Source organism: Natrix helvetica (assembly GCF_964273705.1).
Source record: "Natrix helvetica genome assembly, chromosome: 7".
Lineage (NCBI taxonomy): Eukaryota > Metazoa > Chordata > Lepidosauria > Squamata > Natricidae > Natrix > Natrix helvetica.
The window spans coordinates 1-270020 of NC_138558.1; the positions used below are offsets into that span (position 1 = coordinate 1).

At 51.6% G+C, this 270020-nt stretch overlaps 12 protein-coding genes across 30 annotated transcripts; 7 read left to right on the forward strand and 5 right to left on the reverse strand.

Annotated features, from left to right (window-relative positions):
• Window positions 1-20488: 20488 nt before the first annotated feature.
• On the forward strand, window positions 20489-98695 carry LOC309395767 (maestro heat-like repeat family member 5; the record flags this gene model as incomplete). The annotated part of the gene is made up of 32 exons (XM_081960300.1): window positions 20489-20555; window positions 20863-21017; window positions 21856-21984; window positions 28747-28906; window positions 31897-31952; window positions 33727-33834; window positions 37575-37691; window positions 39653-39772; window positions 40066-40191; window positions 40918-41040; window positions 44279-44358; window positions 52480-52615; window positions 53218-53361; window positions 54671-54775; window positions 57014-57149; window positions 57345-57460; window positions 58390-58539; window positions 60264-60421; window positions 60513-60648; window positions 68302-68492; window positions 69613-69750; window positions 70306-70423; window positions 70728-70871; window positions 76985-77158; window positions 77543-77698; window positions 78440-78562; window positions 87487-87589; window positions 88744-88818; window positions 93958-94051; window positions 94343-94395; window positions 96186-96332; window positions 98529-98695. 32 exons carry the CDS (start codon window positions 20489-20491, stop codon window positions 98693-98695), a joined length of 4005 nt encoding a protein of 1334 aa, XP_081816426.1.
• LOC309395542 (GATOR2 complex protein WDR24-like) lies at window positions 97851-100891 on the reverse strand. Of its 2 annotated transcripts, none has more exons than XM_081959885.1 (7): window positions 100684-100891; window positions 100428-100608; window positions 100230-100336; window positions 100009-100155; window positions 99828-99908; window positions 99215-99427; window positions 97851-99130 (listed from the first exon to the last, which is right to left on the reverse strand). In XM_081959885.1, the coding sequence occupies exons 1-7, from the start codon at window positions 100798-100800 to the stop codon at window positions 98981-98983; spliced, it is 996 nt and encodes a 331-aa protein (XP_081816011.1). In that variant the 5' UTR covers window positions 100801-100891; the 3' UTR covers window positions 97851-98980. The 2 variants fall into 2 exon arrangements, with proteins under 2 accessions (XP_081816011.1, XP_081816012.1); XM_081959886.1 differs by having other exon boundaries at window positions 97855-99100.
• Window positions 100892-100963: 72 nt separating this feature from the next.
• On the forward strand, window positions 100964-121173 carry M1AP (meiosis 1 associated protein). 10 transcript variants are annotated; one of them, XM_081959876.1, is made up of 10 exons: window positions 105392-106184; window positions 106634-106917; window positions 109506-109691; window positions 111542-111716; window positions 114154-114330; window positions 117086-117233; window positions 119945-120086; window positions 120285-120494; window positions 120597-120740; window positions 121029-121173. In XM_081959876.1, exons 2-10 carry the CDS (start codon window positions 106666-106668, stop codon window positions 121161-121163), a joined length of 1569 nt encoding a protein of 522 aa, XP_081816002.1. In that variant the 5' UTR covers window positions 105392-106184; window positions 106634-106665; the 3' UTR covers window positions 121164-121173. The 10 variants fall into 10 exon arrangements, with proteins under 10 accessions (XP_081816003.1, XP_081816006.1, XP_081816002.1 ...); XM_081959881.1 differs by having other exon boundaries at window positions 119945-120740; XM_081959884.1 differs by lacking the exon at window positions 120597-120740 and having other exon boundaries at window positions 119945-120494.
• Window positions 121174-122070: 897 nt separating this feature from the next.
• DOK1 (docking protein 1) lies at window positions 122071-129209 on the reverse strand (the record flags this gene model as incomplete). The annotated part of the gene is made up of 5 exons (XM_081959874.1): window positions 128712-129209; window positions 124840-125136; window positions 123779-123875; window positions 123323-123495; window positions 122071-123102 (listed from the first exon to the last, which is right to left on the reverse strand). Exons 1-5 carry the CDS (start codon window positions 129036-129038, stop codon window positions 122071-122073), a joined length of 1926 nt encoding a protein of 641 aa, XP_081816000.1. The 5' UTR covers window positions 129039-129209.
• Window positions 129210-131791: 2582 nt separating this feature from the next.
• On the forward strand, window positions 131792-151158 carry LOXL3 (lysyl oxidase like 3). Of its 4 annotated transcripts, XM_081960174.1 has the most exons (15): window positions 131792-131907; window positions 137485-137804; window positions 138112-138275; window positions 140276-140487; window positions 144048-144267; window positions 144368-144548; window positions 144774-144928; window positions 148336-148509; window positions 148926-149085; window positions 149308-149551; window positions 149643-149758; window positions 149900-150036; window positions 150351-150462; window positions 150568-150673; window positions 150886-151158. In XM_081960174.1, exons 1-14 carry the CDS (start codon window positions 131840-131842, stop codon window positions 150639-150641), a joined length of 2337 nt encoding a protein of 778 aa, XP_081816300.1. In that variant the 5' UTR covers window positions 131792-131839; the 3' UTR covers window positions 150642-150673; window positions 150886-151158. The 4 variants fall into 4 exon arrangements, with proteins under 4 accessions (XP_081816300.1, XP_081816299.1, XP_081816301.1 ...); XM_081960173.1 differs by having other exon boundaries at window positions 131793-131907; window positions 150568-151158; XM_081960175.1 differs by lacking the exon at window positions 131792-131907 and adding an exon at window positions 131930-132146 and having other exon boundaries at window positions 150568-151158.
• Window positions 151159-151667: 509 nt separating this feature from the next.
• On the reverse strand, window positions 151668-154883 carry HTRA2 (HtrA serine peptidase 2). The gene is made up of 8 exons (XM_081959065.1): window positions 154313-154883; window positions 154015-154219; window positions 153734-153928; window positions 153550-153582; window positions 153272-153380; window positions 152965-153034; window positions 152618-152713; window positions 151668-152535 (listed from the first exon to the last, which is right to left on the reverse strand). The coding sequence occupies exons 1-8, from the start codon at window positions 154879-154881 to the stop codon at window positions 152370-152372; spliced, it is 1443 nt and encodes a 480-aa protein (XP_081815191.1). The 5' UTR covers window positions 154882-154883; the 3' UTR covers window positions 151668-152369.
• Window positions 154884-167330: 12447 nt separating this feature from the next.
• On the forward strand, window positions 167331-174083 carry DQX1 (DEAQ-box RNA dependent ATPase 1). Its single transcript, XM_081959725.1, has 11 exons — window positions 167331-167818; window positions 168438-168631; window positions 169628-170003; window positions 170281-170517; window positions 171091-171190; window positions 171266-171424; window positions 171737-171928; window positions 172025-172150; window positions 172232-172422; window positions 172734-172924; window positions 173087-174083. The coding sequence occupies exons 1-11, from the start codon at window positions 167570-167572 to the stop codon at window positions 173262-173264; spliced, it is 2193 nt and encodes a 730-aa protein (XP_081815851.1). The 5' UTR covers window positions 167331-167569; the 3' UTR covers window positions 173265-174083.
• Window positions 174084-179479: 5396 nt separating this feature from the next.
• On the forward strand, window positions 179480-183517 carry LOC309395464 (interleukin-12 subunit beta-like). Its single transcript, XM_081959726.1, has 7 exons — window positions 179480-179491; window positions 179905-180019; window positions 180895-181128; window positions 181629-181740; window positions 181884-182083; window positions 182572-182723; window positions 183232-183517. The coding sequence occupies exons 2-7, from the start codon at window positions 179950-179952 to the stop codon at window positions 183337-183339; spliced, it is 876 nt and encodes a 291-aa protein (XP_081815852.1). The 5' UTR covers window positions 179480-179491; window positions 179905-179949; the 3' UTR covers window positions 183340-183517.
• Window positions 183518-189738: 6221 nt separating this feature from the next.
• On the reverse strand, window positions 189739-192966 carry TLX2 (T cell leukemia homeobox 2). Its single transcript, XM_081959590.1, has 3 exons — window positions 192333-192966; window positions 191232-191469; window positions 189739-190936 (listed from the first exon to the last, which is right to left on the reverse strand). Exons 1-3 carry the CDS (start codon window positions 192703-192705, stop codon window positions 190720-190722), a joined length of 828 nt encoding a protein of 275 aa, XP_081815716.1. The 5' UTR covers window positions 192706-192966; the 3' UTR covers window positions 189739-190719.
• Window positions 192967-209376: 16410 nt separating this feature from the next.
• On the forward strand, window positions 209377-213496 carry PCGF1 (polycomb group ring finger 1). Of its 3 annotated transcripts, XM_081960161.1 has the most exons (10): window positions 209377-209404; window positions 209608-209745; window positions 209964-210069; window positions 211171-211323; window positions 212030-212101; window positions 212193-212298; window positions 212694-212730; window positions 212961-213047; window positions 213168-213248; window positions 213327-213496. In XM_081960161.1, the coding sequence occupies exons 2-10, from the start codon at window positions 209650-209652 to the stop codon at window positions 213372-213374; spliced, it is 786 nt and encodes a 261-aa protein (XP_081816287.1). In that variant the 5' UTR covers window positions 209377-209404; window positions 209608-209649; the 3' UTR covers window positions 213375-213496. The 3 variants fall into 3 exon arrangements, 2 of the variants coding, with proteins under 2 accessions (XP_081816287.1, XP_081816286.1); XR_014175972.1 differs by lacking the exon at window positions 209377-209404 and having other exon boundaries at window positions 212654-212730; XM_081960160.1 differs by lacking the exon at window positions 209377-209404 and having other exon boundaries at window positions 212697-212730.
• A 31824-nt stretch (window positions 213497-245320) lies between these two features.
• LBX2 (ladybird homeobox 2) lies at window positions 245321-248652 on the forward strand (the record flags this gene model as incomplete). Its single annotated transcript, XM_081959896.1, has 2 exons — window positions 245321-245642; window positions 248189-248652. 2 exons carry the CDS (start codon window positions 245321-245323, stop codon window positions 248650-248652), a joined length of 786 nt encoding a protein of 261 aa, XP_081816022.1.
• A 9235-nt stretch (window positions 248653-257887) lies between these two features.
• On the reverse strand, window positions 257888-268783 carry TTC31 (tetratricopeptide repeat domain 31). Of its 4 annotated transcripts, XM_081959890.1 has the most exons (15): window positions 268556-268780; window positions 267402-267652; window positions 266910-266993; window positions 266757-266819; window positions 266365-266493; window positions 265866-266000; window positions 264342-264393; window positions 263082-263172; window positions 260692-260833; window positions 260496-260600; window positions 259754-259823; window positions 259513-259606; window positions 259203-259277; window positions 258959-259061; window positions 257888-258362 (listed from the first exon to the last, which is right to left on the reverse strand). In XM_081959890.1, exons 1-15 carry the CDS (start codon window positions 268650-268652, stop codon window positions 258267-258269), a joined length of 1587 nt encoding a protein of 528 aa, XP_081816016.1. In that variant the 5' UTR covers window positions 268653-268780; the 3' UTR covers window positions 257888-258266. The 4 variants fall into 4 exon arrangements, with proteins under 4 accessions (XP_081816016.1, XP_081816018.1, XP_081816017.1 ...); XM_081959892.1 differs by lacking the exon at window positions 265866-266000 and having other exon boundaries at window positions 268556-268783; XM_081959891.1 differs by lacking the exon at window positions 259203-259277 and having other exon boundaries at window positions 268556-268781.
• Between the last annotated feature and the right edge of the window lie 1237 nt (window positions 268784-270020).

Here is a 270020-nt window from a genome sequence, read left to right on the forward strand (position 1 = left end):
AACATCACCATTGTTAGAAGGGAGTGGGATGGAGGAAGGAAGGAAGGAAGGAAGGAAGGAAGGAAGGAAGGAAGGAAGGAAGGAAGGAAGGAAGGAAGGAAGGAAGAGAATGAGTTCCTCGGTGCTCTCTGAGCTTAGTTTTTTTCTTGCATTTCATTAGGTAACATCATTAGTGCTAGGACCTATTGCAGTCAGAAAGCAGGATTAAAACTCATTAATTGCACAACACGTGGGCAGACCTAACCGTCCTGGCTAAGAGGTATAACGCTAGAGAATTCCTGGAAGCCTTGTGCTCAGACAAGTCTCACCTGATTCCAGGGAAATTAAGCAGAGTCTTTTTCAAGGCTCTTGCCCAGCCCGTTATAGAGTTGAGGGCTAAGCTACTCTTATCTGACTCTTCCCTTGGCAGCATCTCTGGATGCAGCCTCCAAGGACGTTCCCACATACCATTAACAGCCGTTTCGAGATGACACGCAGCTAGAAGCCAAAGAAGAAACAGCTTACGTGTTGAGGTAACGGCTTGTGATTCCATGGACCAGCTGCACAATGTTGCCGTGTCGCACAGGTTGTGGCGGGTTGCTAGTGACCAAATGTTGCCTATTTGGGAGCGGCAGAAAAAACAACGACTGGAATCATCAATATCAAAGCATAAGGTTCCCCTCGCACATATGTGCCGGTCGTTCCCGACTCTAGGGAGCGGTGCTAATCTCCGTTTCAAAGCCAAACAGCCAACGCTGTACGAAGACGTCTCCGTGGTCATGTGGCTGGCGTGACTCAATGCCGAAGGTGCACGGAGCGCTGTCCCCTTCCCACCAAAGGTGGTCCCTGTTTTTCTACTTGCGTTTCTTTATGTGCTTTCGAACTGCTAGGTTGGCAGGAGCTGGGACGAGGAACGGGAGCTCGCTCTGTTACGTGATGATAGGGATTCGAACCGCCGAACTGCCAATCTTTCTGATTGACAAGCTCGGGGCCACTGAGCCACTGTGCCCAAATATACAGTATATAAAAATTTGATATATCGAAGTACATCAACCCACTAAGTGAGGCTGTAATGTGATTATTTATTCCTTTTTATAATCCGAGTTACTTCTCCCTTTTATTGGTATTATTATTATTTTCTCTGTTGCCTTGCAAATATACTGAGTACGTCTTTCATCTTCGTTAAATGACCCAATAATCCCTTGTGGGGTGGAGTCTGGGCAATTGAGTGGAGTTAGTGGTGTGTTTTACTGGCCGGATGCCCTTCCTGTCGCCAATGAGGCGTTTTGTTCAGCAGATACATTTTTGGTATGCCCAGAGAGAGAAATATCTGCCTCTGACTAGGATCGAACTCACAGCCTCCTGACTGTCACGCTTGGGCAAATAAAGTAGAGGTAATGCTCGACTTGAGCTGAAAATTTATATTGCTAAGCGAGAAATTTGTGAAGTGAGTTTTGTCCCATTTTACGACCTTTCGTGCCACCGTGGTTTTAAGTGAATCGCTGCAGCTGTTCGTTTAGCAACAGGGATGGTAAATTAATCTCACTTCCACGCTGACTTTGCTTGGGTAATCACACGACCTCGGGAGACTGAGACCATCGTAAGTGCGAGTCACCTGCCAAGCATCTGAATTTTGATCGTATAACCACGGGGACGCTGCGGCGGTCGTAAGTTTGAAAAACTGTCTTGACTTTTTTCAGTATCGTGTAACTTCGAACAATCACTAAATGAACTGTCGTAAGTTGAGGACTAATTAAAGAGGCTCACCTTCCAGGATCCTTGATGATCCACCAGTTATTCACATCCTTAAAAGGATAGCAGGTCACCTGTTGCTGATGGGAACTGCCCCGCCCGTTTTCATACCTGGGGAAGATACAGAGGAAATGAGACTTAATCGCAGAAAAGAAGGAACGCGAGATAATCCGAAGGGCTCTTTTAGGTCACAGGGACAATAATATTTATTTTCTGCATTTAATAGGAAGAGAAGACAGAGATATCAGCCCTTTGATGTCAGCAAGATCACAAAAAAAAAAAGAGAGAGAAACGTCATGCTCTCTGAGCTTGGTGAAGTTTGGTCTTCTTCCTGGGAGCCTGGCCCTTTGCCAAACTGGCCATCGTCAGTCACATAGATATAAACAACATGTGTATATCATTCAAAAGAGACAATAAGCCAAAAAAGAGAGCAAACCAACAAAAAAGCCACCAAGAAATTAACACAAAGATTAATATTAGATTGACGATCAAGATGTGGTGGCTCAGTGGCCAAGACGCTGAGCCTGTCGATCAGAAATATTGGTGGTTTGAATCCCTAGGGCCGCGTAATGGAGTGAGCTCCTGTGACTTGTCCCAGCTTCTGCCAACCTGGAAGTTCGAAAGCACGTAAAGAATGCAAGTAGAAAAATAGGAACCACCTTTGGTGGGAGGGGTAACAACAGTTCCGTGCGCCTTTGGCGTTGAGTCATGCCGGCCACGTGAGGGAGCGATGCTTATCTCCGTTCCAAAGCCAAAGAGCCAGCGCTGTCCGAAGACGTCTCTGTGGTCATGTGGCCGGCATGACTCAACACCAAAGGCGCATGGAACCTTCCCACCAAAGGTGATTCCTATATTTCTACTTGCATTTCTTCACGTGCTTTCAAACTGCTAGGTTGGCAGAAGCTGGGAGCAGGGACAAGTCACGGGAGCTCACTCTGTTACGTGGCGCTAGGGATTTGAACCGCCAAACTGCCAACATTTATGATCAACGAGTTCAGCATCTTTGCCGCTGAGCCACCGGGTCCCTAGCATTATAGTTTCCTTTATTTCCCCCCCTCTAGTTTGAAAACAGTTTAGCTGGAGGGTGAATCATAAACCGCTTTACCTGCTCCTATCCTGTTCCGCAGAAAATTTCCATCAAATCCCCCTAAATAACCTGAAAAAGAAAGAGAAAAATAAATTTTCCATGGTCAAAAGTTAAATTAAAGATCTGACTGCATCCGTATTTTTTTTCAGCGATACATCGATTCCCGCCCCCTCCCCCTTCTCCATCTAGATACTACACACATCTTGTAAACTTTGACAAACGCAGTATTCGGTTCAAATATTTTATTATTTGAATTGACATATAGCCCCGATGTTCCACTGCCGTGGATTTTGGGTGGCGCTCAACAAAAATAAAAATACGTAGAAAATAGATAATACGTAAAACCGCACAAACTCTTCATAATAAAAATGTTTGAACCGAGGGTCCTAAAATATTAGAATACGTTAAACTCCTGCCCGGGAACAAAGCTTGATGCATAAATTATGAAATTCAGGTATTATGACTATCAAAAAAGGGGAAGAGGAAGATATCCCCAAAGGAAAGAACGGGAGCTCCATTATATAAAACCCTTAATCGGGGCAGGAATGTCATAGCCTCGGGGCTCAAGTTTTGACTGCCGTATTTTTCGGAGTATAAGACGCACCTTTCTCCCTCAAAAAAGAGGCTGAAAATCTGACAGGGGACAGTACGCAAGATATGAAGGAGGGACGGGCCGTGGCTCTGCCAGAAGACAGCGGGGAGGAAGCAATATTGAAAAGACTCAGGTCACAAAAATAAGTATATTTGAAAAATCATTGCAATTGTTGATATAATGTAATTGTTGGAAGTGACATATGAGATGATTGAATATATGGTTGATACAATGTAAAACAAAATGCTGCCAATGTTTATCTCTTACTTTTTGGTTTTTTCTTCTGTAAAAGTTGTGAGATTTGGGGGGATTTCTACCTTTCGCACGATGTAACTGTCAAAAAGTTTTGTATACCTATTTACCCCTTCCCGTAAATGTTTGTAAGAACTAATAAAATTCTTAAAAAAAAAAAAAGAGGCTGAAAATACGGGTGTGTCTTATACACACCGAATACAGCGTTTTTGGCCTCCTGAAACCCAGCCCCCTTCGCCAAAATGGCCGGGCGTAGGTTGTAGGTGGCCTAATATTACTCCAATTCCCGACAGTAGAGAGTAGGGAGAAGTGCCTTTATTTGTTATTGCGGGATGAATTATTTGAAAATTCCCATACCTCCGAGAGCGAAAAGCATGTGGCTGAATGGCGGTCCGCTATCATCTATGAAAAATATCCTCTTCGTGTACAAGGAGAGGAATTGGCCGTAGTAAACTTCATCAAAACTGGAATAATGCAATAAAATAAAAATTTTAAAAAGAGATATATATTTCTCATCAAACCCTTCAAACAATTGGATGTGTCACCCCAACAGATAAAACTCACCGGATTTCAATTCCAAAACAAGAAGCGTTGTAGTTACAGAGAGTTATTGACGTACGGCCACAATTGAGTATGTTGCCAAGTGAGAAATTTGCTAAGTGAGCTTTGCCCCCTTTTACGACTCTTCTTGCCACGGCCGTTAAGTGAATCGCTGCAGTTTTTAAATTGGAAACTCGGGTTGTTAACTGAATCTGGTTTTCCCAATGGACTTTGCTTGTCGTAATGTCATAAAAGGGGAATATGTGATCACGGGAGCCACTGCGACCGTCATAAATTTGAGTCAGCGACCAATCCTCTGGATTTTGATCACGACCGGGTGGGAGTGCTGCAACGGTCATTTACTGTGAAAAATGGTGGTAATTGAATTACTGCTGTTGTTAAATTAGTAACGTGGTTTATTAAGTGATTTTCAATTAACCTCTGAGATTCCTGCAAAGGAAGTCGCTGGTGTGCTGCGGAACGACAGGGATCGGAAGAATTTGAAAAGTGACAGCCGGCAGGTAATGGTAAAGGAAGAGGTTCTTCTCCATCAAGAAGAAAGGCGGGTAGTTCGTGGCCCATCCGCCCACGCGGATCCCTCCGCCCGGGAGCCGCTGCTGCCGAGTCTCTGCAGAGGAGCGGGATGGGGAAATAGGCAAGTCGGTTTCTCAGCCTGACAAAATGCCAGGACGGGCAGAAAGGAGAACAAGAAATGAACTTAGGGGCGTTTCGCCACCTTTCAGGCAGGATGGGTGCAGTGAATGCGAGAGAGTTCATCGAAGCCTGGCACTCCACAAGAGTCAGTGTGTCCATCGAAAGACGCACAGATCTACCACCAGGTGTGGAATTCTACCGGTTCAGACTGGTTCAGGTGAACCGGTAGCTTCAACTATCAGCTCAGCTGGGAGCAAACCGCTTTGTTCTGACTTTCAGCTGGGCGCACGCAAAGCAAACCGGTTGCTACGCCGATAGGATCACAGCCCTGCCTACAACCGGCCTGCGCACCACCCCGTCTCGGAACCCAAATCAACCACACAGCCAACTGGACACGGCGCCCACCCTCAACCAACTCATGCAATTGTCCATGCGCGCACACACACACACACACACACGCACATACACACACACAGCAGTTCACCTCCCAATGGGCCTGACCTGAGATAATCTGAAATAAATTAGTAGAGCTTCTCCTGCCTGAGCAGGGGGCTGGACTAGAAGACTTCCCGGGTGTCACGATGTTAAAAAGTTTGCTAGGCCTGAACTGAATGAATTGACACTCAAGAGTTAAACTAAGAAAGAGTTATTGCGCAGGTCATAAAAGTTCTTATCTGAAAGTGATTTATTGCGCATGCGTTACACATTCCAAAATTCCTTTCTTCTTTGTCCGGCTGCCAAGCAGAGCTGGCAGACGGAGCTTTCATTATCAAAATGTAACAATTAGTTTATTTTACTTTTATTTACTTTTATTAAAGTTTGTTTATTAATTAGAATACTTCTTAAAGACTTTTATTTTTCTTAATATCTCAAAAGATATGCGGAAGGGAATCAGCCCGGTCCATTGATCTCAGATTTCCACAGGGCGTTTTTTTTTTCCCCTGACACCGGGTCCGTTCCAGGATTAAAGCCAATTTTTTGTCAGCAAAAACAGACCTCAAAGGCTTCAATCCTCTGCAACAGGTCTAGGCCGACCCGATTAAGGGGTCTTGGATAGAAGATCGAGATGGGGTTGGAGGTCCCAGACCTTCAGGGATATCCCGGATATTTCACCGCCGCCGGAGCAGGTACCCCAAGAACAAAACCACATGGACGATGGTGGCTACGTTGGCTGATGTCCAGCTGACGAGGTTTTCCCAGAAGGTGAATTTGAGCCTGGCCGAGAAAGATTGAGAAGATGCTTTGAGTTGTGTTTTGCGACCTTCTGACGAGCCAAATCCATGGTTCGCTTTAATGACTGTGTTACTAACTCAACGACTGCAGTGATTTGCGTAGCGGTCTCAAAATGAGGTAAAGCTCGTTTCGCAAATGCCTTGCTTAGCAGCAGAAATTTTGGGCTCGGTTATGGTTGTTAATCGGGGACTTGCCTGTACGCCTAAAAAGGCGGCAGGATATGGACTGCTAAAATTCTCTCAGGGACAAAGGAGGAGATTGCCCGCATGTATTCCACAAAACGTGATTTCTAAAGTCCGCATAAAAATCCAGTAAAATGACCCCTGAGCTGGAATGGAACCGGTAAGCGATGTTGGTGTCCGGGGTGATCCGATCTAAGGGAGATGAGCTGTATTTATGTTCCGTGTCCTCATTTTTCAGAGTAGGGATCTTCCGCTAGAACAAAACACAAGAATTGGGAATTCCGGATATCGATGCAAGCTACGAGTGATGCCGCCCCTAATACAAAATGTCGCTGGAAGTCTACGACCCCCAAGTTGTGAAACCGGCTGGCAGCGTTTACTCGACACGCTTAACGTTCTGGTGTGTTTTAGGGGCTGTAGCTTGGGGGGGGCGCTTTGCCTGGTTCAGCTTGGTGCCTCGCTGGCATCCTGCCGTCAAGGGCTGGAAGGGAGGGAAAGGATGGAAGGGCGATAAAGCTGTGTGTGTACGTGATGGGAAATTGGAAGTATTTATTTATTTATTTATTTTATTTGATTTCTAGACCGCCCCCTCTCCCCAAAGGGACTCGGGGCGGTGTACAGGTACCAAATTAAAAACCATACAAGTAATCATAAATATAGTTAAAATCGAATTAAACTTTAAACCCCTGTACAAATTTATAAAAATTAAAAACTTAGCCTAAGACCAACCCGTGAAATTTTAAAATACAGACTGAGGTGGGAGAGCTGGAATTAGGCCAAGCCGGCTAGATTAAACAGGTGGGTTTTGAGCTTCTTACGGAAGGAGCGGAGGTCTGTGGTTGTTCTAATATCAGGGGGAAGGTCATTCCAGAGGGTCGGGCCCATCACAGAGAAGGCCCTTCCCCTGGGCGCCGCCCGCTGGCACAGCCTAGTGGACGGCACCCGGAGGAGTCCCTCTCTGTGTGAGCGAATCGGCCGAAGGGATGTGTGGGGCAGGATACGATCCCGCAAATAACTAGGCCCTGTGCCATGGAGCGCTTTGAAGATGATAATCAGCACCTTGAAACGCACGGTAGGTAGCCAGTGCAGCCCGCGCAGGAGAGGTGTTACGTGGGAGTATTTAACGACTCCCGGGACTGCCCGCGCGGCCACATTCTGAACCAACTGCAGTCTTCGGGTGCATCTCAAGGGGAGCCCCATGTAGAGAGCGTTACAGTAGTCTAGCCGGGATGTCACAAGCGCATGGGTGACTGTGTTCCGGTCCAATAGGGGACGCAATTGGTGCACCAGGTGAACCTGGTGAAACGCCCCCCTTGCCACGGCTGTCACATGGTCGTCCATTGACAGCCGGGCATCTAGGAGGACGCCCAAATTGCCTACCCGATCCACGGGGACCAGATGTTCGCCCCCAATGGCCAGTGATGGAATCAGCTGGTTGAACCGGGGTGCCGGTAGCCACAGCCACTCCGTCTTGGATGGGTTGAGCTTGAGTCTGTTACTTCCCATCCAGATCCGTACGGCTTCCAGACACCGGGACATCACTTTGACGGCATCGTTGGGGTGGTTTGGGGTAGAGATGTACAGCTGGGTGTCGTCCGCGTACAGATGGTAATCTACCCTGAACCCACGAATGATCTCGCCCAGCGGCTTCATATATGCATTGAACAGAAGAGGCGAGAGGACCGACCCCTGTGGCACCCCACAAGTGAGCGGCCTCGAGGTCGACCTCTGCCCCCCTGCCAATACAAATTGCGCTCGGCCAGAGAGGTAGGAGCAGAACCACTGCAGAACGGTGCCCCTCACCCCCAGCCCCTCCAGTCGATGCAATAGGATACCGTGGTCGATGGTATCGAAAGCCGCTGAGAGGTCTAGTAGGACCAGGATGGAGGAGCAACCCCCATCTCTGGCCCTCCAGAGATCATCCACCAACGCGACCAATGTCGTCTCCGTGCTGTGGCCGGGCCGGAAACCGGACTGGCGCGGGTCCAGATAATCAGTTTCCTCCAGGTGGCGTGGAAACTGTTGTGCCACCTCACTCTCTACAACCTTCGCCAGAAAGCAAAGGTTGGAGACGGGACGGTAGTTGGCTGGGTCCAGGGAAGGCTTCTTGAGGAGGGGCCTGACCACCGCCTCTTTCAGGACAGACGGCAAGAACCCCTCACTCAAAGAAGCGTTAACTAACTCCTGGAGCCAGCCTCGTGTGACCTCCCAGGATGCCACTACAAGCCAGGAGGGACACGGGTCCAGTAAACATGTGGTGCCTCGCAGTCGCCTACGCAACCTGTCCATATCGTTGGAAGTAACAGAGTCAAACTCCTCCCATAGTGGAGCCTCAAGACCCGCCTCCGACGTCCCCTCTAGACCACTAGTAGGGACCAACTCGCTTCGAATCTGAGCGATTTTGTCCTGCAGATACTCCCCAAATTCCTCTGCTCTACCCTGCAAAGGGGCTTCCCGCGGCCTCTGTTGAAGGAGGGAGCGGGTTACCCCAAACAGGGCGGCAGGGCGGTTATCTGCGGACGCAATAAGGGTGGCACAATACTGACGCTTGGCCACTCTTAACGCCACAAGGTAAGTCTGTAAATGGGCTCTCACCTGTGATCGGTCAGATTCAGAGCGTGACGATCTCCATCTGCTCTCTAGGCGTCTCTTGCGGCGCTTCATCACCCTCAGCTCCTCGGTAAACCAAGGGGCCTGGGTGGTTCGCTGCTGCGAGAGAGGCCGCAAAGGCGCAACCCGGTCCAAGGCCCCGGTGGCCGCACTGTTCCATGCGGCCACTAGGTCCTCCATCCAGGTGCGGGTCAGGGCTACAGGAAATGGCTCGAGCTCCATCTGGAACCTATCAGGTTCCATCAGGCATCTGGGGCGGAACCATCTTGGACATTCTGGTTCCGCCTCCCCGCGATGGGGAGTAGCGGCTGGGAAGTCGAGCCGGAGAAGTGAGTGGTCTGACCATGACAGGGGTGTAATAACTAAATCCCCTACTCCCAGATCACTCCTCCACCGGCCAGAGACAAAGATAAGATCCAGTGTGTGACCTCCCTCGTGTATGGGGACCTGAATTACCTGGGTCAGGTTCATGGCTGTCATGGAAGCCATGAACTCCTGGGCTACCTCGGATGTCTCCCCTACCGATGGCAAGTTAAAGTCCCCCATGACCAACAGCCTGGGGGTCTCAACTGCCATCTCGGCGATCACCCCGAGGAGCTCGGGCAGGGCTGCTGATGCATAGCGAGGAGCCAGGTATACAATCAGCAAGCCCAACTGTCTCCCTGGGCCCCATTTCACGCATAGGGACTCACAACCGGTTATCTGTGGCACAGTGGTCTCTCTCGGCTCAAGGCCTTCCCTCACAATGACCGCTACCCCACCACCCCTGCCTAGTGCACGTGACTGATGAAATGCGCGGTAACCTGGCGGGCACATTTCCACGAGGAGGAGACCTCCCTCGTGGCCCAGCCAGGTCTCCGTGATTCCTGCCAGGTCCGGCTCCCCCTCCGACACCAAGTCGTTAATGAGGGGGGCTTTGTTGACAACGGACCTGGCATTGGATAGCATCAGTCTCAGGCCCTGGCTCTGTAGGGCCTGACGACTTAGATTGCGGGGGTTGGGACATATGACCGGCCATACCCAATGACCACAGCCCCGGTCTCCCAACCGGCGATGAGATCTCTGGCTACCTTCGCACCTGCCCCTCCCCACGACCGTTGGAATGAAAAGACCCTCTTCTGGAATATCACTACTCCCCCCCCCTTAATGTCTCCGCTCACTTCCTTATTAACTCCACCCGCCGGCTTGGCATTGGTCCCTCCCTCATTCTGACTAGCCCCTCCCCCCACCCTGGAACCCCCTAAAAATGAATCAGACATTTAACTAAAAAACCCCTAAGATTGCACCTCGCCCACCTCTCTGGATTAATGTATCCCTCATCGAGGTGGGCCCTCTTAAGGGCGGAGGGCCAAACCTGCAAGAGGGGGGACTCCCGCAGTAAAATCAGGTCTGCCCTAGAATATAAACAGTTCTCAGTCCCTGCAGCAGCCGGTCGTTCTCCAGCTCCATCGCGCGCACCCGCTCGATGTAGAGGGCCAGGCGGTTGCTGAGCAGCCGCAGCTCTCTCCTCTCCTGTAGGCGCGAGAGCCGCGCGAGCGGGAGGGGCGTTGCTGGGGCAGCGGCGGCGGTGGACATGGTGCAAGCAGGGGGGGCCCAGGCGGGTGCCAGGCGGGCGCCGGTCATTCAATCCCACAAAATGGGGCCAGTCATTCAATCCCACAAAATGGGGTACCTCGGGAAACGGCGCATGTCCAGTCAGAGGGGGACTTTTACATGCTGGGGTTTTTTTATTTTTATGGTTGACTCTCCCAAGAACTTTTATTGGGCCTCCAACACCGCTGTCTTAGCTCATCCCTTCTTCCACTGCAAACAGCAGCCAGAGCAGGGTGGGGAGGAAAAAATAATATATCACAATCCTTCCGTTGGAGAGAGAAAAAGGAGAAAGGACTTCACGGGAGAAGCAAAGCAGGAAGGCCCCTTGATTAATTTCTTCTTTTCTAACCCAGCTAGAGGGACCTCAGCAGGATGTTGGCTTGTGGTGCGGATGGCTGGCTGTTTTTTTCTTTCCCTCTCTTCTTCTCTCCCTTATTCTTCCAGCATGCAATAATCCACCGGTCTGTTGTTCGCTGAGCCACCAAGCCGAAGAAGAATCTGGAAAACCGAGCAGCCGCGAGTGGTGGTGGTGCTGTTGCTGCCGCCTGCGAGGCCACTCCCATCCACCAGCTCGGGACTTTGCTTGCTGCGTGTGTGGCGAAGTGGCAGTTTCGGCCCCTCCCGCGAGGTGAGGAGCAGCGGCAGCTCCTTTGCTTCCTTGGCCTCTCTTAGTGGGGTAGTGGAGCAAGTCTTGTGAGAAAGCAGGCAAAAACAGCAGATTACAGGAAGCTTGCTAATCGATTATTATGCTTTGCTCCACGAGGGTCCGCGGGCTGCTCTCCATCCTCATCTTGGGGTGCTCCGCTCACAGCGGGGCTACGGCCGCCTCGGGTCGCATAGCTCGCTCGCCGCCCCCCCCTTTCCTCCCTTTTGTTAGTGGCGAGGGATTGACAAAAATCAATAAATGGAACTTCAATTCCCAGAATCCCTTGGACAAGTACACCTGCTGCTGAGAATTCTGGGAAATGAAGTCCACCTTGTGACTTTATCCTAGGCTGACTTTCTGGACCTTTCTCTCACCTGCAGTTCGGTGAACTTGGCAACAAAGGTGAGATTATGGCTGATGTTGATCTGAGTGGGCAGATGCAATTCCACCTCTCTTTCTTTCTGCTCGTGGCCTGCAAAGGATTAAAATGAGAGAGATCTGAAAAAACAGGTTAGTTGGGGCAAAACCTTTCTCCCACAATCCCTTGGGGGGGGGGGAATCTCTAAACCCACCTGGGGTAGGTAGGGTGGACCATTGCTCTCAGAGGACCATTTGGGTCAAACCCTTGACTTACAAGAGTTCATTTTATGACCATTTGAACTTACAACAGCACTGAAAAAAAGCGACTTATGACCGTTTTTCATACTTATGACCGTTGCTGCCTCCCTATGCAAATTCAGACACTTGGCAACTGGCATGTATCTATGACAGTTGTGGTTTCACGGGGGCCACGTGATCCCCTTTTGCAACCTTCTGATGAGCAAAAGCAACAGGGAAATCAGATTCACTCAAGGACCAGGTTACTAACTTATCCGCTGGAGTGATTCACTTAACAACCGTGACAGGAAATGTCGCAAAATGGGGGAAAAATCACTTAACAGTCTCATTTGGCAACGGGAATTTTTTTAGTTAAGTCGAGGTCAATTGGCTTTCTGGTTCTAAGAACCACGCCATAGCCAAGGTTACGCCAGGCAAGAAAACTCTAAAATCTACTCACAGCCAACAGCCTGCCTAGCCTTAAAATGGGTCGTTGAGCTGTTTTCTGGTTCTAAGAACCATGGACAACATTAAACCTAGGATGAAATGTAGAAAGATATATGTGATAAGACCAACTAGCAATCCAAATAACTCATGAAATCTCCCTACTTTCACAAGATATTGACAGACTTAAGCATAGTTTCAATCTGGAAACGCACAGCCTCATATACACCATGCCAAGTTGTTAGGAAAATTCTAAAAGTCCAGCAACTCTTTCAAAGTAGCCATCACGCAACACATAGACATAAACAATGTCCATAGTCTTTCCACAAGACACAATCAACAAGTCCAAAAGCAAAGAAATTGATCCAAAAGTAACATCAGATCAACACGCAATAAATTAATAGCTCAACCAAAGAACCTCCAAGGCTACTTCCACCGACACTGAAACAACAAGCCACTAAAACGTAAGTTGAGAGCAAACTCTTTCCCTCCTAAGACTTTGCTTGTTTTTAATGAAACATCTGCAAGAAAACCAAGCTGAGAGCACCACAGACAACTCATTTCAAACCTGAGCCACAAATCCTGTCCTCTATTGTATACGGTATCGCATTAAAATGCATCGCTAGGTTTACTTTCAGCGCTAAGAAGTCTGGCTGGTATTGGCGTTCTTTGTAAGGGAGTGAAGGTGATCCAAAAGGATTCTGAGCGGGTCCTCAGGGACTGGAGCAGGCTTTGCAGTTGAGTGCTCTTGACTCCGCCAGGCTGATTCGCCCTCACTGCTCGCTCAGTGACTTGGAAGGGTCACCCGGTGGAACCCCAGAAAGGCCATTCGGTGTGAGTCTCCCAGTGTCTGTGTTCAGGGGTTTGAATGAGATAGACAGCGGACGACTACCAGGCTCGTTCATCTGAGCGTCAGACACTGGAATCTCAGGGACTGAATGACCTCCACAAGTAGAGAGGTCAGTTAGAAATGTATGTTTTAGATACATATCCAATTTGTGCCTGTTTTTATACATATATGGTTTTTGTCATAATAAACCTCATGTTGCCAATAGTACCTGTCAGGCTTCTTGGCTAAATGTGGTGCTGGATAATTAATGAAACCAATGACTTACCTTTGATGTCTTCAGTTTTGACTGATTTTACTCGGTGAATGCCTCTGAAATAAATAAAAAATCAACATCACCAAATGTCCACCTGGTGCTCAAAGACTAGAAAACTAATTCGACAATTTGACAAAGGAGCTTTTATGTGCTTTATCCTATCGGTGAAAAAAGCAAGATACAATGAATTGGAATGTTGTGCCCTTGAGAATACCTCAGACCACATTTTTCTACTGTTCCCAAAGATATGGCCTCCAGCCCCTGGAGTTTCTCTTACTCTCCAAGAACAGGAAGACATCCTTAACGTTGCCTCAAACCTTGGGAGTTTACCTTCCAGCAAGAAACTTAGGTCAGTTCCTGGACCTGAAGCAATTTTAGTTAACTTTTGCCTTTAGTTCATTGAAGATGCTAGTCTCCTACATGTTTTGCTTTTTTTAAGGGCTTGAGCCTCCCAAGAATTGACTTTATTCGAGAGACCAAGATCAACTCCTGGACCTGAAGTAATTGTAGCTAATTGTAGTTCTTTAGAATACTTTATTTAGCCCGGGAGTTTAAGAACTTGAGCCTTGACTAAAATTACACCTCAGGCCCTATAATTCATTAATTCCAGAGAGCAAGGTCACCTCCTGGGGGAATTTTAACGTTAAAAGTTACTTTTAATTCTGACTTGCTTGTGGTAGTTTGGTCCTTTCAACAGGATGTGGCTTGAGATTACCCCAGGTTCCGTCAATATTTTACTCTAAAAACTTCAGCTTTGGGGTCTGAAGTGGGGTCACTTATTGTCAATCAAATATCTTTGTATACATTATTATTGTGCTTCATTTGTTTAATTATCACTATTGTTTCACCATTTTAAACAAGGTATTCTAAATATGTATCCGTTTTTATATTATGATGATTCATTATATCATCTTCAATACATCCAATAATAAAGATTTTTTTGTATCCAATTCTAAATCATTCTATTATTTTAGCATTGATAACATTTTCTAATAATTTTCAATTCCATGTTTTTTTCCATTATTAGTATCATCAATCTAATATACATGTATACAAATTATTATAATTGTTAAACTTCCATTAAGCATAGCTATTATTACATCCTTTTTATACGAAACATATTAAATTTGAAGTAAATTTATATTATGGCGTTTCGTTACATCATCCTGAAATCATCCAATGATATTACATCTTTATATTCTATTCTATATAAAATTATTTATCTTTTATAAAAAGGCTTTTCAACATAATTTCCATCATCCTCACTTACAGTTTGTATAATATTTCATATTATCAATCTAGTATATGTAAATGCTTTATTACCATTATTGATTATTTATTTGACTATAGCTATTATTACTTTATCTTATACATAATACTCAAAGTTTAACTACCTTTAACAAATTTTTATTGTGACGTTTCATTTCATCATTCTGTATCCTTCCAGAAATAGTGCAGTCCGATATCTCTTGCCATTTGTAGAATCTGTATTCTAAGTGTTTTCTTGATAAGTCTTATGTGGACTTCTCTTGACAACTTGTTGTTCATTGGATATCTTAAAAGAATTCAAAACCCTCCATCTCTTTCTTTCATCTGCTTGACTTTTGTTATTCCTGGTGCTTCTGCCGAAATCACTCTCATTGTCTCTGCCGAATTGTCTCCCCTATCTTCATCTATGTTTTGACATCTGAGATAGAGTTCCAGTTCATCGATCTCTCCTTTTCATATTCCGCACTTATCATTTCCCTCCGCACTCAATTTGCTGTCAGTGTCAACAATTTTCTTATCACTTTCATATATCTCTGTAATTTTTTGAGCTCTGTCAAATTTCATCGTTGTTTTATAAGTATTCTCAACTCTTCCCTCCGTACTTTCTGTATTTTGATATTTTGTATTTTGATCGATAAATTCAAGAGTCTTTTCAATTCTCTCTGCAGTTATTAAGAGTTTTTGAATTTCTAACATAATTTTTTGCAATGTTAGTTCCTTTTCTTCTTCATATAGTGCCATTTTTCCAAGTTATAGACACTGCCACTAAAACATCCAAGGCTTTTGCTAGGTTTCAAACAAATTCAGTGAAGATTTTTCCAATGACCCTTTCAGTAAACCAATTTTCTACCCATTAACGAAAACTTTCCTTATTTATGTAAGGAGTAAGGATCTAAATTTTCTTTGGATTCTACTTTTGCTACTTTCACTTCTTTGATTGGCAATAGTGGTAAAAATTTATCCTGGGGTGTGGAATGAATGAAAAGAATTAGGCCTGAGAGCGTCAAGGACTGATATTTCCTTGGTTTTCTGAAGGACAGGAAGGCATCTGAGCAGTTTTGTGGGCAGGATTGATCAGCTGCAGCCACTGTCTTCTGGGCCACTTCCAGGCTTCCATCGCTGGCCCGGCCTGGGGTGAATGCAGTCTGCAATTGTGATGTCACATACGACCTAGAGTACATTGGAGGGAGTTGGAGAACTGAGTTGCCCTCAGAGATCTGGGAGATGTCAGCTGGGTTAAGGCAGATGACAAAATTTGCCAGAGGACATGACTCTCTGTAGAAGGTAGGAGAGAAGGCAGAAGTGGGTTGGGAGGGCCAGGGCACAGAGCATTGGAGGTCTGCTCGTTTGAAAGGAGGGAAGATACTGTACGGGAAATGTTTTTTTTTTTTTACCTCAATCTGACCTCAATCAATAACTGAGAGTGCTTTGAAGCTGTTTTATTGTTCTGGGATCACGGGGTGTCTTTCTTGGGAAAGACAAAATTTACATGCACTTTTACTAGGTTAGTTCTACGTATCATCTTATTTACCTTACTAGCAAGTAACTATAGTTATTAAGCAGTAATTGGTTGATTTGGGAAAAGAAAATCCTTACCCTTGGTTATAGTCAGCTCCTGTGAAGTTGTTTCTTTCTCAGGCAATGAAAGAAAGACAGCATAGCTTCAGTTTCTCATCAGTTATTCCCTTCCCTGCTGCTACCTCACCTGATTCCCAGGGGTTTATAGCAAACTTTCTCCCTTCTTATCTTGCCTCTTGCTTATGCGATGGGGAACTTCAGTTTGTAGACTGGGGTCTTGCAATGCACAGCCAGCCAGGAGAAGAAAGAAGGAAAGTGGACCAGGAGAAAAGAGAACAGCTCCCTATCTGAGTTAGATCCCTATCTTGATCCCGGAGGCCGGCTAGCTACAAATCACTTGTCTTTCCCTGACAAGGGTTGCTGTCAATCAGCAGCTCAGGAAGCATTTGAACTCATGCAGATCAGCCTCATATTTAAGAGGTTGAGGTAATGCTTCTTATTCTGAGGGTTGAATAATCTGCCAATTTTTCAGGCAATCAGAATTTGGGATGTGAAAGAAAATTTATCAATTATTTCTACCAAGCTGGTCTGTACTCCAGCTAAAAACATTTTCTTTTGTTTGACAGAGCATTCCACGTATCTTACCGTCATTCTGATTTTTGTCTCAGGGCAGTTGCAACGTAATCCGAGGGACGGTACCATGATCTGTCATGGCTGGATCGCTCTGGGGTTGCTTTTGGGCTTGCTGGTGATTCCCACCCCACTCCCCATCCCAGGGAGCTTGGGCCTATTAGATCAGCCCATCCCAGATGATTTAGGGTATCTGATGGGTTTTGGGGCAGCACAGAGTTTTTCCTGAACATCTGATGGGCAGTCAATAAAATGCTTAGCTGCCACCGGAGATACAGTTTGGTGTAGTAACAGAATAACAGTATAACGGAACAAGAGCGTTGGAGGGGACCTTAGAGATCTTCTACTCCAACCCTCTTTAGGTTGTTATAGGAGACCCTATGCCAGTGATGGTAAGCCTTTTTGTAAAGGCATGCCAAAATTGTGTGCATATGCGCTATTGCATTTTTGTGTGTGTCTGCACTCACAATTCAATGCCCCTGCCCACCTGTGCATGTGTGCAAGCCCCCCTGGCCCGCACATGCGTGCACAACACACACACACACACACACACACCATTTGGTGGGGGAGTTTTTGCCCTCCCCAAGCTCCGGAGGCTTTCCTGAAGCCTGGGGAGAGTGAAAACGGCCTCCCCCGGAGACCCTCCAGAACCAGAAATGGATTATTTCTGAACTTCCGGTTGGCCTGTTGGGCCTGTTTTTCACCCTGCCTAGACTCTAGAGGCTTTCCTGAAGCCTGGGAAGGGCAAAAACAGCCTCCCCCAGCCCTCCGGAAGCCCAAAAATCAGCTGGTTGGTGCACACATGAATGCCGGAGCTTACGGCTTGTGTGCCAGCAAATATGGCTCCACGTGCCAACTGTGGCACGCATGCCATAGGTTTGCCATCAGGGCCCTATGCCATTTCTGACAAGTGGTTGTGCAATCTCTTCTTAAAAGCCTCCAATGTTGAAGCACCCACAACTTCTGGACACAAGTCATTCCACTGATTCATTGTTCTCACTGTCAAGAATTTCTCTATTTCCAAGTTGTTTCTCTCCTTGGTGAGTTTCCACCCGTTGCTTCTTGTCCTGCCCTCAGGTGCCTTGGAGAATAGCTTGACTCCCTCTTCTTTGTGGCAGCCCCTGAGATATTGGAAGACTGCTATCATGTCTCTCCCGGTCCTTCTCTTCACTAGAATAGCCAGGCCCAGTTACTGCCATTGTTCTTTATACGTTTTGGTATCCAGTCACCTAATCATCTTGGTTGCTCTTCTCTGCACTCTTTCTAGAGCTGGTTTGGGGTAGGGGTTAAAAAGCAGGAGCCTTGTGAGCTCTATTCCTGCCTTACGCCCAAAGCCAGTTGGTTGACTTGGACCAATCCCTCTCAGCCCTCGGAAGGGGAAGGCAAGGGCCAAAAACTTCCACAAAGCCTCACCAAGGAAACTGCAGGAGTCAACACTTAAAGGCATTTTATTCTGTGTGTGTGTGTTGAGCATTGCCTTTTAGTCCATCTTGACACCTGTTGACTGCCTAGATAAGTCCCTACCGTTTTCTCGAGGTTTTTTTTAAAGTGGTTGCTTTCTAGCTGTGAGTTCAAGTCACACCTTAGCCATGCAAGCCCTCTGTCTCTCAGCCCAACCCACTTCACAAGGTTGTTGTGGGGAAAATAGGAGGAGGAAAGTGGGCTGGATATGTTTCCCAGCTTATTTATAAAAATATAATAAAGGTGGGATAGAAATTAAATGAATAAAATAAATACAAATTATTGAGCGGGAGTAGACTAGAAGGCCTCTAATTCCTTCCAACTGTATGGTCCTATCATACATTTCTACTTCATAACTACTTTAATTATTGCCCATAACCTAATATATCCAGACAGACCACACAAATTAATAATTCACAGAAATAGACTAGACCGTTCAGTTTCCTCCAGGCACAAGCAATCAGACCCTACACCTGAGAGTTCAAGATGAATACTCAATTGTGTTCTTTATGGTATAACACAGACTGTTGGGTCTTCTCTTGGGAACAGACTAAGGTTCCAAGGAAATTGGGGAGGGGGGGGAAAGGTCTAAGGTTCTTGTGGCTGCACAAGGACTCGAGGCTAATTGCCCATTTCATCCCTCATCCTTGCTTTGCTGGTAATTTCCCAACCGTTTTTAGGGATGACCGTAATAACCATAAAATAATAATAATAATAATAATAATAATAATAATAATAATAATAATAACAATAACAATAACAACAACAATAATAATAATAATAATAATAATTCCAAAACAACTGGAGCACCACTTGAACACGGAATGGGGACAACTCGCCACAGCCAATTTGCCATGGGACAACTCACCATGGGACAATTTAATAATTCTATTTCATTTAATTTAAAATCTAAAATAATTTTTAAAATATTCTAATTTTTGTCATTCGCATTTCATTTTGTCCCTCCTTTGGCATCCTTTCTTTAATTCTATTCCACCATTTCTTCAATATTATTTATTTATTTATTTATTTTCAGGATTTATAGACCGCCCCCTCTCCCCGAAGGGACTCGGGGCGGTGTACAGGTGTCTCATTAAAACGAATACAAAAGATAAATATCCTATACCCTTAAAAATGAATTAAACCTAATATTAGTGAAACTCTTGTCCCACGGCAAGTTGCCCAGTGGTGAGTTGTCCCGTGGCGAGTTGTCCCGTGGCGGGTTTCCCTAGGCATTAACAAATTCACATAATTCAATTACAAAAGGCAGATTTAGTCAGACCGGCTTCCATCGTGCGACGAGACCTCTAACCCCACCAAGCATCAAGATCTGCCTATCGCAAGTCCTTGGGAATGACTCAGTAGGCAGGTGGTGTCATGGCCAAGTCCAGCCTGAACATCCGCATGACTGTGCAATCGACAACAACAACAACAACAACTATGATGATAATGATAACATCAACACAAACAAAAACAACAAAAACAATAAAAATAATAATAAGCAATAATAAACAAACAATAAACAATAAATTGCAGCTTCTTGTAATAACACCAGCGGAACTGCAAAAGACTGTGCTACTCGGAACATCATCTATTTTAAGAAGATTCTTGGCTGATACTTAGGGCGCTGGCAGCAACCCGTATCAACCATTAACACCAACCAATGGTATTTGTGGTTCATTTTTAAATGTTCAATTGACTGAGTTTCATGTTTAATGAATAAAAGAGGTAATAATAACAATAACAACAACAATAATAATAACAACAAAAACAACAACAATAACAAGTATATGTTGCAGGACCTGCCAGGCAATCTATAATGGAAATATAAGGAAAGTATGCTGAGTCACCTGATATAAAATGTCCTTCCTTGGAGGAGAAGACATTTTATTTCTCAACTTTGTTCTAGGATCTGCTCAGTTTTCAAGAGAGTGGGCCATCAGAAGAACAGAGTCCGCACTCACCCTTTGAGGGAGGAGACCTGCAATTCAAGCAAAGACTCACCCTGGCAGAAAGAAAAGGCAGACACCCCAGAGGAAGAGCTGAATGAAAATGGTGATGAACTTTGCCTTAGACCTCCTAAGACATGAAATCCACTCCAAGAGCAGCATGTAAACTCATTGACTGCTGCTGCAGATATGGTAGATAGATTCTTTCAGGAACCCCAACAATAACATCTTATTTCCTAGTATTTACAGTATTAGTCTCCAATTTCTGGCTCTAGTCCGGAGAACAGATACACAAGTGCTATTCATAAATCTCAGGCAGGTTTGGTGGGACTGGCAAGTGTCTACTTCTGGTACTGGAAAATTGTGTCATTCTGGGAACTGTCAGAAAGATTGGATAATGCTTAAGAAAACCCAGTCAAGACTGAGTGAAATGTCTCAGAGGCTGGAAAAACTTCCCAAGAGAGGTGAATAACAAGAGTCATCCTCAGCTTCTGGCATTCCCCAGTCAATATGGCAATAACTGAGAATGTTCAGGGTCGAAGCCCACACGCCTACAAGAGAGAGTCACTGGGCTGGAGGAAGAGTAGCTTTAGAAAGTGAATTAGAGAAGAGTACAAAATTATGCCCGTGTGGAGAAATATTTTCTTCATTTCTGTAGAATTCATTGAATGTAAAATGTAAGAACTGCTCTCCCTTTGAAAAGATATTAGTCGAGCCGTTCAGGATTAGACTATCAAACACTGTGGCTGACCCCTTTTTTCTGTTTACCAGAATCACAGGTCTGCTTTTGCAACTTGAGGAATCTCCGAGAAGAAAATGGCCCTTCCCAAGTGCAAGAGTCCATCAACAATTTGTGCACCTTGGCAGAGACTAAACTAGCTGGAGTCTTGAGGGCCATTTGCAAGTATCGCCATAGCATCCATAAGGTAGACACTCTTTGAAGTGCTCAGAACGCCTCAAATTAGGTTTAACGCTGCTGAACCTTTTGGAGCAGTGTCATCTCCTGGGCCATCTTCAAAGGCAGCCCTAGTAGGATGTGTAATAGTACTCTGAATATGAGCAAGGGGAACTGAAAGTGTTGTCAGGGCATCTCAGTTCAAAAACTGAGGCACCAGCCAGAGATTGCCACGAATTCCTCAGCCAGGATCTCTGCTGAAAGCTGGAGTCCGGCGTCAGTAGCAGAGACCCATACCCCTGGGGATGTCATGACCAGGACTCTTGAGAGAGGAGGTGGAGGAGGAGTTCCAGAAAATTGGGGGTGGCAGCCATATCCCTCCTTTTCCAATACCGTTCCCAAGCCCCATCATCTAGGGGAAAACAAAAGGTGTTTCTGAGAAACTTCTTAATGGTAAGAGAAGGTGAATAGTGGCATTTTTTATTCATATCAGAAGCATCACCATTAAAATAAGGCATAGTATATGATATAACATTTAAAATAGAAAATACAAGATTATTTGGCATATTCATCTGGAAATAAATTATGTTTCTCAACCCAAAAGTGCTTTTTCCCCAAAAGGCACCTAGACTGCTTTTGTTCCCTTTGAAATCATTCCTCTTCTCATCCAAAAAACTTCTTCAGAACTGTTTACAAACATTTTCAAAGGGAAAACCCCCTGAAGAAAGTCCAGTTGCCTTTTGCAAAAAGCACCTTTGGGACAACCAAGACCTGGATGATGGAGACACTCCTAAGAAGTTGTGTTTCTCATCTTCTCATAATTTCAGACTTCAAACTGCTATATTGGTTTTTCTTTTGTATTTCTACAGATCTCTCCGAAACACCGGCTGCGTATCAACCAAATCCTGCAGGCTGTGATCAGATCTGCCAGTCACATAGACCACAAATTAGCCAAAGTGATCATCAAACTGGCTGCTGAAGATATGCTAAGAACCACAGTAAGGACTAAGGCGACCAAAAAAAACCCTTTCTTCCCCACTTCCCTTTGGGTAGAACTTCCAGCCTTTGGGCTGCTCGCAGCCAGAGGAACATCTAACCCAACCACTATAGGAAGGCCTAAGTATGTGGGTCCCCAAGAATTCACGGAATGTGCATAGTTGCGTAGGTCACAGTTGGTTCTGTGAAAACAGAAGCTCCATCTTGATCAAGATGGAGAAGGTTAAGGGGAGATTGGTTCCCCTTGCCACCTGAGGATAAGAGAAGAACCAGTAGGGGAAGCTTTCTCATGGCAGATCCAACATTGGCCTCGATGAATGTTCTCCCTGTGGAGCTATTAAGCAATGAAATGGCCTCCCTTCTGAAGTTGTGGCTGCTCCATCACTGGAGGCTTCCAAGAAGAGACTGGACAGCCATTTGTCCGGAATGGCATGAGTGTTCCTGTACTGGGCAAGGGCTTGGATTAGGACCTTCAAGTCAAACCATTGGTTCTATCACTTATCAAAATGTTTGTCACACAGAAGAGGGCAGAACCAAAAGGAATGAGTTAAAAGTATGAAGAAGATATTTCAGACTAGATGCAAGAGGAACTTCCTGACTATACAAACTGCCAGCCAATGAAAGAGGCAGCTACATCTCATAGTGGCTCCTTTATTACTGGGGATTTTTGAACAAGGTCTGGGTGGTTATCTGTCAAAGATCTAGTACAGGGGTGTCAAACTTGATTTCATTGAGGGCCGCATCAAGGTTGTGTTTGACCTCAGGGAGCCAGGGTGGGAGTGGCCAGGGTGGACATGGCCAGTTCAACATCACTCGTGTCGGGGGCACTTGTGGTGGCCCAAGCACTTTACCAGAAAAAAACAGGCTCCTGGGCTCCGTTTTCAGTTGCAACGGTCCTCTGCAACCCTCTGCCAGTGAAAACAGAGCTCAGGAGAGCCACATGTGGTCCTTGCAAGCTTCGTTTTTGGCTGCAATGGCTTCCTGAAACCCTCTAACAGCAAAAATGGAGCTTGGGAAGGCCATGTGCAGCCCTCCCGAGCCCTCTTTTCACTGCCAGAGACACTGTGAGCCAGTCCTTTGCTATTTCAAGAGCAGCGCCTCCATGTAGGTCTAAGCACCCTGTGGGCCAGAACTGGCCCCCGGCCTTGGTTTGACACCCCTGATCTAGTATGCCGCTGTCAAGGGCCTTGCCGAGGCTTTTTCGCTGAGGCTTCTCGTCATCCTCTGGCGGCTCCCGGTGACTCCTGTAGGCCTGCGTTGTTAGAAGACGCCGGAAGACCAACGCCAGGAACATCGGAACGCTGGGTGAGCGCTGGGTGATAGCCTGGATTATTGGACCCTTCAGGTGGGAGCCAGGACAGAGTGGGATAGGATGGTGGTTATGGTGGCTGGGGGGGGGGGCCTGGATCATCTGAGGCCTCTGGAAGATCTGGCCTAGGGCCATGGACTTGGCCTATGACCATGGAGAGGCTGGAAGGTTGCCTGGGATCACGGATACCTGGATACCTGGGCCAAGACTGCCTCCCCCCCACCCACCGAGGACCCTGAATCTTTGTTCCTGAGCTTATGCCCACCTAAGACCATCGAGGGTTATCATCTATTTTGCTATTTACCATCTAGGGCTATCACCCATTTTCTCTACCATTTTCTCTACCATCTTCGCCGCATCCGTCTAACCCCATCATCTGGACACCTGCTCTCCCCCCCCCCCACTCTTTATCGAAGAATGATCCAGAACAATGCCTCTTACCCCCCCCCCCAGACTGACTTATGGGGACAATGCCTCTTACCCCCCCCCCCCCATACTGACTTATTTTTACCATCTACAGCGCCTTAACCCCCACTGGAATGTTGATAATAACCTATTCGAGGTTAGACTTGCTCCGCCTGCGGGAGGCCCCTCTCTCGCAGGTTTGGCCCTTGGCTCTTTCAAGGGCCCGCCTCGAGGACGGGTTCGTGGACCCCGAGAGGTGTAGGAGCCGGAAGTTAAGGGGATTTTTAGTAAAATGTTTTTTATCTTTTTTAGGGGGTTCCAGGGTGGGGGGGAGGGCCAATCAGACTGGGAGGAGAGCCAGTGCCAGGCAAACAGGTGAGTCCAGGAAGGACGGGGGTGAGGTGGAGGGGGGGAAAACAAAGGTCACTCGAACAGAGGGTTGTCCTATTACAACGGTCGTGGGGAGGGGGGGATGCGAGGACAGGATAAGATCCCAAGGTCGGTTGGGAGACCGTGGCTGTTGGTTACGCCCGGTCGCTTGTACCAACCCCTGCAGTCTAGGTGAACAGGAACTACAGAGCCAGGGCCTGCGGCTGATGCTTTGCAATGCAAGGTCTGTTACCAACAAGGCCCCCCTCATTAATGAGTTGATCTCAGAGGGGGAGCTAGACCTTGCAGGGATAACGGAGACCTGGTTGGGCCACGAGGGTGGTTTACCCCTCGTGGAAATGTGCCCACCAGGTTTCCGGGCATTCCATCAGCCCCGGGCCCTGGGTAAGGGTGGTGGGGTGGCGGTGGTTATTCGGGAATGTTTAGAGCCGAGGGAGTTCACTGTCCCTCAGATACCCGGGTGTGAGTCCCTTGGTGTGAACTGGGGCCCAGGGAGGCAGTGGGGCTTGCTGATTGTATACTTGGCTCCTCGCTATGCATCAGCAGCCCTGCCCGAGCTCCTCGAGCTAATCTCAGCGACGGCAGTTGAGACCCCCAGACTCTTGGTCATGGGGGACTTCAACTTGCCGTCGACGGGAGCGGCTTCCGAGGTGGCTCGGGAGTTCATGGCTTCCATGACGGCCATGGACCTGACCCAATTAGTTCAGGGCCCCACTCACGAAGGGGGCCACACACTGGACCTCATTTTTGTATCTGAACAGTGGACGAGTGATCTGGGAATAGGGGACTTAGTCATCACGCCCCTGTCATGGTCAGATCACTCATCCCTCCGGCTGGACTTCCCTGGCGCTATCCCCCACCGCGAGGAGGCGGAACCAGACTCTACAAGCTGGTACCGCCCCAGGCACCTGATGGAATCGGATAGATTCCAGACGGAGCTTGGGCCAATACCTGTAGCCCTGTCCCGCTCCCGCTCCGAGGACCTAGTGACTGCCTGGAATAGGGCGACGACTGGGGCCTTGGACCGGGTTGCGCCTTTGCGACCTCTACTGCGGCATCGACCCACCCGGGCTCCTTGGTTTACTGAGGAGCTAAGGGTGATGAAGCGCCACAGGAGACGTCTAGAGAGCAGGTGGAGGTCCTCACGCTCCGAATCTGACCGAACACAGGTAAGAGCCTATTTGCAGACTTACCTTGTGGCAATAAGAGCGGCCAAGCGTAGGCATTGTGCCGCCCTTATTGCGTCCGCGGATAACTGCCCTGCCGCCCTGTTTCGGGTGACCCGCTCCCTTTTATCGCAGGGGACGTGGGGGGAACCCTTACAGGGAAGAGCAGAGGAGTTTGGGGAATATCTGCAGGACAAAATTGCTCAGATCCGGAGCGGATGGACCTCCGTCAGTGGACCAGACGAGCCGTCAACAGCGAGTCTTGAGAGACCATTCTGGGAGGAGTTTGACTCTGTTGCCCCCGAGGATTTGGACAGGTTGCGTGGACGGCTGCGGCCCACTACATGTTCAATGGACCCGTGTCCCTCCTGGCTGGTACTGGCAGCCTGGGAGGTGACACGAGGCTGGCTTCTGGGCCTGGTGAACGCCTCATTGGGTGAGGGATACTTACCAACCGCCTTGAAAGAGGCGGTGGTGAGACCCTTGCTCAAGAGGCCTTCGCTCGACCCAATGGAGCTAGCTAATTACCGTCCAGTCTCCAACCTCCCCTTTTTGGCGAAGGTTGTTGAGAATGTGGTGGCGCAGCAGTTTCCACGACACCTGGACGAATCCGATTATCTAGACCCACGCCAGTCCGGCTTCCGACCCGGGCACAGCACAGAGACAGCCTTGGTCGCGTTGGTTGATGATCTCTGGAGGGCCAGAGATAGGGGTTGTTCCTCTATCCTGGTCCTATTAGACCTCTCGGCGGCTTTTGATACCATCGACCATGGTATCCTATTGCGCCGGTTGGAGGGGATGGGAGTCGGAGGCACCGTTTTGCGGTGGTTCGGCTCCTACCTCTCCGACCGGAAGCAATGTGTGTTGACAGGGGGGCAGAGGTCGACCCTGAGGCCACTCACTTGTGGGGTGCCACAGGGGTCGGTCCTCTCGCCTCTCCTGTTCAACGCATATGTGAAGCCGCTGGGTGAGATCATCCGTGGTTTTGGGGTTGAGTACCACCTGTACGCCGATGACACTCAGCTGTACATTTCAACCCCAAACCACCCCAACGAGGCTGTCGAAGTGATGTCCCGGTGTTTGGAGGCCGTCGGGGTCTGGATGGGGGACAACAGACTCAAACTCAACCCCTCCAAGACCGAGTGGCTGTGGCTACCGGCACCTCGGTTCAGTCAGCTCACACCATCGCTGGCCATAGGGGGCGAACAACTGTCCCCTGTGGAACGGGCGCGCAATTTGGGCGTCCTCCTCGATGCCCGGCTGTCAATGGAGGACCATGTGGCAGCCGTGGCAAGGGGGGCGTTCCACCAGGTCCGCCTGGTGCGCCAATTGCGCCCCCTACTGGACCGGAGTGCCCTGCGCACGGTCACTCATGCGCTGGTGACGTCTCGCCTGGACTACTGCAATGCCCTCTACATGGGGCTTCCCTTGGGACGCGTCCGGAGACTGCAGCTAGTTCAGAACGCAGCCGCGCGGGTCATCATGGGGAGTACACGATACTCCCACGTAACACCCCTCCTGCGCGAGCTGCAGTGGCTGCCTGTGGCCTTTCGGGTGCGTTTCAAGGTATTGATTACCATCTTTAAAGCGCTCCATGGCATAGGACCTAGTTATCTGCAGGATCGCATCCTACCACACACGTCCCTACGACCAATCCGCTCACACAGGGAGGGACTCCTCCTGGTGCCGTCCGCTAGGCAATGCCAGGGGGGGGCCCTAGGAGTAGGTCCTTCCCTGTGATGGGCCCAACCCTCTGGAATGACCTCCCCCCCGACATCAGAACCACCACAGACCTCCGCTCCTTCCGTCAAAAATTAAAGACTCACCTGTTTCAATCAGCTGGCCTGGCACTCTCTTAGTTTTGCCTCCCGGGGATATATTTTAATTGGGTTTGGGTATTTTAATTGGGGATGTTTTTTAGGGTTTCCATAGCATATTTATTTCTTGTACAGTCTCATCTCCTCCATCTAAATGTTTAGTATTTAATTGTTTTTATATTATTTATATTGTTATTCATGTATTTTATCTGCATTTTATCTGGCTGTACACCGCCCCGAGTCCCTTTTTGGGAGAGGGGCGGTTTAGAAATCCAAAGAAATAAATAATAAAATAATAGTAGATCCTGCACCAGTTAGGGAGTTGGACTAACGGCGTTTAATGATTTTTCCAATTCTCTAATTTTAGTCTGGCTGATCATGTGACTGCATCGGTTGTGCTTGTGGATGACCGGAGGAGAGACTGGGATGGGGGCGGTGTGTGTGTGTGTGTGCACAATTCCATGTCCTCCTGGATCTCTTAGCAGCTTTCACTACCAGCAACCATGGTGACCTTCTGAACCAACTTTGGGGATTGGGAGTGGGAGGCCCCTTCTTTCTCCATGGTTAATTTCAGTTGGTGCTTGGGACGGATAGAGGCCACATGGGATTCCTCAGCGTTACCTCCATGTAGGATTGCTCATGGCTCAGGTGTCGTGCTTCTCCTTTTTAACATTGACATGAAACCAACAGGTAATTTGCCAGTTTGAGGGGCAATACCACCAGTGTGCTGTTACCCAGTTATACATCTGCATCCCTGGCTGGACAGAAGTGCTGCCGGGTTGCTGACTGGACTTCTGGGGCCTGCAAAGGTTTGGATGGCGAGGAACCCCCCCTCAATTCAATCCTGGCAAGGCGGAATGGTTTGGGTTGTTTGGTTCCTGGACTCATGCTCAAAGGGCAGGTGCAGCCATGGCTGGGAGGTGGATTTGCCTTATGGGTCAATTGCTCCCTTTCCTGGACCAGGAGACCTTGTTCACAGTCACTCTCACTTTGGTTGCTTTTCATTTGGATTACAGCAACACACTGTACCTGAAGCTGCCCTTGAAGACCACACAGAAGTTACAACTGATCTAAAATGCTGCAGTTCATGCATCCTTCCATTTGCCTTTGTCCAGCATTGTTGTGTGAGCTACACTGGCTCTCAGTTGTTTTTAAATGCAATTCTGCTTTTATACTGTGTAGCATCTTAATTTGAATTGTCTTATTTTCACCTTTGATGGTGTCAAGTTATATTGTAAGCTTGAGAACTTTTCATTATTGGACAGTCTCCTGTCCTTCCTTTGGAGGAAAGTCAGAAAACGTCCGATACAAAGTTTCTACCAAAGGGTCTTTCTTTTTAAAAAAGGATGGTGGTGTTGTGGTTAGAATGCAGCATTGCAGGCTAATTCTGCCGATTGCCAGCAGTTCGAATCTCACCAGACTCAAGTTGACTCAGCCTTCCATCCTTCCAAGGTTGGTCAAATGAGGACCCATATTGTTGGGGGCAATATGCTGACTCTGTAAACCACTTAGAGAGGGCTGTAAAAGCACTATGAAGCAGTATATAAGTCTAAGTGAAGTTGCTATTTGAAGAATAATGCAATAAGAAATCTGTGTATATTTGTGTATGAGAGAGGGGGGGAGGGAGAGAGAGAGAGAGGAGAAGACCCTCATTTCTGGCCCCCTTTCCTGCTGCAGGATCTTCAGGACTTGTATCAGGATGCAGCGGGTGACATCCTGGTGGCCCTCTGGTGCCATTTCCCAGCCGAGGTCCTCACCAAGCTCCTGGAGGGTTTCCAAGGGAGGCTGATTCCGTATCGCAGCATCCTCTGTGTGTTGGGGAAACTGGCAAACAAAGGTATCGTCTCTCTTTTCTCCCACAGGGTTTTCAAATTTATTTCTGAGTCATTGAAAGGAAGTTGGCCTTGATCCAAAAAGAGTTCCTATCTTTTGAAGTAAAGGGGTGACCCGAGAAAAATTGAGACAACCTGAATTCAGAACCTCTCCAGGAACAACTCTGGGCCCCAAAAGCAGAGGGAGGGAAGGTTTCATAAAATATAGTGAGACCCTAATGCAGTCCAACAGAGCTGTTTATCTGTTTTGTTTATTTAGAAAATATATGTGGCCACCTATCTTACCAAATAACTCTGGATAGCTAACAACCAATATTTTACATCTCCCCCAAACAAACCCCACTATTACAAATCCCCCATAAACAACAAAAAGCAAAAGTACAATGAAAAAACAATAATGATGATAAAATAATTTGAAGTACCACACAACCAACTCAGTGCACCAAATCACACATATCTGGGTCTACTAATATTCTGACCCTAATGCTGGTGGAAAAGGCACCCTTCCAGAAGTTAAGAAGGGTTGTGGCCATGCAGATTTCTGGGGTGAGGGAGAAAGACTGTTTAGTAGGGCTGGCACCACAAGAGAGAAGGCACACCCCCTGGCCTCCCAAAATATGCGATGGAAGAGACAGATACAAGGGTCTTGTAGGGTAACCTGGCCCTGTGTTGTACAAGGGCTTACTAGCAATAGCACTTATATACCACTTCACAGGGCTTTACAGCCCTCTCTAAGTGGTCTACAGAGTCAGCCTATTGCCCCCAGCCACCTGGATCCTCATTTTACCAACCTCGGAAGGATGGAAGGCTGAGTTAACCTTGAGAATCGAACTGCCAAACTGCTGGCAGCTGGCAGTCAGCAGAATTAGCTGCAGTATTGCACTCTCAGCACTGTGCCACCATGGCTTTTAAAGGTGATGGGTGGCACCTTAAAATGCACCTGGAACCATACGGGACCAGCATGCTGAGCCAGTGCTGTTCATGCAACAACAGTGCAATCTAGGCAAACTTTGGTGCTGCAATATTACACATGCTGCTGCATTCTGCACTAGCTGAAGCTTCCAAACGGTTTTTGTGTGACAGTACAACACATTGCAATGATCCAACAGGGAAGTGACTGAGGCATGAATGACCACCAGCACATTAATAGAAAAAGCGAAAAGAGGCCCCCCACCCCCGGAGGCTTCCCTGAAGGCTCTGGAGCGCAAAAAAACGGCCCTATGGGCAAACCAGAAGTTTGGGAAGTGACTTCCGGTTTGCTCGTAGGGTCGGTTTAAGCCCTCTGGAGGCTTCAGGGACCTTTCGGAGGCTTCCCTGAAGCCTCTGGAGAACTGAAAATGACCCTACGAGCAAATCGGAAGTCACTTCCGGTTTGCTCGTAGGGTCGTTTTTAGTCCTCCGGAGGCTTCAGGGAAGCCTCCTGAAGGTCCCTGAAGCCTCCACAGGGCCTCTGGGGGGGCTGGGGGAGGCCGTTTTCGCCCTCCCCAGGCTCATATAAAGCCTCTGGAGCCTGGGGAGGGGGAAAAAAGCATGCAAAAAATGGGGGTAAGCACTTCTCATGTGCACATGCGCACTGGGGGGTAGTGCATTGCATTATGGGTGTGGCATGCTCACGCATGACCTCCCTGTGCTCCCCCCCTTATGGCACTCGAGCCAAAAACATTCGCCATCACTGATCTAGTCCAACCCTCCACTCAAGCAGGAAACCCAACACCATTTCTGGCAAATGGCAGTCCAATCTCTTCTTGAAAGTCTCAAGTGATGAAGCCCACACAACTTTCGAAGGCAGCTTCTCTTCCATGGATTGATTGGGCTCACTGTCAGAAAGTTCCTCCTTATTTCCAGGTTGAATCTCTCTTTGGTCAGTTTCCATCCATTATTCCTTGTCTGGCCTTCTGGTGCTTTGGAAAATAGCTTGACCCCATCTTCTCTCGGGCAGTCCCTCAAATATTGGAACACTGCTATCATGTCTCCACTAGTCCTTCTTTTCCTTAAACTAGACATACCCGGTTCCTGCAACCGTTCCTCATATGTTTTAGCCTCCAGTCCCCTAATCCTCTTTGTTGCTCTTCTCTGCACTCTTTCTAGAGTCTCAGCATCGTTTTTATAGTGTGGTGACCAAAACTGGATGCAGTACTCTTGGTGTGGTCTTACTAGGGCTTTATAGAGTGGTATTAGTACCTCACTTGATCTTGATTGTATCCCTCTGTTAATGCAACTAAGGATTTCATTGGGTTTTTTGGCTGCCATTGCACATTGCTGACTCTTATTTAACTGATTGTCCACTAAGACTCCAAGATTTCTCTCACAGTCACTGCTATTAAGCCTGGTTTCACCCAGTTTATATGTGTACTTTGGGTTTTTCTTATCTAAGTGTAGGATTTTACTTTTCTCTACATTGATTGTCATTTTGTTAGATAGGGCCCAAAGTTCAAGACTGTCAAGATCCATTCCCATATCAAAGGACCCTTCTGCCTAACATTCAGCATCTATAACATGGGGGACAGAGCCTCCTCCCACTCCATGTTTAAGCCCCCCATTATCCCCAGCCACCCCATTTTCAACCAGGTATCCAAGGGAAAAGAAAAAGAGACCTTTTGCCCTCACCAGACCAGGTGGCAAGATCTGCCCCCCCCTTTTGTCACCTGAAAGGGGCAATTAACTCCAGCTGCACCTGCTCTCCCCCCTCCCCCGTGCACTGCCTTGGCCTATGGCTGTCAGCCCAGTCCTTATTCCTCGCTTTCCCAAGCTGGAACCACAGTGGGATTGGCCCAATTGATAACAGGCAAGGCCCAGCCCCGTGTCCAGAGTCCAGAAAAGGAGCCTGCCAAAATGACTGCTGCCCCACAGGACCAGAGCTTTAATACTCAAAGCTTCCGCCCAGAGTCTTGTCTTTATGATGCCTGCCTGCCGCCTCCTCAGGGCCCATCCAATGCTCTGGGGGCCTCCGGTCTCAGGTACTCCTCCTCAGTGATTCCTTCTCTCTTGCGCGCAGCTTTCACAGAGAGTGACACCTTGAAGATTGAAGTATGGGAACGAAAGCTGGTGGAGGTAAGGTGAGAACTCTTCTACCTTGACACCTGGTCTGTTTCGAAGGTCTAGGCATTTCAGCTACAGGGCTGAACCTTTAAAAGCCAGTCTTCAGGTACAGCTAGACGGACAAGGGGGGAGCAGGAAAAAGAATACCTAGAAACAGGATGCAGTAAACATTCCCAGCAAAGTAACGGAAGTGACATTGGAAACTTATATTTGGTGATTAGCAGATATAACAGCTATAACAGAATAACAGAGTTGGAAGGGATCTCAGAGGTCTTCTAGTCCAAACCCCTGCTCAAGCAGATGATCAGTATTGTGCTTTCCCCTAAATTCTCAGGCTGACCACAAAGATAGTAAGCAAAAGAGGAAAAACCCAGCAAATGGATCCTTAGATTGACCTGGTTCTCACAAGGTCAGCTGCCTCTCAGCGCTTCCCTCCCTTCCTCTGGAGTAAAAAGTCCTGGTCCGTCTTTGTTCCAGTGGCTGTTGCTGCTGGTCTTAGTTTGCCCACTCAGACCACATCTATAGCCTTTTCCTTTTTCTCTGCTCACCTAGCTCCCTGGGACAGCCATGCCCTGAGCTCATCACTTAGCCCAAAGCCCAGGAAGGGTTTCCCATCTTTGGCAGATTCTGAACTTCAGGATAGTATCAAAATGGCCCCAGAGAATATCTCTAACCAGGAATGACTCCACCAGGGTAGATCCCAAGGCCCTCCATCTGTCTTATCCCTCAGCAGGAGAACCTCTGTCACATTAGGGTCCAAAGTATTTTAAGGGTATCTCTTAATCAATCCACTCCACCTGCATGTCCCTCCAGTAATACCTTTTCTGCTCTTGAAGGAAGTTGCGCCCATAAGAATTAAAAAGTATACCATGTTTCTTTAGCTAAAGCTTGCTATTATTAATTAACCAAATTTAAACAGCTGCCCATCTCCCCAAACGTAACCTTGGGAGGCTTACAACAAGAAGATATAATAACAGTCAATATTATAATACAAATTTAAAATAAATATTATAAATATTCTATTATAATATAGGCACACAAACCCAAGGCAAAGAGAGGATAAAAATGGCCAGCTCTAAGCCAGTCTCCTTTTGCCTGGGGCTGCAGGGGTGGTGGTGGAGTTGGGGGGTGGGCTGAGAACAGAGCCAGGTTTCCAGGGGCTTCTGGAGAGTCAAATTTCAGGGGGAAGGATGTTCCCTAAAGGGTGTGTGTGTGTGTGTGTGTGTGTGCCATGGCTGAGAAAGCATGTGCCACATCTTGGTTCTCTCTTTTCGTTGGGTCTTTGCCCACTTCTTCCTAAAGCGAGCTCCCTCCTCTCTCCTTTCTTTAAAGCTCCTCTTCTCCACTTGCATAAGTAGTCGCCCCAGTGACCGGTTGTGGTCAGATGCTTGCTTCCTGCTTTAGCTTCTTGTGGTCAACTAATATCCTGTTAGGTACTTACAAAAACTTATGAAAGGCACAAAGAGGGAAGGCAGGAAAATAGCTCCGGGGGGGGGGGGGGGAATGGGGCAGAGGAGGTTAGATTCTAACAAAATGCGCTTTGGAGATTGTGTATCAAAGCAAAGCAAAACCCATTATTTTATTGTATCGTTCTGTCCCACTCTGTAACCTTAGCAGGTCAAGCAACTGCAGTGCCTCAGGGGAGGCGAGGGGCAACGGCAAAGGGTGCCCCTCTGTCCTCCGCCTTCCCTGGCACCTCTCTGTCTCTCTGGAAATGTTGGTCTCTTTCTCTCCAGCTGCTGAGCTGAACGTCCCTCTCTCTGCTTCTTCCATGTGCCGCTGACAGTTTGCAGAGCGACTTTTAATTGACGTCACTGACAAAGCTTGCTTTGATGAGCTCAATCAAGAGCTGAGGAAAGTGGACCAGAAATGCAGCACCCAGAGCCCTGAAAGGGTGAGTGAGGAGGCTTCTTTGTTTTCTTTTTTGTAATAAAATTTTATTGGTTTTTCAAAATTTATAGGGAAAAGGGTAAATGGACAGGTATACAAATTTTGGCAGTTGCAAAGTGTGTGAGGCCCCCCTCCCTCCATACCCATAGCGTACATTTATATATAATGCATTAGTATATAATTGATTATAATCAGCATATTAGTTCTATTATTAAATTCAATCAAATTAAACATTACAATATAAAATCCAAATATAATTCCATTTTCACTTTCGGTCAATTTATAATAATATGATTTTCATATTTATTTCTGTGATCTGAGTCTTCTTGCTATTGCCCCATCTCCCTCCACTGGCAGAGCTCTGGCCCCTCCCGTGTCCTGCGTGTCCGTTGTAGTGTCTGGTGGTTTCTCTAGGAGTGTTTTATTTTTTTCCATAAAGGCCTGCGCCTCTATGGGTGAATTAATTCTGATTCTTGTCTCCTCCCAGAATATCAGCATACCTTCAGGCATCAACCATCTAAACCACACCCCTTTCTGGTATAATTTATTCGCTAATTGCGAATAATTTTTTCTTTTTTCTCTAATCTTCTTAGGGATCTGCTTCAGAATGGTTATCTCCATATCATGATATGTCAATGCTTGCCCCCTTTGTACACCCAGAATTTCATCTCTTGTGGTTTTTCTAAGGAATTTAATGTGAACCTCCCTGGGTAAATTGTGTGTTCTAGCATAAGCTGAGTTCACTCTATAAACCAGATCTATATCCCACCCCATCTGTTGTTTTTCTTTGTGTGTATAGTCAGCCAGAATGTTTGTCATGATGTCCCTTATATTTTCCCCATCTTCCTCTATAACATTTTGAAATCTAAGATAATAGGACATTCTCTCAAATTCTAATTTCATCTGTTGGATGTCAAGATCTTTGTTCCCTTTCTGCACAGCTTCCACCACCCCCCTCACCTCCTCCACCCCCCCTTCCACAAGATTCAGTCTTTGTGAGTTCTTATATATTTGGGCTTGATTTTCTTTAATTTCATCTTTCATTTCCCTTAACTGTTTCTTGATTTCCTCCTGGCCCTGTAGGATTTGTTGAAGCATTTGTTGAAAGTCCATCTCTGTAGTCTTATGTTGCATCAGTTCTGTTATCTTTGACTGTGTGGCTGGACTGGATGTTGCGGATGTTGGAGCAGAAGTGGCAAAGCCAGGTTTTCCAGGAGGGGGTCTTTTAGATGCCATCCTTTATAACGTTAAAAGTTCAGTCCAAATATGAAGTAAGCAATTAGAAAAGAAGGGTAGCCAGGTGAATCCGGGAGCAGAATAACCAGGCAGAAGAGAATCTCTCCAATAAGTCTGGCAATAGATAGAAAATTTCCCCTAGAAGGTTAAAAAAATACCAATCCACAAGAGGTTCCTCTGGGAGACACGGAGACAAAGACCGGAAGCCTGAATTTTAAAGGTGGAGTCAGGTTTCAGAGTTCATAAAGACAACGGAAGTGTGCCATCTTGCCCTGCCAGTTTTGGGCACAGAGGCGTAACAAAGTTTTAAAAAGTTCCAAAAGTCCTCAAATCATTGTAATATGTAAAATTAAATTGAAAAGAAAATCATCTCAGCCTAAGTGAGGCTTCATTCGTTGGCTCTCCCCCCTCCTCCTTCCCCGGGGGCTGAGAGCAAAATTGTTTCTTGCCGCTTGTCCAAGGGGGGGGGGAAAACCCCCCTCCCTCCAGCCGCACCTCCAAAATGCTCCGAAAGTTGTTTTAAAGTTTTAAAAGCTGAATCAAATCTTCATGCAAAGTAAGGGATGAAGAGAGAGGCAACCTCACCGCACCGCAGCTGCTTCCTTCAATTGTAGCATTCTCCAGTCGGCTTGTAGCGAGGCGCGAGGCGTGGAAACGCGATGCGCCCTCCGAGCTTGCTCCCCGGTGCCTTGGGCGCGCGAGAGAGCCCCCGCCGGCTGCCGCCGCTGCAGGAGACCTCCGCGATGCCGCCCCTCCGGCAGGACCCCTCTGCGGGGTGTCCTGTGCCCCCCAAGGAGTGGGGAAGCCCACCGGGGAGCCGGAGCGGGCAAAGAGCTGCCCGTCGCCGCCGCCGCCGGAACCGGAACTCCCTTCTTTGTTTTCCACCCCAAAACCACAGAACGGAGGGCCAGGGGTGCCCCCTGTGCGAGAGGAAGGCCACACGGGCTTTCAGTCACCCAGCCGGCCTCTCACAGCCCCCAGGATGGACCACGCAACTTCTTTGTCCAGGGAAGAAGGCCGCCTCTGAGGCTGGTGATTTTGTTGCAGAATGCTTCTGTTCAGAAGTTCTTTCTCGTGACCCACTAAAATCAGCTCCTTTGCCATTTCAACCCGTTGTTTCTTGCCCGGATTGCTCCATTCGGTACTTGAATTCAAGCTGCCCAGGAGGGCATTTGTTTTTCTTGCAACTGCGGGACCCTGGTGGCTCAGGTTCCTCTGATGACCCATCAAGACATCCAAATCCTTTTCTGTGCTCTTTCTGGTCCTCTTGTCATCCTGTGGGTCTGATGACCATGACCTGAGCGCAGAGGACCCGAGCACAGTTAAACACTGGACTGGGCTCTGTCTCCCATTGAAACAGGATCCCATGACATCCTATGACCGTCATCACCCAAATGTACTGACCCACCCTAAGCTCCCCAGAGCATGGGTCCACCCCAGCCCCTTGGCTGTCCTTAGTAGGATCCCCTTCTTCCTTTTGTATCACTCAGCCACCCTCCTGCCCACCCAGGGTTAGAGGCCAACCTCTTTAGTGGTTTGGCTCTCTCGCCCTGTGGGAGCCCTCAGCCAATAACCCCTCTCCCATCTGGCCTCACCACCACCTTATTTAAATCTCTGCTGTTATGCAGATTCATTATTATGCTGGAAGTCTGTGAGCAGGTAGAAAAGAATGCTTCTTTGCCAGGAGCCAGAAAGAGCTCAGCAGGAAGAAATCATACTAAACCAGTCTGATATTGCTGGACAACGAGCATCTTATTTGACCAGGGAAAGTTGGCAGAGATTGTGTAGGTTGACTCGATAAGGACTTCCATGTGGTTCTAGTAGAGGAGAGGTCAAAATGTGGGCTGAACTATGCCACCATTGCCTGAATGTAGGTATGGCTGAACTAACATCTCGACTTAGTGTACGTCAGTGGTAAGTCCCAAACTGAAGGACTGGCTCAAGTGCTATATGATAAAAGGTTCCCAGGGGAGGCTAGAAAATACGATTACCTAATCATGTACAACACAGCACAAACGAGCAGGGGTGTAGCAAATACTTTAGAGAGTGGTATGAAGATTCAGAAGGGTTTTGACAAAAATGCTACAATTCAGAGAAAGCGGCAAGAGTTTTTTCAACATGGTCCTACATTTCAGTAGGAAAAATCAAAAGCATAAATTGTGGGGGAATCACCTGTGTGACAGGAGTACATGCAAAAAGGATTGAGGAAAGATCAATGTGATGGGGCTATGAAAGAACGCGGGAAAGTGGGATGCCTGCAACAACAATGGTGTGGGGGTCAAAGGAAATCATAATTCTTCTTTCCTCTGCATTGGTCTGAATGCCACTCCAACATTTTGGATACAGAAGAAAAAGCTTGTAGAAGCTTGTAGAAGCCCTTATTATTTCACAAATAAAGGAAGATGACAGCACAAACAGAATTAAGAATAATATTCACACACACACAAACACAGAGTCAAATTTGTTCCAGTTGTTTTGGAGAGCTACAGCTATTTCTTCTTTATGCAGATCTTCTTGTATCAGTACTGCGGAGCCATCCTGCGTGCCTCAGATGACCCTCAGCTAATCCAGGTCCAACTCTTTACCCTCTTGACCATGTGCCAGCGAGGAGCCCTGGAGGCAAAGGTGAGAGGGCAGCTACTTAGGGTGTAGTCCAATGACCGCCCTCCGCCTTCTTCTGCCTCTAAGTTGGAGAGAAGGAAAACAGTTCAGGAGGTTTTCGCAGAGGACCCTCTGGTGGATCTATCTATTTATCTATCTAACCTCAATCTATCTATTTAGGCAGACATCCTTAAAATTAACTTCTGTTCAAAAATATCCTACAGTACATCAAACGTTAAAATATTTTGCTTCATTTTGTATTAGTATGTCAAGTTTGACCGTTCTTCTCCTTTAGTTGTAATCCTTAGTTCTTTCTAGTTTTCTCTAGTGTTCAATTTATAAAATCTTTTCATTTTTTAAAGAATTTAAAGAAACATTTTCCCATAGAAAGGCTTCTTTGTAATTAATTCCAAAGTATTATTTAAAATTTATCTGGACCCTTAATCCATTTGTAACTTTCTAAAATCAGTCACCATATTGTTGTTTACTCCAGAAAAAAAAGTTCTTAGTCTTGTGTTTACATTTATTTCACTGAGGATTGAATGAAACTTACCTGGTGCTGTAAAATCTGTTAACCCAAAAGTTCCTAAGAGCTGAAAAGCAGTTAATAAATTTTCAAAAATAATTAGAAAAAGTAGTTTATGAACCCAGGGCCGATCACTGTTTGAGTAAGATGTCTCCCAGAGCTGTAAACCTGCAGGAGATCACCGTCTTGGGCTCCTTTCATGGAGAGTGGCTACCTGGAACACCCATGGGTAATCTCAAGCCCACTCTTTCTCTGGAGAGGAATTATGAGCTGCCAGTCTGCGCATCACTCATGATTCCACCCGGATGGCTGGCTGACTCCACTTTCGGTTTGCCATTAGTTGCCCAAATGCCACCACATTAGACAAATTGACAAACTGCTACATTTAAAGCCAGAAAATGAAAGTCTCCAGTTCCATATGATATCTGTAGATTGGAAAGATTGTCGGATTGTTTAAAATATGAATAGAAGCTACATAACCATTATTCTCAGCCTCTCTCCCTCTTTCCCTCTCTGTCTTGTGTCTCTTGAAACAATATTCATTTCCAAACTGATAGGTATTATCATACCATCCTTCCTTGTTTAGCTGGTCATTTTTAGCTTGAATTATTATGATTGATTTGATTTATTTTATTTTATTTTATTTATGCTACCTATACCTAATCATAAACTATTCAAGACTATGTGATTTAAAAGAATGAAACCAATAAAACATATCCCTCCAGGAAATATAAAAAGTATGTTTAAAACATATCACTTATGCAAGTTCACAAATTACCCAAGCCCAGGGTCTACTGGAAAAAACAGCTTGTAATTTTATTTTAAAAAGTAAATAAATATTTGGTTGGATGATGCCCAGCTGCTATGTTTTATTTTTTATATTGTGTATTTTATGTACTTATTTTATTGTAAGCTTCCTGGAGTCATGAAAGTGAATTAAACAGCTGAGTAAGTAAATAAGTAAATAAAATCTTTCCTAAAATATATATATAGCAGGGTTAGGGCTATGCAGATCTTGGGGGAGGAGACTTTCCAGTCCTATCAAGCAAGATATTTTCTTCAGAATAATTATTTCCTGGAACACGATGCATAAAAAACAAGAGAGATTTTTACATGTTTCCTTGGGTAGTTCATTAGCAGTTAGCAGCTTTGCAGGGGTTCCGGTGGACGGTATAACCAGGCAACCCAGGACACTGTGGCGCCATCTGCTAATGACTGTGAGGGGGTCACGGGTTCGTTGCCCTGTCCTGGTTGGAACAAGCCCTGGGATCCCACCTTCGGTTCCAGGGGAGTTGATAAACTAGAAGCAGAGCGGCGCATCCCTGCCTGCCCTGTCACTGAGCAGACGGGCCTTGCCTTCCCTGCTTGGGAGAGCAAAGCAGAGCTCCTGCTTAGCACTTCCTAACCGCTGCTCCTCCCTCACCCCCCCCCCGCCTCTCATCCTGCTTTTCCTTTGTAGGGCATCGCTGCTGCTTGTGGCTTGGCTGCCTCTCGCCACATGGATGAAGTTTTTAAGGCGCTGGACAGTTTCGGCAGGACTCTTTCCACCGCAGAGATACCCGTGTCCAAAACCAACCAGGTAATGTTAGACAGCATCAAGTTAATGCTCAGAACATCATTAATCCTCTTGTTTTGACAGCGCTGGTTGGGGGATTTAAATGTGGGTAGGGAACCCTTGTTTTCGTAAGGTGAGCTCGTTCCTAGGGCTTTGTGGCTTCTGCACTCCCCATATCTGCTGCGCTCCATCCACAGTTCCCTTGGGCCGAACCGCTTCTCGTGCCCTCACAGCTGCCGGGCTGCTGCCCTTGACAAGAAGGGTGGGAACCCGTTGCCTGGGGGAGCTGATGGAGGGCTGGGCCTTCTTCTCTACAGCTCTGCCAACGAAACACGCTTCTGCTCTGCTACGGTCGGGTGGCTCTGGGGATCAAGGAGGAAGTCCTGCCACGAGTGGAGCCCATCATCGCCAGGCTGATCGAGTACTTCCTTATCGACCCCTCGGTACATTTTCAGGCTTTGAACCAGGGAACTGCTCTGGTCACCCAACCTTTCTCCTTGGCTGAATGGCAGTGGGGGAAGGGAGCTGGCCAGGGGAAAAAGCAGCCCAGCTCAGCTGGGGCAAGCAAAAGGTTCTGGAGGAGCTGAGTGGGGCTGTGATGGTGCACCTTACAGTCATTTGGCGGGCAGGACAGTGGTTTCTGGACTTTGGTTTTGTCTGTTTTCTTGTTCTGGGAAAACTTTTCTGTTTATAATGTCTGGCATTTTAATCTGCTTCATCAGAAGCCTCCAGTTCTGGCATGCCCATGGGAGGAAAAATCCACTTGGTATCCCCATTTCCTGGGGGCCAGGACAGTGAAATAAAATGGGGGAAAACAAACCTAAGAGAGCTGTGCAGACACCTAGCACCACCTCCTAATATTAATCCTTCCTCTTCCTCATGCATAGCTGGGGACAGGGGGGGGGGCGTGACTCCTCCAACACAGTCTCATCAGACCCACAAGGCTCCTGTGCAGTAAGAGGAAAAGACCAACACTTTTTGTGCAACATGGTTTAGCCTTCCAGGGTTCCCCAGCCAGCAGGACCCTTTCTGGGAAGTCACTTGCATTTTTGAAGGGTGCCAAGTTGGAAGATCCTGGACCTGGCTGAGTTTCTGTTTGCATCTGCTGTAGTTTCCTGATCAGGCTTTTTCACAATGACGCCTGAGCCATTTTCCGCTCTCCACTGTAGGACCTGAATCTGAAGAAGAGCTTTCTGATTGCTGTGCTCATGCTCCTTGAAGCCATCACAGCCACGGGCAAAGCCGGAGCAATAAGGCTGCACCTGAAAGCACGCCTAGTGGAGTGCCTAATAGTAAGTAGGCTGCCTTGACTTCCTGCCAAAAAATCCCAGGACTTGCCCTGGCCAGCTTTATGGTGGCGCAGTGGTTAGGATGCAGTATCGCAGGCTGACTCTGCCCACAGCCTGGAGTTTGATCCTGATGGGACTTAAGGTTGACTCAGTTTGGAATGGTTGGTGACACTTCTGGAGGCACACAGCAGAGACTAGACAACCCATGACCTGCTGGGTCATTGTTTCACAGCTATTTCTGTTCCAAATTCTCAATGCTTTCACTAATGACAGAGCTTCTAATGTACTGCTCTTAAAGCTCTTAAAAATTCAAGGAGGTATTAAGAGACACATCTATCTGGAAAGTCAATCAGAATAGAGCTGGAAGGGACGTTAGGGGTCTTCTAGTCCACCCCCCTGCTCAAGCAGGAGACACTACACACCATTTCAAACAAGTGGCTGTCCAATCTCTTCTTAAAAACCTCCAGGGATGAAGCACTCACAACCTTTGAAGGCAAGCTGTTAATTATCCTCACTGTTGGGAAGTTTCTCCTTAATTCCAGGTTGCTTCTCTCCTTGATTCATTTCCATCCATTGTTTCCTGTCCTGCCCTCTGATGCTTTGTAAAATAATTACCCCCTCCTCTTTGTGGCGACCTCTCAAATACTGGAATGCTACTGTCGTTTCCCCTCCTAGTCCTTCTTTTCTCTAAACTAGCCAAACACAAATCCTGCAACTGTTCTTCTTATGCTTTAGTCTCCAGCCCCTTAATCATCTTAGTTGCTCTTTTCTGCACTTTTTCCAAAGTCACAACATCTTTTTTGTAACATTGTGACCAAAACTGGATACAGTATTCCAGGTGTGGTCTTACTAAGGCGTTATAAAGTGGTGCTAATACTTTTGATTTTGATTCTGTTTATGCAACCAGAGATTGTATTAGCTTTTTTGGCTGCCGCCAGACACTATTGGCTCATATTTAAGTGATCGTCCACTCGTACCCAAGGTCTCTCTCACAGATTGTTTTTGAGCCAGTTTTTTTTTCTTCCCAGTTGTAAAACCTTGCTTTTCTCCACATCCAATTTCATTTCATTGGATAGAGCCCATTGTTCAAGTCTGTCAAGATCCTTTTGGATCCTGAGCTTCTCTTCTGGGGTGTTGGCTACTTCTGTCGCCTTAGTGTCATCTGCAAATTTGATGAGTTCCCCTTCTATTCCCTCATCTAAGTCATTTATGAAGACACTGAAGAGTACTGAGCCCAAGACGGAACCTTGTGGTACCCCACTGCTTACTTCCCAACATGTAGATATATTACCATTAAGGACTACTCGTTGAGTATGGCTTGTCAGCCAGTTGCAAATCCATCTGGTGGTTAAGCTGTCTATCCCACATTTTTCTAGCTTCCCAAGAAGTAGGTTGTGGTCTACTTTATCAAATGCCTTGCATTTAAATATACTATGTCTACAGCATTTTCCTGGTCTACTAAGTTAGTCACTTTGTCAAAGAATGAAATAAGATAGGTTTGGCATAATTTATTTTTAACAAACCTGTGTTGGCTACTAGTTATAACTTTACTTGTTTTTGCATGTTTACAGATCTGTTTTTAAATTATTTTTTCCAATATCTTCCCAGGTATGTTAGACTGATTGGTCTATGGTGTCCTGGGTCTGTTTTGTTTTTTGTTTTTTCCTTTTTTGAAGATGGGAACCACATCAGCTCTTTTCCAAATCTCTGGTAATTCCCCGATGCTCCAAAAATTTTTAAAGATGTGATACAATGGTTCTGAGATAACATCTGCCAGTTCCTTCAGAACTCTGAGATGTAATCCATCAGATCCCAGTGATTTATATTCATCAAGGTCAGATAGATATTCTCTTACCATTCTCTTGCTTATTTTAATTTTTATTTGTAGTCTGTCTTTTACAGTTATGTTTTGGTAGGTTGGGCTATAATTTCTTTTTGTGTGAAGACTGATGTAAAGAATGAGTTAAGCAGCTGTGCTTTCTTTCTACTACCTATAACGTGCTTGCCATCTTCTCTCTTTAGTGGACCAACTGTTTCCTTGACTTTTTTCTTGTTATTTATATGTTGAAAGAAAGTTTTTTTTGTTATTGCGAGTCTTTTGTTGTTGTTGCAAGTAATCCATATTGAACTGTATAGCACACTCAAACATCAGGAGTTGGCAACATGAAATGAAATTTGCATTATGTCATAAAGTGTTTTATGATAATTTTAATAAAATGTTTTAGGAAGTTTGCAAATTAGCCCATTTGAGGTACTTTGGTTCAAAAATGGTTGCTCTGTAATGCATTGTTTTGCCCACTTAAAGGCTACACACAGACAAAGAAGAGAGTCTTAGTAGTATAGAGATACAATTTCAGCTTAACACAGCTTACAGAGGTGGTGGGTTATCCCTGTTAGCCTGTCTGGGCAGACAGGTGTACTTTGGAGCCTAGCGACAGCCTGCAGGTGTACCTTGACTGTAATTTCTGAGGAATCTGCCAGTCTAGTTTAAAATCATATTGCTCACCTATTTATGTGCAGAAGACGGGAGAGAAGGAAGGCCTTTCTATTTTTTTGGTCATTACAGTGCATTATAACAACATTCTTTCTCGTTTGGGCTTGATCCAATTCTTAATTTTTATATTTTATGGATACCCCATTTAGATAGTAACTTTTAAAATTTAATAATATTATTCTATGGGGTCCCTCCTGCAAACTGTTGCTGCAAGATAAAGCTCTGGAGGATACCTTTCTTTCTGGAATGAACCTCTGCCAGTGAGGTCTTTCTGCTTAAAAGCTGTGTGTGCTTCTGGCCATTGGGAGACTGAGGAAGAGGGCGGGCTCAGGCAGCTGCGGTTCAGGGATCAGAAGAATCTCAGCATAACAAATGGGGGAGGCCTTAACTTTTCAGCCCAGGATTTTTAGCCTGGGGGAGAGGGGGAAATGGGGTTGCGCAATTGGAGGCAACCGGGAACCAAAGCAGAGACCAGGAGCCACCTGTATGTCTTCCCCTGGGCAAGGAATGCATACTGATGACAGGTGTGTTGCCGGATGGGAGACAGCAGAGAAGGGCACCTCCCACCTGGTGAAGGCTTTGGCCCTAAGTGCCCACCCTCCGGAATACGAAGAGGTTGTTCTTCAGAGCAGTTCAGTTTCCAGTAAGGCCCTGATTGTCTCCAGGTCCGTGGAGGCCACCCAAGTGAGTGGGCCTCTCCGACTGACCCTCACTCTCTCGTTCTGTCTCTCCCACACTGGCTGGCAGGTGCTGATAGAAAGGGAGCCCATCCACGTTCTGGGCAGCACGGTGCGTCAAGATGCGATGTATATCGCCAAAGAACTCAGGTAGTGGAGCAGATTACTCACTTCCTGTGGGGTGGGGTGGGATGGTGGGGAGCGATTTTGCCCATTCTGTACATTCAAAAGTGCCCTCCATAATAACATGATGGCTTCTTTTGAGTAGACTAAATATAGTTTAGCACCTCACCTAGGATGTCAAAACTGGTTGGGAGGGGGAGAGGAACAACATTTTTATGTCCTTTATCCTGAATTGCTCCAGCAAAATTGTAGAAAAAAAAGAAAAATCAATTTACAGTTCATTGCAACAATGGACAAGCTGTCTCAAAGGTGCTTTTTCAAGAGCACTGTAACTGGGATGGCTGGGCATCTCCACGGGCAACGGACCAACTGGCAATAAGCCAAAGAAAAACAGTGAAATTATAAATTGATCCATTTTTTTCATAATCATTGAAGTATAAGACATGAATTAATAAGAGCAAATGCAATGCAAGATTGATGACCTCCCATAACTGGTAAATCGTCCATGAATGGGGCTTCCCTTGAGATGCACTTGAAGACTACAGTTGGTCCAGAATGCGGCCGCGCGGGTGATTATGGGGAGTACTAGATACTCCCATGTAACACCTCTCCTGTGCGAGCTGCATTGGCTTCCTGTGGTCTATCGGGTGCGTTTCAAGGTTTTGACTACCATCTTTAAAGCGCTCCATGGCACAGGACCTAGCTACCTGCGGGATCGCATCCTGCCCCATACAACCCTATGACCAATCCGCTCGCACAGAGAGGGACTTCTCCGGGTGCCGTCCACTAAACAGTGTCAGAGGGCGACACCCAGGAGTAGGGCCTTCTCTGTGATGGGCCCAGCCCTTTGGAATGACCTCCCCCTCGACATTAGGATTACCTCCGATCTCCACTCCTTCCGTTCAAAACTCAAGACCCACCTTTTTCAATTATCCGGCCTGGCTCAACCATAGTTCCATCTTATTCCTCCTGACAGTCTTTTTAAATCTGTAATTTTAAACTGGGGTATTTTAATTGCTAATTTTATTATTATTATTTTATGTATTTAATGATTGTTACCTCCTTCGTGTATGTGTATGTGTATATGTATATATATATATATGTGTGCTTTTTTATTGTACGCCGCCCCGAGTCCCTTGTGGAGAGGGAGCGGCTAACAAATCAAATAAATTGAAATTGAAATTGAGCAGGAGGTTCTTCTGTCCACTGTAGCTGCTAAGTGAACCCCTGTGCAGCTTGAAGTGTGTGGACCCCATTTTAATAATAATTTTAATAATTTTATAAAACACATCAAGAAATTGCAGCTTCCTGCAATAACACTAGCGGAACTGCAAAAAACTGTGCTACTTGGAGCATCATACATCTTTTTTTTTTATTAAAGGTTTTAACAAATTTTACAAATATTACCCCTTCCCCTTCCCACCCTCCGACCCTCCCTCCCCCCGACCTCCCAGAGCAAAATACAGGGTATAAACATTTAACAATCATACGCTAACATAAGCTAACTGATTTTGACATCCTACCTCCTCTTGTGCTTTAATTCCCCTTTTGTTAAGCTAACTTTAGGTAAATTGTAACATTCCTTGTGCCTTCACTCATAAGCTAATTGAAAATTTTTAGTCCGATATTTATTTTGAATATAGTCAATCCATTTTCTCCATTCCAACTTATATTTCTCATCCGAATGGTCCTTCAAATATGCTGTAATTTTGGCCATCTCTGCTAGATTTACTACTTTTAGCGTCCATTCTTGAATAGTAGGCAATTCTTCCCTCTTCCAGTACTGCGCCACCAACAATCTTGCTGCCGTCGTTAAGTTCAAATTAGTCTCTATAACTGTACAGTCTGTAATTATACCTAACAAAAACAACTGGGGGGGTGAACTTTATCATTTTTTAAAGTATATTTTGAATAACCCACCATATTTTTATCCAAAATGCTTTGACTTTTTTGCAAGTCCACCATATATGGTAATAGGTAGCATCAGCACAATCACATCTCCAACATTTAGGTTGTAAATTCGGATACATACAAGATAATTTTTTGGGATCTAAATGCCATCTATACAACATCTTATAAAAATTCTCTCTCAAATTCTGAGCTTGCGTAAATTTTACATTTCTTACCCAAATCTTTTCCCATGTTTCCATCATTATTGGCTCTTCGAAATTTTGTGCCCATTTCATCATACAGTCTTTAACTAACTCTGTTTCAGAATCTATTTCTATCAGTATATTATACAACCTTTTTATATGCATTTGACTCTGATCCCTAATTTGTTTTACCAAACTATCCTCATTTTGTGTGATACCAATTGTCTGATCTTTTTTCCATCTAGCTTGTAACTGTCCTTACTGGAACCAGGTTTGAATTACCCTTTCCTCTCTTAATACGTTCAAAGGCTTTAACTGTAGTACACCTCTCTCTATATTAAGAAGTTTTCTATATGTAATTTCATCATTTTTGTTCTATACTTATATTCTCTATCGCGTGTCTGGATACTACCCACATAGGTATCTTATCATTTAACCTATATTGGTATTTTTTCCAAACACGCAATAGGGCATTCCTTAATATATGGCTTTTAAAAATCTTATCCACCTTCTTATCATATATTAAATAAGCATGCCAACCATATACCAAATCATATCCCTCAATTCAGTATTCTATCCTCTGTTAGATTAATCCAATCACTAATTGTTGATAAAACTACTGCTTCATATTATAATTTTAAATTGGGCATTTTCAAACCTCCTCTTTCCTGTATATCTTGCATTATTTTAAGTTTTACTCTTGGTTTCTTCCCCGCCCAGACAAAGTTATTAATACCTTTCTGCCATTCTTCCAAATTTGTATCTTTTTTAAGTATTGGTATCATTTGAAAGAAGAATAGAAACTTAGGCAAAACATTCATTTTTACTGCTGCTATCCTTCCCAACAATGACAATTGTAGTTTTTTTTCATTTATTCATCTCTAACTGTATTTTATGCCATAATGATTCATAATTATACTTATATAATTTCCCATTTGAGGTTGTAATGTAAACTCCTAAATATTTAACCTTTTCTACTATCTCACATCCTGTTACTCTTTCTAGTTCTTCTTTCTGATTTGTAGTCATATTTTTAACTATCATCTTTGTTTTTCCTAGATTTATTTTGAACCCAGATACTTGACCATATTGATTAATTATGTTCATTAAACCTATCCCCGGTTGGGTTAAAGTTACAACCAAGTCATCCGCAAATGCTCGTACTCTATATTCATAATGCCTGATTTTAATTCCCTGTAGGTCATCTGACCCACGTATTCTATTCAACAATAACTCCAAGGTTAAGATAAACAATAATGGAGACAGAGGACACCCCTGTCTTGTTCCTTTTTCAATTTTGAAGGATTCTGTTAAACTACCATTAACTATAATTTGTGCTGTCTGTTTCTGGTATATTGCCTTGATAGATTGTGTGAAATACTCTCCAAAATGCATCTTTTGTATTATTTTTTATTAGAAATTGCCAATTCACTCGGTCAAATGCTTTCTCCGCGTCTAAGAATAAAAGCGCTGCAGGGACTTGGTTGTTCTTCCCCAAATATTCCAATATATTAACAATTTGTCTTACATTACTTTTCATTTGTCTCCCCTGTATAAAACCGGATTGATCACTATGAATCGTTTGTTGTATAATTGACATCAACCTATTTGCTAATATTTTAGCAAAGATTTTATAATCTGTATTAAGTAATGAAATAGGTCTATAGTTTTTTGGCTGAGTGTGGTCCTGATCTTCTTTTGGAATCAGGGAAATAAAGGCTGTTCTCCAAGATGGCAGTACCCTTCCTTCCATTTGAATTTTATTAAATGATTCCTTAAGAGGACGTACCATTTCTAATTGTAACAATCCATCTGTACCTGGGGCCTTCCCAATTTTTAATTGCTTAATTGCCAGGAGAATTTCCTTCGTGGTTACAAGTTGATTCAGTCTTTCCCTTTGTTCATCTGTAATTATAGGTATTTTCTCTTTCTCCAGATATCTATCTATCTCTAAACCTTGTAACAAAATGCTTAGTTTTGTTTGTTTTGAAGCCATTTCCAAATATTCAAACAAACTTTTCAACAACCAGTTTATTGAGTCCAAAAAGTCCACCTATTCCCCCAGATTTGTTAACTAATACTGTTTTCTTTGATCTTAAGCTCTTGAGTCTTTTAACATCGTTAGCAGGCAGTTAACAAGTGCTGTTCCTTTTAGGTTTCACTTTCGACACAACTTTTGTTATTCAATCGCCATCTTAAGTCCCTTTGTCTTCACAGAGGGAAGTATATTACATCGGAATTAAGAGTTGTGCTTACAATTATATTCACTCCTGTTTTGCTCTGCCTGCGTATCAATCAAATATAGATTTAAACATTGACAGCAGCTGTGGTCGTGACGTTTCGTTTCTGCAAAAGCAGAAGCGTCCCGGAAGAGGAGCTATGTCGAGCTTCTGGGGAGCTCTCACCTTTCACGCCCCAGAATATCTCCTGGGGATCCCGGGGAGCTCTACCCAAATTGCCCGTCTGCTCACCTCCCCCTCTTTTCCCGAGGGGGGAGTTTTCAAGCCGCTAGACAGCTGATTTACGCTGTTCTAGCAGCTTATACTCAGTCATGGGGCTGGCGTTCCCTAGGGAGCATCTTCCAACGCCGACGGTGCCACCGGATGGAGCATCGTACATATTAAGAAGGTACTTGGTTGATACCTAGGACACTGGCAGCAACCCCTATCAACAGTTAGCACCAGTCAATGGTATTTGTGACACATTTTTTAATGTTCAGTTGACTGAGTTTCATGCTTAATGAATAAGAGATAATCATCATCATCATCATCATCATCATCAATAACAAAGTCAAAAGTGTTTCACATTGAATATGTGAATGCAGAAAAATCGCACAAACTGATTACAAAGCTAGACATGACCTAGTTGCTAAATTAATGCACTGGTCATTATATTAAAAATATGATTTACCTGTATCCAGAAAGTCATGGGAACATAAAATGGAAAAAGCTATCGAAAATGAGAAGATGAAGATCTTGTGGGACTTTCGAATACAAATGGATTGTCATTGGGAGCACAACACGCCAGATATCATGGTTGTAGAGGGCCGAAGTGTGCAGTTTATTGATATTGCTGTTCCTGGAGATGCCAGAGTCGAAGAAAAAGAACTAGAAAAATTCATGAAATATCGCGACCTGGCCATCAAAACTACACGGCCATGGATGAAGCATGTAGCAGTGATACCCATTGTCATTGGGGCACTTGGCATCATGTCCAAGAATTTTACAAGATACATCCACAAATTGCAGTTTCCTGCAATAACACCAGCAGGACTGCAAAAATCTGTGCTACTTGGAACATCTTATATTTTAAGAAGGTACTTGGTTGATACCTAGGACGCTGGCAGCAAACAGTATCAACCAAGGACGTGCGGTCATTGGAGGCAGGGGAGGCAGAGCCTCCCCTCTCATCATAAAATAATAATATATAAAATAATAATATCCACGAGGGAATTTCATATATATAAGAGGAAGAGGAGCTCAGGCAGGTGACAGGCGGGCGAAAGGAAGCGCTTTAGTCAGCTGGATGTGGGGGAGAGGAGGGGAGAATGCCTGAGCATTCTCTCCTCTCCCCCACACCCCGCTGACTAAAGCGCTTCCTTTCGCCCGCCTGAGCTCTTCCGCGGGCGAAAGAAAGTGCTTTAGTCAGTGGGGTGTCAGGGGAGAGGAGGAGAGATTCTATCCTCTCCCCTGACACCTCACTGACTAAAGCACTTTCTTTCGCCCGCGGAAGAGCTCAGGCGGGCGAAATAAAGCGCTTTAGTCAGTGGGGTGTCGGGGGAGAGGAGGAGAGATTCTATCCTCTCCCTTGACACCTCACTGACTAAAGCATTTTCTTTCGCCCGCGGAAGAGCTCAGGCGGGCGAAAGAAAGCGCTTTAGTCAGTGTGGTGTCGGGGGAGAGGAGGAGAGATTCTATCCTCTCCCCTGACACCCCACTGACTAAAGTGCTTTCTTTCGCCCGCGGCACAGCTCAGGCAGGTGGACGCTCAGAGCCCCTGGAGCCCGTGCTCCCTCACAGCTCCTGTCGTCCCGTCTGGCAGGCGTCACCCGCCCGGGAAGCAGCTGAGCTGGGAAGTCCCGACCGGCAGTTTGGCTTCCAGAGCGGGCAGCGCGGGCGCCGGTGGGCTCCTCTGGGCTCCCGCCTTCCCAAAGCGCGTCCCTATTTTTGCGGAAAGCAAAAGAATGGAGAAGAAACGGGGAAGCTTTGGGTGGGAAATGAGGCCATGGAAGAGAGTTTTGCCCTTTGCTGGTGAACATGGATCGGTCTTGCGCCCATCCTGGAGAGATCCCACCCGGGGCTGGCTTTTAGAGAAGTGAAAGGCTCTTTCCTCAGGCGGGCATCTTTTCCAATTAAATAGATCGAGACAGAAAGATCATTTTATTACATTTGAACGTTTTGACTAAAACAGATTCTCTCATTCAAGGAGGGAACCCAAAGACCATCTTTCCGTCCCTTTTATCAAAGAAAATGCCATTGGACAGGGCAAAAATAACTCCTCCTTTGCCCTGGAAATCAGCTACATGGAATTAAACACTATAATCCAACTTCTCTTTGTGTGTGTGTGTGTGTGTGTGTGTGTGTGTGTTTGTGTGTTTGAGAGGGGGGAGGGGGGAGAGAGGGAGGAAGGAGGGGAAGGTAAAAGAAAAAGAAAAAGAAGGAAGAAAACTTATTTAAATAAGTTTAAAGCTGTTGCTTTAAATCGGAACTGAGCATGCCTGGCTGTGGAATTCTGGGAGTTGAAGTCCGCAAGTCTAAAAAAATTGCTGCCTCACTAGCCATAAACTTCACCGCACGTCACTGGTATCAACCATTAGCACCAGTCAGTGGTATTTGTAATGCATTTTTCAGTTGGCTGAGTTTCATGTTTAATGAATAAAGTATATAATAAAAATAAAAATAATATATCCTTATATCCTCCGACGATACCTTAACAGTTCCTAGTTCCTTGGTTAGGACTCCAGCTGTTGAGCTACCAAAGAGACCCAAAGGCTGTGAATCTCACCAAAGATGATGATGATGATGATGATGATGATGATAATAATAATAATAATAATTTGTCAGTGTACAACATATGCACAATGAGATTAGTTGAGCTCCCTCAGTGCACCCTCCCTCCCAACACAATACAGCTCACAGTGAAGACAAAAAGTCCCTGACCCAATAAATCCTATTAACAAACACCCTGTCCTATTGCACCAGTGTGAACATGTTACACATTGCGCCAGCCCTGCAAGTCCATTGTACTGTGTAGTTCAGGGGTGGGTTCCGCAGTCACTACTGCTGGTTCGCTCATTGGTGCACTGCACGTACATGCTCCGTGCGCATTTGCGCGCTTGATGTACACTGCACATGCATGCACAGTGCCATAAAAATTGCTCTGTGCGTGCGTAGAAGCAAAAAACAAAATGGCAGCACCTATGGTGCTGCCCGGAGAACCAGTTCGGGGACATGGCAGGCCTGGGTTGCTGCCGGTTCCAGTGACCCAGGCTGCCAAACCACTACCAGTTCGGCCAAACTGGTCTGAAACGGTAGGGACCCACCACTGATGTAGTTATGATGTTATTTCGCATTCAGGAGTCTGGCAGCCCACAGATAAAAACTGTTTTCAATTTCCTGGGCGGGGAGAGTCCAAAGTACTTCAAATTATTTTCCAATTGACCTGGGAAAATGGGGACTTGACCAGACAGGGACGTGACCGAAATGAGGCAGAGGAGAATTAGTGTGAAGTCCAGGCAAGAGGCAGCTCCGTCGTTCTCTTTCTTATCATTCTGCGTTCAGACTCTCGGGGGGGGGGAGCCTTTCCTGGGGAGTAGCCCTTGCTGGGAGGCTCGATGCGTTCCCAGAACCTGCTGAGGACAAAAGGGTAGAATCCCATCTGTGAAGAATTCTGGGTTTCCAAAGCTGAGAGTGGGGCTCTTTTGCACACTCAGGATTCAAACACATTGTCTTTCTGTTCATTTTGAAGTTGAAAGCGAGGTCATCCATTGGGCAAAGTCATGTGTTTCATCATTTCTTGTGGCAGCTAAATCTCAGGTGTGTTTCCGTTCCATCAGCCACCTGAAGCCCCTTCTTGAGCCAGAGAAGAAAGCCAGCCTCCTTCATGCTTCTTTCAAAAGTGTCTTTTGCCTGGCCCCAATGGAGATCCTGGAAGGACAGTCTTGCGCGGACAAGAAGACATCGGACATAAGGGTGAACGCTTTGCGTATTTTATCCAAGCCCTCCTTATTTCCCAAAGTTTTTTTTAATTTCTGGATGTTAGTTACCACAGTGGTTATGACTCTGCTTTCATTATCTGGCCTAACAAGATGCAAATCTATGCATAAGTTCCATATTTATTTTCCAACTTTACACATAATTATTTCAAAAAGTACAGAGGAGCAGGAAAAAGGGGGAAAAAAACACAGTTGGTTGTGGAGATGCCTTGGGCTAAATACCACACGGGAGGGAGATGACCTCTGGGGTGTGGGAGACAAGGGCTCTCTGTCTTTCCCCAAAGACTTGTGGACTTGCTGGCTGCTGTTTGGCCCCAGTCTGAACATCTCAGTGCCCGAGTTATTTCCTGCTATTATGGGGAGCAGTTTCGCTCATGAAAAAGACAGAAAGTCGTGGTCCCTGCTGAATAAATGAATTGGTCTGACAGGGAGGGAAGGATGAAGGCAAAGTGTTTGTTCATGTGTAGGGAAAAGGAGGTTGCAGCTGCCGGCAGTTCTGTCCTGAGGAGCCCTCCAGGGTGCAGGAGGCTTCCCTGGGGTTGTACCCCTGCACACAGTCCGTCTTGTTTGCCCACCCAGGACAGCTCCCGGGGAGGCCTTTGTCTCACTGGTATGCTTGTGCCTCAGGCCTTCTACCAGCAGACGGTTGGCTGCTTCGAGGAGATGCTGCAGGCTCTGTTCTTGGAGAACCCACAGCCCAGCGAACTCAAGCACATGATGGAGGTAGGCAGAGGGAAAAGCTGGCGCCTGAAGGGAGGCTCTATGGAGGGGGGGCAGAGCCCCTTTGGCGCATGCCTGGCATGGGTGTGGGGAAGTTTCTTCGGGGGCCCCTTGGTTTGCATTAGCCTGGGTCTGTATTGTTAGACTGTATTTTTTCCATCTCTGTTAGTCATTTTAGTGAAATGTGCAGCTGCATAAATTGATGCCGGTCAATCCATCCGCCAATCTCACGGGCAATGGGAACGACTGCTGCCGGCACAGAGTTATGGGTCGTATAGAATAGGGGGGCTGTTGCCTCTGCCCCTCCTGGCACTGATCACTCCACCTGATGACCCAAATGGCTCCTGAGGGGTTAGGAAAGAGGCGTTTCTCCGGGTTTTCTGACCAATAGCCACTCCAGAGAAAACCAGATTGGGCCTATAAAATCTGTGAGATCAGGTTTAACTCTATTCTTCTTAGGGCATCTGAGGAAATCGGCCCTCTCGTATCAGCTATTTACAGTCATCAAGGAGGTCAGGGCGCTTCCCTCGAGCCCAAAGAGCGGGTGTCAAACAGCTGGCCAGGTGTGGAGGCAGGCATCCCAGCAGTCCAGTGTCCACTCTGAGTGGATGCCCCTGGCAAGGAGTTGGGTATGAAGGAGGGAAGAGGTCCCTGCTCCTTGCAGAAAGCCTTCAAGAGTCCATCAGAATTTCAGCCTCACTGAAATAAAGAAGCTCCAGAATCCTGGGTCCTGGGGGGACCCGGTGTGTTTTGGGCACTCGTTACCTTACCAGTTCCGTAGATTCAAGGCGCATCCCAAGGCCAGCTCTAGGCAGGTTGGACCCAAAGCACAGTCATATTCTGGCACCTTCTGGTTTTGTTGCCAATTTCAAAAAGACACCCTCTTGTTTCTTTTTTCCCTCAGGATTTTTAGCTTTATACTTAAAGCCCAGGGCCATTTTTTATTCTTGGGAGTGTTCACCTTATTTACACTGCAAAATTACATTCAGCTCTCAAGTGGACATACCATTTATGCTTTTCTGGTTTTTAAAAACTTATTTATTTATTAAATTTATTTGCCGCCCATCTTGTTTCGAAGCAAATCTGGGCGGCTTACAGCATTAAAAGCATTAAAATTATAAACGTTAAATACTTCTAAAGCAATAAAAATGGAAATGGTTTTATTGTTTTATGGAAGCTTTTTTCAATTTTGCCACACACCCCCCCCCCAAAAAAAGTGTGCCTCTAAGGCAGGGCCTCAGTTCTTCCCTGAGCTGGCCCCTGCATGCTTCATGTAACGGCCACATTTTCGTGCCTGCCTTTCCTTCGATAGCTCATAGAACCATGGATGGTATCAAAGTTAGATCATGTGCGCGAAAGAGCCGTGGAGACAGCAATGAAGCTCTTGAAGTTTGTAGCTGACCGCTTCCACCTCGATGTGAGTATCCATAAATTGAGCTGCTCACCTTCCTAACTGGAGCTTCCTCTCCTTAAGACGATTTCCTCAGGACAGGACAGGACACAGACACAAGGACCAAAGCCTATTAGCTTAGATAGGTGGCCATCCTTTTAAAGCAGGGGTGTCCAAACTTGGGAACTTTAAGACTTGTGGACTTCAACTCCCAGAATGGCTGGCTGGGGAATTCTGGGAGTTGAAGTCCACAAGTCTTAAAGTTCCCAAGTTTGGACACCCCTGTTTTAAAGTTACCACTTGGTGGGACTTCAAAGCCGGGCCTTCTCCATGGCTGCCCCAGCCCACACCATCATATCCAGAGGACCCCTTTTTTTCCCTGCCTTCTATAGCAGGGGTCCAGTAACTAGTCCACGCAAACAAGCAAAGCCCCATCCGTGAGAGGCAGGCAGCTCACAAAACTACACCCCCTCCAGTCTACGGAAAGAACTCTCTCCATGGAACCGGTCCCTGGGGCCTAAAAGGTTGGGGGGGGGGCTGTTCTAGAGGGCTGTGAAGACCAGGCTCTTTCCCAAGCATTACACTAGGATGGGGCTTGAGCCAGGAAGGTCTGGGGCCTAGGGAGGAGGGCCCTTTCGGTTTTAGCTGTGCTTTGGTGGATTTTTGAGAGCCACCCAAGGATCGTTATGTCGGATAGCCGGCCGTATAAAAATGCAGAGGCCATTTGGGTGGGTCCTGGCTCTGAGCAGCAGTGCCCCCGTCTCGAGAGAGAAGGCAGATCAGCTGCCATTCCAGTCTGGACCCACTTCCCACCCACCCACCATCTGCCCTGCAGATGAGCACCGGACCCCTCTTGTTTGGCGTCAGAAATAAGCTGGATCAGGCCTGGTCAACATTTGGATGGCAACCACTATATTCAAAACCAGGATTTCAGTTGGTTTTTGTAGAGCTCATAAATGAAAAAGAAATAATAAACTAATTTCAATTTTATGAGGTTCCTATTTCATGAAACTCAAATCACCTCCAGTTTATTAATTTGTTGATTAAGATTCTTATCTCACAGACTGCAAAATAATTTACAAGCAGGGTTCTAAATCAAAACAACCTGCAAAAAGGCCCATCTGGTTTGGGGGAGTTAGGGGTTGAAGCCATTAGGCAAAATTAAGCAGGGCTTGGTGTGTGACGTAGAGAAAGGTCTTCTCCCTCGCAGGAGAAGGAAGGGGACCCAAAGGCCCAGGTCTGGCCTGCATAAAATGTACCACACATACACACCTGCATACAATTTACAGGTTGCTCGATTCCCAGTGACTCAGGGCAGCTTGCCATTTAAAAAGGAAGGAAATAACACACACAAACACACGGGGGCCGGGGGGGGGGATGGGACCATGAGTAGCCTAAAGGCAGACCTATAAACAAAGTCAAGCCAGCCCAGCAAGAGTTTATTTATTTATACAATTTATTGGCCGCCCATCTTACAGACATTAAAAATGCATCTACATTAAATCATGAATTCATTAAAATCAAGATTAAAATCAAGGTCAGATGGCAAAAGGAGGTGGGACCTGTTCTTACTCAGTTGCACTGTTCCCCCTGGCAGAGCCCTGTCTTTGGGCCCTTAGGAAAATAGAGGAGGGTTGGGGCCAACCTCACATCAGGGAGCAGGATGTTCCAGAGGGCAGGAGCCACTGCAGAGAAGGCTCTCCTCCTTGGACCCTACCAACCAGAATAATCAGACGGATGGGACCGTCAGCATGCCCTCCCTGCTAGCCCGAGTGGGACCGGCCGATCCCAGTGGGGTGAGACAGCCCCTTAAGTAACCTGGACCCATGCCATGAAGGGCTCTAAAGGGGATCCCCAGCACCTCAAATTCAGAAGCAGACTGGTAACTGATGCAGATGGCAGAGTAGTGATGTTACTCGCGCCATCCTATGCATCATGTTGCCCTTTGAGCCCAGCCTCTCTGTTGTGCCCCTAGAATGTTTGCCAGGTGGTGCCATTGAGGAGGCAAAGTGCTCAGGAAGGCTCCCGTGCCAGTCTTCCCCTCCAGGCCCTCCTGTGGGTTTTTCTCCTGACAACCCAACAGCTCAGAAGTCTTGTCTGAAGATTTTCAGTATGGTGCATGGTGGATGTGCGGGATGCTCTTTCGGAAGGTTCTGGGTCTGTCTGACGAAGAGCAAAAATCGGCCTCGCACAGGAGTCGGCTAAGAAGCATCCAGAACCCCCTTCGATCTCCATTATTCCCACTCCTCCCTCTTGTTCCCTTAGCTCTCTCGGGAATTTAACAAGTTGGCCCACCTGACAGCCCTTTTGATTGGCCTGTGCAATGATCGGAAGCCCTGCATCAGTTCTTTTGCCGTGCAAGGAGTCAGCTGTCTCTATGAGATCTTACTGCGCCGTAAAGGTGAGGCTTGTCATACTGGCCACTTCTTTCTCTGCTGCTGCTGCTGCTCAGAGGGAACCTGCCTGGGGCAGATTCCGCAGCCGGACTTTGGGGGCTCTGGGAGGACAGAGCCAAGCTCAGGGAGCACCAAGAACCCAACCAGCCAGTCCTGAACGACACGCATGATCGTAATGACAGCTGCTCTCTCTGCTCTAGGTCTGAGGACAAGCAAGCAGAAGAAACGGAAGTGGCCGATGAAGAGGAGTGTGAAATGCCAGGAAGAAGACAGCCCAGCTGGTCAAGCACCGGGTGGCAGTTGGCAGATAGCAACGGTAAAGTAGAATAAAATATGGATTAAAATATAAGAATGAAGACGTGGCATAAAAGGGACAGTTAGAAGCTTGCTTAAAGGGACAGGGAAATGTCATCAGCCTTCAACCACAACATGTTCCAGCAAACGTCCCTATGTCAAAAGTCCAAAACCACAAGGTTCAATTAAACTTCGCATAAAGACACATAGTCAGTAGTACCAATGGCCCAAGACAAAAGGAGAAGTAAGACCCCCATCTCCTTATAAGGCTTTTTCCTCAAGGTAACCAATAAGAAACGAGTTAAGTGTTTCTGTGTTACGCTGCCTTTGAGAATGTATAAGAATGTGTGCTTCGATAATGAAGGTTGTTCAGAAATTCACAACGTTAGCCATGGGCTAACGTTTCTGAACCTGGCTGCCAAATAAACTCTTCCTGTATCCTGAGAAGTCTAAGTCTGTCATTTTCTGCTACAACGGTACTGTGGCTGCCTTCGAGGGGTGCGAAGTGCTAACTAGTCCTCCACTTATGACCGCAATTGGGACCAGATTTTCCATCCGTTGCAGTCATAATTTGAGTCAGGCCCAATTTTATGACACTTTGTACAGCGGTCATTAAGTGAATCACCACATTCATTAAGCAAAAGAAGTTTCCCCAATGAGCGTTCTGTTATTGGAAATAGGCAGAAATAGACCAAAATTGCAGTCGTGCGACCGCAGGACACTACAACCAGTTGTAAATGCCACTCCATCTTGTCAGGGCTGGATTTACACATCCCAAGTCTCGTTTAGCCTTCAGGCTCTTCCCTGTCCTCTCCTGCTTGGCCTTCTGAATCTCTCAGGGAAGAAACTCTCCAGGAAGGGGCTCAGGGCTACTTGGGGGCTCTCTGGCCCCGTCTGTTTGGGGGAAAGGAGGTGATGAATGCCTGCCAAATCTTGTGCTCTTCTTTGTAGCATTGCGGTGACCAGCTCTTCTCCATTCAGTTGACCAACCTCCTGCTCTCCGTTCTGGACTATTTGAGAGGCTCCGGTCCAGAAGTCCTGGTAGCAGCAGAAGAGGTCCTCAGTGCAGTTCTGCAGAACCATGCCATGAAGGTGGAAAGGGTGAGGGGTTTCAACTGCAGCGTCCATCCCCTCCCTCAGATTTTTCCTGCTACTTGAAATGCAGCATTTGTTTCTTGGTTGCTTGCTCTGAGCTTAGAGTTCACTCCGACTGTGACTGACTCCAAGCAGGTCTGATCTCATACTGTTCCCACCACCTGGGAGAACAAAACGAAGCCCTTGGCTTTCTGGTCTCTTCTACCCTGGGCTCCACTCACTTGTAACGGATTCAGGTCACAGGAAATGTGTTCCCAGGTCCTATGCTACGATAGGATCCTGCCTGTTATTTACTTGCTGATGCCCTGTCTTTCCTCCAGAAAGAAGCTCACCTGGGGATGGCCCAGATACTGCCATAGCATAGGACCTGTAAAGAGGGGCATTGGGGGGGCCGGAAAGAGACTGGTGTCAGCGTTCCAAATATCATGCAGAATTAAATCAGAATCAAAGGCAAAACTTTCCTTAAAGTTCCAATTTAATAAGACAGACATGTTGGCATTGTGCTATGAAATCCCAAATCTGATTTGCTTCCTGGGATTCCACCCAGTTGAAAGTTCATGATCTTATCCTCACACCCATAATCCATCACATGTTCCAATCATCATCTTCCACACTGGCATCTACACCAGTCTGCTTCCGGTCAGGTGTTGAGGTGCGGAGACAAAAGATGACCTTGAGCTTCAAGAAAAGAATGACAACAATACATTCCACAATTCTACTCCTTTCTATTCCCCCCTCCCAACTACTACACTAATGAAACAGCATAGGAAAATATTAGAAAGTGTGGCAGGCCAAAGATCCTAAAAGAAACATAACTACAGGCCTGACAACTGGACCAGGTCACTCTGTGAGTTGCCAGGGCTGAGGCCTCCTTATACCGCTCCCTCACCTCTACCCTGCCCTAGTTCTCAATTGCCACTGGTGGCACATTCCAAGTAGGTGGGCAGGCAGAGCAGCCATGGCAGCAAACAGCCTTTTGGTAGGCACCCTGTTAAAACACAGTCCAATCCTCTGGGTGGCCCTGGTAGGACAACCCTTTTGCCGCTGGTGAAGAAGCAGGTGGGTGAATTGCCCACGCTTTGCGTCTGGAACCCAGCAGACGCTCGTGCCTGTAGGCTGTGACTTAAGTAGCTGCATTTAGGGGGAGTCTGGAAGAAAATATGACAAAAGCATCAGTTTAGCCTGGAAAGATGGGTGGGGGAAGGAAGAAACTTGAGAGGCTCCTTTGACCTTCTTGGGTACCAGAGGGAGGGAAAGAGAAGTCCTGCCAACCTTTCAAGGATTTCTTATAAGCCTCTCCCTCCAGAATAAAGGAGATACTGGTATTGTTTATGGTCACTCCATCCTCGACTGGCCTGCCTGGAAAAGCTGAAGCAGCCATGATTGCTGTGCTGCTGGGTCCTGTTTATTGTTTTCATTGCCCTTGTTTTCATCTTTTTTGCAAATGTGGTAAACCGCCTGGTGCCCTCTGAAGTAGAGCAGGACACCAAAGGCTGCAGGACTGACTAATAGTCAACAGAGAGTCCCAGCAAGCCTGTGTCCTGTGCAGCATGAGATAATGTCCATCCTCAACTAATCCAGCCATGAAAAGAAGGCAGAAATGGGTTAGGCAGCCCACCCACAAGCCCAGGGAGGCTGAATGTCGCGATCCTTGCAGCCAACACAGGGCTCTACAAGCTCTTTTGGGGGGGGGGGGGCAGCTAAACTCAACGTTTCTTCTATGGCTGCAGGTCAGCGATGTGGTTGCAGGCATCTACATGTGTTTGCAGCCAGGCCATGCTTCCTGCTGGACCCGGAAGGTAGTGCTGAGGGCTCTAACCTTGATGATCCCATGTCGCCTGGAGGAGGTCATCCAGAGCTGCTTATCCTATTCCATACCCCTCAACAGGTAGGGGCCCTACATCCCCTCACAGGCTCCAGCTCTCCTCTGAGACCCCTCCCCATTTGCAACTTCCACTCTCATGTTGCTGATTTTCCAGGCAGGCCATTGAGCTCTGGACAGCCATGGCTTTCAGCCCCAAGGTGGCTGTGCAAATCCTGCACCTCTTACTGAAGAATCTGCAGGTGAAGGACCCTTCTGGGCACAGAGAAGGCAGCACAACCACGTCACTGGCGGTAGGTGACATCCCACCTGGAGCCACAGGTCCTAGTCCCTCTTCTGAGCTTTCCTCTCTCTCCCTCTCCCTCCCCCTCCCTCTACCCTCTCTCTCCTTCCCTCCCTCCCTCCCTCCCTCCCTCTCTCATTGCTTTTCTCATGGGGGAAAGGCAACAATTATTTTACCATTACCCTTTGTTCTGAACCCTGCCCAGACTCCCATCTCAGTTGAACTGGTAACTAAACTTCATCCTTAAAATGCAATGAATGCCCTTCTTGGCCAGTGAATCAGCACATTTTACATTGCAGATGGTGCCACTTGCATCTCGCTTGGATAGGTACATGCAGGGGAGGCTCCAGGATCTGGGCAAAGGCGCCCCCGGGGGGGGTGCTCCTCCAGGCCTTTCCTCCAAGAGCCATTAAAAGGCTCCCCTCACCCAGAGTCAGCAGAAAGTTGCCTGCCTTTTGCCCCTCTCAAAGCTTCTCCAGGGCTCAGCGGTTTCCCTCCCTGCTACACAAAGTCCTGGTGACAATGAAGGTCACTCACACTTGTCCCGATTGAGACAACGGCCTTGCCTGCCCTCGAGGTCGTGGCTCCCGGCTGCTGACCCTTATGTAGCGCCACGACTTGCAAGCTGGTGCAGCCAAGGGTTCATTGCTCTCCCCTTTCTGAACACCTTTTTAATGCCTTTTTTTAAAGTTAAGAAATGCATAGGACTACAAAAAAGAGAGCAATAATAGTAACCTATAATATAACCATGTATTATATAACCTATATACTATGTAACATGTATTATATAGTATATAACCATAACTTATAACAATGGGGTTTCCTGCCTGACAAAGGAGCTGGACTAGAAGACCTCCAAGGTCCCTTCCAACTCTATTATTCTATTCCAGAGGTGCCAAACTCAAGGCCCGGGGGCTGGATCTGGCCCATAGGGTGCTTAGATCTGGCCCACGTGGCTGGCCTGGAAACAGTGAAGGATTGGCCTGCGGTACCTCTGCCACCAAAAACGGAGCTCGGGAGGGCGGCCCTCCTGAGCTCCCTTTTCACTGGCAGAGGGTTGTAGGAGGCCATCGCAGCCAAAACAGAGCTTGGAAGCCCGTTTTCACTGAAAGAGCGCTTAGCCCCCCACAGGCGCCCGTGACACAAATGACGACGAACTGGACACACCCACCAGGGCCATGCCCCACCCCTCCTGAGGTCAAATAAAACCTTGATGTGGCCCTCAATGAAATCGAGTTTGACTATTCTATTCTATCCAAATAAAAAGCAGCAAAAAGGAGGAAACTGTGCATGCATATTAGAAATCCATTCAATATCAAACAATAGAAAAGTTTCTAAATCTGCTTTCTAAAGGAAATAAATAATAACACATTATTGTTACAAAATGTCATAGCATTTATACCAAAGGACAATTTATTATCTCAATGTTTGGTTATAGATAAGATTGCTTTTTCAAAACTAAATAAATTATGATCTCAGGAGTACTATAATTTTTCACCTTTCTCAAAATAATCCTCTTAGAAGTGCTTGGGAATTGATACAAACGTAGCTCCTCAAAAATAGTCAAATCCTACGGTTTTGGTAAATAATTTAGCATTAATATTATTATTTTTTATTAAAAGAGTTTTGTACAAACAGATTTTCCCCCTTTTCACCCCCCCCGCCATACAATGTAAATCTCATACAAATGCTATACCCCCCCAACCCCCCCCCCGCAAAAATTCACATTTCAAATATTATACCAAATACTTTGCCCCCTCCCCTCCCCCCGTCTTAAAGTAGATTACTCGTAACCCCTCTCCTCCCAACAAACACAATATAAATTTCTCTTAGATTAATAATAACACATTAATCCCATTTTCTAAGCTAATTTAACATCTATAACTCTTAATATAAATTTCTCCTAGAATAACAATGTTTCATTAATCCCATCTTCTAATTTATTCATACATATATATTGCCCCGCCCTCCACCCTAACCCTCCCCCACCTCCCACACAAACCCACCCTCCTGACTTCCGCTGTATACCACTCTAACAATTCCAAACATCCCATATATTATTTACTCTGATCATCTATCAATCTAAACATTCTTACCTAAAGGCTACATAATAACTCCTAGTCTGGTATTTATTCTGTATATAATCAATCCATTTTGCCCATTCCTGTGTATAATCCTCCTGTTTCTGAGCTTTTAAGAAAGCTGAAATTTTTGCCATTTCGGCGAACCCCGCCACCTTCTGAATCCATTGATCAATTGTCGGTAAAAAATCTTTATTTAGCATTAATATTAAAGGATTTCCCCATAAGTCCATTATGTATGTTAAAATATGATAGATTGATAATACTTTTTTAAAAAAAATTATTATAGCTTGAGTAGCAAAGAAAGCAAACAATATAGTAAAAACAACCACTGAAAACAGTAAACCAGGCATGATGGTAAGCAGCAGGTCTCCTGGCCTGGGAATCTGTGCCAAGGCCTCCTGGCTGCCACCTGCTGTTCCAAGAGACCAGGGGAAGTCCCAGATGACTGGTCTCCCAGTTGGAGTTACAGATGGCAGAACACAGAGAGCCCACCGTCCTTCAGCTTTGCCAGGGTTAAACCAAAGCCAAATCTTCCCCATCCAAGGCCAACATCTTTCTGGCACTGGAAACCACTCACGGTCCAGGTAATCTTTCAGCACGTTCCTACTGAAAACGCCTTTGAATCCTGATTCTGTGTAAGGGGACTTCAAGGTCAGGGTCAACTAGACCAGACTAAGAAAGCGACACCAGGGAGATCAGGTCTATTTTTGCTTGGACAGCAATGGTGGGTTGCAGGCGGTACGCCTCGGTACGGGCATACCGGAGCCTGCCCGGAGCATCGGATATCGTTCCAGTACAGTGCTCCAGAGGGCCCACTGGCCCGCCCAGGCTCCTTCCTGTCCTTTAAGCCTTTGGCGCTTCCGCGCACAGGCATGACACATACAGCGCCTGCACGACGCTCCACCAAGCAGCTAGAGCATCGCGGAGGCTTGCGGAAGCATCGCAGGCAAATATGATGCCAGTGCACAGTGCGTGTGCACGCACACGCCACGCGCGTCCATGTGGGTGACGCCGGAGCCGTTCCAACCGTACCGGGACAGATACAGCAACAGGTTCCTATCACTTCAACTGTGCTTGCCCCCCAAGCAGCTCTCACTTTATCTTTGGATGAATCGGGTGGGGTCTGTCAGAGACATTTCCTCAAGTGTCCTTCAGGTGCAAGGCCCTCTGATCTTGATATAGGCAGACACTGACCTACAACCATTCATTTAGTGACAATTCGAAGTTACAACGGCACTGGAAAAAAATGACATTTTATTTATTTATTTTATTTATTGGATTTGTCAACCGCTCCCTCTCCCCTAGGGGACTCGTGGCGGTGTACAGACAGAATAAAACATTATAAAAACATTATATACAGCAATTACAAAACCCCATAAAAACAAATTAAACACAAGTCTGTACAATAGTGCATAGATTAATTAATGATTAAAACCAAATTAAAATACCCCAAAATTTTAAATAACCAGTCAGGAGAGTCAAGGGATTAGATCATGATTGTGATTGGGTCAGGCCAGCTAATTGGAACAGGTGGGTCTTAATAATAATAATAATAATTTGAATTTATTAGCCGCTCCCTTTCCAGGCAGGACTCGGGGCGGCGTACAATGGAACATATAGAACATAACACATGTGTACAAACACATAAACATACATATATACAAAGACATACATGCACGGAGGAGGTAACAAATTACAACATTTAGACAATTAAAAATCACCATTAACATACCCCAATAGTAAAAACCCAATGTACAATTAAAATTTAAAATTTAAAAAAGACAGTCAGGAGGAGTAAGAAAAATTACGGTTGAGCCAGGCCAGATAATTGAAAGAGGTGGGTCTTCAACTGTACACGGAAGGAGCGGAGATCGGAAGTAATCCTGATGTCACGGGGGAGGTCATTCCACAGGGCTGGGCCCATCACAGAGAAGGCTCTGCTCCTGGGTGTCGCCCCCCGACACTGTTTGGCGGACGGCACCCGGAGAAGTCTCTCTCTGTGTGAGCGAATTGGTCGTAGGGATGTGTGGGGCAGGATGCGATCCTGCATGTAACTAGGTCCTGTGCCATGAAGCACTTTAAAGATCATAATCAAAACCTTGAAATGCACTCGGTAGACCACAGGAAGCCAGTGCAGCTCGCGCAGGAGAGGTGTTACAGGGGAGTATCTAGTCCTCCCCATAATCACCCGTGCGGCCGCGTTCTGGACCAACTGTAGTCTCCGAGTGCATCTCAAGGGAAGCCCCATGTAGAGAGCATTGCAGTAGTCCAGGCGAGACGTCACTAGCGCATGGGTGACTGTGCGTAGGGCATCCCGGTCCAATAAGGGGCGCAATTGGCGCATCAGGCGGACCTGATGGAACGCCCCCCTTGCCACGGCTGTTACATGGTCATCCATGGACAGCCGGGCATCTAGGAGGACGCCCAAATTGCGCACCTGTTCCATGGGGGCTAGTTGCACGCCCCCAATGGCCAGAGATGGAAGCACCTGGTTGAACCGGGGGGCCGGAAGCCACAGCCACTCCGTCTTGGAAGGGTTGAGTTTTAGTCGGTTGCCATCCATCCAGACCCGTACGGCCTCCAAACACCGGGACATCATTTCGACGGCCTCATTGGGGTGGTTCGGGGTGGAAATGTATAGCTGAGTATCATCAGCATACAGATGATATCCCACCCCAAAACCACGGATGATCTCGCCCAGGGGTTTCATGTATGTGTTGAACAGAAGAGGCAAGAGCACCGATCCCTGTGGCACTCCACATGTGAGTGACCTCCGGGTCGAACTCTGCTCCCCTGCCAACACACGTTGCGTCCGGTCAGAGAGGTAGGAGCCAAACCACCGTAAAACGGTGCCCCTGACTCCCAGCCCCTCTAGCCGGTGCAACAGGATACCATGGTCGATGGTATTGAACGCCGCCGAGAGATCTAATAGGACCAGGATAGAGGAACAACCCCTATCTCTGGCCCTCCAGAGATCATCAACCAATGCGACCAAGGCCGTCTCCGTGCTGTGCCCGGGTCGGAAGCCGGACTGGCGCGGGTCTAGATAATCATTTTCCTCCAGGTGACGTGGGAACTGCTGTACCACCACACTCTCTACAACCTTCGCTAAAAAAGGAAGGTTGGAGACTGGACGATAATTGACTAGGTCCGTTGGGTCCAGGGAAGGCTTCTTGAGCAGGGGCCTCACCACCGCCTCTTTCAAGGCGGCCGGTAGAGACCCCTCACCCAACGAGGCGTTCACTAGGCCCAGGAGCCAGTCGCGCGTAACCTCCCAGGATGCCAGTACAAGCCAGGAGGGACACGGGTCCAATAAACATGTGGTGGGTCGCAGACGTCCACGCAACCTGTCCAAATCCTCGATGGCAACCGAGTCAAACTCCTCCCAAAGCGGTCCCTCAAGACTCGCCACGGGCGTCTCTACTGGACCACTGAAAGGGGCCCATCCCATCCGGATTTGAGCGACTTTGTCCTGTAGATATTTCCCAAACTCCTCTGCTCTGCCCTGTAAAGGGGCTTCCCGCGGTCTCTCAAACAAGAGGGAGCGAGTCACCCGAAACAGGGCGGCAGGGCGGTTATCTGCGGACGCAATAAGAGCGGCGCAATGTTGACGTTTGGCCGCTCTTAATGCCACAAGGTACGTCCTCAAATAGGCTCGTGCCTGTGCTCGGTCAAATTCGGAACGGGAGGATCTCCAACGACTCTCTAGGCATCTCTTGTGGCGTTTCATCACCCTTAGCTCCTCAGTAAACCAAGGGGCCAGGGTGGTTCGTCGCCGCAGGAGAGGCCGCAAAGGCGCCACCCGGTCTAAGGCCCCGGTAGTCGCACTATTCCATGCGTCCACCAGGTCCTCTACTCGGGGGCGGGTCAGGTCCACAGGAGGTGGCCCAAGCTCCGTCTGGAACCCATCTGGTTCCATCAGGCGCTTGGGGCGGAACCATCTAATACCTTCCGGTTCCGCCTCCTCGCGGCGGGGGGTAGCACCAGGGAAGTCAAGCCGGAGAAGTGAGTGATCCGACCATGACAGGGGAATAATGGCTAGATCCCCTATTCCCAGATCACTCGTCCACTGGCCAGAGACAAAGACAAGGTCCAGCGTGTGGCCTCCCTCGTGAGTAGGGCCCTGAATTAACTGGGTCAGGTCCATGGCTGTCATGGAAGCCATGAACTCCCGAACCCCCTCAGACGCTTCTCCCATCGACGGCAGATTAAAATCCCCCATCACTAAAAGTTTGTGGGTCTCAACCGCCACCGATGAGATCAGCTCGAGGAGTTCAGGCAGGGCCGCTGACGTATAGCGAGGAACCAGGTATACTATCAGCAGGCCCAACTGCCTCCCTGGGCCCCATCTCACGACAAGGGACTCACACCCGGATGTCTGTGGCACGGTGAACTCTCTCGGCTCTAAGTCTTCCCGGATAATCACTGCTACCCCACCGCCCCTTCCCTGGGCCCGAGGCTGGTGAAATGCTCGATAACCTGGCGGGCACATTTCCACGAGGGGTAAACCACCCTCGTGGCCCAACCAGGTCTCGGTTATTCCTGCGAGGTCCGGCTCCCCCTCCAAAATTAGATCGTGGATGAGGGGGGCCTTATTGACAACAGACCTCTTGAGTTCCTTACGGAAGGAGCGGAGATCAGTAATGATTCTAATGTCAGGGGGGAGGTCGTTCCAGAGGGTCGGGCCCATCACAGAGAAGGCCCTACTCCTGGGCGTCACCCGCTGGCATTGTTTGGCGGACGGCACCCGGAGGAGTCCCTCTCTGTGAGAGCGAATTGGTCGCAGGGATGTATGGGGTAGGATGCGATCCCGCAACATGACTTTTTCAAACTTAAAACCATTGCTGCATCCCCCTGGTCACATGATCAAAATTCGGACACTTGGCAACTAGCATGTATTTATGACTGTTGCAGTGTCGCAGGGTCATGTGATCGCCTCTTGCAACCTTCTGACAAGCAAAGTCACTTTAACAACCGTGTTATTAATCTAAGAACTGCAACGATTCAATTAACCTTCTCTTCCCGATGATATCCACCACCTCCACTCTTGTGCCGGAGACATCACGGGTCCCCTCTCTTAAGGGGTCCATCTAGTGGGAGCCAGAAGAAGGGCCGTCTCCATGGGGGCTCCCTCCCTGTGGAACCTCACCCCTGCAGAGATTAGACTGGCTCCCACTTTGACCCTCTTTTCAAAGGCCCAGAAGGACTTGCTCTACAAGGGATGTGGGGGACCCAGAGTGGGATGGAGCCCATCCAGGGGCTCCTTTGAATGCTTGCTGTTTTTATTCTTTTTATATTGGGTTCTTTGTTGTTTTTAAACCAACCAGAGTCACTGAGAACAATGGGCAGCCATGAAACTCTTCTAAATAAATAACAACTGTGGTGAGGAAGGCCATAAAGTGGGGGGCAAAATTTACTTAACAACTGTCTTGCTTAGCAACACAAATGTTGGCATCCATTCTGCTCGTGAGTCAAGGACCAGCTGTAATCAAGGGTGGGGAGCGGGCAAGGATAAACAGGAGTCGCTGCCCAGAGGCCTCCTTCTCTGAGGGTGGCGTCTCCCCGTTTCTCCCTGCCAGACCATGAACGTCATCTACGAGACCTTCCACATCCCCAGCTATCGGGCAGCCCTGGGCGAGATGCACCTCCAGCTCTTCATCCCTCTGCTGAAGCAGGTCCTCTACGTGATGCAGCTGGACTTGCCAGAGGCCTTGAAAACCAGGCAGGATCTCATTCTGAGGGAAAACCCCACGGCACTCACCTTCCAGAGGTACCCAAAGGAAGAGGGCCACACCTCTAACTCACCCCCACCCCCACCCCTGGAAAGAGCAGGATCCAGAAGGGCAGGTGGGGCTTTGACCTGGGCTTAGCCCAGGACTCCTGTATTGGGAGCCTGTATGGAGAAAATGAAACGTTTTCAAGGAAAAGGAACCTAGTAAGCCCAGTTGCTTTTGGAAAACACCTTTGGCAGAGTATACAAAGCTAAAGCTACGGATGGAAATTAATAATACCATCGATGCTAAAACATCTAGTCATGAAAGCCAAACGTTAGGGTCGTTAGCAAATCCTAGTCCAAAAAGGCAATTCAGGGAGCGCTGTGGCTGAGAATGAAAGTCAGGGCCACCTTCGGTTCGCTGCACTGAAGAAAGGCCAACGAAAGAGCCGGTCTCTGCCCTACCAGCTGAAATGTCTCTGCTTGCAGCCCTGCCAGGTAGGGCAGGATGTCGGATCCCCCTTTAAAAATGTCTCACGGTTTGAAATGCATGGACAACAATTAATTTTGCACTCACCTTCTCTGGCTCTCCTTGGCTCTCCTTCAGATCCAGGGAATTTCAGCACCCAGAGTCTGCACTGAATCTGATCTCCAGTTCAGAACATTTGTTAGAGGCACCAGCAGGCTGGAGTCAGAAAGGGTCTGTGGCAAATAAAATGAAAGAAAGGGGAACCGTCCTGAGCTCCCTTGGGATGACAGGAAGGTCTTTGTGTCAAAATCAAAGCAGCCACATTCACTGAACGGACCGTGGAAAGTCTGGGCCACTATGCTGTTCTGTTTGCCCAAGAAAAAGCCCCTCCTAAGTAGCCCCCTCCCCAGTCTTTCCAGGCAGTCCTGAGATCAACCCCAACTGTGGGCTTTCTGCGGTGTGTGTGCCTGTGCTGTCAAACAGGTGAGCGGGGCAAAGGGCTGAAGCTAGAGCAAAGGAATGGGGTGCCCTGCTTTTTGCCTGCTCCTGGTGAAGCTAGCCCCAGAGGGAGAGGGAGAGGGAGGGAGAGGGGGGGAGGGAAAGAGGGAGAGGAGGGGGAAGAGAGAGGGGGGAGAGAGAGAGAGAGGGAAAGAGGAAGAGAGAGAGGGAGAGAGAGCAGCGCCAGTGAAGCCTGTTTTCCGTCTTCAGCACTTCAGTGGAGATTGTGAAGAGCCTCTTCTCCGTGGCCGGGGACTGGGCAGTCTATGCCTGCATCGAGTTCCAGCAAGGCTGGGTGGTGCTCAGCAACCCCCAGCGCTTTTTGCAGGGCACACGTCTGCTGGCACGGTGAGAGGCCTGGCTGTAAGTGCCCCCCCTCAGGACCCCCTCCTGTGGCTTCCCTTCCTCCATCCAGGGCTCCTCCCTCTCTCCCAGGCACCCGGTCTCTGGGCTCAGATCCCTTCCCCAGGATTTGGGGGTGGGGAGCGTTCCTTTCTCTCTGCAGCAGTCCCCCCTGGACTGGACTGGGGGAAAGGGTCCGTTTTAATCAGCCCAGCATGGAAGAACGAGACAAGTTGGTGGTCACCCTTTCCCTGTCCTTCCAAGCAACTGGGAAACTGTTGGGGGATAGGCTGTGTGGGGCTCTTCTTGGGGCCCTCCTTGTTTCCCTGCCACAATAGGACAATCATCATCGCTCTCCCCCTCTCCCCCTAAGAGAGCAGCATCAAGCAAAGCCCTCTAGTGCCAGATGAGGCTCTCAAGGGGGCTTTGCCCCTGAAAGGGGGATGGGGAAGTGAGTGGGGCAGGGGGGAGAGCCAGGCAGTTCTCTCAACTGCCCCCTACTGGCCCCTGCCTCTCACACCACAGTCATCACTCCTCTGACTCTGCTGTCCCAACACACAGGGCAATGACTGAGTGCAACAGTGCCCAGATCCCGGGCATCTTTGGGGAAGCTGCTCTCATTCTCAGCAGTGAGGAGGATGAGCTGAAGAAGGTGACGGCCTTAGCGCTCGTGATCGAGGTAAGGACTCGCCTCAGAGTGGTGGTGGTGGTGGTGGTGGTGGTGGTGGTGGTGGTGGGTCTCTTGTCCTCAAGCCACCAAGCAAGGTGGAGCTTTGTGGATGCTGCTACCTCCAGCTGAGCTTGTTCACACACACGGGAGTGGGGGAGAAGACACACGCATGCACACACACAATCACCCCCCCACACACACGCACACTGTCCTCCCATATTCCAGAGCCATATGCCATATGACTTTTAGCCTTTCTAAAGGTCCTCTAGCACAATCATTTGCAAATAAAGCAAAGGCCCTTTTGCCTCCTCAGTTTCTCAAGAGTCCCTCTGCCATCAAGATGATGAACAGATTCAGCCTCCGGGAGCACCTGGAGGAGGGCCTGGCAGCACCCAATCCCGCAGTGCAAGACCTCTGCCTGAAAGGGCTGAACAGCTTCGTTTTCCAGCAAGGGAAGGTAAGAGCTGCCTGGAGAAATTGCCCCTCTGTGATTCCTGTCCTGCTCAGATCAAACACCAGGCACCACAGATCGCAGTTCAAGATGGATTGGCACAGAAGGCAAGAGCGTTGAGGGTGATCCAGGCCAGGTGCAATCCCCTTTATACTCCGGTATTAACTTTGCACACGTTTAGCTCTAAAATCCTTAAGTTTTACTTTTCCTGCCAGGCATAGTCTGGCTCCTAGAGCATTTCCTTGTTGTTATTATAGTTATCTAAAAAATTTTTACTATTCATATCCCATCTCCTCTCATCCAACCCAAGAAAGATTACATCTTAATAATAAAATCTAAACAAAAATTTGTTAGTAGAGTTTATAAGTACCCGAGAAAGATTACATCTTTATAACAAAATCTAAACAAAAATTTGTTAGTAAAATTGATAAATCTTTTTCCCAGGTCCCGATTTGTAGTTTATATCCAAATTGCTTTTACTAGTTGAAATTATTATTTCATTATTATTATCATAATGAATTATTTGTTAACAAATAAACATTTAAAGAAACATTCTAAAAAATATCTAGAAAATCCTACTTGTTAATCACCAAAAATTACCCGTATTTATTCGAGTATAACGCGCACATGTGTATAACGCGCATCCCCTAATTTTCGATTAAAAATCGGTATAAAATTTTGTTTCACACCAAGCATTGTAAGGGTCTATTTATCTATTTCATTAACTTTTACTGAACCAATGCAAGTACTATTATTTTAGTATAATTCTCATTACATTTTGTTTATATGCTAAATGTATTATATCATTTTGTTTGCTGTCCTATATCTCACAGAATCTTTTAAAAAATGATTTCCTTTTGATTTTGTTGCATATGCAAAAAGAAATATTTTTGATTGAATACATGTATAGAATAGAAATTTGGAAAATGTCTAGCTTTTTAAAGCTTAGAAGGAAGATGGGTTATTAAGGAAATAGGTTATTAAGGAAAAAATCCCACTGACAATGTAGTGAAGCAGAGGCACATGGAGAAGAGAAAATATGACATCAGTATAATGGGGGAAAATTATCTTTTACCATAAGTTCTAAGAATCACTGTACCTGCTACTCCCAGTAAAATATCTGCGTGCATTTATGCTATAAGTAGAAATTATGTTACAATTGCCCCAATTAGTTCACATTTAAGGGAAAAAGGACCCGTTCACAGGACCCGCCTCTCACCCTCTTCCTCCTGCCGACTGGAGGAAGAGGGTGAGAGGCGGGTCCTGTGAACGGCGGCAGCAGCGGCGGCAATAGTCGCAACTCAGCTGCCTGCCGCCTTTCTCCTCCTTTGTCTCCCAGCCGGGGCGGCCCGCCGCCGAGTTGCGACTATTGCCGCCGCTGCTGCCGCCGTTCACAGGACCCGCCTCTCACCCTCTTCACGGGTCCTGTGAATGGCGGCAGCAGCGGCGGCAATAGCTGGGAGACAAAAGAGGGGAAAGGCGGCAGGCAGCGGAGTTGCGACTATTGAGCACGGTGCGGCGCCGCCTGAGGCCGGGATTGAGGCTGCAGTCCGGAAATTTACAATTTACAATTCACCTGCGCCCTCAAAACCCCAGCCCTCGTTTATAACGCGCACCCACACTTTGATTCCTTTTTTTGGTACAAAATTTTGCGCGTTATACTCGAATAAATACGGTAACTAAGTTTTTAATTATCAACATTCATTATCAACCTGTATCTTTCCAGTAACAAAACAATCTTATCTCTTTAGCCAGTTGTTGCGTCAATTCTCTTATTAACTTCTTTATAAGGTTTTTAAAGACTTCTCTCCGCACTTTTTTGCTTAAAAGATCTCTCATATAGTCTCGTTGCCCTTGAGCTGGTGTTGAAATTAACCTATCTTTGATTATCAGACGTATTTCTGAAGCTGTTTCTCTTCTTAATTCCATCATCAAATCCATATCTTGCCAAGAGGGATAGAGCTCCAGATTATCAAGTTCACTTTTCCATATTCCCTTCTTTCCACTTTCACTCATGAATGCTCCGTTAGTAAGATCATCTGTTATCTTATCTTTATACGGGATCATATCCTGCCCCATACATCCCTCCGGCCGATTCGCTCACACAGAGAGGGTCTCCTCCGAGTGCCGTCCACTAGGCTGTGCCAGCGGGCGACGCCTAGGGGAAGGGCCTTCTCTGTGATGGGCCCGACCCTCTGGAATGACCTTCCCCCCGACATTAGAATGACTACGGATCTCCGCTCCTTCCGTCAGAAACTTAAAACCCACCTATTCTAGCTAGCCGGCTTGGCCTAATTCCACCTATCCCACCTCAGTTCTATTTCTAAATTTTTAAGATTGGTTTTAAGGTTTTTTAATTTTTATAAATTGTACAGGGGTTGCTTAATTTGGTTTTTACCTATGTGTATGATTGTTTGTATGTTTTAAATTTATTCCTGTACACCACCCCGAGTCCCTCCGGGGAGAGGGGGCGGTCTAGAAATTTAATAAATTATTATTATTATTATTATTATTATTATTATTATTATTATTATTATTATTATTATTATATTATTTATCTTCTATATCTTCATTCTCTTCTTTAATTTTTGGGGCTCCAACCCCTTCATCTTTTGCTGTGCAAGACAATAGTCTATCCAACTTCTTATCAAATCTCTCAAATCCTTCCAATATATTTTGAATTCCATCCTGAAAACTTAGGGTTTCCTCATCTGCATATTGATACATATTCCCAAGAAGAGAAGAAAGAGTCTAGAATCCACTGTCACTCTCACCTTCAATGTCTTAGATGTATAAAAGTACTTTTATTTTGAATTTACTTAAGCATAAGATTCTTTTAATTTTTTCAAAAAAGGAAGGTTTCTATCTTTTTCTTTTCTTTTCCTTCCCTTGCCCAAAATATTTCACAAAGACACCTGCAAAAGAACAGTCCGTGTCCTTGAGTCCTTATCAGTCTCCACAAGTAAGCTGCAAACCCTCCAGTTACAACATCAGGAGAATCAAAGGAGATAGAACAAAGGATACATTGTTTCAAAAAAACCAAGTCCTGGCTTCCGAATGGCAGATTCAACTTCCTCTTATTCGTTTCAAGCTTAAAGAAAACAGAAGTCTCTAAATGTCTTTAATAAAATTTAGTAAGCAGTAGAAGGAAGGATTATTAAAATAAAAAAAGGTTTTGGTTCATCCCAAAAATAAGGTAGCAAAGAATAGAAGAAAAAAAATCAATTAATTCACTTAAGAGGAGAAACGGAAAGCGTTACAATCACTTCAGTCCACAAAAATTGTTGCAAAGAAAAAGGGAAAAAAAACTTTCTAAGGCAGTCCAATAGAGCTAAATTTCGCCGCTTTATTCTTTTGTTTAAAGGACTAATTTATCTTAAAAAAAGGATTTTCTTTGGGCAATCAAAGAAAAAAAATCTCACCAGATGGACTCACTTTCACTGCCTTCTTTCCGGAGCCGTCTCTGACTTAAAGTCATTTCTAAAGGGCAAACTTGCCAAAATCAGCAGGCTGAGATCCAGTCATTTGTACTGGAGGTTTGCTCAGACTGCAATCAAGACCAACCCAAGTGGCTTCAGGTAGGTGTGACAGACCACATGGTCCTTCAGCCACCTTCCAGGTGATTCACGGGGCTTGGGAGGGCCCACCTCAGCTGGGCTGCCATGATGTGGTCTTCCAGAAAGAACAGCTCTAACCCAGCCTCCTGGTTGATATGGATGCAGGTCGCGATCCAAAAGGGAGGCTTCCCTTTTTCGCAAGAAGCCTGGTTTGCCTGCTCAGAGACAAAATACATGGATTCAAAAAGTAATTTCCTGTAATGAAGGCCAAGGAATGAGCATCCAAACCTTGAGTTGTACAAGGAAGATGACCAAACATTTCATGTGAAGACAGGCCAAAATCTTTGGGGGGTTGTCTATTTCTCAATTGAAAACATACAAGAGGCAAAGCCTATGGCTCTTGACAAATTTAGTAAAAAATTGCCCAGTAAAAATTTAATTTTCCAGTTGGCTCTCCATCCCCCCCCCGACCACCGCTACAGGCATGAGTCATAAGGGGTCCTCAAGCCAGAAGGTGGGTGGGCCAAGAATCACCTAAACAAACTTGTATCCATGTGTGCTAGCCAAAGAAATAAAATCACTTTGTAAATATGAGAAAAGAAGGCGAATGCAATACTTTCTGAGTCCTTGGCTGAGAAGAAGCACTAGAAGCTTGGCATATAAGGCATTTCAGAGGCTTCTACTTAGATCCCAAGAGCGAAACAGTCTCTTTGAATGGCATCTACAATAGCTTGGGGGCCACAGTGTCCTTCTGCATATAGTTCCTGAGCCAGACAAGACAAGAAGAGCGTGTGGAACAATTGCTCATCCATCAGAAACCATCTGGAAGGAGAGGCACCATTGAGCCGTTGACTGGTGGTGGGCGCAACACCTGGGAGAAATTTGAACATGAAATGCAGATGGAAATACTGAAAAAGAGAACGGTTGGTGATCAGTCCTCTTAGCAACCCAATCAACACAGTGGTTGCCTTTGGTGGTAGTAGGATCATCGCGTTGATAAGAGGAACAATGAATGACAGCTGATGAGAGAAGATGCACCTCTAAAAGTGAAAGGACCAGGACTGCCTGAGAAGGCCAACAATCCTCTGTATCCACAAGGCACCAATAGCATGCCAAATATATCAAAAGCAAACTTATAGCCAATGAAAATACTAACATCTAGAGTATATATATAGAGAGAGATATATGCGCTCCTCTTTCCCACCCTGTCTGCAATCCTGGCACTTCGTAGACTGTGTGAAGGAGGCCTAGGACTTAAAGGCCACTGTGTGAGGAGGCATGGTCAATCATAAGCCTCTGTACTGGCCTAATCAGACTCCCTTTGCTTCGTGTGTAGACCTACTGTGTGAGGGAAGCCTAGGCCTGAGTTGGGGCAAAGGATGATCCTGGGAACACAGGCTGAAGCTGCTTCCTGCGAGATCAGGCCACCGCAGTGAGGGGGTGGGTGGGTGGGAGATCTGTTTAGGCCATGGCAAGCTCAATCAACGGCCTAATCAGGGGTATTAAACTATCATAAATATTACATGGTGCAAAAGAGAGTTTATTTCTGTAACCGTAAAGTAAGGGGGAATTTTGTATTTGTAATTATACTTGTCCTAAATGAAGTTGAACACAACTTCTTTTCTTTTAGCACTTTTGACTTTTTTATTCCTTCTCCTTTTCTTTCTTGTATTAGATTTGTTCATTTTTTCCTGTTTTTAATTCTTAATAAAAACTATATTAAAAACCCAAGATGTAAAAAAGCTGAGAACATCTCTTCCCCATTCAGAAAGGAGGATATTTTCTCCACCCCACCCCGGAGCCTCAACGGTCCAAAGAGGGACTTCAACACAAGGCCCAGCCAAGGAGGTTCGGGGTTTGCTGTCTAAGAAGCCTCCCTGCACCTTCTGGGCTTCATTTCCCAGCCGTTGCTCCTGTTCCTGGAACGCTTCCACCACGTCCCCCTCGGACCGCGGTAGAAAGTGGGGCAGGAGGGAGAAGCAACGGTCCCTAATGTGGAGGGGGTGATCTGATTTATACCCCAACTTTTTGTATACGAGGGGCCTACAGAGCGGTTCCACTGGTAGTTTGGCCCGAGGGGATCACCAGAGAGCCCAGGATGGGCTAGGATCTGTGTCTCCCCTTTTTTGCCCAACTGCTGCCACTCCCCCCTGCCAGGCTGTTCCCTCCACGAGTTCGCTCCCTGGAAAGTGGCCACCACCCGTTCCCCTCAAAGTCTTTATGGTCCTGCTCACCTCACAGGGCTCGTCCCATGGCCACCCACAAAACGGCAATCCCTAACTCTGAAGGCAGACCCCTTGCTCCTGATAAGGAAGAGGCAGGAGTCTTGGGTGGCTTTGCTGGGCAGGCAATTGCACTGCCATCTAGATGCAAATTGTCAGATTTGAAAACCAGAGGATTTGCAGAGCCCCCTTCCATGCTCTTTCTTTTCAAAGAAGGCAGCAAGAAGAGGCAGGGAAGGTCCCATCCTGGTCTTCATAGGCAGAGGTTGCAGTTCCTGATTTGAGACCCACAGCAAACTTCCCTCTCAAACATGTCTTTGCCTCCCTCTTGTCTGCTCAGGTTAAGTCCCTACGAGACCAGCTTCCCACAATGATCAACTCTATTTTCAGTGGATGTGAAGACGTTTTGGAGGGGCTGAACGACATAATGACCACACTCTATGAAATGGATGGCCAGGGAATTGGGCTCATCTCTGTTGACCTTGCTCTGAATGTCCGCTCATTTTTTGAGGATGTAAGTTTTGAAGAACTGGGGTTGGGGCTTCCATAAAAACATATGAACACCTGCTGAATCACCCCAGGGGTATCAAGCCCTTGAAGGCTAGTAAATTCAGAGAGAGAAAAACCACTTGGATTTCTGAAATGGTCACCTTGAAAGTGGGGAGGAGTTTTGAAACCAGTAAAGGCAATTTTCTAAATCTCTATTTTGAATAGAAGAATGTTTTGGGGGGAGGGGAGTTGAAATAACTTGAACAATCCCCAGTTAATCCACTAAAATCTCTCTACTCTTTTGCTGTCAGGTGAAATTCTTTGGTGTTCCCAAAAGCGTCAAAGCTGGATTGCCATCACAGAAAAGCTGCACTTCATACAATCTTCTTGCTTTGTGTGTCTCCATCAGGAAAGAGCGGACGTCCGGGCAACCGCCATCTCCTTATTTGGGCAGTTGGTGATGAGGTCCAAGGAAACAGAGAAGGCCCTCCTCAAAAAGGAAGTGGTCTACAGCCTCCTCCCTCTGCTGCTCCATTTGAAAGACCGGGAGACCACGGTGGCCATGGCAAGTTCAGACACCTGCAGAGGTGGCTCTCCTCTCCCACTTGGAAGGGTGAAAGTCCAAGGGTAGAATATCTGTTATTCTAGCAGAAGGCACAGAGCTTCAATCCTAGCTGGTATCTCCAGCTTGGCCTGGGAAGGATCCCTTCTAAAACACTGATTATCATCAGTGCAAACAGGAAGGACCTAAAGTCCTAAAGTCTTGACTGTACAGTCTTGCATCTACAAACAAATCAAACCTCCACTGGGGGCGCCCTTCCGAGAGGGTGAAGATTGAACTGGGTTCAGTAGCACCAACATTAATGTAGAATTAGAGGATTCAAAGGGGGCACAGTAAAACTCAACAAACATGGTTTGCAGATGGTGGTGTCTATTGTCATGAGCCAATAATCGTGACGGAACCCCTGGCTTCAATTATACAGTAACTGAGTAGGGAAGCCCAGCAACCTTGGAAGAGCAGACAGAGGGCAAACATGAGAGTTTGGACGCAGGTCACTTGTCCCTGTCCTTCTGCCTCATGAATATGTCCCACCACTAGGAAGAGCAAGGACTCTAACAGACATTCAAGGTTTAGAAAAGAGTGGCTACTTCTGTCATTTAAGGGGTGGGATGTTGGTGAGCTTGGTGGCTTGATCAGTGCCCCAGCATGTTCCCTCTTAGGCTGAGATGGCTTTGGGGGTCTGAAGATGTCCTCTTCTGCAGGGGGCAACTCACCCACCTGCCACCCCTTTCTTCCTGGTTGCAGAGCTGCAAGTTGACTCTCTTGCACTGCGGAGTCTTCCTTGGGTGGGCCCACCTGAAGCTGATGTTCCGCAGTCTAGCTTGGGATGATCTCCGGAGCTGCTTGGTGAATGCTTGGAAATACTTGGTCAGTGAAGGGTTGCTTGGCAGCTGTTTTTGTTTGTTTGTTTCTTTTCTTAAATGGAAGCCATTTACAAAGTTAGTATAGGCATTCCTTGTTTAATAACCAGCTGCTTAATGACCATTTGATGTTACAGCAGCCTTGGAACCATCAACTGTCATAAAACTTCACACAGACCCCCTTGGTCAGAAGGCCATGTTTGCAGTGCTCAGCCAATGGCTTGCATTTACAAACGGTTGCAGCGTCCCCAAGGCCCACAATCACAATTAGTGACTTTTTTTGCTCTTTTCCATTGTCCTCCCTCCGTCAACTCAACAACCCGAGAATGAGGCAGGAATGAAATGGCAGAAGAAATGTCATCTTGAATTCCTAGACAAAAAGCAGAATAATTATTTGATTATGTGATTTATATTTGTATTGTTACCGATAGGATTGCCCTTACAGCTACACCTCAATTTATGACCACAAAAGGACCCAATGTTTGGATTGTAAGTCAGAGCGGTTGCTAAGAGAGTCATCACATGACCTAATTCGATTTTACAATATTTTTCATAATGGATATAACGTGAGTCATTGTTCTCATTAAGCAAACCCAGCATATCCAATGGCCATTTTTGCCAGAAATGTGACTGCAGGATGCTGCAACAACTGCAAATGGAGTCCTGTTGCCAAGCACCCCAAATGCCATCATTTCTGTGCAGCAGCCGAGATTTCGAGAGTGGGTCAAAAGTGTATTTTGTTGAGTATGTTGCAATTAAGAACTCTGGTGACTCAGAGTGCAGGATTGCAGGCCAATTCTGTCCACATACCCGGAGTTTGATCCTGACTGGCTCAAGGTTGACTCAACCTTCCATCCTTCCGAGGTCAGTAAAATGAGGATCATGGTTGGGGGAAAGATGCTGATTCTTTTTTAAAAAAACAATTTTTATTTATTTTTGAACAAAGACAAACCAACATTTTTTAAAAAATCTTCCATTGCAAATTGTAGAAAGTGTGTCAGTTGGTTACAATATTTCCATGCATCTCTTCCAAAGTCATCACCTGCTTTTCATATCAAATCGCATATTTTAAATTCACATATATTCATGTATGTCACGATTATTATATCTCAATCTTAATTTGACTATAATTGTTTTTACATCCTTTTATATATAATATTCAAAATCTAGAATAGGATTATATGATAAATCATCCTAAAATCATCCAATCACAATGCATCTTTATAACATATTCTAGATAACCTTTTAAACCTCCTCTTATATTATCCATGTATTGTTTATATAACATTTCATATTATCAAACTAATATATCTATATGTATTGTTATCATTATTAATCATTATTTAACTATAGCTATTGTCACTTCATTTTATACATACTACTAGTAAACTAAATTTAGCTTAGTTTTTATTATGCATTTTCATTGCATCAACCTGTATCCTTCCAGTAATAATGCAGTCTTATATCTCTTGCCATTTGTAGCATTAATATTCTAGTTACTTTCTTAATAAATCTTATATGAACTTCTCTTCATAACATGTTGTTCCTTTCGTATCTCATAAAAGCTCGAAACCCAGCATCTGCTCTTTCAATCAGCTTATCTTTGATTATCACTGGTGCTTCTGTCAAGATTTCTCTCCTTATCTCCATCAATTTTTCTCTCTTCTTCTGTGCTTTGAAGTCTGGGGTAGAGTTCCAATCCATCTATCTCTCCTTTCCATATTCCGCTTGTTAGATTCGGGCAACGAGAGAACAGACTCCGGACACGTAGTGACTTAACAGCTCTTTATTAGTAGTAGTAGTGATCCAGCTTGGTGTGTGGTCTGAGGGTTCCCCTTTTATAGGGATCGGGTACGCCTCTCGACCAATCAGAACGATCCCTAGTTCCCGCCCTAGCGGCGGACCTGAGTGGAGACTTACAGCGATATATGTTAATATCTAACACCCCTCCCCTCTTAGACAGAGTGTTCCGGTTTGTAACAAAGTCCTTTAAGTATGTTGGTTTCTGTCTTACACGGGTGGATCGTCGGAGTTCGGGTTGAGATGGAGTGGGTGTGAGGTCGGCTTGTTCTGCTTGTTCCGTTTCGCAGTCGGGGGTTGGACAACTTTCCTCACTCGGATGCTGACCCGATCCGTCGTTGAACTCCGGTTCCACTCTGGGCTCCAGGGTGCTGTAATCCTCTGTGTTTGGGCTTTCGGGTTGCTGACTTTCAGAAGGGATATAGTCCTCATTAGCGGATCGCAGATTCGAGTGTGCCAGGCGACCCCGGAGTTGGTCTATGTGCCTTTTCCAATTCCTACCGTCCTCTAGTTCCAGCAAGTATGATCGTGGACCCGTGATGCCAATTACCTTTGCCGGCATCCACAGTGTTCCCCCTGCATAGTTGTGGGCGTATACTGAATCCCCTATGCTAAAACTCCGAATTTTGCTTGTAGAGTCTGGGGACGATGTGGCAGAGTAATTTGGGTGAAGTCGGTCCAGGTGAGACCGTAGATGGCGGCCCATGAGGAGTTCAGCGGGGCTCCTACCCGTCGTGGCGCTGGGGGTAATATGCTGGATTAGAAGGTAATGATCAATACGTGTTTGCCAATCACCTGGGCCCATCCTAGCGAGGGCCTCTTTTGCAGATCGCACCATTCTCTCCGCCTGTCCGTTCGAGGCCGGATGGAATGGCGCGACAAGGGCATGCCGAATTCCCTGACTTGCTAGATATGTTTCGAATTGCATGGCCGTGAATTGGGGCCCGTTATCGGAGACCAGGAGGTCGGGCAGGCCATGAGTGGCGAAAAGTCGCCATAGTACCTTAATGACTGCCTCTGCCGTGATTGAAGTCATTAGGACTACTTCCAACCATTTGGAGTATGCATCCACAACTATGAGAAACGTTTGTCCCTGGACTGGCCCTGCGAAATCAATGTGTATTCGCGACCAGGGTGCTTTCGGTTTGTCCCATTCTGTGGCGGGCGCTTCAGGGGGTGCTGGTCTAGACTCTTGGCACGGATCGCAAGTGGCTACCCATTCCTCTATCAGATCTCTTTGTCCATGTTTGGCCACCAAACGTAACTCCTTGCTAACGCTTTCATCCTTACGATCCCCGGATGCCCAACATGTAACGCTTCTAATACATTTCTCCGCAATGCGTATGGAACAACAACTCGATCCCCCCACAACAAACAACCTTGTAAAACCGGCAATTCATCGCGTTTTGTCCAAAACAGTTTGAATTCGGGTCCCACATTCCCCTTTGGCCACCCCCTCCATACCCAAGTTTGTACTTGTCTGATTACATTGTCCTTAGCCGAAAATTTAGAAACGTCCAAAGAAGAAACAGGTCCTGAGTCCAAACAGTCAATTAATAAAACCGGTACCTCGGGAGTGGGGTCTGTTAATAGTTCAGGAAGTGGGCAACGGCTGAGTGCGTCTGCGTGCCCTAGGTTGGAACCCGGTCGATGTATCAGTTTGTAGGAGTACGCAGCCAGGAAAACAGTCCACCTGGTCATGTGCGGGGAGAGTGAGACTGGTGTGGGGCGGTTTCCCGCCAAAAGGCCCAGCAGTGGTTTGTGGTCTGTGATGAGCTCGAAATCGCGGCCGTAGAGATACTCGTGGAAACATTTGACTCCTGCCACAGCGGCTAACGCTTCCCTGTCCATTTGGCTGTAGTTTCTTTCGGCCGATGAAAGAGTCCTTGAGTAGAATGCTATGGGCGCTTCGTTCCCGTTTGGCATCCTGTGGCTGAGAACTGCGCCGACGCCGAAAGGTGATACATCGCAGGTCAATACCAGTGGTAGCGTTTGGCTGTATTGGACGAGGAGCGAGTCGGTTGTGAGCAGGCGCTTGACTGCGGCGAAAGCTGCTGCCTCGGAGCGTCCCCATGTCCATTTCGCGTTCTTGGCGAGGAGTTGATGTAGCGGCTCAGCAACGATAGCCTTCTGTCTCAGAAAAACGCTGTAGAAGTTAAGTAGTCCGAGGAATGCCTGCAACTTGGTTTGATTTCGTGGTGTGGGGGCGTTCTGGATCGCCTTAATTTTCTTCGACGTTGGATGTATGCCCAAACCATCGATTCTATATCCCAGGAATTCTACGCTAGGCACGTTAATTTGGCATTTTTCTTTTTTAAGGCGGAGATCCTTTTCTCTAATTCTGGCCAGAACAGTTCTAACTCTTTTTAATAGTTGCTCCTCGTTTGCAGCTGACACCAAGATATCGTCAAAATACGGGACGACCCCTGGTATTCCCTGCAAAAGCCGTTCCATGACGCTCTGGAACAGACCGGGAGCTATGCTTACGCCGAATTGTAACCGGTTGCATTTGAAAGCACCCCTGTGCGTCACTATAGTTTGGGCCTCCACCGTGGCGCTATCCACTGGCAGCTGCTGATACGCTTGTGCCATATCTAATTTAGCAAATATTTTCCTGGCCCCAACGAGTGCAATAGGTGTTGGACTACTGGTACAGGATATGCGCTTTGTTGTAGGGCGACATTAATTGTGCATTTATAGTCCGCACAGATACGGACTGACCCATCTGGTTTAACTGGGGTTACGATGGGGGTTTCCCAGCGCGCGTGATCCACCGGTTCAAGGATCCCTTGTTCTACGAGCTTATCTATTTCCTTATCAATTTTGGGACAGAGTGCAAAAGGCACTCATCGTGGTTTGAGTCGGATTGGCGCCACGTTGGGGTCTAGATTGAATGATATAGGTTTACCCACATACTTACCAAGACCAGGGCTGAACACATCCTCGAACTCCTTAAAAATCTGTTCAGCGCTGCTGTTCTCCACGGCATTGATTCCGGTGACTTCTAGCCCCAGGGCTTCAAACCAATCCAGTCCCAGGAGGCTCTGCAAGGGTGTGCTGACGACGGTCACAGGCAGCTGGGCTACGATGTCCTTGAACTGCACCCGAAACGTGCCTTGACCCACGATGGGAACTCGGTTTCCCTGGTAGTCACGTAGCAGGATGTCTGGTGTACGCAGTTGGCGCTTTTTAAGGCTAGGGATTGCCTTTTTCATGGCGGACCATGAGATGATCGTCAGGGATGATCCCGTGTCAACTTCCAGCTCGCAAGGGGAGTCCTCCAGGAGGACAGTGATTTTCAGCTTTTTAGGCCGCTTGATGCGGACCTGACCTATCGTTGTGAGATAGGTTCGCAATGGTTCTCTCTGGGTCAACTCTCTCTCGGCATCGGTATCCTGGGGATACTCTCTCTCAGCTCTCTGGTAATACGCCCTTTCAGCTCTTTGTTTGTAATCTCTCTCGGCAAACTCCCTCGGATTTCTCTCTGGGCGCCCTTTGTTTTTTCGCCAAGCCCCTGGGTTGGGCTTCTGTTGGCGGTACATAGGAGGCTGCCGTTGTGAGGCAGGGACTTCGCTCCGACACATTCTTGCGATGTGCCCCAGTTTGTCGCAATGCGAGCAAACAACGTTTCTGAACCGACAGGTAGACCGGGGGTGGTTCCCTCCACAACTTGCACATGGTGGCAAACGGAATTTGGGTTTCCCCACCGGTCTCATGTGACTGCTCCGCATACGATGGCTGTCTTCGAACTCGGTGTCCTCGACCTCTTGATCGGTGTCCTCATAGTGTACTCTGGCATGTCTGGATCCGGTCTGGATCGCGCTGTATCCGCGTTGTATGGTCTCGGATGATCTGTCCGCAGATTCGGATGCTCTCGCCTCATCGAGTGCAATCTGTAGGCTTAAATTGGGCTTGGCCAACAACCATTTCTGTAGAGAGATGTCTCTTAACCCGCATATGAGTCTTGCCAGGATTTGCTCGTCCAGATCCCTGAACTCGCAATGCGTTGCCGCTTTCCGGAGCGCTGCAACATATTGGTTGATTGATTCTCCCGCCTTCTGGTTCCTCGTGTTGAATTCCTGGCGGCGAACATGGCGGGAAGGTTTTGGTGCGTAGTGTGTTTGTAAGGTCTGTTGTAGCGCCACCCATGATACCGCCTGTATGGGTGTTGGCTCTGAGAGATCTCTGGCTGTCTCGAAGACTTCTCGGCCGCAGTAGCTCAGGAATATGTTCTTCTTTCGAGAATCTGGTACTCCCGCGTATTCGTTTGCTTCGAGGAAACACTCGAACCTTATCATGTAGGATTCCCAATGATCGGCCATTTGGGTCGAACGGAGCTGGAGGAGTGTGCATCGCCATCTTGTCTGCGTTTGAATTTGCCGCGCTGAGATGGCTGCCGGAATTTCCGCCGAATTCCTAGGCTGGATCGAATCCTTGGATTCTGGTGGTGGCTTCTTCGTCCTATCTGTCTCTTGATCCCACCTTCGTCGCCAGTGTTAGATTCGGGCAACGAGAGAACAGACTCCGGACACGTAGTGACTTAACAGCTCTTTATTAGTAGTTGTAGTGATCCAGCTTGGTGTGTGGTCTGAAGGTTCCCCTTTTATAGGGATCGGGTACGCCTCTTGACCAATCAGAACGATCCCTAGTTCCCGCCCTAGCGGCGGACCTGAGTGGAGACTTACAGCGATATATGTTAATATCTAACACCACTCTTGCCATTCCCAACCACACTCACTTTGTTGTCAGTATCCACAGTTTTCTTATCTCTTTGCTCATTTTTTCTTTCATTTTTTTAACTCTGTCCTCCACATTCTTCATTTGATAAACATTTCCATCAAATTTTTCTGTTTTGTATTCCATATTCTCCAATCTCTTTTCAATTCTCTCTGTCACAACTAATAGATTTTGAATTTCAAACATAATCATTTGCAATGTTACAGTTTCTTTTCCTGCTGCGCCATTCTTCCAATTTTGCAGGCACTGACACTATAGGATTCAAGGCTATTTTAATAAACCTCAAACAGGTTCATTTATTATCTTTCAAGTCAAAATGTTGTCTTCCCTCCAATAGCTAGTGATAGAACTCCCAAAAAACACCCATATAAACCACGTGCTCTTCCGACATCACTCTCAGTAAACAAACTGAAAGAACCTTGAATCTCAAATGATCAAAGAGAAAGAAGAAAAAACAATGTATCCAGCCTCCAGCCTCTAAGTGGCAGTGTAACTGCTTTTCCTTCTGTTGTTACAACCCTCTTTATAATCTTTCTTATTACCTTCTTTATATTCCAAGTTTAAGAAATAAAAAAATCTTAAATAGAGATCAAAAACAATCCAATCAATCCAATCAAGCATTATAAAAAAAAAGAAGGAAAATTTTAATCCATAGGTGTAAGCAAAAGTGAAAAAATAAGAAGAAAAAATTAATCAATTCAGTTTAAAAAATAGAGAGCTTTTGCAAAAATTCCATACATGAAAAAAAAATTAGAAACAGGATAACACACTAAGTTTAATGTAGATTAATTTCACCGCTTACAGTCTTCTATCTTCAATTTTAATTCAACTTAATTTTTTGGGGTGTAGTCTCTTTTTCTAATAATAAAATTTCCTCACCAATTCAACACACTTTCTCTTTTCGCTTTCTTCCCATTCCGGAGCTGTTCCAACTTCAGCAGCTTCAGAAAAAAAGCTATTTCTGGATTTTTCAGGGACTTTGCGGTGTCCCTGAGATCAGCAGGTGGTGCCCTTCTCAATCACCATCTCTGTGGGATGGTTTAGGTCTGAATGGACCATCCAGCGGCAGAAATATTGTCTGTGATTTCGGAGCACCAAGGTCACACGTCATGCCATCGCAACATCATCCCCTTTCAGTCGGAAAGATGCTGATTCTGTAAACCACTCAAAGAGGGCTGTAAAAAGTCTAAGCGTTATGGCTATTAGAACAATATTAAGCAAGGGCTACCTGTACACACAGGAAAATGCGGGGTGAGACTAGGTTGAATTTGAGAAGGAGTGGAGATAAATTCTGTGTCAGCCTCATGACTCCACGGCTCCCTTGTTCGCCATGGCTTCTGTGTCTGAATTACAGGAAAGGTTTCCTTCCAAGCCACACTGACCGTGGAAGAGGTGTAACCAAAGAACTGAGCAAAACATAAAAAGAGACAAAAGCCAAGTCTGTCATCCATGAAGAGGGGAACGTCTTGTATGGAGACTTCCATAGTCATACACTGATGTGCCCAGCTCTCAATCTGGCCCTGGCCTGGCCTGAGGACAGCAAGCCAAGTGGAGCAGGCTGTTTTCCCTCCCATTCTTCCCGGGGAGGCCTGAAGCCAGGCCGCTAGGCCTCCCTGCTTTGGGAAAATGCCCCCTCACCCAGCTTTGAGGGATATCAGAAAAAAGGAGAAATAGAAGCACAAGGTCTGGCCAAATAATTACTTATGGCCACAATTGAGCCAACATTTCTGTTGCTAAGTGAAACATTTGTTAAGTGAATTTTTCTCCATTTTATGACCTAAAGCATATCACTTAACAGTGGCTACGTGAATCACTGCAGTTGTTAAGTTAGTATGGTTGTTAAGTGAATCTGGCTTCCCCGTTGACTTTGCTTATCAGAAGGTCGCAAAAGGGATCACATGACCCCAGGACACTGCAACCGCCATAAATATGAATCGGTTGCCAATCGTCCGAATTTTGATCATGGGATCATGGAGATGCTGCTACAGTTGTGTGAAAAATGGTCTTACATCAGTGCTGTGGTAACATTGAAGGGTCACTAAATGTACCATTGCAGGATGAGAACTACTTTTAATTATATCTTGACCGTTTTGACCACGTCATGCAGTGGAATTCACTGGAGAAAGCAACGATGCTTGGAAGTTAGAGGTAAAAGGAAATCAGGCCGTCAAAGAACATGGCGCTTGGATGCCATCACAGCTGACACCAGCCAGAGCCTAGAGCAGCTCAGAGAATCCACGCAGGAGGAGGAGGAGGAGGAGGAGGAGGAGGAGGAGGAGGAGGAGGAGGAGGAGGAGGAGGAGGCATGGAGAGACCTGGCCCAGAGTAGGACAGGGCCGAATGGGTTACATCACCCTCTCTATCATGAATCCCTATGCTTTTTTTCCTCTGCAGATGAGGAACAATCATGACAATATCCACATTTTCATATCCCAGTCCTTGGGGTTCCTCCATCACGCCCAGACCGAAATCAGGAACGGTGCCGCACGGTTCATGGGTAAATATCAGGAAATGCTTTTCCCTCCCTTGAATCACAGCCCCTTCCCCAGTCCTTTTCCCCTGAGCTTCAGTGGGGACAGAAGGCCAACCGAGGGGCTGCCGGACAGGCAGCGCCATGGGTCCCAAGGCAGGGATGGGATGTGGAGGGGCCCGGCCCACGGAGAGCTGAATCGGAACCACTTCCCCAAGGGTGGCAAAGCAGCTTTTGAACGGCTGCTGGAGGGAAAGGCCAGAGGTCGCTGGGGAGGAGAGAGTGGACATTTTGCTGCAAACAAAGCCCACGTTGGAAGTGGGTCAGTGGGCGGCCATGTTGGCATCAGCGTTTCAATAGATTGTCCCGCTCTGACACAGGAAGCCTGTGGAAAGGCTCAGGCCCAGAATGACCGGGCTGAAAAAGAGAGATCAGCCGCCCTGATCTGCAGCCCAGTGCAGAAAGTCTCCAAACTCCTTTCAGAGGGGGAGGATTTGCTCCCAACCTGTTCAATAAGCAAACTGAGGTGAAATGGGGAGTCACAAAGCTTTGTGGATTCACAAGGTTTGTGGCAGTACCAGACACCACTTGCAATTTTGTTCCCCTTCTGTTTTAGCCAGCCAGCCAGCCAGCAAAACAATTCGGGCTGTCAGTTTCAGTCCACATTGCTTTGCCCGAATTAATCCCAAGGGGCTAGGTCAGCTTTCGAGATGCACTTCCCTTCCGCTGAATGGTCCCACTGGTCAGTGACCTCCAGCAGGAGGAGAATCCTCTGCCAATCTGCTCCCCTCGAAAGCTCCCCCAAGCAAGTCTTGGAACCAAGCAAGGAGGAAAGGTCTCTGCCTGACACATGCCGATGCCGGGACAGCCCTTTGTCTCTTCTGGGCACCAAGAGGGCAGGGGAGGAAAGAGGAAATTGGTGTTGGGAGGAAACGAGTTTGCTGAATTAAAGCGCAAGTGAGAAGCGGACTTCGGTTTGTACCTTCTCTTCCTGTAATCCTGCCGAGGTGCATGTAGGATGCATGCTTACAGCCCAACCTTCGCCACTCTCCTAACTGGTTAGCACCCAAACCACTTTTTAATAAAAACCCTTCTTGCCTGGCATATTTTTGCAGGCCTTGGGGAAGAGATTATTTAGGTGTTCACAAAACAAACAAAATTCTGAAATTGTTTTTGTTTAGGCTACACACTCAACTATTACAGCTCAGAACTGTCTAAAAACCTGGAACAGGAGGACCTCTCCCACCTGAGCAAAGGTAGGAGGGGAAAAGAGGGACGGTTGCCCTGCCTGAGCTCACCCGGAGGCTCCCCTTTTGCCCAGAGGGACCAGGTTTCATGCTGCTTCCCCCACCCCGACGCATCCCCCCCCCCTCTGCAGAAGACTGGGTGCCTGGGGCTGCCCTCTAAATGCCACCAGGTTCCCCCACAGTTATGGTTTCCTGCTTTTATGCCACTTCAGTCCCTGGCTTACAGCAATAATAGGTTCATGGATAATGATACAATAATTGACAAAAAATATTGAAAATAATTAAGAGTATAAAAGATGATAGAAGCCTAGGTTAGAAGGGATCTTCTGGTCCAAGTCCTGCCCAGGCAGGACTCCTCAGATCATCTCAGGCGATGAAAACCTCCAAGGATGAAGCACGCCCCCCCCCCCCCCACACACACACTGCAGGAATCTCTTCCACAATAGCTCACACACCATCAGAAAATTCCTCTACATTTCAAGTTTGGATCTACCTTTCTAAAAAACCCACCTGTGTTGGTTCTTTTGTTAACCTGGGTTCATCTTCCATGGAAAACATTTTTGGGGTATTAAACTATCATAAATATTACATGGTGCAAAAAATATGTTTTAATTGCCTTAATATTAAGAGGTCCATATAGCTGCACCCTTGGTGGTGTTACATCTCTGCTTAGATAACCCACCCACATGACACGCTTTGTAAGAGGGGGATGGACATTCAGCCAGAATTCCTGACAATCAGAGTCTTGCCATTTGCAGTGTCCACTCATCTGCATAACTTTTTAAAAAAACTAATACCTCAACAAATAAAACATTTTTTAAAAAACCTAGAACCAAAACTATGCTTCTTGCATGAAAATGTGCCATAGCAGGCGCCTGGCGGGTGGGTGGACAGCAAGGCCCTTTGAGGTGAGCAGACAGAGGGGCCCTTCTGGTGTCTTTAGGGCACCCTGGAAATGAGAGGGGGAGAGCTCTTTCTCCTCGAGAGACCATCATCCAGGTGTAAATTTCAGAAAAATATCAACCAGATTCCTATTCTCTTCCTAGGGAAAATGCTTAATAAGGTTCTTGGACTATACCACCGAGACCCTTGGTCAGTCAGGGATTCAGGCCTCAGCATGGGACAGAAACTCTTATGAGTCACTCCTGATGACAGGTCCAAGGTGAAGGGAACTCTCCTGGTTCTGCTGAATCTCTCAGCCCCTTCAGTACCACTGACCAGGCCACTCTCCCAGACCCCATCCAAGGGGGTAGTTCATTTACTAAGTTCATTTATGAAGGCCCACCCTCCCTCCCATCCAGCATCTACCTAGAGCTGCTGGGAGGGGCCGTCTACAGCATGGAGTGAGAAACCAATGTGCTGAAGACACACCATTGTACCCTAAACCTGACATCTTTGCAGATTTGAGTTATTTGCTGGTATTTTGCTTTACTTATCTGTCCCTTCTTTTGACTCTGTTTGTCAATTCTTATGCAACCATTCTGGTTACATCCGGCATCTCTTATTTTTCTTTCTCAATAGTATTATGCTAGACCAGGCTTTTATAATCTCATTACTCAGTTTCCCAAGCTTCTTGAGTTGGCTTTCCCTTTAAGATTTCCATTCATGGAAGCTCTGTGTTTGTTGAAATCAGCTCTCTTAGTCTAATTTTAGTTATTTGCTAAATTTATTTATTTATTTATTGCTCATAAATAAATTTATGAGCAATAAATAAATAATAAATAATAATTTATTGCTCATTTTAGTTATTTGCTAAACTAAACCTAGTTATTTGCGGGATCGTATCCTGCCCCAAACATCCGTTCGGCCGATTCGCTCACACAGAGAGGGACTCCTCCGTGTGCCGTCCACTAGGCTGTGCCAGCGGGCGACGCCTAGGGGAAGGGCCTTCTCTGTGATGGGCCCGACCCTCTGGAATGACCTTCCCCCCGACATTAGAATGACTACGGATCTCCGCTCCTTCCGTCAGAAACTTAAAACCCACCTATTCCAGCTAGCCGGCTTGGCCTAATTCCATCTTCCCACCTCAGTTTTATTTCTAAATTTTTTAGGGTCTGTTTTTAATGTTTTTAATTTTTATAAATTCGTACAGGGGTTGTTTAATTTGATTTTTAGCTATGTATATGATTGTTTGTATGTTTTTAAATTTATTCCTGTACACCGCCCTGAGTCCCTCCGGGGAGAGGGAGTGGTCTAGAAATTTAATAAATGATTATTATTATTATTATTATTATACGATTGTATCACAGCGGCCAGTTGATTCGCCGGATTTGGCATTGATTACTAGTCGGGCCCCACCCAGGGGCCTAGGACGTCGTAACGTATTTTCGTAATATACGTGCAGATCCAAGCAGTGCAGCTTTTTGCATTTGACTGATGGTGATTTTGTCAAGTTTTAACTGTTTTAAATGTAATTCCAGTGCTTTTGGAATAGCACCCAGTGTGCCGATTACCACTGGAATTACCACTGCTGGTTTGTGCCATAATCGTTGGATTTCAATTTTTAAGTCCTGGTATTTCGCGACTTTTTCATGTTCCTTCTCAACTCTGCTATCACCTGGTATTGCGATGTCTATGATTGTAACCTTCTTTTTCTCAACCAGTGTGATGTCTGGTGTGTTATGCGCTAGTACTTTGTCTGTTTGTATACGAAAATCCCACAGGATCTTGACCATCTGATTTTCGGTGACTTTTTCAGGCTTATGTTCCCACCAGTTTGTTGTTGTTTTAATATTATAATTTTTGCACAAATTCCAGTGGATCATTTGTGCTACTGAATTGTGCCGCAATTTATAATCAGTCTGCACGATTTTTTTACAGCAGCTGAGTATGTGGTCAACAGTTTCATCAACTTCTTTGCAGAGTCTGCATTTGGCATCATCAGAGGATTTTTCGATTTTGGCCTTAATGGCATTTGTTCGGATAGCTTGTTCTTGCGCAGCCAGGATTAGTGACTCTGTTTCTTTCTTTAATGTACCTGTTGTTAACCATAACCAAGTTTTTTCACTGTCCACTTTATCTTTTATTTTTTCCAGAAATTGACCATGTAAGGCTTTGTTCTGCCAACTCTCCATTCTTGATTTTATCACATCTTTTCTGTATTCTTGTTTCGTCTGTTGGGCCTTCAGTAGATTTTTGTTCTTTACTTCGATTAATAGATGTTCTTGACTTTCTTTTAAATAATCAGCTAGTGCATGTTTTTCTTCTTCAACTATTTGCTTCACTTGTAATAATCCTCTGCCACCTGATTTTCGGGGCAGGTATAGTCTATCAGTGTCACCACGTGGATGTAAACTGTAGTGCATTGTCATTAGTTTCCTTGTTTTTCGGTCCAAAATGTCCAAATCAGCTTGTGTCCAGTTAACTATACCAGCTGTGTATCTTATAACTGGTATTGCCCAGGTATTTATGGCCTTGATTGTATTTCCACCATTTAATTTAGATTTCAAAATTTTCCTAACTCTGTTGGTGTACTCTCTCCTGACAATATTTTTTACTTGTCCATGTTTGATGTTATCCAACTGCAAAATGCCTAAGTATTTGTAGGCTTCATTTTCGTTGCATTTAATTAGTTGGCCATTGGGCATTTCAATCCCCTCACATGTAGTGATTTTGCCCCTTTTTATGGATACAGTGGCACATTTTTCCATGCCAAACTGCATTGAAATATCGGTGCTGAATACTCGGACAGTGTTTGTCAGTGATTGGATTTCTATTTCTGACTTTCCATAGTGTTTCAAATCATCCATATATAATAAATGTGAAATTTTTTCAGCTTCTTTGGCTGTTTGGTAGCCTAATTTCATTTTTTTTAAGATTACTGATAGTGGGATCATCGCAATGATGAAGAGAAGAGGTGAAAGTGAATCACCCTGGAAAATTCCTCGCTTGATATTAACCATTCCATAGTTCTCATTCCCTACTGCCAACTCAGTTCTCCATTGTTTCATCGCCTTTTCAGTGAAGGATGTAATATTTTTACTAATGCCAGTTGTTTCTAAGCATTTTATGATCCAACTATGTGGCAATGAGTCAAATGCTTTTTTATAATCAATCCAGACCATATTCAAGTTCGTTTTTCGTTGTTGTTGTTGTTGTTGTTGTTGTTGTTATTATTATTATTATTATTATTATTATTATTATTATTATTATTTGATTTTGTAGAATTACTCTGTGGTAAGATGGGCAGCCAATAAATTTGATAAATAATAAACAGTTTAATTCCAATAGAACTTGGTCAGTCTTCCCACAAAGTTCCCACAATTTCAACTCCTCTATCATTTCATCCAAATTACTCCATGACAGCTGACTTTCTGGTTCCCTCCTCTGCCTTTGGAGGGACAAAGTTGTCTGCTAGGTTTCTCAGGAACCTGCTTGATCTCCCACTTGAGGCAGAATTTGTCTCCCAGTTGATGTCAGGGTAGTTAAAAGTCCCCCATTACTATTGCAGTGTTTCCTGCACACATCAGCAAAGACTTCGTCCATTTCCTCTGCTTGGTTGGGTGGTCTGTAGGGTAAACCTATGGCAATGTTGTTCCTTTTTCTATTAACCCAGATGCACTCAAAGGTTGGGCTGTTTGTTTGTTGTTGTTGTTTGCATTTCTGTACAGGTACAGTTGTTTCTTATATATAATACGAATCCACCTCATTTTATTAGGTTTCTTTTGAACAACATAAATCCTTCTAGCAGAACGTCCCAGTCATGGGTTTCATCCCACCAAGTTTTAGTAATGGCAATAATCTTTTATCTGCCCTCCTGTACTTGGATTTCTAGTTCGCCCTGTTTGTTCCTCATACTTCAAGTGTTAGTTGTGTAGGCGTCTGAGTCCTTTTCGACTGGCCCTGCATTTGCTTTCTGCGGCTCCTGTTTTGTATCTGAGTTTCCCTGCCTTCTTACCACTTGGCCAGTGAGGTCCCAAAATTTGGTTTTCTTCCCCTCCAGTTTTAGTTTAAAGCCCTTCCGATAAGCTGCCCTGTTGTTCTCCAAAAACATTCTTCCCGGTTCTTGTGAGGTTAGGCAAACGCCAGAAAATACTTGGTGCTAGGATTTTGAAAATGCCCGGCAACCTCAGCAGAACTGAGGTTCACTGCAACCTTCTGGGTTTACTGAAACCCATCTTTGTAACCTGTACACTCACTTTATTCTAGTTTTTCAGAAGATGGAATCAGGTTCAGATACCAGCATGGTCCATTTTGCAAAAAACTACCGGGTAGTTTTACAGAAATTATCCGTGAAAAGGAGGTGAGGAACGAAAAGGCATCAGCTTCAAATCTTAGTCAAAGCAAAGAAATGCAAGCCACATTCTCCTGGCATATCTGGTCTCAACACTAGGGTGGGGGATGGGGGATATGTCTCTGCAGAGGACCAAAGCCAGAGGAGGTGGATGTGGGGCCTGCAGGTCCCTGGAGGCCCTTAACAAATGTCACCTCCAATGGACTAGAAAGGGTAGGAGATAGCTATGGGGAAGGGATGGTAGCCTTGAGCAGAAGCCAAAGGGAACAGCAAAGACTTAAGAACCTTCTGCCCCGACAGGCTGGCCGGAGCTGGAGAGAAGGACCCCCACACAAGTGACAGCAACCCTCCAGGTGAGGCATGGGTGGGTCAGGGTCCAGTTTCCTTCCTTGGATGATCACTGGTATACTCACACAACACACACACACACACACACAGAGACCACTTTTCCAGAAAGTGGCACTCTGGTTACTTCTTGAAAGAAAGTTTAACTAGTCCCCATTAAAAACAGACTGACTGATAAAATGGTATTGGGGGCAGGTGATTTTTTGCATACAGTAAAATCCACTGAAGTCCATAAGACCACAGTTTATTATGGGCTGCCAGTGGACCCTTTATGGTCCTTACTTACTCTTTATGTAGTGACTGCTAGAAGTTATGACAGCACTCAAAAGGAGACTTGTATCAAAGATGCAGCTGCTGCAGCCTCCCTGCAGTCAGGTGATTGCAATTCCAGCACTTGGCAACTGGCGGGCATTTACAGTGGCTGCAGCATCTCACAATCATACGATCACCATTTGTGACCTTCACGGGTAGCTTCCAACAAGCACAGTCAATGGGGAAGCCAGCAGGAAGTCAACAGTCGCAGTTGAGTGACCTGCTTAATGACTGTGGATATTCGCTCAACAAGTTGGATGAAATTGGGCAGCTATAGAAATTGAATAAATATTTTAAAGAACTCCAACCAGAACTGACAAACTGACATAAGTTGGGCATAGTAACAACATGTCACTTTACCTTCGTGCCCCTGAGTGATGGGAGTTGCCACTCCTAATGGCGGTTGACAAGTGGGATACCTGGGCATCCAGACTGCGCTCTGACCCACCTGACCGACTGATTTTTCATCTATTTATTCCTCCAAGCCTCCCTCCCAGTTTCATTCTGACTTTGCCTTCCCCACGACGGAGGATCCCTTTGCCAGGACCACGGAAATAGGGAGAGGTACCAACTCCGAGACAGAAACCTTTCTACATTGGCAATTCCTGAGCACCCAAGTAGAACCCCACTTGGAAAAAGCATAGCAGGCCAGACACAGGGGCAACAGCTCCTCTCCAGCTCTTAGATCCGCCTCGGGATTCTCATTTGAAAGCTTAAACTTATTTTGTAATTTTAAAGCTTTATCAAAAGAGGGTAAAGGAGGGGGAAGCTCACCTGCTGGGTTATAACCAGGTGGCCAGAAGCTTCCCTCCTTATGACCAGTTGCAGCATCTCACGGTCTCTCTCACACACACACACACACACACACACACACACACACAGGCAGAGCCATTAGGACTGCTGGGGGGGGTCCCTCTCGTGGGTGCACAATGTCCACCCTCCACCCTCCGAGGAGCAAGAGAGGCCCCAGCTTGCCTCTGCCCCATCTCCGCCCTTGACTTGAGCAGCCTGCTGGACGGGGGAAGCACTGGAGCTGCCCACTATGCCCCCCACAGGCCAGTAGACGGAATGGCTGGGTGGAAGATGTGAATAATCTCTCTGCAGATGCACACATCCTCACAAAGGGTTAAACACTGCTGAAAAAAAAGAAAAGAAAAATGACATCACAGAAATGAGAGGGAAACATCCAAATAATTGCAAGGAGAAAAACACATGGATGGCCATGCCAAGCAAAGATCACTTGTTCCCCAAATTACCGTAATAGGAGGGGTACAAAGGGCAAAGCGCCACCCCGGCTGGACCCCACATTCCCAGTCTGCACCAGAACAGCATCGGGGCTGGCTTCGTTCTCTCCAGCAGCTTTCCAAAGACCAGTGCATCACAAGGTTTGGCTGAAGGGCGGCGTGTGATTCGTGCATCAAAGCAGCAAAGATACCGGGAGGGGGGCCACAAAGCTAACCCTGCCTGTCTTCCCCTCCCATCACAGAGAAATCACTCCTGGAGTGTGACAGCAGAGCTCCCAGCCCACTGCTGCTGCCCCCCGACTCCCCACACCCAGACCTGTCCACGCTGGAGAGGGGCATTCTGAGCCTGTCCACCCCCAAGCAAGCCAGACGGACACTTGCCCAGCGAGGTCAGTCTGCAAATCCCCAGACCGACTCACCAGGGCACTAAGTGCTGATGGTCATCCCGTTCTGCTCTCACACAATACCTGGGCAGGTGTTCAAAAGACCCATCGCTAAAGCAAACGTCTCCGCACCCTTTGACCTACCGCAGGCAAGCAGCACAGCGAAGCCAGCGAGAGAGAGAGGGTGCGCGCCATTGAAGCCCCCCCGAGGGTCTTCCCTACCACGTCTGCCAGTACTGGTGGGAAGCAGAGCCCGCGGCATTGAGGCATCTTCCAGCTGGACGAGCATCCATGAAGGTAGTTGCCAGGAGAGTGCTGCAGGCCTTCCAACCAGGGGACAGGGCTTACAGGCAGAGTCTCCTGGGGAAGCCACAACTCTTTCCCCCCCCCTTCCGAGCCGAACCCATTTTTCTAAGCTTCTGAGGCAAGCCTGGAAACGAAGGCCTAAAACAGGACCGCTCATCAGAAGCGTTGTTGTCATCCATGTGAAGGTCTGAACATGCTAGACCTGACTGAGGGAGGGCAGGAGGAGGAGGAGGAGGAGGAAGCGGGTTGGACTCGAGGATTGCAGTAGTAATAATCTTCTGAAATCCCCTTCCTTGTGCTCAGCTGACAGGTGAGGCCAAAGGATCCTCAGCTCCAAAGGAGTGGGGGGGACCGGCCAGATAGCGCTGCCTCGAGAAGCCATCGGTGGCTGATCTCAGCAAACGGTTGCAGCGCCGGCCCTGCGGGTGGCCGAGAAGACCGAGGCTGCCTTCCAAGGACATTGCTGGCCTGGTGCTTGAAGGAGTCTGCTGTGGGCACTGCCCCCCCTCCCCCAAGTGAACCCTCCAACACATTACGGCCATGGGGTGGGAAGCCCCTCTTTTCTGAAGACCTCCCCTCAAGAGAAGAGCCTGGTAGAAACACCAGGGCTGCTCAGGTCTTCTCTGGGATGGTTCCCCAGCCGGTGAGGCTGCCGAAGACATTGGAAATCCAAGCGTTCCTGGTCTAAAATAAATCTCTCTCCAGAGTCTCCCTGCAGGGGGTTCTTATCAAAGTTCTTTAGAGAGAGGGAGGCCTGTACTTGCGCAGCCGCCACAAGAGGCAATGGGCTCACCAACCAGGCCAGGAAGCAACAGAATTGGGGACTGGGTGGGGAGGGGGAGTGCTTCGTACACTGTTTACATAAACCGGGGTAGAAGCAAATGCTCGAAAACCTCTTTTCCAGGTTTCCTCCAGAATTAGGTCATTGCCACTAAGGGGCTGCCCTGCTTTTCAACAGCATTTGGGAATCTGGGCTAGATGGCTGGACTCCAGATCCTCCCTGTGGACTCAGAGGAATTGCCAGTGGATGGTTTCCAACCAGAGCCACCAGGCACCAGCCAGCCCACTCCTGGGTTGACACAAGTGTCCTCATTCACTCCATAAGAGGGAGGCCCCATGGGCATCTCCCAGGCAGCACTGATGCCATAGGCTACTTCTTTCAAACCAGGAGCACCTTAAATGGTGCCTCCAACATGAACGGGTGGGACTGGTGTTCTCAGGGGCTAATTGTCCCCCATGTCAAAATGGAATGGGACAACATACCACGGCCAACTCACCATGGGGCAACACACTGCGGGACAATTTAACAATTCTATTTAATTATTTAAAATAAGTAAGTAAAACATTTTAATTTTCACCATTCATATTTCATTCTATCCCTCCTTTTGCAACTTTTCTTCAAGGATTCTATTCTATACTAGCTCTCTGATGTTAGTGTTACTCTTGTCCTGCGGCGAGTTGGCCATGGAGATTTGGCCAAGCAAGGTGGCCATGGGGTAGCCCCATGCCAGGGTCCTGGCCTGCCTGGATGCATCCACATGGATTTCCACCCTGGGCAAGGGGGGCCTTGAGGGAGCCTTTCTCTTTTTTGCCCCAGACCGAAAAGGCAGGGAGAACACCTGATGCCTGGTAGGAAAAACAGAGCAGCATCTGCACTCAGAACACGAAGGCAGCTAGGCGCACTTATTCACCATCAACTTATTTGAAAACAGAGAGACCCCCTCGAGCCCCCACTGAGTTCGGTTACAGATCAGGAAAGCAGGGAAACGGCCGCGAAAGACTAGCTGAGCTCCAGCCAGTTTGGGATCAGCTCAAACAATGCTGCTCCGGCTGTGGAGCCATTTCTCCACTTGATATTCCGGGCTGCACCGATACTTGTTCCTCTCCCTCGTCCAGATCCCAACGAGGCTCTCTGGCTCTGCATGGCTGGATGGGACCTTCACACAACAGCAAAGCTGAAGCGCCCAGCCCACCACCACCTCCTCCTCACCCTTTCCTACAGGCATCTCGGTCTTGGGCAACACAGCACCTGTTTCTCAGACACAGGTCCTGCCGGCCATTAGGAAGCTTTATTGCACACACTCTTGGCAAGTGGCATCTCCCATGTGCCACACATCTTAGGCCCAAATGGAGTTCCATCCCTGGGGAAGATACAGGAGCACCTCTGACACTGCAAAGGGCAGGTCAGAACAATATGCAGGGGGGGGGGGGGGAGAAGGGATTGCCAAATGGGCATAAGGTGGGGACAGGGTGAGAGGCCGGAACAGCGGTGAAGCTGCCAGTTGTGCAACTGATGCCCCTGCTGTAAAGGACTGTCTCCTGCCGGCCTGGCTCCCAGCCAGAGTGCCTCAGTGCAGCTCTGCAAGGTAGAGGTTTCCTCCTGCACCAGCAACGGCCACGGGCTGCCCTTCAGAAGCTGAAGCCACGGCATGCACTGGCTTGTTGGACAGCAGGACCTCCCCGATCACCTGTGAGCAGCAAGGAAAAACCAAGAAGGGCTGCGGTGGGAGATCCTGGCTGTGATCAGCAGCCGCCCCTGTGCCAGCTGCTCCCGAGACTCTACTTCTCCCCCTAGCCCTTACCTGGCCTGTTCCAGTGTGGATAATCCCAGCCCCGCTGGTACCGCTGCCCCCAGCCACCACCACATCCTCAGTGCAGAACTGGGCTGAGTAGAGGAATTCTCCCTGGGTGGGGTTGCCAGGAAAGGGCACATTTTGCCACAGCCGGGACATCCGCAGGTCCCAAAGCTGCAGAGCATTGTGAGGCACCCAGGAGGCAGTCAGGATATGTTCTCCCTAGTTGGGGGGAAGGCAGATGGGTGACTTCTCTCTTTGCCACAAGAGTTTCTTCCGTCTGGAGTATCCAAGAAATTGCTGGAGTGTTAAACCCAAAGACACAGAGGCTGGGGGGGGGAGAGGGGGGGCTCCCATCTGCTACCCTGTTGGACCTCTCCATCAGCTGCAGAGATCAGTTGGCGCTTGATGCCGGAGGCTCGCTCTCTGCCTGCCCAAGGCGCCACTCCCCTTGCCATCTGCTCAGCCCAGGGGATCTGGCTTGGAGGCTCGAGCTCAGCAGCCAGGCCAGGCCTTGGGGAGCTTACCCCAGAGGGCTCCCACCCACTCCGGTGGGCCTGTAGCAAGCGCAGCCTTTTCTGTTGGGAAGGTGGAAATCTGCCCCACTCCCGACAGGACTCACCTTGATATCGATGCCAGGACCGCAGATGTGGGGCCCGTTGATCACGCTCTGCGCCCCTTTGGGCACGCGCTTGTCCCAAACCTAGCAGAGGGAACAGAGAACCCATCGCTGACCCAGGCACCGATGGGAGGGGGGGCAGCGCGGGGTGGGGGACCACCGCCCTTGCGGGGGCAGCACTTGCCTTGACGGAGTTGTCCCAACCGCCTGTCAGGAAGAGGTGCAACTCGCTGGGGTGGAAGCGCAGCGCGAAGATCCGCCGGGAGTGGCCGCTGAAGGGCGTGAACTCATCCCCTGCCATGAAGTCGGGCGCGCGCACCACGTGGACGAGCTGCGAAGGAGAGGAGGAAGAGCGCGGGAGGTGGGGGGGCGTGGAGGCGGGGGGGGAGGGGAGGGGGGGCTCACCTGGTGTGTGTGACTGTCGTAGAGGCGGATGTGCCGGTCTTTGCCGGCCGTGGCGAAGGCGCTGCCGTCGCGGCAGAAGTCCAGCGCGTGGATTTCATTCTCCTCCTCTGCAGGGCCGGGAGGGTGGGGTCTATGGTTAGCAGCCCTGCCGGAAGGGCCCACGAGGCCATCCAGCCCGCCCGCCAGTCGCGGACCTACCGGTCAGAGAGGCCGCCGCGCTCCCCGCGCGCAGGTCGTAGAGGACTACGACCCCGTCGGCGCCGGCGGCCAGCAGCAGCCCGGGCTTGGCGCGGTGGAACCCGAGCGCGGTGACTGCCTGCCGCGGACGCCGTCCCGGCCGCAGGCAGGGTCCCGGCGCGCCCGTACCGGCGTCCACCAGCTGCGGGGAGAGCGGCGTCAGCTCGGGCGGCGGCGGCAGCCCTCACTCAGGGCGCCCGCCGCCCAGCCCCGCTACCTGCACGGCGCCATCACCGAAGCCGGCGGCCAGCTGCGCGCTGCTGGCGCCGAAGCACAGGCTGTAGACGCCGTGCGCCTCCCTGCCCAGCGGCACCCTGCGCGCCACCGCCGCCATGCTCCCGGCCGGGCGTCCAGAGGTCGCCCCGGCAACGGCCGCTCCGTTGGCGCCGCGGGACCAGCTTCACGCGGAGCGCTGCCTGCCGGGATGCTCCTCCTACGGCCTGCTTCGCGCCGGGCCTCGGAGAGTTCCGGCTACCGCCCATCCGACCCGCGATGCTCCGCTGGCCTCCACCGTCCGAGAGCTGCTGGGAGAAGACCGAAGGTGCCGGGTGGGAGGGGGATCGTCCAGCAGAGAGCGCTTGGTGCGCGCGGAGCGTCCGCCTGCCAGGTTTTTGTGATCCCTTTGGAGTCTTGCTGGTTAGGAGACTTTAAGTGGTAAGCGCAGCTTTACTAGGCTTTTATTGTAAATCCCCCAAATTTTAGGACGTTGTGATAAATACGTCGGCTCCTAAAGCAGAGCAGAAGCCTTGCCAACCAGGGTCCAGAGTGGTCGGGGCCAAGAGGAGCAGGGTGAAGGTGAAGGCCACAGCCTCCCTAAGTGACAGGAGACTGTGGAGATTCTGTTATCCATGGTACCAAAGGTGCTTTTCAGGAGGCAACTAGACTTAGATATTTTGCTCCTCATCCAAAAAGCTGCTTCCTTCTGGCTGTGGACAGACAACCTGAGGACACAGATAAACCTCCAAATGGCCTCAACAACTAAAAGAATGCAAATGACCAGCTGACTGCAAGGAGTATCAGTCCTTCCATTCCCCACCATCCAGTCAGAGCTGAAGAAGCTTTTTGGATGAGAAGTGAAACGTCTTCCAAGAAAAACCAGAAAGTCCAGTTTCCTCTTGAAAAAAAAAAAGCACCTTTGAGATAAGTGACAGGGTGGATGGGACAGACTGATTGGACAAGAACTACGCAGACAAGAAGCACCAGACACTTTCTTCATCCCCCACAAACTGGTTGGGCCATGAGCCCCATGGAGGCAGGTGACAGAGAGGGAAGACTGGTAGTTGGGGAAGAAGGCCAAGAGTACACCTGGCTAGCCATGGTGTACACCAGAGGTTGCCCTCATGTGACCCAGCCTCTTTCTCAGAGTGACATGGTGGCAAGGCTTGTCTTTTTTTCTCTTCCCTCATTTCTCTATTTTTCTGCTTGGAATCCCCACATCCATCCTGAGCAAGCCAAGGAGGCTCACAGCCTCTCCCCTTCCAAGGGTGGCTCTACCCAGGCTTCCAAGAGGTCTTCCTTATGCCTCGGTTCCAGAGATTCCGTAGGAGAGAGTGGTGAACTGGCAGCTGACCACAGCCTCACTGAGTCCTTCAACATGTTGAAAACAGCAGGGCTTTGAGAAACCATGATGATGGACTCAAAAGCAGAGCCAATAACTTGGTGACCACGCCATCTTTGCAAGCCTTTTCCAAACAGGATTATGAGTTTAATGCCAAAATCTGTGGAATGCAAAGCAGTACAATAACTCCAGAGCCTATTGTGGTAGATAAAGGGCCCCCCTGCCCCCGGCTCCCCAATATACTGTACGTGTAAGCTGTATTCAGTATCTGTGGGATGGATGGTGAACTGCTCAAAAGTCTAAGAAAATATTCACAACAAGCTTAAGTCATCCTGGGTGGCATCAGGGAGAAAATTCAATCAGGGATTTCTGGCCCAGTAAACCAACTTGCTTTTATTCACTGACCATATCTCAGAAAGAGTACTGCTGACATGCTGACCTAGTTAGAAGAGATAAACAATGTCCCACAGATGGCTTCATCCAAAATATTCTGATGTCAAGCTGTACTTTCCACAGTGTCTACTTTTTCCTTTGGCTTGCCATTGCCTTGCCTTGCCTTGAGGTAGGGGGAGCTGAAAGCTCACAAACTGTGTTCTGTTGTTGCTCTTAGCCATGAAAGCTTTGCTGTGGTCATGGATAATTGATGGCTTGCAAATAAAATCATGTATTTTCAACGTGCTCTGATTGCTTTAGGTGAGACAGGTTTTGGAAATAACAAGCAAGCGTGCTTACGAGGCTCTGCAAAGTATTGACTGCCTGGACCGCTACAGAGGGAGTTACGATGGAGAGCAAGAGAGGAGAGCCGAGAGGCAATAGCAAGGAGAAAACAAACAGGAAGAAATGGTTGTGGTTGTAAACTCAGTGCAGTTGTGATGGAAGGAATGTGCCAAAAGCAGCACTCTGCCAGCTAGCATTTTGCAAAATGCAGCAATTTCAGGGGAAGCTGATTTAAGGCAACAAAATCCTCTTTTACTTGCTTTGATTAACAACAGTGGCTGTCTTCAAACCACGAGGAAAAATAGGTCAATACAGAGAGCAGAGGGAACAAACAAGGCAATCTAAAGTCTTCATGATCCAGAAGGATAGACAAGTGTACAGCAGAGATTAAACATGATCCACCAGAAAAGGATATAGACTCAGTTTTCAGCCAAGAAAATCAGGTGGATATTAACAACCAGGAAATTATCAATATAATCCCTCCCAAGTCAGAAGGTCTCCAGGGGACTTCTGATGTGGCTGGGTTGAGGTGGGAACAATGCCAAGAGGCAAAAGGACAAAAACAACATGGCAGCACTTTATCAATTCAATACACATTTAAAAAATGAGATCTAATTGTAGATTAAAATGCTAAAGTTGATCCCAAAAAAGCTTCTGGCATAATAAGAAAATTTGGTCTTACACAAAACAAAGCACAAAAACATACAGGTAGTCCTCAACTTATGACCACAATTGAACTCAAACTTTCCATTGCTAAGCAAGGCAATTGTTGAGTGAGTTTTACCGCATTGTATGACCTTTTTGCCACAGTTAAGTGAATCATGTGGTCGTTAATCATCTGTCTTAAAGTGAATTGTGATGGTTAAGCAAATCTGGCTTCCCCTATTGACTTGTTGCTTGTTGGAAGCCAGCCGCTGTCAGGGTTCCATTTGCTTACAAATGGGGGTCACATGACCTCAGGACAGTGCAACTGTCACAAGTACGTGCCGGTTGCTAAGTGCCCAAATTTTGATCATATATCCATCCATAGGGATGCTTTTAATGGTGGCACATGTGAAAATTGGTCATAAGTCAATTTTTTCAGTGCCACTGTAACTTCACTCAATGCACGGTTGTAAGTCAAGTCCTTGTCAGGGGAAATTTCACCCTGAGCTAATGAGGTGTAGGCCGTCGGCTTTCCTAAAAAGTATATCTTCAGAAAAAGCGAAAAATAAGACCCGATAACATGTTCTAATTAAAAACAAACTTTAATATAAAAAAATAAAAATAAACAAATCTATCTAATTGTTACATTTTGGCAAGAGCAATTGTCGCCCACCTTCTTGGCAGACGAACAGAAGATCAAAAGTACAGAAGTCTCTGGAATGTGTGATGTATTAAGAAACGTGTTAAGAAGCATGCGCAGTAAATCATTGCTGATAAGGCCTATGACCTGCGCAGTAACTATTCAGTTCAGCTAGCAAACAAGTAGCGCAGTGACAGTCCTGTCACGGATATTCAAGTTGTAAGGCAAACACATTCTTCCATTGTCTTTTGGCTCGAGTCACCTGCACGTGGGGAGAGCCCCTCTCCAGAGCGGCCCCACAGCCTGCTCCCGTCCCCCATCTCTGAGCACCCACAGGGCAGCCCTGCAACTCTCCTCTCCCCCACGCCTTCCTAGGAAGTGGGAAGTTGGTCAGTGTGGGTGAGCCCCACTTCAGAGGAAGAGCCTCAGGAAGGGGAGGGGAAGTTTAGTTTCCCCCCCCCGCCCAGTTATTACCCACACTGTAGTGCTGTTGATGAAGCAGTCAGTGAGGAACCAAAGCTAAAAGCTAGAATTCATGGTGGTTGGCAAAAGCCCCACCCCTCCCCGGGAAGAAGGCTGCATTGCAACCTTTGGCTAGCCCCGGGGAAAAGGAAGGTCCACCACCACCACCACCCTCCCCGCCCCCCAAGGCAGAGGGTCCCAGCTGGCTCCTGCTGCGGAGCTCCCTATGGACTGGAGCTCAGGGGTTGCCTTGTGCCCCCATCCTCTGCAAGGGCTCTGAACCAGCCACCCCCACCCCCCCATCCCCACAGGGGCCTGAACCTCCAGGAGGTCAGGGTCCATTTTCCCTTCCAGGACTGCGTGAGGATTTCCCCTGAGAACTTCTCCACGTCTCTTGGGACCCGTGTTGCAGCCCAGAAGCGTACGGGGTTTGGCTCACCTTTCTAGCACCGCTCATGGCCAGGGGAGCCGGGGATCCTGGGAGGTATCGGGACCTTCCTGCCCAGCATCCAGGCGGGGCTTAGCCTCCCCCCCCCCCCACAGCCCACCTTCCCTCCTCACTGCCTTCTGCTATTATTTCCCTTGCGGGGATCTCTGCCCTTTCCCGCCGAGGTTCGCTCCCTCCCTCCCTCCCTCCCGCAGAAGCCCCTCTTGCGAGCTCAAGGGGAAGGTGCTGCTCGGGGGGTGGGGGGCGCAGGGTCTTCCTCGGCCGCTGAAGTCGCGTCCACCCTTGAGGCGGGCCGGGCCTTCCTCGCCCGCAAGTCCCCTGCCTTCCGGGGGGGAGGTCGTCCCTCCGCCCAGCCCCAGAGGAGGAAGAGGGGCCTCCGGCCCCGCTTGGCCAGCCGCCCTCCCCGGGGGTGGAAATAAGGCCCGCCCGCCATTCCTCGTTCGGGTCCTACAAGGGGCAGCGGAGGGGAGGGCCGGGCCTCTCCCGCTGGGCCTTTCTCCGGAGCCCCCTTTAGTTTCAATTTCAGTTTTAGTATTTTTAGGCCGATCCCGAGAAAGCGGGCCAGCAGCAGCACCGGCGGCCCCGCCGATTGACAGAAAAGAGGGCCGTTTCTCGACCGCCCTTCGTCCGGGCGAAAGAAGGCCTTGGGCCTTCTTCCCAGGCTTTTCCCGCGGGGCTGACTGAGTTGGGGGCTCCCCCAAATGGGGGCTCTGAGGTGGCTGCCCTCCTCTGTGCCCCATGGAGGACCAGCGCCTGGGCACTGGAAGAAGGAGCCTGAAAAAACGTGGCCTGAAAAAGGGTCTCTTCCTCCTCCGCCGCCACAAAGCCCACCTATGAGTGGCCTCCAAATGCACCCCTAGCTCTGACTGAGGGGATGAGGAGGGCCTGATGGTGCTTGGTGCTCTCTGCGCTTGGTGGTTTTCTGGCAGACAAACTAGGTCACATCATCAGGGCTAGCCTAGAAGGGAGCGGGCTTTTGCTCCTATTTTTATATGTTAGAGTCATATGCACCAAGTTCAGAGTATCAAAAGTATACCTGAGCTACAGATAATCTTTTCTGTAGGGTCTGCTGTGGCACAAGATCTCCTCTCAAAGGCTCCCTAGACAATCCCCCTTGGGCTGCCATGGTCTTGAAAAAAATACAATCCGTTTGTATTTGGAAGTTTGGAATTTGGATTTAACTTCTCATGTGTTTGGGTTCACAAATCACTCTTTGATTTGGGGTTGGCTTAATATGTTTGAACCCAGGTAATTCAACAAATTTTGATCAAACCATGATTTAATGTAATGTTTAAACCTAGTTTGTGCATATATAAGAATTATTTTGGAATTGTAGTTTTGTATGGAAGAACCACCAGATATATTGAGACTAGCACCCAAAATTCCCAACCAGAATTCCCCTTAACTATTCAGGCCAAGAATCCTGAAAGTGGCCATATAAACAGATTTGGATAGTCTGAATAGAACAAACCTGAAGGTAGGAATCGCTGCACATAATGTCCACATTCATACTGCACAGTTTCCACTCTCACGACAGGCGGGGTGCTGCCCTGCATCAGATATGGAGCTGCTGGTCTTTACACCCTGATACTCTTCTTCCACCCCTCAATTTCTCTCTCTGGCATCCTCTGTATCTGTCTTCACAAATGACAATACACTGTGAGAAGAGTCACAGTGCCTTGACTTCTACTTTCCAGGCAGCCACAATCTCAACTGCGTTCAGAAAACGATGAGTCCCGGAAGGCGGAGACCTGGTGTTGTGGAGCAATGTCCTGCCACCACCACTGCTCATTCCAGGCAAACTCCACGGATCTTGGTGATAGACATCCATCCTCCCCATTGGGACAAGACCTGCCACAAACTCTGTGAAGCCTTGGAAAACGTCTTCTGCTTAGCTTGCAGTTTGACAGGCTCACCCCGCATCCCTTCATTCAGCCTCTATGTGGTCCAGAACCAGCAGGAATGCCTGCTGCCCTTCATGGTGAGTGTTCCGTTACACACATAAGCCCATCTACAGCAGAGTAAAATACCTGAAGGTCCCTGTTCTACTTTTTCATTAGTGCTAGCTATTCTGCTCTCGTGCAACCTTTGGTCCTTTGGGGACGTGGTTTCTCTTGCTTGGAAGATTTTATGGGTTAAATATATGGAGTTTAGTGTTCCTCTATCCATGGTGGTTGGCAGCCCAAAGGCCTAAGATACTCAGGTCTTGCAACAAAACAACCTTTTGTTGTAGTAAAGCTCATATCCTAAGCCCATCTTGCCATGTTTGGGTGTGATGCCATTCTTTGCCCGCTCCAGTCTTCATTTGTAGGTTACGTTTGGGCTTCCATTTCTGGTTTATCAAATATGCCCACTAAATTATACTCTGTCCAGCTAAATATCAGGAATGGTTTAAGGTGGGGAGACAAGAGAAGGGAGGAGAAGACAGGCTGGTAATGGAGGTGCAGCTTTCCATCAAACTACCCACTTTAATAAAGCCACTCAATGTATTTGATGAAGCAAGCTGCAAGTCACAAAAACTGACACCTTTTTACAAAATATTTTAATCAGAAAGGGTGCTACCAGATTCTACTTAATTTTGGTCACCATAGACTGTCATGATTCTCCTCATAAACTGTCTAGCTAAAGGTTATTTTTAATTATGTCATTTTTCATTCTTTGCTAATCCGTTCTGTAACTTTCACTTTTGAAACCCTTGGTGTTCTCTGAGCTTGCTTGTTAACAAGACATTTCATTACCCAACTAACACTATCAGTGCAAACAGTGTGCAGTTTGCTCCCTGTTTATGTACAGTACCTTGCGCTGCCAGTGTGGATGGGCTGTGGTTTCCTCCTTGGTAGTTCCTTCATAAGAGTGTTTCTTTTCTCCTTGATTATTTGTCTGGTGTTAATCCCTTATTTGAGAGTTGGCTGTTAGCAAAGATATCATCTTGCCTTTTTCTTTCTTTCCTTTTTTATTGTCTCTTTTGACATAAGCTGTTCCAAGTAAAACTGCCTTTTGCAATTGACTGATAGTGATTTCGTCTATATCCCAGTGGTATTCAAATGCTGCTCCAGATATGTTGGAGTTTTTATACCATGTTTCCCCGAAAATAAAACAGGGTCTTATGTTCTTTTGACTCACAAAATATGGCTTGGGCTTTATTATCAGGGGAGGGCTTATTGCTTTGGGGTTGCCAGGCAGCTGCTCTCTTGCGAGCGGGCTCCCAAAGAGCTGGGCACAGCCTCAGGGCCAAACGGCTGCCATGAAGCGACCACGCTCACGAGCAGTTACCCGGCAAACCCCCTTTCCAGCCTGGCGCAGCACCAATCACTGACCTAGGGGTATCGCCAAGCTGTGTGAGCGCCTGTTTGCCGCCACCCGGCTCCCGTGGCTTGGCGCCTTCGAAATGCCAGTGAATAGCACTGTGCCCGGCTGGAAAAAGGGGTTGCCGGGTGGCTTCTCGTGAGCGTGGTCGCTTCATGGCTGCTATTGCGCTGCTGCGATAATGCAACCCAACCATTCACCCCTGAGGCTGTGCCCGGCTCTTTGAGAGCCCGCTCACAAGAGAGCAGCCACCTGACAACCCCCCTCTCCAGCTGGGCAAAGCGTCGCTCACAAACCTAGCGGTATCCCAAAGGCACCAAGCAACGCAATCAGCTTTGCCCCGCCCCGGTTTCCGTGGCTTGGCACCTAGGTTGGCTAGGTTGGTGAGCGGCCCTCTGCCTGGTTGGGGGGGGGGGGGTGTCCAGGGGACTTATTTGCGGGGGAGGGCTTATATTTTTGCCCACCAGAAAAATGTGGCAGGGCCTTATAATCAGGACATGTCATATTTTCGGGGAAACACGGTATGGACCTCCCGATTCCCAACAGCTCTGGATGACTCACGACAGTAAGACAAATAAGTTACAATAAAACCAAGAAAAGGTTATAAGAGTGCAAGCCAGCCAGACTGGATGGAATGAAGCAAGTGGTCTCGCACCCCCCCTCATTCACCAAAGGTGCTGAGAAGAGTCACCAGGGCCGCTCTAAACAATGGCAGAGGGAGAGCTGCCTAGATCTCAGCAGGAACCTCATGCCAGGGGGCTGGGATTCAGCTTTGCTAAAATCAGAGTTATTGCATCTGCAGCATTCCGCTTTTTACTCACCTCCACCTTTGGACAAAGAAGGTGGCAAGTTCATTCCTGATGTGTAAATGCTTAAGTGCCGCCCTTCTTATTTTGTCCCTTCCTCTTTAATAAGGGGAAAAGCCCCAACGTTCCACTAGTGCGAATGTTGCGATGGTTTTTACTCCCCATTGTGTCACATTTTCTCGGGTGCGTTATGACATCTAGCCTCTTTTAACTTTTTCTGATATAAAACATAGTTTTCAGACAAGCATATTTAGCCCCAAACATGGGTAACTTCTTTCTGCTACTTTTTATGCTGAGTTGTTTCATGTGAACCGTATCAGGAGGTAACATTTGAGCAACATTTCTCAGATCCAGCCAAGGTGCTGTCAGTCGTGCAGGTAGTGGGGGCAGCCCCCTCTTCGCCAGGGTAACTGGAAATAGGAGAGTCACCTGTGCTTCTTTCCCATTTTCCCCACAGGCTCTTAAAGGAGGCTTTGCTCGGCTCAAGAGCTGCTTTGCAGAGCTTGGTGCCTTGCCAAAAGAAGGGGCATTCCAGCCCAAAGAAGAGGCGGTGGTTCAAGCGGTACTGGACGGATTGCAGCAGTTCAAACAGTACACGGGTCAAGGCATGGCCGGAGCCTCTCTAAGCAGCTCTTCTGTGGAGGTAAGAAGTGGGCAGGGCTGAGAGAGCAGAGGTCCAGAGGCCCAAAGCAGAAACAAGGCAGAATAGCCCAAGCATCCACAGAATTCTGCCATCGCCAAGATCCCCCTTGGGGGTGTCATGAGCAGACCCTGTTACTGTTCTATATGGTAACAGTGACCTGTTGGGTACGTCAGGTATAAGGCTTTGGGCAAAAGCAACCAGTATATATTTTGGATAAAAGTTTGCTGGGAGTTCTTGGAGTTGGTTGCACCCAATGGATGCTCAGAAATGTTTCTGAATATTTCTACAAAGAATTTTTCTAGAAGAAAATAACAATTGTAAAAAAGATTTTTTTCTTTTTTTCTTTTAAAACAAATATTTCATCATTCATCAATTAGTGTGTTGTCTGAGCACAGATTTTCTGTGTTTCATAATAGTTACAGCTTACCACCAAATTCTTTATATACATCTGTTCTTATTTTAACATTATAACTTAATGTATCTCCTGTTATAATATTTTTCTTCTTAAATTATTTAATTTTATACTTTTTATCCATCTTTATTTTCTAACAAATGATAAAATAACCGCCATATATTATAATAATCTGATTCTTACTTTCTTTTAACTGCTAGTGTTAATCTACTCATTTCTGCACAGTCTAATATTTTCTTAATCACATTTTTATCTTTAGGGATTTCTTCAGCTTTCCAATTTTGTGCATTACAATTCTAGCCGCAGTTATTACATGAATAATCAAATATACATTTTCTTTACTATGTTTCCCTCGTAAGATACCCAACAAAAACAATTCAGGTTTTAAGTCAATATGTTGCTGCGTCATCTTCTCCAACCACATTCGAATTCTTGCCCAGTATTTTTTCGCTTTTGTACAATTGTAATGACCAACTCCACCTTTTGGAAGAGATTTATTGTTATATTTACAAGGCTTATAAGCTGTTCTAATCAGATCCAACCCAAGCAGCATACAATTCCTTATCTTTAAGTTACAATAATAATGTGCAGAATGGTGTAGTATGTTACACCCTTCTTTACTATAATCAGTATCTCAAGGAAAAAACACAGTCATGCAAACTCTTAACAGCCAGCTCTTGCCAAATGTGCGGTTTCATGGGAAGGGGGCAGTGGTAGAGAAGACATGTTGCACTGCTTGAGCGAGGGGACATAGAGGGCCTCCCCCCCTTCATCTGATGGGGCAGACAGACATTATTGGAAGAAGGCATCCAGCATATGTCCATGCCCTAAACCAAGAAGGGCTTTAAAAGTGCATTGAATTGCATCCAGAAGCCAACTGGTCACCAGTCCAGTTCCCACAGCGGTGGTGGGCCCAGCAAAAAGCAGCTGAAACTACTCAGACTGCTGCATTTGGATTTAAAGAGTTTCTGGATGCTCTTCAAGGTCAGCCCCACACAAAGCACATTGCAATCATTCACTCCACCCAAGACTGAGTGATTAAGCAAAGCCTCCTGTTCCAGGGGGGCTTATAACTGAAAATTTCCTCCATGGTGATCAACCACAGGAAGTGTCTCTGAATCAGGGTCATTTAAAGGCCACCAAAACCCAAACAACCCTGGGAGGGTAGGCTAGCTTAATAAAAGGCAACTTTGGACCAAGGAGATTTTGTGGGATATCTAAATAATAGGGACTTGAGCTAATCTCCTTTGGACGAGTCGTCTCTTTCTCCAATGCATCTAAACGGGCATTGTAGCTGCCCACTGGGCATGGCAAGGACTGGGGAGCAGCCATCATGCCAGGCTCTGCTTGGAGCAGTTAACATGAGGAGTGTGAGTGTGCTGTCGATTAGTACAGCGAACTCTCCTCTAAAACTGCAACGGTTTGACTTTTCTTCCAGATTACAATCCTGACTAGCCAGCCCAGCAGGAAAATAGCCAACCAACTGGATGTTGGATTGCAGGGTGTTGACCTGGTTAACCTCCACCAACTACAGGTGGTTGAGGTTTCTCAGCAGGCAGTCCAGGAACTCTCTGGGGCACAGTGGGGCGGAGACGTATCCAGCAGCAGTGGAGGTGAGTACAGCAGCCTGACGTTTATGCCTAGAAATTGAAAAACCTGACACCAGCTACGCCTAACTCTGATGAGTGCATTCAGTCTACAAAACCTCTCCAGATATGGAATCTGAGCCTTAGAACCCAGGACAATATCAGCTGTTCTTCATCCATCCCTGAAATCTCAAAACAAAAAGCAGGCTGGCATTAAATTGGCTGCTCCCACTGCCAGAGCAAGTGGGGGGGGGGGGGAACCCTGTTCACTTGTTCACCATTTATTTCATTTTGTAACAACCTATTGATGCAGAACCTGAAGCTGGCATGCCACAATTATTAGTGCATTTAGCTGATCTAATAAAGGTACCTGCTCAACTCTTAATTTTGGAATGGATTCAGATTTTTTTTTTTCATTTTTAAAAGAGTGAATCTGTAAAAATGGACTAAGATGCAGATTGTTGCCATCAACTGGATAGCAGTAGATTGTTACCACCTACTGAAATCTTTTGTCCCAGTTTCATGCAGTGTGAACACCATTACTCCAAGGTCTCATTAGTCCCTGCTAGCCCTGATCCCATTAATCTGTATGAATAATCAGAAATTTTGGCACCAGTGTGCATGCTGTTGCTCTCTTCAAGCACCTGTGAATCCAAAGGACCCTTTGCATCTTTATCACCCTTGAATCTATCTTCATCACATGATCATACGGCTCACCAACTCTAATATCCCGATGAGCCCTTGAGAAAGAGGCCACCCTTTACTGTGCTGCTGCCCACCATGCAGCCATTCCGGCTGCCCTCTTTTCTCTCCTGCGGCTGCTGAGACGGGCTGTAAATGCAAGCAGGCTGCCATGTATCCCATGTTTTGGTCACGTGGCCACAAGGGCACTCCCAACAGCTGTAACCTCAAGGACCATTTGTTCAGTGCTGTCCTAAGACTTGATCTAGATTCTTGGTTCTGTTAATGGACCCCAAAGTAGTATTTGCCTCTCCCAGGCATTTTTGAGGTGCATATTCTCTGTATCCCAATTTTCTCTGCTTTTGGAAAGGATAAGGAAAGGGTAGGGTAGGGTAGGGAATTGGGAAGAGTAGCTTAACATGTTGCACTGGAACCTCTTATACGAGGCAGAGTTAGGATTCCGCCTAATATAAGAAACTGCCTCACCTATCCCCTTAGGAAAGCATGGCTCTTGAAACAATTAGTTATCAGAAGGAATCTTTACTGAGAGAAAGTGATTGCAGAGAAGTCAGATGGAATCTGAACCCTAACCCTAACCAGTCACTGGTAGCCAATACAACTCTGCATAGGTGTTTTGCCAACTCTGAGGCATTAGCTTGATAGCATCTCCAGGCCAGTGGTGGATTCCGGATTCCGTTCCACCCGGTGACGGTTGAAACGCCCCCCGCGTCACCCACATGGATGCGCGCGGATGCGTCATACTTGCCTGTGACGCTTCCTCAAGCCTGCTCGGTGGAGCGTCGCGCGGGCACCGTATGTGCCATGCACGTACACGGAAGCGCCAAAGGCTTAAAGGACAGGTAAGGAGCTCGGGCGGTCTGGTGGGCCCTCCGGAGCACCGTACCAGAACAGTACCCAGTGCTCTGGGCAGGCTTTGGTATGCCCGTACCAGGGCATACCGCCTGTAACCCACCACTGCCCCAGGCACAGCAACCTTGGTGTCAGGCTGGAACCCGCTGGGAGGAAGCCCATCTGTCTTCAGGATAGCCCCTCCCCTCCCTGAAACACATGCGGTTACAGCAAAAGCATGCGGAGAATGCAGCCCCATAGCCGCCTCCCCACTTCTCCATAGGAATGGCAGCCTCCCAGCAGGGGACCTGGCAATAGGATAGGACAGAATACGAAATACGATAGGAGATACAGTATGATATGTGACACAATAAAATAAAATAACATACAATAGAGTAAAATAACAGAGGAGAATAGAGAATATAAAATAATTGAAAATATAAAATAATTGAAAATAGAAGAAAATAGAAAATAAATAGTAATGGAAAATAGAATAGAATACTTTATTGGCCAAGTATGATTCAACATGCAAGGAATTTGTCTCCGGGTCATAAGCTGTTTTGGCATGCAGTGCCCTATAGCATCATCCAAAGGGGAGGAGGTGAAACAGTTTGTGTCTAGGATGTGAGAGGTCTGTAGATATTTTCTGAGCCTTGTTTCAGACCCGTGCAGGTCCTCAATGGAAGGCAGGCCGGTTGCTGTTGTTTTTTCTGCAGCAACCTAACTATCCGTTGAAATCTCTGCCTGTCCTGTTTGCTTCCTGTGCCAAACCAGACATTCACTGACGTACAAATGACAGGCTCAAGAATTCCTTTGTAGAACAGTAGTATCAGCAAATCCTTGGGCTACCTGAGCTTCCTGAGTTGGCGCAGGAAAAGCATTCTTTGTAGTGCCCTTTTGAGGATGTCCTATTTAATCTCCTCTTCTCTTGCAGAGAGCACCACAATTGTGAGCACAGAGGTTGATCTACACACTGTGGAGAATGATGTGGTGGCCTTAGAGGACTTTTTCAAAGCCTGGCTGCATGACCATGCTCCGGATCAAGAGCACCTTCATCTCCTCCTGCCTGCCAGGACCACCAGCTGCTCTGAGGCACCAAGCAGCAATGCAGGTAATCTACCCTTGCCCTCAGGTGCCCACAGGGCATCCGTGACACATTGGTGCCATTTTCTTGGCAAACAAATTACAATAAACAAAAGTAGTAAATCATAGAAGGAACCAGCAAAAAAATGTATGCACTGTCCAGGACAATACACCTGCTGTGTGTTCTTGCCGGCCAGAGACTGAGCGTCAGGTGTCCGTGTTCCTGGTTCTCAGGATATCCTTCTGCCCTCCAGAGTCAGTGCTACGTTTGCCAGGGAGAAGTTAGGAAAGGACTCTGCAAGGGCTCCCCAGATTGGACTGTCCCAGGAAGGAGGGGCTCACGGAGAAATAGGGCCACGACGCCCCAGATAATGCTTTGCATGTGGATATTCCCTTCCCTTCAATTTACATGGCTTTTCATCTAAGTCCCCCTAGACCTCCTCATATTCATGTTACACCTGCCATGTTCCATGCCTTGGGTGGGGGGAGGGGCTATTCTCCTTTTTTCTCTTTCATTTTACTTTTCTGTCCAAATAAGGTTTATTCCATTTTTGAAAAAGTGGGGAGAACGCACTGGCTACAACAACTGGAAAGATGCAAAGAATACAAGTCTCCTTTATCCAGTGGCAGCTGTTCTTTTTCAATTCATTTTCTTTCTTTTAATTATCTGTTTAATTTATAAATAATTCATCATCTCTCTGGAGTGGGGTCATTCTGCAAGGCTGAAAATCGGAGAGCAAAAAGATATCAAAGGAAGGACTTCTTCCCATCTCTGGAATCTGCTCCTGCCACCAACTGAAGCAGTTTGAAATGGGGCTGAGGAGGAGGATCCATCAGGAAAGGCCTTTCGGATTCAAGGGTGACACCAGGCTAGCCCTGCCTGCTCCCACCGCAGCTTCTGCTGGCAATGGAGACAATCTCCGGCAGCACAACAGGTGCTCTGCCAGCAGGCTGATCCCCCTCTCCCTCCACATATACACCCCCATCAGCTGGGCAGAGAAAACCCTGGGCCGGGGGTCCGTAACCTGCGGCTCTTTGGGCCCTCTCCTGCGGCTCCCTGTTGGATGATCCCACCACTAGGTGGCCTCGCCCTTCCCTCCCCCCCCCCATCCTCGCCTGCCCTGGGAGGAGAAGGGCAACTGCGGCAGATGGAGACTCGCTCCGTACTCCAGAGCGGGACCGAAGCATCCCTCCACTTGCCTCGGCCGCTGGGGGAGAGGCGCCACTTGGGGGAGAGGTGCCACTCCCCCCCCCCCCCCAGACACCGGCTAGGCCGCATCTCCCCAGAGTCCTTTGGCTGCCTGCAGGGCTGCTTGCTGCTCTTGCGCTTAACCTTAGCGCTTGCACAATGGGGGATGCGGCCTCCCCTCCTCCTCTGGGAGCCCATTACAAGGTGGGGCATTGGCTGCAGCCAGGCGGCCCAGCCAGTGTCTTGGCACAGAAAAAAGTCGCGCCTCTCCCAACAAGGGTCGGATAAAGAGGCAAGCAGAGGGGAGCTTCGCTTCTGCTCAGGAATACAGAGCAAGCCTCCATCCGCCCACTCGCCCTCCTCAGGGCAGGGGGGGGGGGGGCAGCTGACACGGATCCAGAGCAGGGGGACGAAAGCTTCATTTATCTGGGAACCTGAAACGATTCTTCATTTCAATTGTATGGTAAAAAAACACCCAAAGAAGAAGAAAGAACAACATCAGCAAACCCCACCCCCACCTCACCTTTTTTTTTTTGAAATGGTTCAAGAGAGAACAAACACGTGAAAGAGGGAGGGAGGGAGGGAGAGAGAGAGAGAGAGAGCGCTCCTCAATTCCCGAAGTGGAATTGAGTGCGGGGTAAGGGGCTTGGAGGGTAAGTCCGGCTGGCTTTCTTTTTGGCCAGGGGACGGACGGACACACAATAAAAACCCAATTTCCCCCAATAAATGGGGAAAATAAAGGTCCGCCAGTCCAGAGTCCAAAAAGGGGTGGGGGTGGGGAGGGGTCTGTTCGTTGGAGGATGGGAGAGGAAATCCGTCGAAATCTGGGCAGGAAGCTATTCAGAGAGGGATCTGCCGGGGTCTCTTCTTTCCTCCCCCTTAAGTTCCCCCCTCCCGGCTTTCTTCCCTAGGCTGATTTTAAGGGGAGGGGGAAGCAAGGTGGAACAATAGTTGCTAAAAGGCTGTGAGTGGGGAGCAGATAGAGAACCCCTTCGGTGACATCGACCAGCTCTTTGCTTCCCCACTGCCTTCGGGCATAAAACGCAGCAGCTCCAGACCCATTTAGTTTCTTTTCAGAGTCCCAAATCTTTTTTTTAAATCTTAACTTTGGGTTGAAATAATAAGATCAGCTTTCAAAGAAAAAGACGGGGAGGGACTATGTTTTTGTGGTGGAGTGGCCTCCATGGAGAAGACAGGATCATTTTCAGGGAAGGAAGGAAGGTGAAATCAAGAGGGGGGAAGGAAGGAAGGAAGGTGAAATAGGAGGAGGGAGGGAAGAAGGAAGGAAGGAAGGTGAAATGAGAGGAGGAAGGAAGGAAGGTGAAATCAGGAGGGGGGATGGAAGGAAGGGAGGATTGAGGATGTTAAGGGAGGGGGGGTCGTGTGACTGGGTAGGAGTGCGTGACATTGAGCTGGTCACTCCCACCCAGGTTTTGGCTCCCAGTGTGGAAAATGGGTCCAAATGGCTCTGAGTGTTTAAGGTTGCTAACCCCTGCCCTGGGCTAAGAGGTTGCTGGACAAAGAGACAACACCCACACGCATGCTTCAGTGATGTGCCACTTTGGCCCTTCACTCTGCTCTCCTACCTCTACAGCATGGCTGAAGTGTGATGTCCAGGAAAGATTTCTCAGCCCTGCCCAGCTTCCTGCCGCTTGTGAGGGTGGAACAGCAGGAATGGACAACGCTGCCAGTCCATTCTGGATGGCCCCTGGCCTGGCCCCACGCAGACTGAGAGTCCTCAGGTACCCGATTGGGTGAGGTGTTACCGTGACTGTCACCACACCTGCTTCCTAACAAGGATGACTCTTCCCCAGCCCTGCCCGAAAATAGATTTAATATGGGGGTTTCCTCTTCCCTCGGCAGAGCTCTGGCCTACAGGCAGCCTGCCGGGCTTTGATAATATTGCTGCTGATGGCCCAGTTAGAGCTGGCAATAGCACCCACCCACCCACCCACCCTTCCATTGGCACAAATCTGGTGCAGGCACATTTCTGTGCAGTTCTGGGTCAATACACACACACACACCGGTCATTTTGGCTTTGGCCGTGGCAGACCGGATCCCTGGGTTGTGTGTCACATGCTTTGGGGTGGGGTGGGGAGGATTGGTGGTCCGAATATCAATTTCATGGACCACAAACTTTCTGGAAATCACTTGTCTTATATCCCAAAACTCATCACCTAAGACATATTCACAGATCATTGGAGAGATGCACGGCAGACCTCTAGTCAGCCCAGGCTTGTGTCAAGGTGGTGGGCGCAGAAGGGGGCCAATCCCCACCCCACCCCCATCGCCAAGAGGAGCTGCTCCAGAGGCCTCCTCTACCACCTCTGCAAGCGCTCGGTAGCACCGTAGCATCAGCACAGAGAAATCACAGCACAGCGGCTGGGAAACTACTGGCTGTTTTTGGCAGTGCCAAAATTACAAATTCAGTTTTGTTTGGGAAAGGGATCTCCTCCTAGGACAGAAGCAGCAGAAGTGGCTTTGGGGTCAGGAAGGGAAGTCCTACTTTTCCAAGGGTGGAATAACAGCTTTCCTTCTCTGGAAAGGGAGCTATCCGCCCCTTTTCTTTCAGCCCTGGGCTGGGAGACGGGCAGCCATGCCAGTCGCGTGGTTTTACTTCATTTCCAAACCGGCCCCCTGGGGTCTACGTTGCTCTCACCAAGGGCTCCAGAGCTCCAGGCTGCCTCTGACAAAGCAGTTCACAATTGAAGAGCAGCCTGTGGCAAATCCCTTGGCCCAGGCAGCCCAGCTCCCATTTGCCTCTCTGCTCTGGGACTGCCTAAGAGCACATGGAGGCGGCTTGTGGGGCACTCCCTCCCCTCCTGCTGAAGGAAAGCCCCTCACAGTCTCTCTGCTCAGAACAGCACCTGGACAAGTGAGGCACCTCGGGCGTCTCTTGGGGTGCCTAAAATGACCCGCTGGGTGGGAGCAGGCCGAGATGGGGGAGCTCTCTCCATGCATCCTCCCTTCCCCCACTGAGTGGCACCTGGGCAGCACCTGGGCAGAGATGGGTTTAGTGGCCTTTCTGGGACTGGAAGAGGCAGAACTCTTGCCAGTTCCACCCCAGTGTCAAGCATGCTGGGTGGCGGCACTGCAAAGTATTCCAGGACGTCCCCAGAATTGCCATTTGCAAGACAAAAGGGCACCGCCTCCCTCCCTCCCTCCCTCCCTCCCTCCCACGGAGGGAATGGATGTGCAGCCCTTCCTGGCCGAAGTAGCGGGGCACTTTAGAGCCAAGAGCCCTGCTTTTGACAAGGGAGCTAAAAGGCCACAGAATGTCTCTGCAGCCACAGGTCCAGTGGTGGTCCGGACGGCTGGTCTGCCTGTGAGCTCCATGCAGAGCTTCCCCCACACCCAAGCTCTCAAGGTAATGTTTATGGAAGGAATCAGGAATTAGCCCAGGCCCCCAGGGACTGCCCTGAAGACCCCGCTCAGGTGCAGTCAGGCTCAGCCCATGGAGCAGCACAAACGGCCAGCCCAACGGACCCCCGAGACCCACTGAAGCCCCAGGAAAGCACGTTAAGGGGCCGTCTGGAAGAAGCCCCACAGGCTGGGCTGGAAGCAATTAAGCAGACACGCAAGAACCAGGAACCTCTGAAGAAGGTTTATTGCAGAAAAGCTCTTTTGAAGACCTTGGAGCAGCCCCAACTCTTCTTGCACTGCTGCTTCCTTTCCCCCAAATGGGATGGTTCTTAGGGCTGAACCCATCCCAGCCGTAGGTAAGTCTGAGACCACGCCAAGGGACTGGAAACCCAGCCTACGTGGTCGGTCAGGGATGTCCGCTTTAGGGAAGGGGAGGCTGCCACAACGGGTGCCTCCTGTAGGCCTGGCCAAGACAAGGACGCTGGTTTTACAGCTCAGCCAAGTTCTCCGGCCAAGCATGAGGATTTTGCCCAGGAAGGGGGGGGGGGGGAGAAGCTGTCTGCCCTCCACTTCGAAGCATTTGTGCAAGCTGTGGACCGATTGCAGCATTTGGGGCTGTGCAGTATTTGAATCATCTGGAGCCCATCTGTCGTCGCCCGTCCCCCCTCCTTTCCTCTTTCTTTGGATCATTCAGTTAACCAGAAAACCCACCCTCCCTGCAGGCTGCTCCTTCCCTTCTGGAAGCTGCCTTCACCAAAAAGAAGACAAGGGAGTAAAAAAAGTTTTGTGATAAACCCCCACTTCCTCCAACCCACCTTCAACCTAACTGACCATATCTGTACGGCAAGGGTCAGCGCAGCTCCTGCCCCTCCCTCCAGGGTCAGCCCCCACTGAGGCAGGCGGGGTTGGGGGGGGCGTTGGTTGGGGGGGGGCGTTTCCACCCATCAGCAGGACATCTTAGTCCCCACTGAGTGGTCTCCTTGCAGAGATTTCCTTTAGCAACGTCCCTGGATCCTCAGCCAGTAGCTTGATGGGGGCAGCAGCCGCCTGCCCCCCCCCCCCCCCCCAGTGACCAACTTCCCTGTTGCAGGGCCCTGAAAGCTGACGGAGTCTGTGCATCCATGCTTTTTGGTCTCCCTCTAGTCGTAAGGCCCACAAGCTGTTGGCAGCTGAGCTGGGATGAACTGGAGAGCAACCAGCAGAGTTTCCAAGCCTTCTGCCACTGCCTGCAAGTGAGTCCTAAGGGGAGCGGGGGTCCGCAGCAGGGGGAAAGGCCACCTTGCCAACAGCCCCAAAAACACCAAGCCTTTGGGGCAGAGGGGAGACCTCAGGCCAGCCGTCCTGCTGGCTGCGTGTCAGTGGCATCTCATGCCCACCAGGCAGGAGCATCACTCTGCTTTGGCACAACACATATCGGTTTTGTCTTCCAGAAGCGGAAATGGCTGCTGCTTGCCAAATATGAGACCTGGGCTGGGCCAGATCTCAGTGGAGGCCTCTCAGCCAGCACCTTCCAGGTCCTGCTGCCCTCGGACTCCTGCACCCTGCTGCTGCGCCCGGTAGTGGCCCGAGAGCTGCTTCTGCCCTGCAGCTTTCCTCTCCTCCCTGCTGACCTGCCAGAAGCAGCACTCGCTCAAATGGAGGTAAATGACGAGAACCCTGGCTGCCAGGGAAAGGGAAGGGGCACCCCCACCCCACCCCACCCCTGCCTTCCCCTGGGACCGACCCAGCCTCTTGCGCTCCAGGGCGTCCTTGGCAGCCTGGAGGTTGAGGCACACTACAATCCCCTGTGGGCGACCGGTCATTTGTACCAGGCCTTGAAGAGGTGCCTGGGCCGCCTGCCCACCTCCCGGGTTCAGCGCTGGGCACCAAGACAGTGGTCCCGCCAGGTATCAAGGGGCACACGACACGGGGAAGGGCGGGGACAAATGTGGGCCTGGCAGCAAGGAACTGGCCCAGGAGGCAGCAGGGCTCCAGCATGGCTGCTTAGAAGGTCAAATGCACAAAGCCCCCCAGTAAGGGCTCTGACCTAACACCTGGGGCACCTCCCAGCCTTTGGCATGGGCTCTCTCACTAACCAAGCAGGGTTCCTGCCATCCCAACAGCAGGAAGGGCAGGGGACGGACGGACGGACACACTCTTTTGCCCCAGCAGTGACGGTGGTTCTTCCCCCACAGCATGGTGGTCGTGTGCATCCCAGCAGGGCCAGGGCCACAGTGGCCCCACTGCAGGTGGCTCTCCCGCCTGCTGGCTCCGGCAGCCGCCCCCTTTTTCTGAGCCAAGGAAAGGTGATCCCAGAGTCTGAGATGTAGCAGCCTTAGTCCACGCGCCTCGGCCACAGAGGGAACACCCTGCCGCCTTCACAGCTTCAGAGCCAGTGCCTTCCTCTGCCAAAAGAGCCAGCCTGCACCTCCCCACCCTCACCCAGAAGACTCCGGGGGGAGGGTGTGTGTTAGATGTTCCCCGCAAGCCTCGGGCAGGAGCTGGGGCCAACCTGCCTGTTTTTCCCCACTTCCCCCAGCCTGGGCTCCATGGGGATGCGGGCGGAGGGGGAGGGGGAGGGGCGGTTTGTGGCACTTCCTGGTTTCTGTTGTTCGGCTCTCTTCCGCCCTGGCTCAGCCACATCCTCTGCTCTGTGTCAATAAACCACCTTGTGACAGCCTGAGCGAGCGAGTCTCCTTCAGCGCCTTCCCACAAACCCCCCAGCATGGCTTCTGCTGCCCCAGGACCCCTTCTCAGCCTCCTGCAGAGGCAGGGCAGCCTCGGGCACAGAGCCGGGAGCGTCAGCCCACCACGCAGGCTGCCTCCGACCTGGGCGTGGGGGTGGCAGTGGGCCAGCAGAGGCTCTCGCCAGCAGCAACCAAAGGAAGCAGCAACCTCCTAAATGGCTTGCCAGGCACCAGGGAGGCTTTCTGGGCTCACTGCCAAAGGCCGCAGTCCCAAAGAAGTCATGTCCCGGGGGCCAGGAGGGTTCTGACCTACCTTTGGAAGCCATTCCCACACAGTGGCTTCATGTCTTGGCCTGTGTGGCCCTCAGGCTAGGTTGGGGCCCTCTTGAAAGAGGCAGCCTTTGCTGCCCAACAAGATTACTGTCACTTGGGCTCTCGGCCTGCCTCTTCCGAGAAGGCATATGCATGGCCGGCACCCCTCCCCAGCTCGCAGCCTGCAGAAGAAGGTCCCCCTGAAAAGGCTGCTCCGGCTCCAGCTCAGGGGCCCTTCTCAGATCTCCCCCAGGTCTTCATACACAGCAGCCGGCCGGCCCTCGTCCACCGATTGCTCGGGTCCCAAAGGGCCCGGGGCCGAGGGTGGTTTGAGCACGCGGCTGTAGAGGGGGTCGCTGCCATTGTTGCTGTTGTTGCTGTTACGGGCCCCCTCCAGGCCCGGGTTGGGGGCCGCTCTGGGCTTGCTGGCCTCCAGCTGAGCAGATTTCTTGTGTGCCCGGGGAGGCTTGGGGGCAGGGCTAGGCCTGGAGGGCTTCAACCCGGCCTTTTGGTGGAAGGCAGGGACGGCATAATCACCAGTTCCAGGAAGGTACGGCAACTCATAGCCAGCTTGGCTCTCCAAGCCCTGAGTCCGCCAGGCCTCACAGGGGAGGCGTGCCTCATCGTAGATGGCGGCCGAAGCAGGGGTGGGCCACGGGGCCCTTCCTTCAGGCTCATCATAGATGTGCTGCTTGCCGCTCGGGAGCCCGTGTCCCTCGCCCGTCTGTGGCCTGGGCTGCTCCTCTGCCAGGCTGGAACCCCGACCTGGACCTTCTTCCTGCCACTGGCTGTCAAGGGGGTCAGCGTACAGGGAGTCTGGCCGGAGCCGCGGGCCCTTCACCGCATCCAGAGGCTCAGAGTAGACGTTGCTGGTGTCCTCCAAAGAGCCAGCCGTCCCGGAGAGGGAGGGCCGCAGCGAGGAGGAGCTCAGCCATGGGTTTTGCCCTTTGGGCACGGCAGTTTCCTTCCCCTCCCCAGCGACGCTGGCTCTGGCTGCCAGGGCACTCCTGGGCACCCGTCTCTCCGAAGAAGGAGCCGTGCCCTCGCCCTCCAGGCTGAGGGAGTTGGCCATGGCATTCTGGAGGGAGAAGATGCCAGGGGCCTCCATCTCAAGGGAGCTACTGCTTTGCCGATGCTCTTCCACCTGGGCCTTCTGGGCCTGGATTGCAGCCTCCACCACGTGGAAGATCTCATTGCCCTGCTTGGTCTCAAAAGAGAAGTTGCCGGCACCGGATTCACAACGCCGGCCAGCTTCGAAGGAGAACATCACCTGTGGAAGGGAAGCGTGGGGCTGTGGTCAGCCAGGGCTGCCCCAGGCAAGTAGGGCCGCCCCCGAGGAGCCTACCCTGACAAAGCAAGCGCCGGGGAGATGTTTGCCCCCCCCCCTCTGGCTCAGTGAGTCCAAGTACCCTGCTTCCCAGGTCTCCCGGGGGGGGGGGGGTAAGACAAAACCCCAGAGGCCCAACTCCTTTCCTGCCCAAAAGTCTCACCTTGTCCCTGCCATATCTGCGGAGGAGGCGATAGGGCCACGTGTAGAGGGGCAGGCTGGAGGGGGCCTCTCTGAGGATGAGCTCGTTCCAAGAAGCCTTCAGCACATACCTCCCTTGCAGCTTGCAGCGCTCGGCCGCTTCCGTCTTCTGCACAGTGACCCAGAACTCATTCACTGCAGCCAAGGGGAGAGTCAGCATGGAGGGCTGTCCTTGCAGGGAGGCCCCCGGGCACTGCCAATCCCTCCCTTGCAGGACGGGGGGTGAGAGAGCACATCCCATGCCACCCAGGAGAGCCCTGGACTTCCTGCCCCCCTCAGGAGCTTCCAAGGCACGGGACTGACTTGAAAAGTGGGGGCAATCCCACCTCTCCGCCCTCATGTGTTGCTGCCACAGAATAAAATTCTCCGAGGGGGACCAGCTGGACCATCCAAGTTACACTCAGCCCTCGAGCCCTACCTTCTTCTCTTGAGTAGTAAATGGAATTTGTGGCCATTTCCAGCTCCCGTTCTCTGACAGCCTCCGTAGCAGAGGGGGTCATTTTCCCAGGGTTAGTCTGTGATGAGGGGCATAAAAGGTCTCAGTGGCAGCCCTTGCCTGGTACTTCAGCAAAAAGGACCAATTTTTCCCCGGTTGCCCAGTGACCTTGACAGGATTGGCAATTGCTCTGGTGTCAAGAGCTCAACTCCTCATCTTTGGGGCCCTCAAGTTGATGGGTCTACTCTGCATGAATCCAACGAAGCTCCCCAACCCAGAGCTCTCCAGGTGAACAACGGTGCCAGCCTTGCCACCGGAAGCTCCCCCTGACAGTCTCTGGGCTCAGCACTCCAAAATGAGAGCCCATGGCTCTGGGCCTGCGGGCACTCGAAGTGGGAAGCCCTTTCTTTACTGTCCTCTCCCAGGACTCCAGATCCAGCTTGCTCCATTCCAGGAACTCTTTCTGGGTTGGCTGAACCCTTTTTAAAGTAAGTACCTAGATTTAGACATAGTGCTAAATTTGGGTCAACTCAGTCACTCAGTCCCACTCCCCACTTTCCTCTGCATCAGTAGTGGGTTCCGGATCCCGGTGCAACCAGTACAGTGCAACGGGACTGGGCGTCCACTACATGAACGCATGCAGCACGCGCATGAGTATTTACCGCCTGCAACGCTCCATGGCACCTCCGCGACACTCCAGCTGCTTGGCAGAGCGTCGCGCAGGTACCGTATGGTCCATGCGCAGAAGCCCCGAACACCTCAAATACTGGTAAGGAGCGTGGGCGGCGGGAATGGTACCTGGTGCACCTGTACTGGGGCTTACCGTTCGTAACCCACCACTGCTATGCATGTACCAATCCACCTGTCAATTTCCCAGGAGCTTCTTTTCCCTCCTTCCCTTTGGCTGCTTTGGCTGTGGTGGCCTTGCCCTTTGTCCACTTTTCCACCCCAAAACCTATCCTACCTGGATGGGTCTGCGCCCAGAATGCTTAGCTCTACCTTTGCTTTAGCTACTCCTTTCCCCGCCCACCAGTCCCGCTCACCAGAAAGGCTGCCTCACAGAGCTTCACCATCCAGTCAGCCGCCTCCGGTGGCTCGGTGGCAAAGACGTAGGTGCGGCTGCTGGTCTCCAGGCAGAAGGCAGCCAAGCCCTCCTTGGGGCTGCAGTCCAGGGCAGGAGCCACACTCACACAGTCTGCCAGCCTCACAATCTTCTTGTCCAGCCTCTTGGTACTGATCCGGTCAGCTGGAGCAGCCCCCTCCTTGCAGTCAAAGAATTCCAGACGGGCAACGCCATGAGGACTTGCTGGGTACAACACAAACCAGCTTTTCTTCCACCGCTGCAAACAGAGACAGACTGTGACAGCAGATCAAGGATGGGGCAGAGGGGAGCAGCCAAAAGAAGAAAAAAAAAAGGGGGGGGGGTCCTGGATGAAACAGATTCCCTGGGCCCCTTTCAGTCCGGAGTCAGGCCTGACGATGGGACAGAGACAGCCTCGGTGGCACTCATGGACGATCTATGGCAGGAGCGGGAAGGGGGCACTGCAACCATTCTCCCTCTCCTTGACCTCTCAACTGCCTTCAGCGACCTTAGGGGTGAGTTGGGGCTGGCACTAGTTCAGCTACTTTCCCCAAGGTCGACCCCAACCAGGGTTGTTAAGGAGTTAGAGATCCAGCCCTCGGCCACTCAAAGGGCTTGGTGCTCTGTTTAACTTGAAGCCACTGGGTCAGATCATCCGTCACCAAGAGTTGAGATATCATCAATAGACTGATGATACTCGGCAGTTTCCTGCTCCTTAAGCAGGAGCTCCAAGGCAACCCCCAAAGGGCACCCCAGTCTCGAATGAGGAAAGGCAGCCCCATCTAAAATAAAACATGGAAAATCCCCAGAACTGGGAGTCCTGATCTCTGCTGCCACTCAGTAGCGTCAGGACTGAGCCTGGCCTTGGGACGGGATCTCAAAGCCATCAAGGGGTCAGGATGTATCATTTCCTCACCCAATGGTGTCATGTAAATATGTTGAAAGGGGGAGTTTGGAGCCCTGTGGCACGCTCACAACTGAGGGGCAGTGGACTCGACCTCTTCCCCACCCTACCCCAGTATCAAATGGATGGGACCACTCCCAACCCCCTCCGCTTTTCCAGGAGGACACTGTGATCCATGGCCTTGAAGGCTGCCTAGAGATCAGGAAGCACAAGGATGGCTACCTCATCCCCATTCCTGTTGTGCCAAAGCATGCTCTATCCCCGCCTGAAACCTGGCTCCAGGTAATCCCTTTCCTCCCGAATCCCTTGGGGCTTCTCCCTAGCCAACCTCTTTGCAACTTCCCTAAAATGGAGAGCATACACCAAGGCTTCCTTCAGAGCTGAAGCGACTGCGGATTCAGAAATGAATCAGAGGCCAACAAAGGAGAGAAAAAATACTCAAATAATTAATAAACAATTTAAGATGTTTCTTAAAAACATCTGCAGACCCAGAAGCTGGGTCAAAGGCATCCCAATTCTAATTCCAGAGAGAGACCAACAAGGTACAGGAAGTGACCCACCGCTTTCTTCCCCAACTGCTGATGCCTCCACCTATCTAGAAGCCAGAGATGGATTTCTCTTCCATGGCTGGTCTAATCCCCTAACTAAAAAAATTGGCAACTCATTTTGGGGTAACAATTTCACAGCCAAACTGGGTTGTCGTTCCTCTCCCTGGCCCTGAACCACATTTTCTTGCTAGAGTGAGAGGATAAACAGCATGGTCAGACCACCCAGCCACAGAAGTGCCATATCAATCAACCATCTTCTCCATCCTACCAGCTTTCCCTTGTGCGAATATGGTTGCTCCTGATCCATATCCTGGGCCTCAGCCTTCTGGCATTGACATAAATGCCTCTCAGGAAATGATTTCACCCAATGGGAAGTCCTAGTTGCCATTTCCAAAGCTAATTAGTTTCTCTCTAGTAACTACCTAAAAGTAATTTAATTTTATTAAACTTGTAAGGCCACACAACTCTGCGCCAGCTCTGAACAGGTAGACTAAAAACTGAATTCAGATAAAATACCAATAAGAAACCGCAAACATTATTTTTAACCTAAACTTTCAGAGGACACCCTGCTCCCTCAACCCAAGGTCTGAGGAAAGAGGCCCTTTTAAAACCAGTAAGGTTTTAATTGGGGGCTAAGCACATTCGATGCTGTTCCAAAGGGCAGGTACTGTAAGAGGGGGTCACAGCTCTCACCAGATGGCACTACTTGATTGACAGGACCAGGTGAGACCGCTCTGCCAGATCTTATCAGTTGGGCAAAAACCACCTTTGCAGAGCTGGACCTTGTGCGTGGCTTCACAGTTGATAGCCACAGCACCTTGAATTGCACTCAGAACCTGCCTGGTGACAAAGGGTGCAATGCGCATGAAGTACAGAGTAAAGATAATGACCTGGACAGAAATATGCACGGAAAGTGTTACCTATGCAAAAGGAGCTGAACACATTTTAAAGTCCAGAGTAAGGAGCCAATATTTGGAAGCAGCCTCAGAGTCACAGGATTTCAAAGAGGAGGAGGAACAGCACAATTAGACTTGCAAGATTCTGATATTAGAGCCAATCTCAATAACAGCAGTTGCAGCCTTCTTTCCCATGACCTGATCTACCTTTAGATGGGTAGCCACATAAATTGACTAAAAAAATAAAAGAGCGAGCAACCCTGATCAGAACTAAAGATGAAAAGTTAACTAGCTCAGTAATCCACCTTCAACTCTGGAGCAGGAGAAAGGGAGGCAGAGACTGAGCAGCAACCTAGTAAGAAAGGCCAAAGGGTGACGATCTGGATACGAGAACCGGAAAGGGGCAAAGCAGCCACCAGCAGCCCTGCATCCTACTCCATGTCCTTGCAAACAACCCCCCCCCCTCTACCCCTGCCAGAGCTGGCTGCTGCCTCTTGCTCCTTTCAGAATTAACCGCTGCTTTCTTCTGCTCTGGGTTTCTAGACAGAACACACACCCTTCCCAAGGGGGGAGATTAATCCCCCACATTCAGGAAGATCTTTGGGCCCTGGCAGCTCATGCCCCCCCTTTTTTTTAAAAAAAAGGGGGGTTCTCTTACACTGTGCACTGTTTTAATAAAGGGCGGTGCTTGTAGCATGGATTCCTTGTGTACACCAGCAGTTTTCAAACTTTTACGAGTTGTACCACAGGACAGCTGAAGAAAAATTCAAGGAACCCTCAAGCAAGAGGCAAAGCTCTAGCGACAGAAAACTGCCTGCCTTTGAGAAAACGTTTTTGTATCACGCTCTGCCTGCCAGGAAACGCCCCACCCCCCACACACACTCTGGTTCTGCAGAAGTTTGAAGAGCCGGATCTGCGCTATTCAACGGGAAGCTCTATAGGCGAGCATCCCAATACACGAAGCAGGTTCAGCCTAAGAGCCAGGGGTGGGTTTTTCTGCCCCTCCCCCGTTCGCAAACGCCCGAGAAGCCTCTCCAGGCGGGCTGCGGGAAAACCCTGGAGGCGAGCACCCGGGGGGTTGCAACCCAGCCGGAGGGTCTTCCTCGCAACTGTGCCCGGCGCCTACCACCTCCTGGGAGCGATGGCTTTTCCGAATTTAGTCGCTCTGCCCACTGGCACCAAGGCGGGACACTGGCAGGGCCAAAGCCCCGCGGTCCCAAAAGCAGGAAGTGAGAGCCCGCCCGGCTTCCTCCCCGACATCGGAAGGGTCCTGCCCGGCCATTCTCCCAGAGGAGGGCAGCGCCATCCAGGAAGGAATAGCGCTTCCCCCGCACGGCGGGAGTGAAAGAGAAGGCGGCGGCGGCGGCGGCGGCTGCCGGGCAAGGGACAAACCGTTCCTTCCCCGGGCTGCACGGGAAGAGGAAGGCGCGCAGGAGCAGGGAACCGCCCCCCCCCCCGAGCGGAGATCCCCGCCTCGCGCGCCTACCTTGGCCCCCAGGAGCAAACCCGGCGGCTGCTGGAGCAGGAGCGGCCCCGACTTCACCGGGGGGTCCATTCGGAGCCTGGGCTGGGCGACGGCGGCGAAGCAGAGCCACTCCGTGTCCGTCGGAAGAGGGCGGGCTGCTTTAGGGCGCGTCACGCGCTCCGCCTCCCCCGGAGTGGGCTGTGCGCGAGCTCGCGGGCCCGGAAGAAAGGCGCGGCGGCTCCGAGCACGTGCCGAGCGCCAAGTCCCGCTGGAAGGAAGCAGCTTCAGACGCGTTGTGGCTCCGGACGCGCCCCTTGGGGAAGCAGACGGCTGCCCAGGCCGGCCCATCTGAAGAACGGGAGCCCCGAGGCGCTCTCTCGGGGGAGGTCCCTCAGGCGACCGGAGCGCCTTGGCCCTGGCCTGGCAGGAGATGGAGCTTCGATGGCTGAAGCGTCCTCCTGATCTCTGACCAAGGGCCGGAGCAGCAGCTGCGGACCTTTGCTTGGAGCGGCTTTGTTGAGAGGGGCCCTATAGGAATCAAATAAATACCTCAGGGGGAATCATGGGGGACTCAGTCTGGATGCCCTTCTGTGGGGCATCCCCATCCTCTGAAATGACACATGCACACGATGCCAATTTTATTCTGTTTAGGGCCAGGTCAGTGCACTTTTTGTTCTCCAAAGCCTTTAAAAAATAATGTTGATTTTTATCATGCTGCCATTCAGGGTTTTTTTGTAAATTAGGGCTGTGGTTTTTCTTGTCCTACGGTTTAGTCTTCCTAAACACAGTTTAGGCACCCTGTGTCTGATTCTAAGCTGCCCTGGGGATTTTTTTTTTCTAAAGGGCAAATTGCAAATGCTGACGTAAGTGGGAAGTAATCCATCTAGTTTTCACTTACCAGCTTCTTCGGTGGATGAAGGAAGGTGAGTGGAAGGCTGCTCAGAAAGAGGGGACTGTCACATCTTCCACTGCCCAACCAGATCAGCTACATCTGACCCAGAAGGACTTGGGCCGGAGCCTGTGGAGAAAGCACTGGCATGGAACGCCCTGCACCCTTGGAAAAAAGCAATAATGAGCCCGTGCCAGTGACTGACTCTCCCCGAGAGAGCAGGGCAGGATACCTAGTGGGGGGAGGGCATGCTTCTGTCCTGCTTGTGATCCTCCTAGGCCTCTTGTTCAGGTTAAGGGACAGCCTCATCAAGCTTGTCCAGAGGTATTAAGTCCAGTGCTTTCCTTAAAAAAAAAACACAACCCTCCATCAAAAGGGAAGAAGCAAGCGAGCGAGCCTTTTGGTCTTGCTGTTTGTCCATCTTTTTATGGTTTCACTAGCAAAGAGGATTTATGTTCGCCTGAGGCTGCTGGTAGAAGTCCTGCACTATGCAAAGTTTTGCCAGCTCCAAGAGGCCCCTCTCAGCCCAGGGCCTGGGGGAAAAGCCATTCTTAAAGAAGGCTTGGAATTGGACAAGATGAGGGAGTGGCGGGTCTCCAAAGGGCAGCTGCAGCAACTGAGAAGGCCGGGATGTCACTGAGTGATAATCCTTAGCACACTATTGTTGGGGTGCACAGCATCAGCACAGACCACGGGAGACGGGGGTCTCAGCTCGGTCCAAGCCTATGAAGCGTTTTGTGGTAAGCAGCTCAAATTGCACCCAGAAGCCAAGCGGCAACTAGTGCAGTTCCCATGGAAGGCTGTGATTTGGGCATCACTGCTCATGCCCCAGATTCTGTCTGCGTCAGCCACAGCTTTCAAGGGCAGCTCCACCTACAGCACATTGCAGCACTCCACATACAAGGTGATTCGAGGCATGAATGGAAGATCCTTAGCTGTGCCTGTGTCAAGGCCTTCTTGCTTCTAGAGAGGAAGCAGGGAGTCCAGCCAGATTGCACACCAGCTTCAAATAAGGCTGTCCGACCCGGAGGGGCAAGGATTGGGAGTGACCCCGCAGGCTGCATCTTCCAATTCAGACCACAGCCCCTGGCAAGGGCCAGGACTTGGGCAACATCTCTCTGAAGGGGAATAGTAATAAGGATACAAACTTGTTGGCTTTAGTAGAAACATTCTTCTGTAACACACATATATTATGCCTTGTATTTGTAATGTATATGCTTGCATGCTGTAAGTGCCTTTTGTTCCCTGCAACTGACTTCCTGTGGCCCTATTATTGGGGTCTGTAGAATATCTGGCAAATGTCAAAACCTGTGATCCTTGCCATTTGAACTCTTATCAATCTGCAATCTATGGGCATAGAACTTATCCGGAATGGAGCTGTAAAGAGCTGTAAAACTGACACTTTTGATATGTCCTCCTTCTGCCTAAGAATGTTTCTCACCTTTGATCTGTGCCCTTCACAACAGGGGCTCAAGTGGCCAATTGTGGGAACAGGAAAAATATAAGGTTGATAAGGCTAGTGGCAATGTTTCTAACTGTATAAAAAGGAGCTACACCACCTCTGAAGGGTAGTTCTTCCCTGCATATCCTTGTCTTGACTTGGATGTGTTCTCAAACCTCTATGGGTCTCAAACCTCACATCTTGGTCAGTCAAGGATGACCTGAACAACAATCATCAGTGTCCTATGATGTTAGATGATCTGTAGCTGATGAGGGCCTCCAAGGGGGTTTCATGCTAAGTAGGAAGTGAAGAGTATCCAGACCCAAGATATCCCAAAAATCTACCCACCCACCCAGTGAAACCGGCCACAGAGAAAAGACAACCATCATAAGGCTGTGCCCCACAGCCGCCTCTGCCCAGAAGGACACCCTGGTCCACTGCTAAAGAACCACACATCAACACAGTGCTGGCTCTACCAAAAATAGTCAAGCATACCAATGTCATCTGCAAAGGTAATATTTCCCCTTTTGGAGGCCAACAGTTGGCAGGTTGAGTGGTTGCAGGTTCTGTGGTCCTGCCGAAGAAGCCCCCCCCCTGGCTGGGTGTTCCAGCAAAGAGTGGGCTCTGGCCCTCCCTCCCCACTTCCTTCCCCGCCTTTCTCCCAGTTGGCAGAGGTGAGAACAGGCACAGGCACTGGGTTACCCTTCAGGGCCAGGAAGGAGGACAAGGCCAGCTCCCACCGGGCTCACCTCGGCACAAAACCTTTCCGGGTTGGGTGCAAGGAAGGATTTGCGAAGCCCCCAAGCGCGGAGGCCAGAGATGCCCTGGGGGAGGAGGGGGAGAAGACCGGCCCGCCCGCAACTTCTCGTGCAGCTCTGGCGAAACAGGTACGGCGCAGCGGCTCCCCAGTCCTCCTGACCCTCTCGGCCTCGCTCGGCGCCGGCTGCGGTCGGAAAGTCCCGCCGCTCCCGAAGGCATCCCGCTCCGTCCCGCCCTGGGCTAGAGCCGCCGCTCTCAGGACGCCCCCGGACAGGCCCGTCAGGACGGGGCGGGGTGACGAAGAGGCCGGCTGGGGCCGCCCTCGTCTCGGCCTGCCAGCTGCGGACGGAGCGGACGGACGGAGCAGGTCAGCCGGGAGAGCTTCCCTGGGGAGCGGCAGGGGGGCAGGGCGGACAGGGGAGCCGGGCCTCTGCCCGAGCCGGGCTGGGGCGCGCGGGACACAGGCGGCTCTTCTCACTTCCCGGCTGCCGGGCAGGCGCGGCGACAGAGGCCGCCCAGCTCCGCCGAGCTGCATCGCGAAGGCGGTCGAAGACGGCGGGGCTGGCAAGCGAGGCGGGAGCGGGAGGCTTCGGGTGCTTCTGCTTGAAAAGTGGAAGGCAGAGTGAAGGCGACTGTCCTTCCCGCCGAGCTTCGGCATTGGGTTGAGGGAGAGGGGGCTTCAAGGCTGCCCGCTGGACTCCAGAACAGCTCCAGCCCCCGCTCCCAAACGCCCCCGCCGGAATAGAGGCAGTCCCGCTCCTGGTGGAGTTCAGCGATACACTGCCTCTGAGCGGGGGGGTTCCAGTTCTTCCTTGCAGGCGCCCTGTTAGCTAGTTGGGTGAAGCGAGCCCGGGGGCTCTGGCCCACGCCCGCTGGCTGAGCGAAGGCAGCTGGACTTTTAAGAAAAGGGCGGTGGGGCGAAGTGCCGCAGGAGCCGCTTGTCGCCCCAAGAGCCCCTCCGGCACCCCCTCCAACCCACCGCAAGGAGAGAAGGGAACCCCCCGGGCGACCCCCCTTTCCTACCCATCTTATTTCGGGCGGGCGGCGAGAGCTTTCCTGAGTGCGAAAGCAGCCGATGGTGGGGAAAGTGCTCCTCCTCTCCCCCCCCCCCCCCCCAGTCTTGAGGACGCTCTGGAAGGGCCGGGGCCTAACCCGATTTCCTGGCGGGGGCTCTATTCCTCCTCCTAGGGGCTCCGGGATGGCCTCAAGGCAAAAACCCCACTGGTGTTTGGTGGGGTCGGGGAGGCAAAGGCCACGGTGGGGAGGGGGCTCTCCCTTTGTGGAGCCCATCCCCTCCTCCCAAAGAGCAAGTCGTGGATTTGGCCCCATCCAGCTTGGCAGCCTTTTCAGTTGGTCTCTGGTCTCTCTGGCAGGCTGGGCCTTTCTCTGGCAGCCATTTGAGGGAGGGATGAGGATCTGGCTGCCATCCTGTGTGGTGCTGTGCTTAATTTCCCCTTCTCAAGAGGTGGGTTTTATGTTAAGAAACAGGGTCTCATTAAAGTGCCACCCAGGCCTCTATCCGAAGGCATCTGCTGAGGGGGGGGAACTTGGCACCTTTTCTGTAAGGGCCACATACCCGCTTCCTCACTACACCCATCACCCTCTTGGAAGACCTCCTGTTAATGTGCCCCATTGTGTCCTTTTGAATGGGCAAAAGGCTCCAGGCAGAGGAGAGGAAACACCTCTGGTAATGCGGTGACCAAAACTGGATTTAATGATTCCAGGGGTGGACAGACTCTGCTCTGTCCTTGTAACCCACTGGCCCTCTTAGCAACTGCAGCACATTGCTGGGTCAGGCTCACCTTCAGGGCACCGGATCCCCTTTGCCAAGTAAGGTCTCCCCAGTCCAACATTTGGGACTTTCACTTTTTGTGTCCGAACTGTCCATTTCACCCTGCTAAATTCATTTCAGCTCAACCTTGGTAGATATTTTGGAATCTTCTACTAGCATAGAGATTAAGCTACCAAGTCTGAACCAAGCTCCTTTCTTCTGCCCATCTTTGAAGGTGGGGCTGACATTTGCTAGCCTGCTGCCACTTTGCCAGGTTTCCAAGATTCCTCAAGGACCTTACAGAGAGGTTTTGTGATCACCTCTACCAGTTCATAGGCCACTAGGATGTCATTCGCTGGGACTCGGATTGGTTTAAATTCACCACCTTCTCTCTTATTCTGACCTGGACCAGCCCAGGGGACCAGCCTGGACTCCAACTAGCAATCTAGGAGGTAAGAAGGGCTGCTTGCTCTCCACCCTTCACCACCACCTCAGCCCCCAGCAGGATTCCTTTTATTCCTAGCCAAAGCCACAGACTGTCTTTTCTAGGTGTTCTCATTTTGAGTTTCTCCCACAACCCTCTATTTCCCCCCGCCCTCATTTCCCACACAGGTGTCCTTAGACCCACTTTCCTCCCTGGGTCGTTACTGCATTTGCTCCCTTTGTTCGTTCTTCTGGAAACCCTCGGAGCACCACACCCCCCCTCCCTCCTGCCCACCTGCTCGCCTCTCCTGTTTTTGCGGACGGAAGTCACAGTGCAAGGAAAGGGCTAGTCTCCAGGACTTAATTGCCACAAGAGAAGCTCCCCATCTAGGAAGCCCCTCCTGAGCATCCGGTTAATTGGGGAGGGGGGCTGCTTCTGCCTGGCCTTTGCCAGAATTCATGATCCAAAGTTCCCTCTATTTTGCTTTGCCACTGCTGTACAACCTCTCCTATCCTGTTTGAACATTTTAAAATTTGGTGTGCACTTTCTATCAGAATATTTAAATAATCTCAAAGTTTTTGAACTAATCTACCCTTCTGTTTTCAGTTTCAATTTCCTTTTAACTATGGCATTCTTTCTGGGGACTGGGAGGGAGGCCTTCCTGGGCAAATTCCGGTGTGTTTCAGTTGGGTGGGAATGTAGAAATTCAGAGTGGGGAAGCCCCCAGTCCAGTAGCCTGCCTAGGGCAGGACATCTACTGAAGCCACTCACCGGTGACCATCCCAAAGGGAGTGGACAGTGGTGATGGAGCTAAAGCTGTTTTGGGGCTCTGGATAATGGCCAAAGGAGGGTAGTAAGGCCACGCTTGGCTTCCACACATTGCAACTTCAAGCCTGCCAGGGATGGTTGCATGCTGGTAAAAACTCAGCTAGACAGAATTGGACCCCCAGGTTCACAGAAGGTCACCACTATCACCCCATTGAAAGATTTTTCGGGTATTCAAATGGTGCCTCATTTTGCAAATGTGCCGCAAAGTTTGCCTACATTGTCATCTCCTGCTGAGTCTCCCATAAGACGTCTCTTCACCACTCAACTTGTAAATTGGATGCAGGATTTCTGTGTTATGGTTTTACTGTTTTATGAATATTTTATTTATTGGTTTTATTGCTTGACGGGAGCCATATAAATCCTTTAAATAAAATAAATAAATTGGCAGCAGTGACCACAGCCTCCTCTAAATCGCAGCCCCACATTCGGCCCTTTCTTCTCGCTGCCCTAGAGGGCAATCTGCCTCTTCCAGCTCAGAGCCCAATTCCCCACCCCCGAGGACCTGGGGCAATGCAAATGGCACCCTTTGAAAGCTGGGCAGGAACGAGGCTCCAGCATTCAGAACTATGAAACTGCAACACAGATCAGTGATGGCTTCTGCGCCTTGTGCACTGAGCCCCCGCCCGCCCCCATCCCTTTCCCTCAATGGAGCTGCATCCGGAGGGTCCTGAGCAAGGGAAGAGAAGGTGGCAAGTCGGAGGGAGCCTCTGAAACCAGGCACCAACCAAGGCAGGGCAGGGTAGTCACCACATAAAGGGCAAACTCTGCCCTGCTTCAAAGCCTCTTTTCAGGGCAACCCAGTCAGACGATTGGCTTCTGGGTGGTGCCGTTGCCAGCAAGGAAGGGGGGGTGGGGGTGTCAGCCATTTTCCAGCTTCCCTGATCAGTCCCTAAGGCTCCCCCACTTGTTCATGTCCCCCTCAGCAGAGGAACAGGGCTACAGGTGGGGTGGGGGCTGCAGTAGGATCCTATCTAACACAGGCACTTGGGTCATCCCAGAGCCAATATGGCATCAAGTTGACCACTCCATATCTAAAGGCGATGTTGAACGGGGGGGCTTTGCCCACGGGAAGAGGGGATGGGGGGGCAGAGGAGGCAATCACCTCGGGAACCCCCAGGGACCCCCAGTGACAGGCGGAGGATTTGCTGCTCTGCTGTCTAGGGGCAACCCTGTCTTCTGCAATCTCAGAGCCAGAAACAAGGCGGGCATGGCTGCTGCCCCTGGCAAGGCGACAGAGGTTAAAGGGAGCCCCAAAGGGTCAGCCGGCCTTCCTTCCCAGCCTAGAAGTTCAAGTAAGAGTGGCAGATGGTCAGAGGGGGAGACCTTGCAAGCTTTCCTGGCTCCCATCTGAGACCTTGGGCCAGAGGCAGGATTGAAATCGGGCCTGGGGTACTTGGGGGTGGGCGCTGTTTGCCCCGGGACAGTGCCAAAAACAGACACTCTCTCTGAGGCACCAGACGTGGTGCAGGATGACCTGAGAATACATCACTGAGGGGGATTTCTCCCCCCCCCAAAAGGAAGGGAGTCTCGCTTCTCCCAATTCCAGAAGGGAGCAGTCCTGGCCAGAGAGCTCTGGTCACAATCAAAGCAGGGGGCGAAATGGTTCCGAGGCTGCCCTTGTGTCTGCCCTACAGCCGGCCTGGCATTAGAGAATGACCAAGCAGTTGTCTTGGTCATGGGGTGGGGAGCCAGCTTGTCCCACCCTTAATGTGAAGTTTTCCAACAGGCAGTACTGGGAGAAATTTCCAGAAAGTCTCTGTCAATCAGACTGAACGCTGCCTTGAGAAAATCCCGCCTACCCAGTTCGCCTTGGAGCAGGCCAGGAAACTCCCGCCAGGCCGGCCAGTCTTCTCTCTTTTGGTCCGGCTGTGGAAGAACCAACTCATGAGCTGCCAAGGGACTGGGATTCAGGTGGAGCAGTTGATGCTGCCCTGGCCTTCTTAGTGTCCCCAATCCATGGTCCTGCCCAATCAAATCAAAACACAACCTCCTCGTTCCAGAAAAGAAATTCCAGCAGCTGGATAATCCTTTCTGACCTGGCCCCTCCACTGCTCAGTTTGTGGGGGAGGTCAAAAGAAGGGCCTTACCTGGGGGGGGGGGTGAGGCTACTCAGTTGATCCACCATGACAGACAGGGTTTTATTCTCATCTCACCAGTGCCCCTGCTTCTTGGAGAAGGGGCTGCCTTCCGTAATGGAAAAGGCTCCAAGGACGTTCTTTGAAATGCAGAAGGGTGAAACACACACATACACACCCATGCTGCTGTGTGTCCAGCGTAACTTCTGTGGCCAGAGATGAGGAATATCCCTCATGTGACCTGGGGCTGCCTTCCTGTCCGACAGAACCGAGCTGAAGGAGGGAGGCAGGCAGGAAGGTAGAGGCCAAAGAGGAGGAGGAGGAGGAGGAGGAGGAGGAAGCAAGAGCAATGCCCAAGTCAGGAGGAGAAGGGTGATGGGGGAGGGGTCTGCCCGTGGTTTTTGCCAATCTGAAAGCCTTCTTTTGTCATCCTCAAGACTGGGTGCCTTCCAAGGGCAGCAGGGGGTTCTCCGCTCGAGCCCCCTGCCCCAAGAGCTCTGAGCACTACAGGCTCTTCCTGCTGCTGTGGGGAGGGCGAGGCCAAGAAACCTAGGCAGGCATCCTTGTTCTCAGCCAGCAGTGGGCACTAACCTCCCACCCCCTGCAGGCCTCACCCAAGGAAGATGCGTGTTGTTCAGCGGCCGCTCCTTGGCTTCCTGTGTGGCCCCTGGCTGTGGGTGAGTTTGGCCCAGCCACCCAGCCGTGCCCCCACCAAGCAGAGCCCGCCATCGCCCAACCTGCACTTCCGACTGGCCGGCTATCCCCGTAAGCACAACGAGGGGCGCGTTGAGGTTTTCTACAACCAGGAATGGGGCACCATCTGTGATGACGACTTCACGCTGGCCAACGCCCACATCCTCTGCCGACATTTGGGGTTTGTGGCTGCCACAGGCTGGACTCACAGTGCAAAGTACGGCAAAGGAGTTGGTGAGCATCACTGGGGCAGGGATGCCCCCCCCAAGGGCAGATCTGCCGATCCTGCCCCCTGGGGCTGGAGAAGGTGGGTCATCATCATGGGATAGGAATGCATCACTTCCCCCACACTGCAGGGCTGAGCACTGAAGCACACTGAAAGCCCTACCTGAGGTAACAAGCGTGACTTTAAGCGTCTGCAAAACGCCTCCGCCGAGCAACAGCATTCCCAAAGGTCTGGCGCATGGCTCTTGGTGATTCTGAGACCCAGAGGGCCTCCTGGCCTGTCCCAATCCTGAGTTTTCTGGTGGTCACTCCACAGGGCGCATTTGGCTGGACAATGTGAGCTGCGGTGGCCATGAGAAGAGCATCGCGGAGTGCCAGTCGCGGGGCTGGGGCAACAGCGACTGCTCCCACGAGGAGGACGCGGGTGTTGTCTGCAAGGACGAGCGCATCGCCGGCTTCACTGACTCCAATGTGATTGAGGTGAGCTGGCCCAGAAGACGCAGCTGGGGAGGGACGCCGCAGGTCAGAGCGAGGGGTGCAAGAACAACGTAAGGAGCATCAGGCCAGCCCAGGGCGGCACTCAGTCAGTGCAATGACTCTGCCTCTGTCATTGTGTCCCAAACAGTTTCAGGGAGACCCATGAGAAGGCCTTCAGAGGCTTGTGGGAAGAAGTCATGGCCAGGAGGCTTAGAAGTCAGTTCTGTCCCCCATCACCTGTTCCAAAAGCTCCTGATCCTGGAGTGCAGGATGGCCATGGTGGTCTCTAAAGGCTCAGGGCACAAAAGGGCCGTTATTAAACTGAGCCTGGGAGGTTAGGTGAAGCTCTCAAGTTATTTGGAAGACCCTCTTCCTAGCAGGACTTTCTTCTTTGGGCTGCTGGTCCTGTCTCCAAGGATTGAGATGGGCCTTCTCCGTGCCCCGACAGAGGCCATGAAGTGGTCAGAATCACATGGAGGCACCATTCCTTGCCCTTCCCTGGTTAGCACAGGTGAGGCTACCCAACATGCAAATCAGTGTGAAGTTTCTTGTGTTGAGTAAGCCCAGGCAAGATAGTTTATTCACTAATTAGACTTTAGCAGAATGTGTTTTGATCGGCCCAATTCTCACATTGTCTCAATTGTGCCTTTTGCCCTTCAGAAGATGAACGGAGACTCAGGGCCAGGGCCAAGATGGCCACAATAATTCTGCCTTGTCTGGGATGAGGCCTAGTTTCTTTGCCAAAAGAGCCACTTGACGTTTCCCAACCAGCCTAAGACCAGCTCTGGAAAGGAAGGGTTGAGGCTGAGCACCATCTGATCTTTCTCTGCAGTCAGATTTCCATGCCCTGCACTTGTTCACAGGCAAGACCAACACACTGCCATGTGACCCTCAGGGGCCAGGGATGGTGAACCCTGACCTATAGGCTGCATGCAACCTCTGGCGCCTCAACGTCTAGCCCCTGGGGGCTAGGAAGAGGCCCTCGGCCAGCACCAACCCCCTTTCCTTTGGCCAGGCTCCCTGCCTTCACAAGACGTTGGACGTTTGGTTGCAGGCAGCAGTGGCCACTGAAGGTGCGTGTGGCAGATTGAGTTGCTCTGGACAGATGGTTCTCAGCCCAGGAACTGGGAAGTGGGCTTGTTTTGGGTGATGCCAACCAACAGAAGAGCAGATCTCTTGAAAGAATGTCTCTTGGACATTCAACTCCAAATCGGGGGTACAAATGTTGAACAATGCTGGCCCCAAAACAGACCCCTGTAAGACCCCTCTATTTATTCATCTCCAAAACCAGCGATTAAGCCTGACTCTGTAAGTGAAATTAGTCAATCAGTTATAGGCCCAACTTACTATAGTGCCATCCAAACAATACAAGAGGTTTTCCCCCTAAAATGTCACATGGAATCTTGTCAAAAGCCTTGCTGACATCAAGATAAATTATGTCAGTCCCATTCCTCCTCTCCACTACTTACTTTGTGGAAGAAAGAGGTGGGGTCGATTGCATGGGAAGGCCTAGTGAAAGTGGCCCTTCTTGCAAATGGCCTGCCCAATTATTTTTTCCAACACATTTCCTGGTATTAACATCAAACTTATTTTCTTTCCCTTTTGCAGGAATTGCTCTCTTAGGCGCATTTTCTACAATCTCTTTCAGATCCTCATTTCATCCATCCTCCATTTTGACGCAATGCTAGACATTTTTGTGGCCCTTGTGATTCTTTGCATTCTGTTCCATGCAGTCCCGCCTCCTCTTTCCTTCTATCCAGCCTTTGCGCAGAAGTTCCTCCTCCATTCCCTAAACGGAGCAGCCCTTCAACAGTTGGGGGAGGAGGGGGGAAGGGAGAGAGAGAGAGTGGAGCCCAGGGCCATGGAGCTAAGCGCACAGAAGGAAGGCTCACCTGGCAGAGGAGAGAGAGAAAATGTCCTCCAACCACTCTGGACAGACAGACTGGCTGGGCCTATCAGGAGTGAATGTGCTAACATGAGTGACGTCTTCTCCCCCTCTCTAGGCAGAGCAGAACCAGGTGGAGGAGGTGCGTCTGCGCCCAGTGGTTTCTCAGGCCAAGCGTCCGCTGCCCGTCACAGAGGGCATCGTGGAAGTCCGCCACAAAAGCAGCTGGGCCCAGATCTGCGACGAGAACTGGGGAAGTCAGGAAAGCCGTGTGATTTGCGGGATGCTGGGCTTCCCGGCCGAGAGGAAGGCCAACCGCAACTTCTACAAGTGAGCCCACAGGCTTCCTTGCTTGGCTGCATTCAAGCAGGGCTGTGGGGAGCCCGGAAACCTTCAAAGGGTACCGCATCCCCCTTCCCTGTTTTCTGCAGGGGAGGCTGTCCCGGCGGTGACCTTCCCGTGCTGGTTACCTTGCATTCGGTGGTGGGTTTCAATTTTTTTCCCTACCGGTTTGGTAGGTGTGGCTTAGTGGGGGGGTGTCATGTGGCCGAGTCGACATCACTTACGGCAAGGTGGGGTGGCACCAAGCCACACCCATCCAAACCACACCCACAGAACCCACAGAAAGGTTCGGCCAAGTCTTCTAGCGTTCAATCCGGCTGCTTCTCCCCTCACTCTGTGTGTCCGAGCCCAAGGAGGAGGAGAGAAGCAGCCACATTGAATGCTGCGGCAGAGAGAGGCCAAACTTTTCTGCCTCCCTTCGCAGTGGAGCTGCTCGGAGGGCAACTCCTGTGGCTGCCTGTCCCTTTATGCTGCCCCCCACGTCGACATACCTAAAAGACTGAGGCTGGAGGCTGCCTTCCAAGCAGCTCCTCTGCAACGCTGTCCCTCCTGTGCAGCAGGCCTTTCTCCTGGCTGGGTCCGGTGGCCAGCCGCAAGTGGAACTGGCATGCAATGGGGTGCGTGCGCATGGCTGGCACAACGGCAGCAATGGGGCAGCAACGGCAGTGATTTCCCGTGACCGTCGCCGCCATCCTGTTCTTTGCACCAGCTGCGCACATGCACCCCATTGCCTGCCGGTTCCACTTGCGGCTGGCCGCCGGACCTGGCCAGGAGTCTGCCTGCCGCACCGGAGGGACAGTGTGCCGGAGAGCTGCTCAGAAGGCAGCCAAAAATGACTGGTGGCTTGAGGCTTCCCGCAAAAGGCGGCCGAGCCTTGCTGTGTCCCACCACCACCACCACCACCAAGGCAACCAGAATGGAAGGCAGGTAAGTGAAGCAGAGGGCAAGCGGGTGGCGGCTCCAGGGCAAGGCCAGAGCCAGGGAATTACGCATTACCCGACCCAGCCAAGGCAGGCAGCGAATGGGCAGTGGCTCTGGGGCAAGGCCAGCCAGCGTCCACTACTGGTTCAACGACCCAGGCCAAATTTCGGCTACCGGTTCGTGTGAACCGGCTGAATACCACTTCTGCTTGCATCACACAACCCCCCCCCCTGCCTTACTGGAGAAGAAGGGGAAGCCATGCCCTCCCTCTGCCCCTTGGGGAAAGAGGGGCCTGCTCAGGAGTCAGGAAAGGCAGCCGTTGCCGTAGGGCTGCTGGTCAGGGACAAAAGCAAAGGAGGTCATTCAATCAGTGCCAGCTCCCCATGGTTTAAGAAACTGATCATCTCCTGGGAGCACAGGTGGCGTTTCAGTGGGGCTGCCCTTCTGAAGGTCTTTTTCCGTTGGCTGGGCCTGGCTGAGCTTTGCCTGGGAATTGCCCAGAGGGCAGGGCAGATCTGGAGACAGGAAGGTGATGCCTGGGGTAAGGGCAGGGCTCCCTCCTTTCTCCAGGCAGATCAAACAAGAAAGCCAACCCAATCATGCGGCAGTTTTCCCTGGCCATCCTTCTCATGGCTGGGGTAGCAGATCCAACTTTGAATGGGGCAACTTCATTCAAAAGCACCCCTTGGTGTCCCCCCAACAGGCTTCTGGCTTTGTGGGCAGGAGGTCCGTGGTTTGCTTGGCTGGCTTCCCTCACTCCTGGCTGAATGGCCTGCCTCTCTGAGGAGTGGGCTACTGGGGAGCAAAAGACCTCTTGCTGAGATCTCCAAAAGGCAAGGCCAAGTCAAGGCTCCCTTTGGGCAGGAAGCACCCAGGCCGCCCCCTTAGCCCTGAGGCCTGAACTGGGAATGGTCCTCCTGACGAGTGGGCGGAGCAGAGGGCTAGTGCTGGAAAATGGGGAGGGGTCCGCGATGCTATCCAGTCCAACCCACTGCTCGGCCGAAGCCTCCCGTACTGTGGGCTCTTCAGCCCTGGGGTCAACATTCCCACAAAGGGCAGCCTGTCCCTCTCTGTCTTCCCTGGGAACAAACACCGAGAGGGCCCAGAACCAGAAGGCCCGTCAGCTGGATGGTTGCCATTTGGTCCAACCTTCTTGAGGTCAAGTGGCTTCGGGGGAGGTGAAGGGCAAAGCATAGGCCCCTGTCTGGGGTTGAGGAACTCCCCTGAAGTCCTTGACGTGACATCTGAAGGCGATACTGGGAGACACGCCAGCTGGGGGTCCCAGAGGGGCCCAAGGCTCTTTTTTGCTGCATCCAGGGGGAATCCAGAGCCTCTCTGGGCTGACATGCAGCCTGGGCACTTCTGAAAATCTGGCTGCGTGAAGGCGCTTCCGGACTGGGACGGCCCTGTAGAGCACGAGCTGAAGACTGGAGGCATCCGTAAACTCTTTTCCAACCAGCCAGTTTTATTCAAAGGCAGAAGCTTTCGAGAGCGGCAACAGAAGCCCTTCAGGGAGGCTCCTGCGGTCATTGGAAGAGCTGCCCCCAGCCTTGTCCCGAGGCCAGGACGTCTCTCCTTGCAGAAGTAGCTGAGAGGCCCCTAGGCAGCCACCTGGCAGCTGCCTTAAACAGAGCCCCAGTGTGCTCTGTCTTGCCCAGGGAAGTTTGACCGCTGACTCATTGGCAAGGGCCTCTGTCTGCCTTGGAGGGAAAGGGGCTCCTTTGCCAGCCAGGAGGGCTGCGAGGAGAAGGCCCAGATCCAAATGACCATGCTCTTCTACCGTCTGCCTCTCCCACTGTGTAAAGCAAGGCAACGGGCCAAAGCATGAGCGCCATTCCAGGAATTCCTGGATGTCCGAAGAGCTGAGAAGCTGGAGACCCAGTGAACCTTCCAGAAACTGGCCTATTTTGCCCCATTTGACAGGCCGCTCTGGGGCTGCTGGTGGCTGCCACTCAGATGCTTTGAACTCTGCATCAAGCTCTCCTCCCCCCCCTCCGGTTTGCCTATTGGAGCAGCACTTTGGCAGCGTGGCTGAATTGTTGGTGCTCTGCATGATAATCAAGCAGTGTGCTGGGAAGGGGCAGCCTTTTGGACAGAGCCACGCAGGTTGCACAAGGTGCCCACTGCCCTGATGGCAACCACTATCCTGACCCATTGCAAAGCAGCCAAGATTGAGCAGCTGTTCGCCCTCCTTCAAAGCTTGTGAGCGGCCCTCTAGAAGCAGGGCCACGGCCTCGCACACTAGAGCTGGGCGTGGTGTTTTCTGGGCATGGAGGGCCCTCCCCCCCCGGGTTCCACTCACGCCACACCGCCCTGCTACAGTCCAGCAGGGCTGCTCTGCATGTGGCCAAGCGCTGATGGGATGGGCACTTGCGAGAGAATGGCTGCCATCATTCGGTGTCTCAGCTCTCCTGGGGTTGCTGAGCCTGATGCCAAGGAAACCAGCGGGTGGCGTGTAGGGCACCAACAGGTAACTAGGACTGAGCAGGCGAGCACTTTCTGAATGCCACCAGGGCTTTTCCCTGCTGAGATTCTCCACCCCCCCCATGGAATATTGGGGGGCAGGGCGGGAGGCAAAAGCCCAAAATTCCATGGCTCACGCTACCCCCTTTGGTCTTCTCCTGCAGGCTATATTTGCAGCGCCAGCAGCACCAGTTCCGCCTGCGCTCGGTCGCTTGTGCCGGGGACGAGGTGCACCTTTCGACCTGTTCCTTCGAGTTCTACCAGGGCAACCTCACAGGGGCCTGCAAGGGTGGCATGCCGGCCGTGGTGAGTTGTGTGCCGGGCCCCCTCTTTGCTGGAGGAAATGCCCAGAAAAAGAGGCGGGGGCAGCAGCCACAGCGACAGGTGAGCAAAGGATGGGACCATTGGCACCCAGGATGCCTCCGGGGAAGACAGGCAGGGCACAGAAGCTCCTGATGCTGACCATCCTTGTGCTCCTCCACAGCTGTGGGTCCGGCTGAAAGGGGGAGCCAAGATTGGCGAGGGCCGGGTGGAGGTGCTAAAGAATGGCGAGTGGGGCACCGTCTGTGACGACCGCTGGAACCTGCTGTCAGCCAGTGTGGTCTGCCGTGAGCTGGGCTTTGGCAGTGCCAAGGAAGCCCTGACAGGAGCACGCATGGGCCAAGGTGAGGGGGCCACCAGCCAGATCATCCTGTGCCACCACCAGCAACTCTGGGCTTATTTGAGGCAGGCTTCTCCAGTGGGTGCCACAGTTGCCACTCAGGGGTGATGGGGGGCTCACAGCAGCCTTCCCAGCAACCCTAGGAGCTGGGATGCAGCAGCGGAGGGTGGGGGCGGGGGGGGGGGTCAGTGTGAAGAAGGCTGCTCTTGACTTTCCCCTCTCTGGACAGGGATGGGCCAGATCCACCTGAGCGAGGTCCAGTGCCTGGGCCCTGAAAAGTCTCTCTGGAGCTGTCCGCACAAGAACATCACCCAGCAGGACTGCAGGCACTCGGAGGATGTGGCTGTCCGCTGCAATGTGCCTTACATGGCCCATGAGACCACGGTTGGCTGGGCAGGGAAGCCTGCGGGGGGGAGGGGTGCAAGCGCTGCCTCTTTTTTTAAAAAACAGATTTGAGAAAAGAAGTGCCATGTCAGGGTAATCGTTTCAAGCAAAGCAAAGCCAAAAAAAAATCAATAGCAAATCTTAACATACTTAACAAGTTAATAACTATAACAATAATATATTTACAGTAATTATAATACAACCAAAGGGGGGGGAGGAATATGAGCTTTAACTAAATTTCTACTTACATTAACCTATTTACATTTTTTCCATATTATATCCATAATTCTATACCCTCTTTATTTTCCATACTAACAGTTATTGACATTCATCAATTTACAATACAATACAATACAATACAATACAATACAATAGTAGAGTTGGAAGGGACCTTGGAGGTCTTCTAGTCCAACCCCCTGCCTAGGCAGGAAACCCTATACCGTTTCAGACAAATAACTTCCCTCTCACAATCCCAAATTTTCCTAATTATATCATCATTCAGTCGGGTGTTCGCATTTTTCCAATATTTAGCATATATGATTCTTGCTGCCATCAATATATGTAACACTAAGTATACGGTTGCTTTATCATAACTTTCCGACAGTATATCTAAAACGCAAGTTTCTGGTTTGAACTCAATATGTAGCCAGGCGAGAGCTGTGGCCTGATAATATAGTTCCCAGTCTGGGAGCCAAAACAACTGTTATTCCTAAAGTCCTGTAGTAATTTCAGTTTTATTCTCAGTTTTTTACCTTGCTAAATATACTTCAAAATCCTTTTAATTAGTTCGTCAAAAAAAATCTTTTCTAAGTTTACTGGTATGGTTTGGAATAAAAAAATAGTTTTCGCAATACGTTCATTTTCACAACTGCAATTCTTCCTCTCATTGATAACTGTACATTCTTCCACCTTTCCAAATCTATTTTAATTTGTTGTATCAGCTTTGTATAATTGTCCTCTTTGATTGTCCCACACTTTGCTGTTAAGAAAATACCAAGGTATTTAACTATTTTTTCCATCTGTAAGCCAATTTTTTCTGCCAACCCCTTTCTCTGTTTCTTGGTAATATTTTGGATTAATACCTTGGTTTTATCTTTGTTTATTTTCATCCCTGCCGCTTCTCCATGTTCCTCAATTTTCTTTATCAATTTAGGGCCAGTTTCTATGTGTTCTTCTAGTATAAAACTAAATCATCAGCGAAGGCTTGGAGCTTATATTTTTTGTTTCTAATTTCCATTCATTTCATCTCTGTGTCTTGCCTTATATTTCTGGTCAATGCTTCTACTAAAATAAATAGTAATGCGGAGAGGGGACAACCATGCCTTGTTCCTTTTTGTATACTAAAACTTTCTGTCACATCTCTATTAACCAATACTTTTGCATTCTGTTGAATGTAAATTGCTTTTATCATATTCATAAATTTCCCACCAAATTCCATAAGACTTAATTGTTGCAACATAAATTGCCAATTTATACTATCGAATGCTTTCTGCGCATCCAGGAATATTAACACCGGTTGTTTATCATTATGTGTTTCATAATATTCTAGTACATCCATAATTATTCTGACATTATTTCTAATTTGTCTCTTAGGCAAAAGCCCATTTTGATCTCGGTGGATGAATTCATTTAAAAAGCTTTTTAATCTTTCAGCAATTATTGATGTGAAAATTTTATACTGTGTTTAATAACGAAATTGGTCTACAATTTTTTATTTGGGCTATATCCGAATCTTCTTTTGGGATTAGAGTCATGTAGACCTCTTTCCACGTGTTCGGAATTTTAGCTTCTGTTAATACTTCATTGTATACGTCTAGCATTGACAGACTCACAGTGTCTTTTAATTCTTTATATATCTCTACTGGTAGACCATCTAGTCCAGGAGTTTTATTGTTGGGGTTTTTTTTTTTGCTTTTTAATTGCGTTCATTAGCTCTGCCATTGATATTCTTTCCTCCAGCCTATTCTTTAACCATTTCGAGGATTTTAGGTAAATTGGCTTTCTCCAAATACTGTATTATTCTTTCCTCTTTAATTTTGTCAGATTTGTATAATCTCTCATAAAAATCAGGAACTATATCACTTTTCTTTTCAGATTGACTATGTAATGTGCCTTCCTCATCCTGTAGTTTTATTATCCAATTCTTTTTTTCTTTCTTCAATCTATAAGCTAGCCACCTTCCCGGTTTATTCACATTTTCAAAGAAATTTTGCTTTGTTCTTTTTATTTGTTGTGCCAATTCATCCTTTCCTATAAGATTTAATTTGTGTCTAATCAGCTCCATTCTATTTCTTAAGAATATTCTTTGTGATTCTTTTTGTAACTTTAATTCAAATTGTTTATATTCTTGTTCTAAGGCCTTTTGATTGTTTTTTTCTGTGCCATATAGGTTATAGCCAATCCTCTTATGACTCTTACGATACTTTGGCAGCAGCCCACACATTCTGTAACATGCTCTTCCTTTCTTTTCTTTTTTTTAAATGCCATTTCTCTTTCCATCATCTGTATGAATTCCTTATCGTTTATTATCGATTGGTTTAAACCTTGCTTTCTTCCTTTGTCACTTCCAACTGATTTTTATTGGATTGTGGCCTGCCCATAAATTTGGTTCAATTTCAATTTCTTGTACATTTCCACTTAATTCCAAATTCATCCAAATCATATCTATTACATTCTTTCTCTGGAGCAGCACTTCTTTCTTCTGGCCAGTCAGCTGACCAAGGCCTTGGGGGCAGCCGGAGAGCAGGAGCCCCTCCCCCCACAGGGTGGGGCAAGGCTTCCACGACTCCCGAGGGCCCCCCAGCAGTCTTCTTGTAGATGCCTCACCTGATCCACTCAGCTGGTAGCAAAAGGGCCATTGGCCCCCATTCTCAGGACTCTGCAGCCGTCTGCATATGGCTGCACACAGCCAGCTTGAGGGCGTTTCTTGGAAGGGGCCACCCTGGCTGGTCCTCTTCTAAAGTGTGGCTGCCACTTGTCTTATCTCTCCCCATCGCACCCCAGGAACTCCTCCCACTCCCAGCTGTGCAATGCCCCACCATTCCCCCGCCCTCTCCAATTTTACATTTGGACCAGGTTCCCACTCTGGTGCCCCTGTGCCATCCTTGGCATCCAAATCTTTCCCATGCCTCTTCCTCTCTGGAAAGGAGAGCTGGGTCCAGCCTCAGGGAAGAGGGGAGATATGCCAGATGGGTAGTCCATCTTTCCTCCCCCAGCCAAAAGGAAGCCTCTTGGAAGACCTGGGGAGGGAATACTGCAAAGGGAGCAGGATGGGGGTGCCTGGGGCCATCGTGGGAAAGCCAGAAAAAGAGGAGGGCAAATCCGACAGATGGAGGGACACGGACTCCCCGAAGAGGCAGCCGGCTGGCCTCCCTGGCTCAGGCAGACATCCTCCACTTTCTCCACAGATCCGCCTGAGTGGGGGACGGAGCCGTTTTGAGGGGCGGGTCGAAGTCGTCATGGCATCCAGGGGCAACCGTGCCCGCCAGTGGGGGCTGATCTGCGGAGAAGGCTGGGGGACCCTCGAAGCGATGGTGGCCTGCCGCCAGCTGGGCCTGGGCTTCGCTAACCATGGGTTGCAAGTAGGTCACTGCTGCCAAGGTCAAGCTTGGCCCCTGGGAGGAAGGCCAGGCACATCCTCATGGACCCTGGGGAAGGGATTCACCTATGGGCCTAAACCATGGCACAAATGTGGGTCCCACACACCAGGGCAGCAACAGCTGTCCTGAAAGGTGGGGCAGGGTGCATAACGGTTCCCATGTGAAATTAACCTAAGGCCATCGGAGGCTAGAAAGAAGAGCTGACTGCCCAGGGGCACCGGGATATCATGGTCAGCAGATGCCAGGGATCAGGGCTGCTCAACCCTAGCTCTTCCAGACTGGAGAGGGTGGTGGCTGGGGGTGGGATGTTCCCATTGCAGGGCCCGTCAAGCCATGCACCCACCTCCGACTGGGCTCCCTGAGCGTCCCTCTCGTCTTCCTCCTGCACCGTCTCAAAGGAAACCTGGTACTGGGACGCCAGCAATGTGACCCAAATGGTGCTGAGTGGAGTGAGGTGTGCTGGGCATGAGATGACACTGAGCCACTGCCAGCATGACAGCAGAGTTTCCTGCCGGAAGACGGGGACCCGCTTTGCTGCCGGCGTCATCTGCTCTGAGAGTAAGAGGGTTTGGCATGCCTTCTTCCCAATTTTCTGGCCTGGCCAGAGCCCTACCACCCTCTCCTGTCAGAGGGTTCCCCATGCAGCCTTCAGGAAACATTGGTTCGCTTCATTGAATGAAAGGGCAGGGGTCCAGTGGCCCTTCAGCCGAATCCCCACCACCTGATTTGCTAGACAGACACAGCTCCCCAGACAGCACCCGTCTCCTTCCATACTTACAGCTGCCTCAGATCTGTTGCTCCATGCGGCACTGGTGCAAGAGACGGCGTACATCGAGGACCGCCCTCTGCACATGCTCTACTGCGCAGCAGAGGAGAACTGCCTGTCCAGCACTGCCCGCAGCGCTAACTGGCCTTATGGACACCGCCGGCTGCTGCGCTTCTCCTCCCAGATCCACAACAATGGCCGGGCCGACTTCCGCCCCAAGGCAGGACGCCACTCCTGGGTCTGGCATGAGTGCCACGGGTGAGTGAGGAGGGGCAGCAGCCCGGTGAACACACACACGTTCCCCCTACCCAGCACAGGGCCTCTCATGCTCTGGGCCCTCCCGTTTCAGGCATTACCACAGCATGGACGTCTTCACGCACTACGACCTCCTGACGCTCAACGGGACGAGGGTGGCTGAAGGGCACAAAGCCAGCTTCTGCCTGGAGGACACAGAATGTGAAGAAGGTAGGCGGCCTTGTGTGGGCAGTGACCGAGCAGGGCCAGGTGTCCAGCCACGCCCACCCTCTGATCTGCCGGGTAGGGTTAGGGTTCCTTCCCTGCCTGCAAGGCCCAATTCAGCCTTCCTTCTCTCCCTCCCTCGGGCAGAGGTGGGCAAACGCTATGAATGTGCCAACTTTGGAGAGCAAGGCATCACAGTGGGCTGCTGGGACCTCTACAGGCATGATATTGACTGCCAGTGGATCGACATGACAGATGTCAAAGCCGGGAACTACATCCTGCAGGTGAGGCTCTGCGGGAACAGGGAGGAGTGGCCTTTGGTGGCTTCAGTCAGCAATGTTGGGAATCTGGGCACAGGGTGTGGGAAGGCATAAATGCGGAGGCTGCCATGCTTCAGCTGCAGAGCTGGACACGGGGCGGAGATTGCCAAGGCCAGCAGAGCACAACGCAGTCGGGCCTTCTGTCCTGCAGCCCAGAGAGATGGGGGGGAATGAGATGGGACGCCCGATAAAGCCAGCCCCGCCGTGCAGCCTCAGTGGCACCCCGTCCTGTGAGCCTCCCTTCCAGCTGCCCTCCCATCTCACCTCCTGCTCCCCAGGTGGTGATCAACCCCAGATACGAAGTGGCAGAGAGCGATTTCACCAACAACGCCATGAAATGCAGCTGCAAGTATGACGGCCACCGGATCTGGGTGCATCGCTGTCACATAGGTACAGCAGGGCCCAAGGGGGATGCTGAGGGGCTGACCTGGCAACGGGCTCTTTGGGGCCTCTGGTGCCAAAGCAATTCACCCCTTTTCAAATGCCTCCCTACAGGTGATGCCCTGAGCAACGAGGCCAACGGGCCCTCCGAACAGTATCCAGGACAGAGCAACAACCAGGTTGTATAGGCAGCAGCTGCCTCCTCCTGGGCAGAAGGCAGGCAGGTGTCATCAGTGGCACAGCAGCGGGCAAGAGGGCTCCCGATCCCCCAGCTGACAATTCAGCAGTTGCCTTGCCGTGAGGCAGGAGTGACTCCTGGGCAGCTGGAAGGCACTACCCATCCCCACGGCTCAGCCAGGACCAGACTTCCACCCCACAGCTCCCCCTCCCTGGCATTCTTCTCAGCCGACTGTTCCTTCTCTGACCCCAAAGGGCGCTGCAGGCATCTCAAGACAGCTGCTCCTGCATCTAGCTGGACCAGACTTCCACCCCACAGCTCCCCTTCCCTGGCATTCTTCTCAGCCGACTGTTCCTTCTCTGACCACAAGAGGCGCTGCAGGCATCCCAAGACAGCTGCTCCTGCATCTAGCTGGGAAGGGGGCCTCTCTGCTCAGCCACCCAGCCAACGGCCCTTATCTGGGGCTTCAGCAATGCCTGCATTGGGGCCCGCCTTGGCCCTCCTATATAAAGTTAATTGTCTGTGTCCCCAGGTGTGTCCTGACTGACTGTCTGGGAGAGGGAGGCCGCTGCTGCCTTGGCCTTTCCTCCGTCCTGCTTCAGGCCTGTGCAGCCGAATGGGGCCACCCTGTGGGAAACGGGGGCTTTCCGGCCACCCTGGGGCTCTCTGCAGGGGGATTAAGGGTGAGAAAATAAAGTGCTCTCTCTTGAGCACTCTCTCTCTCACACACACACACATGCACTCGCACCACTTCCACCGAATTACTGAATAATTCACAGGAACCTAAGATGACTTAGTACTGCAGGGGGCTGTGTGCAGAAACACTGCAGTGCAGGATTTGGAAGGAAAGTCTTACCAGGAGGAGAGGCACAGGGCCTCCCCACTCCTAAGGCCCAGGATTCAACCTCTCTGGCTTCCTACGGCCCAGGGGACTCCCCGCGGCAGAAGGGCACAGCAGCTCCTGCCCCCTAACAGCATCCAGCCAAAGGGAGGCAGAGGCCTTACAAGGAACAGCACCGAGGGAAGACAGAAATGCTGCTGTCTTGAAAAATGTAATTGATTTCAGCGAACGCACTCCCAAGCCTTACATCGGGCTTCCCAAAGTTCACAGCTGTCACAACTGCTGAACCCTGGTTCTCAAAGTCCCCAGCCTGGAGGCAGTATCTGCAGATGGGATAGGCTGTGGTACGAGGTACGGTCTCCTGACCGCAGAGCTGCTGCTCTTGGTTGAGACTCCTCAGCTTCTCTTTCAGAGCACGTGGGAAAGGGCAGGGGGATCCCTCGCACGCAGGGCAGAAACTCCCATGGCCTTCAAGGATGTGCCCAAGAGGGTTCCAAACACCCGGATTACAGGGGTCCAGAAGACCTCATGGGGAGGGTCCCTCTTTCAAGGGACAGGCCAGGCAAGATGGCAGTCCAGGAAAGATCACCCCCAAAGAAGGTCTCTTGTGCTTGCCACTCGTCTAGCCGGGAGTGGCCTAAGTGCATCCAGGGTCACTTTTCATTCTAGCGGCCAGACAGATACAGCTTCTCCGCTGAAGGCTCCTGAAGAGAGCGGCCCCTTGCCCTTCCCCTTCTCCAGAACGAAGGGCCCCGCCAGAGGAACAAGAGGCTCTGTGCCAGACCAGCCGGGTCCCATCCATTGTCCTGCCAAGGCCGTGAGGCCCGGCCTGCTCTCCACTCAACGGAAGGAGCCTTTGGAATCGGGGAGGGGGGGCTGACTCCTGCTCTGAGTCTCCTATTCTGTGACTTCTGGGGTGATGGTCAGCAGCAGCACCTCATAGCCACGGTGGACCTGCAGAGTCAGGCGGCTCTGGGTCCGCACGGCTTCGTAGATGTCTTCTGCCCTTCGTGATGTCCTCCCGTTGATCTCTGTTACCACATCCCCTGCTCTTAGGCCCGCCCTGCGGGGGAAGAAGAGAAGGTGAGACCTGCCTGGCAGAAGGAGACCCCGGAACCCTCCCCTCCCCTCCCCCCAACACTCACTGATGAGCAGGGGAGCCCACGATGACCTTGTGGATGAGGACTCCATAGGAGATGTCAGGGAAGGACGGGTTTCTCCCCTTCAGCTCTGACAGGATGCTGGGAAGGGAAGGAAGAGAGTCCTCCGGTGGGCCAGCCTTCCTGGCAGCGCTAGGCCCTTCCTCTGCCCCCAGAGCCAGACCTGCCCTGCCCAGTGAAGCAGGGAGGGGGCAGGACAATCCTGAATCCCCACAGACCCCAACTGAGGGTGGAGACGGGCTTGCATTGCTGCAGCTGCTGCTACTCTGGTCAAAGCCAATCTGGTAAGCCCTCCAAATACCCTGGAATTGAAGTAATGCCAGTGGTCCTACCTGGGAGTCAAGGTCAGCATCATCACCCCAATATAGCGGCGTCTGCCCTCAGAGCCCCCAAACCAGGATTCTGCAACAGGGAAGGCAACTGTCTGTATGGGCCCACTACCCCAACCCCCATCCAGCCCCAAGCACCTAAAGCGTTGCTTCTAGGGTAGGAGAGACGGGAAGGGGCGTGCCCCCCCCCTCTGCAGCAGCATTTAGGATGCCTGCAAGGAGGGAGGCTGAGCTAGAATGCACACACAAACACACACACACCATCTTGAGAGGCCTCCAAGAGCCAGCCTGTCTTGCAGCCCCTGCTCACCCTTGTGCTTCTGCTCCTGCTCCAGGAAGACCCGCAGGCGGTCGGAGGGAATGGCGAAAGAGATCCCGGGCGTCACCTTCATGGTGTTCACCCCAATCACTTCCCCGTCCTAGAGATGAGAAGGGCATGGCCGGTCACCCAAGGGGGCAGCAGAAGAGGAGCCATCTTGTGCAACACCCAGTCATTCCCCCCCCAGGAAAAGAGCCCCCCCCCCTGTGCAATGGCTCTTCCAGGAGGGCCAAAACTGGGGCAAGGGCAATGGGTCGTCTCAAGCTTACCAAGTTGACCAGGGGGCCTCCGGAGTTCCCAAACTGCGAAGGAGAAGAGAGGGTCAGCCAAAGCAGCAGCTGCAGCTTCTTCACGACCCTTCAGCCTCCCGTCTCACCTTCAGGCGTCACTCCCAGCAGCAGCAACCCCCCCACCTCCCACCCCACACACAGCCCCCTCTCCAGGGGCGCTTACGTCGATGGCGGCGTCCGTCTGGATGTACTCCATGTCGGAGGAGGCCAAGCCCAGCTCCCGGCCTCCGCGCTGGGCCGAGCTGACGATGCCCGAGGTGATGGTGTTCTGCAGGGCGAAGGGGCTGCCCATGGCCACCACGAACTCCCCCTGACGCACCTCGGAGGAGCGGCCCAGGCGCAGCGTCGGCAGCGGGTGCTACGCGGGGAGGAGAGCGGTCTCAGCGCCGGACAGTCCCAGCCACCAGCCCGGTCCCCGGGGAGGGGGGGGTGCAGGAGGGGCACCTTGGGGCTGATCTTGAGGGTGGCGATGTCGGCCACCTGGTCCACCTGTCGCACCACCGCGTCGTACAGTTCCCCGCTGGCCAGCCGCACCCGCACCCGCCGGCGGTTGGCCACCACGTGGGCATTGGTCACCACTAGCCCGTCCGCCGCCACCACGAAGCCCGACCCGTTGGAGATGGGCACTTCCCGGCCCGAAAAGGGGTGCCTGCGGGGGAAGCGGGGGAGAGCGCCGGTCAGTCCACGCCCCCTCGCCCTCGCCCCCAGCCCCTCCCCCCAGGCGCCCCCAGCCCCTCCCCACCTGCCCAGGATCTCGATGTAGACCAGCGCCGGCGCCGTCTGCTCTACCACGTCCGCGATGAAGTTGTAGGTGCTGCGTGGGGAGGCCGGCACGGCGGCGCTGACGACCGGCAGCCGCGGGCGCTCCTGGCCTCCCGCCCCGCTCAGCAACAGCCCCAGCGCTGCCCCCGCCGCCGCCCCGCCCGCCGCCGCCCACCGCAGGGACGGGAAAGCTGAGCGCCGCTCTCCGCGCGAGCCACCCCCGGGGCCCGCCGCCGCCACCGCGAGGGCCGCCCCCCGCCGACCGGGGAGCGCCCGCAGGACCGCCGCCGCCAGCCTCTTCGCCATCGCTCGCCCGGCGGAGCCGCGGGGCAGGCCGGGAGTCGTAGTGCGGGCCGGCCTCCCTAGCGGCGCCGGAAGGGGCGGGCCCGTGCGTCCGCGTTCCTTCCGCCTGCCCGCCAGGCGCCTAAGATGGCCGCCGCGCCCGCGGCCTGCCCGTGAAGGCCGGCGAGGCGCCCCCGTGGAGGCATGGAACCGCCTCCCGTCCCGGCCGCCGCCGCTGCCAGCCCCGAGCGCCTCTTCGACTCCCATCGGTGAGGGCGGGGCGAGGCTCCGCTGGGAGGGAGGAGGGGGGCTGGCGGCCGCCGGGCCTCACCGCCATTCTCCGCGCGCCTCTCCCCGCAGGCTGCCGGGCGACGGGCCTCTGCCGCTGCTGCTGGCTCTGCTGCTCTACGCGCCGGTGGGGCTCTGCCTGCTGCTGGTGCGGCTTTTCGTGGGGCTGCATGTCTTCCTGGTCAGTTGCGCGCTCCCGGACGGCGCGCCGCGCAGGTGAGCCAGGCACAGGGGCCTCTCAGGCGGGAGGGAGGGAGGGCGGGCGGAGGGGGCAGGCGGGGCTCCCGGCCGCTACTCGGCTCTCGGCTGCTCCTCCCGCAGGTTCCTGGTGCGCGCCATGTGCTCCGTGCTGGGCCTCTTCGTCTGGCAGAGCCGCCCGCGTAGCGCCCTCGCCCCCCGCGTCCTGGTGGCCAACCACGTCACGCCCTTCGATCACAACGTCCTGGGCCTGCTGGCCTCCTGCAGCGCGGTGAGCGGCGCCCCGGGGATGGGAGGGGGCGGGGAGGGGGCCGTCCCCGCAGCCTTGACCGCTCCGCGCCGTCTCCCCCGCACAGCCGGTGCTGAACGGTGCCGCCGGCTTCGTCTGCTGGTCCCGCGGGTTCCTGGAGGTGGCCGGTGCCGAGAGCCGCGCGGAGCTGCTGGAGTCGCTGAAGGGCTACTGCTCGCAGGGCGGCAACCCGCCTCTGCTGCTCTTCCCCGAGGAGGCAACCACTAACGGCCGGGTGGGCCTGCTGCGCTTCAGGTGGGCCCGGAGGGGGGCGGGGGGCTGGGGCCGTACAGCCTGGCCTGGCGCCCGTAGCCCTGCTCACCCGCCGGCCCTTCTTCCCTTCGCAGCTCCTGGCCCTTCTCCATCGTGGACGCAGTGCAGCCGTTGGCTCTGCGGGTCTGGAGGCCCTTCGTGGCTGTGGTGAGTCTGGGGCTGGGAGGAGGCCTTGCGGCTGCTTGGCTGTGGCTCTTTAACAGCCCCCATTTTCCCTTCCAGAGCGTCGCTGGCGCTTCTTGGGTGACTGAGCTGCTCTGGACTTTCTTCGTTCCTGTCACCGTTTATCAAGTAAGGTACTAAAGCTCTCTGATTTTTGTTGGATGTGGGCTCCCTTTGGATCCAGACTCGGAAGTCCCTAAGCTTGAATGACAGCAAGGAATTGGCAGTTTGGGGCTGAAATCCTGAGGGCTTCTCGCTCTCCCCTCAAGGTGGCTGCCCTCCGTCTACAGGCAAGCCGAGGAGACCCAGGAAGAGTTTGCCCTGCGAGTTCAAGAGGTAGGAATGGCAGCCAGAGAGGTAGGGAAAATGCTCCGAAAATCAGGACGTCCTAGCTTGTCTCTCTGCTCTTTGTAGCTTCTAGCTTTGGAGCTGGGCGTGGTGTCTACGTGCCTCACAGCCGCTGACAAAGCAGAGCACCTGAAGCGTCTCCGCCACCACCCTCCAGCTTCCCGTCCTCCCCCACGTGAGTCTCTGCATCAACCCCTCGCATATGCAGCTCCCAGCTGCCCTGATGGTTCTGTGTTGGAGCAGCAGTTAGAAGTCCTCCCCGAATCTTTAGTCCCACTTTGTTGGAAGAGGCAGCTGGACAGGATCTGCCAAGGAGGGTACCAGGTTCAGCATGACTGGGAGAGAAGGCCATGCTGAGGGGGCGGGGGCAGAGGGGGCTGCAGGAAACGGCCTCACTCCTTCCTTCCTTCTTTCCTTCTTTGCAGACCCAAGCCAGCCCTCTGGGAATCGGCCTCAAGTTTCCCGCAACATGGCCTCCACGGAGAATGTACACTTGATAGGCATGGCCCGGCGCGTCCAGGAAGTTCTACCCCAGGTGCCCATGGCAGCTATCCGCAAGGATCTAGGTGAGGAAAGAGAAGCAGCAGCAGCCGCAGCAGGTGTGGTGCTATGCCCTTCAGCTGAGGCGGTTCTGGGGCCTAAGGGGAAGGGAAGGGTTGCAGCTTGGGAACCTGGGAATGGCAGACAGCCTTTTGCAGCACCAAGGGCCTTTGGCAGATTTTCTAGGAAGGCCTTCCCAGGACGAGTGTGCATCTCTTACTGGGCAATGCTTATAGGAAGAACAGGCAGCAGGCACATTTCCCAGGTACCTTTGAGGGAGATAACGCTTTCCCAGTGATAAACCGCATCATTTTTCTTTCTGCCCTTTTTCATTTTGGGTGTTTTGGAAATATGGACAATCATTTTCTCTGTGCATTTTTGTCATTTGACTAAGTTCCTTAAGCACGTGTGCCTCATCCTTCAATGGCGTATAAGGGAAAGCACATGTAAAGCATCAGTGCAACTGAGATGCTTGTGGGAAGGAAGCCTCAGCTATGAGGGGTTGTGTGGTTATGAGAAAGGACCTTGAGTTGGTGCTTATCTTCATTAAAGAGGGCTCCCCGTTTCTTCCTTCTTCAGTTCAGACGAACTGCGTGGACACCACAATTGCCAATCTTTTGGAGGGGCGGGTTCCCTTCGTACCAGAGGCTGAGACCGAAGGCTTTGTGGCTGCAGCTCCCTCTTTCTATGGTGCTCAGGATCCTTCCACCTCCCGAATTGCCCCGGTACTTGCATTCAGATCCAGAGGCCTGCGGGTGTTTGTCTGCAGGAAGTGTGTTTGGTCAGGTTCCTAAAGGGGCCTCTGTTTTCCTTAGGCATCGGGGAAGGTCTTTGCCAGATCTGCAGAAGCCAGACAGCTCTCTCTCCAGGAACGAAAGCAAGCGCTCTGGGACTATGCCAGGAGGTGGTGGACCCTCTTTTTCTGCGGACAGAGGGTTGCAGGGGAAGCACCCTTGAGGGGGGTGGCAGAAAGTGGCCCCTTGAGCTGAAGTTCTCTTTCTTTGCAGGAGATACACAGAGAAATATGGCATAGCCCACGCGGAGGAGAGCTGCTAACCAGCATGCGTCTTAGCTTGAACTTGTGGCTCAGTTGACAATGATCTTTATGACACTGCTGTCCTGGGGTGACCGAGGTGGCGGCTGTTGACAAATATTGTGTGTGCCATCCATGGGCTGCCTCTGCAGGTGGGGAGGCTGCAGCTCCAGCCAAGCATAGGCTGCCAGCGTTCCTGTGTCTCCCACCGCCACACCTGGACCCAGCATTGTCAGGCCCAAGAGTCTGCCCCAGGTGGGAGGGGGGGTGTCTTTATCAAAATAAACATGACTCTTAATGCTCATCTACTTGGTTGGGTGCTGCTTCTTTTGGTATCACACACACACACACACACACACACACCTGGAAAGGCCACATTTTCTTTGGAGGCTTCTGACTGCTGCAAGTGGCCCCCAGCTTGACCTGGACTGTTCTGTCAAAGGAAAGGTTCTAATGCAAGCGGTTAATTTTACATCAGTGGTAGGGAGGGGGTTGTGGAACTGACAGTGTGAAGCCCCTGGGCTACCTCTTCACTGAAGGGCCTCTCAAGAAGCGTTCCATAGTTTGAGCATCTTCCAGCAGTCCAGACCAACCCTCTGAATTTTTAGGAACCATGAAATTGGCTTAGACATTCTAAGAGATGCTTGATTGTTGCCAGCCGCAAAGAAAGGATTTTTGTATTAATTGTTGTTGAATTTCGTTACCCATCTCCTGATGGTTGGAGTTTCCATGGAATAAGCATCCACCACACTCTTTAATGTTTTTATCTAGGCTGCGTAGTTTACTGGAGTTAGCCATGGTTGGCCAGTTGGTGGCTCAGTGTTGGGTGAACCCACACACACAGCTGGAATAGTTGTTGCTCTGCAGACCAGCTGCCTGGCCATGTCTATGACCAGAGGGCTCCCTGCCTTGCCTGCCAGCAGCCATGTGGGCTGGAGCTACTGGCAGCAGTAGTTAAGTCTGATTTCTCAGCTGTTACTAACCGGTTCCTAACTTACCAGCTGTGTTTGCATGACTACCTACTGATCGCTTAACCCAGATTTCGAGGGTTGTGGGCACCTTGAACTGTTCTTAGCAGCTCTGACCGGGGTCTCCCAGTGCAGACTAGGTTGGCTGGTTTGCAGTTCAACATCTAGTGCGGATCCAAGCAGTGTTCTGGGTGCAGCCTCCCCAAGCAAAGCCATTTCTGGAAGGATCCTTTTTAGCTTCCCCCTTAAGCTACATTCCTTTCCAAGGGCTCAGGTGAGGGTGGTGATAAATGCAAAAATAAGAGGAGACTCCAGAAATGTTTGGATTTTAAAAGTTAAGGCAGCTCTTGATCCGTTGCGCAGGGAATTCTGGGTAACGCTTGGCATCCTCTCCGTTGTTTTCACAGAAAGGGAAGATTTCCTTCCCATCAGAAGAGCGAGAAAGGGGAAGAATTCTCCCACTCACTCTCGGACATTCTGAGGCTTTTGAGATGGAAGTAGTCAATTGCTGCTTCTGGTTGATGTCCTTATGTTGTCGTAGTCCGTCCCTTCCCCCCCCCCCCCCGCCGCCCCCAATTTTGCTTGTGTTTTGTATCCTTTCTGCCATTAACTTTCTGGTGTACGATGAATAAACACCAAGCTGTGGTTTTGCTAGCTGAACTGAGTAGCGTATATGCTTCTTCTGAGCTAGATACAAGGACTGAGGAGGAGTGTGATGTAAAAAAACTAGAAATTGTCAACAAAAATTCAACACTCCAGTAACTTCGATCTTTCTTATATTCTGATTGGGCTTCACAACTTAATTCCCACCAAACACACACATACCGTCTTTGTAGGTCACCTCACTTAGTGTTTCCCCCTACCTCAGTCTGTCCCAGAGACAAAGCCGGGCAGCTGGTCTAGCAACAAAAGCACAGTTGCAAATTGTACAGTAATAAAGTTCCACTTTCTGGACTTACAGCAATGTGGCCTGTGACTAAAGGAAAATATTTCTTCTACCCATCTCTCCTTAGGAAATAGAACATCTCTCAAAAATGAAATATTTATTAAACAAAATGAAAGCATTTTTAAACATTAAAATGAAAATATTTTGCAACTAAAAAAGAAGTACAGATTTATTCAGGTAATGGGAGAACAGCAGTAGGAACACCATTTTCTGTCTTCCAACCAGTGAGGTCTTCCATTCTTGGTTTATGCAAAGGAGATCCTGTGGGAGGAAAAAATCGCTCTTGTGCAGATGCCGCCAGTAGTTAAGTTCTTGAGTCCAGACTGAAATAAAAACCTCTGGATTCTACTGAGACAAGTTGACTCCCTCCTCCAACGGCTGCCCCCCCCCCCGAGTGCTCTGGAGGGGGTCTTTTATCCTTTGCAGAAAGGGAGAAGGGCTTCTTGGGGTGTACAGACTACTCTGATCCTAGGTTGCCCCAATATTTAAAATAAAGGAAATTTGGCTCCCCAATTCCCGTTTGGATATTTTCTGTTCTTTACCCTGACATTTTCTTCACAGTTGCCTCTGAAGGTCAGAGTCCTGATGTTCAGGAAATGTCCATTTTCCCCATGAGTAACCTTGGATTCTGAGTCTGTGGCCCAGGAAATGGAGTGTGTGCTCTTCCTGAAGCTGAGGCTTGGCACCCTCACCTGAATGGCAGGTGAGGGTGGGGGTGGGGGAACGCTGTCAGGAAAGGCTGCTGAGATCTTTTACCCATCCAGGAAGTCACCAGAAGACTAGGAGAAAAGTCTCACTGCCTCCTGGCAAATGAGCTCCCACTTAGAGCAGTCTGTGGGGACAGAAAGGCCCTCCACCGTGGAGGAAAGTGAGGTCTCTGGGGCAGGAGTAAGGATCTCGGGAGATGAGATTGAGGTTACTCAAACCCTCCAGAAGAGGGGCCATGAGCTAAACATCAGGGTCCTTTCCCCGGGGAACAAATGCTTTGTCCCAACAGCTTGACAGGAAAGGAAAGCTGCTCTAGTGGAGGCCTTGTCTGGTGAAGATGGTCCAGCTGTCCTTCCCAAAATGTGCCGAGAACCAGTGACAGCAGTTTATTGGATTGGATTTATATGCCACCCTTCTCCCAAAGGACTCAGTTTAGCTGCCGTCTGACCAACTCAGAACAGGAAAAGGGGCTGATCCTGATCTGGACATCGGACTTGGGCTATGCAGCAACGGACCTTTTGACTCCCGTGTTGAGTTGCAACAACCTATTCAGTCTGCACCCACCACATGCATCTCCTGCTGCCCCCCCCCCCCCGTGCTTCCTCCCCACCAGCCAATGCTCCTGCCTTGAATTCTTTCTACTCAAATGTTTACTCTTGTCCCTTTCAACATCGTCTTGCTGGCCTCCTTTACTGAAAAAGTTTTATTCAAACATATTTTCCCCCTTTAAGCCCCCCACCATACAGTATAAATCCCATACAGATACTATACCCCTCCCCTCCCCCCAGCCCCCCCTAAAGAAGAGAAATTCAAATATTATACCAATTATTTTACCCCCTCCCCTCCCCCTGTCTAAAAGTAGATTACTCATACACATATTGTACCCCCTCTCTTCCCAACAATCACAATATAAATTTCTCTTGGAATAATAATAACCCATCAATCCCTTCTTCTAAACTAATTTAACATATATAAATCATAATATAAATTTCTCTTAAAATAATATTTCATTAATCCCATCTTCTAGTATATTTATACATATATATTACCCCACCCTCCACCCTAACCCACCCCCACCTCCCACTCAACCCCCCCCTGACTTCCACTATACACCACTCTAATGATTCCAAACATCCCATGTATTATTTACTCTAATCAACTATCAGTCTAAACAATCTTAGCTAAAGGCTACATAATACCTCCTAGTCTGATACTTATTCTGTATATAATCAATCCATTTTGCCCATTCTTGTGTATAATTCTCCTGCTTCTGATCTTTTAAAAAAGCTGAAATTTTTGCCATTTCGGCGAACCCCGCCACTTTCTGAGTCCATTGACCAATTGTCGGTAAAAAATCTTTCTTCCAATGTTGTGCAATCAGCAGCCTAGCTGCTGTGACCATATACAGAACCAATTTTGTTTCCCCTTTGGTAAAATCCTTAACTATACCCAGTAGAAACATTTGCGGAGTAAATTGTATTCTTTTTTTCAGTACATTTTGCATGACCCACCATATTTTTATCCAAAAAGCCTTAACCTTATTGCAGGTCCACCATACATGAAAAAAGGTAGCATCTAGGCACCCGCATCTCCAACATTTTGGTTGAATATTTGGGTACATGCATGATAATTTTTTAGGATCTAAATACCACCTGTAAAACATTTTATAAAAATTCTCCCTTAAATTCTGTGACTGTGTAAATTTAACATTCTGAACCCATATTCTTTCCCATGTTTCCAACATAACCACTTCACCAAAATTCTGAGCCCATTTAATCATACAATCCTTAATCAATTCACTTTCTGAATCTCTTTCTAACAGTACATTATATATTCTTTTAACTTGTTTTGGACCAGTCTCTTTTATCTGCTTAATCAGTTCCACTTCTTTATCCATAAAACCGACCCTTCGATCTTCTTCCCATCTCTTCTGTAGCTGTATATAATGTAACCAATTTAAAACAATTCCTTCTTCCAACAGTTGTTCCAAAGTTTTTAACTTCCATTCATCCCCATCAGCGATAAGCACATCTTTGTATAAACAACCCCCGAGTGACTTAATCATAATCCCCATGGTGTCTGCAAGATCCAACCAAAGCGGTATTTTATAATCCCAATTGGGCCGGTGCTTCTTCCATACTCTCATCAGGGCACTTCGGAGAACGTGATTGTTGAACACTTTGTCCACCCTATCTTCATAAAAAAGATATGCATGCCATCCCAGAACAAGATCATGGCCTTCTATATTCAGCAAATCCATTTTTGTTTTCCCAAACCAATCTGCTACATGCGTTAGTACCGCAGCTTCATAGTACAATCGAAGGTTTGGGAGTCTAAGGCCGCCTCTTTCGCGAGTATCTTGCATAATCTTCATCTTTACTCTCGGTTTTTTCTCCTTCCAAACAAATTTATTTAATGTTGCTTGCCAATTTAACAAAGTTTTATCTGTTTTAAGCACCGGTATCATCTGGAATAAAAAGATAAATCTAGGTAGAATGTTCATTTTAATTGCTGAGATCCTTCCAAGCAAAGACAATTGTAGCTTTTTCCATACTTCAAGGTCTTTCTGGATCTTTTGCCACAACACTTCATAATTATTTGAGAAAAGTTTTGTGTTCGATTCTGCAACTTGTATTCCTAAATACTTGACCTTGGAGACTATTTCAAAGCCTGCTAAGCTTTCAAATCTCTTTCTTTGAGACTCTGTCATGTTTTTAACCATCATTTTCATTTTGTTTTGATTTAGTCTAAACCCAGACACCATGCCAAATTCTACTATAATATTTTTCATCTGGATTATTGATTTCAAAGGGTGTGAAAGGGTAACAACCAGATCGTCGGCAAATGCTCTAGTTCTATATTCCTTTTGCCTAATAGTTATGCCATCTAAGGATTCTGAGTCCCGAATTGCGTTCAACAAGACTTCCAAAGTTAAGATAAATAACAATGGAGATAATGGGCAACCTTGTCTTGTACCTTTTTGTATCTCGAAAGTTGTTGACAAATTTCCATTAATAATAAGTTGTGCATTTTGTTGCTGATAAATTGCTCCAATCGCCTGCCGAAATCGTGGTCCCATATCCATCTTTTCCAAAGTCTTGGTTAGAAAATTCCAGTTCACTCGATCAAAGGCCTTCTCTGCATCCAAGAAGACCAGCGCTGCCGAGATCTGCTTATTCTTATCAAGATAGTCAATTAAATCTATGAGTTGCCTTACATTCTCCTTCATATGTCTGCCTTCAATAAATCCTGCTTGATCATGATGAATAATCTCTTGAATAACCGGCATCAATCTGTTGGCTAGTACCTTAGCAAATATTTTATAATCTGTATTCAGAAGAGATATCGGCCTGTAATCTTCTGGTTTCTTAGGGCCCTCTTTATCTTTGGGTATTAATGAGATAAAAGCCGCTTTCCATGAGGAGGGTATTTTACCTCCTTGCTGTATGTTACAAAAAAGTTGTGTAAGATATTCAATCATTTCCAGTTGTAAAGTTTTATAGTACATTGCAGTCAAACCATCAGTCCCTGGAGCCTTTGCTAGTTTAAGTTGGTTTATAGCTAAAGTGATCTCATCAGCAGTTATCAGACGTTCCAAATTTGCCTTTTGAAGCACAGATATTTTAGTAACCCTTTTTTCTTCCAAGAAATCATCTACTGACTTGTTCTGTATATTATCGCATACATATAACTTAGCATAATAGTCCACAAATGATTTTTTAATCAAATCTTGTTGATATACCGTCTTCCCTCCATACTCAATTCTATCAATAATTCTATCATTCGTGTTCCTTCTCAAAGTATAAGCCAACCACCTACCAGGTTTATTAGCGTTAGCAAAGGTGTTATGTTTAGCAAATTGCAAGTTAGATGCCGTTTGTTCGGCTATAAGCATTTGAAATTGGTCTTTCAACAATTTTAGCGCCATCTGGAGCGTCTCGTCTTTCGGGCTTGTTATAAGCAGCTGTTCCTTGCTTTTTATTTCATCTTCCAGTTCCATTCTTGCTGGCCTCCTTGATACTACTCCTTTCGTCTCCTATCTGAGTCACCCACAGAGTCGGTAGCTGTGCCTCAAAACCTCAGAATGACTTGAGCAGCTGGGTCCCACAGTTTCCCATGGCAACCCCCTCCCCCCCATTTGCTTTGGAACCATGGATAGATATCCACTAGGTACAACTATTCAACTACGTAGGGACAGTATTGCCCAGCCAAATTGTGTCTTCACTGAAGGAGATGACAACTGGTGTCATCAGACCTCAGGTTCTTTCTGTTTCAAGTGGCCAAGGGCCCACACCAGTCCAAGGGGGAGGCAAGTTCCAAGCATTGAACAGGATGTAGCTTGTTCAGGCAGAGCCCTTCAGAATTCTGACCATCAGAGGAGCTGGGCAGCCTCTGGCTCAGAACCCAAGCAGGCCTGGAGATGCTCTGGGGCGGAAAGGAGACAACACTTACAGAGACCGTGTGCGTTTGTGTGTGTGTCTTGCGAAGAGCAGAAGGAGCAAGCAGGTGATCACCCTAGGCTGCAGCAGTGTGTGTGGGGATGGAGGTCTGATACTACAGGAGGGACTATTCTCCTCCCTGGCTCCTTCACCACAACATCTTGGAAAGAGCAAAGGTCCCATGTCTGATTGGAAAGCTGAACAACCTCACCATCATGACCTCTTGCCCTTTCTATTCAGGCCCAGGCCTCTAAAGCTGAACTTTGGGACTCTCTTTTCTCCAAACGATTTTAACTGAGTTGCTTGGTATTTGAGTTGACTTGGTCAATCAAATGCAGGACAGAGTGTCACCTGAAGCCAGATCTCTTTGCTTCTGCTGGAATTGGAGGGGGGCTGCAGGTGAATAATCTATAAGGGGGCAGCTGGTGGAATCACCTCAAATTTGCCCCTGTAATTCAGTCTTGGGCCATGTGGGAGCTGGTCAGCCAGCATCTCCCACCTGAGCTGGGAGCTTCTGGTTCTGGACCAAGAGGGCCAGGCCTTCCAATAACCATAGAAAAGGTTCTGGTCTCCCCTCCTGTGAGACCATCCTGCCAACTGAAATGGCCCTGCAGTGTGTTTTCAGGTAAAAACTGTCTCCAGGATGGGAAGCAGTCTCCCCACTGAGTCTAGCCTGGTTCTCCTGAGAATAGAATAGAATAGAATAGAATAGAATAAAATAGTTTATTGGCCAAGTGTGATTGGACACACAAATAATGGTCTTTGGTGCATATGCTCTCAGTGTACATAAAAGGACAAGATCCATTCTTCAAGAATCGTAAGGTACAAACTTAATGATAGTCATAGGGTACAAATAAGCAATCAAATTATACTAGGAAACAATATAAATTGTAAGGATACAAGCAACAAAGTTACAGTCCTGCAGTCATAAGTGGGAGGAGATGGGTGATAGGAACAATGAAAAGAATAATAGTAATGGCAATGTAGCCTTAATGAGTAGTTTGACAGTGGTGAGGGAATTATTTGCTTAGCAGAGTGATGGCATTCAGGGCAAAACTGTTCTTGTGCCTAGTTGTCTTGGTGTGCAGTGCTCTATAGTGTTGTTTTGAGGGTAGGAGTTGAAACAATTTATGTCCAGGATGTGAGGGGAATGTACATATTTTCACAGCCCTCTTTTTGACTCGTGCAGTGTACAGGTCAGAGGTGGGTTGCAAATCCAAGGGCTACTGGTTTGTGCGTGTGATGCTTTTGTGCATGCGCAGAAGCCTCTGGGCGGGTGGGTGGAGCCTCCCGCCACCGCCACTACCAGTTTGCCTGATCCAGGCTGAACTGGGAGCAACCCACCTCTAGTACAAATCCTCAATGGAAGACAGGTTGGTAGTAATTGTTCTGATTATCCTCTGAAGTCTCCGTCTGTCTTGTTGGGTTGCAGAGCCAAACCAGACAATTATGGAGGTGCAGATGGCAGACTCAATCATTCCTCTGTAGAACTGAATCAGCAGCTCCTTGAGCAGTTTGAGCTTCCTGAGTTGGCGCAAAAAGAACATTCTTTGTTGTGCTTTTTTGATGACGTTTTTGATGTTAGGTGTCCATTTTAGGTCTTGAGATAATACAATAGAACTTAGAAATTTGAAGGTATATACTGTTGATACTGTGTTGTCTTGTACTGTAAGAGGGTTTCTCCTAAAGTCTACCACCATTTCTACGGTTTTGAGTGTGTTCAGTTCCAGATTGTTCAGGTCGCACCAAGAGGCTAGTTGTTCAACCTCCCGTCTGTATGCGGTTTCATCATTGTCTTGAATGAGACCAATCACTGTTATATCATCTGCAACCTTCAGTAGCTTATCAGATGGATTGTTTGAGATGCAGTTACTGGTATATAGAGAGAAAAGAAGTGGAGAAAGCACCCAGCCCTGGGAGACTCTTGTGCTAATTGTACAGATAGCTCGTGTGATTTGGCCCAGCTTCACCTGCTGCTTCCTGCCTGTTAGGACTTCCTGCCTGAGATGCTTGCATCTGGTGGGTCCCTTTAAGGGGAAGCAAAGGCTGTGAGCCAAAAGGTTCCTCATCCCCAGCTGCCAAGCGTCCACGTGCTTTCCCTCCCCTCTCCCCACACCTGCCAAAAGGTGCAACATCGGCCTCCCTTTGGCGCGTCTTCTCCGTACTTGGAGGGGTCCTTTCAGGGCCCCCGATCAAGCGCCCTCATCCTCCCCCACGCCTGCCTGGGACGGAGCTTGGCAAAAAGCGACGAGGCCACCGAGCTCGAACTTTTTTCCGCCTTGTTTTGCCTAACCCAGCGCCTCTTTCCTGGCGTGACAGGTGAGGGCGGCGGCGATGAACCACGTCGAACGGACAGCTCCGCCTTCTCTGCCCTCCGAGGCGAGGCGGCGGGAGCGAATCCGCCCCCCGAGTCCCTTTGCAAGGTTGGCAGCGCGGCCGGACTCCCGCGCGGGGGCGGGGCTTCGGCCACCCCACACCCCCGCCAGGTGTGCGTGACGCGCGAAGGGGCGTGGCGTGGCGCCCTAGGCCCCGCCCGCCTCCGCAGCCTTCCCGAGGCGCCAGGAGACGCTGCGCGAGGCACCCCCTCACCGCCCGGACCCGCCGACGCGGCAGGTGGAGGCGGCCCAGCCCAGCCCAGCCCAGCCCAGCCCGGGCGGGTGAGGACGGAGGCGCCGCGGAGGAAGCTGCCGGGCTGGGGAAGGGGCCGGGCCGACCTCCAGCAGCAGCAGCAGCTCCCCGGAGCCAGGCCTCGGCCACGCTACCATGGCGGCGGCGGGCGAACCGAGCGCGGCGCCGCTGCTGCGGGATGAGACGGATGAAGCGGCGGGCGGCGGCGACCTGGAAGTGAACCCTTTCGATGGGCTGCCCTTCTCCTCCCGCTACTACGAGCTGCTCAGCCGCCGCCGCCGCCTCCCCATCTGGGCCGCCCGCTTCGCCTTCCTGGAGCAACTGGAGAGCAGCGCCGGCCTCGTCCTGGTCTCGGGCCAGCCGGGCACCGGCAAGAGCACGCAGGTTAGCCAGGCTGCCCAGGGCTCCAGCGGGCTCCGCTTCCCCGTCCGGCGGACCGGGTCAGCGAGGCGACCCCCGGCACGGCTGGCCGCGGGGGTTCTGGCCTCGGGGAGGGAGCCGCGTCGACGTGACTTTGCCCGGGCGGGGCGGGGCGGGCTGAGACAGGAGTGGAAACCGGGATCCCTGCTCTCCGAGCTACCTTGCCGGCCAAGCCCTGGCCCAGCCCGTGCCGGGTGACGTGGCTCCAGAGTCTGGGCGGCCCATCGCCGCGGACTTCCCAGCCTCGGGGTGTGAGCTGCGCGCGGGCCCCGCCGAACCCCGCAGTTAGGGGGCTTTTGGGGCGGAACCGGACCGCCGGACGCCGCCTAGGAGGAGAGCCTTGGAGGGGCCTGAAGGAGGCCGAAGGCCGGCAGAGCCTTGAATCTGCTCTGTGCAGCTTCTCAGCTGCCTTTCTTTAAGAGTTGGGGGGGGGGGGGGAATGACCTAAGGATGGACTTTGAACCTTAGTGAACCCCTGAGCAGAGAAATGCAGGACCTAGGGGCTGGGGTTGGGGTTGGGTTGGACCTGATCAGTGGGAGTGGGGTGGGGGGGCTTGTTCACTGGCCCATCCTCTCTCCCCAGGTGCCCCAGTGGTGCGCAGAGCAAGCTCTCTCGGTGCAGTTTGCCCACGGCCGAGTGGTCTGCACTCAGCCTCATAGTTTGGCAGCCCTCAGCCTGGCATTGCGTGTGGCAGATGAGATGGACCTCAATGTGGGCCACGAGGTGGGCTATTGTGTGCCCCACGAGGACTGCTGCGTCTCAGAGACCCTGCTCAGGTCAGTGGGACCCCTTTGCCTTGGAGCCGTTTCCGTGTTGGGGCATCTCTGGTCCCAACCAATGATGCTTGTGGAGAAAAAAGGGTTTGGGGTAAGAGGGGCATCTAAGCTAGTAGGTTAGGCTGGCACTCATCTGCTCCATCGGGCATTTGATGTGCCACCCCTGACACTGGGCTTCCAGGCAGGATGAGGAGCTCCCCGGGACTTGATCCACTGCCCACCATGGAAAGCCTTTTGGCGATCATGCTCCATCCGGTGGGTTTGAGACTTTGGGGGGCATTTCCACTTCTCTGTCTGATCCCATTGATTTACAAGTCAGATAAGCCAGGCTTGGGTTAAAGGAAAAGTGTTACTATTTTTGTTAACATTATTACCATCAGAGAAAGAAAAAAATGCAGAAACGAGAATACTAACGCATGACTTGGAAGTGGAAGCAGTTTAGAAACTGAGAGACCCCAGGGCAGACCCTGGGCACTAAGCCAGCTGGGTGACTTGGAGGCAGCCTCCTCCACTCAGCCCTGGGAAGGATGAGGTCAGGAGGGCAAAAACTCCTGAAACTGCTACCAAGGAAGCCACTGGGGCTTTTCCAGGCAGTTGCCAGCTAGCAAAAGGCCCCAGGCCAACAAGCTCCCTAAGGGATCACTGTCAGAAGAAGCACAAAAACTTTGGTCTATCAAAGGAGACCTTTGCTTTGGTGAAGCCCCCCCCCCCAGTTATTCAGAAGGGGCTAAGAGAGCCTGGCATGGCTGAGAGCCCCCCCATCTTCCCCAGCTCCCTCTTTCTGTGGGGTGTTCCTCTGGGCCCTGGCTGGTGGGGAAGCAGACGTGTGGTCCTCTTCCGTCAGAGCCTTTGGGGGCAGATGGGGCAGACGGAGGCCTTTGGGGCTTCAGAAAGATCCTTAGCGGAAAGACCCAAACAAGACGCAGAGGGTGATCTCCCTGCAGAAGAGCCCCTCTTTTGGCCTGCTGCTGCAGGTGCCCGACTTCTGTGTTGCAGGTTTTGTTTGGATGAAGTCCTGTTGCAAGAGATGACCTCGGACCCCCTTCTACGGCAGTACGGGGTGGTGGTGCTGGACGAGGCGCAGGAGCGCACTGTGGCCACGGAGCTGCTTCTGGGGCTGCTAAAGGACGTGCAGCACCAACGCCCAGAGCTGCGCTTGGTGGTGGTCACCGAGCCTCTCCTGGAGGAGCAGCTGTGCCGTTTCTGCCAGGATGCCCCCGTGGTGCGGGTCCCGGGGCTTGGCCCAGCCCCACGCTTGACCTACAGAGACCCCCTCCCAGGGCGACATGTACCTGCTGCCTGCCAGGCCGTGCTGGAGCTTCATCGACAAAAGGAGACTGGCGACGTGATGATCTTCATGGCCAGTGAGCAGGTGGGACTTTGGGATGAGGCCGGCCTGGAGCAGAAGCTGCCCGCTAAAGCAGTGTGGCAGGATGCTTAGGGCCCTTGGATGGCATTTGGGGGACTTTGCAAGAGAGTCCGGCCTGTGAGGAGAGGCAGATGGGCTCTGGGCTGCGTAGATCGAGAGGCCCTGGGGCCAGTTGAAGGGCCAGCCGTGTTCTGCCTTTGGGCATCCTTCTGGGGGTGGGGGTGGGGCCGTGGGTTCTGCTCATGGAGGAAAAGGACCTGTTTGTGTCTCTTTCCCCCAGGAGATCAAGGAGTGTTGCGAGGCCCTCCGAGCAGAGGCTGCCAACCTGGAAGCCAGCCTGGGTCCGCTACTGGTGCTGCCTCTGCATGCGGCTGTGGGGAGGGACAGCCAGAAGCTGTATGAGGACAGCCTGGGTGACCGGGCACGCCGAGTCATTGTCACCCACTGGTTGGCAGACGCAGCTTTCTCTGTGGGCAGCGTCAGGCACATCATCGATACGGGGACGGAGCTGCGCAACGTGAGTCTGGTGGGCAGGGAAGAGAGGCAGAGGGTCTTCCGTGGGGTTGCTCGCCTGCCCTCTGGCCCAAGGGGCTTTGCAGTGTTCTGGGCCCAGCCAAGGCTGCCTGGGAATGGTCGGCTATTAGCCCTGAAGGGGCCGCTGAGCTCATCGGTGGAACTGAGGCACCCGGATGACCTGGCAGCCTCTTTGGAAGGTGGAGCCAGCAGAGCAAACAGCCAAGGAGCCTGTGCACTGTTTCCCCCACACACACACACACACACTGCAAGTACATGCAGAGACACACGCACGCACGCACATGGCATTCCAGCACTTCAAATCCTCCCATTTGGTCTGCGTGGGAGATTTCAGGGGCTTCCATCCAGGCCATCAAAGTGGAGCCTTCCTTTCCCCTTTGGGTGGGGCAAGAAATGAAGACCAGGAAGCCCTGGATGGGTGCACCTCCCGGTTCCTGTGGTTCCTCCAGAAACCCTTTTTGGGTAGCCTTAAGGTGCAGCTGTCCTCCCCGCCCCACCCGGTCTTCTCCCCTGCCACCTCTTGCCCAGCAGCCTCTAGCTGCTCTCTCTTTGACAGGTCTACAACCCCCAGATCCGGGCTGCATCACAGGAGTTGCGCCCCATCAGCCAGAGGCAGGCAGAGGCTCGACGGCTCAGGGCCGCTGGCGTTCCTCCAGGTGAGTGGCTGGACCTGGGCAGAGGCCTGGGGGGGAGCTTCCCAGGTTTTCTCCAGTGACTGCCCTGTCCCACAGGGACCTGCTTGCGCCTCTATTCGGAGGCCTGCTATGAGCAGAGGCTGCCGGCTGTCTCCCGCACCCACCTCATGGAGGCTGACCTTCGCCGCCCCATCCTGCTGCTCAAGAGGCTGGACATTGCAGACGTGGGCCAGTGCGACTTTCTCGACAGGCCAGGTGCGGACAAGGCTGGGCAGGGAGGGGGCTGGGCCTGCCAGGCCAGCAGCAGCCGTTTGTTGGACCTCCCTCCTCCGAAGGGAGGGGAATCGAGGTGTCCCAGGATAATGTTGTAGTGTCCAATCTCGGTTGGTCACTGGGTCCAGAATTTTTGTCTTCCGAGCTTTTGGGCTCCTTCAGGGACCTTCTCCATCTGGCCAAGTGTGGGCTTTGGGCTGTTCTATGTGTGCTACTTATGTGATGCCTGTTGTGTGTGGCTTTGTAGCTGTTGATTGGAAGGGGTGTTGATGGCATCTCTCCCCGCCCCCACAGCCCCCGAGTCTCTGATGCAGGCCCTGGAGGACCTGGACTACCTGGCTGCCCTGGACGATGACGGGAACCTCTCGGAGGTGGGCATCATTATGTCGGAGTTCCCTTTGGATCCCCAACTGGCCAAGGCCCTCCTGGCCTCCTGTGAGTTTGACTGCGTGGAGGAGATGCTGACTCTGGCCGCCATGCTGACTGGTACGGGCCTGGCCTGGGTGCCTCTTGAACTGAGACCTCCACCATCCATTCTCTCTCCCTGGGTCTCCTGAGCTCTGCTGCTCTTCCTCCCTGCAGCCTGGCCTTGTTTCCAGACTCCCGCAACACGCTGGGAGGACGCAGTGGCGGTGCGGCAGCAGGCTCTGCTCCATCCAGCCGGGGATCACTTCACGCTCATCAACGTCTTCAACGCCTTCCACCAGCGTGAGTGCCAGGCAGAGGCTTCGGGCGGGCAGAGGGCCAGCGGGAAGCACTCCTCACACCCCCTGCCTCCCTTTCCTTTAGAGAGCGACCCAGAAAGCTGGTGCCGGAAACACGCGGTCAGTGAGGCAGCCCTGCAGCTGGCCGGAGCAGTGCGGACAGAGCTCTTGGATGTGATGCAGAGGATTGAGCTGCCGGTTTCCCCGCCAGCCTTTGGCAGCGACAGCAACATCCTGCAGCTGAAGCGAGCCCTCCTCACGGGCTTCTTCCTCAAGGTAGAGGCCCCGCCCGGCTGGTGGCCGAGTCAGACTGCAGCACCTGGGGGTCGCCTCACGGGCACGTGGCCAGCAGCAGGTGCATGCAGTATCCTGAAGCAGGAGCTGGTCCCTGGAGAGGGAGGATCAGGTGCGGGGATTTACCAGGCATGGCAGCAGGCTGAGAAGAGGGCTTGGCCAGGGCTGTGATCTGAGAGAGGACAGCCAGCCACTGGGCAGTCTGATGGAGACCCCATGCCATGGCCTCCCGAGTGGAGAGGGCTCTGCCTCCTGGGGCAAGTGAGAGAGCTGCCCTTCTTCCCTTTGTGCAGGTCGCCCGAGACATTGACGGCTCAGGCAACTACCTGCTGCTGACCCACAAGCACTTGGCCCAGCTGCCCCCCAGCTGCTGCTACCGACTGCGCCGCCCATCCCCACGGCCTCCCTCCTGGATTCTCTACCATGAATTCACTGTCTCCCAGGACAACTGCCTGAGGATCGTCTCTGAGATCCCACCAGAATTGTAAGCGTCCCCTGGGGGCCTCTGTGTGTGTGTGTGCGTGCGCGCGTGCGCATGCGTTCCCTGTTCTCTCCCCTTCCCAAAGGGGGTGGAGCCTGACTGGTCTTTGGGGACTCTGTGCCATGCACCAATCCTGAGCCAGCTGCACCTTTTCCTTCTCTCTAGTGTGGCTGAACTGGCTCCCCAATATTTCCTGAGCAATTTGCCACCCAGCGAAAGCCGGGACTTGCTGATGGAGCTGCGGGGGAAGCTGGCAGAGGACACCCCCTTCCAGGGTCAAGGGGAGGACCCCCAGACTCCCAAAGCGGCTGAGGATGCGGCAGATGCCTGTGTGCTGCAATGACCCTGGGGGCAGGAGAAGGGAAGATGGCCGAGTTTGTGCCACTGCAGGAGGCTTTGGAACTGCCAGGGGCTGCCCGGGTCTCCCCCAGGGCACGACTGAGGCCAGGCTCCTGGGCAGAAGAGAGGGCAGGGCAGGGGAGCCCCAAACAGGCTGCTTTCAGGACCGCATCTTAGCTGGGGAGGGGAGGGGGAGGGTGGGCCTGCTTCCACATGGGCAGAGGCAGTTGACTCTGGATCTGCTACCTGGCCATGCGAGGAGGTCTCTTCTGGGCTCTGATGACCTTGGGTGGGGAGTGGGGACTCCTCAGAGGCATAAAGCAGTGGACCGTCTTTCTTCACCTTGGCATCTGCTCTTCAGTTGGGTGTCTTGGCAAGCAGTGGGGTACCCCACCAGTTGTCTGCTTGTGGGGGGTTGTGGTAGGTCCTGGAGATCCCCTAGACTTCTATGTCTGCTCAGTAGGAGAAGAAACTGCTAGCTCCCTCCCCCCAAATTCTCCAAAGGGATCCTTTCCCTTTTTCTCAGCATCAGTTTGTGGAGGGGGGGCTTATACTCCCCCCTTCCTTTGTTCCAGCTTCAGCGGGGATCCCTGCTGAGTATCCGGAATGCTTTGTGACTGGGTGGGGGGAGGCTGGGGTCCTGGGGCTCTTGCCTTTTCTGTATGTGCCTCAAAAGTGTTCCACGTGTCCTCCCCCACTCGGGAAGAGTGGGTATGTGGAGACGGTAGGGCGAAGGCCAGCAGGCTCCGTGGGGCCTGGCCTCCACTCCCCTGGTGCCCTGGACAATCCTCCTTGTAGGAATTAAATTCTTTTACACATCCAATGTGGGCCTGGTGTGGATTTGGGACGAGGGGGGCTGGTGGCCATCAAAGTGCCAGCTAGAAAGACAACATCTGGGTGGGAAGTAGGAAAGGGGGTGGAGGATTGCTGCTGGCTGAGAATAGGGCTGTAGACCGGGGACTGCCTGGCAGCATGCGTGGAATAACATCCATGGATCCACTTGAGGGCCTGGAGAGTTTCCTGCATGGGTGGCTGGGATTGGAGAAGGCTCTGGGTGTGAATCAAATGCCCAAGGCCTGTAAGGACTCCATTCTGATACACGGTCTGTCTGTGGCCAACTTGCACTTGGCGTTTCCCCTGCTGGATCAGGGGAGGGGGACAGGAACCGGTGGCAGCTGCCCTTACTCGGCCCCTCCCCCCGGGGAATTGGGTGGGCAGGCCTGGGGCAGACAGCGCTGGTGACGGAGGCAGCCTGCTGGGAGTCCATATCAAAGCTCGCTGGAGTCTGGGCCCTGTGGGGCAAGGACCCCCAGAAGCCACCCCCTGGCCACTCACCTTCGCTCCTGGGGCAGCACAAGCAAATGGGGCTGCCTGGCCGGTGGAGGCTGCCCTGTCCTGGCCCAGCCCTTGGGTAGAACCAAGGCTGTCAACACAAATGGGAAGCCGGAGCGCATCCATCTCCTGGCAGGCCCCAGGTGGTGCCAGCTGCCTTCAGGCAGTGCCAAGGGAAAAAGAGGCCCTCGGGCATGGGAGGGGTTACAGGGTCCAGGCCTTCCTTCAATGGGGGTGCCTGGTACTGCTGGGCTCAGCACTTCCTCGGCCAAACGCCTCCCTCAGCCTTTGTGGGACACGAGGGGAGCTCCTAGCTGAGGAAACCCCAAGGCCGCCCCACGGAGCCCTTATCTCTGGAGCTCTTATCTCCAGGCCTGCTTTCCATGAGGCCGGACTTCCTTGAGGGGGTGGGCAAGAAACCACAGATAGGAGTCAATGTTCGTAAGCATTTCGAGGAAGGCGGGGGGGGGTGTCAAAAAAAAAGAGATCCCGTAAAAGGTCATATGGGAAACCCCTTGTTCTCCACCAAAGCCCTCGTTTGGCTAAGGAGACGCTCCCTGCCCCCACCCACGGCCATTGTCCAGCGGGACCCCCTCCCTTGTCCCCTCTTGGCACCCAGAGTGGGGCATAGAAAGGGTAAGACTCTGTGAGCTCCCTCTTTTCAGTTAGGGGTCTGGTTGCAGCACAAGAGTCGGAGGGTCAGGTGAATGCAATCCCCCCCCTCCCGCAAAAGGAACACATTTCCTCTATGATGGCTCTTCTGGGACAGCCGTCAGTCCTGTCTGCCCGATGACTGACAGAGACCAGCCTCCCTTGGGTCCTGCAAGCTGCCTCTCTGCTGGGCCAGCTGGACACGTAGGCCTAGAAGGTAGGTCATGGGGAAGCTCCGGGGTTTCCCCTTCCCTAGCTTTGCTCCTGGGGGAGGCTTTGCGGTTCTCCTTCCGTGGCTTCTGAAGCCTTTGGGTGAAGCCTCGGGAGGCCTGGCACCCTCCCTGCACCCCTGAGCAGAGCTGAGCCAGCACACGAGGGAAGCAGCAGCCAGGGGATGGGCTTGGTGGCTGCAAGAAGGCAGTCAAGCTACCCCACCCCAACCCCTGTGAGGAGAGGGAGGGAGGCCGGAATTTTTAAGGTGACAACAGACCCTCAAAGCTTTGTAAATCCACCTGGGTGGGTGGGTTGTGGGGATTTGACTGAAAAGGGCAGTGGCCGGGTGGAGTTCCCCATCCTGACCACGGCTTTCCCTCCTGGCAGAAGAAGCCAAGAGCAGGAAAAAAAAAAGGGGGGGGAGTGCACAGGCTCTCAGGTCTGTCCCAGGCAGGAGAGTCTGTCCCTGCAGATCACTGCTTGAACTTAGGCGTGGCTGGGGAAGGAGTCTGAAACGCAGGGCCTGCAGGCACCCACAGAGCGCTCAACTGGAGCTACCCACAGCCTTGTCCGGCAGTGGCCAGTCAGCTGCCCCCAAACATGACTGGTGAGCCACAGTGCCCTCCATTCAGGTTGACTTACCTGACAGTCGCCTCACCTCACCTCCTTGGTCCAGCCGGCCAGATTGCTGCTCCGTCTTCTGGCAGCTAAATTCCACAGGTGACCCATGTGTGCAGGTGAGGTTGTCCCTCCTTTTGGCTATTGGGTGATCCTCTTTAAGAGGCTAAACTGCCCTTCCTGTCTGTCTCCTTTTTTTCAAGTCGCATTTCCTCCTACGGAGGAGCTTCTGTTCTTTGATGATTTCTTGAACATAAACGTCAGTAAGGCTCCTCAGGCTTTTCCAAAGACATCCTTCCCCCTTTTTCATATCATGGCAGAAATCTTCTAGCTCAGAATCCCAAACTCACCCACTCCCTCCCTCCCTCCCTGAGCCTTGGAGCTGCTCTTCCTCCAGGCTTCCTGAAGACCCAGGGAAGCCTTGTCCCCCCCCCCCTGCCCATCTCCCATTCAAACTTGTCCACCTCCCATGATAGGGGTGTCTGTGTTTGTGTGTGTGTGTGTGTGGCAGAGAGAGAGAGAGAGGCCTGCCTCCCTTTGCTGGCTTTCCCTGCTCAGAGGGCAGTTGTCCAACCCTTGCAGCCTCCGTCTTCAGGGAGGGAAGCCAAAAGGCTCTTGAGGGCAATTCCCTCTCTCCAGGCTGGGCTGATGGAGCCACCCCTTGGCCTCTTCCCCCTAACCCTTCTGCCAGGTTCCTCCCTGTGTGTTTGCTCAGGGAGTCCTTTGAAAGCCCCATCTTATGATGAACACTGTCGTCCTCCTTTCCCTTTCCTTTAGAACGCATCAGGCCACCCAGCTCTACAGCCCTCCGGGCAGCATACAGTTCATTCAAGTCATTAAACAGCAAACAAACCTTTCATGCGGCTGTTGCACAGATGCATCCCATGCAGAGCCCAAGCCAGGTCGCCAGGGCTCTTTGACCCACAGCCATCTTGAGAAGAGGGGAAGTCACACTTGCCCCTCGACCCACATCTCCACGGAGTCTTGGCAAGGAGGTTCCCTCTCACGGTGGCACAGTTGGGCCGGGTCCTCTCATTTTCTCACAGCTGCCTCATGCTTTGCAGAAGTCGGGGAATAGCATCAGCAGAACCCCCAGAAGCTGCTTTCCCATTCTTGCCCAGCCTGTGCCTCTGAGTCGGGCAACCTCTCTGCTATTGCCCCATCTTCCAGTTCATTCTGCTCTGCACCTGAAAGATGGTTGTGGTTATCTTGGCTTACGTTTGCTGATTCTGGGGGTCTGGAATCCCCAGGCTCAGTCATACACAGCAGCAGCACCTAATTCTATGGTGTTTTGCAAATGAACAACTTCCTGCTGGAATTCCTCTTTCCCTAGCACTGCTGGTGTCTCATTGCTTTCAGGGGTGGTACTTGGGACAGCCTGCCTTAGCCTTACCATGGAAACTCTGACTTGTTCTGGTAAGATTATCTTTTCTATTCCACCCCCACAAACCAGAGTGAGTAAAAATCCTCCAAAAAATATCCTTCCTCTTTTTCACCAGCCACCAACCTGTGTTATCCTGGGTTAGACATAACCAGTCTTGGCAACTCCATTGTGGGAAGGTTGGTTGGTGGGCAAATCCTGTGACTTCTCCTTTGTGGCCAGGATGTAGGTGCAGGGACAGCACCCACCCACCCCCGGGGCAGTTAAAGATGTAATTTGAGACCCACCTTGTTTCCAGAAAATGTGTTAATCCACCTTTGGGCTCAGCATCCTGCATTGGAAGGAAAAATAGGTGTCAACCAATTTCCCTGGGATTCTGCTTGATCTGAGGTAGGCCTGGGTCATCCATGTTTATAGCCTGCTCAAGTGAGCCAAGGTTATCTAACAAGATTGAGGTTCGGAAAGGTCAGGTGGCACCACTCTAGCTGCTCTGGTATTTGGGTGGCCCCTTGTAAGCCTTCCTCCTATGTGTATCTTTCTGTCTCTGCCAGACTTTCATGGCATCCTGGCATGACTCCGGCCTACAGGCTGACATGGCTTCTCCCAGCCTTTGCACAAGGCCACTACTTGCCCCGTGGATGTTTTGCCATCTCTCCCTTCAGAACAGAGTGGGCAAGGGCAGGGAGGGGGTGGCTCAGAAGTAAAGCAGTTGCTGCATCTTACTGCAGTTGTAACTGGAAACTCCCCCCCCTCACCCATATTTATCCTTTCAAACTCTCACCTCTTCCTTGCAACAACCTGACCCTATAGTTATATCTGTTGGTCCAGGTCTGGAGGAAACTACAGAGGGTCCATCTGCTGCTGCCCCAAGAAGGAAACGAACATAGACAGGTTAATTATTTGTTTCCATTTCAAGGGCATTTGAAATCAAACAAATGTGAAGCCACCTGAAAGCTCAGTGAAAGGACGAAAGGTAAGAGCAAAAGGCCCATTTGAAGGTCTGCTCACGCTGCTGGCTGGAGGCCAGTGTCTGGGGCAGCTGAGGAGCTGATCCACGGCTCTGAGCTTCTCCCTGTAGATCTGGGGCTGAAGCCCCTAACTAAGATCAGACATGGGCATCAGCCATGGGAAGGGAGGGATCTGCCGTGGTTGGGCCAGTCGGGATCTGTGTGTAGCATCTTATTAACCCCTCCTGTGAGCTACGTGGAAGAATTCAGCTCGGAGGGCTCCTCATGCTGAAAGGGAGAGCCCTCTGCCCACCCTGCAGACAGATTCTCTCCACTTTCTCAATGGGGCCTGATGTCCCAAGGCAGGACAAAAAAGAACGCAGCTGGGTTGCAAGAAAGCTGGTCAGGTTTCAGCAAAATCCTCCTAAGGCTCAGGCTCTTCAAGAACGGAAGATGCTGCCCGGGAGTCAGTGGATGCTTCTTGGTAGGAGGTACTCCAAACATGGGGAGGGGGCAGCATCTGTCCTTGGGGGATGCTGTGCATAGAAGCCAAGAAATCTCCGCAGGGCAGGAGGCCCGGCTGGATGATCCAGGATCCTTTCCAGCCCTTCTATTCGGAGACCCTGGAGAAGCTCATCAAATAACCCAGAAGAACCTGGCCAGAATCCCCAGAGAGGCCCGGAAGAGGCCTGTGTGGGCACACACCTTTGGCTGAGTTTTCCGCCAATGGCAGGCAGTCCAGATCTTGCTTGTAAGCCGCCCATCCTGGCTTAGGGCTTCCCAGGCTGCTGGAAAAGGCAGGACCTCCATTTTACTGCAGCCCAAACCCAGGGGTCCTGCCATGGGGAGCCCCCTCTGGCATCAGCTCAAGCCCAAGTGTCAGTGGGACCAGGAAGAGGTTGCCTTGGCCATAGCAGCTCCCTCTCTGCAAGGAGAGTCCCGGGGCGGGGGATGCCCTGACAACTTCTCCCTCCCCTGCCCGCCCTCTCCTCCTGTGTCAGAGGTTTCCTCCCCCCCCCCATCAGAAATGGTATATTAGGTCAGCCCTCCTTCTGCCTTCTCTCAGAGGACCCAAGGACCCACGGAGAAGTAAGTGCTCTGGGGGAGGGGGAGGAGCCAACTGCATGTCAGAAAGGAAAGCAGCGGCCCTGGGGGGCCCACAGACCCCTCTGCTGGGGGCCCTGGCTGCTGGCCAGGTATCTTCAGATTTTTCAGCCTTTCCCCCCCTGCCTTCAAGTCAGTATTGACTCCTGGACTCTCCCTACAATTCTCTTGGCAAGATTTCCAGCCAGGGTTTGCCCGGCTTCCCCTTGCCTGAGGCTGAGAGGGAGGAAGGGGCCCAGGTTCCCCAGCTGGCTCGGGCGGACCCTCTGCCCCGAGCACAACCACCCTAGCTCAGGTCTGGGCTTTGGGGTGATGCTCAAGGGAGGGGCTTGGTTAGGGCCAGGGGGGCTTTCCACCCGTGACCTCACAGCAAACCCTCTTCCCTTCCTCCTCCCCAGGCAGCCCAGTCTCCCACAGGCCTCCCTTTGCCTCGCCTCGCACAGATGCTGCTGGGAAAGTGGGCAGCTTTGGTGGCTGTGGTGATGGAGGCCACGGCTGCTTTCCCCTCCTCACGTAAGTGCCTGGTTTGCCTGTTTTTCCCCAGAGGGCGCCAGGGAGGGCCAGGAGCCAAATATCTTGGGTCATTTGCGAGTGGCTGTGCCCAAACACCCTCCCTAGAGGTCTCCCAAATTTCAGGGGTCTCCCCCACCGGACCTGAATGGAAAAGCCAGCATTAGCTACTCCGGAAGTAGTGGAAATTTCTGGCAGAGAATAAAAGTCCTCCATGCAGAGGGGCAGGAGGGGCAGGAGAGCAGAGTTTTTTTCCCCTTGGTTTCCCTGAAGGGAAATTTGCCATTCCTGCCAGAAGGTAGAATAGCCTTTATTGTCACTGTACAAAATAAATACAACGAAACTGGTTAACAAAGTGAGTGTTGCGGTTCTGGTAGTGAAGTTGAGCAACTAAGAAATCAGAGCTGTAGGTGCAGGAGGGTGTGGGGTTGGATATGCCCAGGAGAGGGGCAGAAGTCAGGAAGTGGGCAGACAGCAGAGCCAGCCGTCCCCATTTCTTCCGCACAACTGCCACAAGACCACCACAGGCAAGGAAGGCTCTGCTTTCCTCACCCAGGGAAGAAGCACAGAGTCGGCCGGGGTGTGTGTGTGTGTGTGGTTCTGGAAGGAGAGGAGAGCAGCCAAGGGGCCCTCCCCCGCATGCAGTGAAGACAGGGCACTCTGAAGGCCACCTGCACAAGAGGTGCCGAGGTGTCCCCTGGGGCTTCTGGTGGCAGCATCCCATCCGCTGCTGCTCTGGAGGACCCCAGAAAGAATCTCTGGCCACAATAGTTGCCCTGCATCCTCAGCTTTGAAAGAGCTTTGGAGCTAAAAGCAGGCCAGCCTGGCAGGGCCCCTTCCAGCCCCGCTGAGTCTCCCGTCTGGGGTTTTTCCCTCAGTGCTGATCAAGAAGGAATATGCCAACATAACCCAGAACTGCTCCGGTTCCCCTGGAGAACCCGTGGAGTGGAAGCACAATGGAGAAGTGCTGGAGGACTCGGGCAGAGAGCTTGTCATTCACAACCTGGACATCCCTTACGCTGGAAACTATTCCTGCTGGGTCGGAGCCCGGCTGCTGCAGAGCTTCCATGTGGTCCTGTGGGTGAATCATAGCTACTTCTTCAAGGCAGAAGGTGAGCAGGGAACGGGGGGGGGGGGGCAAGGATCCCCTGTGGGGGCTCATTCCCAGAGCCCCAGCTAGACCCCAGCCTCGCTCCCCACCTCATTTCGCCACCAGCCTTCAGAGGGAAGGGGGCAGGCCTGGGCTGCTCTTCTGTCCCTCTGCCCTGGCCGCCTTCCTGCTAACCCATCCTAAATATTCCAGAAAGACTGAGGAGCACCTCCATCTTTGCTTGTAGGAAACACGGTTGGGGGGGGGCTATTTGATTCCCCCCAGGGAGGACAGGAGCTGCCACCTGAGGAGGATGGGATGGGCGGTCTCCTCCAGCTGGGCACAGATGGTGGCAGGAGGAGCAGCAGCAGGGATCCTCTTTCGGCTGGGCCCTGGTGCAATTGCCTTTCTTGCCCGGGATTCCGATTCTTGGGGCAGCCCTGTAGGTGGGAGATGCCCCGTGGGCTGCTGCAGATAGGGTGGCCTGGACTCTCCCTGAATCCTTTCACCCGGTTCTTGCAGGAAGAAAGAAAGAACCGGCCATTACCTGCTGGGCTCCATCATACAGCGGCACCTTGAACTGTTCCTGGAAGTCTCAGAATCCAGCAACTTTTCTGGTCCACCTGAAACACAGGTGAGGAGCCCTGACCCTCCTTTCCCTTTGCAAAGTATGTTGAGTATTACAGCGAGGAAAAGGGGGCCTCTGAGCCCATGGAGAGCCTTCCGTCCACTCCCGCTGCAGCCGGTCAGGGCCCCCTTTTTACCTTCTCTTTGCAGGGACACAGAGGCTGAGCTGTGCTCCACAGAAGTGGCTCTTCCTGGAAACAGAATGGTGCAGATCCAGTTAAATAATTGTTCCTTCTGTTCTCATGCTGAAGAAGCGCCCATCACGCCCCTCGTCCTGGTGCTGAAGGGGCTGTCTGAAGGTGGCCACGGCTACAACGAAGTGAACAAGACATTCCTCTTGCGGGACGTCGGTATGGATAGCACCAGCCTCCCCCCCCCTCACGCAGGACCCCACCCCAGACCTTAGAAGGCCCAACCTGGCCGTCTGAGTCCTCCAGCCATTGCACCTGTCTGTGTCCCCCACACACACCTCCCTCCTGCTCCTGCAGATGAAGGGCTCTTGCCAGGCTCCCCCACCAGCTCACGAGTCACCTGTGACCCTGGGTGCATTGCAGGGAGCTGGCAAACCTCTGGCCTCCCCTTCCACCCACGTCCACTTGGGCAGAGCATCTCATGCCATCCCTGACACCCCCTGCCTTAGGAAGGAAGATTTGGGGAAGGATAGAAGAGCTGAGCCTCCTGACCTCAATGGAAGCTCCTTTTGTTTCCTTGAAGGAAAAAAGAGGGGGGTTCTTTCCAGGCCGGCTTCCCCCCCCCCACCGCTTTGTCTTGGGGCTCTGGAGGGGGGGGAGGGGGGCTGGGTGGACAAGGTCTGATGGGGCCCCTGCTCTCCTTGCAGTGAAGCCTGATGCTCCCGCCTACCTGAATATCATAGGGAGGAAGGTGTCCTGGGCTCCCCCGGCCTCCTGGGACCTGCCCACCACTTACTTCCCCTTGCAGTACAGCCTTTGGCTGGAGTCAGCTTCCGGCAGCCAGGAGAACTTCTTCCTCGTAAGTAAACCTTCTGGGCTTCTCATTCATCACATCGAGGGGCTGCTCTGGATATCTTCGGGTGCATAAAAAGCCTCTCGGAATCACAACATCTTCAACTGACTCACTCTGCACAGACGACGAGTCTTGGGGTGAAGTAGCATAAAGTGCCTGCAATGAACAACTGGCTGTGCTAATCCCCCATCCTCAGCACTCAGCGGGTGAGGTTCCAGCTGAGACCACCTAGGCAGAGTCCTGGAACAACTGTCCAGCATCGCCCCCTCCCCCCCCCCCCCCCGGTATACTGCCATTGCATGGGGATGCTCTCTTGAGCTGCTGCAGCTCATTCCACGGATGTGTCATTTGCCTGGCTGCCTAAGGAAGCCGGAGCTTCCTTGTATTGTGCCCAGCAATGTGCACAGATGCCCCCTCCAGATCAAAGGGAGTGAGGGCAAGTGACCTTGCTGGGTAGGCCCCTGTCCCTGCCCCCCCCTTCTCCGGGTTCAGCAGGGCCCTCTTTCCGTTGCAGGCCGAGAAAGAGCTGATCACAGAACAGAACTGGTACAAGGCACAGATCCGCTGCCAGGACCCTTTGATCAACTCATCTTGGAGCGCTTGGCAGGAATGGAAGAAATGAGGAAATAAGCTACAAACTCTGCCCCTCCCTCTCCAGCTCTGGCTCCCCCCTCCCCCCCCCCCCGGCACTCGCATATGTAAAATAATTCTGTTGTTTTGCAAAGCGATCTGGACTATGTGTCTGAATGGTCATTTATTTGGCAACTTCAAATTTTGATTAATAAATGCTCTGTCTTACATATTGGTGAATGTAATCAGAATGTCAAGTGTAAGCTAGGTGGCATTGATCCAGCAGATGACCCTCGCTTTGTTAAGGACCTAGGTGTCCTTATCTCTGACCATCTATGCTCCAAAGCTCACTGTAACAGTGTTGCTGGAAAAGCATTAAGAATTGTAAACTTAATTTTGTGAAGCTTTTTTTCTGGAAACATTGTATTGCTCACAAGAGCTTATAAAATTTATGCTAGACCCATTTTAGAGTATTGTCCAACTGTATCTGACATCAGTACAATCGAGCGGGTTCAGAAGTAATTCACGAGAAAAGTCTTGCACTCTTCTGTACACAATAGAATTCCTTATGCTATGAGGCTCAAAATTCTCGGTTTGGATAACTTAGAACTGCGTCGCTTACGGTCAGACCTAGGTAATGTTTTACCTGTAAATGACTTTCTCTGTTTTAATCGCAATAATACGTGCACGAACAACGGCTTTGCATGAGGATGCTTTCTCTTGTGGACCAGTAAAAGGAGGACATCAGTTCCACTTTGCTTTTTTGCAAGACCCTGAGGAAGTGGAGTCTCTGTTGGGCCTCTCTGGCAACCTGGATCCTGTTGATTTTCCAGGTGAGATCTTTGCTGAAGTAGACTCCCAGGAATTTAAAGGAGGAAACTCTCTCCACAAAGCCCCCCTCAATGTAAAGTGGGGCTGGTTCCCCTCTCTTCTTCTGGAAGTCCAGCACTATCTCCTTGGTCTTGCTGATGTTCAGGTGCAGGTTGTTTTCTAAGCACCATTTGGATAGTTTTTGAACCACCACCACCCCCCATTTGCTGTTTCGTCTCCATCTGTAATAAGACCCAGTACGGTGGTGTCATCTGCGAACTCAATGATCACAGTGGATGGGTCAGGTGATACACAATCCTGTGTGTACAGTGAGAACAGGTAGGGACTGAGCACACAGCCCTGTGGGAGCCAGTGCTAAGATTCAGGGAAGTGGATATGATGGACCCAGCCAACACTGTTCGACCAGTCTGTACTGCCTATCACACCTATGCCTGTGAGTGGTTTACAAATAAAACAGCACAAACCTGTTTTTCAAACAAGTTAAAAACCAGATTGAAACAAAGCTAAAAGGGACAATTGCAACTTTAAAAAGGCAGAGAAAGCATCTTCAGCTCACCAACACACACACACACACACACACACCCAGCATAGCACTCTTGAACCCCAGGCCAGCTGGTGCAGCCAGATCTCAATACTCTTCAGAAGTGGGTGGGCAGCCAAGCCATAGGGCAGGGGTGAGAGTTGAGAAGGATCCCTTCCTACCCTCTGCCAGTCCACACTTTTTAACCAAGGGGGTCTTTTACATGCCCTCCCTGCCTGCCTGGAGGGACTCTGAGACATTCCCTTGCCATGAAGGGATAGGAAAAGTCGGGATCAACACTTCAAATCGGACCTGGAAGTAAATTGGCACCCAAAGCTGCTCCCCTGACAGGGAGGGGGGTTCACCTGCACAACCCTCGGAGCATCCCAACTGCTGCTGCAGCCACGTTCGGCCCCACAGGCACCGGGGACTCTTGGGACGCCTTAAGGGTCTGCACTAGACTTGGACGGGGACGGGGGGGGGGGCAATGGAGTCCCATCCAGTTTTTGCAAGAAAGCCGCCACCTGGGTCCGATCGGGGCCTCCTGTTGCTCGCTGCTGCGCTGCTTCCAGGCGACGTACCCGCCCGCCCGCCCGCCCGACGGCTCTTCCGGCGCCTGCCCTGCGGAACCCTCGCTGGCCGCAGCTGTGCCTGGCTGGGCAGCTTTGTTCTCGCCGCCAGGAGCGATGCTCAGCTGGGCCAGGAGTGACGGGGAGGAAGGGAGCCGGCGCCCCTCGGCTTCCGGCAACCCGGGTTTCTGCCCCAACTCTTGCCGGTGCCGACCTTCTTGCCCCCTCGCCCGCCCCCGCCCTCTTCCGGGCCCGGCCGGACAGCGGCTCGTCGCCGCCTTTCCCGAGGCCAGCCATCCCCGGCTGCTTCTGCAGCTCTCTCTCTTTGGGGGGTCTGCTTCCGGTCCCTTCTCTGAACCTCGGAATCCTTCTCAAGGATGCAGCCCAGTTGGGGCAATTTAGTGAAAGCAAGACTTCCGGGACACCAGCAGGTGTCCTGCTGGAAGGACCTCCTGCGTGGGTGGGATGCCTGCGAGTCCAGGCTTCTTTTCCTGTGGACCAACTCCGGTGCTCCCAACCCTACGACGGTAAACATCATAGCAGTTTACAATGTCAGTGTGTTGCTCCCAGCAGTCGAAATAATGGGAAACCGAGTCAACCTCAAGACCCATCAGCAGCCATTCTAACCGCTGAGCCATCAATTTTATTAATTTACAACCTGAAAGATGTATTTCAAACAGCAGTAAAGAGCAAAGATTCTCAGTGAGTTACCTTCATTTTGGAATTAAAAAGAAGAAGAAATGCGGATTTTTTTTTAATGTAACCCCAGAAAACTAAACAAAACTGTGTTTCAATATGTTTTAAATGGGTAAAGAGGACAGATGCTTTAGCAAACAGAATTTATTTTCTGATAAAAATGCTTTTAAAAATAGCAAAATTAATTAAATCAGTTCTTTATGGAAATGTTGAAATTGCAAATGAATTGGAGAAATCATTGGCATATAAAATGCAAAAAGAAAAAAAGTTATATTAAAGTTACAAGAAGAAAATACTGTAATTAGAGATGAAGCAAATCTACAAAAAGTATTTTATCAGTATTATACTACTTTATATAAAGGACCAGAAATTTCCTTGGAAAAAGTGGAAGAATAATTTAGTGAAGATTACAGAGAATCAAATATTTGAATGGACATATAATAGGGGGACTCTGTGAAGTTATTAATAAAACTTAAAGAGGAAAGGCATCTGATCCAGATGGGTTGCCAGCCTCTTAGTAAAACTGTTTTGAGGATGAGCATTTAGTTTTTACAACAAACAATATTATTCTACAGAACGGAAAGATTCCTAATCCTATAGCTGGAAAGAGGCTAATACAGCATAAAATTAAAATCTAAAGAGGCAGAAGACTGACTTTAGTAAAAAAAAAAATGACCAATAACTTTATTGAATAATGATTATAAAAAATGTATAGTCATTATTCAGTAAAGATAATTTATTCACAATTTTGGCGAGATAATTTTACTGGGCTTTAATTATGAAGATCAATGCAGGTTTTTATCTAAAAGACAATTATTAGAAATATTTTAGATGTTCTGGAGAACTGAAAGTACATAATAAAAAACAAGCACTGATACTGTTAGATGCAAAGAAGGTCTTTTATAATTTGAATTAGATTTTCTTGTTTACAGATCTGGAAGATATGAACCTTGGAGATAATTTTATTAAATTGATAAGACTGAATTATTCAGAAAGCGCAAACAATTGGTAATGGAGAACCAACAAACCTCTGTGATAGTCAAAAATGAAGAAAACACTGATGTCTGCATGTTCTAAAATTTTGCTAAAATGAAATTTATTGAACAAGGGCATTTGTGGATGATTTGGTGTTAATTTTGAAGATACACTAGAAGGAGGTAGAAATATTAATGGGAAAATGTGGTATTGTAAACAAGTTTTAAGATGAATAATCAGACCTTGAAGATGTTTACAAAAATATGAAATTAGAAGATCAAACATGGATATTACTAGGATAATTATAATTTCAAAATTATGTTGCAAGAATGAATTAAATTAAGAAGGACATGCTAAAATGGGAGAAATTAAAATTGTAAATATTGGACAGAATCTGTGCTAAAAATGAATGTATTACCTAGAATTATATTTTTATTTCGGACAATACCTTTTTTGATTACTGATAAATTATTTAAACAATGACAAAAAGATATGTGTAAAGTTGTATAGCAAGGAAAGAAATATAATATGTTAAATAAACATGTTTATCAGAATTACTGTATATATTCGCAGCTTGTTTTTTGGTCTGGATAAAACAATGGTGGTTGCTGAGAAATTTTAGAATTAGAAGTTCATGGTGAGGCCTAGAAAACAAATATACCTGCCATTTCCCTTCCACTGTATAATATGGTTAACATACTGGGACATTAAAAAATTATCAAGGGGAATTTAAAATCAAACCAAGAAAACAATTAATAGCAGAAGGACATACCTCTCAATGGTTTCCCATTTACAATTATTTGAAAGATTTAAAATAGATAAAAAATATGGAATGGAGCAAAGTAAGAGAATTTGAAATATAATTGTGTATGATTATGAACATGTAATTTCTAAAATGTACAGAGGAATAACAGAAAAAAGTATGAGGTAAGCATATTGCTTATAATATACAGATGGATCTATGGAAAAATATGTGATTAAAAAGACTGAAATTTCCATTTTATTATGCGGAGAGCATCTTTATAAAATGATGCATCATTGGTATATAATGCCGGAGAAAATATTGAGGTTGTATAAAGGTACTTCAGAAATATCTGGAAATGTGAACTACATGAAGGGACATTTTATCATGCTTGGTGAACATGTAGCTAAGTTTTTAAAATGTGGGCTCAGATACATTCAGAGGATTTTAAAGATTCAATTGGAGCCAGAATTTTTCCTTTTAGGATTAATATAAACAGAAAAAAATGATGGAAGAATTTTTTTCAATATATGTCTGCCATGGAGATATTATTATATGAACAAAGATGGAAGGCTTTAACTCTACTCACTAAGGAAGACTGTTGCTAAAATGGATAAATTATTTGAATAGAAGAGAGTATCTGCATTTATTGGTGACTGGGAGGCTTTTATAAACTTTTTGCATAAAAAGAACAGAGACATGGTGTAATTTGAGAGAGAGATGTTAAAATATAATTGCACTTATTACTGCTATGAAAAATATTGCGAGCCATTTCTTTGTATCTTTATATTTTTCTTTATATCTTGCTCTTTCTGTTTCTTTTTTAGTTTTCATTTTTCATTGCACTTTCAGCTTTTTATATTATTTTTCACTTTTCTGTTTTGATTTAATTTATTGTAGTTCTTATTACTGTTCCTAAAACTTTTACTAACATATATGTAATAATGGAGAACAGTAATTGTCCTTTCCAGCAGCACAAACGTTTACGCCAGACCCTGCAAAGCAGGCCAGAACCACAAGGAACCGCAAGGAATAATCCTCCTCAACTCCTGGTGAAAAGGGGTGATGCAGCCTTGCACTGCGCCCTTCCTGGGTTTTCCACTCTGCCTTTTGCCGTGGAGAAAACCGAACAAACCCAAGGGAGGCTGCACTCTGCCCACAACAGGTTCCAGTCCAGCTCATCCCTCTGGGCCGAATCCTATCAGAGCCAAACTGAGCTAAAAAAAAAAAGAGAGAGAACAACCCACAGAAGCCCCAACCTTCCCTCCCCCATCAGCTGATAAACTCAACATTCTTTCAGGGGGGGGGCTTCCCCAACTCGACTGCCTTCCCAAGCCCCCCCCCCTTTGCCCAATCACAGACCTCACCCAGGTACCAGGCCAGGACCTGCCCAGATGGCCCAGATTGGTCAGCCAGGCTAGGATGTTCCACCTTGTAGCCCTCACCTTCAGTAAAAATCTTGGCTTTCCCCTTGTTTGGGGTCCATGGTTGTGGTATAGGGGCAACCCAGTGATCGATGGTTCCAATACATGAATGGTTCTCCTTCAGACTGGATCCACAAGAGCCTCCAGTGGAAATGGTCCCTGAGCACCTAAAATGCCCAGGAGCTGCCTCTATAGCCTCAAGAAGGAGGCCTGTCTCTGCGCAGGTTGGTGGGACTGCCCAGAAGGGCACCCCTGTGCTCCTGCTCTTGTACCAAAGGACAGGCAGAGGAGGGGGCATGAATGAAGGAGCTGCTGCTGCTCCAGGATCTCATCCTCCTGGCCAATCAGCTGGCAGAAGCAAATGGGCAGCGATGCCACTTTTCCGCGTAACCTTTGTTAATTGCCTCCCAGTTCTTATCCTGGGCGCCAGGGGGCGCACCAGGCCCAAACAACTCCGACTGGTCCGTCTTTTCTCTCCTGCGGCTGCAGGACAGAGTCAGTCAGCCTCAACCCCCGGGAGAAGCTCCGCTCCCGAAATCCTGCCTCGCTCCCCAAAGGAGTCCACGAGCCCAGGGAGCTCCGTCGGCGGCTCCTTCTGCTGGGTCCGCGGGTTCAGTCTTCGGTCAGCAAGCCACGTTGGAGGGCCAATAGTCAGCCCTGCAGAGGCAAAGCTCGAAAGGAGGGAATGCCAGTGGCCACGGGGCCGGGCCCTCCCTGCCAAGCCGCTGCCCAGCCAGGGGCAACCAAAGCGGCCGCGGATTCCCCGAGTGAAGCTGGCAGGAGGGGAGGGCGGTGACGCCGAAGGTAGCCCACTCCGCGCGGGCTGGGACGGGCGCCTCGGCTGGTGCTTTCTCAGAGATCACGAAGAGGGGTGGGCTCTCGCCGGTGAGGAAGATGGCCTCTTGGCCGCCACTCCGAGCGGTCTGACTTTCGGGGCAGAGAGGGCGACCTCGGGAGGGAGCTACAGCACACGCAGCTCCTCCTCTGCGATACGCGCTGCGACAGACCCCCGAGGCCCCTTCGGGCAAATCCAGCAGAGCAGCAGGCAAGCAAGAGCGAACAAGGGGGCGGCAGCGGACTGGAGGAGCAGCAGGGACGTGCTTTCCAGTGGCTCCGTGCTATGGGCCGGAGGTCGCCTCTGCCTCCCGCGCAGTCATTTTGCAAGCTAGCGCCGATCCAAAGAGGGCGGGCTCGTTCATCTTCATCTGGCTTCCTGGGCAGGAGTTCCACGGGAAGAAAGGCTCACTTTGGCGGGGAGGTCGGCTTTGAAAGGGGAGATGCGGATGTCCCGTTCCCCACTCACGCTCCAAGGCATTCAAAGGGAAGATCGTGAGAAGCGCCTGGCGGAGGAATGGGCTGGCCGTCCCCTCCCCGTCTGCTTTGCGTTGGGTTGCCATCTCCTGCACTACCCATGCCGGGGGACGTGCAGCCTTCAACCCTCTCTAAGCCCCACGTTTTCTGCGGGTGCGGTATGCAAGCACACAAGGCTGGCTACAGCCCAGCTGCCCCGTAACATGGCTACTATTGCAGGCCTCCTTGCCACCCGGAGTCTGGGCGGAGGCCTCGGGAGTATCCACTCAGTTCCGAGCAAACTGCTCCCTGACAGTGAGCGGCGCCGGAGTGCAGGACGCCTCTGCCAGCGCGTGAAGGAGCCCCCCTGCCTGCGTGGTTCTGCTCACACCAGGGTGGCGGCTCCCGAGACTGAGGTAACCTCGTGGTTCTCTGCCCAGGGCTGCAGGTTCTGCAGGGCGAAGAGCGAGGCGTTGTGCAAACAGAGAGGGTCCTGCTGCAGCGGCTGCCCCAGACTCTTCGGGAAGGGGTCCGGCTGGAGGTGCAGCATCAACCGGCTGGCCTGCTGGCGCTCCGCCTCGCGGTCCTCCGCCGTCTGTCGCCTGTTGGAGAGACCGGAACGGCGTCAGCGCCTGAAAGCAAGGACGAGCAGATGCCGGAGTTGGCTGCTTGGAAGCGGTAAGGGGAAGGGAACGCTGAGCACGAGCAGAAGAGAGCGCCCGTTCCGCCCGCCCCCTGCCCCTCATCCCAAACCCTCTGCCTATGCTGGAGCGTCGGTGCTCCCTTTTTCGAACTCAGCCCCTCCCGGCATGGTCGCCGGAAGAGAATCGCTCTAAGCAGCCATCCGACCGCCCGTCCCCCGGTTCCTTCAGCGCGTCCCATTCCCCGCCCCGGTACCTCCACTTTGTGCGACGGTTCTGGAACCACGTCTTGACCTGGCCGTCGGTCATCTTGAGCGCTTTGGCCAGGGCAGCTCGCTCTGCGGACGCTAAATATTTCTGCCGGTGGAACCGCTTCTCTAATTCGCAGATCTGCGCTCGGGAAAAGGACGTCCGCGGCTTCTTGCGCTTGGGCGGCGTGCGATTCTGATACGGGTGGCCCACCCGCCTGGCCACGGAGAAGGGCGGCAACGCGGCTACGGGCAGAGCAAGAGAGCGGAGTTCCTGAGATTCGAAAGCACCGAAACAGATCTGGCGGCTACAGAGGCCTCAGCTTCCAGGATCCTCCCCAGGAGGCACCCCACGAGGTTTCCTCTGCCTCCGAGAACGAGAGACGGGCGGGTCGTCTCCCTTACCGAAGGGGGCGATCAGAGCGATCGAGGCGGCGGCAGATGCTTTCCGTTTCGGCGGCTGGCCTTACGCTCGATCAGCGGTTCAGCGGCGCGACCTACAAACTGCCCCTTGGCTCCCTAGATTGGTGGCACTTGGGACTCTTGGGTGGGGGTGCTCAAAGAACCCTATTTTTCGCAGCCTGGAGAGCCGGCCTCAGCCAAGCGCCGCCCCAGTGCCCCTCGCCTCAATGCGAGTCTGCTAAGCAAAGACTAGTTGGAGTGAGAGAGAAACGCGCCCTTCCTCTCCCCCACAAGAAAGCGGTTTCAGTTCCTCCCAAGTTTCTCAAAAGCAGCTTCCTCGGGGCCGCTCCCGGATGGCCAGGTCGCCTCTTCCCGCTCCCTCCCAAAACTGGTTTGTAGGGCAGCTTAGGGGGAAAGTCCCAGATTCTCTGTATGAACAGGCTTCGTCTAGTGGCCATTTCCCCTCCGCGACCCTTCGCGGCCAGCGAAGGCGAGCCTTTGCGCTCAGGAAATCCTCCGGGCCGGTATTCGAAGGGCCAGGGCTTCATTCCCCCCCAGTGCTGGAAATCAGCCTGCTGGGACCCGCGGCCACTGTCCACATTTGCCGAGCGTTTGTGTACAGTTGAGCCTCCGAGCCCCGCGGCTTTGGCCGAATTTGTTGGGGCCATGGCTTCCTCAGAGGGCTCCGAGCCACGACCGCCACTCACCTGCCATCCGGTCCTTGGTCAGTCGCCTGCTGTGCTCCATCCAAGGGAAGGCAAGACTGGCTCCAGCCGGCCGAGGATGGACGGCCACGGAGGGAATCGGGCGGTGCGCGGGCACTCGGATCACCCCGCTGTTGCCCGGCGACGCCTCCGGAAGAACGTACGCCCCGAGGGAGCACGCGGGGCCATATTCTGCCTCGTACCCGCGGCTTTGGAGGGCAAGGTCTGCTTCCCCGTGGCCCTCGATGGCTGCTGTTTCGCCGACGCAGCTCTGCGGCGGAGGGCAGCCCAGAATCTGATCGATTCCGAAGCGAATGGGCTCGGAGGGCTGTGGCGGTGCAGGTCCCGTCTCCCGCTCCAGCCCCAGGGCTTCCATTCCGCCCCTCAGCAGCTAGAGCGGCTCTCTCTACCAGCCCTCCGGCAACCCTTTACGGTACTCAGGCGCGCCGCTCTTCGGGCGCTACGCCAGGAGCCAGGCCACCCCACGTTTGCGGAAGGCAACATCGCTCGGCGGTGGGGGCCTGCAGGGGGCCCGTCGGAGCGCTAACCCAGAGGCACTGGCTGCTCCCGGAGACCGCAGGGAGAGGGGGCTGAGCTGCAGGCGTTTTTCTCTGGGAAGCCATCTCCGCCTGCCAAAATTCTCTGGCTTCAGCCCTCTGATTGGTGGCTGCCAGTAGTGATTGACAGGCCATGCTAGTGGGAGGGGGCGGGTCGCGTGTCATATCAAGGAGAAACCGCCCGCACCTCGGTTTTCTCCTCCCTCCCAATTAGGGAAGCCGAGGAGGTTACTCCCATTTTCCCAGCCTCCCCAAGGCCCCAGTTCCGCCTGCGAGAACCAAAAGCTCCACTCGGACAGCAAGACGCTGCCCTTGATCCAGACCATTGATCCAGACCCTTTGGCCTCGGCTGGGACGTGGGGCTGGGAAAACCCAGTCTCGGCTACAGGCGCTGCTCTCCGGCCTCGGCGGCCCTTTCTGCCTGCAGGCGCCTCTTGCTTCCAGCGCCCGGATCAGCAGCCCTCTTGTCACAGAGGCCTACGGGCGCTTTTCTTTTCAACGCCAAGCAACCGCCTTCCGTTGCAGCCCGGACCGGCCGCCCCCCCTCCCCCCGGCCATGAAAAGCTTCCCGGCTCAGAGGGCGCTGCCGAGTCAAGGCCGGGAGACCGAGCGAGACCCGGAGTCTCCCCACCCGCTCCTCTGCGCCCAATTCCCAAAGCCCCAGTCAGGAGTCCTGGTGGCGGCTGCCTTTGCTCCCTCAGCCCCACCTGAAATCCCAGGGCAGAGCCAGTAGCCGCTGGTTTGAAAGGCCTGCGGGAGGCCGGGCGTTAGAGGAAACTCCCTCCTTTTCTCCCCATCCCGGGGCAAGCCAGATTCGCCCTCTCTGTCGTCGATGCAGTAGTGACGCCGCAGGAGGAAACATCAGCCCTCACCACCTCCGCCCTTAATGAACCGGGTTCCGCCTCCAGGCTGAAGGCGCCCTTCCCCTCCATTGAACGGAAATGTCCCGGAGGAGCCCCCGCTGTCCTCTCGGCCGCTTTGCGGGCGGAGAGAGGAAATTCTGCGCTAGAATCCGCGAAACCTCGGAGGAGGTGAGCATGGAACAGGCCCGAGACGCTTGGGCCACCAGCAGGCTCTTTGCATTCGCCGGATGCCCCCTTCGTTTTCAGCAGCCTGAAATATCTTTTCCTTGCAAAATAAAACAAAATAAAATAAACAAATAGAATAAAAATTAGGATCAGAACAGCAGGGACGAAACGGCGCAGGGTGCGACACGAAAGGCCCCAAAAGGCCATTCGAAATTCTCGGTGGGATGAGCTGCCCGTCTCAGAAACCCAAATCGCCACAGAAAGGCGCACTTGAATCTTGGCGAGGCCCGCAGCGGCCGCCAGGAAAGCGGGATCAGAACAGAAGAAGGTTTTTGGATGAGAAGCGAAACGTCTTCGAGGAAAAATAGTTGTCTTTTGCAAAAGCCCCTTTGGGACAACCATGGCCTGGATGGCCGAGAACCTCCATAGAGACTTCGGAGCAAGCGGCCAGAGCCAGAGAAGCCTCGGTAGGCATGGCGGCTGCGATCAGTGGTTCTGAGTTTCTCATTTATGTAAATGTTGAAGCAGTTTACAATAGTGTGTAAAATACTTAGTATTACTTTCCGTAATAAAGAAAATGATGATAAAAAGAAATTCGTTGTTCTACTATGCTTGATTGGAGCTCTCAGAATCATAATTGAAGAATTTTGAAATAGTGAAATATCAAAATAATTTTACAAAACTAATATTTTACAAAGAGTAACCCGCCCTGCTTGGAATTGCCTATAATTCTTAGAGGGTATCTTAGGTCCTTGGTTGGGACTTGTATTACTAAGTTTCCACCAGTCTTAGACTGTGAATCTAACTGTAGATTACCCGCAAATAATTATAATATAACTGCTGCAGCAGCTGCCCTCTCCCTGGCCCTTTCTAGAGCGATCCCAGGACTGTCAATTTGGGGTTTGGATGGGCGCCCAGGAAAACGTTCCCGCTGGGAATTCATGGAACTCCCAAAGATTCACATAAGAAGGGGCAAGAAGAGAGAGAAGGGAGGCGGCCTTCAGTAGCGGCAACGCCAGGGCCCTGCAATATCTCGGGTCCACGCGTGCTCGGAGGGGATGCACAGGAGAGAATTAGCCCCTCTCTCGAAAGAATCCAGAAGGGAGATGGGGGTCCGTTTTGGGATGAGGCAGTCTGGCCCAGCTCCTGCCCCTCCCTCCGTGGTTTGCGCTAAAGGAAAGGTTGTTTTCTCTCCCTATCAACCCTTTTCCTTCTCTGTTCCTAATAAGGGAGTGGGGGTCTGTAACCCACAGTCTTTTTTGGGGGGAAGACACTGGTTCAAAAAGAGCAAGTCTGTGGCTGGTGGTTTGCAATTAACGGGGGTTGATCGCCATTCATTGCTCTCCCCTCCCCTCCCAGAACAAGGCGGGAAAAGGAGCGTCCGCAGGAAGACATTTCCGGAAGGCGCTTTGCGGGCTTCTCCCTGCAAATCAAGAAAAGAGTCAGGAATGGCAGAGAGAGGAGGAGACCCGCCTCCTTCTGGGCAGGCCAAAACCGTTGCAGAGGTGGGAAGATGTGGTCCTTTCTTGGCATTCAGATCGCCTGGAGCTTCAGGGGGCCCTGATGAGGGGTGGAGGAAGGCTCACTGGGGCCCCCGAGCACTGATAAGTCTTGGTCCACCCCCTCCTTTGCACATCCTGTATAAATCTTCATGGCTTTTTTTCTCTTTCTCACCTTTGTGGTGTCCCCTTGGGCCTGGTGCCCTAAGCACGTGCTTAGTTGCTTAAGGGTACATGCACCACCGGCCCTGATCATAGGACGTCAGCCTCCTCCCATCCTTTCCCGAGGTCCGTGCTTTGGGAAAATGGCCAAGGCTGGCGTGGTGGTGTCCAAGGGCCACAAGGACAAGGGTGGCTTCTTCTGGCCAGTCCTCAGCTGCCTGGCACTCAGCAATGCCCCTGCTCTTTACCCCACCCCACTCATCCCCGGAAGTCATCCTTTCTCAAAGCGACAGCCTGGAGAGAGAGGCAGCCCTTGGGGGAAGAGCCCAGGGAAACCCAGGGGGTGAGAAAGGCTGCCTGGTCTTCTTTGGTATAAGGGGGAGGGAGGCAAGGGGGGGGGAGCCCGACAGCTTTCAAGGGTCTCTTGTTAGAGTCAGGATGATGGCTGGAGCAGAGTTTGACTACTTCTTGCCAGGTAAGATTACTTAACTCAAAAGGTGGCATCCTGCAGTCCATTTGGAAAGGAGGTCATTTATGTCTTTCTGGCCAGCATCCAGTCACCAGGACAAAGAAGGCAGAGGCTGTGGGCAAGCCATCCTCTCTTGGGCCTTTGACTGACGGAGCCACAAAACATGTTTGATTCCCAAACATGTTTTGTGGTTCCTAAATTAAGGCATTTCTGAGATTGGCAGAATACACAAAACAACTAACCCCCCACCCCCACCCAAATGTCAGAAGAAACCTTACTAAGGAAATAGTGGTGAGCCTCGTTTCTGCTGCTGAATGGAGCAGCCTTCAGTTCTCACCCAGAACCTTGCAGGGTTGTGTTTTGCTTCTCCCCCACCCAGGAACCCCCCCCCCCCACTGCCGCTGCGGCATGAAGCCTCTGGCATGGAAGCTCATGCCCACCTCCTTCCCCTGCTGCAACGCACAGCTTCCCCCCTCAAGCCTCCCAAGGGCCGTGACTGTTTGCCACAGTTCAAGGAGTGAAAGCAATTCTGTGCCCAACAAGCGGCTTCCTCTGAGTAAAAGAGAGGGGGAATGGGTGAGTCAGCAGCCTCCCCGCCCATCAGGAGAATGCATCTGGGCTCGCCTGGGGAGACGGGAGGGGGGGCGGTCTAAGTTCTTCGGCCAAAAGATAAGAATAGCAGCCCAATCCTTGAGGAGGGCACCTCTGGGCAGTTCCTGCTTATCCAGTTATTCATTGCCCAGAATTTAAGCGGCGGCTGTTTCTTGCTTTGCCTGAAGGAGGGGAGACGCTGAGCTGAAGGATGAAGACTTTCACCCGGCACAAGGAGGGCTAAGGATTTGTTCTCCTCCAGCCCTGTCCAGATCCACCAGCCCTCCTCCTCACCAGCTGAGCAAGACCGAGGCCAGGTCAGAGCTGCATGGCAGCACCACAGGAAAAACAATGCACAGTTCCGGCTGAGAAGCTGAGATTAGAAAGTCAACTGGCTGGTGTGTCCCCCCCCCCCAGCTCCTGTTGGAAGCCCCCTTCCTCCTCCACGGCAGGGTCTGTTTCCAGGAGCAGCCTCAGCCTCCCTTATGAGTCAGGGCACACTGGGTATCAAGTGACTTCGCCTGGCTTTGCAGTCCCGTTGAGCCGGCGCAGGACCTGGCTGAGGCTACAGAGGGAAGTGGCCCCGGGAGCCTCTCCTCTCTCTGCCCCCTGATGCTCCTGCGCCAGGCACAGGGTTGGGGCAGTTTGGCTGGTGCCACCTCTATGAAGGCTCCTGTGCATGCAAGTGCCAGCTGTGGGATTCCACAGAAATCGTGCTCTTCTCCAGGGCAGTTTGCAACGGCCTTTCACTCGGTTTCTGGGTGCAAGTGAACTGGCGTGATAAGGGCAACCAAATGGCACATTACAAAAACATTTGAATTTGGAAAGTTTTTTCACCCTAAATATTGATTTTATTTGAGCTTCTTTCTTCGCTTTTTACCTGACTGGTGCATATGATATGAGGAGCTGCTGGTCTTCTATTATCCGGCGTTTGAAGGGTGTCACTTTTCCTCATCTGCTGTCAACAGCAAGTCAGATCAATTCACTTTCCAGCTTGCATTAATTTGTATGCCAATTATATGCAGAATGTGAACATTTCGAAGCATGTTTATTTTAGTCTAAGATTCAGTTTGCTTTGAGAGTTTGCCAAAGTTACTTCCGGAAGTGGCTTCTTCCTCAACATTCTGAAATCAACCATGAAGCATTGTTTTTTCTTGCAAGTTTTTTTGAATCTTTATGTCCTTATTGTTTTACATTTGGTGCAAATATTTATCACTGAAACCAAAGGATTGTATTTGTTCCCTTACTTTACTAAAAGCAATTAAAATCCAAGCTCAAATATTGTTTCAGAACAAGTGCCGTCATCTTCTTCCCACATCTTCTTATCCATGGCCCCTTTTTCCTCGTGGATTGGAAGGTGGAGGCGTCTCGAGAGTTCTTTGGAACTCTCCCCCCCCCCCCCGCAATTTTTCTTCCACTCTGCTTTATTCAAAAAGGGAGCGGCAACGCTAACCAACAGGCGTTCTTGGCCTCCCCACCTCTCTCCTTACAGGACGTCAAACCGCAGTGCAGAGAGCGAGGGAATCGTACAAAACACTTTCCTAAGCACCTGCTCACCAGTGACGGTGATCCGCAGGTGTCTCGGGGCCTCTTTGTGCTGCGAAGTCTTCCTCTGGAAGCACTTGGTCAGAAAACCGCAGTCCCAGGCAGCGGAGAGTCTCCGGTGGTTTGAAGTTGGGGGATAGTAAATCTTCCAGGCTGCTATCTCCCGATCAACCGCCCAGAGAGGCTGTCCCAGCGGAACCCGCTACTCGGAAAATCGCGCGCTCTCGTCTTTTGTTTGCAGGTATGAAAAGCCGCCTCGGTGAAAGGCTTCTCTCTTGTGCTCGGGACGCAGAAATAATGGATCCGGGATTCTTTGTGATTTTAACGCCGGAGGCCGAGTTGCGGGGTCGGGGGGGCCGAGTTCCCCTCTCCAGGGCCAAACGTTGACCCGGTAATGCGAAGCCATATTGAGTCCTGCAAAATTCAGTTCAGAGAAGGAAAAGGCTTAGCAGGTTCTTTCCGGGGATTCAGCTCCACACTCGTGGACGTTCAGGAAATGGCCTAGTTCCTCAACAGGTCGAACCAAGCAGCGGCGAGCGACGCCTCTCTTCGCGGTGGTCGCCGAGGAGAGAGCTCGCCTACGGCTGGGCCGCGGGATTGGGGTGTGGTTGAACTACCCTCCAAAAGTATCCATTAAAAATTGCGCGGAGCCTGTTCTGCAAGTAACGGCCCCTTCCGGTCAAGAGAACGGCCGGCGGAGGAAGAGAGGGTCCAGGGACACCGGCTTATGCCCCACAACAGGAAACCTTTCAGTCGTGCCCAGAAAAGGCCGTTTAGGATTAGCCGCTCTTCCCTCCCTCCGCCCCGCGGCTTCCCTTACAAAGCCCTCGCAGAGACGGCTCGACCGCGTCCACACAATACCGGCCAACCAAAAGCCGTTTCTGCGCTCTCCCAGGCAAAGCAAAGGAGCCTCTTCTGGTTCGCACTTTACTAAACCTACAGCTAGATTTCACAATAGGATCAATCCTGGGAGGGCAAGCTAGCCTCACGAATCGCGAAAACGCATCCCCGGCAGCAGGGCATCATGCCCAGGGAACGAGGGACCCACTTGACGGAAATGAAAATGTTTCTCGGGCGCAGCTGGGAAAGAAACCCGCCTGGGGGGCGCAACTTTCAAGGATTCCGCGCTTGGGAAGCAACAACGCGCCTCAAACAGGAAGCCAAAGGGCCAGAAACAGAAACGGCCCCAGGGCGCTCCTCCCCCTCCCCCTTTTCGTGGATACAAACTATGGCGAGAGCGGCTGGCAGCGAAACCAGTAAACGCGCCGGAGGCGGGATTTGGCCGCCTGGACTGGCAGGCCAGGACGAGCGGCGACCAAGCCGCTAGGCGCCTGCCGGAAGCTCCCGAGGGAAAGAATCGGGAGGGATCCCGGAGCTCGCCAAGGCTCTCTTTCAGCAAAGCCTGGGGGGTGCGCTCCCTGGAGGCGATGGCGACTGTTCCTTCGGGCCCAGGAGAGCTCGAAGTATGCGGGGCCTCCCCGAGAAGCCAGCCAGACCAGCCTGTCGCGCATTCGGAAGAGAGAGGAACCGGGAGACGGACTTTCAGAGAACCTGCAGCTAGACACGTCCCAATCCCGGGAGGCCGTCCGGCCTGCCCCCACCAGCTCCTCTACGGGGGGGGGGGGTAGCGATGCCTTTCTTGGCCAAATGAGGGAAGAGGCTTAGAGGGAAAAAGGGCGAGCCTTGGTCCTGCTCTGCTGTCCCACCAAACCCGCCAAGGCCTTAGGTGCACCTCTCGGTCCCCTGTCTGGGCGGCCCGCTTACTCTCAGCCCATTCCGGGCGTGGCCAAGGGTACTCCCAATTTCGGGGCTCTCTTGAAGCAGAAGTAAGCCGAGAGCTCACCTCTTCCCCGGGAATCTCCCCCCTCCCTCCCCAAGGGCAAGCGTGTTGCTGGGCTCCTTGGCTCTCTCTCCTTCGCTGCTTTGCCTGCTGTTGCTGGGTTAATTCGAGGCTAATTGAATTGCGGCGGCCGCAGATTGCATTAGCCCGGCCCTGTGCGGGGTCCTTGCCCTCCCGAGGGAGCGGCTGGCGCCTCCTGCCTCAATCAGACACTTCGTAACTGCAGGAAGCGCCCCGCGCCCCCGCCCAACAACCTGCGCCCTCGGCGGGTACCCTGGCAGCTGGAGATGCGGCAGGGCGGGACAACCAAGAGCCGGCAGGAGGGGGCTGGGTCTACCCAAGGGCCAGTGGGCCTTGTTCTGGGCAGCTGGTCGCTGCAATCCTGGCCCCTGGCCTGGCGCCTTCTCCCCCTAACTGCTGCCTTTGGCCTCTTCCGACTCTGTTTCGGGCGAGCAAGTCCAGACCTGGACAATGAATAGGGCCAAGCCTTTGGGCGGCCCGGTGAGGGCAAGGAAGAGCCATCAACCGGAGAAAGGCCGATCCAGTGGAGGGGGCTGCTTGGACGCCCCTCCTTGTGTGCGGCATGAAGTGGAGCTTAAATGGGGCCTTTAGTTATGAAAATCCTTGAGAGGGACCTGCGGGAGGATTCTACTTTTTGGCTCTGCACTGGTTACGAGTATGCTTAATGTCCGTTCTAACTTATAAAGCCCTAACGGTCAAGGGCTTGTTAACTGGGGGTCTCCCGGTCTCCTCAGTGTATTCTAGGAGCTCAAGTCACTGTGGTTTAGTCACCTCACAGTGGAACTTATTCGTGGCTTGTTTTGAGAAGCTGCTCAGTTAAGCGACCTGAAATAATTTCCAAAAGTGGCAGCCTGGCTCCTGTACCAGCTTCTCTGCTGAAGAGGAAGGAAGGGAGCTTGTTAGGGGTTTTCTGGAGAAGCATTTAGACTGAATAGTGGGGACAGAGAGTTCACTGATTCAAAATATTTCTATCCCCAGCTATATTGTTGGTGTTTCCAATATGGATGATTGTGTGATTAATAATATTAAGATTGCTGTTAAGAAAAATTAAGATTTTGATAGTGTGTGCCATATCATGTGCACTAATGCTCACAGTTTAGACAACAAACTTTGTTAACCAACATCTGTTATATAAAGGTATAACTTGTATCTTGTTGTAATTATAGAGACGTGCTTCAGAGATCCCAATGATTGGGATATAAGTGTACCAGGATACATACTAAACAGAAAAGTGACAGGAGTCAGTGCTCCGTGGATGCTGATAAAATCTGGAAGGCCACTAATCTTTATGCGAGGCACATTATTAAAAGTCAAATAAAGAGAAACCCACTTTGGTTCACAGCAGATGCACATAAGATAGTAAAGGAGATTTAAAAACCAGCATATAGCAGATATAAGAATAGCAGAAATGTAACTGATGTACAAGAACCTACAGGGGGAAGCCAAGCAAATTATTAGTGCTCCTAAACCACAGAAAGAGGAGAAACCGGGTTAATCTATTAAAAAGTTGGATTAAACCATTTTAGGTTCCTTAAGGCAGAGGAGAAAAAAACCCTGTATGATGACCATTGCATAAAGAATGCTAACAATTCTTATGTTAAGGGAGACCTGGCTATAGCAAACCATCCAAAGAAATACTTGTGTTTATTTACCATCTCAAGCTTTTACACCCTGTACCCTGCAGGTGGGGGGGGGGGAGGAGGAGGAGGAGGAGGAGGAGGAGGAGGAGGAGGAGAAGGAGGAGGAGGAGGAGGAGGAGGAGGAGGAGGAGGAGGAGGAGGAGAAGAAGAAGAAGAAGAAGAAGAAGAAGAAGAAGAAGAAGAAGAAGAAGAAGAAGAAGAAGAAGTAGAAGAGGCAGCATCCAAAGGAGGAAGAAATTACCCCAGCAGATCTTGCCCTGTTTCTTTCATTGCTCTTTAGATTTCCGAGAGAGCCCAGCTTGTAAAGGAGGCTGAAGTGCTGGACAGCCACTTAAGCCACACCAAGATAGGTTGCCATGCAGAGAGCCAGGAGGAGGTCGAAGATGGCCGGCTTGACCTTATCTATGCATTCTTTAGTCTCCGTCTTCTCAGAAGTAGAGAACAAAAACAAGGTGGAGGCTCATACTAGTCACAGCAGTGCAGGTTTCTTTCCCGGGGTTTTTAGAGGCGGAGATGAACTGCTTAAAGCATAATAAAGCAAGGAGTCCAGATAACATTCATCCCGCAGCTCTGAGGGAACTTCTAAATGCGCTCACTGAACCATTAATTGATCTGTTTAACCAGTCTCTTTTAACAGGTGAAGGCCTCACCCGCGGGCGCCCCCCCCCCCCCCCCGCCCAGGACCTGTGAATGTATTGTACCCATCCATAACAAGGGAGCAAGGGAAGAAGCTGGAAAGAATAGGCTGGTGAGCTTCACTATTGTAGTGAAATTAATGGAATCACTGGGGGGGGGGGGGGAAATAAATGAACATTTAAAAGCGCACAACTTGATGAACCTGAAACAGACTCAGGGCTTTATTGAAGGAAGATCATGTCAAACTAACTTAATTAACTTTTTAAAAACTATGTCATAAGTGTTACAGACAAAGAGGGTACTGTGGACATGGACTATCACGATTTTAGAAAACCATTTGATACAGTTCCATATAATGAACTCATACAAAAAGTTGTGCAGGCTTGGACTTAAACCCCATAGAGGTTTAGTGGATAGGAAGTTGGCTCAGGGATAGATTCCAGAGTGGGACTGTTAATGGCCACTTTCTGAACAGAGACTAATCACAATTGATACATCACAAGACTCAGCCCTACGTCCTGTTCTCTTTGTAAGTGATGTAACAGAATAATTGCTAGGCAAGGTTTGTCTTTTGCTGATGACACAAAGATGTGCAATAGAGTTGACGTTCTTAGACATATCTGTAACATGCAAAATGGCTTGGCATTGGTGGAAAATTATTCAAAAATGTGGAAGCTATGGTTCATTGTTTCTAAATGTAAGAAATGTTGCATTTAAGAAAAATAAAAATAAAATGGGGGGGGGGAATCCTCTAGCAAGGCTCAGTCCTAGGGGTTCAGCGCTAGAACAAAAGAAGAAAAGGATGTAGGTGTGTTCACAGGAGATGACCACAACATCTGCAACATGAGAGGGGGCAGGCAGCAGTGAAGGGAAGCAAAATTCTGGGATGTCCCAAAGGTGCTTTTTTCAGGAGGCAACTGCACTTGTTATTTTTTTTTATTTGAAGAGGTTTTGCTTCTCATCTAAGAAGCTTCTTCAGCTCTGACTGGGTGTTGGGGAATGTAAAGATTTATACTTGCAGACAACTGGTTATTTGCATCCTTTTAGAGGGTCGTTGAGGCCAGTTGGAGGTTTCTCTGTGTCCTCAGGGTGACTTGAGTGATGCAAATGGCTGTGGAGCCTTCTTAGCTACAGGGTGCTTTCTGCCCTGCATTCCTTCACTGTTGTAGATGAGCGCAGGGGTGTTGGGGATGAGTATGTGTTGTATGCATCTAAAACTGTAGTGCAAATGGTTCCTGTAGTCTGCAATTATTTTTCTGTAAATCATACTCTCGCATCATTTGAAGGGTGTTCATCCCAAAGTGCATAGCTAAAAGTCAATGGAGATTCTTCACCATCCAGGTCATGGTTGTCCCAAAGAGGCTTTTTTCAGGCAGCAGCAGGACTTTCTGTTTTTTTTTCCCGCTGAAGACATTTCGCTTCTCATCCCAGAAGTTTCTTATTTAGCTATGCACTTTGGGATGAACACTCTTCGAATGATGTGGGAGTAGGAAGGGCCTCTGGAGAAAGTCAAGAGCCAAGACTGGTCATTGCTCAGACCCCAGAGATTGGGGGTGCAGAGTTGGTTTCCCTCCAGCATAATCCATAATAATTAATACCGAGTCCCTCCTTTAAATCCTTCTGATTTAGGACAACAGTTGTGGCCAGAGAGGATCTGTGGCCACTGAAGATTCCACTAGCTTGGACTTACTTCCCCTGGATCCTGCCTTTCCAGTGCACCACGTTTCAGAGGGGCAGCTCAGTGAATTGCCCACCCTGCTGCATTTCTTTATTCCAGGTGTGCAGGTACAGGAAAAGGAAAGGAGTTGAGAGCTCAGCTGGGTTTGGGAACGGGTGGGTGGGAAGATTCCCTCGGGAGCCCAAGTCCCTCTCTTCTACCTCAGCTCTTCTGCCTCTCCCTCCCGGAGATCAACCCAGAATCCCTCAGGGCTGCCTGAAGGGAAGAATAGCAGGAAAGAGGTTCCCTCTTATTTCTCTAGAGATCCCAAATGGGAAAACCGCTGCCCCTTTGCCCCAGTAGACTGGGAGGCACAGGGGAGCAGCTGCCCGCTTCCTCTGGCCGCTGAGGGCCACGCTGGGGCAGCCAGATGAACTTTTGATAGGAGGCTGCCTCCTTTAGGTTTAACCCCTACCTCCTTTTCAAAGAAAGCTCCCTGCTCCTCCTTGCCTTTTCACCTTTCCCCCTTTCTCTCCTGGGCAGCCCAAGCCTGGGAGACGGGGCCCTGGGGGGGGAGTGCAGTAAGCCCAGCTGCCCCTCAGCCTCTGCTCAGAGAGGCCTCCTCCATCTCGATAGGTCGGACCGCACTAAGCGGCAAGGACTGTTCCGGCCCATCCTTCGCCGCCCGAGACCTACGCCCCGCCTGGAGCCGCACTAATGGCCCTGATTTGATCAGGCGGCTAATGAGAAACAGGGCCTGTTCTTGGCTGGAGCGGGTCAGCGGAGAGGCCGTCTGGCATCCCTGCTCGGGAAAGGAGCCATCCGCCAGCAGGGATGGGAAGGCGTGGGACTCGGGAATGAGGAGCTGCCGCTGTTGCTGGATTGGGAGCGGCAGAAGACCTGCCCGTATGCCTGGCGAGAGGGAAGGGTGGGAAAGCCCCCCGTTGTTTCCCGAATCTGCGCTCGCTCCGCCGTCCCCTTCCTCCGGGATTCGGGACGCGCGCACGGGCAGCCAGGTGTGTCGCTCCACCCAAAAAGCCGGCGGTTCCGTCCGCCCTCGTAAAGAGCCGGAAAGCCACGCTGCCGGGCCGCGGCACCCAAGGACGGGCGCTAGTTGGGACCAGGGCTTGCGGGGGTGTCGGCCTCGGATCCTCAGAGGAGCGCCGCTGCCCTTGCGCGCGGATCGTGAGCGAGGACGCCCCGGCGGTCCAGAGCACCAGCGCGCTAGAGTCGATGGGCAGCTGAGCCGAGAAGATGGCATGTCACAGTGCGCCGAGCCTGGACCGGGAGGGTCTGGCGAAGAGGTGCCGTCGCGGGGGCTCGGACAGAGCACTCCCTGTCCGGCGTGGGGCAGGGAGACCCAGCCACTCTGGGCAAACCCGCTGGGCAAAGACGGCCGTTGCCGAGAAATCGCGCCCCACTCCCCCCCCCCCGCCATTCTTTCCGGCTCGCGCCCACCGGCCGAGCGCAGGAGAGCAGCCTGAGGCTCAGCAGGTGCTGCGAGCGAGCTGGGGCAGGGCCGTCTTAAGAGCATTATTTTCCCCCCCGGGGGGGGAAGCAGTGTACGGGGCCCCTACGACAACTACCCATAGGAATAAAAACGTAAATGGTGGATAAAATGTATATTTGCATGTTAGTATTAATTTTAAAATGCAGTAAAATGTAATAAATATGTTGCTGTTTTTATATGATACAAGGTGCATTGAAGGTTTAACATACAAAGAATGTTAGGATGGGGCCCTTATGCTCGTGGGGCGCACAGGCAAGTGCCCACCAGGCCTATGCCTTAAGACAGCCCTGAACTGGGAGCCCCAGCTGGCCAGCCAGCCTTCGCTTGCTTGTATCCCTTCTGGAGCCAAGCTTTGGAAGAGCTTGCAGAGGAGGAAGACCCTTTGCCCCTGAGCAGAAGGGTATGGGGGAGGGGCTTTGAAGCTTTGCAGGGGCTACTCTTGATTCAAATTTATCCTGCTGTCCTCCTGCTGCTTTTACAAACCTCTCCTGCATCCTTAGTGCCTGTTTGTGCAAGGACAACCCACCATCCAAGAAGAACCCCAGCGCACAAGCAGCATCTCCTCCTTACTTGGGTCAACTGAGGCTGCCCCCTCTCATGAAAGCACCAGAAGAGAACGCCCACAACGCCCACAGCTCCACAGCGATGTACATTGCTGGCTTTCATCAGCAGGTTATTGACCTCCTGCAATGGCTTCACATTGATGTTAAAAAGCAGGCGGTGCAGACTGACTCCTGTGGCACACTCTGATTGGGGAGCCATTGGGGATCTTGACACTACGACCTGCTGAAATCATTCACAGAGGAAGGAGAAGACCCACCGCTGGCCTAAAACCCTAACCTGCATTGGCACTCCAGTAAAAGACCGCTGACAGGGTCAGAAGCTGCATAGATAGTGTAAAGGACCAAAGAGAGGTGAGGGTCCCACATCCAGGTCTCAACACAAGTCACTCAGGGGAGCCACCAATGCAGTCTTGGTCCAGATGAAGCGTGCAGGTAATCCACTCCCTCTAGGCTGCTGAGTAGCTGATCTGCCATCCGAAGGGAAGGTTGGTGATGATAATTACTCAAGAATGCAGAACCAGGAGGCAGCCTGCAGAAGCTGCCTTCAAGGCAGCCCAGCTGCCTTTCAGGAAAAACAGCACCCACCATCTCAGAGATCCACATGGTCACTCATAGCAGCAAGATGGGCAGGACTCCAGCCTATAGGACAGTGATGGCTAACCTTTCTGTCCTTGCATGCTGAAATCCCCGCCCCCATGCATGTCCGTGTGACCCCACCCCGTTTGGAGCCTAGCAGGCCTCCCTAAAACCTCCTGGGACCAAAAATGCCTGCCCCCCCACGCATGCATGCATGTCTCCCACATGCATGGCAGAGACCCCAAAATCAGCTGGCCGGCAGGAGGCACGCACACATGCAGGGTGGAGCTGAGCTGGGGTGGCGGTTTGCATGCCCGCAGAGAGGGCTCCAGTGGGCCAGATCTAAGCACTGGATCTGGCTTGCAGGCCCCCCTGGTCTAGACTCTATAGTGGTCCATCTATTCTCTTCGAGTTCATGTCCCAGTCACCACTGTAGATTCTGGGGTCCTTGTTGCTCTCTGAGCTTGGTTGTTTTCTTGTAGATGCCTCATTACCAAACCAGGCAACATTGAAATAGCACTGAAGATGTTACGTAGGTGAGTAATGAAATGTTTTGAGAGAAAACAGTCAAGCCCAAAGAGCACCAAGGACCCCCACATTTCAATCTGGGACTATTCTCTATTCATCAGTACTATGGATTCTGCCTATATGGAATTAGTTCCGCTGTGAACCCCGGGGACTCTATTGGAAAAGGGCTGTGCAAATAGTGGGCGATGAGAGATGAGCTGTTAATGACAGAAGGCAGAGGCCAGTTCCCCTTGCTTATCACCATAGTTTTGGACAAAATGAAGCTCCAGAAATGATGCCTGCGCTGATGCTGGAGGAAAATGAAAAGTTAATTCATTGAAGTTCATTTTTTATCTTTCTCCACCATCAGTGCATGCACTGGACCTTCATTTCTGGATGGTCTCCTTAATCAAGGCACCAACTAGGAACTGAATTTAGAAAAAGGCCACATGGGGGCGATAGAGGTCCACATCCAATTTACCTCCATCAGACACTGAACTGAAATGCCTGCTGGAAAAACTCCAGCTGCCCACAGGAAGCATTGGGCACCGTCTGAATCAGTCCCAACACCCCACGGAGGGCGCAGATGGTTCATAATTGCAGCTAGGTCAGGGCACGATTGGACCATAGCAACCAGGTAATAAAAAGTCCACCCATTTCTAGATCATTTAACAGAATAACAGAGCTGGAAGGGACCTTGGAGGTCTTCTAGTCCAACCCCTTGTTCAAGCAGGAGACCCTCTACCATTCCAGACAAGTAGCTGCCCACCCTCATCTTAATACAAGGTCTAAGGTAGGATGTTTCTAGATGAACCTGTGACTGCCACGGAGGCCATGAGGCAGCCCCCAAGGCAGGAGATTGTCACCAACAACCAAATGAGAGGTCATTCAATCAGCAGCTCAGTTCCTATGCCTCCTTCTCAGCGAGATTCAGGACTTCAAAGAAATTCTTGATGTTCTTGAAAATTGTGGGTAAATGTTGAGATCATGTCACAGACACCAGGTGCCTTTTTTCTTCTTCTTTAGCTTCACTCAGAACGTCCGCGGGAGCAAAGCGTGATTCATTCTAGGGTCAGCCCCTGATTACCTATTTGCCTTTTTTGGCTGAGCTCTTCCTCGGTGTTATTCACAACCATAGGAATTATAGGCCTCATTTTAGTTGTTTGAAAACTATTAAATGAAGGGCTAATTGGCAGAAACTAATAAATCGTCCCCTGCTCCATTCCTGTTTCCTAGTCCATAGAGTCCGATTGTTTCCATTTGGCTGGGCACCAGCACGAGGCGTTTCCTCCGGCAAGGGGGGTTCTATAGGTAGCAGACGCCCCATCCCTCCCGCCAGAAGAGTTCTAAGCGACGAACCCTTGCAGTGACTCTCCTCGGCCACCTGGTGGTGCCACATCCACGCATTCAGGCAACGAGCGGCTTTGCCTGCCTCCTCACCGGAGGCGATCGCCCTCTGGCAGAATGGGGGCAGTCATTGCCTGACCTGCCCCGTTTCTCTCGCAGCCCTCTTGCTTGGAGCACTTGCGGGGTCAGCTGAGGCGCCCGCGGGGACCCTTGCCTCTTCTCGGGTTGGGCAGAATTGCTGGGCAAGCACGGTCGGGAGACCTCGCTAATAAAGGGCACTGAGCTTGAGAGCAACTCCCAGCAGGCCCGTTTAGATGCTCCTGACTGGGGAAGGGCGCCAAGGAAGAGGGAGGTCTAACGTAAGTCCCGCTTCAGCTGCTGACAACCACGGAACCCAGCGGGGGGGGGGGCTGGGGGGGCGGTGCCGGGCCGCATCCAGCTTTGCCTCCTGCCCACTCGGGTGACATGAAGCTGCGAGAGGGCAGCACGAGGCGGCCTTTTGCACTCGACAAGTTGCTAACATGGTCTCTGTGGCCAATGCTGGCTGGAGCTGGCCGAGGCCTGGAAGGAGCGCCCCACCGCCTGAGTCTTCTCCCCCTGCCGGTCCTGTAGCTCCATGAAGGGTCCCTTTCCTCGAGAGGCGCTCTCGGCCCAGCGGAAACTGGGGAGTGGTCGGCAGCGTTGGGCTGGGCTGCCTTCTCCGGATGCCAGCCGTGTGGTCTTCCAGCGGTTCCCTTATTGGAGGGGATCCCGACGTCCCCTCTGCCCCCGAGATCCCTCCCCCTCCTCCCCCTCCTCACCACAGAAGGAGCCCGTGGAGCCCAAGCAAAACACCGCCCCTCCCTCTGCTCGCCCAGAACGAGTCCCAGCAAAGGGCTGCCGAAGAACCTACGGGGCCCAACCGCCTCCGGGGAGATCCTGGCGCAGGTGAGGGCGGCTAATAGGTCAGCCTCGTCTCTCCAACGCCCCCAGAAGCTCCGGGGAGACCCGCCTTTCACGGGGACAGGTAAGCCGCCGAAGCGCCCCTGGGACCTCCCCCCCTCCCCCGCAGCCTCCCAGGCGACGCACGTGGTCCGGGCTGGGCCGCGCGGCAGGGCGGGAAGTGTAGTTCCTCTCTCGGGCGTCCACAGGCCCCGCCCTCCCCCACCCGGAAGTGGGCTGGCGACTCCAAGATGGCGTCTCCTCCCGCGGGGGGCCCGATGGCGATCGCGATGCGGCTCCGGAACCAGCTGCAGGCTGTCTACAAGATGGACCCGCTGCGGAACGAGGTGAGGCGGGAGGCCGGCGGGTGCTCCGCTCGCTCGGGGCTCCGCGGGCATCAGCATCAGCAGCATCTTCCGCGCCGGCGGCGGTCCTACGCGCGTGGGGAGGGCGGGCGAGCGAGCCCGGGGCCCCCAGTGGGGAGGTCGGGGCGTCCGGAGGGGAGGGGAGGGGGGGCTCTGGCGTCCGTCCTTCGGGCAGCGACTGATCGGCCCTCCGCCCGCAGGAGGAGGTGAAGGTGAAGATGAAGGAGCTGAACGAGCACATCGTCTGCTTCCTCTGCGCCGGCTACTTCATCGACGCCACCACCATCACCGAGTGCCTGCACACCTGTGAGTGGGGGCGGGAGGGGAGGAAGCCGGGCATCCTATGCTGCTCCCGCCCGGGGCTTCGAGGGGCGTCCACTCCCGCCCTTTGGGGCAGCATCTGCCAGGCGGCCCCCTGCCCAGGGAAGCTCGCCCTTCAGGCTCAGGAAGTTCTCCCCCCAGAGGCTGCCCAAACTCCTTCCTCCTAGTCTTATCCACCGCCTTATTCAGGGATTGCGGCTGCTCTCCTGACGCTTCCCCCCACTCCCGCACCTATCCGCTGAACATGCCCAGAGGAAAGAGGGTGGAGCTCCCCTGTGCCATCATGGTCACTTTGCTTGCTGCTGCTGGAGTTCGGCTGCTCTGTGCTGCCCACAGGATTGTGTCCTGAGCCCAACAAGGCAGTGTGGAGGGGGCAGCAGCCACTTCTTGCCCTGCCACTGCTGCTATGCTGGAGGGGGCCACCCAGATTCCTGTATGGTGTATTATGATGAGCCGGTTCCTATCGCCACTTCATCACCCTGAAATGGTCCGTTTCTGCTTCATTTCAAACCAGCTCTGCCTTGTGGAGGTGGTCTGCTTTCTCCCCTCCATTTGTGGGTTGAGATTTAGAATAGCACAAGAGCCCCCTTCCTGCTAATTCTATTAGAGCTGAAGCAGAACTGCTGCTCCTGGGGGTGGCCAGCTGGGTGTCTATGGAACATGCCCTCATTTGGTCCGTATTTGGCTATTTCCTGAAGGGGGCGGTCTCATGACGTCCAGATGCTCCCGGCCTTTGGCATTCCCCTGCTCTGCTAAGCCAGAGACTCCGTCAATGAGGAGGGTGAGGCCAGGCAGCCATCCAAATGCTATGGGGTTTATTCGCTCAAACTATTCACATGTTCAGGAGCCCAGAGGCAGCCTTTGAAAGGGGGGCGGGAGGGAAACAGCATGGTTCTCTCTGCTTTCTAGAGACAGAATGCAGCGCTTGGATTCTGTCCCTGCGCCCCCCCCCCCCCCGGTCCTCATAGTGCCAGCTGTATGAGCCATATTAGTCAGTGGGGGCAGAGGCAGGGCGGGGCCAATCTTGCCCCCTCCCCCAGGGCCTTGCTGGTGGCCGTTCATGGCAGCTCTTTCCTCCTCCTGCAGTTTGCAAGAGCTGCATCGTGAAGTTCCTGCAGACCAGCAAGTACTGCCCGCTGTGCAGCACCAAGATCCACGAGACTCAGCCGCTGCTCAACCTCAAGCTGGACCGCGTCATGCAGGACATTGTCTACAAACTGGTGCCTGGCCTGCAGGAGAGTAAGTGTGGGTGGGGGCTCTCGGTCCTTCCGCTCACAGGTGCTTCTTGGGCACTTGGTGATGGCCAGTGGCGGGAGAGCCCTGGAAGGACCTCGCTGGCTGATGATGGGAAGTCCCTCGTGACGGGCAAGCTCTTCCCAGTCACGTGCAAGCAGTAGTAGAGGCTTCCGGCCTCTGCCTGTGTTCATCTGGCCAGGGGGTGCTTTCCTTGCCTTGCCCTCCCCACCCCTCATCCCCCAAGGAACGCGGCTCCTGAGAGAGACCAGCGGTTCTTCCTGGAAAGGAAGGTTCCTCCGATGGACAGCTACCTGGTCACTTTGGAGCGGGTGGTGGTGGTGGTGGCCTGAGACTGTTGGACGTCCCACACAGAGAAGTTCCCCACATGTTCCCCCTGGCAACCTGTTTCTGCTACTAGGCATTTTTAGATTTAGATCCAAATGTTATTAAAGCTTTAAATCTTAGAATAGTCCTGTGCTTTTTTCCTGAATATTATTGTAGAATCTTATTTAACAATATTTATTGTTTACTTAAGTCATTCAGGAAACTTTTGTGAAAGGGTGATTTAAATAACCAATTGATCATAACGGCTCAACGGCGCGCACACACACACACACACACACACAGAGTGTTTCCTGCTGTGCCAGCAGGTTGCTCCTCATCCCTTGCCTCTCTTCTTTCTCCCCACCCCCACCCCCAAATGCCACAGGTGAGGAGAGGAGGATCCGGGAATTCTACCAGTCCCGAGGGCTGGAGCGGGGCAGCCAGGCCAGCCACGAAGGTAAGGCTTTCCCTCTTCCTCCACGCAGCCTGCTTTAGAGGGGACTTTGGTGGGCCAGACCCCGTGCCTGACAGCCTGCCTTCCCTCCCAGACCCTGCCTCAGACCGCGTGGGCCTGCCCTACACCACCTTTGACCACTCACGGGCTCATTATTACCGCTTTGATGAGCACGTCACGCTGTGCCTGGAGAAGCAGAGGTGAGGCAGGAAAGGCACAATCAGGGCTTTGGGGAGGGGCTGGGACTCGTCCCCCTGGGCTGCCCCCAGGGCCTTTGTCAGGGAAAGAGCAGCGGACAGAGACTCTCCCCCCACTTTGCTGCCCAGTTGCCTCAATAGTGGGGAGGGGGGCTGGCTGGTTCGGAGGCAGTGGGAAGGGGATGGGCATCCTAGGCAATGAGTCCTCTGGGTTTTCCATCACTGCTTCCTTGCCAATGCAGGGTGAGCCTTTTGGGGAAGCCCTGGGGGGGGGGGGTTCTCAGATTCCCTGGGGGCCGGCAGGGGGCTTCCTTTCTCTGGGTGCCTGAGTTGCTTCCTCACTTCCCTCCCTTTTGAGGTGGGCCAGATTCAGCCTCTCCTGTCTTCTCCTCTTGCAGCAGCGCTGGGAAAGAGAAGAGCAAACACATCCTGCAGGTGAGGAGACCGGGACCCCTGGAGCTCTCTGGGGTGGCCCTCGCCCCTCTTCCCATGTGGGTACATCCCTCTGTGAGGAAAGGGTGATGTGGCTGCCCCCTTCCCACCTTTCTGAATTAAAGAGGATTGAAGCTACGGGATGCCCTGCAGGGCTGGGCGTCTCCTCGTCCTGCTGGCTTCATTGTTGCTTTCTTCACCACCACCCCTGTGTCTCCCCCCCCCCCCCCCAGCAAAAGTATGTCCGCTGTTCCGTGCGGGCCCAGATCCGCCACCTCCGCCGGGTTTTGTGTTGCCGACTGGAACTGGCCTTGCAATATGTGAGTGAGGGTCCCACCCGGTCCAGGAGGGTTTGCGGGCCATGCGCCAAGGTCCTGGAAGGAGGGGGGGGGGGGTTCTGGCTCCTGCTAATGGATATGCTGGGCATCTCTCCCACCCAGGTACAGATCCTGTTTGACAACGAGGTGCTTCCGGATCACCTGACTTTGAAGCAACTTTGGCTCACCCGTTGGTTTGGCAAGGTGGGGGCACATTCTGGGGTGGGCTGCCCTCTTTTCCACACTCAGGCAGAGCACTCACTCGACTCCCTTGTCTTCCAGCCAGCCCCGCTGCACCTGAACTACAGTGTGAAGGAGAAGAGGAGGTAGGGGGCGATGGACCGTGATGTACCCTTCCCCCCCCCCCTTTAATTTAAGGATCTCTGCTCTTCCATGGGCTTCTATTTTTGTAATAAAAAGGCTGATGGGGGCCTTCTGGCTCCTTCAATGAACAGGAATCTCTTTTGGGGAGGTGGGGGGAGGTGGGGTGACTGCTGAAGCTAAGGCTGCGATTCTCCAGACTGGCCAGCCAGGGGCAGGGCCACTCCTGCCCACTCTGGCATGGAGGATGGATTTCCCCCCCCCCCCAGTCCCTGGGGGGTAGTTTAATGTGCCTCCGCTTTACCAAGCCGCAGTTGCTGTGGGTCAGGCTGGGAAAATTAATCCCCACAAGCCTCCCCCTATGAGGAGTGAGGAGGAAGGACCTCCCCCCACCCTGCAATTTGTCCTCCCTCCATCCCTCCCTCCCAGCCTTCCCCCAGACAGCCAATCAGGACCCATCCGGGACCCCCAGCACTTCCCTGTTCCCCAAGCTGGGCTGCTATCAGACTGGAGTTTGGCCTTGTGGCGATAGGCTGCCTGGTTGTGCTGCAGCCTGCTGTGCCCTCTGGTCTTGGGGGCTGCCCCTGGAATAGGGGCCCTGAGCTTTGTGGAGTCCTGCGTTGGGAGGGGGGCAAACGACAGTGCGGTGCCTGTGCTGATGATGCCCATATCTCTTCTCCGGGGCCTCTTCCCAGCATTTGGGGGGGGGGGGAGCTCACTCTTTGGAAGTCTTCCCTGCATTGATAACTGGGACCGGTTGAGGTCCCTACGCCACCCCCCGCTACAGGTGGTCATCTGCTGCCAGGGGCTTCTCCCATAGGCAGAGGAAAGGACTGCTTCATTCCCCTGGAGGGCATCTCCGCTTTGCATCCACCCCCCTCCTCCTCTAGGGGTGCCGTGAGGGTAACTCAGAGCCTCTTCCCACAGCCGTCTGCTTGGTCAGTCAGATTGCTGGCTTACAATTGGGCAGGTGGTGCCAGTCATGCCAGTTGCCTCTGTTTTACACCGGCTCAGTGTATCAATCAAGCAGCTCTCGTGTGTCCTCCCATCCTGCATCTGAGTCCTACCATGGTGTATGTCCCTGGGTGGGCCCAGCCCTGCAGCTGGACAGAAGAAGCTGCTGTGTTTGGCTAGAGGTTGCAATCGTCCCATGCTCTCCCCATTTTCCTAATTGTGCAGCCCTTTTCCTGGGAGAAACTCTCTCCTCGTTGGAATCCTTACCCTCCTCCGCCAAAGAGCTCTTCAGCTTCCTCTTCCTCTCCCTCTCCTAGTTAAAGGATAGGTGCTTGCATGTCTGCTCAAGCTGCCCCACCTGTGCCAATGGGTGAGACATGGAGGACTTTGGGCAGGAGATCTTCCTTTCACGCAGAGGTGGCTGACCTGCGTGGGAACTCCGCTGGCTCCCTCCCAGCCGCCTGGGTCTTGCTCCCCAGAGCACGGCCAGCTGGCTGACCAGCCACTCCCTTCCTTGAGCTGATCTGGTGGCAGCCGTGGCCACTGCTGCCCACCACTCCTGCCGCCTTTGGCCTTGCAGCCACTCTGCAGGGATCTGGTTTCCTGCCAAGGCCAGCTGTTGCGGAGTTCTCACTCCACCACTAGAGAGCCCTTGGGCTGGGCTGCTGCTCCCCTCTAGGAAGCCCTTGCTAAGGAGCTGGTGAAATGATGGGAATCTGGGCCTGGGGTCTACGTGGGGGTATGCCTCTTGCAAGCTGAGAGGGGCCATCTTAGTTTTATTGCTAGGGGCCAGAAAGATTTTTACACATGCTCAGGGATAGTCTGGTTTTTCTTGGATTGGAAAACATGAATCCTAGAAATCCATCCTTCCTTCCCCCCTTTCTGGAATGTGCGCTAGGGAGAGGAAACGCGGGCCGAGGGATCCTTTGTCACACACAAACACAGCCGGTCATGCTCCGGGCTGCTAATAGCCGGAGGCTCCAGGAGGGTAATCCGAGCCGCCTCTCTTCCCGCCAGCAGAGCAGCCTGTGGCGGGAGGGGGCCCGGACGTGGGGCGCTGCATGCTTCCCAGTGCAAAGTTGCCGGGGCTGGGCGGGCCCGGGACAGCTGCCACAGCACACCCGAGCTGGGCGCCGCTGTTCTCCCCGAGGGCTAGTGCAGAACCTCCCACCTCGGGGGAGGGGGCAGCGGCCGTCTAACTCAAATCTTTCCAGAGACTCTACTGGGAATTGAACTTTTACACCACACACCACCCTCCCCACCACCACTTGCAGCCATTCCCGGCGCGCGGGAAGCAGATCGGACTGGCTTAGTTCAACTTAGCGAACCCTCGTCTCAGCCCCAGGCGGTAATTGAGGCGTCGGCGCTATCGCGGCCCTTCCTCCGCGTCCCTCGGCTGCCCGCCAAGAACAACCCCCGGTTTACGGAGAGCCTCAACTTTCCGGACTGCTCCGAACCGAGAAATCAGGCAGGCTCTTAGCACGGCTTCTCTCGCAACCTCCCAGCCCCGCCTTGTCTCCGTCCTTCAGGCCCACGCGGAGAGATTTCTAGGTCCGTGCCAGCTCAGTGTGTCTCCTCCGCCATCGCTGCCTCCTTGGGCGCGGCCAAAGGATTGCCGCCAGACACCGGCCTCCCTGCTCCGGTTCTCGGCCTCTCGCTTGCGGGAAAGCCGCAGGAGCTCCGGGCGGCAATTGCCAGCATTGATGGAAAGGAGGAGGTGCAGGCCAGAGGGAGCTGGAAGTGGGAGATGGATTCCACGTTCGGGGCTCAGCGCAGCGCGAACGCTCCGAGCTCCGCGCTACTCCCGTCCGCCGCGCAGGAGATCCTGCCAAGGAAATGGGGTGGAAGATCAGCAGCTGTCGACCCCATAGCGAAAATGCCGGGGGTGTCACCGTGGGGCTGCTGTCTGTACAATTGACTTAGCTAGCTGAAGATTTAAATCCTAAAGAGTTACGAATGTGCCAATAATCTGGAAAACTGCTGGACTCTTCTCAAGAAAATCGGCGTCGGTGCTCCTGAAGGGAAGCTAGAAGGGGAAATTCCTGCACTATGGAGGCGTCGTTGTCCCAGGAAGTACTATTTGGAGTGGGAAGGGAAGCAGGGAACATGGCACGTCAGCTATTGACGGGGGGTGGGGGAGGAGGAGAGAGATTGCTCTTTTTGATGCTTTTCCTGCCCACAGCAGCTGGCGCTTTCAGAAGTCCCAGGGGGCCGTTGGGGCAGGACCAGGTCCGAGCCTCCAGATTAAACCATGTGTGGCAGGCGACCCCTTGACACACCTGGCGAGACCGGGCCTTCTGGTCTTTGGCGCCAACAAGTGGGCATCAGACACCATCCAACCAAGCAGGACAGAAGGGAGGGGATCCCTGCGCTGCCTTCTCCGATCCTCCGAGGAGCTGATCTGCCTTCTTCCCAAGCCAGCTGAACCCCCCCCCCCCAATCACCTGGCAGGAAGGGCCACCTGATACTCACCTGCCCAGAGCCGCTGAGCTGAGGATATGTGGGGCTGGGGGGAGAAGATCTCCAGCCAGGCGGGGCTGAGATAAGGTGGCCTGATTGAAGGAGAAAGAGACCCAGCCTTTGAGGCTGGGCGCAGGCGCTCCTTCCGCCTGCTCAGGAGTCGAGGAGAACGGGTGAGCCCTGGACCACTCCTGGCTTCATCCCGTAGAAAGGCAGCTGAGCCCGGCCAGCCTGTCTGATGCTTCCCCTCCCCTCCCTGGCGGAGGCAGCCGCCATACGGCTGTCAGGTGGAAGAGCTGTCAGAGGAGAAGCGGGATCGAGGCTCCCCATAACGAGCTCACTGGAGACTAAGCTAATGAGAAAATCTAAAGCTAATTCTGTCAGAATGTTGCCCGATTGGCAGCCGTGCAATGTCTGTGCGGGAGCAGCCTGAGGCAACCCAGCCATCCTGAGCGGGTGGGGGTGGGGTGGGGCATGGCCCAGCTCAGGACAGGTCACTTCGTGTGAACAGCCAAGCACATAGAGGAGGCTGAGGCTGGGAGAAGCCCCGCACAATGTTTGCTGCTAGGCACCGACCACCAGCTCTCAGGCCAGGGAGGCTACCAAAAGCCCCGGGCAAAAGCAATTCGGTACTTGGGGCAAAGCAGCGGCTCCTGCAAGCAGCCCCAACGGAGGAGGTCATTTTGGGAGAGCAGCTTTGAAACTGCATCTACTGCTGCCATCCACATTACTTGGGGGTGGGGGATGGGCGGTGGGAAGCAGCATGACTCATTCCGCCCCTTCTAGTCTTGCAGCTTCTCCACTTCCCTAGCCCTTCCCTAGGGAGGCTGGCGCTGCGAGGACAGGAAGAGCCCAGTGCTGGGCTTCCTGCACGCTTCCAGGAGGACGCGGTTCACAGATGCCAGAGCCGTCTCTTCTGGCTCCCGGTCCTTCGTTTCTCCATGATCTGCGTGAGGGTGGGAGTCTTGAACAAGGCCATTCAAATCTACTGCAAAAATGGCATGTACACTAGATGTATCCGCCAGCTTGTTTTATTTATTTATTTATTTCGCATATAACAATTTATAGCGTGAAGATGTTTGCACTTCGCAACTCACAGTGGGCACTTTTGGCTTAGTTTCTTCTTTCAACCCAATATGGCAGAAAGGTTGCTGGCAGAAAAGGCAGAAAGTGGGTGCAGGGCAACCTTGTGCCTTTCTGCCCTTTCACAGCGGTCAGTGGCCTGCATTTGTTGTGGAGAAAGCTGTTCATGCCCTTAACCAACGTCCCATGGTTGATCAATCCCTTAGCCTGAATCCAGTGGGTTATGTGAATGAAGACAGACACCCCATTCCAGGAACAGGCTGGCCAAGTGTTTCATCTGAAAGTTGTCCGTTTCATCATCTGATTAAACCAGAGGTCTTCAAACTTGGCAACTTTAAGGCTTGTGGACAAGTTTGGGGACCCCTGGTTTAGATGATTGGAAGGATGGAGGGATCAGCTGAAAAGCCACTGAATCTCCAAAGAGTTCCAAAAGAACCAGCTGATTCCACGTGATGCTTCAAGCAGATCCTCCCTGGACTGTGTGATTAAACTGAAGCTCCACTGAAGATCCCCTTCAGGCCTCAGCATTTCCCTAGCAAAGAAGTTGAGAGGAAACCACCATCCAGGCTCGCCCTGCACTCCTTTCTGCTCAGCTGGCAGCTCAGTCAACTTTTCAGAGCAGTCATGTGGGGAACCCCACTCCTCTTAGGGGACCTTAGGGGCCCCAGGACCTCCTTCTGGCCAGCGTTTGCTGGCTGAGTTGGATCTGCCCCCTCCCCCTCCCCCTCGGAAGAGCAGAGCTTGGCCAACTCCAGCTTTGCCCAGGACCAGGGGTCTGATCCCCGCCCCACAAGGACCCCTTGCCTCTCATGGCAAAAGTCAGTCTAAGCCTTGAGGGATGTGAAGTTGTCAAAATTCTCTGGTGGCCTTCATGGAGCGGCTAGGCTGGTTGGGGGCTTTCCGTGGGAAATGCATGGCAACTGGTCTACCACTGCTCCTGTTTTTAGAAAAAAACATTAAAGAGTATTTAAATGATGTGTGATAGCTATGTTTTATATCTCGCCTCTGGGTGACATTGAAGGCATCTTGACTGCTTATACAAACAGAAAGTGGGGCACATATTCAGCAAGAAAGAAAAGGAGGCTGCGGAGAGCCTCTTTTGGCTCCCAGGGTCAAGAGCGGGAGGAGGGGGGGCTTCACCACCCCGTCTTCTTCCGTTCACCACTCCATCCCCTCGGGGGTTTCTGGCCTCCTTCTCAGCCCTCCCTCAGAGGGGATTTTCTTGCACCCATCCGATATTTGGTGGCACTTTTGTACCCTTTTTCCAGCTCTGCAAATTCTACCTGCAACCAAATAAGTTGAAGGGGGTGGCCTGGGGTCTCCTCAGCCCCAGTTCAGGTCATGGCTACCCCTTCCCGGCTCCCGTGCTACTCTGGGCACGGGACACTCCCAGATGCTGCTTGAAGCCCCAAAGTCTCATCAGGCAGGGTCCAACCTCGCCGTCCCTCTTCCCTCCTGAGGTCTCTTCTGCAGGGGGGTTTGCCTCGCCCCTCCTTGAAAGAGGCTTTCAGCTCCGCGCGGCCATTGCTACTGCCAGGGTCGTTTTTGCCCACCTCCTTGGTTGCCATTCCCGCCCCCCCCCCCAGCCAGAAAAGGCTGAGCGCGGGCGAGGGGGCGCAGCATCCCCCGACATTTCCTCCATTGCGCCATTTCTGAGCTCCCAGTTCAGGCATTAGCATCTCTCTGCAACCGAGCAGAGTCGAGGCGTCAAGTCGGCGGGGAGAGCGGGTGTCTGACGAAGGGGCTCCTTCTGGGCAGCGTGAGGAGAGCCCCGTGTCTCCCGGTCCCCATTTCCCTCCAGGAGCTGGCCTGGCGGCCCGCAGATTCAGCGCTTCTTTGGTCGATCTTGGGGTCCACGGGAAGGGGCAGCAGGTCGTTCTGGTCGGGGGCAGTTCTTGGCATCCTAGCGGAGTCCACTCGGCGCTGGAAGCGACAGCCGTGGAGCCCGTCCTGGTGGAACTGATTCTGCCCTCGAGGTCCGAGGAAGGGCAAGAGAAGCCGAGAACCGAGGCCTCTACTCACAGGGCGAAGTTTCACGGAGGAGGAGAGGAGACTGTCGGCCTGTTGGAGGGGCGTCCAGACAGGCAGAATGGCCACTGTTCCGCGCATCCTGAGTCCCCGTGACCGCGGTAAACCAGGCAGGGCTGGGGGCTACTCTGCCCACTCTCCGAAGACCCTTTCTCGCCCACAGATTGAGTCACTGGAACCCCGACGCTTTGGTAGCGGCGGCTCCCCTTCTCTGCAAGGATCTGACAGACTTGGGGGCGACCCGGCTTGGCAGTGGGAGTCCCTGGAACCGCCCACTCATCCCGTGGGGCATATGGGCCTCCATGGGGGTTGCGGGGTCTGCAATCCTCCAACACTCACATTGGCCACCGCAAGTGAAGAGAGGGAGGGTCCACACCTGGCCTCACTCTCTCCTTGATTGACAGGAGAACATGAATAATTCAGCCCTGCGGCCCCCTACCTTAGGAAGCGTCGGTTGCAATTAGCTCCCAGGCCTGGAAGAACATTTCAATAAGGAGGAAATTGCTTTAGGGAGTGCCTGAGCAGCTCCGAGAGGAGCCCAGGAAGAGGCGCCCCACCTCCCCACAGTATGGCCTGTCTGCTCTGGTCGGGCTCCCACTTGCTTCTCCTAGAGGACGGGGAATGGGGAGGCAGGGGAAAGGGGCCTCTGGCGCTCCTCTCTTCCCTGCGAGGGGAGAATTGGGGGGGGGGGACACAAGGTGGCCTTCAGAATCCAGCATTCCCTCATTGATGTCCAGAGCCTCTTCTGCCCATCTGCCCTTTCTCAAACCAGGACCTTGAGCACTTGGGGCTCAGCTGAGTTCCTGCAGGTGAAGGACCACCAGAGGACCTTCTCGGCTGGGTCCATGTCCCAAAGGAGAAGCCAAACCAGGAGGTTCTCTCTCTTGCAGGGAAGCCGGGTTCAGTCTGAAGCCAAAGAGCAAGCTGGCTTTGGAACCAGGGGCGAAGGAAGAACTAGAGCAGGTCTGCCCATGTGCAGAGTGCTTTCCCTCCCTGGAACAGGTGCCTGTTGCACATGGCAAAGGACCTTTGCTGAGCTGTGCCTCCCATCCAACTCTCCTTTTTGTCCATCTGAGCCACGAGGGGATGGGAAGACAGGAGTGAAATGGAGAGAAAGGACTTGATTGACAGCTGCTGGGTCTACTGCCACCTCCCCCCTCCCCACTTCCAGGCTGCCACAGGACCAGTGGGCCAGAGTATTTAGCTGAACTTTTATTTTTAATTAACCTCTTGGTGTTGCAGCTCAGCAGCCTCATTGGGGTTAATGGCATCACTGACCCGCTGCATAGGCTGATCAATAGCTGTATTCACAGCTTTGTGTTTCTCCTCCCAGACTTCTGGAAACTGCTATTTATTTACCACCTGCCCTGCAATGCAGGCTTCCTCAAAGAAGGCCAGGCAGGCTGAATCTGGATCCCGTTTATGACAGGCGACAAGGCCCCTTCTCTCAAGGGTCCCATATGGGAAGGTGGGGGATGTCCCTGAGGGAGGGGGAAGTGCTCCCTGCCACTCCCTCAAAAGTCTCTTCCTCCCTCAGGCTCTGCTCCTTCCCCGGGAGAGGGGGTAGCTCAGGGGTGGCTCCTGTTCTTGCATTCAGGCCTGGAGAGGTGGAGCTCCTCCCCACCAGGTCTTGGCACACCTAGCACAGGTCCAGATGTGGGGAGGGGGGGCCTTCTGTGGAGAGCACACACACACACTGACTTTGTCCCCTTGGTGGCAGAGAGATGGGGCCTCAGCTTTTGGAGGGAGACGGTGGGTCAGGGTTAGGTTATCTCAGAAGGAATACTGGATATAAGCACAGAAATAATGTAGACCAGCTGAATTTTTATTATATCACAGAACAAAATGTAATCTGCAGGAGGGAAAAGGCACCAATTCTGACTGTGCTGCGTAGCTGCAGGAATCCTCAGGACAAGGAGCTGTCAAAGGAGCTGCTGGGCTCAAGACCCCATTGGCAGCACCCAGGGGTGCCAATGAGCAGCAGCAGGAGGCCTGGGGCTGGAGGGAGGCTCCCTTCTCAAGCTGAACTAAACTCAGTTTCAGTTCTGTGCAACTGGGTAAGGATGGAGCTCTTCCAGCCTGCGTCCTCAGGTGCCCTCTGGGCAATACCCTGCAGGCAGAAAGGTGGGCATGAATGCAAGCCTCGAACCAAACCCTGTCCCCAGGCATGGCTTGGCTTGGCAATCTCGCTCATTTCTACCAGGACCCCCCTCCTCTGGGCAAGGTTACCTCGTCCTTTATGATGTTTAGGAAACCCGCTAACTCCTCATTTCATGTAGCATCCCTGAGGCCTGGAGGAGCTTACAAATGGCAAGGACGTCCAGCCTGGCCTTGGAGAGGTGCTCTGTGACCATGAAGGCATCGGCACAGCGGTCAAGAAATGCCTCTGATGGGAGGCACTGGCCTCTGTGTTGCTTGGCTCAGTGGAGCTGGGCTGGACCCAAAAGCCCCCATGCTCTGACCCGAATTTCCATTCCTGCCCTGCGAAGCATGGATTGACGGCTGCTGCCCCTCCTTCCAGCTCACTTGCAGACACGGACACATGCACGGATGCAAGCACTCCCCCTCTCTCTTTCTGTCTCTCTCTCTCACACACAAACACACACAAACACACACAAACACACACAATGAGGAGGTCCAGGGGGACTTGAAAGATGAAAAGAGATGTCGACTTTTGCCTCCTGACACTTAACCCCAGGCAGAGCCTTCCGGCCTTGGCTCCTCAAGAAAGGTCACGATTAAATAACAGTAAATCTGCAGTAAGAGGGGCTCCGTCTTTATTGTTATTAACTCCTGCTGCCCCTGGGAAAAGAGGCAGAGATAAATGAGTCTGGCTGGACCTGGAGCATTGGCCATGGAGGGGGGAGGGGGCGCCATCAATGGCTCGGCCTGCAGCAGGCTCCCCACACTTAAGGTTCCATAGGAGGAGGAGGAGGAGGAGGAGGAGGAGGAGGAGGAGGAGGGAGTTGTTGTTGTTGTTGTTGTTGCAGGGCAACCCGGAGCAGTCCTCCTGCAGGGGCGCCAAGGCTGGTGGGCCAGAGCTGCCAACTCAGGCACCTGAAGTGTCTCCTGATTTTGGAGCTCCTCCAATGTGGCAGAATTTAGAACTTGGGAGGGGGCAGAACTGCCTCTTGGGAGCCTGCTTGGGGAGCCCCTACACCCAGCTGGAAATGGCAGAAGAGCAGAGCCAAGAAGAAGGAAATTTTGTGCATTTATTTCAGAGTAAATAGTAGCAAATGGGTCTGATTTTTATCTTGCCTTTCCCGCTGATCAACTCAAGGGGACGTAGATGCCCGACACTCCCGCATCTTCCTTTTCCCCTACTCCAATGATCCCATGAGGTGGGTCTGGCCCCAAGCCCCCCAGGCTCCCAAGGAGGCTTCGACCCACAAGCACTGGTTTCTAGCTAGACCTTGGCCACCATGGCTCTCTGGCCTGCTGCCAGCCAGGCTGGTCATGTTGGCAGCAGCTCAGGAGGACAAGCAAGTACCCGCCCCCTGCTGTGGGTCCAAACTGCAACAGATTGCTCCAAAAGATGACCTCGCAAGGTGCATTCAGGGGTCTCTGATGGGAGATGTGACTTCCTGGCCTGGCTCCCCTTTGGGCCCAAAGGCTCCCTCCCACCGTTTCTCTTTCGGGCTAAGGAGAAAGGCCAGGAAAGGCTACAGCTGGACACCAGGTGCCTCCTCCAACCAGTTCTCCAGCCAAGAGGCACAAGAGTCCAAGCTTTGCGCGCGCGCACACACACACATACACACGGCCAAAGTCCCAAGACCCCTTGCTGTGTGCTGCATCTGGTTCCCTTCCCCTCAGGAAAGGCCTTCTGGTCCAGCCCCACCCAACCCAGGGGGCAGAGAGCAAGGGGGCACTTCCTCTGGTGTGGAGAGTCCAGTGGCAAGGGCACTTCCCAGGGCCTTGGCATGTCCCACTGCTATGCCAGCCCTTGCCTGGGAAGAGATCAGACACCTGGCACTGTGTGTGCTTCTTCCTGTGGGGCTCAGGTTGGTTCCTGGCAGGGCTAAGAGGGTGCTCAATTTCTCTCCCTTACGGATATGCTGGGCGTGCTGGTGAGTCAAAGAGATGGCAGGGCCAGGAATGAGAACTGGTGCCCTCAGCCCCCACCACACATTCTTGGCATCCTCTATGGCACAAGTCCATAGCTGGCATGCACAGGGCCGACCTAACAGCATTATGGGCCCCCTGGGCAAAGAAGTGTCCTGGGGCCCCTATGACAACTACCCACAGGAATAAAAATGTAAATGATTGATAAAATTAAACATATATTTATTTTATTGGCCCAACAAAATCAGCATTGAAACATTGAAACATTGAAACATTAAAAACATGCTGTGCAGCAACAATTAATCAACATGATAAATATTTGAACAATACCCGAGGCTTGAAAAACACAATAACAGTCAGGCAGCCACCCAGTTGCTGTGTTTATATGATACAAGGTGCATTGAAGGGTTAACATACTGTACACAGGTTAGTACAGGGCCCCTGTGCTCAGGGGGCCCATCAAACCCATGTGCTAGGACAGCCCTGGGCATGCATTACTCTAAAACAATATCCCAATGAAGAAGTTAATTGAGCTCACAAGGAGGGCTAAGGTGTGGTGAAGCGGCACAACATCCCTCCACCTGCTATGGGGCACTTAACTGTTCCTGCAGCACCTTCACAAGTTCAGCTGCCCATCCTTATTCAGGGGGCCACAGGCTGGGCTTCCTTTGCCCACACGGCCTCAGACCCTGCACACTTGAGGTCCTGTCCGGAGCAGCAATGGCTGAAGACAGCCAGACCCTGAGTCTGCCACTGGGTGCTCCAAGACCCAGTCCTGGTCCAGAAGGCCCTCTTTCTGGGGTCTGGGGCAGAGCTCCTGCTGGCCAGGAGAGGGGTGGAGGCCTTGGTGCGGTCTCTGGCACAGCTCTTCCCCAGGCCCTCAGCCCTGGGAGGTACAAGCGGCCTGGGACTCTGTCCTCTTTCTCTTCCAGGCCCCCATAGTCCGTGCTTGGCTTGCCCCTGAAGTGCCCCCAATTTGTCATCCTTGCTGCAACGGGATGCCTTCCCCCTCCTCAGGTGAGCGCCTGCAAGCCTTTAATCGCCCAGGCCATCCATCTCCTGCGTGTGGCGCAAGGCTGTCAGCAGCTCAGACAAACCGCTTCCTTCTTTCCTTGCCCGGGCGAAGGAGTGAGAGAGAGGTCCCGCAACCCCTTTAATTGAAGCCGCATGTGGAGGAGAGCAGCAAGAGGGCATGAAGGAAGAGGGGTAAAGAGGGGCTGCTCCACTGCCACCTCCCCCTGCAGGAAGCAGCAGCAGCAGCCCCTTTCCCTCCTGTGCAGGGAGTCCTCTGGCCAGCTATGCCCCTTTGCCCACAGGACCTGCCGTCCTTCTCCAGCCCTTGCAGAGAACTGGGCTGCAGCCTCTGTTTCTGTCCTGCGGCCTCTGGCCAGTCTCCAAGTTAAATGCCCACTTTGCCCTCCAGCCCAGGACTTCATGCAGGGGGCACCACATAGCACTGAAGCCACCATCTTTCCCCAAGCTATTCCAAGGTCTGACCCACCCGGCCTCTGACCACAGAGTGCCAAGGGTGCCCTTGCGGACTCTGCCAATGCTGCTAGTCTTCTAAGGCCCAGGAAAGCGCCTGACCTGACCTGACACCCTCGGCTGTAGAAGAATTGTGGTTGTTGTTTCAGGAATAAAGGCACTCAGGGGGCTGCAGCCAAGCCTCCCTTTGCTTTGGAAGGGGCACCTTTTCTTTGGAGGTAGAATCAAGGCCACCACAGACACCCCCCTGCCCTCTCTTTGAAACACAGTCCAACGCAACACCACTGAGAAAAAAAACCAAGATATTCCAGAAGAGACCAGCACAAAGATCTCTCTGATGAACTAAAGGACAAAAAGAAAAAGTACAATAAACGGAAAGAGGGAGACATAACTAAGGCTGAATATCAGCAGAGGGCCAGAATCTGCAAAGACGAAGTCAGGAAAGCAAAGGCTCAGAATGAACAAAGACTTGCAACAAAAGTAAAAGATAATTTAAATAAAAGTTTCTTTCAACATATAAATAATAACAAAAACAAACAAACAAACAAGGAAACATTCGGTCCACTAAAGAGAGAAGGCGGCAGGGAAATAACAGGTGGCAGGAAGAAAGCAAAGCTGCTTAGTTCATTTTTTGCATCAGTCCTCACGCAAAAAGAAACTATAATCCAACCTACCAAAAATAGAACTGTAAAAGACAGACTAGAAATAAAAGTTAAAATAAGCAGCAAAAAAAAAAAAAATTATCACCGGCTTAAGGTTGACTCAGCTTTCCATCCTTCCAAGGTTGGTAAAATGAGGACCCAGATTGTTGGGGGCAAGAGGCTGACTCTGTAAACTGCTTAGAGAGGGCTGTGAAGCAATATAAATAAGTGCTATTGCTATTGTTATTACTGTATTGTAGTACAGCTTTATAAAGCCTTAGTAAGACCACATCTGGAATCCTGCATCCAATGTTGGTCATCACCTTACAAAAAAGATGTTGGGACTTTGGAAAAAGGCATAGAAGAGCCACTGAGATGATTCAGGGCCTGGAGACAGACATGCGAAGAACAATTTCAGGAATTGGGTATGGCCAGTCTAGAGAAAAGGACTGGAGGTGACATGACATTCCAGTATTCCAGTATTTGTGGGGCTGCCACAAAGAGGAGGGGGGGGGGTCAAAAGCACCAAAAGGCAAGACAAAAAAAAAAACATGGATGGAAATGAATCAAGGAGAGAAGCAACCTGGAAATAAGGAGAAACTTCCTAACTGTGAGGACAAATAACCAGTGGAACAGAAATTGCCTTCAGACGTTGTGGGTGCTCCATCCCTGGAGGCTTTTAAGAAGAGACTGGACAGCCACTTGCCTCAAATGCTATAGGGTCTTCTGCTTGAGCAGGCGGTTGGACTAGAAGATCTCCAAGGTCCCTTCCAGCTCTATTCTGATTGATTGATTGAAATCCTGAGACACAATCCTTGGGCTGCCATGTCTACCAGCCCAGCCCAGCAGTGGCTTCTTTGACACCTGGCCCAGAACAAATGCTGCTTGCCCCCAGATGGTCCAGGAGGCCAAATGGATGGAGGGGTGAGGTGGAGGAGCGGCAGCCGTGTTCCATTTCAAAGCCAAGCAGGCAAGTCAGACAAACCGGCCCTGCTCGGCCTTCCCACTGATGGATGGGCCTCTGACCTTGGGAAAGGCCAAGCCCGAGGGAGGGGCTGCTGGACCGTTTGGTACATCTCGGAGTTCAAGGGGGCATGCAAACATCCCAGGGGGCCATCACTCTCTGGCTGGACAAAACCACGGGCACAGCTGACTCTCAACCCGGGCTGGTCAGGATGATGCCCATGCCATGGGCAAATGTTCCAGAAGACAATTGGACCACATGTGAGCACAAAGCCAGAGATGGTTCAGGCTGAGGTGCCGGGTGGGAGTGGGGGGTGGGGCAAGCAGGCTGCTGCCTTGATGCAGATCTCCTGGATGTTAAGAATCTGATCCTTGCAGGATCCCTCTACCCACCAGAAACAGCTGAAGGACCCTTGTGTGGCTAAGGGTGGAAACAGCTCCTCAAACCGCCTGGAGCTGCAGAAACACCAGCTGCACTAACCAACCTATAATGGGTGGGGTGGGTTTTGGGGGGTTGTTACAAGCAGGCCAGCCCCATCTCTGCAATGGAGCTCCTTCAGAGATCCCCCTCACCGCCTCCTTGCGCCCTGCTCCAGCCGATGCATTTGAGGCCCCTTGTTCCGTCCAGCACAGGCAAGCGGTCCCAGGAGGGGCTTTGGAAGGCCCGGCCTTAAGCGCGGCAGGGGGCCGAGGTTTGCTGTTTTTTGTCCTTGGCCGGCCGGCCTTCTTTTCATTGAATGACTGGCGAGATTTAATGGTAAGGAAAGATCTGTGGCCTCGGCACGACCGCCCCTCTCCTCCCCCTCTCGGACCCACGGCTAAGAGGGTGGGAAGGTCATTCCCTGCCGGGCCAGGATCGCCTTCAGCTCTCCGGGAAGGCTCTCGGCAGGAACCGGTGAGAGCAGCCCAGCGCCGTCCTTTCAACGCCACGGAGCCGCCGCGTCCCTGCCTGCCCCTCCCGAGAAAGCCGGCAAGATCAGCCGCGGGGAAAGTGCCCCATCCTCGAGGCTGACAGCCCAGCTGTCTGCACAGGCTCAGAAGGCCAGCGAGATGGGGACGCCACCTAAGGGCGGAGGGGTGGGATAGAGCGTCTCTCGGGAGCCCAGCTTCTCCTGTGGACCCAGCGGGGAGGCGGCACGGTTTCTGCCGGAACTGATCCGCGTGGCCGACGGTCTGGAAGGCGTGAAAGGGGCTTCTCCTCGCCAGGTCTCCTGGGCAGTTTAATTTTGCGCCCAGCCCCCCCCCCGGTTTATTAAAGGGGGCTCATTTGGAAGCATCTCCGCCTGCGACAGGCTCGGGCCGCCCACCCGCCCTGCCTCCCTCCCTCCCTCCCTCCTTTCAGCCCCTTAATTGAATTACTCCCGGCGGATTTGCGTTATTGAAAGGAACCCGCGGAACAATGGACGAGGCCGAGCCGCAGCCTCCTTCCTGCTGCCCCACCCCCACCCGGCCAGAACCGCGAAACGGTGGAGGCAGCAAATGCGGGCTGATGGGCACCTTCTGCGGAGGGTGTCACACTGGGAAGGGCAAATGGGATTTCGAATGCCCCCTCCCAGCTTCCCCAGATTTGGGGCCCCCATTTCGAGGTGGTGATCTGTCAAAATGAGAAAGCCTCCCCCCCCCCAAAGGATGCGTTTTCTGAACTGTCTCCAAGGGGTCCTGGTACAGCAGTCTATCCTGCTGGTTGCCAGAATGCTGGTCTTTGAGGGCAGACCACCTTTGGTCAAGACGTGGCTGGCCTGAGCCAAACAGGAGCATCCGGAGGAACAGGGACCTGCCCCAACCAGGCAGCCCCCCCCCTCCCAAAGTAGCTGCCTGCAAAGGCTCCTCTGGTTGCCTTCTGTGCTGGGCCTTGTCTGGTTGAGGGAGCCTCCCCAGGTCATCTGGACTGCTAGACAAAAATTGGGGATGGGAGTTGCCTGCATGCCCACAGAATCCTAGAATTAGAAAGGACCACTTAGACTGTGGAATCGTTTTGCTATTCAATCCAAATTAAACTCAGATCAACGAAAATGTTTAAACAAGTTTCACCAAGCCTTGTTTTGATTGGTTCTTCGACATCAGCCGCCAACTTGCTTCTTGGCCTCTGATATAGCCCTGCTGTTTCTTCTATGTCCACATTCTGCTTGCTGTTTCTTTGACCTGTTTCACACATCTCTCTATTGATTGGGCATGACGGGGCCACTGTGGTACTTGCATTGGTTTGTCAATGAACTTCTTTATTTCCTATATAGTCAATTTGCATGTCAAAGGTGGCTCATATGCACCTTCAGACCAGTCAATCCTTGCAGCCAAGTGGATGCTCTGGCATTGATTAAAGGCATTTTTCTTGCACATAGACTACAGAACAATCTTCCAGCACGTCATTGTCTGCATACTTCAATTAAATGATCTTTTGCACACCAGCTCTACTCTCTTGAATGTCATCTGAACACAAGAGTGTCTGTATTATCATTTTACTGAAAGCGTACCATGATGAGTGCTGAATGGTTGGCAAAACAGCATCTACTACAGCCTTCTTTGGCCAGAAATCCAGAGATGTTTTACTTTGATGTTGAATCAGCAAGGATAGTACACACCAACAATGTACTCCACTACCATTCTTACGTTTTGGGGAGTTTTGTCTTTAAAGACATGTTTTGAAATCCATACTTGACAAAGCCTATTTGCAGGTGTAAACCAATGTGAATGGCTTATGGGGCCAATTTCCAAAAGAGCCAGATCTGTGAGAAGTTCTCCTGTCCTTATTATTGCCTGTGTGATCCTATATCCCATACACTTGATCAGTAGAAAGAGCCTTTACAACATTGTTGCTCAATGAAATGAGAGGTTCACCAATTTAAACTCTGATGAACGAGGATCAATGTCAAGCCCTATTGCAGTCTTGCCAATTTTACCTGCCTATTTGTTTTTAGACAAGGTCTTCCCCATAGAATGTTGTGATTAAGTACTGCTGAGGTATCGCATTCATGTGGAGTGCACACACCAACCAGATCAACTTCCGATCAAGCTTGCCCTCTAGCAATGCATGGCATCACCTTCCCAGCCAGTATTTGTAGAATATCCTCCATTGGCCTTCAAGCTTTTGTCAATGCCTTTCTTCTTTATGAAATACACCAGATTATCTGCAATCACTTGTGCAGGTTTTCTTGTTTTTGAGCCTTTCTCTGAAGGGAATCTTCCACAAGGGTCACTGCACACAGAATAATGTTCTTCTTTCATGGTTTGGGAAATTGCTGGTCTGAACTGTTTGCTTTCAGCATAACTTTAGTTGCATCTATTGAAAAAAGTGCATTCCATTTCACCCTTCTTATAGAGCTCATCATATTCTTCCAGTAGGCCCATTGGGCCTGTTTTTCACCCATCCCAGGCTCCAGAGGCTTTCCTGAAGCCTGGGGAAGGTGAAAACAGCCTACCCTGGACTTCTGGAAGGGCAGAAATCAGCTGGCTGGTGTTCGCATGTGTGCTGGAGCTGACAGCTCATGTGATATGGGTCCGCATGCCACCTGGGGCATGTGTGCCTTAGGTTCGCCGTCACGGATTTAGGGACTTCATATTTTTTCCCCCTCAGCTCTCTTGACTTTATTGTGGTCAACTACAAGTCTCTTGTCTTCTTTGGTGATCAAGCCAGCATCTACAAAGGAGGTTGTGGTGATGGCAGCAATGGCATGTAGACCAACACCGTATTTTATGATCTGCATAGCGTCATTTGTTATTTCTAATCTATGGTATTCTGTCTTTTCTTTTGAAGTAGAGGGCAGGTGGGTTTGGTCTAAGAGATAATTACTTCACTTGTCGGTATTGGAAATGTCTGGAATACTTCTCTGGTTATATTTGGCAAGCCTTTGTCTGCCATCGTCTTGCCCCTTTTGCCCTTTGCCTTTTTTGTTCAGGCACATTTGGCAAACCTATCTGGTGCGATCCAAAAGAACCAATCTCCTCCCTCTGACCCTTAATGAAAGCAAGTTCCTTCAGTGGCATCTTCGTCTCCTTAGGGCAGGTGCAACTAAGGTGAGCTTCTTTTTTGCAGCCAGCAGGGCAACTCAGCACACAGAACAATTTGACACTTGCGGTTGAGGATGTCACACAGTTTGTCAAGTTTCACAGTGAAAATCTGACATCTAGTTTTCCTCTACCAAGAGATACATTTTTGGCTTGATCCCAGCTCTCTTGGATCTTATTCAAGATTGTCATTTGTGAATTTACACAGGGGTCACAACAGAACTGTTTGCTTGGTCCCACGTTTCAAACACTTTTTGATATATGCCCCTTGCAAGACTGGCTGCTGGGTAGTTTGTAGCATCATCCCTACTTTGTTCTCTTAACAGTAGGCCATATCTGAGAATGCCTCGCAAAGTTGGGAGTTCAGATGGCAACAAGTCTCTGCCAGTCCCAATTAGGTTGCTCATGTGAGTGAATGTTCCCAGTCTTTTTTTTTTTAATTAAAAGAGTTTTATACAAACAAATTTTCCCCCTTTTCACCCCCCCCCGCCATACAATGTAAATCTCATACAGATGCTATGCCCCCCCAAACCCCCCAAGAATTTTCTCATTCAAATATTATACTATACACTTTACCCCCTCCCCTCCCCCATCTTAAAATAGATTACTCATTCACATATTATACCCCCTCACCTCCCAACAAACATAATATAAGTTTCTCTTAAAGTAACAATAGCCCATTGATCCCATCTTCTAAGTTAGTTGAACATATATAAATCATAATATAAATTTCTCTTAAAATAACAATATTTCATTAATCCCATCTTCTAGTTTGAATGTTCCCAGTCTTGTTCTTTACAGATCACTTATCACACTCACAGGAAATGATGCCAGCAGTATTAACACTCCCAGACAAAATAACGTTTAACAAAAAGAGAAAAACAGCTGAACCCGTGAAATTAAACAAACAAAATGTTAAAAAAAGGATATTTATGTAGTTATTTATCAAGCACATTTAAATTATATTAAAGTAACCAAAATATCTTTACAATCCCCACGGCTTATCACAATTTCTGAGCACCCTAAATATTTGGAAGTGGAAAGTTGTAAAATTTGACACAATCTGTCAGGGCAGCGTCCATCAGTAACCAAGAAAGAAACCACTCAACTCCATTTTTCAGAATTAAGAGTACTTTAACTGGTTATGAGTAGATAGCAGCTAAGCAAAGCAAGATCTCAGGCAAAAGCACGCGTAATCATAGATATCAATATGTGACCCAACTACCTCCCCCTAGTAACCCCAACCCCAGTCCAATCCGCACACCCCCAGGTGTCATGTGGGCTGCAGCTTCAAAACCCATCATCAGGTTGGTATGCCGGACGGTTGGCATTGGCAGCAATTCCACTATCTGCAGCATGCGCAGTAGATGGTGAGAAAATCACTCCTTTCTTCATTCACTCCTGTGCTTAAGCTTCCCCTCCCAAATACCATATTATCTCCCCCCCTCCCCGTTTCAAGGGCAGCCGAAAGCAAGCAGCAAAGCAGAGGCTGACATCCGGCCCTCCGTCAAGAAAGGACATCACCCCTGGAAAAAAATGTAGAGAGAAAACAGGAACAAGACAGATTAGACATATGTATGGCAATATGAGTCAGGGCTTATCGGGATAGGTAGAGTAGAATTTCCACAAAAGTCTAGGAGCTCTAACATGGGACTTATCAATCCATTCAGCTTGGAATGGGGGAAAATGTTTCCAGGAGACCAGATATTGAACCTGATTCCTACGTCTCCTGGAGTCCAAAATCTCTTTGATCTCAAAATGCTGCTCTCCTTCAATGAGAAGAGGGGCAGGAGGCGGTGGTATGGGTGCCCGAACAGAGGAGGTGTGCACTGGTTTCAAAAGGTTAACATGAAACACGGGGTAAATGCAGTTGAGATACTTCGGCAATTCCAACCTTACAGAAACAGGATTAACGATCTTCACAATAGGAAACGGACCAACATACTTAGGCCTTAATTTCTTCGACTTTTGGGTAGTTTGGAGAAATTTGGTAGACAGAAAAACTTGATCTCCAATCTTGTATTCCCTTTCTTTCATCCTCTTTTTGTCAGTCTGTTTCTTGTGTGCTCGATGAGCAGCTTCCAATGTCTTTCGGGCTATGGGCCAAACCTTTTGGAGCTGGTCACTCCACTCTGAGAGGGACAAGACTTGTGGTTTTTCATGGGGCAATTCTGGGATTGGCACAAAGTCCTGCCCAAAGACAAGTCTAAACGGGGTGAAACTGGTGCTGCTGTGCACAGAGTTGTTGTACGCTACTTCAGCATGTGGTAACAGTTCAGTCCAATTATCTTGCTGATAATTGATAAAACACCAGAGGTACTGCTTCAAGTTAGTCCTTTCACAAGCTCCATTAGTCTGAGGATGGTGGGCGGAGGTTAACACCTGGGCGGAGCCAATCAACTTCAAAAACTCCTTCCAGAAGAGGGAGGTGAACTGTACCTCTCTATCTGATATTATGCGCTCCAGCCAATGTTCCCTCTAATTTTTTTTCAATGTGAGCAGAAAAGTATAGTGTTTGAGTGGCACATTTTCATGCCTGAGCACCTGAATTTTTTTCACAGATGTCACCTAAGACAACAACGAAATCAGTATTATTTGAAACTCAAAGTTATGTTTCTTCAAGGTACCCGCTTAATTCAAAGTGTTATATAATATCAGTATCACTTAACAACGCTCCTGCTTAGCAACCAAAATGTTGGCTCAGAAACTCTGGCATTTGAAGCACACAAGTCTTAAAGCTGTCAAGTTACAAGACCCTTGCACCCCTAACCCTTTAGAAAAAAAACTCCAGGGCTGTTCAAACTTGACAGCTTTAAGACTTGTGGACTTCAACTCCCAGAATTCCTCCTCCAGTCATGTTGGCTCAGAAACTCTGGCATTTGAAGTGTGCAAGTCTTAAAGCTGTCAAGTTACAAGACCTTTGCACCCCTAACACTTTAGAAAAAAAACCCAGGGGTGTTCAAACTTGACAGCTTTTAAGACTTGTGGACTTCAATTCCCAGAATTCCTCCTCCAGTCCTGTTGGCTCAGGAACTCTGACATTTGAAGCATGGAAGTCTTAAAGCTGTCAAGTTACAAGACCCTTCCACCCCTAACCCTTTAGAAAAAAACGCAGAGGTCTTCAAACCTGACAGCTTTAAGACTTGTGGACTTCAACTCCCAGAATTCCTCCACCAGTCATGTTGCAGCGACGTCATCTGCGTGGATCTGCTCCATCTTCGGCTTTTTTCACTGGGGGCAGGGCTGCTGCTGAAGATGCCGACGAGCTGCTACCTCCTCCTCCTCCAACAGCACCACCAGATTTGCACTTGAGCTCAGCGCCACGTTACACCTGCCCGCTCCTCCTCTGCCATGCTTTTGAGGAGCCATGAGGCTTTCCCCCCCCCCCGCCTTCCTACTGGCTCCCGCAGCCTCATGGTCCTCAAAAGCACAGCGGAGGAGGAGGGGGCAGGGGTAACGCGGCGCTGAGCTCAGGTGTTCCGAGCAGAGGGGAGGCGGGGCTGCCATGCATGGGGGTGCCGGCTGGAACTTTGGTGGCTTTAATTTAGCCACAGCGCTGGGCGCCAAATCCAGCAGTGCTGTTAAAGGAGGAGGAGGTGGCAGCAGTTCTTCCGGTGGGAGCAGGGGCTTTGGGGCTTCACAACTACCCTCAGTCACCCCGTGCTCCTCAAAGCAAGTCCGGGGAAGTCCTTTGTGGGCAGCCAGTTCTAGCTGCCTGCAAAGGACCTCGCCAGCTTCCGGAGCCTGTGGCAATAGAAATAACTGCGCGGCAGTTGAAAACTGCTGCGCGGTGTTTTCTTGCCACGTGCGCGGCCGCGCAGCCGCGCACCTTAGAGGGAACATTGGCTCCGGCACCCCATGCAAATGGTATATATGTGTAATAAACAATTTAGCTAAGGACTTAGCTGAAGGGATCTTGGAACAAGGCACAAAATGAACCTGTTTAGAGAACAAGTCCGTGACTACCCAGAACACGGTATTTCCTTGACTCTCAGGTAATTCAACAATGAAATCCATTGATATTTCCTTCCACTGGGATTCAGGATGGGCTACACCTTGAAGCAGGCCTTGGGGCTTCCTTGGAGGTCGCTTAGCAGCAGCACATACAAGGAAACTGGCCACATATGATTCAATGTCTTTTTTCAAAGAGGGCCACCAAAATTGACTTTTGATGAGATGCAGAGTTTTCACAAACCCAAAATGCCCTGCCATGCGGGAATCTTGAGCTCGTTGTAGCACCAAAGACTTAATGCTTGCAGGAACATACAATTTAGCGCCTATCCAGGCCAGTCCATCTTTCATGGTGCATTCATCTGAATGTTCCTTAAACCAGGAGTCGGACTCAAGGCCTTCCTTGAGTTTGCAGATGAGGTCTGTTGTGACCTCCAACTTAGGGTCGCTTTGGCTTCTGGTAACCATTGGAGCAGCAAGACTTTTCGCTGGGATGACTGGATGAACCACACTTAGCTTTGAACTGTTGTATTGTGGGAGTCTGGATAATGCATCCGCCATAAAGTTCTTCCCTCCAGGGATGTACTTTAGGGTGAAATTGAATCGGTTGAAATGTTGCGCCCAGAGCATTTGTTTAGGAGATAGCTTTCGAGGGGTCTTTAACGCTTCCAAATTTTTGTGATCAGTCCACACCTCAAAAGGGTGTTTAGCTCCCTCAAGGAAATGTCGCCAGGTCACCAAAGCCCACCTGACTGCAAAAGCTTCCTTTTCCCATATGGCCCATCGCCTCTCCGTCTCTGTCAGTTTTCGGGAGGTGTAAGCGCAAGGCTGTAGGTGCCCGTCAGTGTTTGCCTGAAGTAATACTGCTCCCACCGCCACATCACTAGCGTCAGCTTGAACGATGAATGGTGCATCCATGTCCGGGTGTTTCAAAACGGGTTCAGCTGCAAAGAGTCGCTTTAGTTTTTCGAATGCGGCCTGACATTCCATAGTCCGTTTTAATGGCTTCCCCGGTTTGGGTTTGGCCTCTCCGTTTGACTTTAGGAGATTTTTAATGGGTAGCACAATGTTGGCAAAGGACGGAATAAATTGACGATAAAAATCCCATCCACAGAAGTAGGTACCCATTTCTACAGCTCCATCTTTTCCATTTTTGACTGGGATTGGAGGAAGAGGAGGAGGAAAAGGCACCAGGCCTTTTCTTCCTTCTCTGGAAGTTCTGCACACTTGCATGCCATCACTGTGCTTATTGACAGCTGGACAACTTATTGATTTCATCAAAAGTTTGGAAACCATACACTATGTTATTAATGTAAAATACAGCTTTCAGTGACAAATCTTTATGGGTGGCTAGTCATTTTCTGAATCTCTGTGATGGTTTCAAACACTTCTAGAAATAGAAAAAATGCAGAAAGCTTTAACCTTAGTAGTTTTACATTACTTTTAATAAAGAAATAGCTCAGGGAAGCGAGGCCTGACTTAGAAAAAGGCATGTTATTTGTCTCCCCAACAGGTATTCCAGGAAAAAAAACACTAAGAGGAAGAGAGAGAAAAGAAAGCAATAAATGAGAAACCTGCATATTTATACCTTATAAATAGATTTGTAAGACAAAATTTTTACTTATTATTTGTTTATCTGTATGTCATGAATGGTTTGAAGAGGGAACATGACATATTTATGGCAATGTTTGTTTAAATCATATATGTCAAATTTAGTGTAGTGGTTAAGGTGCTGGCCTAGAAGCCAGGAAACTGGGTTGATTTTGAGTCGGTCACTCTCTCAGCCCAAGAAACTTCACAGGATTCCTGTTGTGAGGAACATAGGAGGTGGTAAGAGCATTAGGTATGTTTACTGCTTTGAATTATTTACAAAGTAATAAAGATGGAATAAAAAATATAATAAATAAATAAATGATTATTGGGCTCCTGCTTTACTACAAAGATGCACAGCAAGAATATTTTTTACTAAAGGTGAGGGCTACAAGGTGGAAAATCCTAGACTGTCTGGCCAGTTTGGGGAAGCTCAGCAGGTCCTGGCCAGGTAGCTGGGCGAGGTCTTTGGCTGGGCAAAGGGGCCCTTTGGGAAGGCAGCTGAGCTGGTGAAGGATGGAATACTGGGAGAATGGGGGGGGGGGCGTTGCCTGGAGGATGGATGGAACTTCTGGGTTCTCTTCTTGTTACCATTCGCAATCCCCTTTCTGCATTCCGTTTCTTTCCTGCATTTCTCGATTCTTAACTGTGTTAGGGCGGTGCTTGGGCTGAGTGCTGTGAGCTGTGGAAGCGGCTTCTCTTCTTACCTTCAGAGATGCTTGTGGGGGGGGGCTGTCTAGGTGAGGGAGAATCCATTAGAATCTGATGGGAGCTGGCAAAGAGATGAACTACTAGGTTGACAAAGAGGGGATGGCCACTCTTCTCAGAGTGCATCTCTTTTAAGATCCAGACTTAATTCTGTTTTCCACCATCTCAATGCACTCCTCTATTTTGGGAGGCTTTCTTTACCAGGTAACCATGTCCCCTCATTTGTCTGTGTTTGGTTAAGCTGCAGTTCCCGTTCCATGGCAGCCCTTTTGCCAGGCCTGCCCCCCACCCACCCGCAACCCCAACATTTTGCCTTGAGAGGGAGGTTTGCTGACTGCAGCGCATCTGGGTGTGCACAACCTCCCCCACTGCTGACAGGAGACCTGAGGAGGCTGTGGGGCACAGGCAGCTACGCCCAGCTCCACAACGTGGCATCTCCAGTGAGGGCTGCTGTCAGACACACCGTGTGCTGCTGCCATGTTCACAAGGGCCGATTTCATCAGGGCAGCCTGCTGGGAGCTAGCTGGCAGAGGCCTGGAATCAAATGGAGGGAAACACAGCTGACAGTCCCTCCCCCCTCCCCCCAGCCGCCTATGCAGCACGTCTTCATTTCTCGCAGAAGAGATGGTTCTCCAGAGGCTCCAGGACAGGCTTCTCACCTCTGCTGAGGGAACAGAAGAGGCAGGTACTTTGGGAAAGCAGGGGAGGGGGAAGGGGAGCCTTTTGCCATCTGCACCATTTGCTGAAATGAGCTCATCTGGGCAAGACGGTGGCACAGGGAGCGTGTTGAGGGAGGGAGGCCCAGGGCCCAGCAGAGGGCAAGGGCTGACCTGAGGGAAGACTCTGCCCTCTCAAGAGCACCCCTTCTCTCAAAGCCCCCCTGCCCGGACCTCCTTGGCAGCTGCCGGGATGAGCCAGCCCCTGGTCTGCCTCTGCCAGCTCCAGGCCATGGCTGGTGGGGCTTCCTCTCTGCAGGTTCAAAGTCCAAAGCACTTGCTTCCCCCACCCAGGGAGGGTCAGGCATGTTCCCATTTCACAGATGAGGAATGGACACAGCGAGAGAGAATGTCCTGCTGAAGAAAACTCAGCTTCACGTAAAAGACGAAATGGGAAGCTGGAGTGCTAGTCCTGTCTAACACCCCTTCCATTGGTGAGGAAAGTGTCAGCAAAGAGGGCTTGGAAAGTCAGCCAATCTAGAAGGCAGCTGCTCCCGGGGGGCTTCCTGCTCTCTGAACAAGCACTGTGGGTCCCTGGCTGGCTTCCGATAAGCTGCTCCTGCTTCAGTCCATAGTGCTGCTCATCCCCTCAGCAACCCTGACACTTTGCAGGACCATCTCGCCCATTGGGCGGGGATAGTCTTCCTGTGAACTCTGTGGCAAAGCCTCCTTCCTGGGGAGCAGTGTGGAATGGCTTCCTCAAGGAGCAGGTTGCAACCCCCTCAGGTGGGACTTCCTGGAAGATGGAAGAGTTCCTTAGTCCAGAGGGACTACAAGGCAAGAACAGGTTGCCGAAGCCAGTCTGTTTTTTATGGTTCACAGTTCAGGGTTACTTCTGTATTTTTATCCTGCCTTTATTATTTTTTAGAAATAACTTGAGATGGAGAACGTACCTAATACTCTTCCTTCTCCCATTTTCACCATCAACAGCCTTGAGAGGTGGGCTGGGCTAAGTCACCCAGAGGGCTTTCATGTCTAAGGCACGACTGGAACTCACTGTCTCCTGGTTTCTAGTCTGGTGCTCTAACCATTATCTTAATCATTTAATCTGTAACATGGTTTGTTAGGGTTTAAGTTACTGTTATATTTTTTCTATTTTTCTATATATTTCTAATTATTTTGGGTCCTTCTTGGTTGCTGTAAAAATTGCAAGTCTGGTTTATTTTAATAGCAGCACGTCTTATAACTATCCGCTGGATTATTTTGTGTCCTCAGCTATTTAAGAATAACAGCACCTTGTTCTTGGCCAATACAAGGTTAGTCTCCCTGATTTGGCTGCACAGATCCTAGGGGGCTTCTGAAAAAAAAAAGCAGTGGCTACTCGGAGTCCAATGATTTCTTTATAAATATGCGCCCCCAAAGAAATGCTGCGATAGCAAGGAGCATCCAGTGGAGCACATCAGTGAACTCTGCTCAATTGTTTTAATAATTGGCCACATTAAAGAAATTAGGTGAGTTTTGAGACTGTGCCCATAACTTAATTTCTTTAGCAAAGTTATGTGGATCCCTCTCCAATAGCTGGCCAGTTAACTCCATTGAGATCATAAAATACGGAAGGAATGCCGGAAGAGCTTGGCTGCAGCGGGAGACGCTCCCGGGCTTCTTCATGCTTGGTGATCAACGGAACCATTAAGATCCCAACGCCTCTGTTCTGCTCGGGGCTGCCCTCCTTTCGAGCCTCCTCCTGACCCAAGGCAGGAAGGCTCCGGGAAACACGCTGCACAGGAAAAGGTGGAAAACAACAACAACCAGCCACTAAGTGGGACAGGAGGGCACCTCCACAAAAGCGCAGTCTTTGGCTGGGTTATTTGGGAGTTGCAGACTATCTTCAAGGCTACCTCACAAAGAGCAGATTGCAACAAATTCAACCGAAAGGTTACTTGACACCCAGACTCTCTTGATAGTGGGATGGGCTTGGGCATCATTTTAATACATAGACAATAAACCTGGAGGCTACTTACTAGCAGCCTGGCTAACATTCCCTGTTGTCTACTGCGCGCCGGGAGGTGGGGGCGGCAACTGCAGGAGCTGGTGACGATCCTCTCTTGCTGCTGAAATCGAAACCTTAGGAAAGAGATGGAGCAATTTGTACAACAGAAATGAAAGCCAAGGTATTGAGATTTAAAAAAAGATTAGGACCCAAATAGGAATAAACGATAACAGGATTCTAAAATTTCTACCAAAGAAATTGGTAGGATAATGGCTGGCGCACCGCAGGAGAAGGACCCCCGAAGGCGGGGGGGGGGTCACCTTTATTCCAGAACAGGGCGGCGAAGCTTTGTTCCGCTCGGGGACTCCAGGCAAACCGTGGCAACAACTTCTGCCATTGCAGAAGCGATGGACGTTACAGACGACCGGATCCAGGCCCTCCTTCCAATGGCTCATGACGGATTACATTGGAAGCGGCTGATCCTATGGAAACACGCGGAGTGACTCTGAGGCGGAACACGAAAAGGATACTCTGTTCTACCCAGGAGCCTTTTCTTCCTTGCGCGTGGGGGAAATGCCTCTCTGGGCAGTGGGGGCAGCCTGGGCAACGAGCGCCCAAGCACTCAACCCCCTCCCTGCAGCGCTGCTCTGAAACGGCGACACTAGGGGAGGCCGCGGGGCCCCGACAGCGCCGCACAATTCTCCAGAGCGCCTGTTTCGGAAAGAGCCCGGCGAACGCCTTCTTCCGCAGGTCCCGCGAGGGGCGACTGGGCCGAGGGGTGGGGCAGAAGAGCTTTGCGCCTCTGGCCCTTGTCTCCTGCCCCGCTGGCCTCCTCCAGGACGCGTGGGGCGACAGCTCGGCTGGGTCCAATCCCCGCGCCCTCTGGAGCTTGGCCGGGGTCCCGGCCCTCCTTTGCCCCATCAAGCTGGAATAAGCGCCAGTGGGAGAGGACTGGCCCTCACTCCTCACCCGACGATCATGGGCTGCGAGGCAGTGCTCGAACTTTGCCAAAGATGGTGCCCAGCAAGAAGGAAGAAAAATGCGATCCATCGGGCACTTCGGGATTGGCTCCGCTTCGTCAGAAATATTTGTCGCATTGCGAGGCCCCGACCTGGCCTAAACTGACAGGCGGGGGGCGGGGGGCTGCCTCTCCAGCCAGAACCGAACCGCTGGTCACAGAACTTCCCCATGCCATTTCCCCGCCCGAAGATGGGTCACGAGAGGGAGGAAAAACAAGGAGGTAGAGGGTGGGGGAGGGTATCTCTCCTCCTCACCCCCTTCCATTCTGGCCTTTGTCAGGGATCGAGCAAAACCCTTGGCCCCAAGATGCCCAAGGGCCGTCAATCCCACTGAGCGTATATAGCCCCCTCAATCAAGGCGTCTCGCGGGGCCACCTCGGGCACAACAGACCAAAACTCCCCAAACATTTCCGCCACTCCCGCCCCACAGCAGCTGAAGCGGGGCTATGGGATTTATCCATGCAGGAAAGTTGTCATCTATGCGACACTCCCCCCCCACACACATTCCCAGTGTGGCGGTGGGCTCCGCGCGTTCCTAATCACTCGTGTAAACGGCCCACCTATCACTGAGCGCGGGGATTAAAGGTTCCGGCCTGGAGAAGCGAGCGAGCCCAGGCAGAGTGACAGCTGCGTTTAACTTTCCGCCGCCGGCCTGGGACAAACATCTTGGCGGGCGAGAAATCCCTATCCGAAACCTAGGCGAAAGGCCGTATCGCGCTAGATGCCGGACCTGGTCGTCGGAGCTTGTCCGGATGATCTTTGGCCTGAACGCGGGGAGCCGCTTTGTCAGCGTCGTCCCAGGGCGGGAGTCTTTCTGGGCGGCGCTGAGATGGAGACCCTTCCGCTTTTCTCTGCCAGCGGCGGGCCGAGGGCTTGAGAAGGGCTGTCTTCTTGTGGCCGAAGGAAAGCGCCCGGGCCCTTCACACGGCGGGGAAGGCCCGAGCAAGGGACCAGCTCCAGAGCTCCTGCCGGAATCTGTCTCGGCAAAAGGAGAAGAATACGGTCCGGTCTCCGACGCTGCCAAAACGTCGAGCAGAGGCTCGTTTTCCAGTCCCCCGAAAGCCTGATGGGCGAAGCAAAGGGAGGGAGGCGAGGAGAGCGGACCGGTGGCCTTTGGCTCCCTTGCACCGAATCGTGTGGATAACTGGGGGCACCTTGAGACGAGAGCACCGGGGGAACCGGCTGGGAAACGTGCAGCTGTCTTGAAGGTCGGTACGCGGACTTTGGGCTGGAGCGCAGCGGTTTAGCTGCGGGGGATCGAGGCCGCTGCAGTCTTCTTGCTCTTTCTCCCGGGGCCCAGAGAGCGCCTTCGGGACTTCTCTCGTCGGTCTCCGCACTTTTGTGGAATAGAGAGCAGATAGAGAGCAGAGCAGGTTAGGCAGGAAGCCGGGAAGCCTCGGCGTGTCTTGCAAATGTTAGAGGGGAAACTCTTCGGACCAAACCCGAAACCGATGCCTGACTAGGACGGTCCTAGAACCCTAGTAGGACCTCTCGGGCACTAGAAATCGAAGAAGACACACGTACAAACGGCATGTGCGTTTCCCACTCTTCCCTTCAAGTCATTGCAGCCGGGACAGCAGCTGCGAAGTTTTCGGTCTTTGTGGAAGACTCTCCACGAGGGGCCACGCCCCTCTCGCCGTCCCCTGCACGGATCTCGTCTCTTCGTACTTCCAAAGGAGCAAAGCCTTTGAAGAAGATAGAGGCGGGGAGGGGGGCAGAGGATGAGAAGGGGTCTGCTGGACCTGCTGGTTTGTTCGCTCTCCTGCTACGGGATGGGGGGAGGGGAGTCAGAAAAATGCGGACGGGCTGCTCTGAGCGGGTCTTGCCTTGTTCTGGTGTAGCGCCAACAGCTCAGGCTGGGCTATACTGGAACAGGGCAATGCAGCTTCCATGCCGTGGGACCTTTGGAGAAAGGGCGCCTGCGTCTCTTGTTTGTTTTGTTTTGTTTTGTTTTTATTGGATTTATATGCCGCCCTTCTCCCAAAGGACTCAGGGCGGCGTACAACATTAAAAAACACACATCCCAAAAGTTAAAAAGAAATTAAATATATATCCAAAAAAACAAATCGAATTTATGGAACAATACATTTAAAAAATGAGTTAAAATTAACAGGCCAGGCCAGCTTGCTGGAAAAGCCAACTTTTTAGGGCGCGTCGGAAGGACCGGGGGTCTTACTTGCCCGCTTCTCCCTTGGAAGATCGAAGGAAGGGTCGCCTCTCCCGCCCCGAGCTAGCGGCCCAAGCTCCATTTGCCCCAAGGACCGGAGGGGGAGGGTGCGTCTGGCCCGGAGAGGGCCTGGCTGGGGGCCTGCGGGACCGCGTTCGCCTGCTGTCGGCTGCCCTGCTCCCTCCCGGCGGTTCTCCAGCCTGCCAGAGCCCTGCCTTCCCTGCTCCCGGAAGACATGGCCTCTCCGCAGCTGGCCGAGGAGGGCACCGGCAGAGGTTTACAAGCTTGCGGGATCATGGAGCTATTTGTCTGAGGTTTTTACGGCCTGCCGGGACGGTGAAATCCAAAACCTGCCAAGAATCCTGCGCTGCGAGTCTTAATCACTCCCAGACGCTGCGCTTTTATGGGCCATTTAGAGCTAGGGAGCCCATAAAACTGCAGGCAAGCAAGAGTCCGGAGCAGGGGAGGAACACGGGGTGCCGCCTCCGGTGGGATGAGAGCGCCCCAAGAGGCCCCTTCCTCGGGGAGGCTGACCCGGCCTCACTACCGAAGAGCTCGGGAGCCGCCCAGCCGCCCTCAGCTTCAGGCAGGCGGCCTTGGGGACTTTGAAAGGCTCTTTATGGCGAAGGGGGGGAGTCGCTTTTTATGACCCCCTTTTACTGGGATATTGCACGTCTGCCTTGCATTAGCAGCGGCGGGAGGGGGGAGGGTTGAGCGCCCATCTGGGCCACAGGCGGCGAGGAATACCTGATCCCCGCGAACCTGAGCAGCGCCGGCCGAGTCTTTGGCCTGGCCCTCAAGGAGCGCAAGAGCGCGAGATCCCCGAACGGACAGCGCAAAGAGGACACCGAAAAGGCGGTGGGAGCCTCAGGCTGGGCGAAAAACGGCAGCAGGGCGTAAACAAATGTGCGGCCTGGGTCCTCTCCTCAGTGCGTCCGGGATCCGCCAGGGCAAGAGCGGAGGTTCCGGTGGAGAGGCGAATCGGCGGAGCCTGCGAGGGAAGGAGCGGGAGCAGGGGGTTGGCAACGGGACCCTCTGACTCCGCCTCAGGAGAAGAAACAACGGCGCAGCTAAAAATAACGAACGTTAAACAAGAAGGTGGGGGCAGGCAATAACTGACCCTTGGGCAACAAGCGGAGTCCCCGGTGCGGCTCTGGAAGGCTGGAGCCAGAGGAAACCGCTGGGAACTGAACAGGATCTCTCCGACGCCAAGCGATTCCTTTGTAAGGCCGGGCGATAGACAGGGCTGGAAGGCTGTAACACGGGACCCAAGAACAGGCGCGCCCCTCCCGATCCCTCCTGCAAAGAAAGGGGGGAGAAAGGGGGCTTAGCCGCTGCATGCTAAGGGCGTTAGGAATGGCCTCCGCCTCTCCAGCAGAGCTAAAGACGTGGATCGGGCGGGACCCGAGCTGCCAGGCCTCAGGGGCTTCCTCCTGGAACGCGACTCGGCGCTGGCCTCACCGAGGGCATTGCGGGCGTTGAGAGCCCCGAAGAAGGGAGCCCGTTCCCTCGCAGAGAGGGAGGGAGGGAGGAGGTGCCCGATCCGCAGGCTCTCGCGGGACTGCCCGGATAAGCAGAGTCCGCATGGAAGGCGCTACCTGGACCGCCGAAGGGGTCTTGTTCCCTCGAGCACACTGCAGCTTGGGAGCGCCAGGGTTGGGGCGCCGGAGCTGAGCAGGTTATTCCGGCCGGTGGTTCCTTCGAGAGCGACGAGGCGGTGGCCTGAGAGCGACGGTGGCCTGAAAAGCGGGGATCCCCTTCCCTTCCCGCCCCGTTCCCCCACACCTCCCCCCACCTCAGACTCAGGAACTTTGCTAACACTTCGCCGCTGGCTCCTCCTACGCCGTGCCCAGCCGATGGTCCAGCCTGTGCGCCTTTAAGGCTGGAGCGCCCGAGTGGGTTTGGTTGCGACTCTACGGGCTCGCCAACGGCGCAGGAGACCCGACGGGCGCCCCACCCCGCGCCACAACAGAGGCGACCCAGAAGGGGGATGGGCGGGTGCATTGTGCCACTCTGAACGCCTAGGCCTGGTCGTGGGCTGCTTAGCACGATCCAAGGCTGGCGCGTCTTGTTTCTTGAGGCCCGAGGGCAGCCTCTTAATGACCCGCAGGGGGTGCTGAATCCTCACCGGCCCGCTCTGCGCTTGGGACAAGCCGGGGCCTGTCCTTCCCCCTTCCCTCCCTCCCTCCCCCGGCAATGACATCCGCGAAGGAAGGGAAGGCTGTTCCCGCGCTGCGGCAGCCGGGCGCAGCAGAAGAGAGGCGCCGGAACCCCCTGGACCACTTCCCTCCCCCTGCCAATTCCAGCAAACCTCTAACACCCTTCAGCATCGAAGACATTCTCAGCAAACCTTCCGGGCATAAAGCCCCTTCCGCCCGCCTGCTGGAAAAGGTTGCCGGCTCAGCTGGAACCCCGCGGAACGGTGTGCCCGCTCCCGACTCTCCGCTCTGCGCCCTGGAGGAGCTGGCGAGCAAGACGTTCAAGGGGCTGGAACTCAACGTGCTTCAGGCGGCCGAAGGTAAGGGCGGCTGACCACGGGAAGGGGTACGGGAAGAGCCGAGTGGGTCAGGCCGTCAGTTCCGCTCCCAACTCGCTCTGCGGGAACCCGGGGGTCTCTTGCTGCAAAGGGCCTGAATGCCTGAAGGAAGCCGGGCTGCTTCCACCTCGCAGTGCCCTGGAAGACCCCATCGCGGCAGCTCTCGGTTTGGAGAAGAAGCGTAGGGCGGCTCGCCTGTCGCCCCACTAGTGATTTGTGGCCGCAGAATTTCTCCCACGTCCCGATCCTCAAAAACAGCCCGGGCGGCGTCTTCATGTCTGCTCTAAGCCGCCGGTAGCCGGCGGATTTCCTCAGGCCGCTGTTCGGATCTGCTCGTTCGGCTGAATCCAGAAGCCCTGCCTCCTCCGACGGTATTCCGCTCCAGACTTTCCAGCGGAGCTTCGCGGGCGGCGGGCGGCGGGCGGGCAGCAAAGCGCTGTGGCAATTGATTCTGGAGCTCCTACCGGGCCGTTTTCTCCGCTCCCGCTGGGCGACCAGAAACAGACACGTTAAGGTCTGTCCAGTCTCAGCGGGAGTATCCGGTAATCCAAGCTGCCGAGCTCGGATGCAAGTCCCGCTAGGTATTGAAGTTGGCCTCCCTTGTTCCCCACCGCTACCCGCTTTCCGACCCTAATTTTTTGTTCCCACATCCAGGGAGCGTGGATCCTGCCCGGCCTCAGCTTGGAGGCCTAGCGATCCACGCCCAGCTCAAATCCGGCCGGGATCAATTGGTCCTTCCCACTTTTAGCCAGAATCTGCATCCACTGTTATAATCTTTTTGTTCTCTAAAACAATTTTCCACCTGAATCTCAGTTTTAATTTTTTATTTAAATCTCTATGTAATTTTTTAAAAAAGACTGATGTTTATTTCATTTAAAATCATCATCGCAATTATTACAATAATAAATATTTAGTATTTTAATTTAATAATAAGCAATATTATTTCAGAACTTTTGAATATGGCCGATATACAATTTAAGATAATAAAACAAAATAATTAACAACAGCACCGATGCTCAGAAATTAGTTTGGGCAGTCAAATTGAGAGATTTCTCCCTGCAAAATCTCCTTCCCAAAGTAAGAATGAAATTGCAAAGACAACTGTGAGCTAGACGAGAGTTTACTGAAGCCGCAACTAGAATTAGTATAATCATAATATATGTTTCCTTACACGGGAAAAGACCTGAATACAACAAAACCAGCATATATATATATATATATATAAAACTTATTTTCCTACTAAACCAAGGAATATTTTGCACCACTCTTCTTCCCTGCTCTGCTTTTATAATTATTTAGCCTTCCGCTATTTTTTTTTTCAAAAGTGTAAATGGAAAAATACCTCAGTTATTTGGGGGGGGGGGTGTTGTTAAAAAAAGGGGGCAGGCAAAATCAGCTGATTTGCGCTTCTTTTCTTCAGTCAATCAAGCTTATTGTAAAGATCTTTGTTTTTCGTTAGGCTCTACTGAAACGCTGTCTTGGGCGGTGTTTCTGCATTTATTCCACGTAAAATGGCTAGAAAATAGAAGGCACAAAAACAACTTCGATTAGCTGGAGAAGCAAGCATTTCAGATACGGGTCAGGAGGTTGAGAAAAATTCTTCGGGAGAGGCCAGCCCTTCGAGTCCTTTACATTCAGAGCAAGTGCGGGATTCGGAAAACAAGAAATCCGAGCGAAAAAATCGCTGCCGGTCGGTCTGAATCCTGCTTTGAGATTTCGGAGAGCGTTTTTTCATATTATAGAATCAATTTCTCTAGGCGCTTTTAACACATCCAAGAGAGGCTTAATCCCTGCGGACCCCTAACCCCGCTGGAGGATCGGGTTCCCAGGGACCGGCGACAAAAACATTTGCCCGGTTAGCGGCTGGGCGGTGGGATCCTGCCAAGCTGGGAGGCCTGGGAAGGCTTTGATCCCTTCCGCCTGAAAGGGGAGAGAGACCAGTGGGTAGAGGCAAGGAATTCTCGCCGGCTCCGCTTCCGAAGGGGCTGCTGCCTCCTAAGGAACGCCTGGGCCTTCCTGGGGTTTTCACCCCAGGCCTTCGAGTGGGTGGGGATTACCCTTCCTTCACGGGCCTCAGTTTGGCTCCAAATGTTCGCATCCAGACCGCTTCGGCCCCGCAATATCGGAGGAGATGTGTTAAAGGGGCCTTTCCTGCGCTCCCCAAAAGGGGTTTCATTTTGAAACAGAAAAGGATTGTAGTCTTCGGTGGGGTTGGAGTTAGGGTGCAGTGACGGTGCTTTTTCCTTCCTGCCCAGGTGCCCCCCCCCAGTTACATACACAACAGAAGGGGGACTTTCGCTCCGGGAGGCGATGCCCGCAGGGGCTTGGACAGAGGAGGAGGAGGAGGAGGGAGGAGGAGGAGAGGCAGCTGGTCTAGGCACTCTAGCGCCCTTCTGAGTCCCCGCTCCGCTTGCCTTGGCCCTGGCGCGGTCGAGAGCGCGGGCAGACCAAGCCCGGGCTCAGAAGGTTGACCAGCCAGCCGGCCAAATTATCTGACGCAAGGCGGCTTCTTCTTGCCTTTCCTGCAGGCCGGGACCAGCTAGGCGCCTTTGGGCCGCGTCCTCCATCGAAAAAGCGGCGCAAGTCGCGCACGGCCTTCACCAACCACCAGATCTATGAGCTGGAGAAGCGCTTCCTCTACCAGAAGTATCTCTCTCCCGCCGACCGAGACCACATCGCGGCGCAGCTGGGCCTGAGCAACGCGCAGGTGATCACCTGGTTCCAGAACCGCCGCGCCAAACTGAAGCGAGACCTGGAGGAGATGAAGGCCGACGTGGAGTCGCTAAAGAAGTTGCCCCCCGCCGCCCTGGAGAAACTGGCCAGCATGCCCGAGCTGGAGCCCCCGGGCGTCTCCGGACCTGCCCGAGCCCGCGGGAGCAACCTCTCCCGCACGTCGCTCCCGCCCTCACCCAGCGCCTCACGCCACACCACGGACCCTTTCTCCGACGGCGAGGAAGAGGAGGAGGAGGAAGAGATCGACGTGGGAGACTGAGGGCCGGTGAGGGGGCAATACGGGAGGGAGAATTGCCTCCTCCAGCTGCCGCCTCCCCCCTTCTTGTCTCTGGATAGCATGGCCGCTTGAGGACTACAAGACTGGGCTACAAGACCGTTCCTATCGCCCCTCCCTCCCCCGGACTGGATCTGTCTCTCCTGGATTCCCGCACCCACTTCCATCCCTCCCCCCATGCACCGCACCTTAAGCGCTCCTCCCATTCCTGATCCGCAATTCCGCGTGTGGTGGACGATCGCCTGGCTCCCCTCCCCGCAGCTTCCCTCCCGCTCTCCTCCCCGCTCCCTTTTTCTCAGTGGAGGGGAAGTTTTGGTGCAATTTTTAAAATTTTAATTTTATTGTTGTTATTGTTATTATTATTCCAGCGCCCCATTGTTCCTGTGGCCACGGCTATTTTATCTGTGAGTTCGTGTCCTTCCTTAGGTGAGGCGCCACAGGGGCACCTACGGAGCAGGAGAGCGGGTGGCAATAGAGCAGATGGCGGCCCGAGCTAGAGTAGCCGCTCGCATCCTTTCGGAGCGGTGGTGAGGCGAAGAAGCGGGCTCTTGAGAGATCCCAGGCCGGCATCGCTGGGTCTGCAACCCAGACTACCGAGCCGGCCAGGAGACCCCTCCAGGAACGGATGGCCACCCCGCCTTCTGCCCTTCCACCGCTGCCCCCCCCCATTTTCGGTCACGTGTGCGTGTACATATTTGGAATAAAGGGGCATACTTGATGCCAAACCCGCTTCCAGCATTTGTGTGCTGACGGAGGAGGAGGAGGAGGAGGTCGGGGTGGGTGGGGAGCCGAAAGCCTAGTTGAAGTTGAAGCGCTGCAAGAGTTCGAGGAAATGGCGGAGGCCAAAGCCACGCAGTGGGGGAGCGGCCGGGAGATCGGGGCCCGACTCTTTCTTGGTGTCGGTAGAGGAAAGGTGGGGAATCCCGTCTGGCTCAGCTGGAGGGGCTCAAAGCCTTTGGAGAAAAGGTCTCGGGGTCTTTGCGACCTCAGGGTTGGCCTGGATCCCGGCTGGGGGGGTTTGCAGGCAGAAAACCGTTCCCAACTGAAGCAGCCTAGCAGGAAGCCAAAGGACGGGGGCGGGGGGGCGGGGAGGGCTTCCTAATGAAGAAAGATGGAGCCGAGCTGAGGCCCCGACAGAAGCTGAGCGGGCGGGGCTCCTCTCCTGCTCCTCCCCACCGCGCCTTCGCCCAGAACAATTCAATTATCAGCCGGGAGCCGCCTCTGCCATCTGCTCCGCCGGTGAAAGAGAGCAACCTTGTCCCACCGAGGACGGAGAAGGCAGGGAGAGACGGCACAAATTGCAGGCGGACTCCCCCAAGAAAGGCGGGGTGAGCAATGCCACAAGCCGGGAGCCAGCCAACCTCTACCACGGAACGCAAGAGCCTACTCCGCGAAGACAAGCCCCAAAGGGGCCCTGGTCCGCCCCACATGTCCCCCTCCCTGACAGGATCGTCAGCGGCTTCGGGACGGGCGACCTTTGCCCGGGGAATGCGGGACGGGACGGCCTTCCGGCCAGTCAGGGCTAGACAGCGGGAGGCGAGGCGGGAAAGCTGCGGCATCCGCGCTTGCGACCTGGCAGAAGGGCTGCGCTAGAAGCCCCCCTCCCCCGTTTCCCACGGAGGGTTGCCGGGGGGGGGGGTCGGCTGCAATCGAAGGGAATGCCTGGAGGGGATGGCTGGAGGAACGCCACAGCTGCCTCAGAAACCAACCCCGCCACCGCCCGCAGGCAGCTCCCCGGTCGCCGTCGTCCCAACGCAGGAGGCCCAGCGGCGCGGAGAATCCCCCGGTCAAGAGCAGCGGAGGTCTTTCTGGATAGCCCTCCGCCAGAAGGACGAGGGCGGGGGTGGGGCGGCTTCCAAAAGCCGAATTTCCCGAAGAAAAAGTCCGGCACGAGCAGCCGGGGTGGAATAAGAGGCCCGACTTGGCAAGAGAACCCTCAGAGGGGTTGCAAGGAAAGCAGACAGGCAAAGTTGTTTTCTCGGCCTGGATCCCCAAAATATGGAAACAGCCAAGCTGAATATTCTGAAATAATTCGAATTGTCCGGCCAAGGGAAGCGCCCGGTTTCTCTACCCAGAACTGCCGGGAGAAGCTGCACAATCCAGCCCCAAAGGGAGGGCCGGGTCGGGCTCTCCTTCGAGGCGGCTGCCTGGCCCTTCCTCGACGTTCAGAGCGTCTGGGGACAGCTCATCACCAGCCCCGGCCGGGTCCTCCGGTCAGGAGGCTTCTTCCTCCTGCTTGCAAGGTGGGGGAGATAAGGGTCGTGGAGCAGGGTCGAGGCCCTCGGATGCTCATGGCTGCCCCAGAAGGAGAAGGACGGGTGAGGCAGAGCAGCAGGAGTTCCACGGGGCAAGTGGGGAGCAGGAAGCCTTTAGGCGTCTCTTTGTTCCACAATGGTTTTGCCCTCAGCAGAAACAAAATGTTCTCCTGGCGTCTCCCTGCAGGTAAATGATGTTCATCGGGCAGGAATGAGTCTGGCACACAGGTGCACATAGGCATCTGTCCAGATGCGCTTTCGTTTCCTTAAGGAGGCAGCCTGTCTGACTCAGGGATTCAAAAGATGTGTGTGTGTGTGTGTGTGTGTGTGTAGGTGCAGTCTCTTGTTAAACTGCTGGAATGTGGAATGGTGGGACAGCGGTGGGTCTTTGGACAGCTCAGGGACCCTCTGAATCCCCCCCTTTCCTGCTGGCCTAAGGGCCTGGCAATAGACTGGCCACATCCCATTATTTCCTTGTTCAGTTCTCTTAATAATGAGCCAAATGTCCTAAAATAGTATTGATTCTCCTCTGGCAAGTCCTTAGTTGGCTAACAAAGGCACAAAGCAAAAGCAGGCTAAAAAAAGCTAAATGCTTAAATAAAGATAAACACTAGAGGGGCTTCCGTGTCCTCCTGCAATGAGAAGGAGGTGGATTGTCACAAATTCTCTGAGGGCCAAGCATAACTTCCCAGAGAGTGCAGATGTTCCCTGACGACCTGGACACCACAAGAGACAGGAAAACGGGTCTTGGACAGCCTTGGGGCAGGGCTCCCCTCTCAATTTGGATCCCTCAGACAGTGAGGCCCTAAGTCACAGGGAGGGAGTGGGGAAGTGACTTTAAAGTTGTCTATGCACAGTTGGCCTGGTTAACTGGCTAAGAGCAGTATTTTGCATGACTCGCAACTTCGGGTTGGCAATATTAGCTGGATACTTGGAGGGCACAGGGACCTCCGCTAAACCAAAGGGGCTTAGGAAGGGCTGCAGCCAGGTGAAAGTGGGCAAAAACAGTCCTTCCCCCAGCTGCTGATCTGCGTGGCTAGAGATAATGGTGTGCCCAAATTCCTGGCCTTCTTTCAAGAAGGAGCCTGCCCTGCCAGGACCTCCTTGACCTGCCTCTGAAATCAAGGCCACCTGTTTCTCTACATCCCCCAGGGGATTTGACTGGGCATTCCAAGGAGTTAACTCTTTCACTGGATGGGAGCGCCATTCCAAAACTCTTGGAACCTCTGCCAGCTGATGCAGATGTTGAATGGGACCAGGTGTGTCCCGAGGGGGACTGGGTGCCAAGAAGGGGCCTGTCCTCCAGGATGCTACCTGGATTTAGCCTGGCATTAAGGGCTGCTGAGACGTCTGCACAGCAAGCCTCCCAGGTGGCCAGGATGCCCTCGGCAATGGCAACCCAAATAGCAGGGAAGCCCTACGAAGGCAGCAACACTTTGCCTGATGCGCGATCCTTAATGTGGCCCAGGAAAGGACGTGGGGCTGAGAAGGAGTTAGGGACCCAAAGTCACCACGGAAGGAGGGGGGGTTGCAGGGGGAGAGAGAGAGCCACGTTAGCCTGCGATGGCCAACGACGGAAGAAGGTGCCTTTCCCAAGGGCTACACTTTGTCGAGAGGCTTGGCGTTTGGGCAGCCACAGCCTTTCTGTTGGGGCCTGACCCTTATCTCCCCAGTCCACGGCTATCCAGAGTCTTTCCTCAGGAGGGGCCCTTGGCAGCCCTTGAGGGATGGCTCCTTAAGGCTGTGGTAGGCGGTACAGGAAGCCTTGTCTTCGATGGAGAACAGGGATTGTCTGAAGCACACCCATTGTTCCACCAAACAGGGCCCCCCTGAGAGGATCTGTCAGTGACAGAGCAAGTCTGGTCTGATTACATGACTGATATTAATCCCTTTGTATCAGCTGAAGCGGGTGGTGGAGGAATGAACTGAAAAGATATTGAACTAAATACAATAAGGACGTGCAAGTAAATAGAGCTGGAAGGGACCTCTTCTAATCCAATGCCCTGCTCGACCAGGAAACCATGTGGCTGCCCGATCTCCTCTTTAAAAGCCTCCAGTGCTGGAGCCCCCACAACGTCTGGGGGGAAGCCGTTCCACTGATTCATTGTTCTCACTGTCAGGAAATTTCTCCTTAATTTTAGATTGATTCGATCTCTCTTTAATAAGCGTTTATCTATTATTTTTGTTCAGCCCTCAGCTGCTTTGGAGAAGCTGCGTTGTCCCCCTCTTCTCTGTGACAGCTCCTCAAATATTGGAAGACTGCTATGGTGTCCCCCCTCCTCTGATGAAAAAGAGCCGTCAGTATTGGAGGAGGAAGGAAAGCTCCTCGTCAACAGAACCCTTGTTGGAAGGGACGTTGGAGATCTTCTGGTTCATCCTCAGATAAAGGCTCTCCAATCTTTGCCTGAAATCCTCTAGAAAGCCCGTCCCCCGCCCGCCCCTACGATCCACGAGGCGGGCTGGTCAGGAAATGCCGCCCGCTCAACCAGGCTTCCATCCGCTGGTCCTTGCACTCCCCTCCCCAGGCAGCCGGACTAGAAACACCCCCCCCCTTCCTCTGCCCGCGGCAGCTGTAAACATTGGAAAGTTGCTGCCAGGATTCGGACCTCTCTTGGAGCGCCCGGGCGGAGGGAGGCCCTACTGGGCCCACAGTTAGTGGAAAGGGACTCCCTGGTGAGCGTGTGCAACCCAAAGCCTCGGGTCGAGCGGGCGAGGGTGCCTCGGGAAGGAGAGCAGTCGCCCCCAAGGGGGAGCCCTGCGCCTCACTTGGCCAGGAGGGGCGAGCAAGGGGAACCCCCCCCTCATGGCCTCCTCTTCTCTGGCCGCTGCAAGAGGGTAAGGCTGGGAGGGGGGGAGGCTGGGCACTGTGTGGCCCTTGGGAGGAGCCGGCGACAAGGGTGAAACGTGCAGGGACACCTGCGAGCGCTGCCTGACTAAAAAGGAAAGCCCAACGGACAGACATTCAGTCGTTGCTCTGCCTCCCGGGATGTTAACGCCCCTCGGACCGAAAGCTGACGGGCAGCCCGGAAGGCGAGCTGGAGGAGCGAAGCCCTCTGTACGCAGCAGTCGAGATGCTCCCGGGCCACAGCGCCTCTCCCGCCGTTGCTCCGCTCGGCGCAGCCGCCGCCGCTTTCCCCAACGGCCGAGTGAGCCAGAGCCCCGGAAAGGCGCTCTCCGCAAGAGCCCTGGGAAGACGCGCAGGGTGCGGGAATCGCTGCCTTCAGCGTTGGGGAACCGGCCGCCTCGGAAGGGCGTCCGATCAGCAATGTGACCGGTGTGTGTGTGTGTGTGTGTGAGAGAGAGCACCCCGTCGCTTGCCTACCGAGCCGCCCCGCGGCTCCGCTCTCAGCCCGGCTCCTTGTCCAATTTTCCGCTTGATTAGCTGTCTCGCTGCTTCCAGACACACTTCGCGGTTGGTATTAATTTTCTCTAACTGGTGATTAATTACTCTTCTCGTGCCCCCTCCGTCACGCGCATGTTAATCCAATTCTCTCGATAGCCGGAGAAGGGCAGGGTCTCCAGCCCCCTCACCTGACGGCTCCCGGGAAGCCCGACCCACCTACGCTTAGCTCCATGAGGGCACCGTCCTCCTCCCCCCCTCCCCGCCTGCTGTTTCCTAGGGGCAGCAAAGGCAGGGTGCGCCCCCCCCCCCGTGGTGAAGTAGTTGCAATAAATCGAAGGCCGCCCTCCCCCCATCTTTCCAGGGCATCAGGCCCTCGCTGACCCTCCCTTTTCACCCAAGGGGCCCATCTGAACGGGAGAAGCTTCCTCCGAGGGCAGCCCTACATAGGGAATTGCAACCTAGGGAAGCCCAACCTTCCCTTCTCCATCAGGGGCTTCCCCAGCCCAGCTGCCCTCCTGACAGGCCAGTTTTGCCCAACCTCAGAAATAATTCCAGGTAGGATGGAGGTGGATGGTGCCCAGGTTCCCCAAAACGGCCAGCTTTGCAGGCCTCAACAGCCACAAGAGCCTTTACTCTTCCCTCGTTCCCCAGGCTTCTTTGGAAGGAAGGGGCCCCATAATCCTTGCAATAAATGGGCTCCTCCTCTAAGCAGAATCCAGGGCAGTTCATGGTATCAGCAGTGGGATCGAGTGACCTGCTCCGGTCAGGTCTGTCCAGGGACCCAGGGGACCCTTTGCGTCCCTGCCTCCCTTGAACCAGCCTGCATAGGAGCAAGTAGAGCAGGGAGAGTAGTGCAGTGTTTAGGTGGTCACCAGGGTAGCTCTATGCCCCGGGGTTGTTGGTGCCTGGTTTAAGTGGTGGCTGCTGGCCCTGAGGCTCGTCCTCCTAGGGAGGCCTGTTGACAGTTCCAGACAGACTGGCTGGCCAGTCCTTTCTCTGGGTGGGATGCAGTGAGTGGGATGGGTGGGCAGGAAGGAAGCCAAAGCTGGAATTGTATCCCGACAACAGATTAACAGAGTTGGTTGGTCATCTAGTCCAACCCCCTGCCCAAGCAGGAGACTCTACATGTGCCTCGACCTAGGATAAGATTGCATGCAGGCTAACCAAGAGAAGGACCAAGGGTGACATAGCAGTCCCCCAATATTTGCGGGGCTGCCAGAGAGAGGAGAGGGTAGACCTACTGACACCAGGACAAGAAGTAACAGAGGGAAACTTACTAAAGAGAGATCCAACCTAGAACTAAGGAGAAATTCCCTGAGGAGGTGAGCAATTCAGCAGTGCAATGACTTGTCTCTAGATGTTGGGGGTGCTTCAACCCTGTAGATTTGTAAGAAATGAATGGTGGAGGGTCATGCTTGGTTAGGGGGTTGGACTAGAAGACCTCCAAGATCCCTGCCAACTGTTCCTTGGTCAAAGTAGAAGAGTAATTTGACCCAGGGACTCTGCAAGTCTGTTGTTACTTGTGCACCTGCCTCTTGCCCTGGGCAGCTGCACCGGAGTTCCTCAGGAGGATCTCTTAGGAAGGGGAGCAGAAATGGGGGTCTTTTGGGCTTCACCCTTCACACTCCCCCCTAAAAGCATGCATTTGGTCTATTTGTCTTTGTGAACAATGAGGTACAGCCACCCACAAGGAATTGCGCCCCCTCCCCAAGGCCACGTAGAAAAGCCTTGTGTGTGCACATGGGCCTCAAGTTCCCCCCCCCCCACCTCTCTCTGGGTCTGAGCGCCCAGGGCTTTTCCTCCTCCTCAGCTCCCCTAAATAGGAGGGACGTAAGGTTTCTTTGTAAAGGATACTGTGACATGAACAGCCATATACACCCAGGAGGTCCTATTTTCGGGGAAACAGGGTACATAATTTTTTAAAAAAATATTCAAAATTTGAAAATAGACTTGAGGAACCTCTACCCATAACCCTGGATTTTCCCAGGTCACTGACCTTACAGCTAATCCTGTAGCTGGAAATGTAAATCATCAGGGGATAAGAAAGAAATAAAATTCCATCTCGGGAAGTCAGGCAGAACGATCAGATTTCAGCTGAACCTGACACAGAAATATGTTTGGCGATTGCCCCTTCCCCCCCTTCCCCCCCTAGGCCATCAGAGACCAGCCAGGCAAATTGACTAAATACGGAGGGAGCCCTGTGGCAGGGCCTAAATTGGCCTTGTCCCAGTTTCACCATCATCAGGTATGAGAGAGAGCCCCTAAAGCCTTCCTGGATGGGCCAAAATGGGGAAGCCCTCGTGAAAGGTCTACAAGGGCAACCCGAATCCATTTTTCAAAATTCATCAGGGGGAAAAAAAAAAAGGAAGTTGCGGGGGGTGTGGGGTGTGGGGTGGGGAGCTCACCCGTCTTCCCCTTCAGGCCAAGTGGCTCAGGGGAGACACACACTCCATGCGAGGAGGACGACAGTTGTGGGAAAGCATTTCTGGGACACCCAGCAACCCCGTCTGGCAAATGACTCCCAAGCAGGTCAGGAGCACTTTTGCCAGCCACGGACCTGCCTCCTTCCTGGCCTTGGTGCAGATCCAGACGAGAAAAGTCCGAGGAGCAGCAGAGAGAAAGTGTTTCCCTCCTGTGGGGCAGACCCTCCAGAGCGGGGCTTGGCCCTGGCCCGCTGCTCTCCCTTAGGGGACTCAGGAGGACCCTAGGCGGCCTCCGTGTTCCCTGGGATGCTGGACTTCTTTCCTTCCCCAGCTGCCTGAAATCCACATCCTGGGAACGGAAATTCGGATACCTGACACGGAGACCCATGAAATTGGGGGTGGGAAACGCAGGACCCGTGGAGGGGAGGGGGGCTGGTGGCAGGCAACGGCAGCTGCTGCCAGGTCAAGCAGCAGGACCCTCCTGATCCCCCAGCAGCACTGAGAGCCTGCGAGGGCTGGGCTGCTCCTTCCCGGGCCTGCTGGGGTGCCAACGGTTCCCTGGAAGGCAGAAGCGGTGTGTGGCGGCTCTTTCAGCGAAGGCCCAGCAGCTCCGGAGATTAGCAGGGCGGCAGGCCTTCCTGGGCCAGTGCCAGGCGCTGGGCAGAAAGATCCCCAGGAGGAGGAGGAGGAGGAGCAAGGCTGGCAGGAGGACTGCCCGAGGTTAGTCCTGCCAGGGAAGAGGGGCCTGGAGGCTCACAGCCAGGAAGACTCAGGAGCGAGGGAGGGTCTCAGCCGAACTGACACAAGGAGGGAGGCCACAGGAGGAAGGTGGTGGGGCAGGGAGGGGAGAATGGACACCACCTAGGCTGATCAGGGACTGGGAAGGGGGACGGACAGCAAGCATGCGTGCAAGAGGAAGCGGCAGCAGAGAGGCCCAGAGGAGAGGAGAGGCTGAGGGCAGAGCCCCTTCCAAGCACGGCAAGGGCCACCGTGTCTGGGGAGGAGGGAATGGTGGGCCCTGTCCCCAGGAGAGGGAGCGGGGGAGGGGGGGAGGACCAGGTGGGTCCAGCTGTGGCTGAAGGGGGTCCACAAGGGAGAGCCCAGCTTCTGACCAAGCCTGGGGCCAGCCGGCCAAAGCACTTGCTGGGGGGGACCAGCACCCTCCACCACAGGGCAGCCCCGAAGGGGGAAAAGCCATGTCTTTTCATACGTTTATTGTGAACCATATAAAAATAAGGCAACCAACATCAGTTCCTGAGCAGGTTGGGGAGACACGGTCCCTCAGTGAAGGCCCAAGGAAAGTCCTCTCGGAGGAGCCCCAGAGCATAAGGGTTTGCAGCTCCTCATTACGGGAGGGAGCCAAATCTGGAACAGCCCCAAAAGCAGACTGGGCCAAGGGCGGCTTCAGAGGAAGGAGGAGCGGCCATGCTCCCAGGTTCCCTCTGGGACTGCCTTCAGGGGCCTTCCTGTCCACAGCAGGCTCCTCCTAGGAAGGCAGCTTCCAGTCGGGCAGGCAGGCAGGGAGGGTCCTCCCGCCTGGGCCCCCAAGAACCTCCATTCAAGCCGTGACCTCTGCCCTCATCCCAGCCCAGGAGAGGCCTTGGAGGGGGCAGCAGTGGCGTATGCGGGGTGCTTCAGTTGCAGAATGAGCTTGCGTCCTTCCACTTCCGCCCCCTGGGAGAAAGGCAAGAGGGAGCCACGGTGAGGGTGGCGCCCCGAGAAGGCAGGGGGAGTGCCTGGAGTGCAACCGCCTCCACACGGGGTGGGCGGGGTGTGTTCCCCCCCTCTGCCCTTTCCCTCCTGGGCACCCCAGAGGGCGTGAAGAGAGCCTTGCTTGCCATGCCCACCGGGGAGAGGACCCGACCAGTGAGCCCCATCCCTGCAGGCTTCCAGAAAGCAGGGAGGGGAAGAGCCTGCCAGAGACCTCCCCTCGGCCCCCCTCCGAGCACCTCTTCGGCTGCCAGAACCAGCTTCTCAAGCCAGCCCTGAAGAGGCCAGCAGCAGCCGAGAGGAGAAGCCACTGGTCTCCCCATCCCCCCCGCCTCCTGCCCCAAGGTTCCATCAAGGGAGATTCCCGACATCAATGCAGAAATGCCAGGGGCCAGGTGGGCTTCCTCTGCAGGCAGCCCTCCAACCCACGGCCGGCACCAGTGGGGGTTGAGACCACAGGAGGCCCAGGCGACCTGGGTGTGTATGTGCATCCAAACCTCCCCCCCCCCCCGAATCCTGACCTCCACCTGAGGGCCAAAGGGGGGGGGGAGGAGCTGCACCTGCAGGGCTGCGTAGGCGGCTTCAGCGGCCTCTTTGTGGCTGTAGTTGACGAAGGCACAGGACTTGCGAGGGAGGCACCGGATGGAGTCAATGGGGCCAAACCTGCCCCAAACAAGGTGGATGTCAAAGTTGGTCTGCCCTGGCAGCCCCCTTACTTCCAAGGGGTGCCTCCCGGTCACCAGAAGGGGGGAAGGAGCCACAAGCCCCCCCCCCCCCCCCATCCTGAAGAGCAGAGCAACTTACGGTTGAAAATAGTGAAGAAGAGTTTGGTGGGTGATCTTGGGTGCCAGGTTGCCCACCCAGACAGCAAACCACCCCCTGCAAGGGAGCACGTCAGTCACCCCCAGGAAGAAGAGGCCCACGCGAGCCTCCACTGACCACCGGGTCTCTCTCCCCTCACCCACCCTGCCTCAAGGGTCTGGGGACCCATCTGCAATCAAGCTTGGACCCTGGCCGAGTGCTTGGCTGTCATTTTGTTACTTCAGATTCCCCCGCAAGCAGAGCCTGGCCCTGCTGGGGATGCTCCCCCTTCCCGGGGCTCCCTGCTCCTCACCTGACTGGGGCCTTTTCAGCCGGAGGTGCCAGCTGAGTGGTGGCAACGGCCTGGGCTGTGCTGTCTGGGCACCGCCGCCCCCCTGGCTGCTTTCCTTGACCGGCAGGGAGAGAGAGTGTGGCGGGTGAGGGCTTGGTCTCTGCACACCTGCCAGGCAGCCCTTGTCCACCCTGTGCCCATCATCAGCCAGGCTTAGCACTGACCGGGGACTGACCTCTGTGCCACCACCCCTCCCACTTACCAGGCAGAGGCAGCTGCGTTTCCACAGGCAGGAGGTCCCGGTCACGGCGGGAGCAGCCCAGCCGGCTCTCCTGCCAAAGAAAGGGCACCGGGTGAGTCTCGGGCAGCTCCTCCACACAAGCGGCCATTCGTTCATTGGTGAAACCAACAACCACCACAAGCCAAAGATGTTTCAGAGGGATGGGGGCTCTGCCTCAGTATCCGGAGAAGCCGGCTGTTCTTGGACGCCATCACAAGAGGATCCCACAGTCTGCCTGGTAGGGGACAGCATTGGAAGCCCAGCATGGCTGGCTTGCTCTCGGCGGAGACCCAGCAATTGTGGCTTGAGGGCAGCCCAAAGTGGCTCACTGGTCAAGCCAAGGAAATGACCCCACTGACCACCTCAAGAGACCGCTGGGGGAGGCTGCTGCGAGCTGCTCACACCCGGAAGGCAGGAAAGAAAATCAGGCATCAGAGCAACCAGCAGGCCGGCCAGCTAAGGAGGCCAGAAGGATGGGCTCAACTTACAGAGAGCGCCTCTTGCCAAGGAGAGCCTGGTTAAGGGAAACGGCTGCAGAAAGGGCCCATCCCTCAAGGGCTCCTGTCCCCCAACACTTCTCCTCCACGGAAGCCCTCAGGTGGCCTCACGGGCCAAAGGCCTGCGCGCCCTGGGAAAACCATCCAGGCAAGCCTGCAGCAGAATGACCCTGCTTGGCCTCAGAGCCGAGCTAGGAAAGGAAGCCCCCTCGCCCCTCCTGGCTCACCAGGGAGTGCTGGATCTGGCACTTCTGAAGCTGGAGGGCTGCATCGCCACAGAAGCCATCCAACGGGAGTAGCTGCTGGAAGGTCCTGGCTGCAGCCGCGTATTGCTGGGGATTGGGGAACAGACAGGAGGGTCGCCTGGAGCCGGAGTCCCCCAGGCCCCTCCCTGCCCCACTCTGCCCCTCCGGCCTGGAGTACCTTGAGGCCCAGGAGAGCCTTGCCCTGGCGAAAGAGGCCTTTGGGCCAGCCCGGCTGCAGGCTCAGAGCGCTCTGGGCATCTCGCAGGGCCTCCGCATGGCTCTGCAGCTTCTCATAGCAGAAGGAGCGGTTCCCAAACAACCTGGGGGGAGAGGGAGGGAAAGAGGTCAGGCAGGCGCTCTACCTCCTAGGGAGTCCTGTCTGCAGCCTCTAACCTCAACCAGATTGTCAACAATAACGGCCAGCCCATTTCTTCTGTAATTTTCTTTACTGAAGGTCCGAGGCTCTTGTTATGCAGAGGGGCTCATTCCAGGTTATTTCTGTTGCTGGTTCTCCAAGGGGCCAGCTTCACCCTTGACCTCTCTGCTCAAGCGTGGGAAGTTTCTCCGGGCCAAGGACAGGCAGGCAGAAGCAGAGTCTCCGCTTCCCTTTGCACAGCGGCTGGGCCCTCTTCTGGAGTCACCAGCCAGCCCGAGAGCCCCAGGGCTAGCCCGGCTTGTCCTCCACTTTTTTAACCCGCCTGCTCTGGCTGGCATTGTCTTAGCTGTGCCCCTGACTCATATCCTTCCCCAGCCGATGGAAGAGACCCAGGGGAAGGCAAAAGCCCGAAACTTTGTTCTTTCTCTACGGCTGCCTTGGAAGCAGAACGAAGGTGCAGCTGAGCGATAAACTAGATGAGGCTGGCGAGGATGCTGAAGAGAAACAGTGCACACTGACATCCAGAGCAGTCGGCAAAGACCTCCCATCTTGAAAGGCTGATTGCCCTGATGCCTGGCCTCCTCCTCCTCCCACCGAGGACAGAGCAGGGATACAAGCCAAATTATCCCAGGCTTTCTGACCACTACAGACCTAAGATGCAGGCCTCTGTCCAGGTGGGGAGAGGGTAAGATGAGAGGCCCTTTGGGGCTGCTCCTCCTGAACCATCAGGAATGTTCTCCTCCTCCTCCTCCTCTCCCCTCCCTTTGCTGGAGCTTACCCAGAGGGGGGGAAAGGGGGTGGAAAGCACCACACTCCTCTCTAAATCGCAGTTCTTAAAGTGCTTTTCCAATAAACAGGTTGCACTGGCAGCATCCTTCATTTAACAAACTAGATGCCTTTTTATTTATCTGTATTTCTTAACACCCCAAATGCAGAGTCGCCTTGCAGCAGCGAGGTGCCTTATTCCCTCCCTGGCTAGATCACACAAAAGCCTTCTCACTGCCCCAAAATGCTTCCAGCTCCTTTCAGTATTTCCATGCCAGCCCAGAAAGGGGGAAATAATTCTTTCCTGAACTTTGGTCAAGCTTTCCCTGGGACTCTCCATCTGTCCTCCCCAAGTCCAGCTGACTCTGCAGGGCTCCCTTTCTGATGATACTGATACTGCTGGGTCCTCCCGTCTCCAGGGAGCCCCTCCCTCAACCCTCCCTGGATCCACCCAGCACCAACAGAATACCAACCCCCTCCAACAACTCCCTCCGTCTCCCAACAGATCTGCCATTTTATGAACCTCCACCAAGCTAAATCAGGCCCACACCAATGTGCCTTGGTCAGGCAAGCAGCTCTCTACAAAGCACATTCTGGAGTTTGCCAAACAGCCAAATCCTTAACCTCAAGGTCAGCCAACCACGCCAGGCACCCTGGCCCCTGCCCTCCGCTTCTTAAGGCACTTAGTCCCCCTTGGACAATCCCCTCCAATCGGGTCACTCGGTCGGTCGGAGGGAGATGAGGCAGGTCCTGGGGGCCCTTCTCTTGCTCCCATCCCTGGGACAGTCAGCAGGAGTGGAGAGCAGCCCGCCATCGCCCCCTCCAGGCCGCAGGTCTTCCTTCCCACCTTTTCAGAGAGGGAAGAAGAAGAAGAAGCAAAGCAGACTCCGTCCTCCCTGCAGCCCCAAGGGGACCGACTGGTGTGCTCAGAAAGGCTTCCCAAGGCAGGCAGGAGGGGAGGTATGAAGCAAGAGGGCAGTTTTAATTGAATCGTGCTAAGGACGACACAACTGTTTCCTTAGAATGCACGAGGAAGACTTTGCCGCCGCCACCATCCTCCTCATCCTGGCCATTAACAGGAATCTCACCCCACTTGGACCCAGGAGCGGAATACTTATCATGGTTTGTGGGAGGCAGGAGGAAAGCCCAGGTAAGTCTACAAACAGGCAGGAGCTACTTGTTCCACAAAGTGTGTTACACACGAGCCTCCCTCGGCCTGGGCTAGATGCCCCCAGAAGCCAAAGCTTCTCCCCGCCCTGAGCACCTCTTCTCAAGGCCAAATTCAGCCTGAACAGTTGCCTGCACTGGGGAGAGAAGGAAAAGGCTTGAATTCAAGCCCAGGTGCACCGATTCCACCCAGGGCCAAGGACGGCAGCAGAGGCGGGTGGAGGCAAGGCTGCCCAGTCCCTCCAATAAGCCGAGCTCACCTGTATTCCTGGGGGTTCAGCTTAATAGCTTCTGTAAAGAGGAGCACGGCCTCATGAAAGAGCCCCTTCTTTGCAGCTTCATTTCCACAATCTGGAGCAGGAGAAAAGGGTGACTTAAAACGAGGAAATCATAGATGTGGAATTAACCTTCTGACCGTTTAGGCGAAAGCCGGGCAGTTCCCCAATGCCTTTGCATAAGCTCCAGGACCCACAGTCCTCCAGATGGGAAATGCAGGACAACCCTGTCATATAGTGGACGCCCAAGTAGACTTTTTAGAAAAAGAAAAACAGGCTTCCACAGGAAATCCATCCGGGTTGACCCACTTTGAATAATAACCCTGTCCATGACTGATCTCACCCCACCACCGTTACATGCATCCCTCCGACTTACCCAAATGTCCTGCCCAGCCGTCACCTGACCCAGACCAATGCTCTACTCTACAAGCAAGACGGCTCACAAAGGACCCTGCAACCCTGTGCCCTTCCAACACACAGCCCTCTCATTGGAAGGGACTGTGAAGCCCCCCCCCCCAAAATCAAACCCAGCCCAGGAATCTGAAATCTGACCGAGTAACTCTCTAGCTCCCCTTGAAGTGGGGCCATTATCGCCCCCAGCCATCTGTTCCCAATCTCTTTGTGGGACTTAAGCTTTGAGCCCCCCCATCACCCCCACTGACTTCCTCTGAATAGAACTGGCCGTGGTAGCTGAGCCAAAGGTGTCTGAGTGAGGCAGAGTCAGTTGAGAGACAAGAGCTTTCTGGGATTGCACAGTAGAAGCCATCCTTCTGCAGAGGTGGCCAAAACCTCCATTGGCTTCTTTGCAGCGATATCCCATGACTGGCTCATATTCCATCTGCCATCTAATACTATTCTAAAACAGTTTCACTATTATTATTATCAAGCCGGGACCTCTACTCTGCAAGCATGTGTTTGATCTTTGTTCTTTCCATGGAGGGTTTGTTTAAATTTTCCTTTTTTTAAAATTTCAGCTCATTTCCCTACCTTATCTAAGTAATTTTAAACTTCATTCTGTCTTCTAAGAAATTCTCTCCCTTAATTTTACGTCATCTGAAAACATGACAAGCATTTCCTATCGCTTCATTCTATTTCCTAAGGGACCCAGAATTAAAGTTTGCAGCACCCCAATTTCTCCAGTATGAGGAGGAACTGCCAAATCCAGGAAGCGGCCTGCTTGGGCAGGCATGGAAAGGCCACAGCAGCTCAGCTTCGGTGAGAAAGAAAGCGCTTCCAGCCGCTCACCTGCCAGCGCCAGGCTCTGCTCCACTGGAGTCAACTGGAGCTCTGAAGGCTTCTGAAGATGGAAGAAGAAGGAGGAGGAGGAGGAGGAGGAGACACCTGACATTGCCATCCAGCCTGCCCCATGGCTAACATGAGGGGTTGTAAGCTTCCCCGGATACTATTTTTATATTATTTTTGTGGGCTTAGGTTGTTTTACTGGTTTTGTTCCTTTTTGTGAGCCACGCAGTTGTCATGTGTATGAGATGGCTGGCCACAAATTTATGAAAGATAAGACAGAGCAGCCCTTGAAACCATACATTTCTCCAATTCTGCTGAACAGAAGTGGGAAAATAACCGCACCCCCAATGCACAAGGACTCAAATTCAGGACTGCAGATTTCATTCCCGGAATTTCCACAGGGGGCGCCATCAAAAAAAAAGGAAGACTTGAGTATTTTCACGCTGGATAGGTAGCAGAGTAGACCAGGCACACCTGGAGATCATCAGATTAGGAGGCTGGTTTCCGGAAGACAGGAAATAATTCACCAAATGTTGAATTTTGAAGTTTATTTTTATCTCGCCTTTATTACTTTACTCACGGCAGCCAACGTACACAATCCTCTTCCTCCTATTTTCCCCATAACCACCCCCCTGTAAGTTGGGTTGAGCTGTGAAAGAGGGATTGGCTCAGTTACCCAGCCGACTTTCACGGCTAAGATGGGACTAGAACTCCGGGTCTCCCAGTTGCGCCTCATGCCTTCACCACCCGTATTCCTTCTGTCCCTACCCGGAATCAAGGAGGAGCTTATGAACCGGCCCTAATGAGGGGGACACATGAGACTCTACCAACCAGCCACAGACCTGAATGGGGAGCGAGAGCCGGCCGGCCATTAAGGCAGCATGGATTTAAAGGCTCAAAAGTCTGCATTCAACTGGGCTTTCCCTGATGCAGTCACACGCTTCCTTTCAAATCCTGTAAGCTGGTAAGAGAGAGAGAGAGAGAGAGACTGGCTTTGTAGCCAATCGAAACCATCGGTTTGCTTTGCAACGGCAGCGCAATAGGCGAGATCCACGGAAAATCGTGCAAGGATTTTCCAACACTGAAGAACGTAGAGAAAAGAGCAAGTAAAATGCTTCTGGGGCAGGAGGAGCATCGCTCTTGGGAAAAACAGCCACGTTTTAGATTCTTAGCTTTGGACAAAGGGTGGTCGATCAATGTACACATGGCATGGGGAAATTAGAAGCCTTCTCCCCCTCTTCCCCCTTCTACAGCTCAGAGCATATGAGCCAAGGTGAAATCTTACAGCGACTGGAAAGTCCCTTCCTAAATGACAGAGCGCCAGCTGCAACAGAAAACGGGGTCATGGAAAAAATGGACACTGAGGGCTGCCAGTAAGAGATGCTCCCTTTCAGATCAGCATGTGGGAAACAGGAAGGGTGGGGTGTGTGTGTGTGTGTGTGTGTGCGCGCACGCGCCAGACTGACTCCCTTCAGAAAAGGGGACTGGAGAGCACTTGGCCCGGCACCAGAACATGAGCCCTCTCACCTCTTCCTTTTGCTTCGTCTCTGCCTTTCTCTCCCTGGGGTTTTTTCCTCCTTTCTTTTTCCTTGGGAGCAGGGACTGGGCATCTACCTTGTGGCGAGCTTTGGAAACAAAAGTGCTGGAGAAATCCAGCTCCTCCTGTGGGGAAGAGATGGAAGGCAGCAACTCAAGACATCCCGGACATCCCTTTGGAAGGAAAATGGAACCAGCACTGCCACCACCTTATATGATACCCAAACCAGGGAGCCTAACGTGGCCAAGGCCATCTTGCTGCAGTTCTAATGGTTTGGTGGTTGGTGAAGAATTAGCATTTTCTCTGCCTGCACTTCAAAGCAGGGATCAAACAAACAAAGAAGCCAGACGGGACCAGATACCTTCAACACCCCCACCCCCACCACCCGCCCCAACTAATATGCTTCCTGTATCAGTTGAAATCTCAAAACAGACTCTCAGCCTCCTTGTGGACTGCTTTTCCCCTGTCCACTCACTGGCCCAGGCTCACCTCTGCCGTCTCTACCTCCTCCGTGCTCCTGCTGAGGCTCCTGTCTGGGGAGGCTTCATTGAAACTCCCCTCTGAGTCAGGGATACCATCATCCAAAGTTCCCTCATCTTGTCCAGCTGAAGATTTATTCTATGGAGAGAAAAATAAAACCTTGAAGGATCTAGAAACTAACCTGCCCTTTGGACAAATGAGTTGGGATATTTGCAGAGTTGGAAACCAGCACATTCTGCTCAGATCTCTGTCTGAGCAAAGTGATTTGCTGGAGTGTCACAAGACTGGCACTGGGGGCAATTTCTGGGGCTACTCTGTGATTAAGGCTGAGCTCCACCTACCCACGGCAGGCAGGAGACCCACTGGGAACAGCTTCCAGGGCAGCCAGACGATACACTCACCGCTTCACTCTTTGCCTTTAGCTCCAGTTTCCGCTTCTCCTGCCTCTTCCGGTCCTTCTGTCTCTGAGGATAAGGATAAGAGAGCATCAGTTTCCCAGCCACTCAGCCCCCCTCCCCTTCCAAGAGGCAAATGGGCCACACTGGCACGGTTACCTTCTTCTTCATCCGTTTCTTCTCAGCCTTCTTCTTGAGGCTTTCCTCCTCAGCGACCAGCAATTTCGCATTCCGCTCAGCCTCCTGAAAGAGAGCAGGGACAAGCCTCCTCATCCACCAAGCTGCCCACCATCACAGCACACGGCTGTCTCCCAGGAGCAGTGGAACAAGGAGCAGATGGGAAGACAAGGGACCCCATGGTCCGAGGGCTACTTCTGGCCATTGCCTGGCCCCAAGGATAATGTTCCAATAAGTAAGCAGCAGCACCACAGAAATAAACAAAATCTAACTTCATTAGAGAAACCAGAACAATGAGTGGGATTCTTCCTTAAATAGGCCACAACATTTCACATTTTAACAATGTTGATTCAGCAGCAGTTTCTGGAACCCTCTGGGAAGTGGCTTTGTTTAGATCAAAAGCTACCAGGGAATGTGCTAATTCAGACCTGGGAGCTTCCAAAGGTGAAGCGGGTCAAATGAGCACTGACTCACCTCAGCTGTAATTTGCGGTTTCTGGGGCAAAGCGAAGCCCAAAAGAGTAACGTCCAGATGGCTGCTTAGGGGAGAGAGAGATGCAGAAGGCGGGCAAAGAAAGGCCCTCCGAAAACCGCAGAATGTGGTGTAAGGACTATTCTGAATGCCGTCACTGTCGTCGTCTTCCTCTGCTTCCTCACTGCTGTCTTCCCAGTTCTCATGCCTCGCATAGTTAATCACACTATACCAGTAAGGCTCTCCATTCAAATCTGAAAGGGGACCACAAGAGGCTCGAGTAAGCCCATCTGATTGAAGCCTTGAAGCCATCCTCAGCCGTCCAGTCTTGGCCAACAGAAAGGAATGTGGATCTGACCTTGCGCAGGGAAGGTGGGCGGAAACATTACAGACTCGCCCGGTTCCCTAGAAGATGGAAAGCGTGAGGAAGGTCAGTCAAAATAACCCTGCCTTTCTTTTGTTTAGTGGACTATGGCAGACAGAAACCTGGAGAAGATTGTCTCATTTTGTTCCCTACAACCATTAGAAGCATTTCTGGAGCCCCTGCAGGTTGTTTCTTGATCTGGCCTTGCTTGAACCCTGTAAAGTCTGTATCAACAGTCAAAGCCTCATTGATAAAGTTGAATGCAGACACAGAAACATTATAGTCTTTGGGCACAAGAAGTCCTCTTGTTACTTTGGGTAGCTGAAACAAGCCAAGCAATTCCCAAAAGTGGGCAGTCAAACATTCTTCTTGGCTGGCCTGCGAATGAGACGCCAGAAGGCCTTTTATTTTGCTTTCAAAGGCACCAGGGTTACCCCTCTCCCTCCAGGGTTATCCCCGTTCTCCTTTGGCTTCTTGTCCACCTTCTCCGGTTCTAAAGGCCCGAGAGCCTCCAGGGCCCCGTTGGAGGAGAACCGATTTCTATTCCTCCTTTGCTTTTCTACCAAGCCTGAGGCTGCCATCCCGCCGCTCTTTCCCCGCAACCGCAGCCCTGCGCCTTCCGAGACCTTCGCCCTTCGCTCGGCTCCCCGCGGCTTCCCTGGTGGTAGCGACAGTCTCGCCTGTCTCGGCCGGGCCCTTCCTGCAAGCCCTCTTCCGCTCCGCCCGGCTCCCCCGCGGCTCTGCCCGCCTCGCCTCCCGCGAACACCCCGCGCCTCGCCCCGCCCCCGCTCACAGGGGCAAGGCTGGCCCCGCTGCCACCGCCGGACAGGGCGCTCGCCCCCCTCCTCCTCCTCCTCCTCCTCTCCTTCCCCGATCGCCAGCCGCTCCATGATCCCGCCGAGAAGGGAAGCGGCCAGCGGCAGCGCGGCGCCTCTCGAGGGTCCCCCTGGCGGAGAGGAGCGGCGCGGGCAGAGGCAGCCTTTCCTCCGGAAGCGGAAGGCGCGCCCTCTTTCCGGCAGTCAGCGAGAGGCCGCCCGTCTGGCTCGGTGGCGGGGAGAGGGCGGGGCCAACTGGGTGAACGCGCGGGAGCATGCGCAAAGAACGCCTGAGGGGAGGGGGCCTGGCAAAGGCGGCGGCGACCGCAAGAACCAGGAGAGGCGCCGGTTAGAGTAACGGGCGGCAGGCGGATGTAGACACAGACAAGGCCGTCGGTTCTACTCCCCCCCCCCGAACACCCCACGGGGTCCGCTCTTCAGGGGTCCTTGGGGGGCGGACAGGCGGCATCGCCCCGGGAGAGGGCGGCGCCCTCGGAAGGCTTCACTTCAGCCCCCGGAGGCGCCACTCCTAGCGGGCGGACGAGAAAGAGGATCTCCCTGACCGGGCGGAGTGTTGCGTGTGGAAGGGCCGCCGGCTGCTTCTATGCCAGCAGCCAAGAGCCTCAACCGCAGCAGCCCCAGATTCCCTGCGTGGGAACCGAAGGGCCTCCTGGACTGGCACCACCTGCCCTGCCCCCAATGCCATCCCAGCAAAGCAGCTCTTCCAGGCCGCCTGTGCTAGGCCTCCAGTTGCCTCGGACGTTGCCTGAATCCAGGAAAGAGCGGGCCCTGAAGGGCAGCCTTGTGCAGAGGCTTATTCTGTATATTGGCTTTCTGGCAGTAGCTTTCCCCACTTTCTTTTGTAAAGGGGGATATATTTCAATCAGAATAGAGCTGGAAGGGACTTTGGAGGTCTTATAGTCCACCCCCCTGCTCAGGCAGGAGCCCTTATTTCAAATAGGTGGCTGTCCTCTTAAAAACCTCCAGTGATGGACCACCTACAGCTTCACTGTTGGGAAGTTTCTCCTTAATTCCAGGTTACTCCGCTCCTAGATCAGTTTCCATCCATTGTTTCTTGTCTTTAGTTTCTTTGAAATATATGTTTCAATGGAGCAGAAGATTGGATGAAAAACAGGACTGAGACTGCTTGGACTGACTGTGTCTTTTTTAACCCTTAAGACGTTTCAAATGTTTATTTTTTGTAAAATCTGTGGCAAGTTAGTGTCCTGCTTTGTTGTTTCTTGCTAGTCTGAAAAATGCTGAGAGAATAAAAAATGTTGATCGTTGAAAATTATTTCGTTATTGTACAGATCACTACGTTTACCAAGTTTGTCACTGTCTGCTTCCTACAACAGGAGGGAGTACTGGTAACTGGCTGAAGGTCACCCAGCTGGCTTTGGGACTAAGGGGGGACTAAAACTCAGGCTCTCCGGTTTCTAGTCT

Bases quoted from the DNA above. Each gene is read 5' to 3' on its own strand.
- LOC309395542 (XM_081959885.1), bottom strand. From the start codon at position 100,800: ATGGCGGCGGTGGCGCGCAGGGTGCCGCTGGGCAGGGAGGCGCACGGC. The intron at 99,909-100,008 runs GCAAGTGCTGCC...TCCCTCTGCTAG, and splicing joins GTTGGGACAACTCCGTCAAG to GTTTGGGACAAGCGCGTGCC. The intron at 99,131-99,214 runs GTAAGGGCTAGG...CTCCCACCGCAG, and splicing joins TCCACACTGGAACAGGCCAG to CCCTTCTTGGTTTTTCCTTG.
- M1AP (XM_081959877.1), top strand. From the start codon at position 106,666: ATGAGTCCCGGAAGGCGGAGACCTGGTGTTGTGGAGCAATGTCCTGCC. The intron at 106,918-109,505 runs GTGAGTGTTCCG...TTTTCCCCACAG, and splicing joins AATGCCTGCTGCCCTTCATG to GCTCTTAAAGGAGGCTTTGC. The intron at 111,717-114,153 runs GTGAGTACAGCA...CTTCTCTTGCAG, and splicing joins CGTATCCAGCAGCAGTGGAG to AGAGCACCACAATTGTGAGC.
- LOXL3 (XM_081960174.1), top strand. From the start codon at position 131,840: ATGCCCTGGGGGAGGAGGGGGAGAAGACCGGCCCGCCCGCAACTTCTC. The intron at 144,549-144,773 runs GTGAGGGGGCCA...CTCTCTGGACAG, and splicing joins AGGAGCACGCATGGGCCAAG to GGATGGGCCAGATCCACCTG. The intron at 148,510-148,925 runs GTAGGTCACTGC...ACCGTCTCAAAG, and splicing joins TCGCTAACCATGGGTTGCAA to GAAACCTGGTACTGGGACGC.
- HTRA2 (XM_081959065.1), bottom strand. From the start codon at position 154,881: ATGGGAGTCGAAGAGGCGCTCGGGGCTGGCAGCGGCGGCGGCCGGGAC. The intron at 153,929-154,014 runs GTGCCCCTCCTG...CTCCCCGCGTAG, and splicing joins CCCTCAAGATCAGCCCCAAG to CACCCGCTGCCGACGCTGCG. The intron at 152,536-152,617 runs GTGAGTGTTGGG...CTTCCCCCGCAG, and splicing joins GTGGGCTCCCCTGCTCATCA to GGCGGGCCTAAGAGCAGGGG.
- DQX1 (XM_081959725.1), top strand. From the start codon at position 167,570: ATGGCGGCGGCGGGCGAACCGAGCGCGGCGCCGCTGCTGCGGGATGAG. The intron at 170,518-171,090 runs GTGAGTCTGGTG...TCTCTTTGACAG, and splicing joins CGGGGACGGAGCTGCGCAAC to GTCTACAACCCCCAGATCCG. The intron at 171,191-171,265 runs GTGAGTGGCTGG...CCTGTCCCACAG, and splicing joins GGCCGCTGGCGTTCCTCCAG to GGACCTGCTTGCGCCTCTAT.
- LOC309395464 (XM_081959726.1), top strand. From the start codon at position 179,950: ATGCTGCTGGGAAAGTGGGCAGCTTTGGTGGCTGTGGTGATGGAGGCC. The intron at 182,084-182,571 runs GTATGGATAGCA...CTCTCCTTGCAG, and splicing joins ATTCCTCTTGCGGGACGTCG to TGAAGCCTGATGCTCCCGCC. The intron at 182,724-183,231 runs GTAAGTAAACCT...TTTCCGTTGCAG, and splicing joins GCCAGGAGAACTTCTTCCTC to GCCGAGAAAGAGCTGATCAC.
- TLX2 (XM_081959590.1), bottom strand. From the start codon at position 192,705: ATGGAAGCCCTGGGGCTGGAGCGGGAGACGGGACCTGCACCGCCACAG. The intron at 191,470-192,332 runs GTGAGTGGCGGT...CTCTGCCCGTAG, and splicing joins GACCAAGGACCGGATGGCAG to CCGCGTTGCCGCCCTTCTCC. The intron at 190,937-191,231 runs GTACCGGGGCGG...TCTCTCCAACAG, and splicing joins AACCGTCGCACAAAGTGGAG to GCGACAGACGGCGGAGGACC.
- PCGF1 (XM_081960161.1), top strand. From the start codon at position 209,650: ATGGCGTCTCCTCCCGCGGGGGGCCCGATGGCGATCGCGATGCGGCTC. The intron at 212,102-212,192 runs GTAAGGCTTTCC...CTTCCCTCCCAG, and splicing joins CAGCCAGGCCAGCCACGAAG to ACCCTGCCTCAGACCGCGTG. The intron at 212,731-212,960 runs GTGAGGAGACCG...CCCCCCCCCCAG, and splicing joins AGAGCAAACACATCCTGCAG to CAAAAGTATGTCCGCTGTTC.
- TTC31 (XM_081959890.1), bottom strand. From the start codon at position 268,652: ATGGAGCGGCTGGCGATCGGGGAAGGAGAGGAGGAGGAGGAGGAGGAG. The intron at 266,001-266,364 runs GTGAGCCTGGGC...TCTTCCCCACAG, and splicing joins AGGAGGTAGAGACGGCAGAG to GAGGAGCTGGATTTCTCCAG. The intron at 263,173-264,341 runs GTGAGCGGCTGG...CTCCTGCTCCAG, and splicing joins GCAGAGCCTGGCGCTGGCAG to ATTGTGGAAATGAAGCTGCA.